General features: G+C 47.6%; 1 protein-coding gene, 2 long non-coding RNA genes and 1 pseudogene across 10 annotated transcripts; 1 reads left to right on the top strand and 3 right to left on the bottom strand.

Moving 5' to 3' along the window:
• Window positions 1-16560: 16560 nt before the first annotated feature.
• Window positions 16561-232387, bottom strand: OSBP2 (oxysterol binding protein 2). 8 transcript variants are annotated; one of them, XM_063663156.1, is made up of 14 exons: window positions 232288-232387; window positions 231076-231253; window positions 184591-184799; window positions 53583-53836; window positions 36592-36784; window positions 35866-35983; window positions 34969-35023; window positions 34567-34713; window positions 33186-33431; window positions 31083-31203; window positions 30761-30864; window positions 30594-30689; window positions 30325-30509; window positions 16561-18554 (listed from the first exon to the last, which is right to left on the bottom strand). In XM_063663156.1, exons 2-14 carry the CDS (start codon window positions 231222-231224, stop codon window positions 18158-18160), a joined length of 2274 nt encoding a protein of 757 aa, XP_063519226.1. In that variant the 5' UTR covers window positions 231225-231253; window positions 232288-232387; the 3' UTR covers window positions 16561-18157. The 8 variants fall into 8 exon arrangements, with proteins under 8 accessions (XP_063519226.1, XP_054326315.1, XP_054326317.1 ...); XM_054470340.2 differs by lacking the exon at window positions 232288-232387 and having other exon boundaries at window positions 16561-18194; window positions 18322-18554; window positions 231076-231755; XM_054470342.2 differs by lacking the exon at window positions 232288-232387 and having other exon boundaries at window positions 16561-18194; window positions 18322-18554; window positions 34567-34683; window positions 231076-231732.
• LOC129023639 (eukaryotic translation initiation factor 4H-like) lies at window positions 21231-22370 on the bottom strand (annotated as a pseudogene).
• On the bottom strand, window positions 117870-156842 carry LOC129023541 (uncharacterized). Its single transcript, XR_008496837.2, has 3 exons — window positions 156703-156842; window positions 150352-150450; window positions 117870-117884 (listed from the first exon to the last, which is right to left on the bottom strand). It is a non-coding gene; the product is annotated as an uncharacterized LOC129023541 (long non-coding RNA).
• On the top strand, window positions 156933-165613 carry LOC129023540 (uncharacterized). Its single transcript, XR_008496835.2, has 4 exons — window positions 156933-157061; window positions 157835-158071; window positions 159041-159133; window positions 165336-165613. It is a non-coding gene; the product is annotated as an uncharacterized LOC129023540 (long non-coding RNA).
• Window positions 232388-234879: the final 2492 nt, after the last annotated feature.

The raw sequence follows: 234879 nt of genomic DNA, 5'->3' as shown, positions 1-234879 counted from the left end.
TCGGCCTCCCAAACTGCTGGGATTACAGTGTGAGCCACCATGCTTCACCTAGGGTGTTTGGTTTTTAAGTGACATATGCACATGGTAAACATTAAAACCGTCTAAAAGGCTGGACTATGAAAAGCAAGGCTCCCTTCTCCCACCCAATCCCTGAATGCTCCCTGGAGAGTATCCCTCCTAAGTGCACACACTTCCACTCTCTTCATTTCTGCCTGTTAAACTAAGTGTAGCTTAGTGTAGTGGAACCTGCTTCAGAATAACCCATATGGGTCTTCTTTATTCTCATGAACCACAGAGCATTTCATGTGTTGGATATATTGTCTCCTACTTATGGACATTTGGGGTTGTTCTGTTTGTGTTTGTTTGTTTGTTTTGTGACGGACTCTTGCTCTGTCACCCAGGCTGGAGTGCAGTGGCACAATCTCGGCTCATTGCAACCTTCACCTCCTGGGTTCAAGCGATTCTCCCCCCTCAGCCTCCCGAGTAGCTGGAACTACAGGTGCGTGCCACCATGCCCAGCTAATTTTTGTATTTTCTGGTAAAGACAGGGTTTCACCATGTTGGCCAGGCTAGTCTCAAACTCCTGATCTCAAGTGATTCGCCCGCCTTGGCCTCCCAGTGCTGGGATTACAGGCATGAGCCACTGCACCTGGCCAGTCACCATTTTCATCCGGTAACTTGCAATGCACCAGGCCTTACCAGGGCCACTGTTGGGTTCAGCAGACATTTCCTTCAAGCTGACAAGGCCTCAGACAAGTCACTGCCCATTTTGGCTCCCGTTCCTCCTCTAAAATAACAGAGTTGGGTGATGGCAGAGGCTTTCCAGCTTATTCAGCCTCAGGAATACCTAAAATTTATCTAGAAGCCCATGTGGAAAGCCAGCAGTCCTGGAGCTGCTCTGGTTGAAGCTGGGATGGGGGCCCAGAGCTCCCTGCTGTTCTTGACCCCCAAATCTTTGCTTCCAGGATTCACTGGCCCCTACCTGCTACCTGTAGGCCTTCACCTGCTTACTTGTGTCCAATGTGGGGGTAATGGGCTTACTCAGCAGCCATCCTCATGGCCTAAACATTTGGCCAGTTTCAGTGTACCCAAAGGGTGAAGGAGGTCTGGGCTTCCATGGGGCCTGAACCGCAGGTGCCTTCAACACTTCCTAGGGTTCTGGACATGTCAGCAGCTGCCCACCAAGGCCTGGAAGATAAGGGGGGCTCACACCACTAGGGCAAAGTTGGATCAATGAGAAGGGAAAGATGCGACAGATGTATCCCTCCTTTTTTCTTGTCCCCTCTGGATTCTGTTGAGATGCTTCCAGATTCTCCGAGGCACCTTCCTGCTCTAGTAACTGCAGGTTAGTAGGGAAGCTGTGGCCAGCTCTAATCCCCTACTTTTTTTTTTTTTTTTTTTTTTTTTTTGAGACAGTCTCGCTCTGTAGCCCAGGCTGGAGTGCAGTGGCGCCATCTTGCCTCATTGCAACCTCCGCCTCCAGGGTTCAAGCGATTCTCCTGCCTCAGCCTCTCTAGTAGCTGGAATTACAGGCACGCGCCACCACGCCCGGCTAATTTTCGTATTTTTAGTAGAGACGGGGTTTCGCCATGTTGGCCAGGCTGGTCTAGAACTCCCAGTCTCAAGAGATCCATCTGCCTCAGCCTCCCAAAGGGCTGGGATTACAGACATGAGCCACAGCGCCCGGCCTAATCCCCTACTTCGATTTACTGTCCCTCCCCACATCATTTCTTCCCTTATTGAAAGCTCTGGGTCCTCCCCAATGCCCCATCATGTAAACCAATCTGTCCTGCTGGGTTTGGAGCACCACGGTGGGCAGGGGAGAACCCGTTTGTCAAAAGGTTCAGAGTTTTTGAGTTCCTCATGCTTAATTATCAGCGGCCACAGCACAACACGTGGTCGAGGGTGGGTTGTAAATTCTCACCTGGCCTAGAGGACGCAGCCAGGACCCCAGCGCTTAGCCATCTCTGTAGAGGATTCGCGGGTGGACCATGCTCAGTCTAACAGGGCGTGGTTATTAACGCCCGTTATGAACGGTTCATAACCAGCCAACGGTTATGAACTGTGGAGGGCTTCCCCAATCCCGCCACACGCTCGAGGCGGAAGCGACACGACGCCTGCGCGGTTTTGCTGGCGCTCCGCACGTGCACCGTGACCTGCGCATGCGCTTTGGAAGCCTCGCGAGCTTGCTGTGGCACTCAGGATTTGGTGCAGGTGCCTGTGGCCTTTGGGGGTTTCCTCGCGTCTTTTAGGTAGATGCTTCCAGGGATTCTCCGAGGCCCCTTCCTACTCCAGTAACTGCAGGTTTCTGGGGAAGCCGTGGCCAGCTCTAATCCCCTACTTTTTTTTTTTTTTTTTTTTTTTTTGAGACAGTTTCGCTCTGTCGCCCAGGCTGGAGTGCACTGGCGCCATCTCGCCTCACTGCAACCTCCGCCTCCAGGGTTCAAGCGATTCTCCTGCCTCAGCCTCTCTAGTAGCTGGAATTACAGGGAGAGCAATGGCCCACTCATACCCGAAACAGAGAAGCGAGGATTTTTTTTTTCCTGCAAGCTGCTGCGCATTAATCAAGTCAAAGTGCAGATGAAATCTTTTCCCCCCCGGTTGTTTTCCAACGTTTGGGGGGTCATTAGGGAAAACATTCGTTGGACAGATGTCCTTAGGGTCGGCGCTTTTATCTCTGAAAGGAAGAACACTTGGAAATGAAGCTGCGTGTTTTTCCTTTTGCCGGGAAAAGCCAGCCTGTGTGCCTGCCTTTTGACCCGAGACCGAGCGCCTGAAGCCTCTTGGACTTAAATTAACATTAGTCCATTTTCTATGCGTTTGTCCTTGGCTTGGTTTATGGTGTTTGTTGGAAGGTAAATGTTTTAAAGTTTTGGGGATTCCTATCATGCTTAGGGAAATCAATCCCCTTCTCTCTTCTCCCCTTCCCCCGATATTCTCTTACATTTTGTTGCAATGTTTATTTTTTATTTATTTATTTTTTACTAGACAACCTATAGTCTTTATGGAATATATTTAGTATCAGCTGTAAGGCAAGAGTCAAGCGTCCCCCGCCCCCAGGTGGAAATTAACTTATTCCAGCCCCACTTATTAAATAAGCCTCTTATTAAATGAGCCAACAGGTGTGGACCTGTTGAGTTTGAGATCCCGCTTAGACGCCAGTGGAGACATCTGTGGTCAGTTGCACAAGTGAGTCTGATGTGAGGGGTGAGGTTCTGGCTGAAACTATAATTTTGGGCGTCATCAGCATCTAAATAGATCAGTCTCCCTCACTTGTTAAAAAATGCTTTTCCAGTCTTAGAATGTATTCTCTCACATGAAATATTTAATCGCATTATCCAGTTCTTTCCCATCCCTGCCTAAAAGAAAGTGTTCCATTGGGATTTAAATTATAATTGCATTAAATTTAAATGGAAGTTTTGGGAGCATTGACATTTTTGTGATATTAATCTTCCCCCAGAGGATAAAAAATGGCTTTCCATTTACTCAAGACTTCTTTTAGGTCCTCCAATAAGATTTTATAAATTCTTTATACGGGTTCTATAACTTTCTGGTTAAAATTATTCCTAAGTGTTTTATGGTTTTTGTCTATTGTGATGGAATACTTTTTTTCATCTGTATTGCTCACTGATTATTAATATGGAGAAAAGCTAATGATTTAATATAATTCACTTTCTGTCTTAGGAATTCTGGTAGTTTTAATAAGCCTGTTTTTTATAGATACAAATTTGCCAGTATACCAATTTATTTTGTCAGTTTTCTTTAGTTAGAACCTCTGAAACAATGTTGAATAATGATCCCGGGCTTGTTTCTGATATGGGTGGAAATCCGCTTGTGAGAGTTGAGCAGTGAGAGTTTTGGCAAGTGGCTTTTAAAATGTTGGGGTTTCCTTTAGTTTGTCTTGCGGCTGCTGGGACTCACCGGTAGTTGCCAGTCCTGCCTGAGTTGGGCGCCAGGGGGCAGCAGTCACGCAGAATGAAATGTGGGCTGTGCCCCCTGGAAACTGGCTGAATTTTGTCAAATGCCTTTACACCTTCTATAAAAAAATATATAGAGTTTTCTCCTTTATGCTGCTGTTTTTATTTTCAATTAGACATTGAGTAGCTATGAAAGAATACTGTATAAAATATTTGTAAAGGAGGCCTGGCGCGGTGGCTCACGCCTGTAATTCCAGCACTTTGGGAGGCCAAGGTGGACAGATTGCTTGAGCCCAGGAGTTGGAGACCAGCCTGGGCAACATAGCAAGACGCCATCTCCACATTAAATACAAAAATTAGCTGGGTTTGTGCTGAGGCTGAGGTGGGAGAATCGCTTGAGCCCGGGAGGTGGAGGCTGCAATGAGCTATGATCGTGCCACTGTACTCTAGCCTGGGTGACAGAGTGAGAAACTGTCTTTAAAAAAAAAATTGTAAAGCAGAAAAAATATATATCAAACACCCATCACCTGGCTTGTTATTTTATAAATCCCTGTGTGTCCTTCCTGGACCCCTTGTCTCTCTGCTCAGAGGTCACCATCATCCTGAATTGCGTTTATTACTCTTAGTATTTCATTTTATAATTGTGTTTCTTTACTCTTCATTATATTTTTATGAGCTCTGTGTATTCCTGTTTTATTTTGCCCTAAGTGTTTTATTTTGCCCTAAGTGTTTTATTTTGCTTTGTTTTTGAACTTAGATGGACATAACGTTTTATTGTTTTGTGGTTTTCTTTTTTTTATTTTCAACATTGTGTTCCAGAAAATCATCCATATTGTTGGATGTAACTATAATTTATTCATTTTCACTACTGTATAGTATTCTGGATGTTAACCTAAATAACAATAAAGAGAGGCTCTCAAAAGAAAAGATACTTATTTAGGAACAAAGCATTGCAAATTTATGCATATATGTCTTTTCTTTTAGGGAGCCTCTTTGTTATTTGGGTTGCCACATCACTGCCGAATACTAGACAGTAATGAAAACGAATGAATTACACCCGCGGTTGAACATAATACAATTTGAAATGCATTCCTCTGAGACTGGCAACTGTGCATTGTTTATGTCTCCTGTTGCATGTGTGCAGGACTTTCTCCCTGGGACAGCTGTTCCCAACATTTTTGGTACCAGGGACTGGTTTCATGGAAGACAGTTTCTCCATGGACTGGGGTGGGGGATAGTTTTTGAGATGATTCAAACACATTACATTTATTATGCACTTTATTTCTGTTATTATTACATTGTAATATATAATGAAATAATTATACAACTCACCATAATGTAGAATCAGTGGGAGCCCGAGCTTGTTTTCCTGGAGCTAGATGGTCTCATCTGTGGGTGATGGGAGACAGTGACAGATCATCAGGCATTCGATTCTCATCAGGAACATGCAACCTAGATCCCTCGCATGCGCAGTTTACATGGGGTTCTTGCTCCTATGAGAATCTAATGCCGCCGCTGATCTGACTGGAGGCAGAGCTCAGGCAGTAATGGGTAATGGGTAGCGGCTGTAAATATAGATGAAGCTTTGCCTGCTTGCCTGCAGCTCACCTGCTGTGGGTCTGGTTCCTAACAGGCCATGGACTGGTACTGGTCTGTGGCCTGAGGGTTGGGGACCCCTGCCCTAGGATATAATCCTTGGAGTAGAATTGCAGAGTCATAGTTCATGCCCATTTCCACTTTACTAGGTAATGCCAGAATCGGTTGTGTTAATTTTCACACCCATTGGCACTGGATAAGTGCTTTGTTTCTCTACTTTGTTGCTTGTGCTTGATATTGCTAGACTTGAAATGTTTTGCCAGTCTGATGAGGGTATAGTGGTATCTCAGTGTGGTTTAATTTACGTTTTTCTGATTTCCAAAATGTGGTTGAGCACCTTTTCTTATGTTTATTGACCATTTATTTATTTTATTTATTTTTATTTATTTTTGAGACAGGGTCTTGCTCTGTCGCCCAGGCTAGAGTGCAGTGGCACAATCGCAGCACGCTGCAACCTCCACCTCCTGGGCTCAAGGAGTCCTCCTGCCTCAGCCTCCCAAGTAGTTAGGACTACAGGCATGTGCCACAATGCCTGGCTAATTTTTGTATTTTTCGTAGAGACAGGGTTTCGCTATGTCACCCTGGCTGGTCTTGAATTCCTGGACACAAGCGATCCACTCGCCTCAGCCTCCCAAAGTGCTGGGATTACAGGTGTGAGCCATTGTGCCTGGCCTTATTGACCATTTAGCTTTCTGTGATGAAGTGTTTGCTCAAGATTTGGGCGCATTTTTCTATTTTATCTTTTTCTTATTTGAATTTTGTATATTCTGGAGACAAGTTCTTTATAAGTTATCTGTGTTGCAGATTTTTTTCTCCTATTCTTTGGTATGCCTTCTTTTTTATTCTCTTTTTACAGAGTCTTTTTGAGGACTAGGAATCCTTAATTAAAAATGTAGAATAATAATTTATCAGTCCTTTATTTATAATTTTATTGTAACTTGTTTAAGAAATACTTCTTGGCTGGGCGCAATGGCTCACGCCTGTAATCCCAGCACTTTGGGAGGCCGAGGTGGGCGGATCACCTGAGTTCAGGAGTTTGAGACCAGCCTGGCCAACACAGTGAAACCCCATCCCTACTAAAAATACAAAAATTAGCTGGGGCGTGATGGTGGGTGCCGGTAATCCAGCTACTCAGGAGGTTGAGGCAGAAGAATTGCTTGAACCCGGGAAGCAGAGGTTGCAGTGAGCCAAGATTGCACCATTGCACCCCAGCCTGGGAGACAGGAGCGAAACTCCATCTCAAAAAAACAAAACAAAAATAAGAAATACTTCTCTACCCTGAGGTCATGGAGATATTTTGTATTATCTTCTAAAGCCTTTATAGTTTTGTCTTTCATATACAGATGGTCCCTACCTTAATGATGGTTTGACTAAGGATTGTTTTGACTTTATGATGTTGTGAAAGCAATACCCATTCAGTAGAAGCTGCACTTTGAATTTTGAATTTTCATCTTTCTCCAGGCTAGCAATATTCTATAAGATATTGTGATGCTGGGCAGTGGCAGTGAGCTGCAGCTGTCAGCCACAAGGGTAAACGTTTGATACTCTGTAGTGTACAGTGTTCAATAAATGACATGAGATATTCAACACTATTATAAAAACAGGCTATGCGTTAGATGATTTTGCTCAACTGTAGGCTAAGGTAAGTGTTCTGAGCTCATTTAATGTAGGCTAGGCTAAGCTATGATGTCCTGTAGGAGTATTAAATGCATTTTTAACTTATGATATTTTTGACTTATGATGGGTTTATTGGAACATAACCTTATTGTAAGTTGAGGACCATCTATGTAGATTTTTTTTAAAAAATTATTATTATTATTATTATTATTATTTTTTGAGACACAGTCTCATTCTGTTGCCCAGGCTGGAGTACAGTGGCATGATCTTGGCTCACTGCAACCTCTGCCTCCTGAGTTCAAGTGATTCTCCTGCCTCAGCCTCCTGAGTAGCTGGAATTACACGCATGTGCCACCACACCCAGCTAATTTTTTGTATTTTTAATAGAGATAGGGTTTTGCCATATTGGCCAGGCTGGTCTCAAACCCCTGGCCTAAAGTGATCTGCCCATCTTAGTCTCCCAAAGTGCTGGGATTATAGGTATGAGCCACCTTGCTTGGCCTAGATCTTTAATTTGCCTGGAATTGACTTTCGTGTATGGTATGAGGTAGAGCTCCAGTTTTCCTCCTTCCCTCCTCTTTTCCTTCTTCATTCCCTCCCTTCTTCTTCTCTCCTTCTTTCCATACATATACCTGGTTGCCTCACCACCCTTCATTGAGTAGTCTTTTCTTTCACTATTGACCTACAGTGCTACCTCTGTTATATATCAAATGTTCATTTATGTATTAATCTGTTTCTGAACTTTTAATTTAGTTATATTTGTCTACTGTCTCTTTCTCTATGCCAATACTAATTTATTTATAGTTTTACATTATTTTGATATCTAGTTGAGGCAGTCCTCCTACTTTTCTTTTTTTTTTGAGACTGAGTCTTGCTCTGTCGCCCAGGCTGGAGTGCAGTGGCATGATCTCAGCTCACTACAACCTCCACTTCCCTGGTTCAAGGGATTCCCCTGCCTCAGCCTCCTGAGTAGCTGGGATTACAGGTGCGCACCACCACACCTGGCTAATTTTTTTGTATTTTTAATAGAGATGGGGTTTCACCATGTTGGCCAGACTGGTCTCGAACTCCTGACCTCAGGCTATCCACCTGCCTTGGCCTCCCAAAGTGCTGGAATTACAGGCATGAGCCACCGCGCCCAGCTACATTTCTACTTCAATAGTGTCTTGACTACTGTTAGGTGTTAGCATTTTCGTGCACATTTTAGAATCATCAAGCTCCATGAGAAAACCTGTAGGGGTTCCATTGGAATTGATGGTATCCATCCTTAACTGAGAAGAATTGATACCTTTATAAGTCTTCCCAACCATGAATATGGTATAATTCTCAATCTAGATCTTTCTTTAGTGTCTCTCAAAAAAAGTATTACAGTTTTCCCTTTAGAGGTCTCATATGTCTTTTGTTAGATATATCTTTGGAACTTGATGATTTGTAATGCTATTATAGATGAATGACAACTTTAAGTTACATTCTCTGACAGTTTGTTGCTAGTATATAAAAATATAATTGATTTTTATATATCAATTGACTGTTATCTACACAATTCTTTTGGATTTTTTAGGTCATATCATCAGTGAACAGTGATAATTTTACCAGTTCTCATACTTTATATAAATATTTTTCTTGCCTTATTGCATTGGCTCTGAGTACAGTGTTGAATATAAAGGGGGAAAGTGGGCATCTCTTTTTGTGCCCTGTCTCGCAAGAAAAGTGCGTGTGTGTGTGTAGATATCAGATTATGGAAATTTTCTTCTATTCCTATTGCTACACTCTTTATTTTATTTATTTATTTATATATTTTTTGAGACAGAGTCTTGCTCTGTTGCCCAGGCTGGAGTGCAGTGGTGCCATCTTGGCTCACTGCAGCCTCCACCTCCCAGATTCAAGTGATTCTCCTGCTGCAGCCTCTTGAGGAGCTGGGATTACAGGTGCCCACTACCATGCCCAGCTAATTTTTGTGTTTTTACTAGAGATGGGGTTTCACCATGTTGGTCAGGCTGGTCTTGACTCCTGACCTCAGGTGATCCACCCACCTGGGCCTCCCAAAGTGCTAGCATTACAGGTGTGAGCCACTGTGCCCAGTCTTTTTTTCCTTTTAAATATCATGGATGCATGCTGAATTTTATCTAAAGCGTTTTCTTCATATTAGCATAACTATGTAGCATTCTCCTTTAATTTGTTAATGTGGTGAATTACATGGTTTAGTTTTTCTCAGCATAAACTAACCTTGCATTTTTGGAATAATAGTGATTTTCTATATTGTTAGATTTATTAATATTTTATTTTGAATTGTACCATTACAAGTGACATTAGTTTGTAATTGTCTATTCTCATACTGTTTGTCAGGTTTTTGTGAGCAGGTTATGTTAGCTTGAAGAAATCAGTTTGGGAGTATTCTCTCTTTCCCTCTACTCTTGGAAAGTTTCTGTAAGATTGGAATTATTCCTTGGTCATTTGTGTAGAGTTTTGTGTGTATATATTAGGACTGTTTTTGAGACGGAGTCTCGCTCTGTCACTAGGCTGGAGTGCAGTGATCTCGGCTCACTGCACCCTCCACCTCCCGGGTTCAAGTGATTCTCCTGCCTCAGCCTCCTGAGTAGCTGAGACTACAGGCGCACGACACCACACCCAGCTAATTTTTGCATTTTTAGTAGAGGCGGGGTTTCACCATGTTGGCGAGGATAGTCTCGATCTCTTGACCTCATGATCCGCCCGCCTCAGCCTCCCAAAGTGGGGGTATTACAGGCATGAGCCACTGCACCCGGCCTGTTAGGACTACTTTTAACTGATTTTTAAAAAGAAATGGTTATAAGTCTTTTTTTTTTTTTTTTTTGGAGACAGTCTCACTCTGTTGCTCAGGCTGGAGTACAGTGGCATCATCTAGGCTCACTGCAACCTCCACCTCCTGAGCTCAAGCCATCCTCCCACCTCAGCCTCCTGAGTGGCTGGGACTACAGGCATGCACCACTATGCCTAGCTAATTTTTTGTGTGTGCATATTTTTTGTAGAGATGGGGTTTTATCATGTTGCCCGGCCTGGTCTCAAACACCTGGCTTCAAAGCAATCAGCCCGACTCGGCCTCCCAGAGTGTTGGGATCCCAGGCATGAGCCACTGAGTCCAAGTTATATTTTTGTAGGAACTAATCCATTTTATCTGTTTTCAAATTTATTGTCCAAGTTGTTCATAATATTTATTGTCCAAGTTGTTCATAATATTCCTAATTTATTTTTTAGGTGTCTCCACAGGGCAAGTTCTAATAATATATTCTTTCTTTAAAATGTCTCTGGTGTCTGTATTTATGTCCCCTTTCTTTTTTTTTTTTTTGAGGTAGAGTTTCACTCTTGTTGCCCAGGCTGGAGTGCAGTGGCACAATCTTGGTTCACAGCAACCTCTGCCTCCCAGGTTCAAGCGATTTTCTTTTTTTTGTTGTTTTTTCGAGACGGAGTCTCGCTCTGTTGCCCAGGCTGGAGTGCAGTGGTGCAATCTCGGCTCACTTTAAACTCTGCCTCCTGGGTGCATGCCATTCTCCCGCCTCAGCCTCCTGAGTAGCTGGGACTACAGGTGCCCTCCACGACACCCGGCTAATTTTGTTTTTGTATTTTTAGTAGAGAGGGGTTTCACCGTGTTAGCCAGGATGGTCTCGATCTCCTGACCTCATGATCCACCCGCCTCGGCCTCCCAAAGTGCTGGGATTACAGGCATGAGCCACTGCACCCGGCCTAACCTCAGCTTTCTTCGTTCTTTTTATTATTTCCCTATTTAATGAATACCTGATCTTTATTTTCATTCTTGTCCTTTTCTTTCTTTTTTCTTTTTCTTTTTTTTTTTTTGAGACAGAGTCTCGCTCTGTCGCCCAGGCTGGAGTGCAGAGTCGCGATCTCGGCTCACTGCAAGCTCCGCCTCCCGGGTTCACGCCATTCTCCTGCCTCAGCCTCCCGAGTAGCTGGGACTACAGGCACCCACCAACACGCCCGGCTAATTTTTTGTATATTTTTTAGTAGAGACAGGGTTTCACCGTGTTTGCAAGGATGGTCTCAATCTCCTGACCTCGTGATCTGCCCGCCTCGGCCTCCCAAAGTGCTGGGATTACAGGCGTGAGCCACCTCACCCAGCCCATTCTTGTCCTTTTCTTGACTTTATTCTAATGTTCATTTTCTTACTCAAATTGGATGTTTAAAAATTTTTTAGTCTTTTACATGAGCCTTAAATGTTGTAAATTTTCCTCAAGGTACTGCTTTACCTGTATTCTGTATGTTTTAATATATAGTTTTTTTGTTTAACTGTATTTTCTGATTTCTATTGTTTTCTTCATTGACCTATGAGTTATTTCAAAATATATTTCTTAATGTTCTAGTCTGTTTTTTTCTCCCAGTTTTATTTTTGTCATTGATTTTGTACTGTCTTCATTGCAGTCTGAGAATGTGGTCCTTTGAAATTTGCTGAGGCCTTATGACTGGATTAAATATGTGGTTAATGTTCATAAAAGTTCCATGTGCATTTCAAAAATATGTATTCTGCAGTCACATTTAATTCCCTGTATGTGTCCATGACATCAAGTTTGTTAATTATATAGTAATTAACATAATTTGTTGTCTGAGCTGTCATTACTGGGAGAAATACATTACAATCTTCCATTATGATAGTGGATTTATCTTTCTCTTTATCCATTTTACTTTATACATTTTGAGATGTTATTAGGTGCATAAGAGTTTTAGAAATTTATGAGTTTTACCTTCTATCACTACAAAATAACCTTAAAAATTCTAGTAGTTGACATCTAGTAATATTTTTTGCCCTAGAGTCTGTTTAGTTTATATATTTATGTTTTAGGTGTATTCTTGTAAATAGCATATAGCTAGATTTTATTTTTAGTCCATATTTTTTTCCTTGAAGCATTTAGATTACTTAAATTTTATGTAATTACTGATGTATTACTGATGTATTTGTATTCTCTTATTTGTGATTTTTATTCTACATTCTTTTTTCCTCTCCTCTCTTGCCTTCTTTAGATTTACTGAGCTTTTCCCCCCCTGCATTCAATGTGTTTCTTCTACTGCTTTGGAAATAATTTAGTATTGCTATTCCTTCAATGATTACCTGATAAGTTTTACATAATCTTAACTCATCATAGTCTAACTCCACATGACACTATATATATATTTTTAAAAATTTTAATATACTGTTTAATATGCTAAATAAAATTTAGTTATACACACATACACACACACACACACATATATATATATAGAGAGAGAGAGACAGACAGAGACAGAGACAGAGACAGTCAGAGACAGGATGATTGTGTAGCTCACTGCAGTCTTGAACTTCTAGGCTCAAGTTATCTATCCTCCCTCCTCAGCCTCCCAAGTAGCTGGGACTACAGGCACACGCCACCATGCCTGGTTAATTATTTTATTTTTGTAGAGATGGAGTCTTGCTATATTGCCCAGGCTGGTCTCAAATTCCTGACCTCAAGTGATCGTTCCACCTTGGCCTCCCCAAGTGTTGGGATCATAGGCATAAACCACCACACGTGACCTGTGGAAAAGATATTTTGACTGAGGAGAATACTAACATTTTCTTCTCTATTTTGGAGGTAATACTTCATTGTCTTCTGACTTCCTTTGGAGGCTCTCAGTCTAATCTGTTCTCGGTCTAATTGGCCTTCCTTTGGAGATGAATTTTCAGGATCTCACTCTGTTGTTTGGGCTGGAGTGCAGTGATGTGATCCTAGCTCACTGCAGCCTCAAATTCTTGGGCTCAAGCAATCCTCCAGCCTCAGTCTCCTGGGAAGCTAGGACTACAGACACATACCACTTTGCCTAATTTTATTTTTATTTTTTTGTAGAGATGGGGTCTCTTCTGTTTTCCCATGATGGCCTCCAGCTGCTGGTCTCAAGCGATCCTTCTGCCTCAGCCTCCCAAAGTGCTGGTAAGACAGGTGTGAGCCACTGCACCCAGCCTAATTTATGCTCTTTGAAGGTAATTTAAAAAAATCTGCTTGTAAGATTTTGTTGTCTTAGTAATCTTGCAGTTTTACTATATTGTATTTAGCTGTGGATATCTTTTTATTTACCATAATTAGGATTTGTTGAGCTTAACTTTGTGTATTGGTGTTTTCCATGATTTCTTGAAAAACTTTTAGCCATAACTCTTCCAAGATTGCTTCTGTTCCATAAAAAATTCTTTTCTCCTTCTGAAATAGATCAGACATATGTGGGATCATCTTTCATGTCTTAACTTCCCTTTGATATTTTTCACTTCTTTGTGTCTCTGTGTTGTATTCCAGATTTCTTCAGATCTCACTTCTGCTTCACTAATACTCTCTTCAGCTGTGTAATCTGTTGTAAAACTATTCACTGAATTATTTTTAGTGATTTTAAAACATTTTCTTGAAATTTGTTTAGTATGTTTGAATATTTACTCTTCACTTATTTTCAAGCTGCCTTTCTATTTCTAGAAATATATTAAACATGCTTATTTTCTCTTCTGTATCTGATAATTTCACTGTGTGGAAGAGTTTTCTGTCTGATTCTGCTATCTGTTATTTCTGGTTGCCCTTGCTCATGGGTGCTTGTTTCCTTGTGTGTTTGGAGATTTTATACTGTGAGCTGCTCATTTTCCCTGCAGTTTCATATCTGAGGTTCTCTAAGGCCTAGAATGAAGGGGATATCTTCCAGAGAGGACTTGTTTGCTTCCCCCAGGTGACTGGGAACATTGCCAACTTGAGACCATGTTACTTTCTCTGTCAGAGGTTTCATTGAGCCATTCAGGTAGTGTGTATTTGGGCTGCAAAACTAACTGAGGGTCCACTCCTGATTACAAATTCTTAGGGGGATTTTGTTTTTCTCTGCTCAGGACCAACCTTTAAGACAAGTGATTTTTCTTGTATTTTATTTTGGATTCACTATTACATTGAAGGTATAGCCCTTGGGGGCCCCAAATCTCCTATTATATGCCCTACCTTTGGAGGCTCTTTTGAGGCAGTGAAAACTTACAGTTAAGCTCATTGGGCTTTGTAAATAATTGCAACATAAAATATTTCAGACCTTTTCTTACCTCTCCAGGTTTTCATACCCACTTAGTTTTTGGCTTGAGTATTCGTCATATTGTTTCCAGTTGATGGATGCATTTAACATTTAAAAAATTTTATCCAACCTGTCTAGTTTTCCACAAAGGAGTATTTTCTGGGAACCTAGTTTACCATATTGCCAGAAGAAGAAATCCTTCGACTGGCTGATGTAATGAATGATTTACCATGGAAAGCTTCACAACATTGAGCCATTCTTGCATTTCTGCAGTAAACCTAATTTTGGCATGGGCTTACCAACTTGGGGTTCAGTCTTTTCTATGTGGCTAGATTCTATTTGCTGTTCTCTTGTTTGGATTTATGAAAATTCTTTTCTTCCATGAGACCGAACTATATATTCCCTTTATTTTCACACTGTCTTTATCAGGCTTTGTTGCTGAAGTTATGCATGCTGGCTAGCTTCATAAAAACAATAAGTTAAATAGCATTGAGTTTGTCTCTGGTCCTATTCTGTGTTCCACTTTGAAATGTGTCTCTCCGTTGTCCTCTCCTCCCAACTCCCTTCATGCTGAGCCATGTCCCTGAAGATGAGGGAACCTCAGGCCTTCTCTTCCCCACTTACAGAATCTGACTCCTACCCCACAGTCTGTCAGGAGCAGCAATTTGGACTCTAGAGTTTGGGGGAGGCAGCAGTTTCCTGGGTCCCTGGGCTCAGCTCTTTACCAGTTCCATTTCTGAGTCTCTTCCCAACTTGGTACTGCAGTCACGCCCCCCCCCACTGCTCAGGTGTTGTCCCACTGAGCATTTGCTTTAGCTGGTCTTCCTGGCCTGGTGTTGATTCTTTCGACAGCTATTCATTGAGCACTATGTGCCAGGCAGTGGGATGCTACAACGTATAAGACCATGAAGCTCACAGTCTCATGAAGCTCAGTCCATTAGGGTAGGGAGGGCAGACCATCAACAAATACACTGCATGGCAGCCAGATGGTGATCAGAGCGCAGTGGAGAAAAAGGAAGCTGTGTGTCCCCAGGAGGCTTCCAGCTTGTTTGGGCATCTGCAGGTCAAATCTACATAGTCCCCTCATCGTCCCCGAGTTCTTGCTGGAGTGCAGTGGCGCGATCTTCGCTCACTGCAGCCTCCGCCTCCCGGGTTCAAGTGATTATCTGCCTCAGCCTCCCAACTAGCTGGGATTACAGGTGTGCACCACCACACCCAGCTAATTTTTGTATTTTTAGTAGAGACGGGGTTTTGCCATGTTGGCCAGGCTGGTCTCGAACTCCTGGCCTCAAGTGATCTGTCCGCCTTGACCTCCTAAAGTGCTGGGATTACAGGCGTGAGCCACTGCACCTGGCCCTTTTTTTTTTTTTTTTTAATTATTCTCTCATATAAATGTCACAATCAACTTGTCAAGCTTTTGAACCATATTGGTAGGATTTTGATAGGGATCATGTTGAATTTGTAGGTTTGGGACTAACATAACTGAATGTGAACCTAGCTATGAAGATGTATTTTTCCTCTTAACTCAAGTCCTGTCATGTCCATAAAGGTCTTTTACAGGTTTTGTGTCTTTTTGTCAGATGGCCTGTGTTGTAGATCTTTTTTTCTATTACATTTTCTACTCAGTGATGGCTGGTGTGAGACCACTGAGTGTAGGTTGATCTTGTGTCCTGCTGGTCAGAGTGGTCTTTCTCAAACATTGCCCTGATGTCACTTCCTATTCAAGCTCTTCAGAGCCCTCTCTTTGCCTCAGTAGACTGGCCTTTGTCCCCTCCCTTGCCCTCTGGGTCAGGTGCATCCTGAGGTTCCACCTCACCTCTATTCCAGTGAGACCTGCCCCACCGACTCCTCAGCCGGGACCCCCCGCCAGCGGCCACCTCCCCACAGATAGGGAAGCCTAGCCAGGGAAGGAGCTGTGCAGGGCCAGCCCCAGATCCCACAGGGCTGGGGTGTGGAGGCAGATGGTGAGAGCGCTGGCCCTGATGCCCCTGGGGTGTCCTGCTCTACCTATCCCTCACCTGGAAGTGCAGCCCAGGCTGCTGCTGTCAAGTGATATGGAACTCACCAGGGCCGGCCTTCCCCCTGGAGGCCTCCCACTAGACAGCTCCAGGAACTGAAACACGGGAGGGGGCTGCTGGTGGTCTCCACCTGGCTAAAGCACTGCCCTTCCAGAGAGCAGAGCTAGGTCCAGGCCAGCCCTGTGGCCACAGCATCAGGGCAGCCTTTGGCAGAGCTGCGACCCTGTCCCCAGCCCTTTGGGCAGTTTCCTGGGTCTCCTACCTCCTCTCTTCCCCTGACCCCCCTGCTGTTTCACCCCATGCTCTACCCCCATGCCACCCTGTAGGCTGTCACCTGTCCTTCTACGTTAGTCCCCTCCACCCAGACACAGAGAGACTGAGGGACAGGGCAGTGGAAAACTCCAAAGCCAAGGTTTTTTATTACTGGTCAAAAGGTGCTTGCTAACAAAACAGTGTTGGGGAGAGGTACATTCCACAGCTCTGTGGGAGCCCCAGTGGGGCCATCCTGCCCCACCCCGCCCCGCCTCTCCAGTGGGCATCATAAGGCATTTCACACATTGGTGTTTTCACTTTTTTTTTTTATATATATATATAAAAACAAAACCAGTCCTGGAGTAGAAAGAAAAACCCTGTGATGAACTTTTAGGACTAAACTGAAATGGAAAGGATTGGAGTGTGGGATTCTGAGGGGCTGGGTCAGTGGCCATGGTGGTCCAGCCCCCCATGGTTGGCAGAAGCCGCTAGAAGGGTGCATGAGGAGAGGGAAGGGCACAGCTGACATGACGGCCAAACTCAGACAGGTGCGCCCGTCTTCATCATTTTTTCACTTTTACATACTGTAGAAATTTAAGCAAAATAGCTATTTTATATATATTTATATATCATATATATATATAAATTAGGCAAATAAAGAGTTCGGGGGCACTGAGATGGGGCACCCCTAGGGGCCTCCTAGGATGAGGAGGGATGCAAGGTCTCTGGTGCCCGGGTCACCAGCCCAGGCTGGGCCAAGGGTTTGTTCATTATTGCTGATTTGGGGCCTGGGTCTCAGGGCAGGGAGCACCTGCAGGCCCTGCCTTCCAGCCCTTCCTGGCCTCTTGGGGCTAGGGAGCCACCCAGGCTGGCTAGGGTGAGGCCAGGGACTGCTGCCCTCAAATCCACATGGGGGTTGCCATCAGTACCCCCTCCCGCATCTATGGGTGGGAGCTCCAGAAACTCTCTGTGCTCTGCTGGGCTGGGGCAGCCCCCTTCTGTTTTGGGCTCTGTGGGGCCCTGGAAGGTGGGGATGTGGGCAGCTCAGATACCATCGAGGACTTGATATGTTGAGCTACAAAATTCTCCCAACTCAAAGGGGTCTGGCTTCCTGATGTCTTAAAAATAAGGGGCTCTTGCGAGGACACTTTTGTGGCAAGAAAGCACACTTGGAAAGCTGTCTGCTAAGTGCGGTACTAAAAATATTTACTAAACATCATGGCTGGAAAGAAATGGAGATCATTTTTCTAAAAAAGTCGAAGAGGCTCCCTAGGAGGGGCCAGTTCCTCCCTGGGTTGGGGGCTGGTGATTTGCGCAGCCCATGGCCCGGGCCAGCCGGCCTGAGTTGTGGTAACTGGGGCAGGGGTTCCAGTAGGGCCCAGGTCCATAATGAAGGGGCACGGGTGACCCGGCGCACCTGGGGGCTGGAGAGAACCCAGGTCAGCCCTTCCTCCTTCCAAGGTGGGAGTCCCAAGAAAGTGTGGGGAGAAAAAAAAATAGGAAAGGAAATAGGAAGGGCTGGGAATGGGCTAGGAGAAAGACCATTCAGTACTAAATTGAGTGCATTAATGAACAGGTGGGCCAGGCTGTGCAGGCGCCTGTATTTGCTGCAAGGGTGGCGCTCAGAAGATGTTGGGGCACATGTGCCAGTCTTGCTTCTCCTTGGCCTCCCAGTAGCCGCCCTTGTACACACAAGCCATCTCCCCGGTCAGCGGGTCCAGCCTCTTCTCAAACCACAGTGGCGTGTAGGCATCCGCCTCCTTCTCTGCTGGGCAGGCACAGTGGGCTGGTGGGTGGGCTGGTGGCCTGCTCCCCCGGAATCCGTCCCCACGGGACCCCCACCCGGGCACCCCTTTCCTCCCCTCCAGGGCGCCCTTCCCGCCCGGCCTCACCTTCCTCCGAGCTGCAGCTGCTGCCCGGCCCGCAGGCCTCCAGCCGCCGGCGCCGCGACAGGCGCTGCTTCTCCTCCAGCCGCTGCTTCTCGGTATTGGCCTCGTCCCAACGGCCCTTCTCCATCAGCCGCTGGTCGGGCCGCAGGCGGCTGTCGGTGGGCGCTACGCCCTCCTCGTGCTCGTTGAGGGTCAGGGCCAGCTCTGAGAAGTAGTACATGTTCTCCGCGTTCTCCCTGTGGCGGTGGCGGTGGCTGCGGTGTGAGCCGGACCACACCTACCCGGCCGCCCTCCCCTGCCTGGCGATGTCTCCCCTCCCGGGTCGCCTCACCCTCCAGCTCCCCGCGTCCAGGACTCCCTCTGGCCTTGGGCCCACCCCATTGAGCCCACCCGGCGGAACCCAGTGGCTGCAAACAGCTGCCTTCTGCTCCCCACACCTCCCGTGCTCACATGGCCAACCTGCCGCTGTTTTGCCACATTAGACTTATCTGGGAATTGCCTAGCTTAGTAGTTCTCGGCTTTTCTTCTTTTTCTATTTTTTTTTTTTCTTTTTTGAGACAGTTTCACTCTTGTTGCCCAGGCTGGAGTGCCTGGCTTTTTTAAGACAGGGTCTCTGCTGGGCACGGTGGCTCACACCTATAATCCCAGCGCTTTGGGAGGCTGAGGCCTGTGGATCACGAGGCCAGGAGTTCGAGACCAGCCTGGCCAACATAGTGAAACCCCGTTTCTACTAAAAATTAGCTGGGCGTGGTGGCAGGCACCTGTAATCCCAGGTAATCTACTCAGGAGGCTGAGCCGGGAGAATTGCTTGAACCCCGGGAGGCTGAGGTTGCGGTGAGCCGAGATCACGCCATTGCACTCCAGCCTGGGCGACAGTTCGAGGCTCCGTCTAAAAAAAAAAAAAAAAAAAAAAGACGGGTCTCGCTCTGTGGCCCAGGCTGGAGTGAAGTGGCCTGATGCTCCGCTCACTGCAACCTCCGCCTCCTGGGTTCAAGCAACTCTCCCGCCTTAGCCTCCTGAGTAGCTGGGATTTCAGGGCATGCCCCCACACCCAGCTAATTTTATTGTATTTTTAGTAGAGATGGGGTTTTGTCATGTTGGCCAGGCTGGTATTGAACCCCTGACCTCAATTGGTCTGCCTATCTTGGCCTCCCAGAGTGTTGGGATTACAGGCATCAGCTACCGTGCCCAGCCCTTATGGGGATTTTTGTAGTCATTTTTTTCTAGTATAATTGCCTTGGAGTCAGACAATATACTTGGCATAATTTCAGTCCTTTGAAATTTGTTTTATGGCCCAGTATATGGGCAGTTTTTGCACACGTTCCATGTGATTGAAGAGAACAGTTGCTGAGTGCAAGGTTGTATAACTGTCCAGCAGGCCTTGTTCATACTTTCTCTACTTGGGTTGTAGTTAGTTCATCTTTCCTAATGTATATATATATATTTTAATTATGTAAGCGTTTCTTTTGTTGAAAAGATCCTTCACAAAATACCATATCCATAGATTTACTTTCTGTCATATAGCTGAATGTGTTGTGTTTGGAATTCCATTCTTACATTTAAAAATCAACTGGATTGCCCAGAAGTTTAGATGCATTTGTTTTGTTTCTTTATCTTATCCATGTTGAAGATGTAAGTAGATGATCTGAAAGCATCAGGTTTGATTACACCACATAATGCATGTCTTTCTTAAGTATTGGTGTTACAGAAATGGTTCTTAGAAGCAGAGAAGCTGACAGGTGGAAGGAAGGAGAGAGGGTTCTGTGGATTGCTGAGGGCTTGTAACAAAGAGACAGTAGTAGGAGAAGCCAAGAATGACAGCTGGTGACCAATTACTAAGCACACTACACTGGGCGCCCCAGGCCACCCTGCCATCACCCGGCAAGGGTCTCTTTCCTAGGCCCTTGCTACCAGCCACCCCCCAACTGCTCCCAAAGGGAAGACTGGGATTTGGGTACTGAAGGATTTTTCATCTGTTCACATGCGGGCGTTCAAGCTCAAAAGCCTAACCCCTACCACTCCCAGGTAAGTGCTGAACCCTGCACATGGGAACAATCAAGTGTGTCCCCAAGATGCAGCCTCAGACCTAGACAGCTGCAGTCCTATACAGTCATCTGAAGGTTCCTGACAGCTCTGCACAGTACAATTTCATTTATCAAGGGAAATGAGTAAAGTGCCAGATTCTAGACCCATTTTGGCTATGAATTGAAGGGGAGGTGGGAAGCACAGTATCTCATTATGTTGCCTATACTAGGAACAGATAAACACAAACACACAGGCAACAGGGATTTGGGGAAACACCGTGTCAGCGCTGCAGTCAGCCAAGCGCAGTGCCGGCACTGTCCCCCAACCCTCAAAGTGCCTTGGCCCAGGATAAAAGAAACCCACTGGCCATTCACTGCAGCTGGCCAGAGGGGGGATGAAAGGAGTGAACTAGTTGGGACACAGCCTCGAAAAAGCAGTAACAAAAACACGTGAACGCATACGAACATTCACTGTATCTTCTCCATGGACTCCCTACTGCTATTCCACGGTCTCCGCTTTCAGCTCTCGTTGTTTCTGGTGTGAGCCTATCCCTTTGGACAGTCCACTTTGGGAGGGGGTCGTGGAGCCAGGGCTCCCTCTCAATAGGAATGGAAAGGACCCTGCAAGGATCAACAGCTATTTTTATCCTAGTTGTGAAAACAATGTGCCTCCAATTCTCTATGTCCATCACAGTGGAATACCAACAAGGTGCAGTTCAGTCTGTCAGTGACTTCTGGTTTTTCTTGGAAGCCAACGCAATACAGAACTCAACATGCAGGTCAGAAGAGAAACACTGAGGAAGTGAAAGGAAACACCTGGAGTCAGGCCAATGTCTAAAGTAAAAAGAGAAAGCAAAGGAGAAAAATGATGCAGCACCATAGCCCAAACGACTCCCCCACATGGCCACCTCTGATCCTCCCGAGAACCCCACGTGCTGCTAGGAAAACAAGGAGCTGGGCGGAAAAGGACAGAAGAAAAATGGGGAAGCAGTGGTAGAAAGAAAAAAACGCACAAACAGGCACTAGATAGATACAGCAAAGCCCAGAATGTACTAAAAACCACTTGTTAACAGCTGGCATGCACTCAACAAGCTGTGTTTCCACTGTGAGGAGGCCAGTGGCAGGCGCGGGAATGGAAGCTGCAGGAACACGGCCCAGGGGCTCACCAGGCTGTGGTCCTGCTCCAACCCCCCATGTCCCATTCCCTTCCAACCACAGGCTCATTCTTGCTCCTTGTGAACGAATTCCACTCTGGGTCTGGCACTCCTGAAGATAGCAGAGTTGGGATTGGCTACTTGATTGAGGGGCGTCACAACCGTTCGAGGTTTAAGCTGGAGTCATGGTCTTTGTGCTCTTCCCTCCTCTCTCGGTTCTTTGAAATCCATGTTGTATTGGTGGAGGGGAGGACCATCTCTGAAGTGGCTGCCCACTGGGGGGCCTGTTTGCCAGTCACCTGGGTGACTACCTCTCCTGCCTCCTAAGAAGTCATCCCTGAAGCCTTGTCATCTGGTACACCTTTTCTGAATCCAAAGCCACCTTTATCTTGTTTTCTGCCTTCTGCAATGTCCACATTAAGTGACTGATTGCCCAACGGTACACCATTGTATGTCAAGCTTCCTTAAGGGAATCCACTTCATCGAATTGTATACAGCAGAATCCTTTAAATTTATCTGTATCTTTGTCTCTGACTACCCGTACACTCTTTATGCTGAGATCCTTAAAGATAGCATCTATGTCACCCTGAACCATATTAAAAGGTTGATTTCCTACGTATGCTGTGTGGGGGGCTCTCTGAGCGACCCCTTCTGGCTACGGGAACCATAGCCACCAGTACTGCCGTGGGACCCTCTGCTTTTTTTTTTTTTTTTTTTTTGCTTATTATATGCTAAGATTTACCTATATTGCTTCATGTTACTGGGGTTTAGTTTTAGCTACTGTATATATTCCTTCATGCGAATGTACCACAGTTATTCATTCAATAAATTTGTGTTGTTTCCAAGTTTTTGTTATTGGAATACTCTCATGCATAAGTCCTGTTGTACATTTGCAAGAATTTCTCTTGAGTATATTTTTACAAGTAGAATTACTGGGTTATGACTATGTGATTGTTCATCTTTTTTTGTGGGGGGACGGAATTTCACTCTTGTCATCCAGGCCAGAGTGCAGTGGCACCATCTCGGATCACTGCAACCTCCACCTCCCAGGTTCAAGCAATTTTCCTGCTTCAGCTTTCTGAGTAGCTGGGATTACAGGTGTGTGCCACCACGCCTAGCTAATTTTTATATTTTTAGTAGAGACAGGGTTTCACCAGGTTGGCCAGGCTGGTCTCAAACTCCTGACCTCAGGTTTTCCACCCACCTTGGCCTCCCAAAGTGCTGGGATTACAGGCGTAAGCCACCACGCCTGGTGGAAAGCCAAACTGTTTTTCCGAGTGTTGCATCAATTTACAACTTTTGCCAGCAGCAATGTATCAGAGATATTGCAGCTCTACAGCTTCTTCAACATACATGGTTTTTATATGATGACTGGCCATATATGTTTTTTCTGCAAAATTCTTGTTCATGACTCTTGCACATTTTCCCATTATTTTTACATTAATTGTTGATTAGAAGTTCTTTATGTGGGCTGGGCGTGGTGGCTCTTGCCTGTAATCCCAGCACTTTGGGAGGCAAAGGCAGGCAGATCACCTGAGGTCAGGAATTTGAGACCAGCCTGGCCAACATGTCAAAACCCCATCTCTACTAAAAATACAAAAATTAGTCAGGTGTGGTGGCGCACACCTGTAATCCCAGCTCCTTAGGAGGCTGAGGCAGGAGAATCGCTTGAACCTGGGAGGCGGAGGTTGCAATGAGTTGAGATCACACCACTGCACTCCAGGCTGGGCAACAGAGTGAGACTCCATCTCAAAAAAAAAGTTATTTATGTGATCTTTTTAAAATTTTTATTTTTAACTGTGATAAAATACTCTGTATTCTTGATAATAATCCTCTGTCAAGTGTAGGTAGATATTATGATTACCTTCTCCAAGTTTGTTTATGCATTGTCTTTTCACTTTCTTTAAATTGCCTTTTAGTGAGTAAAAGTTCTCGATGAACAAAAGTATTTTAATATCGTCAAATATATGAATGCTTGTGTCTTAATATTTCCTTAGGGTCTAAGAGATATTTATCCTTTTCAACTTATTAAGTCATTGTTTATAGTAAGTCAAACTTAATATTATTGTAAGGCCATTATTTGGAGTTGATTTTCTTTATAATGTGAGGGAGGGATTAAGTGCATCTTTTTCCTTAGAGATTCATTTGGTGAGCCATTCCATCTTCCCACGAGATCTGATATGCCACCTTTGTCATATATCAGAGGTACATATATCCATGGGTCTGTTTCTGGGCTCACTATTCTGTTCCATTAGAGTTTCAAAATAAAAATCCTGGTATCTAGTAGGGTAAATCCTCTCTGGTCTTCTTCAGAAATGTCTTGGCCCTTTATTCCTCAATATAAATTTAAAAATTCTAATATCAAGTTCCATGAAGGTCCCTATTGGGGTTTTGATTTACTGATTTTTTAAATCATGATATCTTTACAATACTTTCTATCCATGAACATTATATCTTTCTCCATTTATTTAGCTCTTCTTTGGTATCTCTTATTAAAGCTTTATAATGTTCTCTATAGAGGTCTAGATTGTAAGATTTATTACAAGGTCCTTGATGTTATATGCCGTTAATTGTTTTTTTTTTTTTTTTTTTTTTTGAGATGGAGTTTCACTCTTGTTGCCCAGGCTGGAGTGCAATGGCGTGATCTTGGCTCACCACAACCTTTGCCTCCTGGGTTCAAGTGATTCTCCTGCCTCAGCCTCTGAAGTAGCTGGGATTACAGGCATGCACTGCCACGCCTGACTAATTTTGTATTTTTAGTGGAGATGGGGTTTCTCCATGTTGGTCAGGCTGGTCTCAAACTCCCGACCTCAGGTGATCTGCCTGCCTTGGCTTCCCAAAGTGCTGGGATTACAGGCATGAGCCACTGCGCCCGGCCTTGGTGTCTTATCTTAAATTGCATTTTTCTAGTTGTTTGCTGAAATGCAACTGGCTTTTGTATATTAATCTTGTATCTAGGCACCTAAAATGCTTTTTCTGAATCTATTGAAATCTGTTAATATGATTACTCTATGGATTTTCTAATATAAAATCATTCTATATACCCAGGATAAATTCAACCTGATTATAGGATGCTATCTTTTTTATACACTGTTGGATTGGATTTTCTGATATCTTGTTTTGGATTTTTGCTTATATATTTATTAATATAAGTGAAATAGGGTAGAACTTTTATTTTCCTTCTGCTAGTTTAGCCTAATTTGGTATGAGGGTTATCCTGGCCTCACAGTATAGGAGAGGTGAATATTTCCTTTTTCTATGATCTGGAACACTATATGAAATTGGAATAATATGTTTCTGAAAAAATTGGGAGAATTCATCTGTAAAATTATCTGGGTCTTGTGTTTTCCTTACGGTAATTTTTAAACTATTGCTTCAGTTAATTTATTATAGGACTATTCATGTTTTCAATTTCTTCTAGAGTCAGTTCTTTTTCTTTTTCTTTTTTTTTTTTTTTTTTTTTGAGACAGGGTCTGCTTTGTCACCCAGGCTGGTATGCAATAGTAGTCATGGCTCACTGCAGCCTCGACTTCCTGGGCTCAAGTAACCCTCCTGCCTCAGCCTCCTGAGTAGCTGGGACTACAGGTGTGTACCACCACACATGGCTAATTAAAAAAACTTTTTTTTTGTAGAGACAGGGTCATGCTGTTGCCCAGGTTGGTCTTGAACTCATGGGCTTAAGCAATCCAACTGCCTTGGCTTTCCAAAGTGCTGAGATTATAGGCATTAGGCATGAGCCACTGTACCCAGCTAGAGTTAGTTCTTGTTATATTTTTCTAAGAATTTGTCCCTCCAATCTAAGTTTTAATTATGTCTTTATACTTTATATGTCACATTAAACCTTTTTCATTAATATTTGTTTCTATCTTGATCAGTCTTGTCAGTTTTCTATTTTGACAGTTTTTTTGTGCCTCAAAGAATCAACTTTTGGCTTGGTTTTTTTAATTGATTTCTGCTTTTATTATTATTATTATTATTAATATAAAGATGGTATCTTGCCATATTGCCCAGGCTGGTCTCAAATTCTTCAACTCAAGCAATCCTCCCACCTCAGCCTTCCAAAGTGCTGGGATAATAGGGTTTGGCTGTGTTCCTACCCAAATCTCATCTCAAATGGTAATCCCTACATGTCAGGGGAGGGACCTGGTGGGAGGTGATTGGACCATGGGGGTGGTTTCCCCCATGCTATTCTTGTGATAGTGAGTGAGTTCTCACTAGATCTGATGGTTTTGTAAGTGGCTGTTTCCCCTACTCTCTGTTCTTTTCCTGCTGCCTTGTGAAGAAGGTACTTGCTTCTCCTTCGCCTTACGCCATGATTGAGTTTCCTGAGGCTTCCGCAATCAGGCAGAACTGTGAGTTAATTAAACCTTTTCTCCTTTATAAATTACCCAGTCTCTGGTGGTATCTTTATAGCAGTGTGAAAATGGAATAATACAGGAGATTATAGGCATGAACCACCACGTCTAGCCAAAATTATTATTTTTTGAGACAGGGTCTTGCTCTGTCACACAGGCTGGAGTGCAGTGGTGTGTTCACAACTCACTGCAGCCTCGACCTCCTGGGCTCAAGTGGTCCTCCCACCTCAGTTCTCCTGAGTATCTGGGACTACAGGCATGTACCATCATGCCTGGCTAATTAAGAAAAAAAATTTTTTTTTTTGGTAGAGATGAGGTCTCACTATGTTGCACAGGCTTTTGCTCTTGCTCTTATTTTTAAAGTATATTTTCTTCTTTCTTTGGATTTCTATGTTGAACTTTCTCTAATATTAGAATTGAAACTCAGAAAGGAGAAAGCCTCAACATTAAATGATTTAAGGCAATATATTTCCTTTGAAGCATTGCTTTTGTTGCATACAGCCAGTTTAAATATCTTTTTTTTTTTTTTTTTCCTGAGACAGAGTCTCACTCTGTCACCCAGCCTAGAGTACAGTGGCACGATCTCAGCTCACTGCCACCTCTGCCTTCCAGGTTCAAGCGATTCTCTTACCTCAGCCTCCCAAGTAGCTGGGATTACAAACACGTGCCACCACGCTTGGCTAATTTTTGTATTTTTAGTAGAAACAGGGTTTCACCATGTTGGCCAGGCTGGTCTCGAACTCCTGACCTCAGGTGATCCCCCCCCACCTCGGGCTCCCGAAGTGCAGGGATTACAGGCGTTGAGTCACCATGCCCGGCCAAATATCTTTTATATCATTCAGTTCTACATATTTTGCATTTTTCATTCTAATTTATTTTGCCTATGAGTTATTTAGCAACTTAATTTTTTTCCCAAATATTTGGGATTTTTTGGTCATTTTGTTTGTAACTTCTATCTTAATTGTCTTATAGATTGTGGTCTGTATGCTACACTCGGTAAATCTGTGAGGCTTCCATTAGGGTTTAGTACACAATCAGTTTTTGCATACGTTCCGTGTATACTTGAGAAAAAATATGTTCTCAGAGTTGCATCCAGGAGTCTGTAATAGCATATATTGTTTTGATCTCCATATACTTGCTGGATTGTTTTTTATTGTTTCCATTTGACCATCAACAAGTGAAAGAGATGTACAGAAACTTCCTAATTTCCTACTGTGGTGCTGGATTTATCAATTTCTTCCTTAAGTATCAATATGTACTTTGTATATTTTTGAGGAATTATGTGCATAATGTTTGAAACTATTATATCTTTTTGGTTAACTCAACCTTTTATTATTATAGCAACTTTCCCTTCCTTAATAATGCTTTTTTCCTAAAGTCTATTTTACCTGATATTAATGTAGCTATTATAGCTTTTTGTTAGTATTTTCATGATATGTGTCTTTTAATTTCAACTTTTATATACCTTTATATTTTGGGAATCTCTTAGAAGGTCCGGGTATCTGGATTTTAACACATCCAATTAGGCCAGGGATGGTGGCTTGTGCCTGTAATCCCAGCACTTTGAGAGGCTGAGGCTGGAGGATCACTTGAGGCCAGGAGTTTGCGATCAGACAGCAACATAGTGACACCCTCTCTCTACAAAAAAATTTTAAAAATTAGCCAGGCATGGCGGTGCATGCCTGTAGTCCTAGCTATTCAGGAGTGTGAGGTTGGAGGATCACTTGAACCTGGGTGTTTGAGGCTGCAGTGAGCTCTGATTGTGCCGCTGGATACCAGCCTGGGTAACAGAGCGAGACTCTGTCTCTTAAAAAAAAAAATCCAGTTTGTCAGTAGTTTGCTTTTTAACTGGTGAGTTTCATCTATTTATATTTATTATAATCATTGATAATGCTTGGGCCTATTGCTATCATGTTAATTTATAGTTTTTGTTTGTGCTACTTTTTAATTTTCTCTCACTATTTTAACAATCCTATAAATGTTTCTTCCTTCCAATAAGAACTTAGCATTTCTTCACATCCCTCAGGTCCTTCCCCTTCTCCTCAAATTCCATCATGCTAAGATTATCTAAACTTTTAAATCTGCATTATTATGAGCATGATTTCTCTTTTTCTTTAATCCTAGTAGTTGTTTTAAAAAATAACTTTTAGGCTGGGTGTGGTGGCTTACACCTGTAATCCTAGCACTTTGGGAGACTTAGGTGTGCCGATCACTTGAGGTTGGGAGTTCAAGACCAGCTTGGCCAACATGGTGAATCCCTGTCTTTACTAAAAATACAAAAATTAGGCGGGCGTGGTAGCATGCCCCTGTAATCTCAGCTACTCGGAAGACTGAGGCAGGAGAATCGCTTGAACCTCGCTTGAACCTGGGAGGCAGAGGTTGCAGTGAGCCAAGATCATGCCACTGCATTCTAGCCTGGGTGACAGAGTGAGACTCCATCTCAAAACAAACAACAACTAAAAAACAAACAAAACCCCTTTATTCATCTGTTGTGACATCCTTGCTCCCCCCATCCTCCCCTTTAAAGTACTGTGTCCAATACTGTTTCATTTTTTTTTTCCTCCCAGGCTAGACTGCAGTGGCACAATTTCGGCTCACTGCAACTTCTGCCTCCCTGGTTCAAGTGATTCTCATGCCTCAGCCTCTCGAGTAGCTGGGATTACAGGCGTGTGCCACCATGCCTGGCTAATTTTTGTATTTTTTGTAGAGATGGGGTTTCACCATGTTGGCCAGGGTAGTCTTGAACTCCTAACCTCAAGTGATCTGCTTGCCTTGGCCTCCCAAAGTGTTGGGATTACAGGCGTGAGCCACCACACCTGGCCCAATACTGTTTTCATTGTGGGTTTTTGTGTGGCAAAACTTCTGAGGCTGCATGCCTAAGGATATGGCCCCATATGTGAATGACAGTTTGACTAGATAGAAAATTCTACTTTCTAATTTTGTAACTTAGAAAATATTAATCCAGTGTTGGTTGTTGAAAAATCTGATGTCTAATTCTTTATTCTTGACTAAAATCTTTTGCTCCTCCCTGGAAGCTATTAGAATTTTTTCTTCGGTCTTCATTTTGACTATAGCATGATCTAGATGAACATTTTTCTTTATTTCTTGTCTTTAGCACGCTATAGGCCCTTTCAGTACAGGGTCTTTCATCTCTTTGCTTTTACTTTGGGAAATTTATCTTCATTATATCTCCCTCTTTGGTTTTTTTTTTTTCTTCTTCTTTCCTTCTGGGATTCCAGCTAAACGGATTATTTTAGCGGTTACCCTAGGACTCGCAATAAACATACTTCATACACTCAGAAGCGAATGTGCATCTTGATCCTCTTCCAGGGCAGCATGGCGGCGGGGAGGGGGGCCTTTGAGCAGTTTCCCTCCCTTCATTCCTCTTCTTACTGTGCAGCCACATTCTAAAATGTTATACCCCACGTTATTCTTGTTTATTCAGCTTTAATTTAGGTGCACAGTATCTGTTATTCTCAGATCTTCCCTCTGGGGTCAGTTTCCTCCTGCCTGAGGTATATCCTTTTGTACAGGTCTGCTGGTGACAAACTAAGCTTTTTGTTTGCCTGAAAATGCCTTGATTTCACCTTCATTCTTTAAAGATGGTCTCCCTGGGTGTATAATTCTAGGCTGGCAGTGCATCTTTCAGCTCACGGAAGGTATCACTTGACTGTCTTCAAGCTCCCATTTCTGTTGATAAGGGGACAGCTCCTCGGAAAGTGATGTCTTTTTAAAATCTGGCTGCTTAATAGTTTCTCTCTGATTTAGTTTCACTGCATAGATTTAGGTGCAGGAATTTCTTCGTTATTTTTTCTTCAGGTACAGTCCCTCTTTCCTTTTGGGACTCTCACTAGAAGTGGGCCAAACCCTGCTCTCAATCTTGCTGAGCAAGCTTACAGAAATGCAGATTCCATTGCAGGAGGTGTGACGGGAGACTGCACTCAAACTCGCTCCCAGGAGAGGCCAGGGAGCCTGCTCCAGGGACTTCACTCTGTCTTCTCCCTGTAGCTTCCTGTCTTTTCTGGGTTTTGTCTCTTTAAATGAAGTTGTATCACTTCTTCTGACCTGCGTTCAGGTGATAGATTCTAGGTACTAAACCATTCCATAGGGTTCTCAATGTCAGTCATTTTTTTTTTTCCTTTGTCGAATTTCTATTTGTTCTCTTTGGACTTTCCTATGCCACATTTTATAGTTTTCTATTTCCTGTGGTTATTTTCAAGTATGTTTTTTATTTCTTGTAGGGAGGAACAGGGAGGGGCTCTGTCCTATCACCTCGCTTAAAGTCTGTGCATAGTGTTTGGTGTCTGCCTTCACACTGGGATGTCGGCTGCATAATACTGTTCTCTGCCCATGTGTGGACTGAACCCTCCCGACCTCCTGTGCCTGTCAGTTGCTTTCTGTCCACTGTCCTCCTTCCCTCTCCTTTGACCTCTGTCCTGTGCCTGTGGCGGGGCCCCTGCCAGCCCTACTCACGGCAGCGGGTACTTCTTCCACAGCAGCTTGGCTGACAGGGTCTGGTACACTGTCTTCTGCTTCCCGTCAGAGCTGGGGCTGCTGGGACTGCTATGCACGACCTTGGAGCACTCCATTTGTTCATCCCACGAGCCGGAGAGCACGTAATGGGCCTTGCCCTGGCTGTCACTCACCACTCCTGTCACCTGTGGACATTGGCAGGACCAGCGTAGGTGCACACCTCTGCCCTGGGCCCCCTGGGGTGCTTAGAGGTGGCTGGTCCTGCTTACCTTCCGCGCTGCCTCTTTGGAGAAGTAGCTGTAGGGCAGGAACTTCAGCTGGCACCGGTCATTGGTCTTATGGTTCACAATCTCGATGTCCCCTGACTGGCAAAGGAGGGCAGTGGTCAGCGGCCAGCCCCCGGGCCATGCACCTCCTCCCCAAGGGCGCCCCTGACCTGGTCGATCCAGAGCTTGCCCACGATGATGTTGTGCACAGTTGAGGTGCTCTTCCTCCACACGTAGTGATTCCCACTGGCCTGGAATTCTAAGTGGATGGCACCTGGGGGCAGGGGACAGGTCAGAGGTCATGCCCCCCATGCAGGGGTCTGGCCAGTCTGCCCTTAGGCCTGGTGTCTTGAGAACCAGGCTGGGGGGTTGGAGAGGCAGGCCTACAGGGAGGTCTCCCTTGAAGCCCCCAGCTGGCTTTTACATCGCCAGAATCCTCCCTCTTAGGCAGAATGTCTCTCTGTCCCAGGAAGGCACCGGGCCCCAGCTCACCTAGCGGCATGATGGAGATGTATTTTCCCCGGAACTTGCTGGAGATGGTGATCTCCTGCCAGAGGCTCCAGCCATGCTTGGAGAACACGTAGTGCGCAGCTGAGGGGGGGTGGTGGCTCACCTGAGACCAGACCCATAGGATGTGAGCATCTGCCAGACATGAGCCCAGGTTCCACCTCCCCCAGCCAGGGAGGGACAGCTTGCCCTGTCTCAGCAGGCACAGCTCTGTGGCCATAGGAGCAGTCCTGGCTGTTCCTCAGGTGGCCATGGACCCAAGGCAGGCCCCCAGGAAGGCACTGCCTTGAGCAGAAAAGCATCGGGTACTGTCCTGAGCCTCTCAGTACCTGGCTCCTGGGCTGTGAAATAGGGGTGATGGCGGACCTCATGCCTCAAAGACATGCCTGTGACAGGTGCACTGAGGGCTGATAAAGGGTGTCACACTGTGCCGAGGCTTCCCTGTCCACTTCTCATCTAATCCTCCCCACACGCCAGGTGCAGCTGCTGTGCCATGTTATACCAAGAGGGCCCAGACAGGCAGAGTGATTTTAGCCAAGGGGCAGTCGGGCCCTGCCCCTGGCCTCCAGCTTCCCCTGGACATCTCCCCTCAGACAGGCAGAGCCCAACCAGGGCAGAGCTGGGCTCCCGCTGCCCCCAGTGTGCCTCGCCTAACTTCCTGTCTCCGAAAGAGGTGCCCACTTGCTTTCTATGCCCCAGGAGTGCAGGCCCAGCTGCGAACCATCCCGGGAAATGAGTTAGCTGGCCCTGAGACTCAGCTGATCCCTCCCCAAGGAGCCCGTGGGAAGCTCAGCCTCCTCCTCGCCTACACCTCAGCATCCTGCCCTTCCAGCTGCTCACACCAAACGCTCTGCAGCCTCTCTGGCCCTCCTCATGCTCCTCCACTAACCCTGAGCAAACCCTGCCTGCCCTTCAAATCACATCCAGCATCTGCCCCCTCCGCTCCCACCTCCACCTCCCCAGGCCTCCCTGTGGGCCACTTCCTCCATCGCAGCAGAGGGTTCCTCTGGCAGGTCAGGAGGCAGGCCCCACCCCAGGTGCACCACCCTCCAGCTGCTGCTTTTTCACCCTCCTTTCCTTTCCTCCCCTCACTCTCTGCATCAGCAAAGCGGCTCCCTGACCACCCCCTTTCTAAAAGAGCTGGAAGCAGCCACAGTATCCGCCTTGCTTTCCCAGCCCCATGAGAACCAGAGCCGTGTCTGTTCACTTCCCAGCTGAAACCTCCATGGCTGAGCAGCACCTGGCATGTCGAGGGCACCTAATGTCTGCTAAGTAGTGAAATACATTCACTCCAGGGTTCAGGCCAAGGACACGAGATCACCCTGACTGCCCCCTAACCCCATATCCAAAGCGTCGGCAAACCAGCTGTCTCATCCTTCAAAAGCTGCCTGTGTTCTGGCCTCCCCCTTCCCCCAGGTCTGGCCACCACACCCCTGCGTGGGTTACTGCAGCCACCTCCTAACAGGGCCTTGCAGCAGCTGCAGCCTCCTCAACTAGCACCAGGATCTGTGAATGGCCAGCATCCCACGCTCACGCCAGGAGCCAGGGGCAACGCCAGCACCAACAGAATCACCTCGTTTCCAACCAGGATGCCTAGGTTCAGCATGGGGCTGCCACTGCTGAGGCTCCTGGGCCTGGGTCTTGGCGTGTCTCTGTGGGGAAGGGGTGTTGGGGACAGGCTGCTGTCACGGGCCGGGGCAGAGTCCATCCCGCTACACCCAGGCTCCTCCTGCCAGCCGCCTTCAGCTCGGTAGTGACCCCATGCTCCTCCCCAGCAGTGCCCACAGATGCCCCTCCACCTCTGCTCCACAACACCCTGGACTGGAGCTTATCCTCCCCTTCCCTGCAACCAGGCCTGACCCTGTCCTCACCAGGCTGAGTTCTCATGCCCCTTCCCATCTCCAGGAGGCCCTGTGCCTACCCCTGCCATGGGAGGCCCTGCTCCCCGGCTGGGCCTCAGCTTGATGGCCCCTTGGGTATGGGCAGTCAGGGTCAGAGGCTGCATCCTATTTGTCACCTTGGGCCTGGCAGGAACAGCTTGGCCAGAGTGTGGGTGGGCGCCACCCAGTGCCAGCCTAGCCCGCTCACCTGCTCACAGAGGGAGCGCAGGCCCATGTCGTCGAGGCGGTCCAGCTCGAAGGTCTCCCCCAGCATGGGGTTGAAGGGCTTGGCGATGCGGTGCACCGTGGTGGAGTAGGAGGACACAGAGAAGGCGGCCACCAGGCACATCTGCTCCACTGAGCTGGTGCAGTGCACCGCCTTGTCCAGCAGGTGGTGGTACTCCAGGTCCTCCGTCAGCCGCTGGAGCATGGACAGAGGCTCGTTGAAGTTCACCTGTGGGTGGACAGGTGGGCGGTCAGGCTGGGCACCAGCCCCGGCTTGGCATAGTGCCCTTGCTTTTCTCGGATGTTCAGGGACATCCCTGCTCAGACAGCACCTTCACAGTGAGGCTCCTCAGATGGCCCTGTCCAAAGTGTGGCCCCTAAGCCGTCACCTCCCTGGCCCCTCCTGTCTGTTTTCTCCACAGCCCTCCCCACTTTCTGGTCTGCTGCATCCTACACACTTTTATCATGTTCACTGTTGCTCTCCTCTGCTCGGATGGACACCCACCAAGGCCAGGGGCTCTGCCTGGCCCACTGCTGTATCTTCAGTGCAGAATCTTAGGAAGCAGTGAGTGAATGAGTGAATGAGTGAATGAGCACATGAGTCTGTGGGTGAAGGAAGTGGGTCTTCCCCATGTTCCGAGCTGTGATGGGGCCCGGCACAGGATGGGTTAGGCCCAGGGCCCCTATCTCGGTGTCACATAGGGCAGGGTCACTCTCCCCACCATGATGCCATCGGGTACGAGTCTCAGCTTCCTCGTGTTATCTTGCTCCATCCTCCCAGACACTGTAAAGAGGACACTGTGTTTCTCCCCACTCTATAGATGTGGACACAGAGGCTGGAGATGTGAAGGAACTTGTTCTGGGTCACACAGTGGAACCGTCTGGCCTAGTGGAGATGCCACTGTAGCAAGGTGGCACGAGGATCCAAGCTCTGCCCTCGGCTCACTGTGTGACCACACTGAGCCTGCATTTCCTGGGGATGGCACCAGGGATGGCTGCCAGCTGAAGGAGGGCCCACCCCTCCACACACAGCCCCATCCTGCCACTCCCCATCTACAGATCGGGACAGCTGGGACATGGTAAGGTCCTGTGAGATCCAGAGGTGCTCTGGGGCTCCCCAGGTTGCTGATCCATGCAGAGCTTCTCCCTGGCTCCTTCTGTCAGAGCCCAAAGATCCCTGTACTTTGGAAGATCGGGCAATGCCTATGTACACGATTAGATAATTAGTTACATGCTCCTCAGGTGCTGTTAAGAAAATGACACTCCAAGGCTGTGTGTACTTCACACAGGCCATTACTGCTCATCTATGCACAGGAAAGCAGCCCCAGAGGACCTGCCGGGGCTGCCCTGCCCGAGCCACCCACCGGCATGGGGATCCTGGAGAGCTCCCGGCCGATGCAGTTCTTCATGATGCTCCAGAGGTTAAGGCTGTAGTTGGGCTTGTTGGGAATGCGGACTCGCCTCTTGACTTTGGATGAACCCTTGGGCACGAGCGAGGCACCATCTAGTACCTGCCACATAAGTGGGGACCCCCCCACCATCAGCGGAGGCCAGAGCGCCCCCTTGGCTTCCAGGTCTCTGCCCTCCACCCTGAGGACTGGCACCAAGCTGGCCACTGGCACACTGCTGGTGGAAGGCCAGGATGGCGCTCCTGGACTGGGGCATGTGCCTGCCTGCTGGCCCCCAGCTCTTGGTGCTGGCCTGTCCCTCCCACCCCCTAGGTCAGAAGCTGCCTTCCGGCCCTTACAGTGCTGCCCCTCACTTACATTGTCTGCTGAGCTCCAGTCCACGGAACTTGTCCCGGTGCTACCTTCAGCTTTTCTGCAGGAAATACAAAGCGGGAGGCAAGTTACTGATGAATCCCGAGGCCTCCTTGGGACCTGGCCCATCCTCTCTCCAGACAACATCATTTTCATTGCTAGTAGATGTCCTGGTCACTGCTGTGTGTTCTGTGTGTAGAGAGGCACCGCATAACAACATTTCAATGGCGGATAGTGTATATGACAGTGGTCCCATAAGACTATCATATCGTATTTTTAATATACCTTTTCTATGTTTAGATACACAAATCCTTAACTATTGTGTCACAGTTGCCTACAATATTCAGTACAGTCACATGTTGTACAGGTTTGTAGCCCAGGAGCTATAGGCTGTGCCATATAGCCCAGCTGTGTGGGCAGGCTCTATCAGCTAGGTTTGTGTAAGTATACTCTATGAGGCTCACACAACAATGAAATCCCATCTGGAGCAAGACAGACAGATTATTGATTTTTTGAGATAGAGTCTCTCTGTTGCCCAGGCTAGAGTGCGGTGGCATGACCATGGCTCACTGCAGCCGCCACCTCCCTGGGCTCAAGCGACCCTCCCACCTCAGCCTCCCAAGTAGCTGGGACTACAGGCCTGCACCACCACGCCTGGCTAGTTTTTGTATTTTTTTTTGTAGAGACAGGGTTTCGCCATGTTGCCCAGGCTGGTCTCGAACTCTTCTATTCAAGCAATCCTCTTACCCTTGGCCTCCCAAAGTGCTGGGAGCCACTGGGCCTGGCCAAAGCAAGATTTAAAGGAAAGAAAACCCTAAGTAGACAAGTAGATAGCTGGTGAAAAGATCAGATGCAGCCTTAAACCAGGGTCGGGGAGGCTCTGCCCAGCTGCAGCCACCTTACCTGTCTTCCTTGGCCTCGGTGATCACGGTGATGAAGGATGTGGAGTCTTCCATGGCATCAAAGTACTCGGTATCTTCATCTTCCTCACTGTCCTCTCCTTTGGGAGTCAAGAAGCTTCCTAGAGACACAGGCAGAGCTTTAGTTTGTAACCTCACAAAAGGCTCATCTCACCTCCCTAAGTCCAGAGCCAAGGGCTCCTCCAGCCCCCATCTGGCCTCACTCCCCTCCTGCTTCAGTCACCCGAGCAGCCCTGATTCCCTGGGCTGCGGCCACTGTTGCTCCCTCTGCTAGAATCTTGTGCTTTCAACGCATTCACCGCACAGGGGCCTCTTTCTGGAAGCGCCCCCTCCCCGATCTCTCAACATGTGGGTCAGTCTTTCTGTGGCCCAGCTTCCCTTTCTGATGGACCGCTGTCCAGGGTCCCCATGACCCCCAACCCAAGGCTAGGTGGGTGGCCACCTGGCACCAGGATACCCCTGTCACACAGGGGACAGCTGGGCTCATTAAATTTAACTCTTGAGAATGTGAACCTAGGTGCAGAGAAACTGTTGCCAGTGGGTGATGGGCACAGGAGATACAAAACCATGAAGAGGCAGTCAAGAGTTGGACAAGCCCAGCTCACATGTGGGCACAGTCAGGGATATGCATGTGGGGGAGCAGAAGTTGTGTATGCAGAGCCAGCTGGCAGAAGGTCATGGGACAGCCCTGTCCTGGCCGCCCACTCACCCTCAGTGAAGCTCTTGGAGGGGTTGGCCGGCCGGCCAGGGGCGCTGCGGAAGGCCCGCTCGAGGCTGTTGTGCTGCTTGGCCAGCTGCTCAATGGTTTCCTCCAAGTGCACACGCTGCTCCTGCTCATACTGCAGTGCCCGCTGCCATTTCCGACTGTGTATCTCTGCTAGTTCCAGGAAGTCCCTGCAGGCCTGGGGAGGGAGGAGTGGCGGTATGAGACCCTGGCCTCTGGCAGGGGCCCATCTGTCAGAGGCATGTGAACCAGAGCAACTCCATCTTAAACAGGAGCTGGGTAAGATGAGGCTGAAACCTACTGGGCTGCATTCCCAGACAGCTAAGGCATTCTAAGTCACAGGATAAGATACAAAATACAGCACAAAATACAGGTCATAAAGACCTTGCTGATAAAATAGGTTGAAGTAAAGGAGCCAGCCAAAACCCATCAAAACCAAAATGGCGACGAGAGTGACCTCTGGTCGTCCTCACTGCTACACTCCCACCAGCGCCATGACAGTTTACAGATGCCATGGCAACATCAGGAAGTTACCCTCTATAGTCTAAAAAGGGGAGGCATGAATAATCTACCCCTTGTTTAGCATATCAGCAAGAAATAACCATAAAAATGGGCAACAAGCAGCCCTGGGGCTGCTCTGTCTATGGAGTAGCCATTCTTTTATTCCTTTACTTTCTTAATAAACTTGCTCTCACTTTGCACTGCAGACTCGCCTTGAATTCTTTCTTGTACGAGATCCAAGAACCCTCTTGTGGGGTCTGGATCAGGACCCCTTTCCTATAACACATCTGCTCCCCCACCTCCATTCCCTGTGAGGACTAAGCTCTGATATTTTTCATCTTGCCCAAATTCCTATCTAAGGCGTCTGGGGAGTCATGCCCTAAAAACCATACATTCTCATCAGATGGGTTTTATTTAACCTTATATATCGTGACTTACTTTCCAACCTGACTCTGGCATAACATTACGAGTCAAGGAAGAAAAAGTATTTTATCCCAAAACATGCTTCTTTGCCATATTTTGAAGTGGCCCTGCAAAGCTGTCCTTTGTGGGAGAAAACGTGCCTCTGTAAAGAATCTCTATTCACAGAGCTAGATCGTTTTCTTCCAGGCCCTCCAAACCCTGAAGAGATTAAGTAAGAGTCTTAGCACCTTTTTAAAGGTCTGATTAGGAAACATTTGTCATCTATTGTCTCCAAGGGGAGCCACTATAAGACTTAAAAAGAACCTTGGTCTCCACAATCTTTTATCTTAACCTGAACATTTCCTTTCTGTTGATCCCAGGTCTTTAGACAACTCAACCAAGTGCCAACCAGAAAATGTTTAAATTTACCTATAGCCTGGAAGGCCCCCTCCCCACCTTGCTTTTGAGCTGTCCCACCTTTCTGAACCAAACCAATGTATTTCTTAAATGTAGTTGCTGCCTCATGCCTCCCTAAAATATATAAAACCAAGCTGCGCCCCGACCACTTTGGGCACGTGTTCCCAGGACCTCCCAAGAGCTATGTCATGGCCGTGGTCACTCATATTTGGCCCAGAATAAATCTCTTCAAATATTTTGCAGAGTCTGTTTTTGTTGACACCTGCAGTGAAGAAGGCCCTGGGGGCCATCTAGCTGCCCCTTCTGCTGGGATGGTCACAAACATGCTTACTGCCCCCTTTGGCCTCCTTGGGGATGTGGGAACCCTGGCCTTCTCAGAGCCCACCCAGCAACCAGCACCCACCCTGGTTGGCCTCCCACGGTCAGGATGCCAGTTGGGGAGCAGCAAACCTGGGTGCCACGGGTCTGCACGCTGCCTCCCCAGCAGTAGCTGGTTTGGTTCAGCCTGGAGCTGAGGTGGCTGCTGTTGCTCATCATGGTAGGGCCCGAGCTCTCTGCGGCCACATCCTCCCTGCAGTGTTAGGCCTCAGGTTTGTCACTGGCCCTTGTCTACCCTGGGCCAGTCCCTGGCCGTGGCACAGAAGGAAGGAAAGCCACGTTCTGCTATCCTCCCCAGCTCAGAGAGGTAATTGGTCTTGTCTGGCAGAAGTGGGACTGGCACTTTCTACCAAGCTACCTCAGAGTCTGAATCACATAACTGCTTTTAAGGTTTTCCCTTCAAGCTTGTGGCCTACTAAGACATCCAGAATCTTTTCAGCTTCCCAGGTCCATAGGTGGTTCCACCACACTGTTTTGAAGCAGGGGTTGGTCATTCTGCCCTGTCATTACAGTGGAGCGGATGGCTCAGGCTTCAGCTGTCCCTGGAGGACAGTGAGATCAAATCTAGGAACCTCTGGATTTGCCCTTTCTGGACACATTCTTGAACCCAGTAGGAAGGGACGTTTCCTTGGCCCACATCTGCATCAATGGCCCCAGCTGCCACTCCCCAGCACTTCCTCCCCACCCAATTGCCCCAGCTGACCTGGAGCACCCACTGAGCTCCATGCACATCACAGGCTGTCCCACCCCAAAGGAGGAAGATGGGCACACCAGTCCTCACCTGTGACACAGTGACAAGGCAGCTGTTGAGGAAATATCAGGAGGTGATGTGGCAGGCAGGGCGAGGGAGCACTCAACAGACGTGCCTCATGGATCCCCTCCCGCATCTGCCCTGGCACCTGGTGCCCAGGCCACGACTGCTAACTCCCACCACTCCTCAGACCTCTGCAGCATCGCTCTCCCAGGAAACGGCCTGCCCTCTCAGTCAGAACCACTCAGATGCCTGCCCATTGGGTCAGTCTTTCCAGCGACTGTGCCAGGAATGCCCCTGAATCAGCAGCTGCTCCCAGACATTTGCTGCCAAGTGACACCTACCAGGGGGATGGGACTGACAGCAGTGGGAGCGAGATGGGGGTGTCCTGAAGTGGCCTCAGGAGAGCACCTCCAAGGGTGGGAGGCTCCCCAAGGCTGTGCACTGGGGCACCCTGCCTGGGGACTCGCCCACCCCACAGGGAGAGCCCAAGCTCTGGTGGCCAACCTGGCTTGGTGGAAAGGGGCCCCCAGGCTGCCCCTGTTCCAGGGCGCTGGCTGCACAGCCTACCCCAGGGACGCCACTCCTTGAACAAGGCCTCCTCTGGGCACCTTCCCTCCCCCATCTCCCTCAAGCACCACGCAGGGTGGGCAGGGCAAGGTGTGCCTCCTCATCCCGGAGATGTGGCATGGCCTGCCCAAGGAAGCCAGCAGAGTGTGGTGGCCAGGGGCGCACTATCAGGAGTTGGAAAACCTGGGTTCCAGCAGAAGCCCCTTGGCCCCTCTGAGCCCACATCCTCTCTGTGAGACATACAGTGATGCCCGACAGATGCTGTGCCCACAAGCTGCCCTGTCTCTGCTCACCCGGCAAAATTCTCCAGGTGGGAGGAATGCAGTCACCCCCATTGGACAGATGAAGGTCTCCTCCCTGCAGGTTGAGGCAGGGGGAAAGGCCTCCTCGAGGAAAGAAAGAAACCTCCTTATCTCATGCGCCTCATCCTGATGATGTGTGAGACTGAGTCCAGGGTGTTGAAGGTCTGGGCTATTTTGAGTTTATGGGTCTTATAAGGCTGTCCCTTGGGTGTGGGGCTGCAGTCACTGTCCATCATGCAATTTGCAGACCCCATAGTGGGCCTGGGTGAGTCCTGGGAGACCCAGCTCCAGGCCTGACTCCACTGCTCCCTGGCTTGTGACTGGGAGCCTAGCCTTTCACCACCTGGAGTCCTACAGCGGCCTTCCTGCTTCAGCCCTGTCCCTCTCTTACTGCGATAGGCCTTAGAGTGAGGACCCTGAAAACAGACTCAGAGACAGCATGCCCCAGCAGCCAGACCAGATGGCACCTCTTTGCTGGTTTTGTGCCAGTGGGTGTAAGGGCGGTGGCGGAGGTGGGGAGACGGTATCCCTCTGGGTGCCTCAGGAATGTTCTAGACCCTTACAGAAGCCCTGTGAGTTGGGTAGAGAGAGACTCCCACTCCATCCCAAGACAGCAAAGCTAGCCCTGAGGGCACCCAGCAAGGAGGTGGCAGAGCCAGATCCAGAACCCAGGTCCTGAACTGAGAGCTTGCTCTAACTCCTACCTGCTGCAGCTCCCACAAGGCCCTCCTCCCCACATTGCCCTAAGCTCGGCCCAGGGCTCAGTCAAGTTAGTCTTGGTTCCAGCCTCCTGTTCATGGGCTCTCCGACGCTGCTGCTCTGCTGACCCTGGCCCACGCAGGCCTCCAGGCTCTGCTGAGTTGGTCTCAAGGCGCAGAGTGCAAGTGAGGAAGGGCAACCTCATCTCCCTGGGCGCCGCTTCAGGGAAGTCCCCTGCATCCCGAGACTGAAGGCCGGGGAGAAGGGGCTAATCGGGTCAGTACAGGGTGAACAGGATGGGATCCCAGGTCTGTCTAGCCCCAGGGCCACCTCCACACAAGGCACGATCCCCTTGCCTGCCTGATGTGAGCAGGGGTGCAGAGGCCAGGGCTGGGCTGTGCCTGGGGAGAGTGAATGGGTGCTTCATGGTTTTCTGGGTTCTTGCCTATCTGGGTGTACAAGGCCTCTGCCCCGCCCTCCCTCATCCCTGCACCATCACTTCCTGCTAATCTCCTACAGCCCCCAGAATCATCCTCTCCGTCCACAAGTTCTCACATAGATGGGTGCTTTGTTTTCATATACCTCATGTCATTTACAACAAGACTTATGAAAGAGCCATACAACAGCAGTTTAAAATAGTAGCCAAAGGTCATGGTAAGAATTCCCACAAACTCACATCTGAGGGTGCCTGGGCTTCCCAGCAGCAAAAGCAAAGAGGGAAAGATGACCAGAGAACAAAGATGAATTAGGCCTCCTACCTCCTACCTTTGCTGTTCACAGGGACTCAAATACTTTAGAAATGACTATTTTCTCCTTCAAGGGAAAATGGAGTATTTGTTGTTTTTTCCACAGATCCGGGCAGCTGACAGCCTCTCATAGAAAATGGTGTCCAATCCTCTCCAGCCTCATCTCCTGGGGCTCCATTCCTTCCCAGGGCCCTGAGTGTGGCCCACCAGGTATCATGTCTTCTTGCCTTTCCCTGGCTCAAATTCAAACCCTCCTGCTGATTCTGATGCCAGCCCCACCTCCCTCACACCGCAGGCCCACTGTGGGGCAGGGCATTGCAGGCATTCTTACAAGAACTGAGGTAGATTTTTTTTTTATATATAGTGTGCATGACCAAGGAGGAAATGGAGGCTCAGGGTGACTGAGGGACTCGCCCAAGGCCACAAGGAGGTGTGTGTAGGGCCAGGATCCAAGTCCCTGAGCATCTCACCTGCATGTCCCCCAGGGCACGGAACCAGTGCTGTTAGGGTTTACTTTGTAAAGCTAAATCTTGATTGCTGTCTGGGAGCCCCATGAGGGCAGGGATGTTGTGGGATCCCAGAGCCTTCCTGGTGTGGAGCTAGGTTCCTGGGAGATAGTCACTAACAAGGCTGCCTGGGAATAACCCTGTCCAAGCAACAGAGCCCAACCCTAGCCTCAGGGAGAAGGGGTGGCCTCCCAGCACCCTTAGCCCCAGCTGAGGACTTTGTCCACACAGCCAGGGTTGCTGGCTGATAACTTGGCCGTGGGTGACCTCGGTCCCCCTCAAGGCTACCAAAGGGCCAGCTGGCATCATACAGCAGGGAGACAGGAAGTCCCCGGGACAGCCGGGCCTCATTTGGGTAGATGTGCCTAGGCTGGGCACATGCAGGTCGGAGAGTGTCACAGTCACCTAAAAGCGGGGCAGGGTGAAAGCTGCTGTGCCTTAATATCAAAGCCTCATGTGGCTGCACCCAAGGCCTTTACCACCACAGCACATGAGCTGCCTGGTCACCCCATGGATGCAGAGAACCCGTCCACCTCCCCCAGCCCGGATGCACCCACCTGGTGTCCATCCCTGACTCCCAGGGTCTCCTCTGCTGCTGCCGGCCTTCTCCAGGCCCCATCCTGGCTGTGCTGTGGGGAGAGGCAGGCGCCTGGCGTGGCCCTGCTGTTCTCAGAATGCTAAGCTGGGCTGTGTGCTGTGTGCTCAATAAGCTGGATTAGGCTTGGGGCCCGGCAGAGGGACTGGCAGGGGGAGGTTCCCGGGGGCCCAGGGAGGGCCTGGCTGACCCAGCCCAGGCCTGAACGTGGTCTCGTTTCTCTGAGGCTGTGTGACAACTCTACCTGGGGCCAGGAGACTCATGCTCAGCTGTGAGCAGGAGGAGAGACGGGCTGACCTGAAGCCCCCTACCCACACATTTGTGTCCTGAATTGTTTAAGGGGAAGAGAGTGAGGGGTCCTAGTGGGAGCTGGAGGTGGTACCTGGGCCCTACATGGGTGCTACCCCACTGCCCACCCTGGGACAGGCCTGTAATCTCCTGGTGCCCTCCTGGGGTCCTACAGAGTTCCTGATTCTGTGACCTGTCAGGTTGATTGTCCTCAGCATGGGGACAGAGTTCAAGTTTCCCAGCCCTGTCCCTTCCGCCTACCCCCAGTGCTGCATAGAGGGTTCTGGTGAAAGGGGTGTTGGGGGTGTGGGTGCTCTGAGATGCAGAGGGGCCGGCCTGGGGTGCAGGGCCCCTGGGCAGTGTGGTCCTGTCTCCATGGGGAGGGCAGGGAGCCTGTCGAGTTGCCCCCAAGCAGAGTGAGAACCACAAAGCTCGACAGACAAGGGGGGGGTCTCCGCCCTGGGGCAGCCCCACCTGGGGAGTCCAGGCCCTGCCTGACCACCAGGGACTCTCCCTACTGAGAAGTCTGGCCTGGGGAAGAAGGCTGTAAGGGCTGCCCACCCAGGGGAAACCAAGTCAGGGGCCATGCCATGTGAGGTCTGAGCGGGGGTTGCTGGTGGTCACCGGTGCCCCATGGGACAGACATTGAGCGTCTCTGACCTGGAAACCTTTGCCCAGATGTACCCCAGGAAGAGGAGGACAAACTCTAATCGCTTTTGCTGTTCCTAATCCTAATCCTGACAGCGATCTCACTGCTCCCTGGGCCAGGCGGGAGAGCAAGGTGTGAGGTCAGCTAGCCTGGGTCCCCTGTGTGTGACCTAGGGCAGCCTCTCAAGCTCTCGGGAACATGCAGAGCCAGGACCCTGTCTGGCCTTCAGTGGCTGCCTGGAAACTTCCCTCCTAGACAGGGATGTGAGGGAGGCACCAGAGGCCTGCTGGGCATTGACGTGGGCAGCCACTGGGCTCACAGAGGAGGTGGGAGATGGGCCAAATGCCCAGATGGTCCAGGCTGGGCGATTGGCTCCAGCCATTAGCACACGGAGGAGGTCCCAGCGCCCCTGGTGCAGGGATAATGGGAGAAAGGGCCGTGTTATTATCTGCGGCTGGTCCAGGACCTGCCAGGCATCTGACGTGTCTGCCCTCTGGCTCTGGGCTCCCAGGTGGGTGGCCAGAGAACCCTCTGCTCTCCGGGTTTCTAGGGCCAAGGCTACCCACCCTCCACGCTGATCCTCACATCCCTTGTTGCCACAGACCCTGCCTCTCACCAGCCTGGGGTTCTGAAGGTGATGAGTGGTGACATCACAGAGTCATGGTCTCCCTGAACCCCTCTGCATGGCCAGGGGACTCACTGGAGTAACAGGATCTTGCTTCCTCTGCCATTGAGGAGTGGCAGGCTGGCCTCACCTATTTTTTTTTTGAGACAGAGTCTTGCTCTTGCCCAGGCTGGAGGACAGTGGTGCCATCTCAGCTCACTGCAACCTCTGCCTCCCAGGCTCAAGCGATTCTCGTGCCTCAGCCTTCTGAGTAGCTGGGACTACAGGAACCTGCCACCACACCTGGCTAATTTTTGTATTTTTAGTAGAGACAGGGTTTCACTATGTTGGCCAGGCTGGTCTCAAACTCCTGACCTCAAGTAACCTGCCTGCCTCGGCCTCCCAAAGTGCTGGGATTACAGGCGTGAGCCACCATGCCTGGCTTGGCTTCACTTTACACAAGACGAAACCCAAGCTCAGCAGGTGCCTCACAAAGGCAGGAAGGAGCTGCACTGCGATTCTGGTCTTAAGTGTCCAAGACCCAGACTGGGGACCCATGGAGCCACAAGGGGAAGTGCTGGGCTCCCCCGGGGATCCCTTTGGCCCAGCCAAGCTGTCATGCTGTGTCTCCATCACCTGCCTGACCCCCGAGGCTGAGCTCCCAGGGCCTGCTCCTCACAGCCGCACTTGGCACAGGCTGGTAGCACACAGGTGTTTCAGCCCTTCCCAGTCCCCACTGGGGGTCGATCAGAATGTTTCCTTGACGTGACTCACTCTTGGCACTGGTGAAGCAGCTTTCCAGTCCAATTAAAACTTTAAAATAGCCTCTCCACATTCAAAATAGTTTGCCACTCGCACACAGGAACCAACACCATCTGGCTTCCAGTTTGCCAACTGATTTTAGACAAATCTGGAATCTATTTTTACCCATCTCCCCAGGCCCAGGCCCTGGATGAGCAAGCTGTCAGAGCAGGACGGTGGTCAGCTGGGCAGAAACCTGCCCCACAGGCCCCAGAGGGACAAGGGAGGGCAGCTCTGGGCCTCTCACCCCTGCCTGGGTTGGCCTAAGGAACCTGGGCCGTGAGCCAAGAGGGGCCTCAGAGAACCTCAGCATGTCCAGCAGTGGGGCCCCTTCTGATGGGGGTCTTTGTTTCTACGATGCCCCACATCAGAAGCCCTGTCTGAGGGCCCCAAGTTGCTGTCTCTGTTCCTGTGACACTCTTCCCAGCGGCCCCTGGCTACCCCCAGTGCCCACTCTGGCTATCTGGTGCCCCCAATGTCTCCTACTTCCCCCTCGTACTTTGCCCTTGCAGCTGGCGTGTCCCCAAGTGGAGTGTCCCCCGAGCCCACTCCATCGAGTGCTGGCTGTGCCGGGTGCCCTTCCTCCCCAGGTTTTTCCGTGTCCTTGCCATCAGGATGTCGCAGGCACCCCATACTGCCCAGCCAGCCCTGCGGCAGGCACCAAAGTGTGTCTCCTGAGGGATGCTACCTTCCTTGGTAAACCCAGGGACCAAGAGTGCGGCGTCTCTCCCATCAGGCCTGGTAACCATCTACCCTCTGTTGGCCAGCCCTGCCCTCCCTGCTTTCTGCCTGCACTGGGCACCTCGAGCTAGCTCTGCAAGCTAGCTCTGCCCACTCATTGGCTACACAAAACCCACTCCTGGGAAAGACCCTCCTGCATCCTGCGGAACTGTGTGTGGGCCAAGCAGGGCGTCAGACAGCAAGGCCCCCATTCTCTAGCGGCCCAGGCCCCCAGCATGGGGTCCTTCCCCTTGGCCTCTTTTCTCAACCACACAGCAACTCTGCTGTCCCTGACTTCAGCTCAGAGCAGCACTGCCCACTCTCACGGGCGCCAGCTCTACTCTCTCTGCCCGAGGGGCTCCTGAAGGGTCTCTGAGCACCTGCCCCTGCCTCGCGGATAGCGCATTCTCCAAACAGCAGAGGGGTCTTGCTAAAATGCACGTGGGATCATTTTATTTGGCCTTGAGTCATTGACATTGGCATTGAGTCACTTGGCATTGAGTCCTTTGTCTCATTTCAAGTGGAAGCAGAATGCTGTCAGCACAAGGTCCCTTGTGACTGGCCTCCTCTTCACTCCAACCTCCCCTCCTGTGGCTCCCGGTGCGCACTCCAGGGCACCTGGCACCTGTGCCCCTGCTCAGCCCCCAGCCTGTCTGCACCTGTGGCCTCTCACCCCATCCCACCTCACTGGCTCTTTCCTCTAAAGGTCCTTTTGCCACTGACATCCCATATCACCTATGTGGTTACAGCTCCCACAGGAGGGTGTGGGGCCCACAAGGCTGGGGCTGTGTTCACCCTCACAGCTCAAGGTTCCCAAGTGCCACAGGGGGTCATGTGGTCATTAGGACCATGTCCTAGGCCCAGCATGAGTGACCAACTATGAGGAGCCTTCCAAGTTCAGGAATGGGGGTCGAGTCAGGTGCAGTCGGTCTTGCCTGGGCCCCACCTGCAGGGACTGGAGGGACAGCAGCAGGAACAAGCCCACAGGCTGCTAAGAAGCAGGATGGAGCCCAGCTGCCAGCCCACCCAGGGGAGTCAGGACTGCAGGGGAAAGCACGCCCCAGCCTCGCTCTGCTGCCCTGGCCTGCAGACGGAACCTGCTCCCGCAGCTTTTTCACTTTATGGATACTAACACTCCAAGCATGAGCTTGTAATATGTACGAACTCAATCATTCTCCACCTTAAGCCAAGTGACAGAGGCAGTGCCACTGTACAAAGTACACCCTGGTGCTCAGGGAAGATGCTGCTGTGAGGGAGAATGTCCCCACCCCATGCCTGGCCGAGCACCTGTGCGCAGGCATGTTATGGTTCAAGACTCATTCTAAAAACCAAAGTCATTTAATAGTCCTATGGGGTTTCTCTTAAATGGCAGGAGAATTCAGTTACCCAAAACAGTAATTCAAGCAAGGATCTGCTAGGCTGGCTTTTATCAGAGTCAAAAAAAATTACCCACTAGGGAATTTTGCCAGACACTAAGCGACTCATTCATTTGCTCCTGTGATTTTTCACAATATTCTCCCCACCCCTCCTCTCTCTCTCTCTCTCATTTGCCGAGGCTCCCATGTGCTGGGCTCTGAGCCAGGCATAGAGGCTACAGGGCTACGGGGATTGTGAGAGATACTGTGTTCCGCCCTTGCAGGAAGGACAGGGTCAAGATGCTGCAGTGGAAAGATCTGTGAGACTCTGCAGGCCTGCAGAAGGTGGGTGATCAGTGGTGCCAGGACAGGGATGCAGGGTGAGGGTGGACAGGGGACGTGTTCCTGATCTCCTGCCCCCGATCAAGGGGAGGGTCAGGTTTATTTCTCTACCATAATGCAGCAGTGTAGTGGGCTCTGGAATCAGGAAGACATGGGCTTGTATCCCTTTCAGCTGGGATCCTGAGCCCCTCAGCCTTGGTCTCCCCATGCATAAGCCTGCAGAGTGGGGGCAGGGGAAGTGCATGCAGAATGTCTGGCATGCCACGCAACGCATGGAACACTCATCCCCTTTCCCATCCTGGCTCCCCACTGGCAGGGCCTGTCCCAGCCCCTCATAGCCCGGTCCTTAGGAGCTGGGGCATGGGTGTCGGGGGAACTGCCACCAGGGCAGGAAGACACAACCAGGGACGGGTGGCCTGTGGGGAACGGGTCGGGAGAGGCTGCTGGGCCCACCAGGGATGCTCAGGAATCGTGTGAACCCCATACCCTGTTTCTCTCTCATGGCTGAAAACCAAGAGCCAAGCTGATCTCTCCAGGTTCCCTGAGGGGGACGGCAAGGAGTCTGCTCTCCTTTCCAGGGCAGTGGGGCGGTGAGGCCACCACCCACACAGTTGACAAGCCTCACCCAATGACCAAGTCCTGCCCATGGGCCCACCATGACTGGAGAACTGTCCAGAGGCCCAGGAAGGGTAACTGGGTGGAAAGGTGGGAATAACAGAGGGGCTTCAGAGCCAAACTGGTGCAGGTCCCCATCCCGGCCAGAGCAGAAAGACCTGCGCACGATGACAGCCCAGAAGGGAAAATAGTAATATTTTCCTTCTCTGCCTGGGAGAAAGCCTACTTCCCATTCTGTGTCTGCTGCCTCGGCCCTCTGTAGGCCCAGCCAAGGCTTGCCCTGGCTTTCCCGCTGGGCTGTGGTCAGCTGGACAGGAATCTGCCTCTCCGCCAACTGGGAACCTTCCCGGGCTCTCCCTAAACTTGGCCTTGAAAAGTGGGCATGTGAGCTGGCGGCCCTGGGTCATCTTAGAACAGGTCACACTAATGAGCACATGCTTGGCAGCCTGTCACTTCAATAGTTTGCTGGACTGCCTGTTCCCTGCGAGTCCCTGCCTGGCACAGGCCTGGGCAGGGATCAGGAGGCAGCTGCTAAGGTCTGATGTCAAATGCCCATCAGGCAGGGCTTTCCTATCTGTGTGATGAGAGAGGAGTTGCCCTGAGTTCACGACGGGGCTGCTGACTTACTCAGATGCTGACCCCAGAGGGTCCTTCCAAGGCCCACAAAGTACACCCTCCGAGTCCGGCTAGAAAGAACCCTGCCAGGGCCAGGCGCGGTGGCTCACTCCTGTAATCTCAGCATTTTGGGAGGCCAAGGCAGGCGGATTAACCTGCAGTCGGGAGTTCGAGACCAGCCTGACCAACATGGAGAAACCCCGTCTCTACTGAAAATACAAAATTAGCCAGGCGTGGTGGTGCATACCTATAATCCCAGCTACTCAGGAGTCTGAGGCAAGAGAATAGCTTAAACCTGGGAGGCCGAGGTTGCAGTGAGCCAAGATCATGCCATTGCACTCCAGCCTGGGAAACAAGAGCAAAACTCTGTCTCAAAGAAAAAAAAAAAAAAAAGAAAGAACCCTGCCAATCAAAATGCCACAAGGCAGAGGGAGGGTGGAGCCCCGTGTGGCGTGCACATGGAAAGTGTGGTTACCCATAGGATTTAATGCCACGAAATGCTGTTCCAGGCCAGGTGATCCCTCTGGAAGGGGAGTGCAGGGGGGTGTGGGGTGCAGGGGTGACCTCGGCAGGCTGAGGCCTCGGGGCTGGGCCTCCACTTTCTCACTGACCTTGTTCAGTTGAGAAAATGGGACTAGAAGAGCTTTGTAAAAGGTAACATCACAGGTAAATGTGAGCTGTGGGCCACTTGGAGTGCTTTATCTAGAGACACAAGACCCACTATGAAACATCACTCGCTGGCACTCCCACGGGGCTACTGTTGGGGACACCTGTGAGTAAGACACTCAGCCTGACCTCAGGGAGCACAAAGCCCAGTGGGGAGTGGTTGAAACAGTGGATTAAGTGCCACGTGGTGGTGTGCCTGAGAGCTGGGGTCCCAGCCAGGAGGATGGCTACCCAAGAGAGGCCTTGGAAAGCCATGGTGATGTCCCTGTGGGGTTCTGAAGGATGACAAGGGAGCTGCCAGTACCTGAAGGGTGAGGAAGGGGTGTTCTAGAAGGTACAGCACTGGCAAAAGCGTGGGGGGTTGAAACACAGTGTTGCTGTTCCAGATTCCCAATCCAGAAACCACCTCTGAGCACCTTGTTCCCTCAAACACCTGGGGCCGAAGCCACACCTGATGTGAGGTGAGGATGGCTGCAGCGCCCTGCGAGGATCAGACAGTGCGTGGAATGGGCCTGTACCACTAGCCGTGGGTCCTAGGCTCTCGGGAATCATCCAGAGGCTCCCCCTCCCTGCCCTTCTAGGAGCTGAGGACCTAAAGGCTTATGATATCAATGTCCTTTCCCAAACTTGAAAGAAATTTAGAAATCATCTGACTTTTCTTTTTTTTCCTCTCTTTTTTTTTTTTTTTTTTTTTCTGAGACAGTCTCACTCTGTCGCCAGGCTGGAGTGCAGTGGCATGATCTTGGCTCACTGCAACCTCCATCTCCTGGGTTCTAACGATTCTCCTGCCTCAGCCTCCTGAGTAGCTGGGACTACAAGCATGCACCACCATGTCTGGCTAATTTTTGTTTGTTTGTTTTGTTTTTTTGAGACAGAGTCTCACTCTGTCGTTCAGGTTGGAATGCAGTGGTGCGATCTTGGCTCACTGCAACGTCTGCCTCCTGGGTTCAAGTGATTTTCCTGTCTTAGCCTCCTAAGTAGCTGGGATTACAGGTACGTGCCACCACGCCCAGCTAATTTTTGTATTTTTAGTAGAGACGGGGTTTCACCATGTTGGCCATGCTGGTCTTGAACTCCTGGCCTCAAGTGATCCACCCACCTTAGCCTCCCAAAGTGTTGGGATTACAGGTGTGAGCCACCACACCCAACCACCCTGACTTTTCTCCTGAAGCCGGAACAACCCCAGATTCTTTGTGGTTTTGGGGAAAAGTGAAGATGGAGCAGCCAGCCTGTCCCTGAAGGAAGAGAGCTGCCTGCCCCAGCGCGCTGTGAAGGACACCCTCCATGTGGGCTTTGTCTGGCCAGCCGTCCCTCATTTTAGGCTCCACTTCTATGATCTGGCTCAATCAGAGCCCACAAGGTGGAAAACACACAGCATTTCACCAGGAGGAGGGTCTGCCCTGTTCAAGGAACCAGTGGCAGTAGAGATTTCCCTAATGCAGGCATGGGCGCTGCTGGGAGCATCCCCACACACATCACAGTCAAGGCAGGGCTGGGGAGCAGATGGAGTTGCAGTGGGGCCCCCATAGTGGGAGAAGCAGCTCCCTCTCACTGTGAGATCGGGAGAGATTTGGGGTGATGATTTCTACCTTCTGGGGACTGCAGTGCGTGGCTTCCATATCCAAGTCCCTGGCTTCCCAGGAGGGGCCCTGGTGGGGCTGCAGCCATGGTGACCAGAGGATACCTTGAAGCTGAAAGGTAAGACACTCCAGGGACTCACAGAGATCTTTGAGGTTGGGATCCTGCCCAGGGTGCGGGTGAGGCTTCCCCGTGTCCTGGCCTTGGCGTGTAGCCACAGCAGGAGGGGGCCTCTGCAACCCTCCAAGGAGGTCACCCTTACCTCCCTGAGGTAATGAGAGGATGAGGGCCATCACTTCTCTTGCAGGCCACACAGACCTGGGTTTGCATGCATCTTGGCGTGGCCACCTACCAGTTGGGTTATGCTGAGCAGTTCAGGTGACTTCCCTGAGCCTCACTTTCCACGTTGACACTAACAATCCCTCAAGGTGCTAACCAGGCTGTTGGAAGAGGTAAGTGGTCTGGTGCCTGAATAGGCTCCCTGGAGGTTTGGAGGTGGGAGCAGCATGGATGTCCTAGTTACAGAGCCCTGGTCCAACACCTTCTCCTAACAGGTACCGAAGCCAAGGCCTGGCCAAGGGTAGGAACGCATGTGTCCCATGACCTTCAGGCAAGTGGCCGGCTTTGCCTACATGGCTCCTCTGCACACAGTGGGGGCTGAACCCTTGGTGTCTGAGAGCCATGCAAATAGCCTTTCCAGAACTGCCCCAGTTCCTGCCAGGCGAGGAGTGGCTGTCAGGCAGGGTCCCCAGGGGAAACATGAGCCTCCGGGCTAGCCTGGGAGGCTACAAGCACAGTCTGTCGGGGCAGCACCGCACTCCTGCCCTCCCTGCCCCTGATTTAACAGCAGGAACTTGGGGAGGGGCCCTCATGGCAGGCTAACACCAGCAGGTTTGGCAGAACCCAGCCCAGGGCACAGCTCCTGTCACTCAGGGCTGACTCTGCCACCATGTTCCCTGGATGCTGGAGCTGCAGAAAGGAATCGTGACCAACCCCAGGGGGTTGTGCTTCTCATAAAACAATTCATTAGGCACTTAAACTTGGAGCTGTTCTGATGGCTTCGTAAACACAGATGAGCCTCTGATGGCTGATAAAAGACTGTGCAAGACGGCAGCCAGCTGAGACGCTCATTATCTCGGAAAAGCCAAAACTGCTTATTCAAGACAAAGCAGTTTTGGTCTCGGGTAGGGAGGCAGTGCCTGGGAAGCCTCCGGCAGTGGCTTCTGGGAGGGACAGGGAAATACAAATGCATTATTATGTCATTCAGTGCTTCATATTTGTGTGTGTCCCTGGTAGAAGTACAGCAATCTCGTCTGTGGGCTGTAAGGAGGACAGTGGGCCTGAGAGGGTGGATGTAGGAAAACAGTGCAGGTGACAATGGGGCCAACATGCAGGGTGGCCCAGCAGCCTCTCAGCATCCTTGGCACATGGGGCCAACCGCCCCCCACCCCCAGCACTGTGGGATCTGGGACGGACAAGGCGCACACACCTGCTGAGCTGAGGCAGGTGGGCACCTGCTGAGCTGAGGCAGGTGGGCACCTGCAGGCTGAGTTTCCCAGCAGTCGGGAAGGGGGGCACACCTCGCCCAGCCTCAGGTCCCAGGGTGGGATTCCCAAGGCTGCATTTGGGCACGCCAGGCCTGAGCTTGAGCATATCTGGGCAGGTGTGGGTGGTGGGGTGGCTCTCCTGCCCCACAATCATGCTGCCAACAGGCCAGTGAAGCGGGCTTGGGGCAGGTCTTGGATGCCCAGGTTTTAGCCCGGGCTCTTGGCCTGCAGTGAGCTCCAGCCTCTATCTTCCCACCCTGTCCTTGCATTTCTTGTGGGGCCTGGAGCTTGGTCCCAGCTCCCAGTCCGGCCCTGGTCTAACCTCCTAGTTTGGGGGCTGGGTCCCCCAGCTGGAAGTCAACCGGGCACCAGCACTGCCCACTGTCCCCAGCCAGCACGATGGCTCTCCTGAACCCCCTTCTCTGGACCTCACTTCTTCCTCTGTAGCAGCCTCCATTTCTAAACAGCTCCTCTGCTCTGGTCTCCTTACTCCCAGCAGGCCACCCCAAGCTCCTACAACTGCACCCCTGGCCTAGATGTGCCGCCCTGTGGGATTGTGCTGGGAGGAGGCTGTTGCAGTCAGACCTGTGTCTGGAGGGTGGAGGCCTGGAGGAGCACGCATACTTCTGGGGAACACTCCCCAGACAGAAAGAGGGAAGCAGGGCCAAGCACTGTCCTCCTGCCACCATCGAGACACCCTCCTGGCCCCCAGTCATAGCCGTGTGGCTTCCAGAGCCGGGGTGAGCGGCTGACTCCTGCAGCGGGGCTGCTTAGTTTACAACTGCAGTTACCCGCTCTGTCTACCATCATGCTGGCACGACCTCGGCAGGTTCAGCTCTGAGGCTCTTCCAGCTCAGGGAGCCCTCGACTGCAGCCCCCTACCACACCCTCCCCTTGTTGTGCACAGCGTCTGCTCCCACTGCATGTGGGGAGTGAACCCAGGGAGACACAGTAGCAGCCACTGAGGGCCAGTGTGGCAGCTGTGTCCCTACTGTGTGGGCAGAACTGACCCGCTGGGCTAGCTACTTAACTTGGGGCCCTGACCTTCCTTATCGAGGCATGAAGTAACTGCAGACTGCACCAGAGTCCACACCCAACTCCAGTTTCTTCCAGACAATTAAGAAGAATGTCCTTGCCCAATGACGGCCGAATGAAGGAGATGATCTGAGAACTCGGAAGCTAGCTGGGGGGCGCTGGCTTTGGGAAACACTGTGGAACTGCAGGAAATGGAATGCTGACCCTTCAAGCACCCCTGGTCACCCACTCAGGGACCCCGGGGCCGGAGCCAGGGAGCCCCGTGCCAGGGCGGTGGTGGGGGCGGGTACTCACGTTGATCATAGCATTGGATGTGATGCGGAAGAGGGTGGCCCGCTCGTTCACCACCTTCAGCTTCTCCCCACTCTCGGATGGGATCTTGAGGCCGTCCAGCTCTGTCAGGGAGCGCTGGAGTGCGGCGCCATGCTTGGCGATGAGGTCATTGCATGTGCTGAGGTCATCTAACTTCAAGGAAAGATTCTTTAGGGTGTGGTGCAGCTCGCTCTTGTTGGCTGGGGTGGTAGCCTCGTCGTCGTCCCCAGAGTCATCTGTGGAAGAAAATAGAGTTGTTATGGTCATTACGAACAGACATGGTACCAAGAGGCCTGCACAGCCAGGCCGAGCAGGGCAGGGTGGATAGCGCCATTCAGAAAACATCAGTCCCCGAGATAGTGCCCGTTCCTGTTCCTGGCCAGGGTGAGGTGCCTGCCCCATCCTGGCCTAGCCTTCCCAGGGTGGGGTGGGCAAGAGCCCACCTGACTCAGTGGGAAGGACTGTAAAGAGAGCCTAGCTTGAATGGCAGGGCCGGGACTGGGCTTCGGAGGCGGCAGGCCTGCGGGCACCCACCTGCGTGCAGGGCACCAGCTCCCTACGTTGTGGTGTGCAGGGAAGGATGGGCTATGCTGGGTGGAGAGGTGGAGACTGCTCTGTGGGCACAGAAGCCCCCAGAATGGAGCCCGGGCTCCTTTCTCAGCGTCGCAGGGCTACCCCAAGCCAGTCACCGCCGTCCAGTCAACCTCACTTTGCTCTCTGCTCATGCCCATCCCCCAGCCACACCAATCTGTCCCCTGTTCCCTGCAAAGGCCTGAGCGCTCCTGTTTGGGGCCTTTCCCGCCATGTCCCCACTGCATGGAACCTTCTCATACCTGCCCCCACCAGAGGTCCCGCCCCACCCACCCCTTTGAGGGCCAGCCCAATGCCACCTTCTGTCCAAACTCTGCCAAAAGAGCCTGGGCAACATGACAAAAGTCTATCTTCTACAAAAAATAGAAAAATTAGCCGGGCATAGTGGCATATGCTGGTGGTCCCAGCTACCCAGGAGGCTGAGGTGGGAGGATCACCTGAGCCCAGGGAGGTGAAGGCTGCAGTGAGCCGTGATCGTGCCATTGCACTCCAGCCTGTGTAACAGAATGAGACCTTGTTTCAAAAAACAAAACAAAACAAAAACACCCAAAACACAACAACAAACAAACAAAAACAAAGTCTGCCAAAAGACCTGATGTCACAGTTGAGGCTCCCCTGTCCCTGCCTTCACCGATCTCCCTGCAGGAACACAGCCATTCTCACTGATGGAATGCCTTCTGTGTGCAGACACGCTGTGGCCCCTCAATGGCCTTGCAGGGTAGGGACTGGACCATCCCCGGGCGACAGATGAGGAAATGGAGGCTCTGAGAGGTGAAGTCATGCCCACGCTGCCTGGCTGGCCACGCTCTTCCTTTCTGGCTGCTGGGGCCTCCACGAGAGGGGTAGGCTGTGCCCTCTGCGGCTCCCACGCCTCCTCTTACCTCTCTCTCACGCAGCTGCCCAGGGCCCCTTTCCTGCCAGCCCAGCCTGCACCCGGGGGCATGGGGCTGTGGGCGTCTCTGGGGGGTGGCGCACCACAGCAGGTGGGGCAGGAGGCAGCTGACCTAGGGCCAGGCTGCTGTTTAACACTGGGCACAGGGCACCAAGAGGCTGACACCACCCCGTGAGTCCCAGAGCCTGTAACTGCCAAGGGGTTTCTGAAATGCCTTGTTTAGAAATAATCAGCTAAAAACTTTTTTTAGATGAAGAAAATCTGTAACCCAAGATATAAGATTTTTTTGAAAAATGATGCATATTGTGAGAGAACGTTTCTTCCCACAGCAGGCAAGGTACACGGGGGTGGACATGGCTGAGTCACTGTTCCGAGTGCATGTGGTGTCCACGGCAGGGTCAGGCCAGCCAGCTGCATGGGGCCCGAGCCGAGGGGAGCTGAGGAGGGTGCCCACGGCATACCCTGTCCCCCTCTGGCAACAGGGGCCTTGGGTCAGCATCCAGCCAGGAGGCAGGGAGCCTCCCATCACAACTGCAGCCTCCAAATGACAATAACTTGTTATTCAAATGACCGCCTGCCCCTCTCATGGAGGCCCCAGCAGCCCAGAAGGAAGAGAGTGGCCAGCCAGGCGGCCTGAGCATGGCTTCACCTCTCAGAGCCTTGATTTCCTCATCTATCACCTGGGGATGGGACAGTCCCTACCCTGGCAAGGCCATTGAGAGGCCACAGCGTGCCTGCACTCAGAAGCCCAACTGCGGCCCCCAGACGTCTGGAGGCCACACGGGCTGGGCCAGGGTCTGGGCCACTGGCTCTGTCAGCTGTTGCTCTGGGCCTCATGGTGGAGGTCAGTAGACAGTGGCTATTCTTCCCTCCCGGCAGGCAAGAACATGCAGGTTCCGAGAGGCCAAGCCACCAGCTTAGTGCCCAGCTATTGAGGGGCAGGGTTGGGATCTGAGTCCAGCTCTGTCTGCTCACAAGCCTCCCTGTCTCTGGATCGGCCTTAGAAAGGCTCTAACGGCTGATGTGTACCACACCTTTCCAGGTGCCAGGCTGTGGGTGAGGCGCTGCCTCAGTTAATGCCTGCGAAGACCCCGTGAGGTAGATCTGGGAACAGAAAGGTGCATTGAAATTGCCCAGGGCCATGAGGTGAGGAGATTCCTGAGCAGCCAGGTCTCTGGCTTTAGAGCCTGTGCTCTTACCACCTGTCCCTGAGGCACATGTCATCTTCCCAGGTTCAGTACATCTAATAACCAGAACGGCCAGCACCCTATCCATCAGAATGGCCCCCGGCTCAACACGGGGAGGGCCTCGAGGGGGCATGCCCAATGCAGATGCGGGTCAGCCCAAATGTGACCCCTGCTTTGTAAGCAAGAGCTGGTGAGAGGCACAGTGAGTCTAACTGTAAGCATGTTAGCATCCTTCCGTGTGGCAGGTGGAAGCCGGTAGCCACATTTCTGTATAACTTGTTATTCAAGAGTATACCTTAGTAAGCAGCCCTTAAGGTCCAAATTCAAGTCCCCAGGGACACAGGGATACGCTTGTTCTGGCCTCAAGTCACTGGCCGTGTTGTTGGGGAAGGATGAGAAGGCACTTGGGCCAATGATTACCCATGAGCACAGTCTGTTCTGCAGAGACAGGCAGGGAGAGGTCCCCTCAAAGGGACAGGGAGACCAGGAGAATGAGGGAGGGTAGGACGAGAGACAGGGAATGAGTGAGTGAATGAATGAATGCTTCGGGGTCCACCTAGGCCCATGGGTTCCTCCTGGGGTTGGCGAGTCACACATGGGAAGGCAGGATTTGAAGAAAGTGGGGGACAGGTAGGGGTGAGACACAGAGGAGTAGGTTGAAAAGGGGAGAAGGTAAGGGGCCTCTGGCACAGACCAAGGAGACTGGCTCTTTGTCCTCTGGCAAAAGGGAGCATGTGGCAGTTGACAGCAGTCCATGGGAAAGACAAGACTGGTGGCAGGTGGAATCACAGGCAGATAGAGGGACAGAGAGGCCAGGAGGGGTGGGCTTGGGCAGGAAGGACCCCTGCACCCAGCCCAGGCGCACTGATGGTGGCTCCCACCCAGCTCCAAGGCCGTGAACTACCCGTCATAGGCAGGCTCCCATGCGTACCCACACACGCACCACCCCTCAAGGGAAGGTGGCATCACCCACCTCCCATGTTCTCACAGCAAGACAACGATGCTGTGACACACAGTGAGCACAGGGGCGTGGGCCTCACCCCAAGCCCAGGCAGAGGCACAGCTGAACAATGAAGGGGGCTTGGCCTCCACATGAGTAAACTCTGGCCACACTGAGTCCAGAAGTCTCAGTTCAGAACCGAGAGAGTGATTTCCTGTCATTTTAAGCCACTTGTTTGTGGTAATTTATTATGGCAGCCCCAGGAAATTAAGACAATGGCTTGAAACAACACATTTTCTTTTCCTGTTTTTTGAGACGGAGTCTTGCACTGTCGCCCAGGCTGGAGTGCAGTGGTGCGATCTCGGTTCACTGCAACCTCCACCTCCCAGGTTCATGCGATTCTCCCACTTCAGCCTCCTGAATAGCTGGCATTACAGGTGTGCACCACCACGCCTGGCTAATTTTTGTATTTTTAGTAGAGAGGGGTTTTCACTATGTTGGCCAGGCTGGTCTTGAACTCCCGACCTGTGATCCACCTGCCTCGGCCTCCCAAAGTGCTGGGATTACAGGCCTGAGCCACCGCGCCTGGCCCAGAACACACATTTATTATCTTACAGCTCTGGAAGTCAGGAGTCCTGAAATCCAGGTGTTGGCAGGGCTGCGTTCACTCCGGAGGCTCCAGGGGAGAAGGCGTTGCTTTGCCTTTTCTAGCTTCTGCAGGCCGCCCTCACTCCTTCACTCATAGCCCCTTCCTCCATCTTCAAAGCTAGCAAAGCAGCATCTTCTCTCTCTGATCTAGTGATTGTGCTGGGCCCACCTGGGTAATCCAGGAGAATCCTCATCTCAAAATTCTTCATTGTATCTGCAACATCCCTTTCGCCATCTAAGACAAGGCATCTAAGGCTCTGGGGATTAGGACATGGACATCTTTGGGAGCCATTGCTTGTCTGTCACACTGAGTCGCTGTGGCTGGGCTGCACACCGTGCCACATTCTCACTCACACTGATCATTACGGTCTGATTTACTGCCGGGGAGTCGTCCCTGGATGCTTTTGAGTGGGTCACTGAGACTCCTGAGGCACAGAGACCTCACAAGTCCCTCTGTCCTTCCTGCAAAGACTGGCACATTTGCCTTCCTGACCAGGCTGTCTGCATGGAGGTGGCAGCCTGGGGTGGGGAGGTGGCGGTTCTGGGCCAGGCAGTCCTGCTTCTGACTCCACATGGCCTTGGGTAAGTGTGCTGGTCCTTACACCGGGGATATTAGTGGCTGCTCTGGGAAAGATGGTAACCACCCCGCGTGTGGCCAGTGCAGAGCTGGGACTTAACATGCACCAGGGCCCTAGGCCCCTGGCCCTGTCACCTTCCACTGACACAACTCACTTTTGCCCGTAACTGTCTTTTTTTTTTTTTGAGATGAAGTCTTGCTTTGTCACCCAGGCTGGAGTGCAGTGGCATGATCTCAGCTCACTGCAACCTCCACCTCCTGGGTTCATGCAATTCTCCTGCCTCAGCCTCCCAAGTAGCTGGGATTACAGGCATGCGTCACAACACCTGGCTAATTTTTGTATCTTCAGAGTAGAGATGGGGTTTCACAATGTTGGCCAGGCTGGTCTCAAACTCCTGACCTCAAGTGATCCACCCACCTTGGCCTCCCAAAGTGCTGGGATTACAGGCTTGAGCCACCATTCCCGGCCATAACTGTCTTGAGTTTACTTAAATCATAGAGGCTCGGAACCAGGGGGGGCCCTGTTTGTTTACTGTGCCCCCACACCCCGTTCCGCACTCAGGGATCTCCTTGACCCCTGTAATAGGTGGCTCTGGCTGAGGAGGCCACAGGGCACCCCCTCAGCGCTGGGACCCCTCTATCATCGGGAGGCTCCTAGGAAGGAGTGGATTGCCATGGAAACATCTAGCACAGGGGAGCCAGGTGGGCTATTTTTAGAAGTGGAGCTTTTTTCTCATCTTTGGAGGAAAACAGATCAAGTTTCTCATTGGGGAAGCCTTGTTGGGGGCAGCTTTTTGAAACCAAGAAACTGAAAGGCTGCATAGGCTGGTTATGGACTAGGGGAAGGTGACCCGGTGGTGCTCAGGGGGCAGAGGCCCTGCGGCCAACCCCACTGTGTACTGCTTGCTTGTTTCGGGGAAACTAACTTTGCCCTCACTGCCCATGAGCTCCTCCAGGGTTAAGGCATAGATGTCCAGCAGAGACCCGTCCCCTCACGTGTGTCACTGGAGAGGAGAGCAGCCCTGAAGCAGGGTGGAAGGATGGCACTCACCCCGCTCACTGCACCCACACCCAGTGCTGGGCTGGATGAGTTTTGGGGGACGTGCTGCTAAGATGGGCCTGGCAGGGGACAGGCCGGTGGGGCCTGGGGGTGGGGAGTGTCAAGAGCAGGGGCCTGGAGGAGGATTCTGGGAGCACTCGCGGGGTCCTGGGTGTGGAAGGACATTGAGACAGCCCATACCCAGCAAGGCTGGAGCAGCACCCACCAATGCCCCGTTATCCTTTCTCCTTCTTGGTTCTTCAGCCCATCGCAGTGCCGCATGCAGAGACCCTGCACCGTTCGTGCTGACTTGGGTACTTTCCCACTCCTGAGCTGCGCCGCACACACGCATTGCAGGATTTCTTTCTTTCCTCCTCTGCCAGAGCCCCAGTGTGGGTCACTTCAACGGTACAGTGCCTGGGGCCCTCAGGCTCCCTCCTTTGGGCTCCCCAGCACTGGGCCCCTTCACCAGCCTCTGGCTAACTGGAGTCACATTTGAGGTATCCAAATATTTAAAAGAATGTGATGTAATCCCAGCACTTTGGGAGGCTGCGGTGGGCGGATCACCTGAGGTCAGGACTTTGAGACCAGCCTGGCCAACATGGTGAAACCCCGTCTCTACTAAAAATACAAAAAATTAGCCGGGCGTGGTGGTGGGCACCTGTAATCCCAGCTACTCAAGAGGCTGAGGCAGGAGAATCGCTTGAACCTGGGAGGCGGAGGTTGTAGCAAGCCGAGATTGTGCCACTGCACTCCAGCCTGGGTGACAGTCAGACTCTGTTTCAAAAAAAAAAAAAAAAAAAAAAAGAAAAAAAAAGTGGTGGCTTCTTTGAGGACATGGCTCAGAACTTATTTCCTGCATGTCCACAGACCAGGCAGGGCCCTGGGGGGAGCAAAGAAAGAGAAGCCTTGCCCTCCTCCCCATTCCCCACAGCAGGCACGCCTGCATCAGTGCAGTGTAGGGGCTGCTGTGCTGGGGGCTGATATCCAGCTGTCAGTCACCAGCAGGATTCGCTCTGACCAGTGGACCTCCCTCGGGCCCACAGTGTGATTAATGGAGACAGGCACTGCTGTCCCTCCCCTCTCTGCAGAGCGAAGTTCAAGTATGCAGGACTGGAAATGGGCAAGGCCTAGTCCCCGAGCCCTGGCAACTTTCCAGCCCATGACCTTATCCTCGAGCGGTCACTGCTGTCTGGGACTCCCATCGCAAGGCTCCAGACCCCCAGAGCAGGGCGTTCATTGCATCCTGAGCACTACCGACTTTAAGCAGGGCATGCATCCTATTTTGTCACAGTCTGGCTATGCAAAGAGACACTCCACCCCCGCGTGGGGGCTCTGAGGAGAAACAGTGCAGTGGTGTCATTGGTTTCCAGTGAGGGCTGCGGGGGCGCTGCACCCTCGCCAGAAAACTGCACCCTCGCCAGAAAACAGCCATTCCCAGCCCGTGTGGTTGGCGCCTCCAACATTCAGTTACAGCAGCTTTGGTGACTTTGATTTAACAGATGACTTCAGGCTGTGGGTAGGGCTCTGAGAAGACTTTTGAGAGGAGGTGGCAGCTTTACAGCTGGTGCAGGATGGTGACTTAGTGGCAGGTAGCACGGGAGGAGGATGCCGCTCCAGGGAGAGGAAGGGGCAGGAGCCCCAGGACAGAGGTGGAATGGGCCAGCGCTCGGAGCCTGAGCCCCCTTGAAGCTGCAAGTGGGAGATAGAAGCGGCGAGGGCCCCTGGGAGCAGGAGCAGCGCCCCTGAGGCACCGCCAGTCCTTCCTGATTGGGGAACCCAGAAGGATAACAGATCTGCCTTACCCAAAGTGGGCCCTGTGGGGGTTCTGCCACAAAAGGGATCACTCATTAAAAATAAAGACCCCTGGGTAACCGGACAAGTGACGCTGCTCCTCTACAGGAGGCAGGCGGCTGAAGACTCCAAGACGTTCAACCTGAGGACGCTGGAAGGCACGTCAGGATCTAATCTGATGGAAAATCAGATAATAATAAATAATAAATCACGAAACTCTGGCAGGCAGATGGAAAACCCAAGCCAGAGCGCCACTGTCATCTCAGTTCTCAGGGCCTCTCCGTAGGCCCCTCTCCCCTCGTCTCCCACTGCAGCGAGTGCGGTGTGCCTGGGGCATTGCAGGAAGCTGAGACCACATCTGGGCTTTCTGACAACTTCTCCAGGAGAGGGGTGCAGGGCTTCCGCCATACCAGGGACACCTATTACCAAGGCCAGGGTGGGGCCTGTGGGATGGGGCACCCAGGCCTGCCATATAAGTATCAGGCTTTGCTTCCATTCCACTGGAGCTGCCGCGGCAGAAACCCCATCAATAAACATGAATCTGTAGGCTGGTCTCTGTGGGGCTGAGTCTTATGACTTCTCAGGGGAAATCACTTCCCAATACCCCCGGGCCAGCTAGAGAGATCGACAAGCACAAATCCCAGAGGACAAAGAAACTCCCCTCCTTCCCTTTTCACTGGGGGAACAAGGGCACATGGTCAAAGTCATGAACCAAAAGGAGGGATGAACAACAGAGGCACATGAGACAAGCTAGGGCGCCTCCTCACTCAGAAGAGGGCTGTGACCTAGAGCCGCATACTTCGCTCAGCTGTCCTGGGGATGATGGACAGCGCCGGGCAGCCAGGCCCACTCCAGGAAAGTCACATAGGCGCAGAAATGGAGCACAAAATAGCGGTGCCTGCTCCAATTCTGGCAACCGCCGTGATGCTAAAGATGGCCTGCTGCCCACAGCTTCCTCCAGCCGGCAGAGCACCCAGCCCACCCACAGCCTCCACCCTACCAGGGTTCCCACAAGGTCGTCTCGAAGGAATGAGGGTGCCTGCCCTAGATCCAGCTCTGTGCTGGGCTCACTCACCCACCCTGTGTAGGTTTGAGTTTCACCCCAAGGTAGAGGGGTGGCTGCCCAGGCCAGGACTTCCACAGGGCTGTTCTCGAGCCCAGCCTGGCAGATGCATGAAGGACAGACCCCATGCCAGCTGGGCCCAGGAAGCTGCCCATGGGGCTGCAGCCCCCTCCTCCGGCATGAAGCAAGCCTGGCGAGATGCTCAGCTTCTCCCCTGAGCCCTGTTTGACAGCATGGAAGGTGCTCAGAGCTGAAGCACTCAGGCTCCCTCTTCCTCCTCTGATTCCCTGCAGTTAAGATGAGGGACCCGCCTGCTTCTCACCAAGGCCCTAGCCTCCCAAGTTGGCTGGTTTCTAGACAAGAGCCTCCTCTTGTCTAGGGCTTGCTCTAAACCCCAACCCACCCATCTGCCTGCCCACCGCCTGCTCCAAGATACAACCAGAAACTCCTGCCTGCAGGCTCAAGCATCCTGGGCGATGGGACTGACTGGTAACTTGGGGGTAGGAAGGATATCGGTATTTTTTTTTAATTTTTTTATCTAATCAGCTGAATTTAAGATTCAGGCATCAATATCGTAAAACAGATTCTCTAGGAGACTTTAGTGCTATAGCCAAGGTAAGAACCACTGGGTTAGATGCTACCTCAGGTCCTGCCAGCTTTAACATCCCATAATAGCAAGTTCCAGCTCCATCCCTTGCTCCACATTTGTCCCTCATGGCCCGGGTGCTGCCTCCCAGCTCTGCAGAGAGGGGGCCGGGGGCAGCGGCCAGGCATCCTGGCTCCAGGGACCCCACTTCAGTGCTCTGTGCTGCCTCCTGGGTAACCAAAGGAGAGGAAAAAAGCTCTCCCAGGATCCTGACATCTCAGGAAATTAAACTTTCCTTTGTTCCACATTGAAGTCTAGCCTTTGTCCACATAACACAAATTCAGTTTGGTGTTTTGCTTTTTCATCTGGCCCATCATGCTTTGCCCAGTCTCTACGATTTGGTTCCTTGTTAGCGGCTGCCCCATATTCCATCTGGTTATAGGCCATGTCCTCCCATGGCACCAGCTCTTCGGGCTGTGGAGGAAGGCCCTTTTTTCAGCCCTCGTTGGCATGTGGAAGGGTGCTGCCCTTGGCCCAACTCCTAGCACAGCTCCTCTGAAACCACTGGCCTTACCAACGGGCTCACCACAAGGCCTGGTGCCTAGCTTCTCCCAGCCAGTCACCAGGCACCAGCAGACCTGGTCACTCTGCTGATGGTTGTGGGGTCAGCAATCCCTGACTAGTGAGGGGGATCCTTTAGTGGACAAGGAAGAGACCCACCTATGTGAGCATTTCCTTTGACACAATGCAAACACCTGTTTCGAGGCCAGAGCAAGAGGGACTTTGTTCTAAAGTGAGTATCTGGTGACCCACACTGGAGAAGCCACTGATCTCGGACGGTGCCAGGACTGTTGAGCAGGTCACTGGAAACTACTGGGATGGGATGACACTTTCCTGGCCTGGAGACAGCCACTGCGGCTTCTCCTTGGAAATCATCTGATGCCCCTGTAATCATACTAAACCATTTTCCACACGCGGCTGCCTCTAGGTATCAATGTTGGAGCGCAAGCTGAGACAGAGGGCCCTGGTGGGGAAAGGGTTCTGCCACTAGGAGCCATGGGGCCCTGAAGGGGTAGGGGCTGCATCTGCCTGGTTGACGCTCACAGCCTGGAGTTGGGTGCGTGGGAGGTGCTAAATAGAACCTATTGAATGAATGGATGGCATAAGAAATATCAGAATGGGAAAGCTTTTTTTTTATTATTATTATTGAGACAGAGTCTCACTCTTGTCGCCCAGGCTGGAGTGCAGTGGCGTTATCTTGGCTCACTGCAACCTCCATCTCCCCGGTTCAAGCAATTCTCCTGCCTCAGCCTCCTGAGTAGCTGGGATTACAAGCACCCACCACCACACCTGGCTAATTTTTATACTTCTAGTAGAGATGGGGTTTTACCATGTTGGCCAGGCTGGTCTTGAACTCCTGACCTCAGGTGATCCGCCCACCTCAGCCTCCCAAAGTACTGGGATTACAGGTGTGAGCCACCGTCCCTGGCCAGGAAAGGGTTTTGTAAACTGTAAGGTAGTGTGCAGGTATTTGCCGTGAAGAGGATTAGGGTGCTGTGGGGTTAGGAAGAGTCCAGGTTTTGAGTTTTTCTTTCTGCTGCCCCTGCCTCTTGAGCTAATAAAGGAATAAAAAACAAAGTGAATCACAACCTGATTATCTTGTGATTCTCCCCATGATTGGTTCCCCTTGGCCAGGCCTAGCTGCGCAGTGCCTGCAAAGATCCTCTCTTTCCCCCGGAATACTTTCTCCAGGCACCCTCCCGCCTCTTCTGTCTGCAGTGTAGGGGGCAGGTGCTCCAGGAGGCCCTTCAGCAACATTTATTGACAGGCTGGGTTGGCTGAGTTCTGCGGAGAGCACGGAAGAGACCCACAGTGCCTGCTGAGGGGAAACCTCTTACTCCACACAGGCAGATTCATGTGTCTTAAATGAATAGGGGATGAGGGGGCCTCCTTAGTTTACTCCTAAGAGATGCCTTTCCCTTTGATGACTCAAGCAGACCTGGGAGTCCCACCTTATTTCCCACCCCGTGACCCTGCACAGTCATTACTTAACATCTTAACCTTCAGTCTTCACGTATAAAATGGGTTAATGCCTGTAAAGTGCCTAACACAGTGGCCGGTCCGCAATGAGGAGACTACAAGCATTGGCCATTATTACTTGGCTATAAAATGGACTCATGTTCGAGGTAGAAAAATAAAAATGCTCTGTAGAGAAAAGCAAAGCACAAAGTAGCAAAGAAACAATCTCCAGTGATTCTCCCCAAGATAACCTCGGCCAACCTGTCCCATATCGGTCGCGAATATTTCCTGCCCGCCCAAATGCGCTGCAGAGAATGGGGTTCTCAGCTTAAAGCATCCATCTGTCCACCAGTCGGCTGTGTAACTTCACACAGGTGCCCTCCCCTGGGCCTCGGTGTTTGCTGCTGTAAAAGGAGGAGCTCCCAGGGAACAAGCCCACATTTCTCTGTAAACAAGGCCCCAGCTGCTAACACAAGCACTAGCCCTCCAGGCCCACCATTGCCTCCCTCATCCCACCTCCTGCACCCACATGCCTGCTGGACTGAGTGGGGGCGGTCACCCCCATCACTTAGAGGGTCCCTGCCAGGAGGGCTGCTGCAGTCACTACTGTGGGCTGGTAGCTTCCAAGGCATGGCTTGGTGAAAAGCTATCCAAGCAGTTTTTGCAAAGGAGAATAATCAATCTCAAAATAATGAGGCTCCAGAAAAGTCCACATTCAGGAAGGAAGTTGCTTAAGAGGAGCTTGGCCAAAGACAAATGAGGTGGGACTTAAGCCAGTCCCTTTCCTCGAGAGGGAGAAAATACAGAATGTCACCCCCAGCCTGACAGCCCCTTGCTCGGGCCACCTCCGCTCAGCCACCTGGGGAGGACAGCTGCTTCCTAAGGGGCCAGTAGGTTTCATTCTCTGGGTTCTTGGCAGTTACATGTCTTACTATAAATTCATAATTTTTTTTTTATTTTCTAAAAGAAATGAAAATGAGAAATTCCAAGATGTGATGGTATTTTTCAAAAACCTAAAGGTGAATAATTGTTCCTCAAAAATGAAGGGCTCTTGGCTGGGCACGGTGGCTCATGCCTGTAATCCCAGCACTTTGGGAGGCCATGGCAGGCGGATCACTTGAGGTCAGGAGTTCGAGACCAGCCTGACCAACGTGGCAAAATCCCATCTCTACTAAAAATACAAAAATTAGTCAGGCATGGTGGCGCATGCCTGTAGTCCCAGCTACTCGGGAGGCTGAGGCAGGAGAATTGCTTGAATCTGGGAGGTAGAGGTTTCAGTGAGCTGACATCACGCCACTGCACTCCAACCTGGGCTACAGAGCAAGACCCTGTCTCCAAAAAAAAAAAAAAAAAAATAAGGGCTCTGTTTTCAACTGCCAAGTCTCAGTGACTAAGAGCTGGCGCTTGGGCAGAACATTCTGTCTGACTCAGGAACCTTCTGGTGTGGAGGCACGGTAGAGGTAAAGACCACAGTGAAGCCAAGGGGCAGAAATGAAGAGATGGAGGGGTGAAGGGGTGTAGGGGTAGGAGGCAAAGAGGGAAAAGAAGATCCTTATCTCAGAGCAGGGCTAGAGTGGGGGCCACCTGCCCACCTCGGGCCATGCCAGCAGGTTCTCTATCCCAGTTCTCAGGACCCCACTACTCAACAGCTGATCCTTGAGCCCACAGGAGGCTCCTCAAAGCCCAACCAATGTCAGGTCCCCAGAGCCTGGCTGGGACCTTCCTCTCAACTCCCCAGGGGCCCCTCACATAGCCTGCAGGGATGAAGAAGAAACCTGGACATACCCAACAATGCACATGCCACGCAGTCTTTGATGATGGCTAAACACGATCTGGCAAAATCTGAACTCTCCCAGTCAGGCAGGCTTGAGTTACAACCAGTCTGCTGAGGTCCAACAACTTTGGGCCAAGTTTCCACCTAAGACCTATTTCAGATTAACTCGATAATGGCCTGGATGGGGCTCCTCTTAAATAGGTCACCCTGTGGCTGCGAACTTTCTGGTGTCCTTGCCCCAGGCCTACTAGCGCTAGAAGAGACAGGCTCTGATTAGCATGTAGTGGGGGCCATGAGGCTTTGAAGGGCTGTGCTGAGGAATATCAAAGGCTGCTTAGGACCAGAGGGCCTTGGGGCCTTGGAATAAAAGGCCCCTTTTCTTAGAGCAGGTCTTGAAGACAGAGACCTGTGCAGCACCAGCAACAGCTACCGTTCTTGCTGATAGCACAGAATTACTTTACCGTTTATTAAGCATTCAGCAAGACAGTCCCCCTGGGGTATCCACATGCCTGTGCTGTGGGCTCTCCTTCTGGCCCCCTTTAACATCAAGGGTGCTGAGTTTCTGTGAGGCAAAGGTGCCGGCCCACGGTCATCTGGTGGGCAGCTTTGGCTCTGGGATTCTGAGAAGGAATGGGCCAGGGCAGTAGGGCGTGTAAGCCAAAAGACAAAGGAACAGCATCTTCACTCTGCTGAAAGAAAAAAGCCTAGAACTATATAGCCTGTTAGAAGCCCCTTCCAAAATGAAGGGGAAAAAGACATTTTCAGACAAGTAAAACATGTGAGAATTTGTTGTCACCTGAACTACTGATATGGTTTGGCTGTGTCCCCACCCAAATCTCATTCTGAATTGTAGTTCCCATAATCCCCACATGTTGTGGGAGGGACCAGGTGCAGATAATTGAATCATGCAAGCAGTTTCCCCCATACTGTTCTTGTGATAGTTCCCACGCGATCTGATGGTTTTATAATGGGCTTTCACCCAACTTCGCTCTGTTCTCCTTGCTGCTGCCATGTGAAGAAGGACATGTTTGCTTCCCCTTCCACCATGATTGTAAGTTTCCTGAGGCCTCCCCAGCCATGCTGAACTGTGAGTCAACTAAACCTCTTTCCTTTATAAATTATCCAGTCTTGGGTATGTCTTTATTAGCAGCGTGAGAACAGACTAGTACACTTACTCCATAAGAGATGTTAAAGGAAATTCTTCAAGCTGAAAGAAAAGGATACCATATAAAAGCTCAAATCCAGACAAAGGCAAGAAGAAACATAAATACGTGAGTAAATATAAAAGGTGTTTTTTTTTTTTTCACTTTAAATGTTACTTAAAGATAACCATATAGGGCGGGTGTGTTGGCTCACACCTGTAATCCCAGCACTTTGGGAGGCTGAGGCGGGTGGATTACTTGAGGTCAGGAGTTTGAGGCCACCCTGGCCAACATGGTGAAGTCCCATCTCTACTAAAAATTCAAAAATTAGCCAGGCATGGTGGTGCGTGCCTGTAATTCCAGCTACTTGGGAGGCTGAGGCAGGAGAATCACTTGAACCCGGGAGGCGGAGGTTGCAGTGAGCCAAGATCATGCCACTGCACTCCAGCCTGGGCAACAGAGTGAGACCCTGTCTCAAAAAAAAAAAAAAAAAAAAAGATAACGTATAAAGCAAGAAAACAAAGTGTATTGTAGGGTTACATCCATCACGTGTAAAACAGGACACAGCACACACAATGACACAGCAAAACAGGACACAGCACAAACAACAGAAGTACACTGTTGTAAGTTTCTTAGGTTTCAGCTGAAGTGGTGAATTATTTGGAAGGAGACTGCCGTAAGTTAAAAATGCGTAAACCCTAGAACTGTAAACCCTAGAACAACCACTAAGAAAAGAGAGGTGAGGCCTGGCGCAGTGGCTCACACCTGTAATCCCTGCACTTTGGAAGGCCGAGGCGGGCAGATGATGAGGTCAGGAGATTGAGACCATCCTGGCTAACACGGTGAAACCCCGTCTCTACTAAAGATACAAAAAATTAGCCGGGCATGGTGGCATGTGCCTGTAATCCCAGCTACTCAGGAGGCTGAGGCAGGAGAATGGCTTGAACCCCCAGGAGGCGGAGCTGAGATCACACCATTACACTACAGCCTGGGGGACAGAGCGAGACTCTGTCTCAAAAAAAAAAAAAAAAAAAGAGGTGAATAGCTTATGAGCTAATAGAAGAAAGAAAATTTAACAGTAAAAACAATAGGAATGGAGGAAAAAAATGAAAAGTAGATGAGAAAAAACAGCAAAATAGATTTAATAATTACATTAAATTAAAATCATCCTAGCACTTCAATTAAAAGTCAGAGACTTTATCAGCCTGGATAAAAAAAGCAAGATTCATTATATGTTAACAAGAATAAAACTCCTTTAAATATTAAAAAATAGATAAAATAACCAATCATATGTTTTCTGTAAGAAATACACTTTCAATATAATGATACAAATGGGATAAAAGATTGGGAAAAGAAACACCATGCAAACAGCAATCACAAGAGAGCTGGAGTGGCCTTATTCACTTTAGAAAGCAAACTTTTGGACAGAGATAAAGATGGAAATTTCATTATGATAAAAGAGTCAGCTCATCAAGATGACGCAAACTCCTGGATGTGCACGTGCCTCGTGACAGAGCTTAAAGGTACATGAAGCAAAAACAAAAGGAGAAAGACAAATCTAACATAGTTAGCGGTTTCAATACTATAATACAATATAGCTGATAGAAGTAGACAAAACTAGTATGGACTTAGAACACATCTATCTTCAAGTCTCCTTTATCAACTGAATTGACCTAATTGACATTTACAGAACTCTACATCCTACGATGGCAGAATACACATTCTTTTCCACAATATATGAAACATTCACCAAGACAGAATGTATGCTGGGCCATAAACCAACTCTTAAATTTTAAACGATAAAGAGTATCTCCTCTGGATATGAAAGAAGTACATTAGACAACAATAACAAAAATATATCTGGAAAAAAAAACCCAAATATATGGAAATTAAGCCAGACACTTTTCAATAGCCAATGGGTTGAATAACTGGAAATTAGAAAACATTCTGAAATGAAAGATAAAAAAAATACAACATATCAAAATGTGTGGAATGAAGCTAAGGTAGTGCTTGGAGGAAAATTCATAGCTTTATATATTTATTTTTGGAAAAGAAGAAAGACTTAAAATTAATAATCCAAGCCTCTACATTAAGAATCTAGAAAAGGAGGAGCAAATTATATTCAAAGTGAGTAGAATAAAATAGAGATAAAAGCAGAAATAAACAAAATAAAAACAGAATTTAAAAAGTTAAACTAAATGCTTTGAGAAGCTTTTCTTTGAAAAGATCAATAAAATTGATAAACCTCTAGCTAGGGCAGTCAAGAAATAAAATACAAATTATCAATGATAGAAATGAAAGAAGGAACATTATTATTGATCCTGCTGACATTAAAGGATATTATAAGGATATTACAAAAAAAGTTACACCAATAAATTCAACACCTTTGACTAAAAGCAAACTTCCTTGAAAGAACAAATTACCAAAAATGACACAAGAAATAAAAATCAGATAAGCCCTTTATAAAGAAACTCAATTTAAAAATCTTTTCCTCAGAGAAAACTCAGGTCCAAATGGTGGCCCTGGCAAATTCTACCAAATGTTTAAGGAAGAAATAATACACTTCTTACCCAAAGTTTTTCAGAAAATAGGGGGTAGAAACAATTCACAATCATCTTATGAGGCCAATATCACACTGAAAGCAAAAGCAGAAAGACATCACAAGAAAACTACAAGCCTCTAAACCCTTATGACTATGGATGCAAATTTCCTTGACAAAATATTAGCAAACAGAATTCAGCAAAAAAGGCTAACACATTATGAACAAGTGGGGTTTATCTCAGATGTGCAAGGTTTAAGATTTGAAATACAACTCATATTAACGGTATCAAGAAAAATGTAAATTCAATAAATACTGAAAAAGTTTCTGGCTGTAGAATTATTTAAGAAACAGAAATACTAAGAAAGCATTTAAGAAAATTCAATAACCATTCAGGATAAAAACAGAAAACTAGGAAGGAGGAGGAAGTTCCTCACCATTATAAAAGGCGTCTATAAAAATCTCACAGTTATCATCATACTTAATGATGAAAAGTTGAACTCTTTTCTCTAAAATAATTTTTCCTTATTCCTAAAACCAATAATAAGTCATGTCTGCTGTTACTACTTCTACTCAACATTACACTAGAAGTTCCAGTCACTGCAATAAGGCAAGAAAAAGAAACCAAAAACATATGGGTTAGAAAGGAAGAAATGAAAAAGGTTTTACTTACAGATAACATGATCACAGTGTGTTAGAAAGCCCTAAAGAATCTAAAGAAAAGCCACTGGAACTAAAATGTGAATTTAGACAGACTATGGAATAAAAGGTCAATATATAACAATCATTTTTCTAAAATACTAGCAATGAACAACTAGAAAATGACATTTAAAAATAATACCATTTAGGCCAGGCACGGTGGCTTATGCCTGTAATCCCAGCACTTTGAGTGGATTATCTGAGGTCAGGAGCTTGAGACAAGCCTGGCCAACATGGTGAAACCCTATCTCTACTAAAAAAAAAAAAATACAAAAATTAGCCATGTATGGGTGGCGCATGCCTGTAATTCCAGCTACTCAGGAGGCTGAAGCAAGAGAATTATAGGAACCTGGGAGAAGGAAGTTGCAGTGAGCCAAGATCACGCCACTGCACTCCAGCCTGGCCAACAGAGTAAGACTCTGTCTCAAAAAAACAATAACATAAAAATAATACCATTTAAAATGACATCAAAAACAGTAAATACAAATAAGTTTAACAAAATATGTGAAAGACAACACACGGCTAAGATAAATTAAAGACCTAAATAAATGGAAAGATATACCAAGTTCATGGATTGGAAACTTAAATATTATTAAAATATCAATTTTCCACAAATTAATGTATAGATTCAATATAATCCCATTCAGTAATCCAGGAGACTTTTTGTTGAAATTGACAAGCCAATTCTTAAATTTATTTAGAAAATCAGGCCGGGTGCAGTGCCTCACGCCTGTAATCCCAGCACTTTGGGAGGCCCAGGCGGGTGGATCACTTGAGGTCAGGAGATCAAGACCAGCATGGCCAACATGGTGAAACCCTGACTCTATTAAAAATATAAAATTAGCCAGGCATGATGGCGCATGCCTGTAATCCTAGTTACTTGGGAGGCTAAGGCAGGAGTATCGCTTGAACCCAGGGGGCGGAGGTTGCAGTGAGCCGAGATCACACCACACTGCACTCCAGCCTGGGTGACAGAGTGAGATGCTGTCTCAAAAATCAAAGGATGAAGAATAGCCAAAACACTTTTGGAAAACAAGAACAAAGCTGGAGGACTTAAATTACCTACTAACATAATTTACTATACAACTAAAATAATCAAGGCAATGTAGTATTGGCGTAAGTATGGACTTATAATGGAACACAGCAGAGTTCAGAAATAAACCTGCACATATGTGATCAGCTGAATTTTTTTTTTTTTTTGAGACAGAGTCTAGCTCTGTTACCCAGGCTGGAGTGCAGTGGTACAATCTCAGCTCACTGCAACCTCCACCTCCTGGGTTTCAAGCGATTCTCCTGCCTCAGCCTCCCAAGTAGCTGGGACTACAGGCACATAGCACCATGCCCGGCTAATTTTTTTTGTATTTTTAGTAGAGAACAGGGTTTCACCATGTTGGCCAGGCTTGACTTGAACTCCTGAACTCAAATGATCCACCTGCCTCGGCCTCCTAAAGTGCTGGGATTACAGGTGTGAGCCACTATGCCCAGCCTGATCAACTGAATTTCAATAAAGCTGTCAAGGTAAGTCAATGAAGGAGAAGCTTCATTTAAAAAAAATAGTACTTGAACAACTAAATATACATATGGTAAAAAGTAACCTTGACAACTATGTCACCCCATACACAAAAACTAATTCAAAATGGAACATAAACCTAGATGTAAAGGTTAAAACTATAAAACATCTAGAAGAAAACATAGCACTATCTTTAGGTAGGCAAAAATTTCTTAGAACACAAAAAAGACTAATCATAATAGAAACATCTGAGAAGTAGATTTCATCAAAATTAAAATCATATGATCTCAGAAAGATACCATTAAAAAAATGAAAAGGTAAACCACAGGAGTTTTTCCCAATATATGTTCCTGACAACTTGTATTCATAGTATGTAAAGAACTCTACAAATGCATAATAAGGCAAAGATCACCCTCCCATAAGCAAAAGATTTGAAAAGGTGTTTTATAAAAGAAGACATACAAATGGCTAATAAGAACATGAAAAGATACTCAATATCATTAGTAACTAGAGAAATATAAATTAAAACCATAATGAGATACCATTACATGCCTACAGGAAGATGTGAACTTAAAAAGACTAACAATTCCAGGTTGGCAGGATGTGGGACAACTGAATTCTCATACCTTGCTGGTGGGGATGTAAAATGGTATAATCACTTTGGAAAACAAAGTGTAGCAGTTTATTTTTTCTTTTCTTTAAATTGTTTCTTTTCTTTTCTTTTTTTGAGATAGGGTCTCACTCTGTTGCCCAGGCTGAAGTGCAGTGGCATGATCATAGCTCACTATAGTCTTAATCTCCTTGGGCTCAAGCAATCCTCCCACCTCAGCCTCCTGAGTAGCTAGGACTACAGGCGTGCACCATCATGCCTGGCTAATTTTTAAATTTTTCTGTAGAGATGGGGTATTGTTATGTTGGCCAGGCTGGTCTCAAAGTTTTGGCCTCAGGTGATCCCCCTGCCTTGGCCTCCCTAAGTGCTAGGATTACAGGCATAAGCCACTGTACCCAGCTGGCAATTTCTTATAAGGATAAATATACACTTACAATATGACCCATAATTCCACTTCTAGATATACCTAAGAGAAATAAAAACATATGTTCATGAAAATACATGCATTTTAAATGTTAACAGCAGTTTTATGGCTCATAGAAGCCCCAAACTGAAACAACTCAAACATCCATTAACAGATGAAAAATTGTGGTATATTCACACTATGGAAAACGAGTTAGCAATAAAAACGAACAAATTACATATTCACATAACATGGATGAACTTCAAAAGCATGATACTGAATGAAAGAGGGCACACGTCCTATTGTTTGATTTCATACAATGGAATTCTAGAACAAGTAAAACTATAGTGCACAAGGATCAGTTGCTATCTAAAGCAAGATGTTGGGGGATATTAACTGCAAAGAGGTATGAGGAAACTTTTGGGGATGATTAAAATGTTCTATATCTTTTTTAGGATGGTGGCTACACAGGTGTATACATGTCAAAACTCAAAGAACAGTTAACATCAGTTCATTTTGTTGTATTTAAATTCAATAATAATAAGGTTGATTTTTTTAAAAAAATAGTACAACCATTTGCTGATCCAGTTCTAGTCATTTATCCTACAGACATGCAGATATACATATGACCAAATATTGATATCTATAAATGTACATTCCAGCACTGTTTGCAATAGCTTTTAGGATAGTTTTTGGGATGGAAACATTCAGCACTGTTTGCAATAGCTTTTAGGATACTTTTTAGAATGAAACATCCTAAAAGCACTATTTGCAATAGCAAAATATCTGGAAACGTCCTAAATGCCCTTCAAAAAGAGATTGGTTATTTAAACTATGAAACATGAATATAACAGAATATTATGTAGCTGTCAGGGAATCTAATAGACCTCTGTGTACTAATATGAAAAAAACCTTTAAGACATAGTCAGTGAAAAAGATCAAGGAGCAAAACAGTATGTATACTATAATTCTATTTACTTTTCATAGGGTATCTATAGTATATATGTTTTAAAAGAATATATAAGGAAAACAGTAGATAAAAATAATAAAACAAAAATCCAATTCTTTGAAAATATCAATAAAATCTATAAACCTCTAGCCAGATTGAGGAAGAAAAAAGAATGACACAAACGACTAATATCAGCAATGAAAGAGGGGAAATCACTACAGATCTCACAGACAAAGAGCAAGGAAATATCATAAACAACTTTTTGCTCACAAACTTGACAACTTAGACGAAATAAACAAATCCTTGAAATACAAACATACCAAAATTCACTCATAAAAAAACCTGAGGAGTCTATTAATGAAATTGATTCTATAGTTTAAAATCTTACAACAAAGAAAACTCAGGGCTCAGAAGGCTTTGGTGAAGAAGTCTACCAAATATTTAAGAACTAGGCTGGGCACGGTGGCTCACACCTGTAATCTCAGCACTTTGGGAAGCCGAGGCAGGCAGATCACGAGGTCAGGAGTTCAAGACCAGCCTGGCCAACATGGTGAAATCCCATCTCTACAAAAAATACAAAAATTAGCCAGGCGTGGTGGTCGACACCTGTAGTCCCAGCTGCTTGGGAGGCTGAGTCAAGAGAATTGCTTGAACCTGGGAGGTGGATGTTCCAGTGAGCCGAGGTCATGCCACTGCACTCCAGCCTGGGCGAAGAGCAAGACTCCACCTCAGGGAAAAAGAAAAAAGAATGAAGCTGGGTGCAGGTGCCTCAGGCCTGTAATTCCAGCACTTTGGGAGGCTGAGGTGAGCAGATCACCTGAGGTCAGGAGTTTGAGACCAGCCTGGCCAACAAAGTGGAAACCTCATCTCTACTAAAAATACAAAAATTATCTGGGTGTAGTGGCAGGTGCCTGTAATCTCAGCTACTTAGGAGGCTGAGGTAGGAGGATCATTTGAACCCGGGAGTGAGCCAAGATTGTGCTACCGTACTCCAGCCAGGGTGATAGAGAAAGACTCCATCTCAAAACAAAATAAAATAAAATAAAATAAAATTTAAGAGTGAAATAACAATTCTATACAGACCAAGGACCAAAACCAGACAAGATCACAAAAAAAGAAAACAACAGACCAATATACCGCATGAACAAAGACACACAAATACTCAGAAAAGTACTAGCAAATTGAATCCAGCAATACATAAAAAGTATAACACATATTAAGTGAGGTTTCTTCCAGAAATGAATGTTGGTACAATGAAGAAATATCAATAAAAGATAACCAAACTTAAAAGTGGTATTTGAATAGACATTTCTCCAAAGTAGATACATAGATATCTTCTTTGGTCAATAAACACACGAAAAAAATGCTCAGCATCATTAGTTATTAGGGAAATGTAAATCAAAACCAGAATAAGAGGGAGGGAAGGGGATTAAAAAAAAAAAACCCACAGTGAGATACTAGCATTTCCCACCTTAACTAGGATGGCTATTATCAAAAGAGCAGAAAATAACAAATATTGGTAAGGATGTGGGAAAATTGGAACTCTCATACTGTGGGAACGTAAAATGGTACAATCAGGCTGGGTGTGGTGGCTCATGCCTGTAATCCCAGCACTTTGGGAGGCCAAGGCGGGTGGATCACTTGAGGTCAGGAGTTCAAGACCAGCCTGCCTGGCCAATATGGTGAGACCCCATCTCTACTAAAAATACAAAAATTGGCCAGGCATGGTGGTGCATGCCTGTAATTTCAGCTACATGAAAGGCTGAGGCAGGAGAATTGCTTGAACCTGGGAGGCAGAGGTTGCAGTAAGCCGAGATCACACCACTGCACTCCAGCTGGGTGACAGAGTTGAGACCCTGTCTCAAAAAAATAAAGTAAGATAAAATAAAATAAAATAAAATAAAAATAAAATGATACAATCACTTTAGAAAACAGCTGGGCAGTCATTATATAACACAGCAATCCCACTCCTAGGTATACACCCAAGAAAAATGAAAACATATATATCCACACAAAAACTCACACATGAATGTTCATAGCAGCATTGTTCATTATGGGCCCAAAGTTAATGTCCATCAACTGATGAATGGATAAAGGCAGTATACAGGCATACCTCTTTTATTGTGCTTTGCAAATACTGCTTTTTTTTTTTTTTTTTTTGAAGACAGTCTCACTCTGTCACCCAGGCTGGAGTGCAATGGCACGATCTCAGCTCACTGCAACCTCCACCTCCTGGGTCAAGCAGTTCTTCTGCCTCAGCCTCCCAAGTAGCTGGGATTACAGGCACGTGCCACCACACCTGGCTAATTTTTGTATTTTTGGTAGAGATGGGATTTCACCATGTTGACCAGGCTGGTCTCGAACTCCTGACCTCATGATCTGCCCACCTCGGCCTCCCAAAGTGCTGGGATTACAGGTGTGAGCCACTGTGCCTGGCTGCTCCCCACCCCCACTTTTTTTTTTAAACAAATTGAAGGTCAGTAGCAACCCTGCATTGAGCAGGTCTATTGGTGCCATTTCTTCAACATCATGTGCTCACTTCATGTCTCTGTGTCACATTTTGGTAATTCTTACAATATATCAATTAATTAATTAATTAATTTATTTATTTATTTTTGAGATGCAGTTTCACTCTTGTAGCCCAGGCTGGAGTGCAATGGCACAATCCCAGCTCACTGCAACCTCCGCCTCCCAGGATCAAGCAATTCTCCTGCCTCAGCCTCCTGGGATTACAGGCACCTACCACCACACCTGGCTAAGTTTTTATATTTTTAGTAGAGACGGGTTTCACCATGTTGGCCATACTGGATGCAAACTCCTGACCTCAGGTGATCCGCCCGCCTTGGCCTCCCAGAGTACTGGGATTGCAGGTGTGAGTCACTGCACCTGGCTAAACTTTTACATTATTATATCTGTTATGATGATCTGTTATCAGAGATCTTTGATGTTACAGTTGTAGTTGCTGGAGTGCAACAAACCACATCCATATAAGATGGCAGACTTAATCAATAAATGTTGTATGTGTTCTGACTGTTCCACTGACCAGCCATTCCCCCATCTCTCTCCTTCTCCTTGAGCCTCCCTATTTCCTGAGACACAACATTATTGAAATTAGGCCAATTAATAACCATACAAAGGCCTCGAAGTGTTCAGGTGAAAGAAAGAGTTGCATGGCTCTCACTTTAAATCAAAAGCTAAAAATCAGTAAGTTTAGGGAGGAACCCATGTTGAAAGCCAAGATAGGCCCAAAGCTAGGCCTCTTGCACTAATTAGCCAAGTTATGAATGCAAATGACATGTTCTTAAAGGAAATTAAAACTCCAGTTAACACATAAATGATAAGGGAAACAGTCTTATTGCTGATAGAAAGTTTTAGTGGTCTGGATAGAGGATCAAACTAGCCACGACATTCCCTTAAGCCAATACCTAATCCAGAGCAAGCCCTTAATTCTTCGATTGTATGGAGGCTGACAGAGGTGAGGAAACTGCAGAAGAAAAGTCTGAAGCTAGTAGAGGTTGGTTCATGAGGTTTAAGGAAATAAGCCATCTCCATGACATAAAAGGGCAAGGTGAAGCAGTAAGTGCTGATGTAGAAACTGCAGCAAGTTATCCAAAAGATCTAGCTAAGATAATAGATGAAGGTGGCTACATTACACAACAGGGTTTCAATGTAGATGAAACAGTCTTCTGTTGGAAGAAGATGTCATCTAGGGCTTTCATAGCTACAGAAGAGAAGTCAACGCCTGACGTCAAAGGACAGGTTGACTCTTCTTAGGGGACAATGCGGCTGGTGACTTTAAGTTGAAGCTAATATTCATTTACCATTCCGAAGACCCTAGGGCCCTTAAGAATTATGCTAAATTTGGCCAGGCGCGGTGGCTCATGCTTGTAATCTTAGCAGTTTGGAAGGCCAAAGCCAGCAGATCACTTGAGCACAGGAGTTCGAGACCAGCCTGGGTGACACGGTAAAACTCTGTTCCTACAAAAAATACAAAAGTAAGCTGGGCATGTTGGTGCACACCTGTGGTCCCAGCTACTCGGGAGGTTGAGGTAGGAAGATCACCTGAGCCCAGGGAGGTGAAGGCTCCAGTGAGCTGTGATCCCTCCACTGCACTCCAGCCTGGGTGACAGAGTAAGACCCTGTCTCAAAAAAAAAAAAAAAAAAAAAAAAAAAATTGTTTGAGACAGGGTCTCACTCTGTTACCCAGGCTGGAATGCAGTGGTGCGATCCTGGCTCACTGCAACCTCCACCTCCTGGGCTCAATTGATCCTCCCACCTCGGCAATCCAAGTAGCTGGGAATACAGGCACGCATCACCATGCTGGGCTAATTTTTATTTTTTATTTTGGTAGAGATAGGGTTTCACTATGTTGCCCAAGCTGGTCTTGAACTCCTGAGCTCAAGTGATCTGCCCTCCTTGGCCTCCCACAGTGCTGGGATTACAGGCATGAGCTACAGTGCCTGGCTGAATTATTCTAAATTTATTCTGTCTATGCTCTATAAATGGAACAATAAAGCCTGAATGACAGCACATCTGTTTATATAGTGTGGCTTATGGAATATTTTAAGCCCACTGTCAGGACCCATTGCTCAAGGGGGGAAAAAAAAGATTCCTGAAAAGGTACTGTGGCTTCCAGCAGGGTCCCTGGGAGCACTGCCAGCTTGGCAAATGAAGCTTGCAAAATACTGGACAATGTGGGAGCCTGGCTTCAGGGCATCTACAAATTTGCCACCAATGGGGTCTCTGGAAATGATTTGCCCTCCTAGATGCCATTAAGAACATTGGTGATTCATGGGAGGAGGTCAAAATATCAACATTAACAGAAGTTTGGAAGAAGTTGATTCCAACCCTCCAGGATGATTTTGAGGGGTTCAAGACTTCAGTGGAGGAAGTAACTGCAAAGGTAGTGGAAATAGCAAGAGAATAAGAATTAGAAGTGGAGCCTCAAGATGTAACTGAATTGCAGGCCGGGCGCGGTGGCTCACACCTGTAATCTCAGCACTTTGGGAGGCTGAGGCGGGTGGATCACTTGAGGTAAGGAGTTTGAGACCAGCCTGGCCAACATGGTGAAACCTCGTCTCTACTAAAAAAATAAAATAAAAATTAGCCAGGTGTGATGGCACACTCCTGTAATCCCAGCTGCTCAGGAGGCTGAGGCAGGAGAATCGCTTGAACCCAGGAGATGGAGGTTGCAGTGAGCTGAGATTGTGCCACTGCACTCCAGCCTGGCTGGATGACAGAGCCAGACTCCTTCAAAAAGAAAGAAAGAAAGAAAGAAAGAAATAACTGAATTGCTGAAATCTCATGACAAAACTTGAACGAATAAGGAGTTGCTTCTTACGGAAGAGTAAAGTGGTTTCTTGAGATGGAATCTAATCCTGGTGAAGATGCTGTGAACACTGTTGAAATGATAACAAAGCACTCAGAATATTACATCAACTTAGTTGAAAAAGCAGTGGCAGGGTTTGAGAGGATTGATTCCAATTTTGAAAGAAGTTCTACTGAGGATAAAATGCTATCAAACATGGCACAGAGAAATCATTTGTGAAAGGGAGAGTTGACTGATATGGCAAACTTCAGTGTTGTCTTATTTTCAGAAATTGCTGCAACAACCCCAACCTTCAGCAATCACCACGCTGATCAGTCACCAGCCATCAACATCAAGGCAAGGCCCTCCACCAAGAAAAAAAACTGGCTGAAGGCTCAGATGATTGTTAAGTTGTTAGTAATAAAGGGTTTATTTTGTTTTGTTTTTGAGACAGGGTCTTGCTCTGTCGCCCAGACTGAAGTGCGATGGTTCATTGCATTGTTCATAGTTGGCTGCATTCATAGTTCATTGCAGCCTCAAACTCCTGAGCTCAAAGGGATACTCCCACTTCAGGAGTTTGAGACCAGCCTGGGTGACACGGTAAAACTCTGTTTCTACAAAAAAATACAAAAGTAAGCTGGGCATGTTGGTGTACCCCTGTGGTCCCAGCTACTTGGGAGGTTGAGGTAGGAAGATCACCTGAGCCCAGGGAGGTGAAGGCTCCAGTGAGCTGTGATCTCTCCACTGCGTTCCAGCCTGGGTGACAGAGTAAGATCCTGTCTCAAAAAAAAAAAAATTGTTTGAGACAGGGTCTCACCCTATTACCCAGGCTAGAATGCAGGGGCTCGATCCCAAGTAGTCAGGATTACAGGTACATGCCACAACTCTCAGCATTCTTTTTTTTTTTTTCGATACAGACAAGGTCTCACTATGTTGCCTGGACTAGTCTCAAACTCTTGGCCCCTGATCCTTCTGCCTCAGCCTGCCAAACCACTGCAATGAGAGGTGTGAGCCACCGTGCCAGGTCTACAATAAAGTATTTTTAAATGAAGATATATACATTGTTTTTTAGACATAATGCTATTGCTAACTTACTAGACTACAATATAAACATAACTTTAATATGCATCAGGAAACCAAAAAATTCATGTGACGCACTTATTGCTTTATCTGGAACTGGATCTGCAATATCTCCGAGGTATGCCTGTATCTACGTAATGTAACGGAATCTTACTCAACAGTACAAAGGAGAGAAGTACTGATACATGTAGCAACACGCATAAGCTCTGAAAACATTATGCTAATTGAAAGAAGCCAGTCACAAAGGTTGTATATTATGTGGTTTCATTTGTATAACATGTCCAAAGTAGGCAAACCTATAGAGACAGAAAGTAGACAGCAGTTGCTTAGGGTTGAGGGGTCAGGAGAAATGGGGATTGACTGCTAACAGGTATAAGATTTATTTCAGGAGGGATAAAAATGTTCTAAAATTGAGTGTAACGATGGTTTGCCTAGCCTTGTAAATATAGTAAAAGACATTGTTCACTTTATTTTTTATTTTTGTTTTTTTGTTTTTTTGAGAGAGTCTCACTCTGTCACCCAGGCTGGAGTACTGTGACGCAATCTCAGCTCACTGCAGCCTCCACCTCCCGGGTTCAAGTGATTCTCATTCCTCAGACCCCCAAGTAGCTGGGGTTACAGGTGCCCGCCATCACACCTGGCTAATTTTTGTATTTTTAGTAGAGATGGGGTTTCACCATGTTGGCCACACTGGTCTTAAACTCCTGACCTCAAGTGATCCACCTGCCTGGGCCTCCCAAAGTCCTGAGATTACAGACATGAGTCACCTCGCCTAGCCCACGTTGTACACTTTAAATGGATTATGTGGTGTGTGAATTATATCTCAAGAAAGCTGTTAAAAAAAAAAAACTAAAACTAGCATGTATGCAGCACTTTGTATGTGCCAGGGCTTTACATTAATTATCTCATTAAGTCCTCCCACCCACCATACAGAAAGGAACAAATAGGTAAGATTTATTAAGCATTTACTTTGTGCCAGATACTATTCTGAGTTATTTCCCCATATCAACTCTTTCACTTCTTGCCTTATTATCAATCCCATCTTACAGATAAGACATAGGTTTGGAAAAGCTATGTTACATGTACACATCTGTTAAGGGGCAGAGGTAAGTCTGAACTCAAGCTGCTAACTCAGCTTTTACCACTCCTCACCCCATCTCCCTCCCATCTCTTTAATGAAGTAGTTCTCAAATTGTAATCACTGGACCAGCATCATCTGGGATCTTGTTAGAAATGCCAATCTTCCAGCTCTATTCTAGAGCTAGCGAACAAGAAAAAACTTTGAGGGTGGGACCAAAATATAAAAATAAAAATAATTCACTATATTAACAGACTAAAGAAAAAAATCCAAGTGATAATAATTTTAATAGGCACAGAAAAAAAGCACTGGGCAAAATTAAACATCTCTTCATCAAAAAATCTCTAGAAAACTAGGAATAAAAGGGAACTTCCTCAACTTGATAAGGGAACTGTAAAAAACATACAGTGCACATCGTAGTTAATGGTGAAAGACTGAATGTTCTCCCCCAGGACTAGGACCATGGCAAGGATTTCTGCTGTCATCACTTCTATTTAACATTGTACTGGAGGTTCCAGCCAATGGAATAATGTAAGAAAAAGAAATACACAAAAGTACATTAAAGCATTTGTTTTGTGGGTTTATATACTTTTATTTTCTCATATTTTCCTATATTTTTCCAATTATTTCATAGATACGAATCAGACCTGGTTCTTATCCTCAGGGAATTAACATTATTATGCAATCACATCCCCAGGGACTCCAAACACTGGAACACAAGTTGGAAGAGAAGCACATTTAACCTTCCAGTCCCCTTCATGCCACAGCTGCATGCTCGGGATCTGCATGAGGCTGCTGCTGGGACCCTCTAAATTGGACAGCTTGCTGCCACACGAGGGATCCTGACAAGGTCTCTAGATCCTAAGAGGATGGGCTCTGGCTTGCTGAACCTCACAGTTCTGCTATCTTTACCAAATGACTTAATCTCACTGTGTCTAGTTTCTTCCTCTCTAAAATCAGAATAGAAAAAATATGTACCTCAGGGGCTGAAAAGAAATTAAATTTGACAATGTACATAAAAAGCACAGCATAGTTTTTGGCACATACAAAGCATTCACTAAAAATAACGATGATGCTCTTTCACAAAAAGCACATGTGAGCTTGGAAAAATGAAGACCTACATTATTCTAAAGAAGGTTCACATGCCCAACCAATGTGTAAGAAGCAGAGACTTCGGGGCTGCAAAGGAAGCAACCAAGACAATGCTGGCATCGAGATTTAGCCCGGCCTTAGGTCCTGACTCCTCCTGTGGCTTGCATCACCCTGTCACACCCTGGGCTTTGCTCACCCCTAACCTGCCTAGAACCACATCACAATCGCAGCCTCAGCAGCTGGTAAACGAGGGCAGGGCTCAGAGCCACACATGCTCAGGGAGTTGCAGGGTGACCCAGATTCTAGGAAATGCCATTTGGAATGACAATGGACTCCATTCCTTCTGAGCTAGGCACCAAGAGAAAAGTAGAGGCATTTTTCTTTTGCCATAGTTTCCTCTTCACACAGTGCAGAGTCTTGGAAGCCACAAGCTACCTATAAACCAGCGCACAGCACTGCTGGGTAGAACGGCCCACCTCCTTCTCATAGGGACGAGCGGGACCCCAGCAAAAGGGGTCTCAGTGCTTTTCCATGCTTCTGCATCACTGCCTGGGCACAAATAACCACTTCTCTACCCCCAGTGGAACAGATAAGGAAGCCAAGGTCCATTAGGGTTAAGGGCAAACTTTTTTTTTTTTTTGAGACAGAGTGTCACTCTGTTGCCCAGGCTGGAGTGCAGTGGCATGATCTTGGCTCACTGCAACCTCTGCCTCTCAGTTTCAAGTGATTCTCCTGCCTCAGCCTCCCTAGTAGCTGGGATTACAGGTAGATGCCACTACACCTGGCTAATTTTTGTATTTTAGTCGTTGTTGTTGTTGTAGAGATGGGGTTTCGCCATGTTGGCCAGGCTAGTATTGAACTCCTGGGCTCAAGTGATGTGCCTGCCTTGGCCTCCCAAAGTGCTGGGATTATAGGAGTGAGCCACTGGGCCTGGCCCAATTTATCATCTTTGATCTGTTAAATTGGTTCTTTAATCACATTCACCCACTTAACAAGAGTTGACGGAGAACCTGTCGTGTGCCAGCTACTACATAAGGCACTGGGGACACAGGCAGCAGTCCCTAAAAGCCACTAAGTCCCTAAGCCTCCTTCTTTCTGGCCAATATCAACCAGAACCCCAGTGATTATCACCTCTTGGGGCTTCTGGAGTCTCTCCTGTCCCAACTGCCTGCTGTGTCTGCTGACCCTGGGGCTACCTGCCCTGCTGCATCCCACTTGTTCCACCAGCTCTTCACTGAACCACACCTGCATCAGCACCTTTGCCTGAAAGGGTGCCCAAAGACATAAACTTAGTGGTAAATACCTTTGAATTACCTTCCCTGAAATATCTCCGGTTTGGCAGCAGCAGCAGGTTAAGCATTATATTCAGGGGGTTACAATGAAAATGTGTCTTCCTTTTGCCAGGCAAAGAAAAGGAAGGAGGAAAGGTCTTCAACTGTTGGCCAGTGGAGCAAATGTGAACCAACAACAAATAGCTTTGTGTGTGCTTGCCATTAAGGGCAAGAGAATTCAGAGGCTAAGGGTATAGCCTGCAAGTCGGCCTGCCCAAGTTCAAACAAGCCTGGCTCTGCCAGTCGTTAGCATTATGGCCTGGGACATAACCTCTCTAGCCTGTCTTCCTATTTCTAAAACAGGAATAACAACACCCTGATAAGCAAGCAGGGGGACTTGAACTACAAGATATCAAACTATATTATAAAGTACTTAAGGTACTGTGGTACTAGAGCAGGGGAAAAAATTGTTCTGTGAAATGAGAGAGAGTGCCCCAAACAGACCCAAGCATATGTAGAACTCTGACAGCCGTCAGAGGGGAAAAGAGAAACTGCTCAATAAATAGCACTGAGCTACTTGGTTGACCACATCAGAAAAATAAAATCAATGGCTGGGCATGGTAGCTCACACCCATAATCCCAGCATTTGGAAGGCCAAGGCAGGAGAAGCACTTGAGGCCAAGAGTTCAAAACCAGCCTGGGCAACATAGCGAAACCCCATCTTTACAGGAAAAAAAAAAATTTAGCCAGGTGTGGTGGCACATGCCTGTAGTCCCAGCTACTTAGGAGGCTGAGGTGGGAGGATCGCTTGAGATGGGGAGGTCGAGGCTGCAGTGAGCCATGATCATGCCACTGCACTCCAGGCAACAAAATGAGACTTTGTATCTTTAAAAAAAAAAAAAAAAAAAAAAAGCAACTACATATTTCATATCTTTACATATGTATACAGAAATCAATTCTGGATACATTAAGGACTTCAGTGTGAATCTTGAAAACTTTTCAGGAGAAAATTTTTAGAAAACACCATTATGGTCTCCAGGCAGAAATAGAAAAGGTCCTAGCTATAAAAACTGATAAATTCAACAACATTCAAATTAAGAGTGTCTATTGAAAGTGTGGTGTTGGCATAAGGATAGACATATAGATCACTGGAATAGAACTAGAAATCCAGAAATTAACGCTTACATTTATGGTTGACTGATTTTCAACAAGGGTGCTAAGATAATTAAATGGGGAGACAAAAATATTCTCAACAAATGGTGCTGGGATAGCATGCAAAAGAATGAAGATGGATCCCAACCTTACCCTATAGAAAAAAATTAAAATGAATCATAGATCTAAATGCAAGAACTAAAACTATAAAATTCCTAGAAGAAAACACAGAAGTAAATCTTCTTGAATTTTGATTAGATAATGGTTTTAGATATTACAAAAGCACAGATGACAAAACAAAAAAAATAAATTAGACATCAAAATTAAAAATTTTGTGCTGCAAATGATATTATCAAGAATGAAAGACAGGCCAGGCACGGTGTAATCCCAGCACTTTGGGAGGCCGAGGCGGGCAGATCACCTGAGGTCAGGAGTTCGAGACCAGCCTGACCAACATGGTGAAACCCTGTTTCTACTAAAAATACAAAAATTAGCCAGGTGTGGTGGCACATGCCTGCATTCTCAGCTGTGCAGGAGACTGAGGCATGAGAATCACTTGAACTCAGGAGGCGGAGGTTGCAGTGAGCCAAGATTGCACCACTGCACTCCAGCCTGGGCGACCAAGCGAGACTCCATCTCAAAAAAAAAAAAAAAAGACAATCCATAGAATAGGAGAAAATATTTCTGAATCACGTATCTGATAAAGGACTTGTATCCAGAATATATAAATAACTCGTACAAGAATAAAAAGACAACCCAAATAGATAATAGGCAAAGGATTTAAATAGGCATTTCTTCAAAGAAAATATACAAATGGCCAGTAAGCACATGAAAAAATGTTCAACATTATTAGTTATTAGAGAAATGCAAAACAAAACCACCATAAAATACTACTTCACTTCCAAAGGATGATAATGATTAAAAAACAAACAAAACCCAGAAAGTAGCATGTGTTAGAGCAAGGATTTAGAGAACTGGAACCCCAATACATTCCTTGTGATAATGTAAAATGGTGCAGCCTCTATGAAAAACAGTTGAGCAGTTTCTCAAAAGTTAAACTGTATTACCCAGCAATCCAACTCCTTGGTATATAACCGAGAGTGAAGAAAACATACATCCACACAAAAGTTTATGCACAAATGTTCATAGAAGATTTATAATAGCCCCAAGGTAGAAATAATCCAAATGTCCATCAACTGATGAGTGGATGTTCTATATTCCTACCCTGGAATATTATATGGCAATGAAAATGAATCAAGTTGGGAGGCTGAAGCGGGAGGATCACCTGAGCCTAGAAGTTTGAGGCTGCAGTGAGCTATGATCACACCACTGCACCCCAGCATGGGCGACAGAGCAAGACCCTATCTCAAAAAAAAAAAAAAAAAAAAAAATGGACTGATGGTTAAAGAGAGGGATGTATGGAAGGATAAATGGTGATCAAGTAAATATAGTAAAATGTTATTGGTAGAATCTATGTGGTGGGTATACAAGTGTTGATTATACAGTTCTTGCAACTTTTCTGTTTGAAATTTTGCAAAACAAAGTGTTGGTAAAAAAAAAAAAACACTGATAAGAGAAGATCTGCCCTACTATAGAAAACAGACTTTCCAACTACAATAATCATATCACCACGGTTTAGGTGCAACACTAGACAAAACTAGCGTATGACAAAGAAGTCCCAGACCTGCAAGAGGCTAATACACTAGAAGAAAAAAATTCAAACCCAATAGAAATTCTAACAAAGATACACTCATTCAATAATGAGATACTGTTTTCAATTCTCAACACAATTTAAAATGCTATTAAATCCTGGTTCTGATATATGGTGAGACTAGGGGCTAGCTTTGAGTCCATTTATTATGGCCGCGTGACAAGGCAAATTCTGTGTCCGTGTCTCAGCTGCCACACCTACGAAATCAAGGGAGGGACCTCAAACCAGCTGAGGTTCGGGGTGACAGGTCAAGGGACAAGCAGAGCTCAATTACACATGTAGGTGTATGGCCCAGGAGCTCCACGCACAGTAAGTAGCTAGTATTATTTGTGGTTATCTCTGCAACAGAATTACACTTATTTTTAAATTTCTTTTAGATGCTTTTTTTTCCTATTGGATTTTCTACAATGAGCATGAACTATCTTGGTAACCAGGAAAAAAAAAGTCATGAATTATTTTAACAGCCAAATGGTGATGATTTGGGATTATGTCCTCTAATCTCTAACAGCTGACGGCTGGCTCCATGCCTTCCTAGCTGTACAGTTGTGTGTTTCTAGGCCTCAGTTTCCTTGTCTGTACCATAGGGATTTGGTAAATCATCTCTAAGACCCCATCTGACAGTGACAGTCTAGGATTCTATGGCTATAACATTTTCTTTCATACAGGTGACTGAATCCTTCTCAACTCAATGTGAGAACTCACACACTGACACCTTTTTGATTCAAACTTTGAAAAATGTGGAAAAAGAACATGAGTATATATGGCCACATTTCCCACAAGAGTAAAAGCTAAATCAAACCAAGGGCCATTTAAAAAACTCTAAACTCTATGCAATTCACAGGGAGACACTCCTGGAATGCAGCTCCTGCTGCTGCAGCTAGCTGAGCACTCCACCCCAGCTCCCCTGCGGTGCGCCACTGCCCAGCCCTGAGACCGGGGTCACCTCCCCTTCCTTCTGTGGAAATCCATCTAGTCCATTGAGAATGCCAGCATGTTTCAGAGGCTCCTGAGAAGTTAATACCCCGCAAGGAAACTCTGCTGTCTTCAAGGAGGTCGTGACCGTGATCACAGAAAGAGCCTGGCATTTCCAATTAAGAGCGAGTCCAAACAATGATTCCAACTGCGAGCAGCTATCTGCAGCCACTTGAATTACCTGCTTTGCACAATACAAGCAGCAGCTCCTGCCAGCACTTGGAAGGCCAAGGCAGGAGGAGCACCTGAGGCCAAGAGTTCAAAACCAGCCTGGGCAACATAGCAAAACCCCATCTTTACAGGAAAAAAAAAAAAAAAACATTAGCCAGGTGTGGTGGCACAGGCCTGTAGTCCCAGCTACTTGGGAGGCTTAGGTGGAAGGATCGCTTGAGATGGGGAGGTCGAGGCTGCAGTGAGCCATGATCATGCCACTGCACTCCAGGCAACAAAATAAGACTTTGTATCTTAAAAAAAAAAAAAAAAAAAAGAAAAAAGAAAAAAAAATTAACTACATAGTTCATATCATTTACGTATATATACAGAAATCAATTCTGGATACATTAAGGACTTCAGTGTGAATCTTGAAAACTGAGCTGGGAAGAAGGGGGCAAGGGCAGAAGGGCAGAGGGGGACGGTGGGAGTGAACTGGGCACAACAAAGATGAACGCTCATACTGGAAAAAGTGCTCAGTATATCCCAGGGCAGTGAGAGCTTCCTGGTCACTTGTTCTGCTTGGCCAAAGCAGGCAGAAGAGCAGGAGAAAGGTCAGATCATCCCCAGAAAGAACTACCGGGGTCAGGGTGAGAGGTCAAAGCAGGCACAGAAATGGCCATAGGAGAAGGCAATTAACTTTGGGCTGAGGAGATCAGAGAAGGTGGTTAACAGGTTCTCCTGTGGTGCTGACTTTGAGTGCTGATCACAGCAGCAGGATGGGGGCTGTTGGTGGCCATAAGTGGCCTCCCATCAGACTCTCACCCATGCTTGGATTGGGACCTCTGCATCTGGAGTGTCCCTTGGGAAAGCTAAAGAGTGGATTCAGTATAGTCAAGTGAGCCACTTCCCACTAGATAACTCCAGAGAAGAGGGGCAGTGCCAGCATCACCCCCAATTCAGAAGGGCCCCACCCTTGGTTTAATTCTCAGCTGTCTTGAAATTCTTAATAATTTTTGCAAGGGGCCTTGTATTTTCATTTGGCCCCACAAGTCAAGAAGCAGGTTTTGCTAGGGGATGACAGTTCCAGGGACCACTTCTCTGAACCCCAACCACCAAGGACAGTGGATCGGTGCCAGGGTCCCAAGAAGTCCTGTCTGGCTTGGGTTCCAGCCACGCACAACATAAACCAACTTCGTTTAGAATGCTTTCCTTTGGTTTTCCACACAATGGCAGGAGACAGTGCAGCTGACAAGCCATCAAAGAGCAACAACAAATAATAACTGAACTAGTAAGGACGCTTCATGCTTTTTGGTTAGTCAACTGCAAGTGAAAACAAGGCACATTATACTGGCCAAAGAATAATCTCTCAGAATGATGGAAGTCTCATGTAGGGAAGCTTACAGCAAGGTGTTGTCCACACCCGCCCCAAGCATCATTAAACCAGAACGTTCTTGCCAAGGGTGATAGGGCTGCCAGAGAGAAGCATTCACACCCTTTGACTCAGCGATTGCATTCTTGGGAATGTGTCCCGGAAAGAAACACAAAGGAAAAACTTTACATGCCAAAGATGCTCAGGCAGCAGTTGGCTACAGTGATCTGGGAAGAACCTAAATGTCTAACAGAAGGAAAAGGCATTCCGCAGCCTTCCAACAAATAAACACAAAGCCTGCAATAACGTGGGAAAGTGCTTATGATGTACAGCCATGTGAAAATGGCATTTTTTTGGGATCTCAATGATATTAAAAGGATGTTTGTATAAAGGAAAAATATTGACCAAAAATAGAGACCTAAAAACAGTGGCAAAAGGATAATGGCGCTATGGAAACGCCATGCTCTTGAACATCTGGAATTGTTGTCTAAACAGTAAATAACCCTTAAAAATAATGAATGCCCAGGGCACAGAAGATTGGTCCTGCTGAATCTCAGAAAGTCGGGCCAAAAACAAAGCATGTGTGCTGGGGGACAGGTGAGGAGTGGGATTGGGGAAGGGATTTTGCCAGGCAGATGAGCAGTTACCAAATGGCTAATGAACTAAGAGTCACATTCCAGGGGTCCTGTCCCATACAAACTATGCTGCTTCTAATGTAAAAATATCCCCGGTGGAGGGATGCACCCAGTGGGCCTGACCAGGAAAGACACTTGTCTTCTAACCAGCCCCACCTATGGCTGAAAGGCTGACGGCCATGCCAGGTCAGGATGCGGCAGGCAGCCCCAAGGCGCTGTCCATGTGGGGTTCCATTCCCCAAGTCTGTGGCCTCCTTCCGCCTTGAAACACCACCCAGTGTGAGCAGCTACTATTTCTGAAGATGTGCGTCAGGAATCATCACTCAACACACACGTCACAGGGAAACAGGACATAAAAGGAAATTTATCTTTGGCAGCCCAAAGCCCATAACTTCATCTTTATTCATATTGCTCATCTATTTGATCAGATGCTGCTGCTGGTTTGAGCTGACTGGCACTTTATAGGAAAACCAGATGCCAGGAGAATGAATCTGCAGTGGGCAGGGCTGTGCCCTACAGAACACTCCCTGATGAGGTCAGAAGAAGATGTACATCCAGCAAACCCCTCAGTCCCAGCTCCAGCTCAACCCCATGCATCCAAACTCAGGCCCCTCCCCCATTTCAATAGCCACCTTGAGACCTTTTCACTTAAGTTTTCTAAGCCCTGCTCCCACTTTGGCCCCTGTCGGGTCACCTGTCTTAGCCTGGCACCTAAGCAGCCCTCTCTTTGCCCAGAGGCAACAGAGGTCACTGTGCTACCTTCAGGACCAGTCAAATATTATTCCTAATAAATGTTTTTATTAACAGGGCTGTTGCATATGGTTGAGCAGGTTGTACACTGCACAGCCCTAGGAAGTGCCATTCACAACAGACACTATAGATTTATTTTTATTACAATGCAAATCCAGCAAATGGAAGAGTCTTGTTCTGACAAATCAGAACAATTTTAAACTATTACAACAGTTTAAAAATAAGTAGAGGTAAGGGCCCGGCGTGGTGGCTCATGCCTGCAATCCCAGCACTTTGGGAGGATTTGGTTCACACCCGTAATCCCAGCACTTTGGCAGGCGGATCATTTGAGGTCAGGAGTTCAAGACCAGTCTGGCCAACATGGGGAAACCCCATCTCTACTAAAAATACAAAAATTAGCCAGGCGTGGTGGCAGCCATCTGTAATCGCAGCTACTCGGGAGGCTGATGCAGGAGAACAGCTTGAACCCGGGAGGCAGAGGTTGCAGTGAGCCGAGATTGCACCACGGCACTGCAGCCTGGGAGACTCCAGAGCAAGACTCCATCTCAAAATAAATAAATAAATAAAAAAATAAGTAGGGGTAAAGGGTCTTGAGGAAGAGGCATCCTTTTCTAATCCACGCGAGGTGCCAAGTGAGCCCACAGCAGCCCTGCTGTGAACACCAAATGAACCAGCTCCCTGGACAGCACGCTATGTTCTCCAGGCTACTTGGGGCTACCAGTGGCAAAGAACCTTGACTGCCTGGCTGGGGGAGCCTGGGCCTGTCCCAGCCCCATCGCCTCCACACTGTCAATACCTTCCTCACTGTCACTGGGCATGTTGTGGCACAGCGAACAGCCACAAGCGCACAGGGCTGGTGCTTGGCCCACAGGGGTCTCCTCTTCTCTGCTGCACCGCCCCATCATGACCGTCTTTCCCCTCCAGGCCCTTCCAGTCCAGCACAACTGCTCCCTCACTACCCAGGGGCTCAGGGTTGGCATGAAGCCTGTTTGCTGAGGGGGACTTCTGCATAGCCTGTAAAAGCACTGGGGGAAGGCTGCTCTGCCCACCTCTCCCCCGTCTCCTCCCCTCCTTCCTTCAGCTCTCACCCTCTCTACCTGTAGGCCTGCCCTTCACACAGTGACACTCACATGCACACAGGTGTGCTGCCCTCCTGGCACCTCCAACATGCTGCTCCCCCTACCTGGGACACCCTTACATACAGTGCCCCCAATCCACCCCTTAGCTGCCTGCCCACGTCGGGTCCTCTGCTGGGATCCCTGCCCACTCGCAGTGCCTTTCCTCAGAGCTGATGGACTCCTGCATGCCTCAAGCTCTGCGCATATTCTCAAATCTTCTCTACTTGGCATGGCCAGCGCCTCCTGGACTCTTGAGTGTGGCCAGCCAGGGCCATGCCAGTCCTCTCCTCCTTCATGGGAAGGGATCAGCGTGCAGGGTCAGAGGGATGCTGGCCTGGGGATGAGGCGAGCTGGGCTCTGCTACTCCCAGCCCCTCTGGGCTGGGTGCCTGTCACCTGGCTGTGGACACTATGTGCCCTATGCAGCTGCTGGGACAGAGTGAGTGACTGACAGACACTGTTGGCCAGATTTTCTGCCTAACAGAAAAGACAAATTCTGTCTTACCGTTTACTGTTCTTCACTCTGCCTCAAAAGCATTGAAACATTTGAGACCTCCCTCTGGCATTTAGCCTCTTTCTAATGACAAGGAATCCCCCCAGATCACCTCTCTGTATTCCCCAGGCTCTGAGGTTCTGCCCCAGAAAGTGAGTCCCCAGCCCCACCCACTGTGGCCTTCACTCAGGCCAGGCCCCTCAAGAGTTCAGCGGGTCCCCAGGCCATAGCCTTCCCCTTGACCGTCCATTCAACCAACACGTGGTTAAATGCTGGGGGTGCAGGCTCTGGCCCCACTCCTGCCTGTGTGATCTTGAAAAAGTCATCTCTCTTCCTTGAGCCTCAGTTTCTCCATCTGTACAATGATATGGCCAATGATTATCTTCCTTGCTACCATAGATTAAGCACCCTTCCGTGGGCCACGGGCTTCCTACTTTCCCCTTATTTCAAGCTGCAGAGGAGCGTCACTCCTCCGATGAGGGAGCTGAGGTGACTTCTTCCATGTCTCCCCTAGGTCTCATTTGGCTCCAAGGACTGGACTTGTCCCATGCCCACGGGCCCATGGTTGCCTTGACAGGTTGACTCCTTGAAACCGTTCTTCTTGGCCTCTGTGCAAATGATGGCAGTAAAACATCACTTCCCCAACAGGTCTGTTTGTAAAATAATGTGCCTTCCTACAAGGAGCCAGACTTATACTGGAGGAGATCGAAAAGATACTACTAATAATGAGCAGCTACCACGTGCCAGGATGGGCAGGGGCTTCCATACGTATTACTGCCATCAGTTTAAGACACCAAGTAGAATTCTCACCACCTTAGGCCAAAAGCAAGTGGCCAGAGGCTCTGTCATGTTAGGTCTCCATGACAGAAGGTACCGCTTCACAGTGAGTCACACCAAGTAACAGTGACAACTCGGTGTGGGAAGACATAAATGGGGTCAGCACTACCATGAGGCCTCCTTTCCACAATCCACACACCACCTCCAGAGCCAGCAGAGCTGTGCCCTTACCACTCCCCACTTCACATCCTTTCTTGCCCATCTGTCCTTTCTGATGCAACCCACTGGCAGGGCCCCTGCCTATATCTCACCCATCATGAGGTCCTGACACCTCGCTGAAACCTAACTGAGCATCCCCATCCTCACCTGCCTTCCACTTACTCATCCTCCAATACACAGCTGGGTGTCACCTCCTCCAGGAAGCTCTCCAGGATCCCCCCACTCCAGGTTCACCTAAGAGCCCCACTCTCCTGCTGGAGCTTCCCTGGTTGTTCCAGAGATCCACAGTGGGACCAGAATGGAAAGGGTGGGGGCAGGAAAGACTCCAGCATGAGTCAGGGGAGTCCCAGTGCACCAGGGGAACGCCCCAGAGGAAGAACAGGAAGCTGAGGCACCCAACCAGAGAGAAAACACCGCCCAAGGATGCTCCTTGCCCCTCAGCCTCAGATGGCCCTTCCCTTCGTTCACTTCCAGGTGGTGGGCTGGTTCCAAACACCAGTTAGACAAAAGTGCTGAGTGCTGGAGGGGAGAGGGTGGCATTAAGACACAGGTAAAACCCAGCCTCCATCTCTGGTAGCTTACAGCATCTAGGAGGGTAAGACTTGCATCAAACAACCCAGTCCTACTACAGAAGGGGCCCAGGAGAGGTCCAAAGGAGGGGGCACCTCCAGCCTTGGGAGGTCGGGGGAAACTTCAGGAGGAACTAGAATGGGCATTGAGCCTGCAAGGATGAATTTATTATGAGGGAGGGGCAGGGAGATTGGGCCAAGTAGGCAGAGGGAGGCTGGACTGGGCATGCTATGAGACCAGGCCTGAGGAGTGACAAATGTGAATCCCTGGGAACCAGGAGGCCATTCTGCAGGTGCAGGGAAGGAGATTAGAGCACAGAGCCAGTCCCTTGCTTCAGGCCTTAGTCCTTCCTCCCAGGAACCTCAGCAGATGCCAAATATAGACAGTGCACTTTGGCAAGCTGTACCCTAAAAGTCCCCATTTGTGAATTTTTGAAGGACCCTGTGTCCTCCATCAATTCCCAGCTGAAGTTCTGTGAGGTTCCTTCTCTGTCCTGGCCTTTAAAGATGCAAACACGTCATCAAAAACAATAACCCCTCAGAACATTCCAGGACCTGGTGCTCACATCACAGCCACTCACAGAGGCCAGCGCACCCTTGCCACCAAGTTTTCTGGGGGTCTGTGCAAAGAACCTAACCGCCTGACCTGGTATGCCTGCCCCTGATGGCCCGTGTTGGCTGCCATCACCCTGATCCCCTCCTGTTTCTGTGACATATCACCCAGTCAGCTGCAAGTTCAGCTCAGCTCTCTCCACTGGGCAAATCAGAGCTGGGCTCAGTATGAAGGCTGGCTTGTGGGCAAGCAGCGGTGCTTTGAGGCCCCAGACGAGAAAGTGATGACCTTGGCAGTACTACAGTCAGGGCCTGCCCAAGGCCACCAGACTCTGACCTCTGGTGAGCCCACCATGCCAGGGCGTGGGGTTCATATGTTCTGCTCTTGTGACTTACGTTCCAACCAGAAAAGATCCATGAGTCCAACACAGAACTGCACATGTGCATATATACATAAGTGCACACACACAAAGGCAAAGGGGAGAATGGCCAAGGGCTGAAGTCAGCACTTACAAGAGACCCCAAGTCGGTGCTTCCCCCACTGTGGCCCACCAGGCTCTGTTTGAAGCACACAGAGACACAGATACATAGGTGATTGACAGACTGGTAGGTACAGATGCATAGTATCTCATTTCAACCTCCCAGCAACCTTGCCAGGTAAGTAGGGATTTTGTCTGTTTTTGCCTCCTGAGTAGCTGGGATTACAGACATATGCCACCATGCTGGGCTAATTTTTGTATTTTTAGTAGAGATGGGGTTTCACCATGTTGGCCAGGCTGGTCTCAAACTCCTGACCTCAGGTGATCTGCCCACCTCGGCTTCCCAAAATGCTGGGATTACAGGCATGAACCACCGTGCCCAGCCAAGGTAAGTAGGTTTAATGCCATCTTTTAGATGGGGAAACTGAGGATCAAAAAGGTAAGAAGTTGGCTGAAGGCCAGGCAAGCAGTGGGGCTATGCTTTGCACATGCCATTGCCCAGGGCTCCTCATATGCTTAGGTCTGGGAGCAGGGTGGGGATCTGTTCTTCTGGAACCTCTTTCAATCCACGCTTCCCCTTGTTTACAAGGGCGGGGGCAACGGAGAATCACAGATGGGCACAGACACACAGCCAAGCAGCAGAGTCAGGACAAAAAGCCAGGGCTCCTGACAGCCCAGCTATACCTCGGGACCTCCAGAATAGAGGCCCATGTGATGCACCTCCATAAGCCCAGACCTTGTCCTGCTGCTGAAATGGGCACCACCTGGACTTCATCCCTTGGCATCCCGGAGCAGGCAGCAAGCCCAGCTCCCTCTTCAACTTGCACAAAGATGGGCTTAGGTGCATAATGCAATTTCACCGAAACCCTTTCCTAAGGGGAAACTTGGGTGCGGTGACACCTCACCAGAATACCCTTCAAAGTGTCTAAAACAGTAGGCCATTCTCACCCTGTTTGCATGCTGGGGACGAGGACCCAATCAATTCCCATAACGATGTCAGGGGCTAGGCAGCTCCCACCTCCCAAAGCTGATCCCTAACTAGGCCTCCCGCAACCCCCAGCTATGTATGTGTTTGTATGTGGAAATCTCATAAAAACTGAGATTTCCAGCTTCTCTTGAAAACACGCTTCTGGCCTTCCCAGGCCCCCTTTCACACAGAGCACCTGAGGGACAAACTCCCATGTTCGCCCCTAGGGTCTCCAACATGGTAGCTGAGTTCTGGCTGCTCTTTACTGCTGCACTAGCCTCTAGGCTTCCTCCCTCTGGTGCAGCAAGCTCTGCTCCAGGCCCTGTTCTAAGCACAGTGCCCACCAACACACAACTTCCTGAGCAGCTTCCTCCCCAGGCTTGCTGTGCAGGGCAGGACACCAACAGGAGGATAAGATGGAAGGCTGGCCTGGAGGGGTCTGGCCATCAAAAAGGTCACCCTGTCACTGCTCTCAAGATACAGCTGCTCTGGTCATACCTGAGGTTCCCTACAAAGGTGACATTCCTCCACAACCAAGCCAAGTGCTAGCAGACATCACGTCCAATGCTCCTTGTTAACACTTCCAGACAAGGGCAACCAAGAAAATCATTAGATGAGCCAAGAGAAGAAAAACAATGTCTTTTCTTTTAAAAACTAACTCCAAAATTCTCCCTCGGAATAAATCCATCCAAACCGATATCAGAAACATCATTTAAACTTCGCGTAAAGAACATAACTGCTTTAGAAGTGACGCTATATCCAAAATAAAAACTGGAAACTAAGACCAATCCTCTAAAACCAGAACACACACTTAGGATGAAATTTACTTGCAAGTTTCCTTAAAGGACTCTTAAGATGGAGGTGTAGTATCAACTCCTAATGAAATACATTTCAAATGTTTACAACTGCACACACTCTAAGACCTCATATGGTGTTTCCAGAGAACTCACGTGGTTGGATGGGATTCCTGGGCTGAGGCTTGCAGCCTGCAACTTCGAAGCCCTCTGGAATGGACCAAGGTCTTATGAAGCCATTAGCATAACCAGTAAGCAGGCAAAGTTAATTACAAGGTTTATTACAGATCAGAGAACGCTGATTTCTAAAGGAGCTGTTTCTAATAAATTCGTGTTAGGTGAAATTAACCGCCTCTGTGTCTTTTAAGTCCACAAGGTTAAAGAAACCTAATTTTCCCCAGAGTTTCAGATGTTAACAGAAACACTCATCAAGGTAAATACAGCAAGTTTCACTCACGCAAAATTTCCAGTAAAGGTTTCAAGCATCAGGAATTGCAGGCAAGAGCTTACAGAGTTTGCAAGGCTTCCATTTAAGACAGCTAAGGTTTTCCCCCATGCTAGGAAGGGCCCTTGGGCTTGTGAGCCTGCACAGCCAGGGCGGTCATTCAGGATCACCACGGGAGGAGGAGGGAGGGTTGCTCAAACCCAGGCGGCCACTCGGAGAATCATGCACTGAGCAAAGCCGACACCACTGGTAGCCCCAGGACTAGGCCCTTGTGGGCAAATCAGCGACTCTACAGGGGCTCCAGGGGCATGCGGACTCCAGGCCGACTCTGGGGAAGAAGAGGTAGATGGGTGGATAAAACACCGACCACCGCTTCCCCCTTCTTTTCATAAAGATATAGATTATATTTCATTTTCTTTTTGCATATGTTAATTAGACGGACAGGTCTCTAGCTGCAGCCCCCTCTCCAAATTGCCCCGCGCGTGAAGCAAGCCGGGAGCGCACGCCGGCGGGATGCGGGGACAGGGGTTCCCCGAGGCTCCCCGCGCTCCCCACGCCGCGAGGGAGTGACATCAGAGGCTCGCGTGGATCGATCACGCAGCAAAGCCCGGCACCGGGCGTGCATGCGCGGGGAGCCTGGCCTCCCTCCGGGTTGGAAGCCCGGCAAGCACTAACCCTTCTTAAATTTATTCAGGCAGCCAGAGCTGCAGAAGGAGCGCACGGAGGCCGTGTCCCAGCAGCCGCGTCCCTTCATTCCCGCGGCGGGGCAGCCTCCGATCGGCGGGGCGCTACATGGCGCCGGGTCCCGGGGGCTTGCACGGACGCGTGCACAGCTCGGTGGGCCGCCCGGCGGAGGCGGCGGACACTCGTGGGTCCCGGCGCCGCGTTACCACAATGCACCACTGCCGCCCGCCACCCGATGCATGAGCGCGTTAACCCCGTCCGCGCCGCGGGAGCCGAGCCCAGCCTGAGCGGCGGTGCTGCCTACCACTTCCTCCCGCCCAAGGAGTGCGGCCTTGTCCCGCGCGTCGCCTGCTGGTCCGTGCGACTCCGCGGACGCCCGTGCAGGCTCCCCACTTCAATGTCACATTTTAATGCGAAAATCCGAGCGAAAGTGCTGTCCCCTGCAGCAACAAGCTCGGTGTTGCTTTATCTCAAAGGGCAAAAATGCCCTTGAGAGTTAAGGCGCACGTGGGAAATGGGGATGGCCAGGGGCCTGACGGTGATTCCAGGAAATCGGGGTCACCTCTGAGACCTTCTCATCTTCTGACCCCGCTGCGGTGGCTGGTGCACCTGTATCTGGCCACCTGCAGATTCCTGGCCACCATGAGGGAAGAAGGCAACAGGCAGGGCCCCGGGGAGCTGGGCTCCCTTAGCTCTGCTGCCACAGGCCTGCAGGCATCTGGTCACAACGTATTTGCCCAGGCCTTTGAACACAACTCCCCTGTCCAGCTGCCCACAGGCATAACCAGTAAGCAGGCAAAGTTAATTACAAGGTTTATTACAGATCAGAGAACGCTGATTTCTAAAGGAGCTGTTTCTAATAAATTCGTGTTAAGTGAAATTAACTGCCTCTGTGTCTTTTAGGTCTACAAGGTTAAAGAATCCTAATTTTCTTCAGAGTTTCAGATGTTAACAGAAACACTCAACAAGGTAAATACAGCAAGTTTCACTCACAAAAATTTCCAGTAAAGAAGCGCCCACCGCCTCCGCCGGGCAGCCCACCGAAATCTCCATGGGATGTGTGGTGGGCGTCAGAAACCCAACTGTCCAAATCTGAGCTTCCCTATCCCCGCACCCCCATCCCCCATCCACCGCCATTTGTACCACACCCTTCCTCAACCCTCCCCACCTCAGCTAGTGACATCGTTTAGGTCAGAAACCCTGGAGTTGTCTGTGACTTCTCTGTCTCTTAGATCCACATCCAGTTGATCAGGACATCATGATGGCTGTACCCGTAGAATACAGCCAGGATCCCTTGACTCCCACCACCTGCATGCTGTTTCTGGGGCCTACTATGCCCTCATCTTGCCTGTGGACTCTTACACAATCTCCCTGCAAGTCTCTCTGCTCCCACTCTGGTCCCCGCAGTCTCTGCACAATATAACAGCTGACAGATCCTGTTCACTGTATGTCAGACGCTGACACTCTCCCGCTCAGAGGTCTTCAACTCCACACCTGGGCCTGCCCCACTCCTCTGCTGAGGCTCCCACTTCGCTCTGCCCTATGTATGTCTCATCTTTCCCACTGGACTACAGACTCTGGGCCCTGGGACTGAGTTTTAGCCACTGCTTCATCTCCAACAGAGCCCTACCTAACTGTGCCACCTTGCAGGAGCTGAAGCAAAGGAATTGATCAAATGTAATTTATTGAAACGGAATCCATTTTCACCAATTTAAAGCTTTTTCAAATACACATCAAAGCTCCTGTTTTAACATCTAATAGACTCAGGGAAGGTGGTGCTGGGTCAGTAATTCCCTTTCAGGCCTTTGAAGCAACTGAGTACTTCTTTCACCTAGAGAATTAATCCTTAACAATTGAGTTAGATTCACTGGCCGGGCGGGAGGATAGAAAGCATTTAGCCATTCTGGGCCTTGGTTTTCTGGCTGCAAAATGAAGAGCACCACAGTGATGGAAATGGTCCTAGTGATGGAGTGTTGAGAACACCAGGCTGCATGCTTGACCTGCGTTTCCTCATTTCGTTCTCACAGAAAACGCTTGTTTGGTAAATTTCACCAACACCCTCTCTTACAGATGAGGAGACTAAGGCTCTGAGGTCAAGTGACTTGCCCAGGGTCACCAGGCTTGGAACTGGCCTGGTCTGGCTGACCTCGGAGGCCACACTCAGAGAACCATGCTCTGCAGGGTCCCTCAAAGAGATTACTGCGCCCTGGGCGCCCAGAGGCCTCATGAGAAAAAATGGGAGGAGTCTGGAATAGTGTTTTGGTTTGTTTTTAATTTTATTTTTAAAATTTTATTTTTTTTTAGAGATAGGGTCTTACTCTGTCACCCAGGCTCAAGTACAGTGACATGATCATAGCTCACTGCAGACTCAAATGCCTAGGCTCAAACAATCCTCCTGCCTCAGCCTCCTGAGTGGCTGGGACTACTGGGGCACACCACCATGTCCAGCTAATTTTTATTTATTTTTATTTTTTGTAGAGACAAAGTTCTTGCTTTGTTGCCTAGGCTGGGCTGGAACTTCTGGCTTCAAGCAGTCCTCCTACCTCGGCCTCCCAAAATGCTGGGATTATGGGTGTGAGCCACTGTGTTCGGTCAGAGCAGTGTTTTGAATGTTTTCGGGAAACGTTCAGAAATATACAGGCAATTTGTTTTTAAGGATTTGCATGTGCAAGAATAAATCCAACCCAAGGTATTTAACCAGGCATTATGAGTATCGTGGAATCTGAAATCTGGAGGATTCACTAATGCAGAACTGTGCCCTCTGTCCTAAAGGCTGAAGAAGAGGAGGGCAGAGGAGCTGAGTGCCACATGCCACCCTCACTGCTAGTGAACCCTGGTGTCACTGAACTTCTTTCTTAGCCCCACTGTCTATTCACTCTCATCCAGAGCCATGCCTGGCTTACAGCTGGGTAATTGAGAAGAAAGGGAACAAAACATACCCCGGAACAAAAGGAAAATGGTACAGAAAAAATATTTTTAAAAAATCATGTGGTCCCACTAAAGCAAACACACACACTATTTCTCTTTTCTAGGTAATCATTTTACACTATAAGTCACAATAAAAAAACTATCAGATTCTGCTCATGTGAAATACTTAAAAATCTACAACCTAGCTGAACAGGCAGCCAGAAGGGTGCCAACTCGTCCTTAAAGAAAATATATTAGCTGCAAAGTCTTAGTTGAATTAGTTTGTCAAGGAAGCTGAAGAGACTGAGCCTAAGATGACTGATGGGTTCTTCTAACAGCTCCACTGGCTGCCCTGAGTCCTGTCACAAAGTTTCCCTCATATAACCATACGCGTGAGGCTGAACCCCAGCCCCACTCCTGTGAGCCATCTATACTCATGCATCATGGGTGTCTTTCAGAGTCTCCCTCTGTCACCCAGGCTGGAGTCCAGTGGCATGATCTCTGCTCACTGTAACCTCTGCCTCCCGGGTTCAAGCCATTCTCTGGCCTCAGTCTCCTGAGTAGCTGAGATTATAGGCATGCACCACCACGCCCAGCTAATTTTCGTAGTTTTAGTAGAAACGGAGTTTCACCATGTTGACCAGGCTGGTCTCGAACTCCTGACCTCAGGTGATCCACCCACCTTGGCCTCCCAAAGTGCTGGGATTACAGGCGTGAGCCATAGCACCCGGCCCATGGGTGTCTTTTGAACAGGTCTAGGTTTGGGCCTCCAGCCCTCCTCTTTGTGACCTCCTAAAACCAAGCGCAGCAACTCTGAAACCTTCCTGAGGTTCACTTACCCCAAATATCCTGTGCTGGCAATCGTGGGGGCAGCTGCAACCCTCCAAACTCCTATCTGACCCCACATCAAACTGGTTGCTCTGTTCACTTTGAACTCTTTGCTTTCCTCCCATGTGTATGGTTACCACTTTCCTTGTCACGCCCCACCTGGGCTGCTGCTCCTGCAACAGCCTCCCTAGAAGCTGGCCTCCCACTTCCACTTGCTACCAGAACACTACTAATCAGACTCAGTTTCCTCTATGTTCCTTCCTTTGCTCAATAATGTGGCACACACACACACTCAACAAATAATATTCATATTGATGTGGGTGTGTGTATCTGTTATTCATCCCAGTGCTGGACGGAGGCAACAGAGAGATATGCCCCTCAGGCACTCATGGCAGCCCCAGAAACTACTGCAAGGCCTTGGGGACAACATAGTAGTACATTAAGAATCGCAAGCACATCCACACCCTACAGCCCAGTAAGATGAACTGGATTCATCACAAGTGCAAAAAGTTCTGCACCCAATGCCATCTGTTGCAAAAACGAAGCAACCTAACTCTAACAGCAGGTGAATTTCATCAACTCTATTTCATCAACTTCATGGAATATCAGGGAGCTGTTTAGATTTATATAAGCGATAATGTCAGGAAAATAAGAAACCATGCTAAAAAAACGCTAAAAGGAAAAGAGCAAATCACACAACATATTTGTAATTCTATGAAAAGTATGCATATACTGACATGTTAAAACAGTAGGATTGGCTAGGCACGGTAGCTCATGTCTGTAATCCCACCACTTTGGGAGGCTGAGATGAGCAGATTGCTTGAGCCTAGGAGTTTGAGACCAGCTTGGGCAACGTGGCGAAACTCCATCTCTGTAAAAATATTTTAAAAATTAGCTGGGCATAGTGGTGCATGCCTGTAGTCCCAGCTACTTGGGAGGCTGAGGTGGGAGGATTGCTTGATCCTGGGGAGGTCGAGGCTGCGGTGAGCTAAGATCAAATCACTGCACTCAAGCCTGGGTGACCCTGTCTCAAAACAAACAAAAAACCCAGTAGGATCACAGGTGAATTTCCTCAAGTCTGAGCTTCCTGAGTGCCCTGAGCTCTCTTTCCCAGAGCCTAGCACACCCACTGTAGATTCCTATTTACTTGTCTATCTCCCACAACAGACTGTGAACTCCTTCAGGGCAGAGTTGGAGGCCTTTTCTCACTATTCTCAGCCTCCAATGTGGTCTAGCACATGGTAGGTGCATGGGAATGAATAAATCAATCGAATTGCTTCATGAAAGCAACATAATCACTCATCAAGAGCCCTTTTCACCCCAGCCTATCAAACCACATCACCTCCCTGTCTTCCCAAGCCTTCCATCATTGTTCCCTCCTGTCTGCATTTCTGGTGCATTCCTCCTCACAACCCCCTTTCCCCTTTGCCCCCCTGCCTCTCCCTTGATGATACCACACAGATGCCAGCACCAGCTTGGGAGTCCCACGGGAGCAAGATCCAATGGTGGCCTCCTGACCCAAGTTGGCCACAGCCCTCAACCGCTGTGGGACTTGGGGATCTTTGGCTTCCCCCTCCTGGCCTTGGGCTCATCACTAACGAGGGGCTGGGGCCCACAGGGGAGAAGCAGTGACCTTCTCTGTGTTTGTCTGGAGAATCAGGTTTTCCAAGGGTTTGTGAGGCATACATGGTCCTTGTGGGGATATCTTAAGAATGAAGCCCTTTAAAGCAGCAGTGTTCTAAGAATAGCCATTCTTAGATGCTGACTGCCATCCTCATTAATAAATGATTCTGCACTGAAGCCAAAGAATTAATTTGAGAGCAATTTGTGATAATGTGTTGCTAGGCAATTAAAAAACTTCCAGGGGAAAAAACTTTCCATTTATCATTGATTATTTTAGATCAGAAAAATGAAATGGGGGCTGGGTGCGGTGGCTCATGCCTGTAATCTCAGCATTTTGGGAGGCTGAGGCGGCCGGACCACTTGAGGTCAGGAGTTCAAAATCAACCTGACCAACATGGTAAAACCCCATCTCTGCTAAAAATACAAAAATTAGCCAGGTGTGGTGCGTACACCTGTAATCCCAGGTACTTGGGAGGCAGAGGCAGGAGAGTTGCTTGAACCGGGAGGCAGAGGTTGCAGTGAGCCGAGATCACACCACTGCACTCCAGCCAGGGCAACAGAGTAAGACTGTCTCAAAAAAAAAAAGGAGAAGAATGAGGGAGAGGGCACCGAGGGCACCATTCAGTTTGAAAAAAGGGAAAAGCTAGGGGTGGTGCCTAGGCCTGACTGTCCACACGTGCCCTCTGCTGGTAGGGGCAACAGAAGAGACAGAGGCCGCCTCTCTGGGAGCTGAGCCTGGAAGGTTTTGCCCTGGAGCCAGCACGGGGTTGCACTGGCATCCCTGCACACGCATTTGGAAAGGGCCGCCTGCCGGTGGGCCAGGCTACTTGGAGGACCTGGATGGAGAGTTGGGATCAGTCCCGCCACATGGCTCTGAGGAGATCAGCTTCTTCTCAGGCCCGTTCTATTGCTATGCCAGTTATTAACCAAGAGGCCTTTTGCTTGTTGAAGTCTAAATACTACTTTCACCGACAGATTCCTCAAGATAATAACAGCGCTGGAATTCCCAAGGGATGACTGCCCATTTTGTTTCGTCTTCAATGATTCTTTTTTAAAAATAAAAGTGACAACAAAAGGAATTGAAAATACAAATCTATTGAATCTATTGTAGAATGTTCCTCCTTTGTTGGTTATTAAAGCAACACCAGTTAAAGCAGCCTTGGCGTATCCTTATATAAAAGATGTCAAAAGTGTATTTAATTATTTACTGCAAATGCCAGTGAGATTACAGTGCAGCTGACATGTTCACTTGTTGACATGGGACATTGGTATGCTTGTTCCATAACATGATGTTTCAGTTCATCAAGGCTCTGTGATGCTGCTGCAGCCCTTAACTCAGTAATCTGACTCCTGGGAATTTTCCCTCAGGAAATAATTCGAGACAAGCAAAAAGCTTTCTGTACAAAGATATTTACTGCATCATTATCTGTAATAGCACAAATGGGAAACTCAAATGCTCGACAGCTGTAATGATTCAGAATATTAGAGTATGGCAACTCAGTGGAATATTACACAGCCATTAAAATGAGCATGAAAAGATAGGGGATGGCCTTTTGGGCTAAGAAATTTTAAAAAAAGAAAAAAACAGAAAGAAACTGTTAGCTATAATGTGGGGTGAAAAGGGAAGTGCATGAAGGGCCATGTTTAATATGATGCCAAACACGGGAAATACAAGTGTATGTCCTGAGGGGAGATGGGAAGGTAACATGCAAACATCAAGAGCAGGTTTGTGAGGGAGTGAGATTACTGGGGAATTTCCTGCATTGCAAATGCTCTATCATACCATGCAGTCTTTCCTGCTGCAACAGTAAAAATGTAACAAGCTATAATACATTCAATTAATTGAATTATTATGTGAAACCCTTTCCCAAGAGGACAGAGGAAGTACAGAAGATACTGAAGGAGTAGGTGTCCTGCCCAGGGAGTGAGAGTTATGAGGCCATGGGGTGGGGACACAGATGGGTGACTAGTGAGCAGGAAGTCAGGGTAATGGAGCCCAAAGAGGTTTTTTGTTTTGTTTTGTTAAAAAAGACAAGGTCTCACTCTGTTACCTAGGCTGGAGTGCAGCGGCATGATCACAGCTCACTGCAACATCTGCCTCCCGGGCTCAAGCCATCCTCCCACCTCAGCCTCCCCAGTAGCTGGGACTATAGGTACGTGCCACCATGCCTGGCTAAGTTTAGCATTTTTTTGTAGAGATGGGGTTTCACCATGTTGCCCAGGCTGGTCTCGAACTCCTTGGCTCACGCCATCCTCCCGCCTTGGCCTCCCAAAGTGCTGGGATTACAGGTGTGAGCCACCACGCCCGGCCCAGCCCAGAGACTTTTAACACCAGTCAGGTCACCCAGAGCCCTGGGCTTTGGAGTCAAACACAGGAGTCTGAGCTCAGATCTACAAGCTGCTTATTGTGACTGAAAGCAAGTACAGGAGCCTCTCTGAGCTTCACTTCCCAGATTCTCATCCAGACATGGTGCTATCTCCCTGTAATGGGTTGAAATGTGTCCCCCCAAAATCCATATGTTGAAGTCCAAACCCCCAGGATCTCAGAATGTGACTCTCTGTGGAGATAGGCCATTTAAAGAGGTAATTAAGATAAAACAAGATCATATGGCCCAGCACTTTGGGAGGCCAAGGAGGGCAGATCACCTGAGGTCAGGAGTTTGAGACCAGCCTGGCCAACATGGTGGAACCCCATCTCTACTAAAATACAAAAATAGCTGGGCATGGTGGCATGTGCCTGTAGTTCCCAACTACTCAAGAGACTGAGGCACCAGAATCACTTGAACCCGGGAGGCGGAGGTTGCATGAGCTGAAATTGAGCCACTGCCCTCCAGCTTGGGTGACAGAGTGAGACTCCATCTCAAAAAAAAAAAAAAAAAAAAAAATACCCAACGAGATCATATGAACGGACCCTAATCCATATGACTGGTGTCTTCATAAGAAGAGGAAGAAATGAGGACAGAAACATATACACAGAGGAAGGACCATGTGAGGACATAGCAAGAAAGCAGCCATCCACAAGCAGAGGAGGCCTCAGAAGAAACCAAACCTCCCGACACCTGGAACTTGGACTTCTAGCTTCCAGAACTGTGACAGAATCAACTTCTGTTGTTTAAGCCACTGAGGCTGTGGCATTTTGCGATGACAGCCCAGGCTGACTCATATACTTCCTTATGCAGAGCTGTGAGGATAGTATCTCCAGCACAGGCGGGCACTCAAACATCATCTGGGGCCGGGCATGGTGGTTCATGCTTGTAATCCCAAAGCTGAGGCGAGTGGATCACTTGAGGTCAGGAGTTTGAGACCAGCCTGGTCAACACAGTGAAACCCTGTCTCTACTAAAAATAAAAAATTTGCTGGACGTGGTGGCATGCACCTGTAATCCCAACTAATAGGGAGGCTGAGGCAGGAGAATCGCTTGAACCCAGGAGGCGGAGGTTGTGGTGAGCTGGGATCACGCCATTGCACTCTAGCCTGGATGACAGAGCAAAACTCCATCTCAAAAAAAAAAAAAAAAGTAATCTGGGAAAAGTTACATAAGGGTCCCAGCACCAGGCATCCCCACACCACTGCCCTACACAAGGCTGGTGCTAGAAGAGTCAATCTCAATGTCCATCAAGGAATTAGTTTAACTGTGAAGATGTGAATGACTGTGAAGCCCCATCAAAGACAGCTTCTCCTGTGATTCCTGTAATCACTGTGATCCCTGCAGCAGCTGGGTGAGGATGGGCAGGACAGACAGCATGGCTATATAGCTTGCAAAATTAAAGTTTAGTGAAGTTGAGTTTTGTTCAAAGTCAAATAGCAAGCAGAGACTAGAGAAGGGTCAAGAATGCAACACTGCGGCCGGGCGCGGTGGCTCATGCCTATAATCCCAGCACTTTGGGAGGCAGAGGCAGGTGGATCACTTGAGGCCAGGAGATCGAGACCAGCCTGGCCAACATGGTGAAAGCTCATCTCCACTAAAAATACAAAAATTAGTCAGGCATGGTGGTGTGCACCTGTAATTCCAGCTCTCAGGAGACTGAGGCAGGAGAATCGCTTGAATCCGAGAGGCAGAGGTTGCAGTGAGCTGAGATTGCGCCACTGGACTCCAACCTGGGCGGCAGAGCAAGACTCCGTCTCAAAAAAAAAAAAAAAAAAAAAAAGGATGCAACATCGTAAGCCTCCAAGCTCCATTTTCCCCCAACTACTAAAAAACGAGCCTCTGATGGATAGACCTGACAACATAAACATTTAGAAATTCCACAGCACCACAAAAACAGTGAAAAGAAAAGCAACAAAGAAAAAATGCTCGCAAAATATATAACCAACAAAGGAGAAATAACCATAGCTAGAATAAACTTCTACAAATCAACAAATAAATCCACAAATATCCAAAGTAACAATGGCAACAAATATAAACATACAAGTCACAAAATACACACGATGGGTAAATAAACAGATAAGAGTAGACACAGTCTCAGTGAGAATGAGGGAAATGCAAAATAGAGCAAGGAAATGCCTTTTCATTCACCCATCAGAGTAACAAGGAGTAAAAAGAATGATGGGGTCGCCTCTGTGGATGATACACACTGTTGGATCATATCAATTTATGCATTCTTTTTGGCTGACAATTTTATAGCAGCTGTTGATACTTATCAGGTGCATCTCCTTGTAACATAGCAATTCCACTTCTAGAAATCCATGCAATGGAAAAACTCACACATATGTAAAAGATGCATGTAGAGGAAGATTTGCACAGCACTTTCTGGAATAGTAATAACGTGAAGAATCTATTGTTCATCAAGAGGAAAATGATTAAATACATTATAATACACTGTGGAATTCTATGCTGTTCTTTAAAAAATGAGGCCAGGTGTGATGGCTCAAGCCTGTAATCCTAGCACTTTGAGAGGCAGATGCAGGCAGATCACTTGAGGTCAGGAGCTTGAGACTAGCCTGGCCAACATGATGAAACCCTGTCTCTACCAAAAATACAAAAATTAGCCAGGCATGGTGGTGCGTGCCTGTAGTCCCAGCTGCTCAGGAGGCTGAGGCAGGAGAATCACTTGAACCTGGAAGGAGGAGGTTGCAGTGAACTGAGATTGCGCTACTACACTCCAGCCTGGGTGACAGAGCAAGGCTGTCTCAAAAATAAAAAAATAAAAAATAAAAATGAGAAAGCTGGGTGTGGTGGCTCATGCCTGTAATCCCAGCACTTTGGGAGGCCAAAGTGGGAAGACTGCTTGAGGCAACAGTTCAAGACCAGCCTGGGCAACATAGCAAGACCCTCTCTCTACAAAAAATAAAAAATTAGCCAGGTGTGGTTGCGTGTGCCTGTAGTTCTAGGTACTTCGTAGACTGAGGCAGGAGGATGCCTTGAGCCAGGAGGTCGAGACTGCAGTGAGCTATGCTTACACCACTGCACTCCAACATTGGTGACAAAGCAAGACCCTGTCTTTAAAAATAAAAAAATATAGGCCAGGCGCGGTGGCTCATGCCTGTAATCCCAGCACTTTGGGAGGCCAAGGTGGGCAGATCACCTGAGGTCAGGAGTTCGAGACCAGCCTGGCCAACATGGTGAAACCCCGTTTCTACTAAAAACACAAAAATTAGCCAGGTGTGGTGGTGGGCGCCTGTAATCCCAGCTACTTGGGAGGCTGAGGCAGGAGAATCGCTTGAACCTGGGAGGCAGAGGTTACAGTGAGCTGAGATTGCGCCATTGCACTCCAGCATGGGCAACAGAGCAAGACTCCATCTCAAAAATAAATAAATAAACAAACAAATACATAAATATAAATTAAAAATAAATTTAAAAAATATAGCCATGCATGGTGGTGCATGCCTGTAATCCTAGCTACTTGGGAAGCTGAGGCATGAGAATCTTTTGAACCTGGGAGGCAAAGGTTGTGGTGAGCTGAGATTGCACCACTGCACTCCAGTCTGGGTGACAGAGCAAGACCCTGTCTCAAAAATAAATAAAATAAAAAAATAAATAAAAATTAAAAAATATAAAATCAGAAACTAAAAAGAAATAAAAGAGGTATATTTGTATCAATATGTAAAGACCTCTAAAATACATTGATAAGGGAAAAAGCAAGCTCCTAATCAGTATGTACAGTACAATCTCATTTTTATATATGTATGTGTGTGGGGTGTTGTGTATACTTATATGGCTTTGTAAATGCATAGGAAAAGATCTGGAAAATACCACTACTGACAAATCGGTGCGTATATCTCCAGGGAGATAAGTGAGATGGGGAGGGGTTGTGAAAGATGACTAAATTTTATGTTATAAATTTTAGAATCTTGAAATATTTCACAATCTTGTGTTTCCTAACTAAAATTAATGTCTCAACAAATTACAATTGGAGAGAGTGTGCCAGGATCAACTCCGGCTCACGCTGAAACCTGTGATGCCCTACGAGTGACTCCCTAATGGTGGAAGGTCAGGCATATAGAAGGATACTCCTTGGGTGAGTTTTCGGGCAGGAGGGCCCAGAGATCACATCAGAGAAGCCACCGCATCAGTGCACACAGACCAACCTGGCAGGCAGCAATCAGAGAGGGGCTGGATCATTTGGCGCACCCGTGGCACAATTCCTATGAGGCGGAGGAGCAGAGCCGCCCATGGTGAGGGGCCCTGCAAAGAATGGACACAGCTGCAACCAGGTGTGGGGGCGGGGGTTCAGGTATAGTACCTGTCTTCTGGCCAGGCTGCAGGCCTCACCTCACCCTCTGTGGCCAGGCTTCTGGCAGAAGATCTGGCAGAAGACCAGTGACCTTGAGATTAATGGCTGCGGCTGCCCAGGAGAGGCTACCTGTGCGGGTGTCCAGACATGCATCTGCATTCACCTCTTCAGGTCCGCTCTGGACAGCATGGCCCAGAGAGGTGTCAGGAGAGGTGCCAGAAATGGATAGAGGGTGTCATAAGCAAGTGTACACAGAGGACACAAGGAAAGGCAAGAAACGACAAGTCATCCCTGAATCCAGTGGCCCTGTCTGATGCCCTCCATAGACCACTTCCTGTGGAAGGCCTGAGTCACATCAACCACCCCTCTTTGAAACCCCCTGATCCTCTTGCCACACATCCACTGTCTTCTAACCTCCTCTGTCCTCACTTGAGGACATGAGTCAGTCCTCTCTCCCATCATCTTCTCACTCCATGATGGGCCCAAGCGATGGTGTCCATGTCCATAGCTCCATATCCTATCCCCCATTCACATTTCCCCATCTGTAGCACCAGCACAGTCTTGCCCCTCCAAGCTATAGAACTCCACTGTCTCTTGGATGTCTCCCACATTCCACCTGTCCCCAGCTGAGCCCAACATCTCTCCTCTGCTCCCTCATCATAACTTTTCCCTCTCCAGACCATTCTTTCTTTCCCTAGGCACCAGCCAGAGACCGGGGGGTCAGCTCCTGCAGTTTCTCCTTCTCCTTGTGTCCCTATATGCAATGAATCCCCAAGTCCTTACCAAATCATTTGCAAATCCATATCGTCTTCTCCACCTCGACCAGCCACACCTCTAGCTCACTTCTGAGGTCTCAGCTTCCATGTGTACCCCTTCAGATTCATCTTCCATGACATTATGGGGACAATTTACTGAAATTACCATCTCCTCCCTGTCACTTCTCTTCCATGGCTCCCTGATATGAACAGAGGCAAGTTCAAGTTCGAAGCCCTTTGCAAACCACAGCCTACTAGGAGCTAAGCCTTGTGGGGCTCAGCACTCCCCAGTCCCAGGCCTTGGCTCCACCGGCTGCTTCCCGCTGTCGTGCCTTCACTCACGGGGCCTGAGATAGCCTGGCTTTTGCTCCCTGGTGGACTTCTGCTCATCTCTGAACATGGGGTATGAGCCTTCCCTCCCCCAAGGAGCCTTCCTTGACAGTTGCCACCCCAGCGAGGGGCTGGAAGGCTGCTTGGTGGAGGGCCCTTCTCAGAGTCTTCATCACACACTTCTAGATTTCTCGCCGTACTCACTACACTGACTCATAAGGCTCCATTGGAGAGTATGTCTCCCCGAAAAATATCCAGCACCTGGGCTGGGAAGGAGTCTTACTCACTGTGTTAGTTTCCCTAGGGCTGCCAAAAATTTCCTGGCCTAAAACAACAGAAATTCATCTGCTTGCCGTTCTGGAGGCCGGATGTCTAAAATCAAGGTGTCAGCAGGGCCACATTCTCTGTGAAGGCTCTAGGGGAGAATCCTTCCTTGCCTCTTCCAGCTCCTGGCAGCCTCAGGTGTTCCTTGGCCGTGGCAGCAAAATTCCAATCTCTGCCTCTGACTTCACACGACCTTCCCCTCTCTGTCTGTGTCTTCACCTGGTGGTCTCCTCTGTGTGTGGGTCTAAGTCCACATTTTTTTTTTTTTTGAGATGGAGTCTTGCTCTGTCACCCAGGCTGGAGTGCAGTGGCATAATCTCAGCTCACTGCAACCTCCACCTTCCTGGTTCAAGCGATTCTCCTGCTTCAGCCTCCCAAATAGCTGGGACCACAGGCACCCGCCACCACGCCTGGCTAATTTTTTGTATTTTTAGTAGAGACGGGGTCTCACCATGTTAGCCAGGATGGTCTCGATCTCCTGACCTCGTGATCGGCCCGCCTCAGCCTCCCAAAGTGCTGGGATTACAGGCGTGAGCCACTGCGCCCGGCATAAGTCCACACTTCTCTCTTCTCATAAGGACATCAGACATATTAGATTAGGAATCACCCAAAAGACCCCATCTTGACTTGATTCCATCTGCAAAGTCCCTATTTCCAAACAAAGTCATGTTCACAGGTACAGAGGTTTAGGATTTCAACATATCTTTTGTTTTTCTTTTGAGACGGGGTCTCACTCTATCACCCAGGCCAGAGTGCAGTGGGGTGATCATGGCTTACTACAGCCTTCACCTCCTGAGCTCAAGTGTTCCTCCCACCTCATCATCCTGAGTAGCTGGGACTACAGGGGCACCCCACTATATCCAGCTAATTTTTTTATTTTCATTTTTTGTAGAGACAGGATCTTGCTATGTTGCCCGGGCTGGCCTTGCACTCCTGGGCTCAAGTCATTCTCCCACCTTGGCCTCCCAAAGTGCTGGGAATATAGGTGTGAGCCGCCATGCCAGGTCTAACATATCTTTTGGGGGGACTTCCCTGTGTCTTCTGTGTATACCTTGCTTATGACAATTCAACCCACAACACTGGCTTTAGCATTACTGCTGCCCCACACCGTACCTGGCCTGCAGTAAAATTCGGCTGGCTGGGCATAGTGGCTCATACCTGTAATCCCAGCACTTTGGGAGGAAGAGGCAGGAGGATTGCTTGAGCCCAGGAGTTCCAGACCAGCCTAGGCAACACAGCAAGACCTTGTCTCAACAAAAAACATAAAAATAAATTAGCTTGGCATGGTGGCCTGTGCCTGTAGTCCCAGTACTCAGGAGGCTAAGACAGGAGGATCACTTGAGCCTGGGACGTTGAGGTTACAATGAAGTGTAAAACTGTGACTGCATCACTGCACACCAGCCTGGGCAACAGAGAAAGACCACCACAAAAAAAGACCCAACCAGTCCCTTGAATAGCTTACTGAGCAAGCGTGCTCTGGATTTAGGCAGGAAAAGAAAACTCAGGAAGCTCAGGGGAGGAAGGAAGGTGGCTTGGAGGGGGCAGCTCTAGAGCTGGAGGTGGGAAAGGGAAGGGACATGTCCAGGGAGAAAGAGTACCATGTGGGAGAGAAGAGCAGGCCCAGCTGCTGTGTGAGAGGCAGGGAGCTGGGCCAGTCTGCAGAAAGCCCTTCCAGGCCAGGCTGTGGTATCTGCCTTCATCCTGGAGGTGGGATTTGGCCAGGGAAGGGTCAGCAGGAAAGCAGTGCCGAGAGCAGAATCTGTGTTCCTGAAAGATTTATCTGCTTGTGCATATAGGGGCAAGTCTACAAGGGACCCTATGCAGGGAGGCACCCCGGCTGAAGGGCATTTGCAAAGAGTCAGTAATGAGGAGCCCAATCAGGGCAGTGGCAGCATGGCTTGAGGGAAGCGACAGATTTCAGAGAAAATGTGGTAGAAAATGAACAGGGCATGGCCTCAGGCAGCAAGAAGAGGAAGGAGTTGAGTCTCGCAGGGGCAGGGGCTGGAGTTCAAGGTAGGAGAGATGGGGCCAGTAACTGAAAATGGCAACCTAGGAAAAGGAGCCCACCTGCAGGAATGGCGCAAGGTTCAGCATCATGATATGCCATTCAGTGGAAAAAGCAACCTCACAGGTATGCTCATTAAGTAACCCTCGAGGCAGGGTATGTGTGCAAAACAGCTATAAAAGTTCACACATGGCTCGTAAACAATTCAAGTTTATGGGCAACAATTGCATCTTTTTATTTCAATGCCTGGAACTCAGGCTGTTGGCAGCAGGTGCTCTTGGAGAAAGGACTCAAGTCAAGGGAAGCAAAAACTCAACTGGATAACCTTTAAATTATCTCATCACCCGGGAAATGGAAATCAATGCAGTCTGCGAACGGCAATCCTGTGCCAGCAGGGGCCAGATGGAGCTGCCAGGTGGGGAGGGAGAAAAAGGAGCTGTCCAGCTCAGAGGTCTATGGAGGTCCCTGGACTTGGGTAGCCCTTTCGAACAGAGCCACCAGCAACACCCAGGCTTCCCGCAGAGGCACTGAGGAGCAGTCCATTAGGACGGGTTCCTGTCCAGGGCAGTGGAATAAAGATCTCTCTCCTCCCCCCAGCACCTCCATGGATGAATCATTTCCTCTCTGGGCCTCAAGCTCTTCATTCATATCATGAGAGGTTGGCCTAGTTGATTTGCAAGGGCTCTGCTCCACCTTCTAGCTCTGTTTACTGCTGCGGCTGCTGCCCCAGCTGCTGAGATCACAAGCCCCACCCTGGAGACAGGATGATGTGGCAGGCCAGGAAGGGAAGGTACCTGACACCACCTCCTCCCCATTGCGATTCTGCCTGGCTGGCCCTAACCCCTGCTTATTCTTCCTCCTCTTGCCACCAAGCAATGGGGCGCTCTCACCCCAATGGGAGGAGAGAGCACTGGATTGTGAGCCTGGAGATTGGGGTGACTCCGGCTCTGCTGCCCCTCCTTTCTCTGTCATCAGCTCATCTGTGAGGTCCTCTCCTCATGCTGTAGAGGCAGGGCCAGAGTCAGACCTTGGGCACTGCGACCTGTCTGAGCCTCAGTCTCTTCATTTGTATAATAAGGATGGCAATGGTTCTCCTCTCACAGGGTCATGATGATGACTGAGTTACTGCAGGAAAGCCTGGCCTGAAACAAGCACCTTCCCATTTTAGCTGCTATTACCATAGGGCACACAGGACAGAAGAAGGAAGAGACACATATCGTTGGAGGAAACCCAGTATCAGAAAGATAGCATTTCAGGACAGAGAAGCCTCTCCATGTAACAAAACCACCCTTGCCACAAAGCCTTTCTTGGAAGGGGTTTCTCTGAACAGACTCCTCACGGCCTTTGGCATCCAGGCTCCATTCTCCCGGAGGGAACAGTTCCTTTGTCCTTTTACCCAAGCTCCAGGGTTGACCAGCCAATGTTCCTGGATGACAACAGACCCAAGAAAAGTCCCTACCTTGGAAACACCACCTCCAGCAGGCCTAGGCCACCCCAAGCTGTTGAGTCCTTTCATGGCCTTCACAGTTTGAACATAAACACAAATTTGAGGTAATTTTAGCTAAACACACTCATGTGCCTTTAATAACCAGTGGAGGTAGACAATAGTAAGAAATATTTAGAATAACATTGAGCACCCACATGCCAATCCTGTGCAAACCAGCCAGGTATTATTTTCTCCGTTTTACAGATGATAAAACAGAGGCTTATAGAGGTTAAATCATGGCATACAATTAATAATAGGTTAAAATCAGGATTCAAACTCAGGCCTCTCAATCTGCAAAGCTGGATCTCTTTTCACTCATTAACATCACACAGCTATTGCCACCATCCCTAACATTTAACTATTCTACCAGGAACACAAGATCAATTGCTTTCACCAAAATGAAATGCGTTCTATTGACAAATAGTCATCACTACATCTTTGTTTGCTGCCTTGAGAAATCCAGACAGAAATAGTGTTCATATTTTTCATGCACGTTTTATAACTGTGCATAAATGCAGGCTTGCATGTGATACAAGCCAGTCAGGACTTCTGAACAGAGACTGTGAGCTGGATCTAGGACTGTGTATCAATTACCCAGGGTCAACCCTCAAATAGTATCTTCCTCAGTTACAGAAGAGAACTTGATCCTACTTTAATTATTGAGGACGTTTTAAGTTGCTCAGACTATGGGTTAAAATAGATAGATAGATAGATAGATAGATAGATAGATAGATAGATAGATCAATCTCAATCAGTGGAAAACTTTTTTTGGCTATAAATGTAATTTTCAAAACAAATAACATGCAAGGCTCAAATACACAATTTTCCCAAAATAAAAACGATGTCCTACTGCTTAGTTGCCCTGCCATTATGCTTCTGGACTTCATATTTTTATGAAACAAGTCAGCAAGAATGTCAAAGTACAGTCATGAGTCAGCCATCCTTCCAGACAACCATTCTCTAAAGAGGTTCATTCATCTGGCCAAAATATAAAGTGTTTATATGGTAGTTAAAAAATACTTTTGGGTGGAAAAAAGTGGTCAAGAATAATGTAAATCAAGTATATGTCAGATGTGCAGTTATTATACTTTTCCCTTATCATCTTCCCTCTCTACAGAACATTGGTGAGAAACAAATGGTACCTGGGTACCAAGGGGTCTGCTTTATGCAAGTAATGCTAACACATTCTTGGCATGCATTTCCTTCAGCACTGCAGCACCACTGCAGCTCACACTGACCCTAAAACCAGCACATCATCTCACACATCTTCCCCCCTCCTCTTTCATTTCATCGGCACCGTCAGGCATCCAATGATCCAAGGAAGCTGCCCACCAGAGTCATTTCTGATGCGCACAGCTTAAGCTAGACAGACGGAACAAAACACAGACCTCAGTCTTCCAGCAATGAACCTGTCGAGATTCAGAGGCTTCATTTACATCCATTGGGTTAGAACAGGCATCTCACATGGCTTGGAATCTAGCACAACTAGACATCTCCAGGGCCCTGGAGGATGGTCCCACTAATTCCACCTCCCCTCTCCACTCCCTCTCCTCCCCAACACACCAAATGCCCTTTGCCTAGGCAGTAAAGCCCCCCAGAAGCCCACCCATCCAGTTCTAGAAGTTAAGACATCTATCTGTCTGACCTTGCCAGGTGATGGAGATGGGAACCGAATGCTGGTAGGATCGAAGGCAGAGGTGACCCATCAAGTTTAAACACATCTCCCCCTTCAGTAGATGGCTCAAGGCAGAAGGGGGGCAGCTGTAGGGGCTGAGGAAGCCCAAAGCTCCTCTGGCTGGGTAGTTGCCCAGCGTGACCCTGAACTGCTTACTCAGAGGCACAGGCTGGCTGGAGAAGGGCTTTTCCTGTGACAGGCACCACTGGAGTTTAAAATCCCTTTTGCTTGCTGGGAACACCACACACACACACACACACACACACCCCACTGGCAGGCAGTGCCTGCCCAGTATCCACTCCAGAGCTCCTCTGCCTGAGTCCAGCTCACTTATAACAGCCAGGTGCACTGAAGTGACCCTCACCCTGAAGCCCTGATCATGGCAGCTCAGGTGCCTATGGAGACTGGAAGGAGGCAGGGAAAGGGCTCTACTTCTCGCTTGTAGCCCCAGTGAAGGCTGAAGCTTGCTTTTCCCTGCTAAAAGATGGCTGGCATCTGTCTGGGCTGAATTCCAGTGGCTAGGTTGCTCGGGGCCAGGCGTCTGAACAGAGACCAGAGACGGGAAGCTGTCCCCACTGTGGCACCAGCCTGGGCAAACAGGTTTTCCTGGTACCTTGTTGTGGGCTGCACCCAAGGTGGAGAGGAGGACATGCCTTGTGACTGTCTGGCTTCTGGCTAAATCCTTTGTCCCCTGGCTTGTGAGGGCAGAGGGGCCTGCCCTCTATCCCAGGACTGGGAAAGTGCGGAGGCATAGCTCTGAGCCCTCAGCCCTGAAAGCTGCTCAAGATCTGGGCTGGAAGAAATTTACAACGGGGAAGGGAAATTTTAAAGCACAAGAGATCCCACACCCCAGGACCCGTCCACCCCATCCCTGTTCCGCCCGCCCTGACTCACCTCAGGGAGGGGCTCTCGGGTGTGGACGTGGGTCCTGCCCCGAGGCTGCGAGGGCTCTTGCAGCTGCTGCTGCTGCCGCCGCCGCCGCCGCCTTCCCGCCGCCGCGCTCTCAGTCCATCTGGGTGCAGTGCCGGCTGCCACCGCCTCTCCGAGCCTGGGAGGAGGGCGGTCCCGGGATTGGGTGTGTGCTGCCCGGCGGCTCCGGGTCCGCCTCCCTGCCGCGGGCGCCGCTTCAGCACCGCGGACAGCGTCCAGCCCGCGAGCTCAGAGAGCAGCCTGACCGAGAGGAGCCGTGCGCCCGCTCCGCCCGCCCGCCCGTCAGCCTGAGCGCTGCAAGGGCGCGCCGCGCTGCGTCCTCATTCCTCCAGCCTCCTCCCCACCGCCCGAGGAGGCTCCCTCCGCCCCCTGGAGCGCTGCTCTGAGAGCGATGAGAGCCGCGCGAGGCCACCGATCGGTCCCCGGAGGATACGGCGCGCCTCAGCCAGCCCTGTCCCAAGCTGGGATTAGCCTTCTTCTCTCGCCCAGAGGGCTAGATAAAGGCGAGCTCTCCGTGGCGGGACGCAGGCGGGCAGCGGAAGGCGCACCTCAGCCTCTTAAAATGCCCGAGCGTGGCCTGGAACCAGACACGACACTAAGGGCGCTATCGCGCCCCAATCGAGGCTGGAGAGGGCCGGCCCTTTGCCTGGACCCATCAGGGGAGGGGCCCTTGGATGGTCCATGGCTTCAGCCCTCATTTCTCCAGTCACACGCTACCTGAGGTTGCAAGGAGTGATCCAGTTACAGGCGAGTCTATCTCGGGAACTAGGGGAGATGCGGTCCCATCCCCACTTGGAATCCAATTCCCTCTCCCAGCACCAACCAACAGACGGGACTGCTAGAGTCTGATGACATCTCGCAGAACCGCTTCCACATTCTGTTCAAATCCCTCCCACGCCTCCTCCTACCCAGCCAGGAAAGTCCCTGGGGGGTCATTGATTCTGACTTGGCTTCTGCCACAGACCAGCAACATGACCCAGGCCACCTGAGCCTCAGTTTCTCCTCTGAAACATGAGGGTGGGGTGGGGCTCCTGGTTCCAGGCTCTGCCTACTTCATGGCCTCCCTCAGGCCTTTCTGGAGTCCAAGATGAGGATACCCTACCTTCACGGAACTAAATAGGAAACGCCTGTCATTTATTTATTGACTCATTCTATTTATGTAGAGACAGGGTCTTGCTCTATCGCCCAGGCTGGAGTTCAGTGACATGATCATAGCTCACTGCAGCCTTGAACTCCTGGGCTCAGGCGATCCTCCTACCTCTGCCTCCTAAATAGCTAGGTCCACAGGTGTGCACCACCATATCTAGCTAGGATTTTGTTGTTGTTGTTGTTGTTGTGGAAATGGGGTCTTGCTGTGTTGTCCAAGCTGTTCTCAAACTCCTGGCCTCAAGTGACTCTGCTGTCTCAGCCTCCCCAGAGCACTAGATTACAGGTGTAAGTCACCACCCCTAGCCCTGCCTAATTCTTTTTAAAGCAACCACAACTTTTTAATGCCACATTAATTCAAATCCAAAGACACCTTGATTTTTACCATTTGGTGAGCTCCCACTTTGAAGGAGAAAGATCGAATAGAATGCATTCAAGTGGAAGTTAATAATTGCTGTCCAAGCAGGCATAGAGGACTCTGCTCAAACATTCACTGACCACGGCTGCTACAAAAAGATCGTGGAGCCAAAACATTCATGAAGGGCATAGGTGGAACAGGAGTGGGCATTTATCATTTAGGAAATGTGCTAGGCAGGAGGCAAGGGCTCCTTCAGATTTCACATCAAAGAAAGGAAGCACATGCCACATATGGTACCTTAAAAAAATAAACAAAAAACCACTACCTCTACTTGAAAATTACTTCCAAGAGCTTATTTTTCTTTCTTCTCTTTTTAAGTAACATACTGTCAAAACTCAATGTCAAGAAACAAATCAGTACTCATGAGCACCAGGTTACATGGGCTTCCTGTTGCAATGGCTGCAGGTATTAAATGTGGGGACAGGGTACACAATCACCTCCCAAACACCCAATGTTTGCCAAGTGGACAAGTCTTTATGCATTTCCTCATTTGGAATGGAATTCCTGGAAGGTCTTATGACAGAAGGTTTCTTCAATTTAACTCCGTTAATAGTCTAATTTATAAAACATTCAGAATTCACCAGCATGTCTATAACCCCACCTTTCAGAAGACCAGCGAGGAACCCAGAGAAGCCAATTTCTAAACACACTCACACAGAGACAGACAGACACACACACACCATTAAAACAAAGCTTAGAATTTCCACTGACATGCCCACAAATTGAAGACCCCAAAAGATTCAGAGTTTTGAACCAACACAAACAACCCAAGCCACACAGCAAGATTTTAAATCACAGTTCAGTTACTCCATTCTTTTCTGGGTTCCGGAAAAGCCAAAGAACTGGATCACATACCACTGATTCTCACACACAAAGGCCGAAGACACTACTGCCCCAGATTGTCTTCTACCTTCTGCCCCATGGCTCCGGCCCTGCTCTTTGACCTTGCCACTACATATGCTCATTCTGGCAGGCGGACTGTGACTTCCATTGCTGCGGACAACGAGTAAACCACCGCCAACCTGCCTGGAATGCTACCTGTATCACCAATGTTGCTGTCAAATCTAAAGCAAATCCCCCATCTGCCCTCCCAGCCCAGCTGTGCTTTGCTCTCTCAGGTGTTCTCTGAAGACAGAAGCATGTCCATGGCTCATCCCTTCCTCCTCCCTCACAACCAGCCTGCCGCAGGTTCCACCTGTTTGCTTCCTTGGCTCACCATTTCCTTCTGACACTTCGGGAGGCCTGGACCCAGCCCTCCTCCTCTCTCCTTGGTCCCACATGGCAGCCTCTTCCCTGGGTCCCTGCCTCCTCTCTTAAGCTCCTCCAGAAAATCTATGAGTTCTTGCCTTCTGGTTTTGTGAGGGGCCTGTCAGCTCCCAGCAAAGTGTCCACAATACCACTAAGAGGGGCTTAATAGCTCTTGAATGAGCAAACCCAGCCAGGAAACATCAAGAGTGGCATAATTTTAAATCTGCTTTGGAATTTTGTCTAATTCATATTCCCCGTTGCCCCTATTCTCACCCCCAACCTAGCCTCTGCCAAGACAACCCTTGGGACGGCAGCCTAGCCCAGGTCTGTCTTACTGGTAGGCATGACGGAAAGAGGCTCTAGGTTGCTAAAAAATTCAAAGATCAAGTTCCTTCCTGTAGGCAATAAAGACAAATGTGCACTGGGAAGGCATTCTGTAGTAGGTTATTACATAGCTATATTCAGGACCCTTTCAAACTCTGCAAACTAAATATCAGGGCAAATAGGAACCCACAAAACTGGTGGCCTATTCTCGCCACAGTAATGCTTCAAAATACAGGAGCTGCCAATGACGGACTGCTCCACAGGAGTGGTGAAGAGGATGGGTAAGCCACATACATTTTCTGCAGAGTGAAAAAGGCATTTGCCACTTCTATCAAAATAGTAACTGACACAACACTCTTCTAAGAGCAAAGCAAACTAACAACTAGCTTTTAAAAGCATCAGATGTGGAGTCAGGCCTAGGATGTACTTTCAGCTCTGTCACTATGAAACCCAGGGCAAGTTGCCCTTTGTCTTTGGGCCTCAGTTTCCTCATCTGTAATAAGAAGGCATTGAATTAACTACTGCCTGCAGTATCTTTCAGCCCTAAAACTCCAATGGCTCTTCAGAAACAAACCCTTGCAGGCTCGGCGCAGCGGCTCACGCCTGTAATCCCAGCACTTTGGGAGGCCAAGCCAGGCAGATCACTTGAGGCCAGGGGTTCTTCGAGACCAGCTTAGTCTCGAAGACCAAGACATGGTGAGACCCCATCTCTACTAAAAATACAAAAGTTAGCTGGGTGTGGTGGTGGGCACCTGTAGTCCCAGCTACTTGGGAGGCTGAGGCAGGAGGATGGCCTGAACCTGGGAGGCAGAGGCTGCAGTGAGCTGAGATTGTGCCACTGCACTCCAGCCTGGGCGACACAGTGAGACCTTGTCTCAAAAGAGAAAGAAAGAGAGAGAGAGAGAGAGAGAGAGGGAGGGAGTGAGGGAGGGAGGGAGAGCTTTGCATATACAGTCAAATAATTTTTTTTTTTTTGAGACAGTCTCACTCTGTCACCCAGGCTGGAGTGCAATGGCACAATCTCGACTCATTGCAACCTCTGCCTCCCGGGTTCAAGTGATTGTCCCACCTCAGCCTCTCGAGTAGCTGGGACTACAGATGTGTGCCACCATGCCCAGCTAAAGTTTGTATTTTTTAGTACAGACAAGGTTTCACCATGTTGGCCAGGCTGGTCTTGAACTGCTGACCTCAGGTGATCTGCCTGCCTTGGCCTCCCAAAGTGCTGGGATTACAGGTGTGAGCCACCATGCCCAGCTGATCAAATGACTTCTGACAAGTGTGCCAAGACCATTCAGTAGGGAGAAAATAGTCTTTTCAACAAATGGTGCTGTGAAAAGTGTGTATCCACATACTGAAGAATGAAATCAAACCTTTACCTAACACCATATACAGAAATTAACTCAAATCAATCAAAGACCGAAATGTAAGAGCTGAAACTATAAAACAGTTATAAGCAAAACCTTAGTGCAAAAGCTTCACAACATCGGAATTGGCAAACATTTCTTGGGTATGACACCAAAGGTACAGACAACAAAAAAAATAGACAAAATGGACTTTGTGAAAATTAGAAAATTTATGCCTCCAGGGACACTATCAACAGAGTAAAAAAAAAATCCACAGAATATGAGAAAATATTTGCAAATCATATATATGATAAGGGATTAATATTCAGAATACAGAACTCCTAAAACTCAACAACAAAAAACCCAATCCGATTAAAAAATGGGCAAAGGACTTGAGTAGACATTTATCCAAAGAAGATACACAAATGGCCAATATGTACATGAAAAGACGCTTGGCTTCATTAATCATTAGGAAAATGCAAATCAAAAGCACAATGAGATACCACCTTACACCCACTAGGATGGCTACCATCTAAAAAACTGAAAATAACAAGTGTTGGCAAGGATGTGGAGAATTTAAAACTCAGCGCTGGTGGGAATATAAAATAGTGCAGCAGCTGCTGTGGAAAATAGTGTGCAGGTTCCTCAAAATATTAAAAATAGAATTATTATTATGACCCAGCAATTCCTCTGGGCATATACTAGGGTCTCAAAGAGATATGTGTACACCAATATCCATAGCAGCATTGGCTGGCTGTGGTGGCTCACACCTGTAATCCTAGCACTTTGGGAGACCAAGGTGGGTAGATTGCTTGAGCTCAGGAGTTCGAGACCAGCCTTGGCAACATGGCAAAACCCCATCTCTCTACAAAAAATACAAAAATTAGCCAGGCATGGTGGCTGGCGCCTGTAGTCCTAGTTACTCAGGAGGCTGAGGTGGAAGGATCACCTGAACCTGGGAGGTTGAGGCTGCAGTGAGCCTTGATTGTGCCACTGCACTCCAGCCTCGGTGAGATCCTGTCTCAAAAAAAAATTTAATTAAATAAAAATAAATAAATAGGGCCAGGCGTGGTGGCTCCCAGCACTTTGGGAGGTCGAGGTGGGCCGATCGTGAGGTCAGGAGTTTGAGACCAGCCTGGCCAACATGGTGGAACCCCGTCTCTACTAAAGATACAAAAAATTAACTGGGTGTGGTGGCATATGCCTGTAATCCCAGCTACTCGAGAGGCTGAGGCAGGAGAATCACTTGAACCTAGGAGGCGAAGTTTGCAGTGAACCAAGATTGCGCCACTGCACTCCAGCCTGGGCGACAGGGCGGAGACTCTGTCTCAAAAAAAATAAAATAATAAATAAATAAATAAACATAGCAGCATTGTTCACAATAGCTAAAACATGGAAGACACAAAATGTGGTCTATCCATACAATGGAATATTGGTTAGCCTTAAAAAGGAAGGAAATTCTATCACATGCTACAGCATGGAAAACCCTGGAAGACATTATGCTAAGGGAAATAGATCAGTCACAAAAAGACAAATACCATATGATTCCACTTATATGAGGTACCTAGAATAGTCAAATCCAAACAGACAGAAAGTAGAATGATGGGAGCCAGGGGCTAAAGGGAGTGAGGAATGGGGAGTTACTGTTTCATGGGTCAAGAGTTTTGGAAAATGAAAGGAGTTCGGGAGATGGATAGGTGGATTGGTGGTCACGGATGCATAACAACACTAATATATTTAATGCCACTGAACATTACACTTAAAAGTGGTTAATATGGTAAACGTTATGATATGTGTATTTTGCTACAATAAAAACAAATTTTGGCTGGGTGCCGTGGCTCACGCCTGTAATCCCAGCACTTTGGGAGGCTGAGGTAGGTGGATCACTTGAGGTCAGGAGTTCGAGACCAGCCTGGTCAACATGGTGAAACCCCCTGTCTCTACTAAAAATATAAAAATTAGCTGGGCTTGGTGGCATGCATCTGTAATCCCAGCTACTCAGGAGGCTGAGACATGAGAATCACTTGAACCTGGGAGGTGGAGGTTGCAGTAAGCTGAGATCGCATCACTACACTCCAGCCTGGGCGACAGAGTAAGACTCTGTTTCAAAAATATAAATAAATAAATAAATAATTTAAAAAAATTAAACCCAATGGTTCTTATCTAAATCACATATATTAACAAAGAATAGAAGATAATTTAAAATAACATAGGGTAGTAGAGTTTAATATCGAAGTTATTTCCCTTGTAAATATATTTACGTTTACAATGTTCTAAAACTTGGGATTCATAAGGAGTAAAAACAAGAAAAACAAATTCAACCCTGATCATCATCCTTGTGTCCTTGGTTAACCAAGGGGCCCTCAGTGAGGTGGATCCAGCCCAGGAGATCAGCATTTCCCTCAGCAGTCACCAAGCAGCTATATCCACATAAAGCCAGGGCCTTGTGTGACTGTCCTCCTAGATCCTAGGAAGTTCGCAAAGACTCAATGCCCTCCCTGCATGAAGCCCATGGCAGTTAGGGCAATCAGAGAAAATGCTATAGAAGAGAAATGTAAACTTTCAAAAATACAGATGGCTGAAATGTCAAGAACCAGTGAGAAAAACCACTTGGCATATCTAAGGTGTTCAAAGCAGCTTGATTGGCAAGGAGCCAACTTGAAAATAATTATGGTTAATAAGTTTTTAAAAAAGGAAAGATAAAGGACAAAATGGATGAACATTTGGAGCATTTCAACAGAATTGGAAATCTATACAAATAATCAAATAGACATTCCAAGATTTAAAAACATATCTGAAGTTAAGAATGCACTGGAGGCTGGGCGGGGTGGCTCATGCCTGTAATCCCAGCACTTTGGGAGGCCAAGGCAGGCGGATCACCTGAGGTTGGGAGTTTGAGACCAGCCTGACCAATATGGAGAAACCCCATCTCTACTAAAAATACAAAACTAGCCGGGCATGGTGGTGCATGCCTGTAATCCCAGCTACTTGGGAGGCTGAGGCAGGAGAATTGCTTGAACCTGGGAGGCGGAGGTTGTGGTGAGCCAAGATCATACCATTGCACTCCAGCCTGGGCAACAAGAGTGAAACTCCGTCTCAAAAAAAAAAAAAAAATGCATTGGATAGGTTTAACTGCAGAATGGATAAAAAGAATGGAAAAGATAGGAGAGTGCATAAAGACATGTGGTTCAAAAAGTCTAATATACATGTAATTTGTGTCCCATAAGAAGAAGAGAGAAGAGAGAACAGGTTCAGAAGCAGTTGTGGACGAAATAACGGTGATGAATTTTCCCAAATATGGTGAAAGACATTAACCCACAGATTCAAGAAGCTCAATGAGCCCCAAGAAGGAGAAACAAAACAAAATCTTACCTACACACATCATAGTCAAAGCCCTGAAGACCAAAGATAGAAAATCTTAGGTCAGGCCCAGTGGCTTACACCTGTAACCCCAGCACTTTAGGAGGCTGAGGCAGGAGGATCACTTGAGCTCAGGAGCTCAAGACCAGCCTGGGAAGACGATGAGATCCCATCTCTACAAAAAAATTTAAAACATCACCTGGGTGCAGTGGTGTGTACCTGTAGTCCCAGCTACTTGGGAGGCTGAGGCAGGGGAATCACTTGAACTGGGAGGTGGAGGTTGCAGTGAGTGGAGATTGTGCCACTGCACTCCAGCCTGGGTGACAGAGCGAGACTCTGTCTCAAAAAAAAAAAAAAAAAAGTAGTTATATATACAAAAGAAAAAAAAGTAATTATATAAATATTGATTGCTTAAATCAATAACAATTATAATGCTTTGTGGAATGTATACACGTATGAGTAAAATATAAAATTACAAAAAGTAAGGGGAATTTTTTTTTTTTTTTTGAGATGGTCTCACTGTGTTGCCCAGGCTGGAGTGCAGTGATGCAATCTCGGCTCACTGCAACTTCCACCTCCCAGGCTTAGGTGATCCTTCCACCTCAGCCTCCTGGAAGATATTTAACTGTTGTTAGCTTCTTAAATTGTTTGGGAAGTAGCAAATTAATAACTTAAAGTAGATTATAATATATCAAATATTCATATTATAATCTCCTTCATTAAGAAGGTACAGGGTGGGCGTGGTGGCTCACACCTGTAATCCCAGCACTTTGGGAGGCTGAGGTGGGTGGATCACTCGAGGTCAGGAGTTCAAGACCAGCCTGACCAACATGGTGAAACCCTGTCTCTACTAAAAATACAAAAATTAGCCAGACATGATGTCAGGCACCTGTAATCTCAGTTACTCGGGAGGCTGAGGCAGGAGAATCACTTGAACCCACTGGGAGGCGAAGGTTGCAATGAGTCGAGATCATGCCACTGCACTCCAGCCTAGGCGACAGAGTGAGAATCCGTCTTAAAAAAAAAAAAAAAAAATTGAATAGAGGAGGAGAGAATAAGATAATTTTATTTACTTTTTAAATTATTAAAAAACATTTTTTTTAGAGACCAGGTCTCACTATGTTGCCCAGGCTGGTCTTGAACTCCTGGGCTCAAGTGATCTTCCTGCCTTGGCCTCCCAAAGTGCTGGGATTATAGGCGTGAGCCACCATGCTTGGCCTGAAGTAATTTTTAAGTGCTTGCTTAATAATTTTAAAAATGAGATAGAAGGGATGTCCATGTTATGGCATGTGTCAGAATTTCCTTCCCTCTAAAAGCTGAATAATATTCCAGTGTATGGATATACCACATTTTGTTTATCCATTCATCATAAATGAACACTTGGGTTGCATCCACCTTTGGGCTACTGTGAATAATGCTGTATGAACACAGGTGTACAACTTAAACCACTTTTTCTTAGAGATAGGGTCTCACTCTGTCATCCAGACTGGAGTGCAGTGGTGCAACCATAGCTCACTGCAGCCTCAAACTCCTGGGCTCAGCCTCCCAAATGACTAGGACTATAGGTGTGCACCACCACGTGGGTCTAATTTTTTAATTTTTTTTTTTTTTTTGAGACAAGGTCTGGCTCTGGGACTATAGGAGCATACCACCATGCCTGGTTAATTTTTGTATTTTTTTGCAGAGATGGGGTTTTGCCACATTGCCCAGGCTGGTCTCGAACTCATAAGCTCAAGTGATCCTCCCACCTTGGCCTCTCAAAGTGTTGGGATTACAGGCATGAGTCACCGTGCACAGCCTACTTTTTTTGTAGAGCTGTTTGTTGCCCAGGTTGGTCTTGAACTCCTGTCCTCAAGCAATCGTCCAGCCTCAGCCTCCCAAAGTGCTGGGATTACTGGTGTGAACCAGTGTACCCAGCCCTAAATCCTCTTTTTTCCCAGGCTGGAGTATAGTGATGTGATCTCAGCTCACTGCAACCTCCACCTCCTGGGTTCAAGCGATTCTCCTGCCTCAGCCTCCTGAGTAGCTGGGATTACAGGCACCTGCCACCACACCTGGCTAATTTTTATATTTTTAGTAGAGATGGGGTTTCGCCATGTTGGCCAGGCTGATCTTGAACTCCTGACCTCAAGTGATCCGCCCGCCTCAGCCTCCCAAAGTGTTGGGATTACAGGCGTGAGCCACCGCACCCGGCTCCTAAATCCTTTTTCAAGTCAACCTTTTAGCTGAACTACAACCTAATTTACTCTTATCTTCAGTCTTGAGACAATGTGGTGGACAGGATGAAGCAGAAAACCTGGAATCAGATAGTGTTGGATTAAAATCCAGGTTCTGCCATTTACTAACTCAGTGATTGTGGACAAGTCACTTGGAAGATGACCCATAATGCATGTAAACATGCCAGGCACACAGTAGGCGCACATGGTGGTGACTGTTAACATTACTCACATGAGCTCAGACCACCTCCCCAGTGTTAGGTTGGCTGGGGAATATTAGAGACTGTGGCCCTCACAGTGCTGGTGTGGAAGACCGGAGGCTTGTGCTTTTCATAGGGTTCACTTTCTCCCCAAGAGACAAGACAAACCAAAACTTGTAACAGCTGCCAATCAACTTTTATCTCTATAAAACATGTTGCCAACCAATGATAATTGGCCGAAGAGTACAGTTCATTTTGCTTGAGAATATTACTTCTATTCATCTGACTTTAATTGCCATATGCTGGTGGCAAGACCAGATTATGAATGATTCATGCATAGACACAATGACTAATTAAACCCTAAAGAGACTATTCATTAAAAAGTATAAATGCAAACTTTTTACCCGTGGGCCTGTAAGTAGATGTCTGCAGGAAGCATTTACAGGAAGGTTTATAACCTCAGTTTCTTCTGTAAACAATACTGCAGATGGTGGATGAAAAAAATACTTGTATTCATAAACTATTTCTTATCATGCAAACCATAGTGACTGAAACTTCTCCTTTTTTTTTTTTTTTTTTTTTTTTTTGAGACAGAGTAGAGTCTCGCACTGTCGCCCAGTCTGGAGTGCAGTGGTGCGATCTCAATTCACTGCAAGCTCCACCTCCCTAGTTCAAGCAATTCTCCTGCCTTAGCCTCCTGAGTAGGTCGGATTACAGGCATGTGCCACTACACCTGGCTAATGTTTCGTATTTTTAGTAGAGACGGGGTTTCACCATGTTGGCTAGGCTGGTCTTGAACTACTGACCTCCAGTGATCCACCCATCTCAGCCTCCCAAAGTGCTGGGATTACAGGCATGAGCCACTGCACCTGGCCTGATTGAAACTTCTGTATGCGGTTCCTAAATACTTTGTTTTTTCCTGTTTTGATTATGATATTTTATCATAATTTCTCTGACTCTATATATTTGGTAATACTTATCTATATACCCATTGAGTGATACTAATCTGTATACCCACTGATGTGGGGGCAGAATAAGAGGGTTCTTAATCAAACCATCTATTATAAAGGCTCCTGAAATCCCCACTGGCCTGGGTCTAGCCCTGAGAGATGATGATGACCTTCCTGTCTTGCAGCTCTTCCTAGCTACGACACTCTTCCATTCAACAATTCATTTTTCTCTATCTGCAAAGCAGAATTAAGATTGACAATGTATTTCACAAAACTGTGGCATGGATACATTAAAGAGACAGGACTGATTTTATTTAGAATTCCCCAATATAAGCCAGGCATGGTAGCTCTCGCCTGTAATCCCAGCACTTTGGGGGGCCGAGGCGGGTGGATCACTTCAGGTCAGGAGTTTGAGACCAGCCTGGCCAACATGGTGAAACCATGTCTCTATTAAAAATACAAAAATTAGCCAGGTTTGGTGGCACATGCCTGTAATCCCAGCTACTCGGGAAGCTGAGGCACAAGAATCGCTTGAACCTGGGAGGTGGAGGTTGCAGTGAGCCAAGATCACACCACTGCACTCCAGCCTGGATGACAGAGCCAGACTCTGTCAAAAAAAAAAAAAAAAAAGAAGAAGAATCCCCCAATATATAAGCTCCTGCGGCTTGAAAAAGAGAAGTGTTGGCTGGGCATGGTGGCTCATGCCTGTAATCCCAACACTGTGGGAGGCCTAAGCGGGTGGATCACATGAGGTCAGGAGTTCAAGACCATGGCCAACATGGTGAAACCCCGTCTCTACTAAAAATACAAAATTAGCCGGGCACGGTGGCGGGCACTCAGCTACTTGGGAGACTGAGGCAGGAGAATCACTTGAACCCGGGAGGCGGAAGTTGCAGTGAGCCGAGATCGCACCACTGCACTCCAGCCTGGGTGACAAAACAAGAGAGAAACTCTGTCTCAGAAAAAAAAAAAGAAAAGAAAAAGAAAAAGAGAAGTTTGAAACAGGGATCACATTGGCCTTGACTGTCCAAGTCCTTCCAAGCAGTGGAATTTAAAAACCAACAAATGAATCCTATTTCTCCTTCAGGGCAACCACGTGATTCGATGAAGCAAACATAGAGATAAGGGAAGAAATATCCCTTAACAGATTTTTAAATTGTTCATCCAAAAGCTTATTGGTCCTGAAATGACCCTTAACCACATTTGTCAGTGAATTCTCAGTAAATTACCACGTCTCAAAAAAATTTCCTTTAACCTATAAAGTATGCTCCCTCTTTTCTTTTTTAATGCAGTTTGACATATCTCTTCAGGTTTGCTTTTGCATCTGGCTTACAGTCTTGCTGAAAAACTGCCTGGAAGCTATAGACACATGAGCAAGCAGCAGTAGAAACTGCCTTGGAGCAACCACATGTGTGTGCGCACACACACAATCTCTCCAAATGCAGCTACCAAACTGAAGTCTCCTTGAATTCCCAAGACTAATGAGGAGCCTCTGGCTTTGTCCTCTTTCCCGTGCCCCTCCAAATCCATCACGGATCATGTGTATGGAAACTAGAAGAGTGGCCAAAACCTCTACAAATTGGCTGATGTAGTTTCAAGCTGTCAAATCTTTTCTATGCTTTCCCCTCTCTCTCTCTCTCTCCCTAAAAAGTGGGTCGACAGCAGTGCCATGTATTTTCATGTGGCTGCAGATTCAAAGTCTTTCCTGAACCCGGGAATCCCTGCAGGCCAGGGCCAAGGGTGAAGCTTGAGAGGGCACAAAGAATAAGCCCTGTGTGTCATCCACATCACCTCCAGCCCAAGGGACCCACACCCAACGGGCCACTCCAACAAAACCCATCTGCTGACCCAAGGGGCTGCGTCCTCCTTCTGCAGCCCAGTCACCTTGTAGCATAGAGATGGGGTCACCCTCTCCCCTTGCACATCGCTTCTTTCAGATGATAGCCATTGTCACATGTATAGAGGGGTACACAAGAAACAACACGTTTTCACTGAGATTCACATTCCTCTTACCCTCAAAGAGCATGGCACAAAATAAAATTAAACTTTGATCTAAAATGGGAAAAAAGTTTTTACTGGTGGAAGACGCAAAGCTGTTACAGAGAAACAATCTCAAGGGCAGACCCTCTTAGAGAGCATCTCTCCCTGCCTGTGCTCTTGGGGCTGGAACTGAAGTCTGTCCACCTTCTGGTCACTGGTGCTGCCTTCTGGAAAGTCTGCACCCAAACCATCTCCAGCTAAACCATTTTCTTCCCTCGTAAGGTCCTCCAACAGCCTTGGAAGCCTAAACAAATGCTTGTTCCAATGGGTGATCCATACACAGCTGTACTGGGCTGTCCACAGGCTCTTTCTGTCTTTTTCTGATTTTTATATGCTCTGTAAGTTAACTTCTCTTTTACAAGTATCTGAGTTGATGGGGTCAATGCCGAGGACACCACTCATTCACTTGTGTTAGCTGCAGGCTCCTGGAAATGGTGGAAAATTTGAACTTGTGGAGAGAAAGCAGACTGGAGCCCACTTCTAAAAGACAGCAGATTTCATGGCCCATGAAATCCTGGCTTCTGAATGCCCAGAGAATGTGGCCCCCACTTGCTTGCCAGATTCAGGCCCCCTCTCTTTTGTCAAGGTTGGACTTCTTCCCAGATCCTCTCTCCTACAACCTCTAGGCTGCATCTCAGAGATAACAGTGAAGCCTCCGAGAGCCATTGAGCAGTGAAGTTCTTCTAAGAGGGTGCAACAAAACTTCCACCACTCAGCACCAGGAGCAAGCATTTCCTATTCTTCTGTTCCTGCAGAGACATGGTCTCCCAGATGGCCAACCAACTCTCCAGGCATACTACAAATGGGCTAATGCCAAGTAATTTTTTTGCCCTTTCATATCATCACATGTAGATTTGTCCAAAGCTATTAAAAACAAATTGTTCGGCCAGGTGTGGTGGCTCATGCCTGTAATCCCAGCACTTTGGGAGGCTGAGATGGGCGGATCACCTGAGGTCAGGAGTTCGAGACTAGTCTGGCCAACATGGCGAAACCTCAACTCTACTAAAAACACAAAAATTAGCCAGGTGTGGTGGGGGGTGCCTGTAATCCCAGCTACTCGGGAGGCTGAGGCAGGAGAATCGCTTGAACCTAGGAGGCAGAGGTTGCAGTGAGCTGAGATGGCGCCACTGCACTCCAGCCTGGGTGACAGAGCAAGACTCCATCTCAAAAATAAACAAACAAACAAATAAATAAATAAAATTGTTCACCCTCCAAAATGCCCTGACTTAAAAGTCAACATGTACAACTTATTAATTAACACAGTTCTTGGCATTAGAGACTCATTATGCTGGAGCTACAGTGATAATCTAATTTTTCATGAAAGGACACATGTAATTGTGGGAGCTCTGCATGTCTGGGCCACAGCAAAATCATTTTATACTCCTTTTTGTATCTGTCAGATTAAATCATATGAGAGGCCTTGGCTGGCCTGTCAGCTGCCCCAGAGCTCATTCTGGCTGTTTGACTGAGGGCTCTGAGTGAAAGCTCCCCATGTTGCAAACGGCTGGCCTCTCTCTACTGCTGGATTCTCCTTGGAGGAAAATCTTCCATGGGAACTGGGTAGGATTCTGTGTCCAGTGCTTTGGCAGCAACTGCAGAATGATTAACATGGCACTGGGGAAACTGTATATAAAAGGAGATGGTAGCACTCCCGTCCTCTTCCTCTTCCTACTCAGCAGGAGAAGACACTTTGCAGCTGATCAAACTGTCGCCACCATCACCATCACTGTCACTTGTACTGAGCCCATATGGGCCAGGTATGGTGCTGACACTTCACACACCCTCACAACAGCCCTAGTTTTCAAATGAAGGAACTGAAGATGGGGGAGGTTATTTGTTCCAGGTTACATGGCTGGTAAATGACATGATTGAGACCCCAGTCCTGTTCAGTTAGGCCCACACATGGAGCTTGGCTCTGCCTACTGAAGCGCTCTCAATCTCCATGCTTCTGTCCTTTCCCACTGTCAAGACCCTCTGACACTACCATCTGTCACTAAGACCCACAGGCCCCTTGGCCACTGTCCTGCCTTGCTCCAAGGGTACCATGCTCCAGCTAACACCCTTCCAAGGTTCTTTTGATACTCGAGAGCCAGTGGTGATATGGTTTGGCTTTCTGTCCCCACCCAAATCTCATCTTCAATTGTAATCCCATAATCCCCATGGTGGGAGGGACCCTGTGGAAGATAATTGAATCATGGGGGCAGTTCCCCCATGCTATTCTTTTTTTTCTTTTTTCTTTTTAGACAGAGTCTCCTTCTGTTACCCAGGCTGGAGTGCAGTGGCACGATCTCAGCTTACCGAAACCTCCACCTCCCGGGTTCAAGTGATTCTCATGCCTCAGCCTCCCGATTCGCTGGGATTACAGGCATGCACCACCATGCCCGCCTAATTTTTGTATTTTTAGTTGAGATGGGGTTTCACCATGTTGGCCATGCTGGTCTCGAATTCCTGACCCCAAATGATCCACCCGCCTCGGCCTCCCAAAGTGCTGAGATTATAGTCGTGAGCCACCGCATCCGGCCCCCACCCATTCTATTCTCATGATAGTAAGTTATCACGAGATCTGACGGTTTTATAATGGGCTTCTCCCATCTCTTAGCTTTCATTCGTCTCCTTCCTGCTGCCATGTTAAGAAGAACATGTTTCCTTCCCCTTCCGCCATGACTGTAAGTTTCCGGTGGCCTCCCCAGCCATACTGAAGTGTGAGTCTATTAAACCCCTTTCCTTTATAAATTACTTAGTCTTGGGTATGTCTTTATTAGCAGCGTGAGAACGGACTAACACAGGTGTAGAATCTGAATGGTAAGACCTTTCCTGACCGGGCACGATCGCTCACGCCTGTAATCCCGGCACTTTGGGAGGCCGAGACATGCGGATCACGAGGTCAGGAGATCGAGACCATCCTGGCTAACACAGTGAAACCCTGCCTCTACTAAAAATACAAAAAATTAGCCAGGTGTGGTGGCACGTGCCTGTAGTCTCACATACTCGGGAGGCTGAGGCAGGAGAATCGCTTGAATCTGGGAGGCAGAGGTTGCAGTGAGCCGAGATTGCACCATTGCACTCCAGCCTGGGCAACAGAGCAAGACTGTACAAAACAAAACAAAACAAAACAAAACAAAACAAAACAAAACAAAACAAAACAACTTTCCTGATGCTAGTCTCTCCAGCCTCATCTTGAGGCATCCCCACCCCACCCCATCCCCGCCCTCTGCTCCTGCCACCAATGAGGTGTCTTTAGCTCTCTGAACAGCCAGGATCTCCCCAACCTCTGGGCCTCATTTTCAAATTGTACTCCTCCTATCTTCAACAAGTGGATTCCTCCTCACCCTTTAGATCTCAGCTTACATATCACCTCCTCTAGGCAGCCTTCCCCGACCCTCGAAACTGGGCTAGGTGCCTCTCCTTGTGTGCCTTTCACCATGGTGAAGCATTGGGCCATTGCATCATGATTTTGTATTGGTTTGTCTGTCTCCCCGCAGCAGGCAGTGGGGTCTCTCGCAGGTGTCATTGATTTTTGTTTTCCATGACTCCTCACCTCCTAGTGCTGTCTGGCACAGAGAGATGTACAGTCAATATTTATTGTAAATATTAACTTACTTAAAATATACTAACTGAGGCCAGGTGCAATGGTTCACACCTGAAATCCCAGCACTTTGGGAGGCTGAGGCGGGTGGATCACTTGAGGTCAGGGGTTCGAGACCAGCCTGGCCAACATAGTGAAACTCCATCTCTACTGAAAATACAAAAAATTAGCTGGGCGTGGTGGCACACGCCTGTAATCCCAGCTACTTGAGGTTGAGACAGGAGAATTGCTTGAACCTGGAAGGTGGAGGTTGCAGTGAGCCGAGATTGTGCCATTGCACTCCAGCCTGGGTAACAGAGCAAAACTTCTGTACACACACACACACACACACACACACACAAACTGTATTAGTCCATTCTCATATTGCTATAAAGATACTACCTGAGACTGGGTAATTTATAAAGAAAAGAGGTTTAATTGACTCACAGTTCTGCATGGCTGAGGAGGCCTCAGGAAACTTACAATCATGGTGGAATGCAAAGGAGAAAGAAGCACCTTCTTCACAAGGCAGCAGGAGAGAGAGAGCAGGAGCATGGGGAAGTGCCAGACACTTATCAAACAACCAGATCTCATGAGGACTCATTCACTATCACTGGAACAGCAGGGGGGAAATCTGCCCCCATGATCCAGTCACCTCCAACTAGGTCCCTCCCTCGATATGTGGGGATTACAATTTGAGATGAGATTTGGTGGGGATACAGAGCGAAATCATATCACTAACCTCTATAAAATTCAGCAAGAAAGCAAATTTTCTAAATCAGAAAGATTAAGCTTTTTTTTTTTTTTTTTTTTTTGAGACAAAGTCTCATTCTGTCACCCACACTGGAGTGCAATGGCGCGATCTTGGCTCACTGCAACCTCCACCTCCTGGATTCAAGTGATTCTCTTTCCTCAGCTTCCTGAGTAGCTGGGATTACAAGCACCAGCCACCATGTCCAGCTAATTTTTTTTTTTTTTTTTTTTTTTTAGTAGAGATGGAGTTTCACCATGTTGGCCAGGCTGGTCTCAAACTCCCAACCTCCGGTGATCCACCTGCCTTGGCCTCCCAAAGTGCTGGGATTACAGGCATAAGCCACTGTGCCCGGCCAGAAAGATTAAGCATTAATGTGTGCGAGGTACTCTGTGCTCCAAAACAGGGCCCACACATTACATTGGTTACAGAGGAAAATTTAAATCTACAATTAAAATGTAATGCCAAACAAAATCCCAGTGAGGTATTTTTAATACAGCTTAAGCTGATTCTAACATTTACATGGAAGAGAAAACTCCAGTACATTTTAAAAATTAAAGAACAATAAAGGAGGCTGGGTGCGGTAGCTCACACCTGTAATCCCAGCACTTTGGGAGGCCAAGGTGGGCGGATAACCTGAGGTCAGGAGTTCAAGACCAGCCTGGCCTACATGGTGAAACCTCATTTCTACTAAAAATAAAAAAAATTAGCCAGGCGTTGGTGGTGCACGCCTGTAATCCCAGCTACTCAGGAGGCTGAGGCAGGAGAATTGCTTGAACCTGGGAGGTGGAGGTTGCAGTAAGCTGAGATCGCACCACTGCACTCCAGCCTGGGCGACAGAGCAAGACACATCTCAAAAAAAAAATGAGGAGGATTTATTCTACCAGCTGTCAAATTATATTATAAAGCTATAGTAATTAAACAGGCACAGGAATCGATAAAATATCAATGAAGACGAGTATTCCAAATCAGAGTAAATGCTATTGAGAAAATCAGATACACTTTTGGAAAACATAAAAATTAGATGCCTTTCTCACAACTTGCAGAAAAACAAATTCCAGAAGGATGCAATTAAAAGCATACTTGTCAGCTGGGCACGGTGGCTCACGCCTGTAATCTCAGGACTGTGGGAGGCCAAGGTAGTGGGATCACTTGAGCCCAGGACTTTGAGACCAGCCTGGGCAACACAGTGTGACCTCGTCTTAAAAAAAAATTTTTTTTTTTAATTAGCCAGGCATGGTGGCATGTGCCTGTAGTCCCAGCTACTCAGGAGGTTGGGGTGAGAGGATCACTTGGGCCTAGGAGGTCAAGGCTACAGTGAGCTGTGATCATGCCACTGCACTCCAACTTGGGTGACAGAGAGAGACCCTGTCTCAAAATAATAAATAAATAAAATAAATAAATAAATAAATAAATAAATCACACTTGTTGAACGGTTCCTTATTTTCCAAGTGATTTGAATGGTACTTTTATCACTAAGTGAATTCCTACAAATACATAAATCTGTTTCTGGAGATGCCATTCTAGTGCTAAGAATGAAAATCTAGGATTTGTATCTGCAGTATTTTAAAAAACAGAGGGCTCTATGAAACTACCTACTCAGGACATGACCGTAGAAACCTATGTCAGTCCTAAAGATGCCATCCCTGCTTCTGAAGCCTCTTCCTGGAAGGAAACAATCATTCTGCAGATACACGCTGAAGGCCACTTTCAAGTAACACGGTCCCAAGTGATTACAATGGGCATTTCCCAGACCCAAGCTCTCCTCTTCAGCACCAGCTGGTTTACCTAACTAGGCATTGCCCTAGGAAGCTTCTAGGGTCAAGGGGCAATGTTGCGAGCAAGAGCACCAGGTTGAGAAAAGGCACATTTGCATTGAGGTGTCACGGTTTTTCTATTTCTAAGAAATCGCCATAAGTTGCATTGTTATGCAAGCATTCCCAACAGCAAAGCTTTTACATGACCAGGCAGATTTGGGAAGCAATAGTATTATCGGTATTGCAGTTATTAATTTACGTTTAGACAAAATATGCTCTCTGGCCTGGCGTAGTGGCTCACGTCAGTAATACCAGCACTTTGGGAGGCCAAGGTGGGTGGATCACTTGAGATCAGGAGTTCGAGACCAGCGTGGTCAACATGGTGAAACCCTGTCTCTACTAAAAATACAAAAATTAGCCGGCCATGGTGGCACACACCTGTAGTCCCAGCTACTTGGGACTGAGGCAGGAGAATAGCTTGAACCCAGGAGGTGAAGGTTTGGAGGTTGCAGTGAGCTGCAATCGCACTACTGCACTCCAGCCTGGGCAAAAGAGCAAGACTCCGTCTCAAAAAATAAAAAAAAAAATTAAAAAAAGCTCTCTGAATAAGACTCCCTGCCTCTGAGATGTGGTATTTTATGTCTTCAGGGAATGAAAACAGGCAGAACCTTGAGAGGCAAGATCCTGTGTCTGCAGTGAGCTGCCTTCACTAAATTCCCCCAGATACCAATGAATAGGACCATATGCACACGGGTTCCTGGGCAATTGCCCTGTGATTCTCCCTGTATACACAATAATTTGCCTTTTCTCCAGAAAAAAAAAAAAGCCACAGGTTCCCTACTCTTTGAAGCAGAAAGGACATATCAGACACTGTCATGCCTGAGAAAACATACAATCATTTTTGAAAAGGCAAAATAAGTATTGCTCATCAGGAGAACCTGTGTTTGACATTTCCTCGGGTTGTCCTGGGACGGCTGATTCTGTCCCCCAGCCTGGGACACTGTCACACCGTTTATGGGAATGTAAAATGGTGTAATCCCTTTCCAAGACGATGTGGCAATTTCCTAAAAAGTTAAACATATATGTACCCTATGAGTCAGCCATTCTATTCCTAAATATTTACCCAAGATAAAAAAACATGTATGTCCACAGAAAGACTTGTACGCAAATGTTCACAGCAGCTCTGTTATGGCTGAACCTGGAAACACCTCAAATGTCCATCCACAGGCAACAGATAAACACACTGTGGTGCGTCCACACAATGGAACACTACTCAGCAATAAAAAGCAACACACTAGTGACGCGGGTAACAACACAGACTGATTTCAAAACAGTTACACTGGGTGACAAAAGCCAACTAGAGTACTTGCAGTACAATCCCATTTGTATGAAATCCTAGAAAATGCAGCTGGGCACAGTGGCTCACGCCTGTAATCCTGGCACTTTGGAAGGCCGAGGCAGATCACCTGAGGTCAGGAATTCGAGACCAGCCTGGCCAACATGGTGAATTAAAAAAAAAGAAATCCTAGAAAATGCAAACGATCACACCAGAAAGTAGATTAGTGGTTGTCTGCAGGAGGTGGAAGGGGCTGAGGAGGAATTACAAAAGGGCATGAAGAGAATCTGGAGTGATGAATGTGTACATTATCTTGATTGTCGTGATGGTTTCATGGGTGCATAAACGTCAAAACTTATCTGACTGTACACTATAGGCAGTTTACTGCTTGCCAGTTATGATTTTTTGGTTTTGAGACAGAGTCTCACTCTGTCGCCCTGGCTGGAGTGCAGTGGTGTAATCTCAGCTCACTGCAACCTCCACCTCCTGGGTTCAAGAGATTCTCCTGCCTCAGCCTCTTGAATAGCTGGGAATACAGGTGCCCACCACCACGCCTGGTTAATTGTTGTATTTTTATAGAGATGGGGTTTCACCATGTTGGCCAGGCTGGTCTCGAACTCATGGCCTCATGTGATCCATCCACCTCGGCCTCCCAAAGTGCTGGGGTTACGGGCATGAGCCACTGCGCCAAGTCTCTAATTTTGGTTTTTAAGACATGGATTGAAAACAAAAAGAGTGGTTGTCCATCAGGAAACTCTACATTTCCCACATCCTCCAGCTGGGAAAATCACTGCAAGCCTGTTGAGACTGGAGGCCCAGAACCTTCCTGTGGTCAGACCTCCTGTCTCCTGCTAGAAACCCAGTGTTCTCTTGGCTCACTCTGCCACCAGTCCCCACCTTCCCCTACTGGACAGATGCGGCTCCCTAGTCAGCCCACTTGAGTCCACTCAGGGCCACCATTCACATCCCCTGGATCTTTGCAGGAGGCAGAGGTATATCAGATAGGATTCCATTTGTGATCACACATCACCCTCTCAAGCTGGTGTTCCTGTGTCTCTCCACAAACACACACACCTCAGGCTGGGGCCTGAGCCACAGGACAAATGACTCAGTGTGTGGCATGAACCAGGGCATTAACTAAAGTCAGGAATGGCTGCCCTGGGGAGCAGGATGGAAAGAGAGGAAGGCGGGGAGAGCAGGGCTGCTGCTTTTCGAGAGAAGCATGACTTCCATACTCCCTTCTTATGTGTATGGGTGGATGTAAAAAACAAAAACATTGGCCAGGTGTGGTGGCTCATGCCTGTAATCCCAGCACTTTGGGAGGCCGAGGTGGGTGGATCACCTGAGGTCAGGAGTTCAGGACCAGCCTGGGCAACATGGTATAACCCCATCGCTACTTAAAAAAAAAAAAAAAATTAGCCAGGCATGGTGGCGGGTGCCTGTAATCCCAGCTACTTGGGAGGCTGAGACAGGAGAATTGCTTGAACCCGGGAGGTGGAGGTTGCAGTGAGCCGAGATCACGCCACTGCACTCCAGCCTGAGTGACAAGAGCGAAACTCCATCTCAAGAAAAAAAAAAAAAAAACATTTAAAATATTAAAACAAAAATTGTACATGAGGCACAGAACCTTCTGTGGTCAGGCCTCCCACCTCCTGCGAAAGCCCAGCTCCCTGGTCAGCCCACTGGAGGTTTTTACTTTTGAGTTGTTTGAAACACCAGACCTTAGATCCACAAATGCCAAAGGAGTTCAATTTAAACAGTTTAGTTGTAGGCCAGGCGGGGTGGCTCACTCCTGTAATCCCAACACTTTGGGAGGCCAAGACGGGCGGATCACCTGAGGTCAGGAGTTCGAGACCAGCCTGGCCAGCATGGCAAAACACTGTCTCTACTAAAAATACAAAAATTAGCCGGGTGTGGTGGCGGGCGCCCGTAATCCCAGCTACTCGGGAGGCTGTGGCATAAGAATTGCTTGAACCTGGGAGGCGGAGGTTGCAGTGGGCTGAGATCGCTCCACTGTACTCCAGCCTCAGCAACAGAGTGAGACTCCATCTCAAGAAAAACAAAAAACAAACAAACAAAAAACAGTTCAGTGAAGTCTTAGTAGCCTGGGTGCATTACAACAATGTGGAAAATGCCAGAGTCACAGAGCTGTGACATTTACTCCGTGTCATGCGTGTCGGGTTCTTTATACATAGCACGGGCTGAGGAAAACTCACAGATGAGGTTGACTCCTCAGCAGCTGTGGCACTGCTGGATGAAATTTTTCACAGGACATGCTACTGGATCTTCACTGTGCCACATTCTGAGAGGAAATGGATCACTGTGGCATATTTGCAGCAGAAGCATTAGCACTGGGGTGCAAGAAATGGTACCAGGCAACTTGTGGTTTTCAAATAATGCTGAATAACAGTGCCTTTCTGCTCGCCCAGGGCTGTGGGCCCCTCAAGGACTGAACACTCAGCCTGAATGATCCTTCAGTTCTGGCATCTTGATTTGGCTTTGAATTGACTACAAATAGATGAAAGGTTTTTGCTTCATACAGAATGAGAATCTGTCTGGCACACATGAAATGCACATCTAAAAGGAAAAACAATGAGGAAAGGAACACCAAAGGGCAAGAGAGAGCCTGAGGAGGGAAGACAAGCTGTGGGGAGAGAGGCGCAGAGGGCAGGGGCTGCCCAGGTGGGCCAGGGTGGGCAGCAAGGACCAGCCTTCACCGCGGGGAAGACCACCCAGCCACCAAAGGGGCCGAGGGTTCTCTGGGTCCCCAGACCTCGAGCATGAGGCTGGACCCCTCCTTTGTCCCCTCAGCTCTATTTCTTCTTCATTCTGGAAAGGAACTGAGGATACTTTCAAAAAAAGGTACTTTTTTCTCTGGCGCTTTCTCAGTGAAGGACAAGATGTGGGTTCTTGTCACTTGGGGTTACTTTGTCCAGCTCCTGCAGCTGCAACTGTACCCAGGAAGGGAAGGGAGGCCAAGTGGCTGAGGCAGGAATGTGCTAGGTGACCATACCGCTCAGGACCACCTTCTGGAGGCATTTGCAAATGTCCCCATCCAAAAAACATGAACCCTCAGTATATGAATAATGGTTTATAGATTATACATATGTTGTACTACTTGACTTACACTTTATGTATATTATACAACATATACAAAAACTAAAATTTTAAGGCCAGGCATGGTGGCTGACGCCTGTAATCCCAGCACTTTGGGAGGCCAAGGCAGGCAGATCACCTGAGGTCAGGAGTGCAAGACCAGCCTGGCCAACATGGCAAAACCCTGTCTCTACTAAAAATAAAAAAAAATAAAAATAAAAAAATTTTTAAAAAATTAGCCGGGTGTGGTTGTGGGTGCCCGTAATCCCAGCTACTCGGGAGGCTGAGGCAGGAGAATCACTTGAACCCAGCGGGCAGAGGTTGCAGGGAGCCGAGATCAGGCCACTTCACTCCAGCCTGGGCAAAAAAGCGAAATTCTGTATCTATCTATCTATCTATCTATCTATCTATCTATCTATATGTATATACCAAAAAACTTTAAAAGATAAAATTAAATCAGTACTTTTTTTTTTTTTTTGAGACGGAGTCTCATTCTGTTGCCAAGGCTGGAGTGCAGTGGGGCAATCTCGGCTCACTGCAACCTCTGCCTCCCAGGTTCAAGCAATTCTCTTGCCTCAGCCTCCCAAGTAGCTGGGATTACAGGTGCCTGCCAACATGTCTGGCTAATTTTTGTATTTTTAGTAGAGATGGGGTTTTACCTTGTTGATCAGGCTGCTCTTGAACTCCTGACCTCAAGTGACCCACCCACCTCAGCCTCCCAAAGTGCTGGGATTACAGGGGTGAGCCACTGTGCCCGGCCATAAATCAGTTTGAATAGAACTTCTAATGTTTTCATCTCGTACTGTAGTGGATATCTTGTGCCTTCCTGGGGAGGCACTCACTTCTGTTTTTTAAAACAACTGGGCTAGAGGACAGGGGAAATCAAGAGCCACAATACCATTGACATCCACTACCCAATAGAATTTTCCCTAGAGAAGTGTTAACAATGAAAGGGAGCTCCAAGCATGGACATGGCAGTGGGTGTTATAACAGGCCGTAACCGCAGGCTGCCCAAGTGTCCAACCACTGGACAGCAGGATAAGAAAACTGGGGCCAGGCTCTCCACAGAGCAGAAGCAAAAGCAGAAAGTGACAACAAAAACTGAAGAGCAGCCAGCATGCTGATGCTGGAATGCCCAGGGAAAGGAGAACACAGTGGTGGTCGCAGCGCTGTCAGTGGGGTGCGTGTGTGTGTGTGCGCGCGTGTGTGTGTGCATGTGTGTGCGTGTGCGTGTGTACGTGTGTGTGTGTGCGCGTGTGTGTGTGTGTGTGCACATGCACACAGGCAGTATGAGCAGGTCCTGAAGAAACAGCAATGGCTAGGATCATGGCATTGTTTTTATTTCACCATGGCCTGGCCAACATGGTGAAACCCCATCTCTACTAAAAAAAAAAAAAAAAAAAAAAGCAAAAATTAGCCGGAGGCGGAGTTGAAGTGAACCGAGATTGCACCACCGCACTCCAGTCTGGGTGACAGAGTGAAACTCTGTCTCAAATAAATAAATAAATAAATAAACAAACAAATAAATAAACTCCTTTAATGTCACTATAACATTTTTAATAGCATAGAAAATCAAGTTGAAGTGAATAGTGGAGGATCATTTTCTTCACCAATTCCTTCTTCCTCCCTCTCCTCCAAAAGACAGAGCATCGATTTCCTCCCACCGGCTTCCTGGGCTTCCAGACTGATGAGCACATGTGTGAACCAGCCCAGCTTCACTAATAGTGCTTTCTGTCTGCCTGCTCTCCCCAGCTGCTGCCATCACTCTCTCTGACTGCTCCCGGCCCTCCCTTAGCAGAAGGGCTGCATGGGCTGTCACTGTGGGCACTATGGCATTTTTCTCCAGCATCTGGTTATCAAGCAATGGCCTTGAGCTGCTATTGCATCTGGGAGACCCTCAGCCCAGTGTAACCCGGCATTTCTTTACAGATGGAAGAGTAGTTGTATTAGTCCGTTTTCACACTGCTGATAAAGACATATCCAAGACTGGGAGACTTACAAAAGAAAGAGGTTCAATAGACTTACTGCCCCACATGGCTGAGGAGATCTCACAATCATGGTGGAAGGTAAAAGGCACATCTCACATGGCAGCAGATAAGAGAAGATAACTTGTGCAGGGAAACACCCCTTTTTAAAAACCATTGGATCTTGTAAGACTTATTCACTACCACGAGAACAGAACAGGAAAGACCCGTCCCCATGATTCAACCACCTCCCACCGGGTCCCTCCCACAACATGTGGGAATTCAAGATGAGATTTGAGTGGGGACACAGCCAAACCATATCATCCAATCCCTGGCCCCTCCCAAATCTCATGTCCTCAAATTTTAAAACCAATCATCCCTTCCCAACACTCCCCCAAAGTCTTAATTCATTTCAGCATTAACTCAAAAGTCCACAGTCCAAAGTCTCATCTGAGACAAGGCAAGTCCCTTCTGCTTATGAGCCTGTAAAATCCAAAGCAAGTTAGTTACTTCCTAGATACAATGGGAGTGCAGGCATTGGGTAAATACAGCCATTCCAAATGGGAGAAATTGGCCAAAACAAAGAGGCCACAGGCCCTAGGCATGCCTGAAATCCAGTGGGGCAGTCAGATCTTAAAGCTCCAAAATGATCTCCTTTGACTCCAGGTCTCACATCCAGGTCATGCTGATGCAAGAGGTGCATTCCCATGGTCTTAGGCAGTAGTGGTACCTTTACTTGAGCTATGGGAAAGGATTAATGTGAATATTTCCAGGAAGTATCTTCCCTTAACTAAGCCATGCATTTTCTGCCAAGGGGAGTGTAAACTGGAACAACATTGATGGAAGATAACTCAGCAGCAGTATCAAAATGTGAAGCATGCACTTGACCCAGCCATCCTTTTTCTAAGAATTTACCCTTAGGAAATAACCACACCAGTTCCAAAAAAAGAAAAGGAAAAAAAAAGTGAGCATAGAAATGCTTGTTCCAGTGCCTTCTGTTGATAATAGAGAAATATTGCCAACAACCAGAATGCAACTGAATGAACTGGCAAACATTTTCAAAAATGTTTCAGTGAAGTATGCTATATCTATTTAATGAAATATCATGCACCATTAACAGTGATATTTATTAGGCCAGGTGCAGTACTCACGCCTATAATCCCAGCATGTTGGGAGGCAGGGGCGGGCAGATCGATTGACCTCAGGAGTTGGAGACCAGCCTGGGCAACATGGTGAAATCCCATCTCTACTAAAAATACAAAAATTAGCCAGGCATGGTGGCATGCACCTGTGGTCCCAGCTACTTTGGAGGCTGAGGTGGGAGGATTGCTTGAGCCCAGAAGGTGGAGGTTGCAGTGAGCTGAGAACACATCACCACACTCCAGTCTGGGTGACAGAGTGAGACCCTGTCTCAAGAAAAGAAGAAAAACAAAGAAAAGAAAAGAAAAAGAAAAATGAGGCTGGGCACAGTGGCTCACCCCTGTAATCCTAACACTTTGGGAGGCTGAAGTGGGAAGATCACTAGAGGCCAGGAGTTCAAGACCAGCCTGGACAACATGGCAAAACCCCATCTCTATTAAAAATACAAAAATTAGCCAGCTGTGGTGGTGCCTGCCTGTAGTCCCACTACTCGGGAGGCTGAGTCAGGAGAATCACTTGAACCTGGGAGGCAGCAAGTTGCAATGAGCAGAGATGGAGCCACTGCACTCCAGCCTGAGCAACAGAGCAAGACACTGTCTCAGAAAAAAAACCAACCTCCCCACAAAAAACATCTTATGTACCCCATAAATATACACACCTATATGTGCCCACAAAAATTAAAAATTGAAAACAATGATATTTATAATTAGGTATTTGAACAATGATATTAAAGAATTGTGATTTCAGGTAGGATCGTGGTCTTGAGTTTATGAGTTATTTTGTTTGTTTGTTTTTTGAGACAGAGTCTCACTCTTTCACCCAAGCTGGAGTGAAGTGGTACGATCTCAGCTCACTGCAACCTCTGCCTCCCAGGTTCAAGCGATTCTCTTGCCTCAGCCTCCCAAGTAGCTGGGATTACAGACACCCACCACCACGCCCAGCTAATTTTTTTTTTTTTGTATTTTTAGTAGAGAAGGGGTATCACCATGTTGGCCAGGCTGGTCTCGAACTCCTTACCTCAAGTGATCCGCCTGCCTCAGCCTTCCAAAGTGCTGGGACTGCAGGCATGAGCCACTGCGCCTGGTCGAATTTATGTTTTTATAAGACTCCTTGTTTTTTAGAGATACACGGTGAAATGTGCACAGATGGGGTTTGCTGTAAAATAATAGCGGGGAAAGTAGATTAGTGGTTGCCATGGGCTGAGAGAGAGGAAATGGGGAGTCACTGCTTAGTGGGTGCAGGGTTTCCTTTGGAGTGATGAAAATGTTCTGGAGCTAGGCAGAGGTGATGGCCATGTAACGCTGTGAATGTACTAAATGCCTTTAATGGTAAATTCAATGTCGTATGTATTTATCACAATATTAAAATAGTAATAACGGGGGAAATAGGAAGGGCTGAGATGAAATAAGATTGACCATAATTGAACATTATTGAAAGCTAAGTGATGAGAATGGGGACCATATACGTGTATATCTACATGCATAGAAATGTTAGATCTTTTCCATAATAAAATACTATAAAAAGTGATGCTATCATCTCACATAGTTACTCATTGTTTGGTAACCATTTTATTATCTATTGAATGCCCTAAGCATACACAATAAAATTTATCTTTTTAGAAAAAGTGGTGCCACAGATGTATACTCATTGACATGGAATAGCCACAACATACTGTCAAGTTTAATGACTCAGTTATAAAACCAAATATTGGGATTCTCCCACTGATATAAAATTCTATATCTAGATTGTCTGGAATACTTAGTAAAGATTTAACTGTCATTACTGCTGGGTGAGTAGATTTGAGGAGATTTGCACGGTCTGTGCTTTTCTTTTTCCATCAAATATTTTTACAAAACTTGAAGCGTTTTCTTAAAAGGCAGAAATGTTTAGGGACACACCTTTTGCTCCTAGCATTCTGACTGAAGGGCCCCAGGTGGTGGCGCATTCATAACACAAACCACTGGCTAGCTTGAGGCCTGGGCACTTACTCCAATGACAATGCCCTCCACAATGAGCATCACCTCACAGAGGAGTTGAGAAGGGCCCAACTTTATTGTTGGCTACCCCTATAAATGACAACAACTCCAATGGTGATCCTAGGCAACCCTTTCGCCAGCACACACTCATTTGTCCCCGCAGTGGATGTCAGGTAGGCTAGGGCTGGAACTATCCTTATTTTAGAGATAAGGCAGCTAGAGCTTGGAGGAGTTGGTGGGCTTGCCCAGGCACCACAGCTACGTAGCCAAGGAAGGGCCCAGCCCCCCTGGGGAGTCCAAGCCTTGCCTTCTCTCTCTTATGAGCCACCTCTCATTGGTGGTCAGGACTGTCCTGACCACCTATGACACAGGTCCTCAGAGGAAGACCATTAAGCATTGATCTTGCATAGGTACAAACTCAGACACCTGTGTTATTACGACAGCCAAGCATCCCTGGCCACCACTGCGCTTCACACAAATGGCAGCAGCTGGAGGGCTAATATGGTGACTGCCACTGGACTGCCCCTTGCTAAGGACTCCACTGCCCCTGCTGGAGTGCCTCTCCAGCTTGGCTCTCTGGAGTCACCTTGAAGTCCCTCATGGCCTCCCACACTCAGCGATATCCTTTGGAAGGACTTGCTCTTCCAAGCTGGCTCTGTGAGGACCCCGAGACTGCTTATCCAAGTGACCCAGAGGCTCTACACCCAGAGCCTGTGGACCAAAGTGACCACCGTGTCTGGCCAGAGCACCAGTGCTCACTTCTCACACTCATTCATTCATGCAGTCTCTCTCTCCCTCCTTCCCTCCCCCATTCCTCCAACAAATAATTCGAGCAGTCTATTCTGAGACAAGCAGGGTGGTAGGCACTGGGCATTCAGTGGCAAGCCAGTTGTCACAATCCTCACCCTCCTGTTGCTATGGATTATCAGGGAAGTCAAACACTAAATAACTGTACAGGTGAATAATCAGTGCAACTGGGGTGGGTGCTATGAAGGAGTCGTATAGCACTCTTTCCACTACGTGGGAAGCCGACCTGGGCTGGGGAGTCAGGAGGGTGTCCTGGATAAAAAGGCGTTTAAGAGGCCAGGCGCAGTGGCTCATGCCTGTAATCCCAGCACTTTGGGAGGCCTAGGCAGGCGGATCACCTGAGGTCAGGAGTTCGGGACCAGGCGCACACCTGTAAGCCCAGCTACTCAGGAGGCTGAGGCAGGAGAATTGCTTGAACCCAGGAGGTGGAGGTTGCAGTGAGCCAAGATCGTGCCATTGCACTCCAGCTTGGGCAACAAGAGTGAAACTCCATCTCAAAACAAACAAACAAACAAAATGTGTTTAACAGGCTGGGCTCGGTGGCTCACGCCTGTAATCCCAGCACTTTGGGAGGCCGAGGCAGGTGGATCACAAGGTCAGGATTTTGATATCAGCCTGGCCAACATGGTGAAACCCCGTCTCTAATAAAAATACAAAAATTAGCCGGTCATGGTGGCAGGCGGCCTGTAATCCCAGCTACTCGGAAGGCTGAGACAGGAGAATTGCTTGAACCCAGGAGACAGAGGTTGCAGTGAGCCAAGACCACACCACTGCACTCCAGTCTGGGCAACAGAGTGAGACTCCATCTCAAAAAAAAAAAATGCAGTTAACAAGAGCAGCCATTCCCCGTGTGGTATGTGACACCTCACAGTGCATGGGGCTCAGGCCAGCTAACAGCTGAGGCGCTGAGGCCAAGAGAGGCAGAGGCCACAGAGGACATCACTCAGCTGAGGAGAGGGAAACCCAGACCTCAGAGTGGCCTCAAAGCCAGGCCTAACCAGTCCCAGGCTCGCCCAGAGCCAGCAGGGCTGCTCCTAGGACAGGTAGGACTTGAGGGCTTCTGTGGCCAGGCTCTGAAGGTGACACTTCTGGCTGAGCTCACAAAACATCTCTGCACAGGAGTTCTCTATGACACAGAGCTGCCTCATTCATGACAAGACATCCCACGGGCCAGCCTGGCCTCCCCGCTTCTGGTGCTTAACAGTGACAAAGAAAGATGGGCTCATTTGTGGCTGCAGGTCTTCCACGGCAGGCAAGGTACCAAGACTCAAGGGCCTAATTAAAATGAAAACCCTCGTTCCTCAGGAGAGGTTATCTCATTTCTGAGAAGTCAAGTGTTTCTGACCGTCTTCTGAAGAAAAATGTAAGGTGGCTGCTGTGGGGGAAGGGAAACCCACCACTCAGTCACTGAAACCAGAGCTCACCCACAGGAGTCCCAACTTGCAGGATCCATCCCAGGCTCTCCAAAGGGCAGTGCCTGAGGCCACAGTGAATCGCCAACTCCAGCCTGCAAGGTCAGAGCACAGCCTGCCCCAGGGGCTTGTCTCTGGCCTGATTCTCTGGCTTGCAGCTGCCTGATGGCCCCTGTACCCTTCTCTGCTGTCACCTGGACTAAGGCAGGCTACTGGCGTGGCACTGTGCACACCAAACATCTGGGGGCTGGAGAGAATGTTCCCTCTGTGTCTAGGCATTGAGGCCTGTGGACGAGCGCAGCCTCTGTCCTTTCCATGGAAGGAGAGCTGGCTCCAAGCCGCGGACAGCAGGGGAGATCACGAAGCAGCCAGGTCCTGCCTCTTGCCACAGCCTGAGCCCAAGCCCGAGCCCTTCCCACCTTCAAGCTCAGCCTCAGTTTCTATAGCTAATCCCGATTCAGGTGGAAGCTCTGGACCAGTGGTTTTCAAATCATCTGCGGTGGATGGATCTCATGTTGCAAACAGATATCCTTCACCAAAGACCACTGGCCACAGAACAAGAGAAGCAACCTAGGCTGACAAACGAAGCCAGCCTGGAGCCCACCTACTGGCACCCCCACTTGCAGGTGGCCCCTACAGAGAAGCACAGTAGCTCACACCAGCCCAAGGCTCTGGAACCACATGGAAGCCTTGGGCTGCTGGTGCCACTGTGTTCAGGTGTGCCATACATGGACAGGGGCCACCACTGTGCTGCCAAAAGCCAGCCTCCACTGGACTCAGCCCTTCCTGTGCTCATCAGGCCCTCCCCAGCACCCCAGGTTGCCCCTCTGGAGCCTCTGGAAGCTTCTAGGATTCCTGCCTGTGCCTTCAGCAACTTGCCTTGTCTTCCAAGGTTTCTCTTCCACAATCTATGGTTGTCATGCCTGCCTGTCAGCCTGGCCTTCCCTCCAGAGGAGGGTCTGAGCCCACCATGGTTCCTTGGCCTGGGCTAGACACAGGTGAGGGGGCAGCCTCAGTGGACACGGAGCCCAAACGACTTTTGCCTGCCCTCCTGCCGATGGCAGGGAGAGGACTAGAGGTGGTAATGGAAGGCTTCTTGGAAGAGACCAAGTCTCAGGAAGACCCAGCAACGGGGACAGGATATAAGGCTTCCTCGCTATATACACTTTGGTGGCCCCTCAGGCATGATCTTGCCCTGCTTTGACTTGGGAGGCTGAGGCAGGAGAATCGCTTGAACCTGGAAGGTGGCAAGTTGCAATGAGCCGAGATGACTCAAGCAGCCGCAATGACCATGCTGGATTGGGCCAGGGCAGGGAACCTGCTCTGAGCTATGCCAGAGGCTCTTACCTAAGAATTTGAAGCTGGAGGCAGAGATGGCCACCACAAGGCCAGGCAAGAGCCAGGGCAGGCCAGGCCCACCTACAGAACGAAATTATGGAGGAACAAAGAAACCAGGCTACAGAGGGAAAGGACACAGAGGGGACACCAGGAGAGAACCAGAAATGGGGGTGTCAGAGAGAGCAGCTGTGGACACACCTCTCCCCTTGGATGCTCCACTTCCTGCACCCTGAGCACAGGCCCCACTTGTGTTTCAGCCAGTCTCAGCGGGGTTTTGTTCCCTGCCACCAGTTGACCCTGGATAGAAAACCATGAAAAAATAATTTTTAAAAAACTAATTAGTAAAACAGATCCTTGTATGTATTAGTCTATTCTCATCTTGCTAATAAGGAGACACCTGAGACTGGGTAATTTATAAAGGCAAGAGGTTTAATGGACTCACAGTTCCACATGGCTGGGGAGGCCTCACAATCATGGTGGAAGGCAGCCAGCCCGGTGTCTCATGCCAGTAATCCCAGCACTTTGGGAGGCCGAGATGGGCAGATCACTTGAGGTCAGGAGTTCGTCAGCCTGGCCAACATGGTGAACCCCGTCTCTACTAAAAATACAAAAATTAGCCAGGCATGGTGGCACACACCTGTAATCCCAGCTACTCGGGAGGCTGAGGCATGAGAATTGCTTGAACCTGGGAGGCGGAGGTTGCAGTGAGCTGAGATTGTACCACTGCACTCCAGCCTGGGCGACAGAGCGAGACTCCATCTCAAAAAAACAAATCATGGGGGAAAGTGAATGAGGAACAAATTCACATCGTACATGGCAGCAGGCAAGAGAGCATGTGCAGGGGAACTCCCCTTCATAAACCATCAGATCTTGTGAGACTTATTCACTACCATGAGAACAGTATGGGGGAAACCACCCCATGATTCAATTATCTCCACCTGGCCCCACCATTGACACATGGCAATTATTACAAGTCAAGGTGAGATTTGGGTGAGATACAGCCAAACCATATCACTGTCTATGGAGGTGTATCCAGTGTGGGTAGAAGATATCCCACATGCATGAGACCATCACACACAGATCTGTTGTCAAGTAAGGACCTGAGCTGAAGAGCCTGGAATGGTAGTGATGACGACTGGCATTTGGAAGCTGTTCCACGTGCTTCCCTCTCACCTAGACTTGTTTTGTATTATTTAATTTAATTTAACATCTTTTTGTTTTTGAGATAGAGTCCCTCTCTGTTTCCCAGGCTGGAATGCAGTGGTGCAATCTCCGCTCACTGCAACCTCTGCCTCCCGGGTTCAAGTGATTCTCCTGCCTCAGCCTCCCGAGTAGCTGGGACTACAGGTGCGTGCCACCATACCCAGCTAATTTTTATATTTTTAGTAGAGACCGGGTTTTGCCATGTTGGCTAGGCTGGTCTCTAACTCCTGACCTCAGGTGATCTGCTCTTCTTAGCCTCCGAAAGTGCTGGGAATACAGGTGTGAGCCACTGTGCCCAGCCTAATTTAAAAAATATTATTGTTGTTGTTATTTACCCTCACAACCATCTCTTTATGCAGACATTATTTGTCCCTGTGATGGGCAAAGAAATTGGAGCTTAGAGAGGGAGACGGCCTTGTCCAAAGTTCACACAGCGACTCAAGAGCAACATCAGGATCCCAAATTTTGTGTCCCTTTTATTAAGCCATACTTGTTCATACCACCAGGCATGGTACTGTGATTCAGCAAACTGACCGAGGAGCTCCCTCAGAGCCCAGCCTTCTAGTTCCGTAGCCCAGAATACTCAGCCTCAACCTTTCCATGACCATCTCCAGTCAAAGCTCAAACTGGCAAAGTGAAATGCAGGGGGTACCCCAGGGAAATGTCACAGTCCTGCCAGCCTCAGGCTTAGGTCAGGCATCCGGTCTGGACCCTGGGGCCCTCCACCTCTGGAATTAGTGACATCCTGAGTTGACAGCCTTGCCTGCATCAGAGTCCGGTGCTCATGCCTACAGATCCACGTGAAGGTTAACACCTAAACGGCAACAAAGAATAAACTCCAATCTGATAATTACAAAGGAAAGTGCTATTATGCCCTCTAGTTACAAAGGAAACAATTAACAATCAAGATAATTGCCCTGGCAGGAGAATGATGCTTAAACTACCTTAATGGCAACAATGCTCTTGGTTTTTTTGTTGTTGTTGTTGTTGTTTGTTTGTTTTTTTTTTGAGATGGAGTTTCTCACTCTTGTCCCCCAGGCTGCAGTGCAATGGTGCGATCTTGGCTCACTGCAACCTCGGCCTCCCGGGTTCAAGCAATTCTCCTGCCTCAGCCTCCCGAGTAGCTGGGACTACAGGCATATGCCACCATGCCCAGCTAACTTTTATATTTTTAGTAGAGACAGGGTTTCGCCATGTTGATCAGGCTGGTATCAAACTCCTGACCTCAAGTGATCTGCCCGCCTTGGCCTCCCAAAGTGCTAGGATTATAGGTATGAGCCACCATGCCCAGCCACAAGAATGTTTTAAACTACAGACAACCACTTTTGTTATGCTCTGACCTCTTCATAAGAACCCCCACCCCAGAGGCATATTCCATAACACCTACTTTTCTACTGAAATAAGGTGGCCACTTCTGGGCTGGCTCCTGGGCTTGAGTGGCAGGCTAAAGTCTCATGAGGAGGGGCTCAGGACAAACGCTGTCACCCCCAGGGTGAAAACCCAACTCAGTTTCTCTGAGAACTGAACATCAATCTCCTTTGAGCTCTGCACATGCATTCAAACTCAGGAGTGACCCATTTACCCTGGGCCTCTTTCAGTTAGCACTGATTTATACAGGTCTCTCGGGGTAAGCCGCAGCCATCTGTATGGGTCATAGGGTCACATCTAAAACCAAATTGTTCACACCTCCTAAAGAATAAGACCATCATTTTCCTATGCTGCTTTCTGGTGGCTCTTCCTTTTCCTAACGTGGATACCTGGGAACTGACTGTGCTCTCACTAGCAACTCCCCAACCCACGCCTCTCACCCTTTACCCTGCACGGCCCCTGATGAGGCCAAGGGTCAGAAGACACATCTTGCCAACGCCCAGCCCTCCTTCCTTGAGAAGGGCCCAGATCCTCTCCCAACTGAGAGCTGTTAACCTCTCTTTGGTTTCTCTGAGCTGAACAGAGCCCAGCTTGGCTGCTGGAAGCACATGTGCGGCCCCTTTCTCAGCCCTCTGCATTCCCTTTTCTACTTCCTGCAAACTCTCTAAGACAGGGAGAGGACTGGCTCCAAAATAAACTTCATTCCAACCCACTGTTAATTTGTTAGATATGATCATAGCACTTTGGTTATGTTAAAAAAAAAAAAAGGAATTCTGATTTTTTAAAGATACATCCAGACATGTTAACAAATGGGATGCTATGACCTCTGCAATGGGCTTCAAAATGATAGAGATGGAGGAAGAGGATGGAGGCATAGAGACAAGACTGGCCATGAGCTGGTAGCTGGTAACTGTGGCATCTGGGTGACAGGTATGTGACGATTCCTGAGAGTCTTCTGTTCACTTCTGTTTATTTTGTATAACAACATTTTTTTTTTTTTTTAAAGAGAGAGAAAGTCTCGCTCTGTTGCCCAGGCTGGAGTGCAGTGGTGTGACCTTAGCTCACTGAAACCTTTGCCTCCCAGGTTCAAGCAATTCTCCTGGCTCAGCCTCCAGAGTGCCTGGGATTTCAGGTGCGTGCCACAACGCCCAGCTAATTTTTTTTTTCTTTTTTTTTTCGTATTTTTAGTAGAGACGGGGTTTCACCGTGTTGGCCAGGCTGATAACAACAACAGTTAAAAAAAAAAAATTAAATCCCATCCCAGAGTTTTCTTGTAGCATCCTTAAGCCCAACTGTTCTGAGGTTTTTACCTGCACCTCTGTCAATCAACACGTTTACAGAGCAGCAACTATATCCAAGGTGCTGCCAAAGCTGCAAAGAGTGAGCCACTTGGCCCTGCCTGCAGAGAGCCCTTGGGATGCACCTCTGTCCTTGACCTGCAGAGTCCTGTCCTCTATTTTATCACAATCCCCCAAACCCTCATTTCCCAGACTGAGCACTGGTTTTTCTCTCTCCCAAAACCAAGATGGGCAGTCAGGTACTCCCCTTCCTGGCCATGTGGAAGAGACTGAGTCCAGCTTCCCGTCCCGGCGTCATGGAGGGGAAACATGGACTCCCTCACTCCTCCCTCAGTCTCACTGGATGAAATGGCTCAGGTGTGAGTCAGGGCAGAGAAGAGTTTGAAGGGAAGAGAGTCTGACCATCTACTTTTTGGAGGGTTTAGGTGAGGCCACTCCCTCCATTCTGCAACCCGAAGACCAAGACCCAAGGGCCAGGACACGTCCTGCTTTCCACCGGACCAAGAGCGTGGAGGGAGGCACTGGCACTACACAGGCTCCAGGCCTGAATGCCTGGACAGTGCCAAATGCAAAGGGCTCAAAACTTCAAGAGCACACAGGCAAGACGGCAACTAAAAACCCCACGAACTAGCCTAGATATGTTTATTTGTTCAAAAAGCTGTGTGGTATTATTGGGAAAGCCTAAATTCATAGCCAGTGAGGAAGGAATTTGCACCTTGAGCTGCTGAGCGATCAAGGAGCCATGGCTGCCCTGCCAGGTACCATTCAATGTTCATTCCAGGGCCACCAGAGAAGCAGAAACCAGTCCCTTCCATGAGCCATACCCTTCACCACTACCAGTTTTTTGTTTTTGTTTTTAGAGAAAGGGTCTTGCTCTGTCACCCAGGCATGATCATAGCTCACTGAAGCCTTGACCTCCTGGGCTCAAGTGATTCTCCCACCTCAGTCTCTCGAGTACATAGGACTATAGGTGTATGCTACCACACCCAGCTATTATTATTATTTTTTTGAAAGATGGGGTCTTGATATGTTGCCCAGGCTGCTCTCCACTCCTGGCCTCAAGCGATCCTCCCACTACAGCCTCCCAAAATGCTGGGATTACAGGCATGAACAGCCATGCCTGGCTCCACTATCAGTTTTAATGACCAATAATTCACGCTCATATTCCATTTTCTCAGTTCGGGTGAGAACCATGAAGAGAAAGTCTCTGATGAAGAAAGGGTACAGCACTCCTGATATAGACACAAGTGGTTTTCTTAGGTAGAGAGAGGGGCTGCACCTAGGCCTAGAAGGCAGGAGCCAAAAACTCAGATACAATGCACTTGATGAACAATAAGACCCTACACCATCACTTTTGTCTTCCTGGATCCAGCACATTAAATAAATATGTGGAGTAAAGCTGAATTAAACCCCCCTCCCAGAAAAACATGGAATTTGGAGATGGGGGAAGAGAGCTAGCAGCAATAAGCAATCCAGGGAGTCTGACAGAGCAGACTGTGCTTCTCAAAGTGAGAAGCTTGGAGGGCTGGCAGGAGCCCTGTGTAGAATGTTTATTATGAAAATGGGGGAAGGTAGGGAGTGGTTGCTCACGCCTGTAATTCCAGCAGTTTGGGAAGCGGAGGTGGGCAGATCACTTGAGGTCAGGAGTTCAAGACCAGCCTGGACAACATGGTGAAACCCCATCTCTACTAAAAATACAAAAATTAGCCAGGCATGGTGGCACATGCCTGTAATCCCAGCTACTCAAGAGGCTGAAGCAGGAGAATCATCTGAACCCGGGAGGTGGAGGTTGCAGTGAGGTGAGATCGCACCACTGCACTCCAGCCTGGGCAACAGCGCAAGACTCCATTTCAAAAATAAATAAATAAAAATAAAAAATAAAAATGGGGGCGGGCCAGGTGTCTCACACCTGTAATCCAGCACTTTGGGAGGCCGAGGCAGGAAAATTGCCTGAGCCCAGCAGTTTGAGACCAGCATGGGCAACATGGTGAGGCCCTGTCTCTATAAAAAAAATTAAATTAAATTAAAACAAATAAAATGGGGGTTCCTGGGTGCCATATGACCATCGGATCTGAATCTCAGTGGTCCTGCCCTAGGAATTTGCAGTTTTAACACGCTCCCCCAGGAAGACTTCATGTCCCTCAAAGTAAGAGAGAAGTTATTCAGAGTTTTCTTTTATTGTGTTGTTTAATCCATACCAGTCAAATTTTCACTCAGTGAGTTCATAAGAGAGCTCTTTATATTGTCTGGCCAGCTGGGAGGATGGGGCTTCTCTCCTCCTTGGGACTGAGGGGTCTGAGGGTCAATAGCTTGAATGCACCTATATTTTCCCTTTGTCCTAAGGAGAGCATAACCCTGTTCCCATCCATCTTCTTAGGGAGTGAGGGCAGAGGCAGTGGCCACTGAAGAACCTGGATCAGTATTTGCAGGCATTCTCCAAGCCCTAAGGAACGTCTCCCCCAACAAGTAAGAAACACTGTGCTTTGTGAAGTCATTCCTTCAAACGGGAAGAGAGGACTGTTAAGTGCACCAAGCCTACTTGCATCCCCAGGCACACAGGCAGCAGGGTTCCCGAGAGCTGTTTACAGAGCCAGAACAACACCACACTCCCTGGGAATTTATTTCCACCTCAGTGGGATCATGGCCAACAGGAACAGGAGGAAATTCTTCCAAGTCCTACCTTTTAGAGGATTTTCATTTTGGAGCAATAGGATGGCAGGCTGTCCAGGTATTCTTTAGGGCCAGCCTCTAGGGCCACCAGCCACCCAACCCCCTCCTCACCCCCGCCCGCCCCACTCAACGGCCTGCTCTAGTTGCTCTAAGGGCAGAGCCCGGGCTGCCTGGGATAATTCCAAGCGCTGGGCTGTGATATCAGAATAGAGTTATGACATCAATGGAGGGCAGGCGAGCAGAGGGGAGGCGAGAAGAGGGGAGCCCCTGAGGCGCTAGGCTAGGCCCCCAGAAGTGAAGGCCCAAGAGGGAGGTGGCCAGCTCTGTATTGGCTTCTTACAAACCTGAACATCAGAAAATGACTCACAGGTACTGAGAGATTTGTTGCAAGCCAGCCAACTTGCTGGTGCTTCCCTAGACATTGAGTTACAGAAAAGAAAGCGAACAAGCCATCTTCTAGCGCCCCCCTGTGTCAAGTAAAAGGATACGATCTCTTTTCTAACTTGGAGGTTTGCCTTTGGACCAGGGAGTTGGGTGCAGAGACCCCAAGTGGGCTGGGTGTCAAGGTCCCCCAGGATAGGGTTAAATGCTCGTAGATAAAATGCAGGATGCCCAGTTACATTTGAATTTCAGACACACAATAAATAAATTTTAGTATAAAGACTGCCCAAATATTGCATGACATTCTTATACTAAAATATTATTCATTTTGTATTTGAAGCTCAAATTAAACTGGGTGACCTGTGGGTTTTTTTTTTTTTTTTTCTGTCACTCTGTTGCCCAGGCTGGAGAGCAGTGGCTCAATCTCGGCTCACTGCAACCTCCACCTCCTGGGTTCAAGCGATTCTCCTGCCTCAGCTTCCCAAGTAGCTGGGATTAGAGGCATGCACCACCATGCCTGGATAATTTTTGTATTTTTAGTAGAAACAAGTTTCACCACGTTGGCCAGGCTGGTCTTGAACTTCTGACCTCAAGTGATCTGTCCACTCCAGCCTCCCAAAGTGTTGGGATTACAGGCAGAAAACACTGCACCCGGCCAACCTGTGTTTGTATATTTTGAATCTGCCAATCCCACTCAAGGAGTTTTTGAAAAAAAATACAAATACCCTCCGCACCCAAAAGTCATTCTCATTCTATTTTAGCAGGGCAGGGGGACTTCTTGGGAACCTGTATTATTTTAAAGCTGCGAAAGTGACTATCAAGAACTGCAGTTTACTTTAGTCGAGTGTTTGCCAAGCCGTGTGCCAAGATCTCTTCACACATTATCTAAGCTAATCCTCACAGCACCTCTAAGAGTTGGTTCTATCATGAAACCCATTTTACAAAGGAGAGAAATGATGCAAAAGACGGCAAGCAACTTGTCCAAGGTCACACAGTGGGTAAGTGTGGGAGCCACGATTTGAACCCAGGCAGGCTGGCTCCAGCATCTCTGCTTCCACTGACTTAGAAATCTTTGATTGAAGGGACCCTGGGAAGCACAGAATTGAAGCTTCTAGGGGACTGACAAGCGGAGACTCTGAGGCTCTAGGAAGCCCATGCTCAGACTAACTGCTACGCTACCATGCTTGAGGGGCCAAGCCAAGGAGCAAACACCTGGGAGCAAACATCTGGCCCAGGCAGGAGGCTGGCTCAGGGAAGGCTTTCCTGAATGGCCTCTCCCTGGAGGGTAAACAGACTTGAGGAAAATAGGGTGTGGGAAGGGGCTGGATACTAGGGAACAGACCTTGCCAACAAGAGGTATAGCATTCATGCTGGCTGGCAGCAAGATGGTGTGCCAGTGAAGACAGCAGAAGCTGGATGGGTCTAGAGCACAAGAGGAGCCAGAGAAGAGACATAAATCAAAATTGCATTTTTTTTTTTTGGAGATGGAGTCTTGCTCTGTTGCCCAGGCTGGAGTGCAGTGGTGCGATCTCGGGTCACCGCAAGCTCTGCCTCCTGGGTTCACACCATTCTCCTGCCTCAGCCTCCTGAGTAGCTGGGACTACAGGCGCCCGCCACCACGCCCGGCTAATTTTTTGTATTTTCAGTGGAAACGGGGTTTCACCGTGTTAGCCAGGATGTCTCGATCTCCTGACCTCGTGGTCCACCCGCCTCGGCCTCCCAAAGTGCTGGGATTACAGGTGTGAGCCAACGCGCCCGGCCCAAAATTGCATTTTATTTTTATTTTATTTTTTATTTTTTGAGATGGAGTCTCACTCTGTCACTCAGGCTGGAGTGCAGTAGTGTAATCTCGGTTCACTGCAACCTCTGCTTCCCAGGTTCAAATGATTCCCTCCTGACTCAGCCTCCAAATAGCTGAGACTACAGTTGCACACCACTATGCCTGCTAATATTTCTATTTTGGGTAGAGATGCAGTTTCGCCATATCGCCCAAGCTGGTCTCGAACCCCTGGGCTCAAGTGACCCACCCGCCTCGGCCTCCCAAACTGCTGGGATTACAGGTAAAAGTATTATAGTTGTATGGTTTACATTTTGAGTTAAATTTTGTATAAATAAGAAGTATAAATCAAGATTCATTTTATTGCATATGGATGTTCAATTGTTCCAATACTACTTGTTGAAAAGACTATCCTTTCTCAATTAAATTGTTTCTGCACCTCTGTCAAAAGCCATCTGACCATATTTGTGTGGGCCCATTTCTGGACTCTCTATTCTGTTCCATTAATGTATATGTCTATCTCATTAATCTATATAGTGTTTGCCAACATCACACTGTCTTGTTTCTTTGTGTTAAGTCTTAAAATTGAGTAATTACTCCACCTTTATTCTTATTTTTCAAAGTTGCTTTAGCTATTCTAATTTCTTTATCTTTTCATATAAATGTATAAGTTTGTCTATGCTGAGAAAATGTCCTGCTAGGATTTTTATTGGAATTGCATTCAAGCTACTGATCAGTCAAGGGAAAACTGACGTCTTTACTCTCTTGGCTCTTCTGATCCATGAGCATTGTATATCTCTCTATTTATTTTTGTCTTCTATTTCATCAGTATTTAACACTATTTACATATAGATACTATATTAGTTTTGTTATAATTATGTCTAAGTATTTCATGGGGTCATTGTAAGTGATTTTTTTAAATTTTTTGTTACCAATTGTCCATTGCTAATACACAGAAATATGACTGGCTTTTATGTACTGACCTTGTATCCTGTGACCTTGTTAAACTCACTTACTCTAAAAATATTTTTGTAGATTTCCTAGGATTTTTCTACACAGCCATCATGTTGCTTGCAAATAGGGATAGCTCTGTTTCTTTCTTCCCAATCTGAGTGCCTTTGACTTCTTTTTTCTTGCATTATAATACTGGCTAGTATTAGGATGAATACGAGCAGTGAGCATGGACATCCTTGACTTTACTGATCCTAGGCGGAAAGTAAAGCGTTCAGTCTTCTGTCACTACGTATGATGTCAGTTTCTTGAAGACGCCCTTAATCAGGTGGAGGAATTTCCTAGTTTGCTGAGAGTTTTTACCATGAATGATGTTAAATTTTGTCAAATGCCTTTTTCTGTATCAATTGATATTATAATGTAGTTTTTCTTAGATTGTTAATATTGTGATTCCATTTATATTGATTTTCTTTTTTCTTTTCTTTTTTTGAGACAGAGTCTTGCTCTGTTGCCCAGGCTGGGGTACAGTGGTGTGATCTCCACTCACTGCAACCTCCGCCCTGCCAGGGTTCAAGTGATTCTCCTGACTCAGCCTTCTAAGTAGCTGAGACTACAGGTGTGCACCACCATGCCTGGCTAATTTTTGTATTTTCAGTAGAGACAGGGTTTCACCATGTTGGCCAAGCTGCTCTTGGATTCCTGACTTCAAGTGATCTGCCTGCGTTTGCCTTCCAAAATGCTGGGATTACAGGTGTGAGCCACTGCCCCCAGCCCCATTTATTGATTTTCAAATATGGAACCTATCTTGCACCTATCTTGCACTCCTGGCATGAAATCCACTTGATCATGGTGTAATATTCTATTGTATTGCTGGTTTCAAATTGTTAATATTTTGTTGAAGATGTTTTCATCTATGCTCATGAGAAATATTGCTCTGAAGTTTTCTTTTCTTACACTATCTTTGTCCAGTTTGGTATCAGGGTATGCTGTCCTTATAAATGAGTTAGAAATTACTCACTCCTGGCCAGGCACAATGGCTCACTCCTGTAATCCCAGCACTTTGGGAGGCTGAGGCGAGCAGATCACTTGAGGTCAGGAGTTCGAGACCAGCCTGGGCAACAGCTCAAGACTCTGTCTCAAAAAAAAGAAAAAAAGAAAAAAGTCTGGGTGCAGTGGCTTATGCCTGTAATCCCAGCACTTTGGGAGGCCGAGGCGGGCGGATCACCTGAGGTCGGTAGTTCAAGATGACCCTGGCCAACATGGTGAAACCCTGTCTCTACTAAAAATACAAAAAAAATTAGCTGGGCATGGTGGCACATGCCTGTAATCCCAGCTACTAAGGAGACTGAGGGAGGAGAACTGCTTGAACCCGGGAGGCAGAGGTTGCAGTGAGCCAAGACTGCACCACTGCACACTCCAGCCTGGGCAACAGAGCGAGATTCTGTCTCAAAAAAAAAAAAAAGAAAAGAAAAATTAAAAAAGAAAAGAAATTACTCACTCCTCTTCTGTTTTCTGGAAGAGATTGTGTGGAAATAGTGTTATTCTTTTTTCAAATATTTGATAAAATTTACCTGTGAAATCAGGTAGGCCTGAAGACTTCTTTTTTGAAGTGTTTTAAACTACAAATGCAACTTCTTTAATAGTTATAGGATTATTCAGTTTATGGATTTGATCTTGGGCAAGTGTTAGAATTTGATTTTTGAAGATTGGTTCATTTCATCCAAGTTGTCAAATTTGTCAGCAGAGTTGTCTGTAGCATTCCTTTTATGTATTATTTATCTATTTTATGTTTTTGTAGTATTGTCCTTTTATGTTTGTTTGTGCTATTAATTGTTTATTTCATTCCTGATGTTGGTAATTTGATATTTTCATTTTAGCAGTCTATCAAATAAGTTGGGTTAAGGCCACACATAGTGACCAGCCTTCTCTGGGTGGTGGTTTCACTGTTTGTTCCATTTTCAAAGCCTTTGCAGTACTATTTGTTTTTGTTTTTGAGACAGAGTCTTGCTCTGGAGTGCAGTAGTGCAATCTCAGCTCACTGCAAGCTCTGCCTCCCAGGCTCAAGCGATTCTCCTGTCTCAGCCTCTCGAGTAGCTGGGATTACAGGTGTGCACTACCATGCCTGGCTAATTTTTGTATTTTTAGTAGAGATGGGGTTTCACCGTGTTGGCCAGGCTGGTCTCGAACTCCTGGCTTCAAGTGATCCACCTGCCTCGGCCTCCCAAAGTGCCAGGTTACACCGCGCCCGGCCCTTTGCAGTACTAGTTGGATCTGTTCCACGTGTGTGCCAGCCAGTGGCCACAGGGACGTGGGTATTTATGTAGCTTTAAGTTCAGTTCTCAAAATCTTTAGTATGCTGTTTAGGATCAGATCCATCCATGTGTGGCTTGGACGTGAAGCCAGGAGTTCATGAAAACAACGTTATGGGGTCACACTCCCAAGGTGTTCTCTCTCTGTGATCTCCTGTTTTTTTCTGGTTCTCTTGGGCTCTGTTTCAGTCCTCTGGCTGCCCACTTCCCACCACCGCACCTATATTGGGGGCTAAGTGGTAGGAAGAGTGAGAGAAAAATGCAACAGGGGTTCCCTCACTTCTTGGGACCAGAGCTCTTCCTACTGGTGTGGATGGATTCCTCTGAGTTTTTGGTACCTGCAGGCCTCTCATCGCCACTGCTATCACTGACAGGGGAACCTTTCCTCCTTGAGCCTGAACTAGAGGGCTTCTCCAGGAGTTTTCTCTGTCTGCTCACTTCTGGGTCTCTCCTGAGTCCACTCTAGAAGATACTGGAGGGAAAAAATTGTAACCTCACCACCTGTTCGGTGTTACCTCAGATTCCGGTCTTCTCCAGTCTGCTTGTGGCTACTTAATTTTCAGGGTGCTCAAATAGCTGCTCTGTGCATTGTGTCCACATTTTATTTTATTTTATTTTATTTTTGAGACAGAGTCTCGCTCTGTCACCCAAGCTGGAATGCAGTGGTGCCATCTCGGCTCATTGCAACCTCTTCCTCCCGGGATCAAATGATTATCACACCTCAGACTCCCCAGTAGCTGGAACTACAAGCGTGCACCACTACACCCGGCTAATTTTTGTATTTTTAGTAGAGACGGGCTTTCACCATGTTGGCCAGGCCGGTCTCAAACTCCTGGCCTCAAGTGATCGGCCTGCCTCAGGCTTCCAAAGTGCAGGGATTAGAGGCATGAGCCACTGTGTCTGGCCCTGTCCACGTTTCATAGCTGCAGAGTGAAACCTTCTCACTTAATCCTACCTGGAACTGCAACCGAGCGGAATTGAATTTTAAAAGACTCACTCGTGCTGTCCAGACTCTGGGAGGTGAGGTAGTGAAGCTGGGTTGGAGGCTAGGCAGATGGAGGGCAGTGGGCAGATGTGAAAGTGCTCAGGTCTGGCACTGACAGGCTCTGCTGACAAGCTGCACGTGAGGGATCAGGGAGGGCAGGACTCAAGGTGACACCCAGGTTCACTTCTTAGTTATCTGCCAGGTCTGGAAAGTGACCTGAGATCTTGGCTAGGACAGTTTCAAAGTAGCGAGTGGTGGGTCATATGCAGTGGGAAGAGGCCAGGAGAGAGGTTGAGGCTACAGGAGTGAGAAAACAGCAATAAGGCTGGGTGCAGTGGCTCACGCCTGTAATCCCAGCACTTTGGGAGGCTGAGGCGGGCAGACCACTTGAGGTCAGGAGTTTGAGACCAGCCTGGCCAACATGGTGGAACGCTGTCTCTACTAAAAACACAAAAATTAGCCAGGCATGGTGGTGCCCACCTGTATAACCAGCCACTTGGGAGACTGAGACAGGAGAATCACTTGAACCCGGGAGGCGGAGGTTGCAGTGAGCCGAGACCATGCCATTGTACTCCAGCTTGGGTGACAGAGAAAGACTCTGTCTCAAAAAAAAAAAAAAAAAAGAAAGAAAAAGAAAAAGAAAACAGTGATAAAACCAAGTCCCCCAGCAAGAGGGAGAAAATCACCCTTTGAAGCTGGCACTGCTTCAAAGGGGAGAAATGTCTCCATTGGAATCATTTGGGATTCACATGGCAGGGCGGATGCAGGGAGCGTGTAATGGCAGAGAGCTGAGGGGCTCAGCTGTGGATCTGGTTTTGTTCTATGCATGAGGAAGCAAGATCTTTTGCACCGTGGCAGGAGGCAGCAGTGAAAATACACAGAGTAGCAAAGACGTCTAGAGCCAATGGGAGATGGAAGAGAAAGGTGGTGGGGGACTCACACGAAGGGGACAGGTACTGATCAAGGCCAGCAGATATTCTGGGTTTGAGGAGTGTGGTCTGCATGGCTGGGAGGGTCACTGCAGAACGTGGCTGCATAGCATGTGTACGTGTGCTCAGCAAAGGGCCCTATTACCCCTGCCTGAAGGTAGAAGGTGCAGAACTGACAGGTCATCACCCAAAGACCAGCAATGTCATTTCTGTCAGCTGAGTGGCCACCACACTCCAGTGACTGCTGGGCAGTTTGTAGCATAATTTGATTTATCCCTCTTGACAACTCTAAGAGGTTTTTGTTTGTTTGTTTGTTTTATGGAGTCTCGCTCTGTCGTCCAAGCTGGAGTGCAGTGGCATGATCTCAGCTCACCGCAACCTCCACCTCCCGGGTTCAAACGATTCTTCTGCCTCAGCCTCTCAGGTAGCTGTGACTACAGGCATGCGCCACCATGCCCAGCTAATTTTTGTATTTTTACTAGAGACGGGGTTTCACCATATTGGTCAGGCTGGTCTCGAACTCCTGACCTCGTGATCCACCCACCTCAGTCTCCCGAAGTCAAAGTGCTGGGGTTACAGGCGTGAGCCACCGTGCCTGGCCCCTAAAAGGTCTTTATCATTACATTTACTTTGTGGGTGAAGAGACAGAGGCAGAGGGACCTAGCTTATAAGTGACACAGTCTGGATTCAGGCCCAACCTGTCTAGTGCCTGGGCTGCCGCATGGTTAGACAGAGGACAAACAGGTGTGAAGGAAGCCAGACAACCAGGAGAGAGAGGAAGAACTCACCCCAGCAGGGGTGAACCACAGGGCGAGGCCAAGCGAGAAACGAAAACAAAAATGCAACTGCCACCTGGAGGAGTCAGATCTGGAAGGGCACCGGAAGGGTAACTGCTGTGGTGGCCAGAAAAGGGCTTCTGACTTTAAGATTACTGAGCCAGAGCCCACAGGGAATGGAGGTGGCCATGTGGGGCAGAGGTGGACAGGGCCTAGTGAGGTCAGGCTGCGTGGGGACTGGTGCACCACGTTAAGGCACGGCTGAAGACGCGACGGCATGCCGACCAGGGAACGAGTCTCAGGGTTTGAGGACAAGCTCCATGGCCAAGGGACCTGGTGGACCTGAGGGCTGAGATGGGTGGGGTGCAATCTTAGCAGACACCAAGACACCAGGATTTGGAAGAATGAGTGGCATGGGGAGGGGAACACTGAAGAGGGGCATAATCGACCAGTCTCTATGCCAGGTTTGCCCCTCTTGGAGGGTGGGGGCTGCGTAGGTGAAAGTTCCTTCTCCTGGTTGGACTCTTCTCCCCAGAGGTCCCACATTCTGATGACCCCACGGGGACCTTATAAAGACAGGTGAGCAAGCCAGCCCTGGCTCACTCAACATGCCCTCAGAAGGGCCTCAATCCAGCCACCAGATGGCAGCTGGGAACAAGACAAAGCTTCCCGAAGTCAAAGGAGGCCTACACTTCAGAAGCTGCTTAAACAACCAATCACACAGTCCTGGGGTTGCCTGATTCCTCATCAGAACAGAAGAAAACTCCATGCCCTTCCTCATATGAATTTTTCTAATAAAGTATAAGAAAGGAATTGAGAATCTGATAATAAGGACTCTCTTGAAAGGCTGCTTGGTCCTGTGGTGAGCTCTGGTCTCTCTGGCAATATGGGGCCCTGTCCATCTCCAGCCCAGCAGGGAAGTCTCCTGATCTCTAGCCCAGGACATCATCTGAGGTCCCAGCCATCAGCTGCCCAGAACTCTGCACCCACTCTGCTCTAAGCGCCCCTGTGGGTATGGCATGCCCAGTGGGTGTAAAGCATGACTGTTTAGTGGCCACGGCCTACACAGCTGTAGATGTTGTCCGTCAGCAACTGAGAAGTGCCCACAGGAGGACACAAGTGAGCTGATCCTGGCTAGGGTGTTGGAGATGCATGGGCTGAAAGCTACGAGGTCAGGAAGATAGGGTCCTAGCAAGAAAGAGGAGAGGCTGCCCAGCAGAAAGAAGAAAGAAAAGGGGGTCTATACAGGAAGAAAGCAGAGGGGTCAAGGACGGGGAGTTTTTATGAGCTTGAAGACAGCTGTGGGGAAGATCAGGATGGGGACAGGAAAATGTAGTCAGCAGAAAGCTATATGGCAACGGGAGGCTTTGAGGTGGAGCAAGGGCAGCCCCAAGAGGCAATGACCAAAGCTCATCCAGAAGCCAGGGGGCTTGACAGGTCACCCCCTGCCCCAGCACAGCAGCAGGAGGTCCATGCAGAGGAGCTCCAGGTGGAGAAGTCAGACACACAGGGAGACCCCAACATGAGGCCGGCGGGGCAGGACAGCACAGCACACAGGCTTCCCTGAGGCCAAGGGAGAGCCCTCGGGGGTGACACAAAGGACATGGGGAAGGTAAGGCAGCTTGCTACAGAGCAGGGTGGGGTGTAAGCCAAGAGGCACAGGGAGAAGGTGAGGAGGTGCCTACTGCACCCCAGGTACAGCTCTTCTCTCCTCTGCATGGGCCAGCGTACCTGTGCTGCCCACATGAGTCTCTCCTCAGCCCCAAACAGTGAGCTCCTCAAAGGCCAGGTCCAAGCCTGTGCCTGTTCATCTCTGAGTTCCCTGCATCTGGCTCAGCCCCCAGGACACACAAGGACACCATTCAAAGTCTGCTGAGGGACATATGCATGCACTTTACTGCATAAGAAACATTTTGCCTTTCAGTGACCTTGCAGGATTGCATTGCTTTCTTTCACAGAACAGGAGCCTTCCAATGTCAACAATAAACAGGAACTATAAACAGAGGGAGTGTGCAGGGAAAACACATCTAGGGAGTTTCGGCGTCTTCTCACGCACTTGGAAAAGTCTGCCCAATTTTTGGCTGAAGTCCAGCCAAAAGATTCAAAGGAAAATCTATTTTTTCCCCAAGCAGCAGAAAGACTCAGAGTAATTCTCGCAAGTGCTGTGTGCCTCTGATTTCTTGGAGTTTGACCAATGTGACACAATATTTGGGCATAACAATTAAGAACAAATAAATTCCACACAGGGAACAATGTGTCATCCAGCCCCAAATACACAAGTGGAATGTGAGAGCTGCCACCAGGCAAAACGGAAGGAATACCAAACTGGCTGGAGAAAAGGCCACTGAATTCCAGGGCATTCTACAGGACATGCTTGCTTCACTGCTTTCAAATCCCTCTCATAACTTCAAATATGTGGAAAAAGTTTGTTTCCCCCTGAAGGGTTGCAGGCAAATATGCCCTTCTCCTGGGGATAAGTCCAATAGTAACTCTTTTCAGAGGGAGCCAAATAACCCATGTTCAAACCATCACATGCAAAATCCTTGGGAAAGCACATCATCCCGCTCTGTGGTGGCTGCTGACCAAAGACGGTTTGGCCTCCTGGGGTGGACAGGTGACTTCTACACTCTGGCCACTGAGCCTGTCCAGCCCCCCCATCCACCACCTTCCTGGCCAGATGGAGGTCCTAGTCCCAGATCTTGCCCAGGCCAATACCCTCAGCTTCAAGGGAAGGAGCACGGAGCTGTCTCCACCAAGTTATCTTGAACCTCCCCTGGTGACTCCCAGGCTGAGGGATGCTGCAGTCTGACTATGATGCTCAGGCCACAGAGGACACCCATGGTCCCTGAACACATCTACCCTTTTGCTCCAACCATTCCCATCACCTGGAGTCTTCTTCCCTGCCCTCCTCACCTCCATCTCCATATTCCAAAGCTTCTCAGGTCTTACCTCCCACCAGTAACATCTCACCCCCACACCCCACCTCCAGCCACCCCAAGACACTGAGGGCCTCCTACCTTACACTGTGCTAATCCATATGCAAGTCTCCCTTCCAAACACAGAGGGTCTTGGTTCTCACCTATGTGGGAGCTGCCACACCTTGCTCCTGAAGTTTGAGTTCATATAGGGCTGTAAACTGAAAAAAAATTTGAAGCCCCGCAACCACGTAAATGGGCTCCTCCTTTCAGCCAAGGGCATTCCAAAGTTAACCTAAAAAAAGTAGCTGGGGTCATGATGGGAAGTGGGGGTTGGACGTGCCTCTGTACCCTCCTCCCTTTGGAATTCAGGCACAGCTGCCTAGCATTAACATTAAAGCAGAGATCTTAAGACTTTTTGTAGTAATGACACCAAGTTCCAGCCTGACTCTAGTATAGTATCACATGACAAACAGCAGGCCTTAAAAGAGATCAAAGTATTTTACCTGAAAATACATTTCTTTGACATATTTTGAAATGGCCCTGCAAATCTGTCTCTTGGGAAAGTCTATGTTCTCTAGAGAATCTCTTTCCTTTTCCAGGTCATTTCCTTGATCCAGGAGAGAACTAAGAGTGTGGCACCTTTTTAAGTCTGGTGAGAATCATTTACAATCTATTCTCTCTGAAGCCTGCTACTTGGAGGCTTCATCTGCATAATAAGAACCCTGGGCCCGGCACGGTGGCTCACGCCTGTAATCCCAGCACTTTGGGAGGCCGAGGCGGGCGGATCACAAGGTCAGGAGATCGAGACCATCCTGGCTAACACCTCGTCTCTACTAAAAATACAAAAAATTAGCCGGCTGTGGTGGTGGGCGCCTGTAGTCCCAGCTACTCGGGAGGCTGAGGCAGGAGAATGGCGTGAACCCAGGAGGCAGAGCTTGCAGTGAGCCGAGATGGTGCCACTGGACTCCAGCCTGGGCGACAGAGGGAGACTCTGTCTCAAAAGAAAAAAAAAAAAAAAGAACCCTGGTCTCCAGGACCCCTTATCTTAACCCAGACGCTCCCTTGTATGGATTCCAGGTCTTTAGATACGCTCTTTAAACCAACTGCCATTTGGAAAATCTTTGAATCCACCTATGACCTGGAAACCTCACCCACCCCTCTGCACCCCTGTCCCGCCTTTCTGGACTGAACGAATGTACATCTTGCATTGATTGATGTCTTATGTCTGCCTAAAATGTATAAAAACAAGCTGTAGCCTGCTTGGGTACATGTCGTCAGGACCTCCTGAGACGGTGTCATGGGTAAGTCCTTAATTTTGGCAAAATAAACTTCTAAATTGATTGAAATTATCTCAGATACTTTTTTGGTTTATAGGACTATGCCATTTAAATGGCATTCATTCCCTCTGAAAGGTTAATGTACAAGAGCATATAAGGTGCAGAAGTCTACCAGGGATTTTTATTTTTATTTTTTGAGATGGAGTCTCACTCTGTCACCCAGGCTACAGTGCAGTGGCACAATCTCCGCTCACTGCAACCTCCACCTTCCTGTTTCAAGTGATTCTCCTTGCCTCAGCCTCCCAAGTAGCTGGGATTACAGCTGTGCACCACCATGCCAAGCTAATTTTTTTTTTTTTTTGAGATGGAGTCTCGCTCTGTTGCCCAGGCTGGAGTGCAGTGGTGCAATCTCGGCTCACTGTAATCTCTGCCTCCGGGTTCAAGTGATTCTCCTGCTTCAGCCTCCTGAGTAGCTGGGATTACAGGTGTGTGCTACCATGACCAGCTAATTTTTTTTTATTTTTGTAGAGACAGGGTTTCACCATGTTGCCCAGGCTGGTCTTGAACTCCTGACCTCAAGTGATCCACCCACCTCAGCCTCCCAAAGTGTTGGGATTACAGGCGTGAGCCACTGTGCCCAGCCTCCAGCTAATTTTTGTATTTTTAGTAGAGATAGGGTTTCCCCATGTTTGCCAGGCTAGTCTCAAACTCCTGACCTCAAGTGATCCACCCACCTTGGCCTCCCAGAGTGCTGGGATTACAGGCATGAGGCACCTCACCTGGCCAGGGATTATTTTTATATTATAAAAATTACATTGTGGCCTAGGTCGGAGGCAGTGGCTCACACCCATAATCCCAGCACTCTGGGAAGCCAAAGTGGGTGGATCACTTGAGGTTAGGAGCTCGAGACCAGCCTGGCAAACATAGGGAAACTCTATCTCTACTAAAATTACAAAAATTTGCCAGGTGTGGTGGCAGTGCCTGTACTACTCGGAGGCTACTCAGGAGGCTGAGGCAGGAGAATCGCTTGAACCCAGGAGGCGGAAGTTGCAGTGAGCCAAGATCATGCCAATGTACTCCAGCCTAGATGACAGAGTGAGACTCTGTCTCAAAAAAAAAAAAAAAAAAAGAAAAGAAAAGAAAAAATATGTGGCCTGGAAATAAGTATTCCTTCCTTCAGCTCATTTTAGGCAACTGGCAAGTTCGAGCCACAAATACAAAACTGGAAAACCCCAAAAGGTCAAATTTTAGGTGCACAGGCAGAGAATCACCACTGCAGTGAGCAGAGGTGGCTGGGTGCCGCTGAACAGCACTCCGCTCCAACACCTGGTCCTGGGCCCCAGGGAAGGCCCACAGCTGGGGAATGGCTGGCAGGGAAGGGCTACCGTCCCAGCTTGCAGACTCCTCTGTGACTGAGGCAGGTACTCTTTTGGGAAGTGTGAGCACACCTCCCCCAGGATGACCATGGCTTTCCCTCCTGCAGCTACAAGCAGCATGTCTTTGCCCCGAGCAGAAGGTGAATGTCTTTCCAGAGGTGAATCCCTCGGGGGCTGCTGCACCTCATTTTGGCGAAACACATGTTGTTGGACATAAGTTGTTTGGAGACAGTAAAAGCAGTTTTTTCCTTTCACCTCTCAAATGCCCTGGGCGCCTAATCTCCTGTGGGTGATTCTGACCCATCTCCTGCCACCGGCTGTGGGCGGATGATTTATGAGTGCTGGGTGTCAACGAAAAAAGTCAAACTCTGTAAAATATTTGAAGAGGGCTGGGCGCGGTGGCTCACGCCTGTGATCCCAGTACTTTGGGAGGCCGAGGCAGGAGGATCACCTCAGGTCAGGAGTTGGGGACCAGCCTGGGAAACATGGCAAAACCCCGTGTCTACTAAAAATACAAAAACTAGCCAGGCGTGGTGGCGGGCACCTATAATCCCAGCTACTTGGGAGGCTAAGGCAGGAGAATTGCTTGAACTTGGGAGATGGGGGTTGCAGTGAGCTGAGATCGCGCCACTGCACTCCAGCCTGGATGACAGAGTGAGACTCCATCTCAAAAAAAAAAGAAAAAAAAAATATATATATATATACACACACACACAACACATACATATTTGAAGAGATTTATTCTGAGCCAAATATGAGTGACCATGGCCCCTGGCACAGCCCTCAGGGGATCCTGAGAACATGTGCTAAGGTGGTTGGGGTGCAGCTTGATTTTATACATTTTAGGGAGACATGAAACTTCAATCAAATACATTTAAGAAACACATTGGTTTGGTCCAGAAAGGTGGGACAACTTGAAGGGGGTAAGGTTTCCAGGTTACAGGTAGATTTAAATTTTTTCTAATTGGAAATTGATTTTAAGAGTTATCAATAGAGGCCGGGTGCAGTGGCTCATGCCTGTAATCCCAGCACTTTGGGAGACTGAGACGAGTGGATCACCTGAGGTCAGGAGTTCGAGAACAGCCTGGTCAAGATAGTGAAACCTGACTCTACTAAAAATACAAAAATTAGCCAGGCATGGTGGCACATGCCTATAATAGCTACTCAGAAAGCTGAGGCAGGAGAATTGCTTGAACCTGGGAGGCAGAGGTTGCAGTAAGCTGAGATCGTGCCATTGCACTCTAGCCTGGGCAAGAGATAGAGACTCCATCTCAAAAATGAAAACAAAAACAAAAACAAAAAACAAAGAGTTATCACTAGAAACGAATACCTGGGTTGGGATAAGAGGTTGTGGAGACCAAAGTTTTATCACGCAGATGAAGCCTCCAGGTAGCAGGCTGGAGAGAATAGATTGCCAATGTTTCTTATCAGACTTAAGGTCTGTGTTGACGTTAACATCAGAGAGGTATTACCAGGCATGTCCAACTCCCACTTCCCATCATTGCCTGAACCAGTCTTTCAGGTTAAATTTTAGAGTGCCCTGGCCTAGGAGGAAGTCCCAGTTGGATGGTTGGGGGGCCTTCGAATTTTAATTTTTTCTTTACATGGGGCACATGACCCACCAGCAATGCCAGTATGAATGGAATTGGTTGCATCCACAGTGCAACACACTTCGCATTTACCATCGTGTAATCCTCCCAGCAACTAAGCAGGAATGCCAAAGACAGGGAACTGGAGCTCAGAAACATTCACTGATTTGACCAAGGCCCCAGAGCTGGGCTTAGGGAGAAGTTTGGTCAACTGTTCATTCCACAGACGAGGAGGCTGAGGCACCATGAGACACAGCGACTTATCCAGTGTCAGATCTGCCCCTGGGCCCACTGTTCTGTCCACACTGCCACAGAATATTCTACCAAATTTGGAAAGGGAACAGTTAAAGAAATGCAAACTTAGCCCAGAATGACAGCACTCAAACACTGGGAGGACCCTGAGGCCCTGCCTCAGGCCCAGCCCTCTGGCTCTGGCCTTTCACTATGTTCCTCACCTCTCCCTCCCTCTCCTAGTGTGCTCTGTTCTTGAACAAGCAGAAATCAGTCTCACTACTTCCACTCCTGGTTCTGCTTGTTCCACTAGAAACGAGTCTGTGGCCAGGCGCGGTGGCTCACGTCTATACTCCTCCCACTTTGGGAGGCTGAGGTGGGCAGATCACTTGAGGCCAGGAGTTCAAGACCAGCCTGGCCAACATGGCAAAACCTCGTCTCTACTAAAAATAAAAAAATCAGCCAGGCATTGTAGCGCATGCCTGTAATCTCAGATACTTGGAGGGTTGAGGCAGGAGAATTGCTTGAACCCGGGAGGCAGAGGTTGCAGTAAGCCAAGATTGCGCCACTGCACTCCAGTCTGGGTGACAGGGCAAGACTCCATCTCAAAAATAAAAAACAAACAAAATTAGAAACGAGTCTGTGGCTTCATTTGCACACCCTGACTCTTCAAACTTTCAATTCAAGCAGGTTCTGCCTGGTCTTCCTTTCTCCGGCCAAATGTCACAAGTTCATTTGTTCCAGTGGTGACAGTGTCAGAGGCATCCTAACCAGAGTGACTCCATCTTGAATAAAGCCAAGATAAAGCCAAACCTGCTGGGTTACATTCCCAGGAGGTTGGGCACTCCTGGTCACATGTTTATGTTAAGAGAATGAGCTAATGATATTAACCAACTAAAGACTCAGAACTTACGGAAATGTCCCAGTACTTTAAGAACACAAAAGCATTCTTAGTTTAAGAATAGGTTTTGATTTAAAAATAATAGTACACTCATAAATTCTTGCTAAAATCAAGAATTAGCAACAATAGGAAAGTAACAATACTAATAGCCTGCCACTAATCACCAGCCTTTGTAATAAATACACGATTCTTTTTTGTTTGTTTGTGTGTTTGTTTGTTTGTAGACAGAGTCTCGCTCTGTCTAACCCAGGGTGGAGTGCAGTGGCACAATCTCGGCTCACTGCAACTTCTGCCTCCCGGGTTCAAGCGATTCTCCTGCCTCAGCCTCCCAACTAGCTGGGATTACAGGCGCACACCACTATGCCCAGCTAATTTTTGTATTTTTATTACAGATGGGGTTTCACCGTGTTGGCCAGGCTGATCTCGAACTCCTGACCTAAGGTGATCCACCTGCCTTGGCCTCCCAAAGTGCTGGGATTACAGGCATGAGCCACCATGTCTGGCCTAAATACACAATTCTTAACAACCTGGTAGCCCATTGCTCCTTTTGCTTTCTGAGGATGCCCTACTCTGTAATTGAGTAGTCTCTAATAAGTGATCTTAACTGCACTCTGTGACTCGCCTTGATTTCTTTCCTGCGACAGATTCAAGAAGCCCCTCTTGGGATCTGGGACCAGACGCCTTTTCTGGTGACAACAGGTAGAAAGGAACTGCAACACCACAGTCTTCTGCAAGGACACTGCTGGTGCTGCCAAGGGTGTCACGGCACACTGGCCCCACAACAGATCCTTGCTGGGCACCAATCCCAGTAACAAACTTAGTGTCTGGCCCTGAGGTCACCATGAAAACAAGACATACAGGCTCTCTCTGCCCTCAAGGAACTTAGGTTCTATTGAGGGGATGAACAATAAACAATTTAAATGGTTCGGGGGTCTTAGAAGTTTTTTAGTTTAGGCTGGGCGCAGTGGCTCACACCTGTAATCCCAGCACTTTGGGAGGCTGAGGCGGGCGGATCACCTGAGGTCAGGAGTTCAAGACCAGCCTCAGGAGGCGGAGGCTGCATGCAGTGAGCCAAGATCGCGCCACTGCACTCCAGCCTGGGTGACAGAGTGGACTCCATCTTAAAATAAATAAATAAATAAAAATAGGCTGGGTGTGGTGGCTCATGGCTATAATCCCAGAACTTTGGGAGGCAGGGGTGAGTGGATCATTTGAGGTCAGGAGTTCGAGACCAGCCTGGCCAACATGGTAAAACCCTGCTTCTACTAAAAATACAAAAATTAGCTGGGCCTGGTGGCGGGTGCCTGTAATCCCAGCTACAGACTGAGGCAGGAGAATCACTTGAACCCAGGAGATGGAGGTTGCAGTGAGCCAAGATCATACCACTGCACTCCAGCCTGGGTGACAGAGCAAGACTCCATCTCAAAATATAAATAAATAAAAATAAAAATAACTGCAGATGGCAGTGAAGAAAATATCCAGGGTGCTATAATGGAGATGTCTCAAGAGAGAGGAACAGCTTAAAGTACTTCGAGGTGACATTAGGCTGAGCTCCGAAGATGGGACACCAGTCAGATGTGTTCTAGGCAGAGAGACCAGGAAGTACAAAGGCCCTGAAGCAGAGCTGAGCCCAGTGGGTGGGGGAGGGAAGAGGAGGAAAGGAGGCTGCCAGCAGGGGCCTGATCACACGGGGCCTTACCGCACCGCCAATGTGAGGAAGAGCTTGGATTTTACCCAACGACCACTAGCAAGCCACTTAAGATAATTTTATATGTGTGTGTGGATGTAGACATACATAACGTTTACCATTTGAATCATTTTATTTTTATTATTATTATTTTTGGGGACAAGGCATCGCTCTGTTACCCAGGCTGGAGTACAGTGGCACGAATGTGGTTCAGTGCTACCTCAAACTTCTGGGCTCAAGCAATCCTCTTGCCTCTGCCTCCCAAAGTGTTGGAATTACAGGCGTGTGCCACCATGTCTGGCCCATTTTAAAGTGATATTTAGTACATTCATAATGTGCAACCACCACCTCTGTCTAGTTACATAATATTTTCATCACCCCAAAAAAGAAACCCCGTACCCATTTAGCTGTCACTTCCCATCTCCCCCTAGTTCCTACAAACCACTAGTCTGCTTTCTATCACTATGGATTTACCTGTTCTGGATATTTTGTATAAATGGAATCACACAATATGTGGTGTTCTGTGTCTGGCTTTTTTCACTTACCATAATGTTGTCAAGGTTCATCCATGTTGTAGCATGTGTCAGTGCTTCATTCCTTTTCATGACTGAATAACATTCTATTGTATGGATATACCACATTTTATTTATGCATTCACCCATTAATGGACATGTGGGTTCTTTGCACCTTTTGGCTATTGTGAATAGTGCTGCTATTATTGTTCATGTATAAGTTCTTGTTTGAGCACCTGATTTCAATTATTTTGGGTATAGACCCAGAAGCGGAATTGCTGGGCCACAGGGGCAATTCTATTTAACTTATTGAGAAAATGCCGAACTATTTTCCATAGTGGCTGCATCATTTTACATTTCCACCAGCAATGTATATGGGTTCCAATATCTCCACTTTCTTGCCAACATTTGTGATTTTTCTTTTTTGATGTTGTTATTTGCCATCCTAATGGGTGTGAAGTGTTGTTCTGGATTTGCATTTCCTCAATGACTAATAATGTTGATTCTCTTTTCATGGATTTGTTAGCTTCTTGGGAGACATGTCTATTCAAGTACTTTGCCTTTTTTTTTTTTTTTTTTTTGGAGACAGGGTCTAGCTCTGTCACCCAGGCTGGAGTGCAGTGGCACAATCTCAGCCTCTGGGTGCAACCTCTGCCTCCTGGGCTCAAGCCATCCTCCCACCTCAGCTTCCTGAGTAGCTGGGACTACAGGTGTGTGCTACCATACTGGCTATTTTTTGGTTGTTGTTTGGTTGGTTGGTTTTTATGTAGAGATGAGGTTTTGCCATGTTGCCCAGGCTGGTCTCAAACTCCTGAGCTCAAGTGATCCGCTGAGTTCAGCCTCCCAAAGTGCTAGGATTATAGGCATGAGCCACCACACCCAGCCATTTGTCCACTATTTTATTTTATTGTTATTTTGAGACCGAGTCTTGCTCTGTTGCCTAGGCTGGAGTGCAGTGGTGTGATTTTGGCTCACTGCAACCTCTGCCTCCCAGGTTCAAGCGATTCTCCTGCCTCAGCCTTCCAAGTAGCTGGGATTACAGGCACCTACCACCACACCCAGCTAATTTTTGCATTTTTGGTAGAGACGGGGTTTCACCATGTTGGTCAGGCTGGTCTTGAACTCCTGACTTCAAGTGATCCACCCACCTCATCCTCCCAAAGTGCTGGGATTACAGGTGTGAGCCACCGCGCCTAGCCTGCTCATTTTTTTAAATAGGTAATTTTTCTTTTAGTTGTTGAGTTGTAAGAGTTCTTTATATATTCTGGATGCTAAATCTTTATCAAATATATGATTTGCATATACTTTCTCCCATTCTGTGAGCTATATTTTCCTTTTCTTGATAATGTCCTTTGATGCACAAAATTTTTAAATTTTGATGAAGTCCAATTTATCTATCTTTTTTCTTAGTTGCTTTTGCTTTTAGTGTCATATCTAAAAACTTATTGCTGGCCGAGTGCGGTGGCGCACGTCTGTAGTCCCAGCACTTTGGGAGGTCGAGGCGGGCGGATCACTTGAGCTCAGGAATTTGAGACCAGCCTGGCCAATGTGGCAAAACCCTGTCTCTATTAAAAATACAAAAATTAGCTGGCCTGGTGGCTCGTTCCTGTGGTCCCAGACACTCGGGAGGCTGAGGCAGGAGAATCACTTGAGCCTGAGAGGTGAAGGTTGCAGTGAGCTGATATCTCACCACTGCACTCCAGCCTGGTTGACAGAGTGAGACCCTGTCTTAAATAAATAAACAAATAAATAAAAATAAAAACTTATTGTCAAATCCAAGGTCTTGAAAATTTACTCCTGTTTTCTCTTCCTAAGAGTTTTGTTGGTTTAACTCTTATATTTAGGTCCTTGATTCATTTTGAGTTCTTTTTTTTAATTTATTTTTATTTTTATTTTTTTAGATGGTGTCTCGCTCTGTCATCCAGGCTGGAGTGCAGTGGCATAATCTTGGCTCACTGCAACCTCCGCCTCCCAGGTTCAAGCAATTCTCCTGCCTCTGCCTCCTGAGTAGCTGGGACTATAGGTGTGCACCACCACGCCCGACTAATTTTTGTGTATTTAGTAGAGATGGGGTTTCACCATGTAGGCCAGGCTGGTCTCAAACTTCTGACCTCAGGTTATCCACCTGCCTTAGCCTTCCAAAGTGCTGGGATTACAGGTGTGAGCCACCATGCCTAACAGATTTTGAGTTAATTTTTGTATATGGTGGTGGGCGTTGGGGGGTCCAACCTCATTATTTTGTATGTGGATATCCAATCATTTCTGTACCATTTGCTGAAGAGACTATCCTTTCCCTATTAAATGATCTTGGTACTCTTGCTGAAAATCCATTGGTTAGAGATGTATGGGTTTATTTCTGGACTCTCAATTCTATTCCATTGATCTGTACGTCTGTCCTTATGCAAGTACCACACTGTCTTGACTACTATAGCTCTTAGCAAGTTTCAAAAGTGGAAAGAGTCTTCCAACTCTGTTCTTTTTCAAGACTGCTTTGACAATTTGGGAGTTCTCTGAAATTAATTCCATATGAATTTTAGAATAAACGTTTCCATCTCTGCAAAAAGGGTCATTGGATTTTGATAGGGATCACATTGATTCTACAGATTGCCTGGGCAGTTCACCATGTTAATAATATTATGTCTTTCAATCCATGAACATGGAATGTCTTTCCATTTATAAAGCTCTTCTTTTTTTTTTTTTCACCAATATGTTTTAGTTTCAGTTTCCTTTTCACTTCCTTAGTTAAATTGATTCCTAGGTATTTTAAATTTTGATGCTATTTATTTATTTATTTTTCTTTTATTATTTTTTTATTTTTGGAGACAGAGTCTTGCTCTGTCACCCAGGCTGGAGTGCAGTGGTGTGATCTCAGCTCACTGCAACCTCTGCCTCCCAGGTTCAAGCAATTCTCCTGCCTCAGCCTCTAGAGTAGCTGGAATTACAGGCGCATGCTGCCATGCCTGGCTAATTTTTTGTATTTTAGTAGAGAGGGGGTTTCACCGTGTTGCCCAGGCAGGCCTAGAACTCCTGAGCTCAGGCAATCTGCCCACCTCAGCCTCCCAAAGTGCTAGGATTACAGGCATGACCACTGCACCCGACCCTTGATGCTATTTAAATGAAACTGTTTTCTTCATTTCCTTTTTGGGTTATTATTTACAACTATGTAGAATACAAGTATATAGAAAACCCTGCACCTTTGCTGAATTCATTAATTAACTCTAATAGTTTTTTTGTAGGTTCTTTGAGTTTTTCTGTACATAGGATCATATGTGTGCCAATAGAGAAAGTTTTACTTTTTCCATTCCAAATTTCCCTTTTGTTTATTTTTCTTGTCTAATTGTTCTGTCTACAACTTCCAGTACAATGTTAAATAGCTTTGGGGAACTGGGCATCCTTGACTTGTTCCTGATCTTAGGGAGGAAATTTTCATTCTTTTGTCATTAAGTATGATGTTAGCTGTGGGTTTTTCATAAATGCCCTTTATCGTGTTGCTGAAGTTGCCTTCTATTCCTAGCTTGCTGAGTGTGTTCATCATGAAAGCGTGTTGAATATTTGTCAGATCTTTTTTCTGTAACAGTTGAGAGGGCCACATGTGGCTTTTTTCACCTTCAATCAAATTGGTGTACTACATTGATGGTTTTTTGGTTGTTGTTGAACTACCCTTCCACTCCTGGGGTAAGTACCACTTGGTCATGGTGTATAATCCTTTAAATATGCTAATGGATTTTGTTTGCCAGTATTTTGTTGAGGGATTTTGCAGCTATATTCATAAAGGATAATGGTTTATACTTTTCTTTTCTTGTGATGTCTTTGTGTGGCTTAGGTATCAGGGCTGGCCTCATAAAATAAGTTATTAAGTGTTTCATCCTCAGGCCGGGCGCGGTGGCTCGTGCCTGTAATCCCAGCACTTTGGGAGGCCAAGGCAGGCGGATCATCTGAGGTCAGGAGTTCAAGACCAGCCTGGCTAACATGGTGAAACTCCGTTTCTACTAAAAATACAAAAAATTAGCCGGGTGTGGTGGTAGTTGCCTGTAATCCCAGCTACTCAGGAGGCTGAGGCAGGAGAATCACTTGAACCTGGGAGACGAAGGTTGCAATGAGCCGAGATTGTACCACTGCACTCCAGTTTAGGTAACAAGAGCGAAACTCCATCTCAAAAAAAAAAAAAAAAAAAAAAAAAGTGTTTCATCCTCTTCAATTTTTTGGAAAAAATTTAAGAAGAATTGGTATAATTTTTTTTTTTTTTTTGAGACAGGGTCTCACTCCACTGCTCAGGCTGAAGTACGGTGGTGAAATCATGGCTCACTGCAGCCTCAACCTCTGGGGGTCAAGCAATCCTCCCACCTCAGGCTCCCAAGTATCTGGGACTACAGGCATGTGCTATCATGCCTGGCTAGTTTTCATTTTTCAAATTTTTGTAAAGAAAGGGTCTCACTATGTTGCCCAGGTTAGTGTTAAACTCCTGGGCTCAGTTGATCCTCCCTCCTAGGCCTCCCAAAGTGCTGGAATTACAGACGTGACCCATCAGGCCCAGCCTTGCAAGTTCTTTAAATGTTTGGTAGAATTCACCCAATTAAGCCATCTGGTCTTGGACTTTCCTTAGTTTCAAGATCTTTGAATACAGATTCAAAGACCTCTTCATTGTAGGTCTGTTAAGATATTTTATTTCTTCTTTACTCAGTTTTTGTAATTTGAGTGTTTCTAAGAGTTTGTCCATTTGCATCCAGGTCATCTAATTTGTTGGCATAAACTGTTCATTACAACCCTTTTCATCCTGTTCTTATAACCCTTTTCATTTCTGTAAGGTCATTAGTAATGTTCCCACTTTCATTTCTCATTTCAGTAATTCGAGTCTTCTCTTTTTTTCTTAGTCTAGCTAAAGGCTTACCAATTACGTCAGTCTTTTCAAAGAACTAACTTTTGCTTTCATTCATTCTCTCTATTGGTTTTTCTATTCTCTATTTCATTTACTCTAACTCTAATTTTGTTTTGTTTTGTTTTGTTTTTTGAGACAGAGTCTCCTTCTGTTGCCCAGGCTGGAGCACAGTGGCATGATCTCAGCTCGCTGCAACCTCTGCCTCCCCAGTTCAAGTGATTCTCCTGCCTCAGCCTCCCGAGTAGCTGGGATTACAGGCGCCTGCTACCACGTCTGGCTAATTTAATTTTTAAATTTTTTTAGTAGAAATGGGGTTTAAGCATGTTGGCCAGGCTGGTCTCAAACTCCTGACCTCAGGTGATCCACCCACCTTGGCCTCCCAAAGTGCTGGGATTACAGGCGTGAGCCACCACGCCCAGCCCAACTTTAATCTTTATTGTTTCCTTCCCTCTGCTAGCTTTGAGTTTAGTTTGTTATTTACCTACTTCCTTTGGGTATAAAGTTTGGTTTTTCATTTGAGATTCATTTTCCTTCTTTTTTAACATATACTTCTAGAGCCATAATTTTTTTTTTTGTATTTTTTCTGGCACATAAATGAGGAATAGATAGAGCTATACATTTCTCTCTGGGCACTGCTTTTGCGCATTCCAAAATTTTGGTATATTGTGTTCTTGTTTTCATTTATCTCAATGTATTTTCGAATTTCCCTTGTGATTTCATCTTTGATCCACTCGTTTAAGAGTATGTTGTTTAACTTCCGTGTATTTCTGCATTTTCTAGTGTTACCTCTGTTATTGATTCCTACCTTCATTCCACTGTGGTCAGAAAAGATACTTCATATAATCTCAATCTTTTTTAAATTTATTGAGACTTGTTTTGTGGCCTAACGTATGGTCTATCTTGAAAAATGTTCCATGTGTACTTGAAAAGAAATTATAATCTGCTGTTGTTGAGTGGAGTGTTTTGTATATGTCTGCTGAGTCTAGTTGGTTTATACCACCTAAGAGTTGATTTTTTTGTTTGTTTGTTTGTTTGTTTTGAGACAGAGTCTCACTCTGTTGCCCAGGCTGGAGTGCAGTGGCGTGATCTCGGCTCACGGCAACCTCTGCCTCCCGGGTTCAAGTGATTCTCCTGCCTCAGCCTCCCGAGTAGCTGGGACTACAGGCATGCACCACCACACCCGGCTAATTTTTGTATTTTTAGCAGAGATGGGGTTTCACCATGTTGGCCAGGGTGGTCTCGAACTCCTGATAGACATCCAGGTAGGAGGGGATTGTACTTGGATTAGGGCATGGCAAAAGAGCTGGGGAGTAGCAGGTGATTTCAAGAGATAAGTAGAAGTAGGAAGTAGGCTTCCAGCAGGATGAGACAGGGTTCTCAGTTCAGGAGAAGAAAACAGGCCCCGGGATAACCCACAGTGGCCTGCCTCAAGTGCTATCTGTGTCCTTGACCCAGCTGGCCACCATCAGCCAGGCCCAAGGAGAGTGACATTAGGCCATCTTCTCTCATTCAAGGCTGCCCCAAGCTGACTCCAAGATAAGCAAAAAGTTACAAACCACAACTCTCTGACATCAGCCTGAGAGCTCAGAGATGAGGACCTTGCCTTTAACAGAAGGCCATCAAAAGGGCTATTTTCCAAGACATAATCAGGTGGTTCCAATCTTTCCATAAACACAGAGTAGCCGTCTGAAGGCTTTTCCTTCACATACATGGTTCATTCATGCTTCAAAAAGCCAACAGGAGAAGAATCCTACCTTGAGTGATACCTGGACATTTGTCTCTGTCCTGTGCCCTTGCCCAGAAGGCTGCCCTCTGGGCACTTGTGCTGCATCTCATACAGTGAAGGAAGCTGAGCCTAAGGTTACTCCCTCAGGGGTCCCCTTCTCCCCTAGATGAAGTCTGGGCTAGCAGTCTCTAGCACTGCCCAGCTGAGTTAACAAGCACTTCCCTGCTCCCCGCCCTCACCGCCCCCACCCCGCCAACTGCAAAAGAAACCCCTCGCACTGGCTGTCATAGGAAAACTGCTCCCGGATGACTAATCCCATGACTGCCACCTGCTGCATTATTTTCAAGAAGTTCCGAAAAAATAAAGCAATTTATCATTTATTTACTTATTTATACTTAGAAAAGCGAAACCAGGGAGAGGAAGCTAGATCTCTAGTTAGCATCCTCACTTGGCCAGTGTCAGTGACCTGAGCCCAGCTGTGCCACCAGCCACAGATGTTGCCACAGTGGCTTCCCACAGGCATACAAACGGAGACCACGGGTCCTTCTGGGGGTCCCAACACAGCCCATGTCTGAGATGGTCCCACCTGCCTCCTTCACTGGGTGATGGAGTGGTACCCAGGGGACCCCCGTCAAGCTCAGCATCATTGCTGACACACGAGAGCTACATGAGTGCTGACCTCAGGGAGAACAGTCACCAAGCAGGTGAGCCATGCTCCAAATGAGTAGACAAAAGAGAAAGCCAGACTGGTTTCAGTGCCCTTTAATACTCACCGAGACCCTAGAGCTGGGAGACAGAACCCAACATGGGAGACAGGGATGGAGCATAAGGACCAACATCACTAGCTCCCATCCTGCTGAATGCCGGAACTCCTTCCACAGGACTCACCATCTCCCCACCCAGTCTCCAAGATAGTCCGGGAGAGCAGGGGCTGTGCCCCCTTCTCACCTGGAGCCCTGCTTCCCCAGAAAAACACATAGGTCTGTGGAATACACCATTCCGCTAATGACTTCAGAAGGATCACAGTTGCATGTGTAGACACAGTTTTCAACCATCAGAAACATTTACTGTAGCTCTGGGCAGGCAGGGCTGTGGGAGGTGTGTGTCCTCACACACTCCTGTTAACATTCCATGGCACAACCCCTGTGGAAGGCAGTTTGACAATACCGTGAAGAATTACAAATGTACGCGCCCATTGACCCAGCAAGCCGGCTTCCTGGAACATAAATTTCATTTATATTCACATGTGCATGAAATGAAGTACTTGCAAGGTTACTCATGGCAGCACAGTACGTCACAACAAAATCAGGAAAACAATCCAAATGCTCATCAACAAGCTATAGGTTAAATAAACTATGGTCCACTCATACAATGAAATACTACATTGTCGTAAGAACAAGAAGGAGGCTTTTTACATATTGACAGGGAAAATTTCCAAGACATATTGCTAAATGGAAAATAAAGAAGGCGGTGAATGCAGTTATTTTGAAATAAGTACCTATTTGAATATACATGTAAAGATACAAGTATCTCTGGTTGCCTCTGGGTAGGAGAATGGGGTGCGTGACTGGGAACCAGGAGTCAAAGACAAGACCTCACTGTGTAGGCTTTAGAAGCTGCTGGTTTATGAGTCATGTTAAAATATTACTTTTGTTTTGAGATAGAGTCTCGCCCTCGTGCAATCTTGGCTCACTGCAACCTCCGCCTCCTGGGTTCAAGTGATTCTCCTGCCCCAGCCTCCTGAGTAGCTGAGATTACAGGCACGCACCACCACGCCCAGCTAATTTTTTGTATCTTTAGTAGAGACAGGGTTTCACCATGTTGCTAGGCTGGTCTCAAACTCCTGACCTCGTGATCCACCTGTCGCAGCCTCCCAAAGTGCTGGGATTACAGGCATGTGCCACCACGCCCGGCCGAACATTACATATTTAAAAAATAAATTTATTGGCTGGGCGTGGTGGCTCACGCCTGTAATCCCAGCACTTTGGGAGGCCAAAGCGGGCATATCACCTGAGGTCAGGAGTTTGAGACCAGCCTGGCCAACATGATGAAACCCTGTCTGTATTAAAAATACAAAAATTAGCTGGGCATGGTGGTGTGTGCCTATAATCCCAGCTACTTGGGAGGCTAAGGCAGGATAATTGCTTGAACACGGAAAGCAGAGGTTGCAGTGAGCCGAGATCATGCCACTGTACTCCATCCTGGGCGACACAGTGAGACTCTGTCTCAAAAAATAAAATAAATTTATTAAAGTAAGAAACAAAATGTCTTGCTCAGGACATCTGAGCTGGCCTCCCTAATAGGCAAAGACAGTAGCTCTGGCTAAATTGTTTCACTCTCCACAATGGGGGAACCTGGGGAAAAGGCTGGCTTGAGGCACAGACTGACTGCTGCTTCTGGACCTGACCCACTGCAGCATCTGAAGGGTCTGCTGAAGTCCTGACTAGCCCAAAGAAAGGCACACACAGCTCTTGCCCACCAAAAACATTTCCATGCCAAGAACTGCTCGCCAGACAGAATGGCTGAGCCTCTCACTGCTGACGATGCACAGAACACGCACGCACTTTGACCTTCCAGATTGATCCAGGCTGGCCTGGGTCTCCTGACCACCACTGCCCACCAGCCGCTTGCAATTCCCACTTCCTCCAGACTCATGACACCACCATATACACACCCGCTGTCCCAAGTGCTCACTACCTGAATGAGTGTTCATCACGCGGACAGCCTTGGCCTTGGCCAGCTCCAGGGCGGTGATCCACTGCTGCCGGTCCACCTCTGAGCTGGCCTTGAGGTGGTAGCTCCTGGCCCCACTGGTCAGCAAGATACCACAAGAGTCCTCCGTGTCAATGTGCGCGGTGGACAGGTTGATGGTTCCACGGCACGTGTGGGCCATTTCACCCTGATTTCTGTAGGATGTAAGAGAAGGAATGGGGTGAGGCTCCTAGTCTCAATGGCTCCAGACTAAAGAAACCCTCCAGGCAAATCCTCGGAATCTCAGACCCTCGGAGCTGGGAGAGGCCCTGGAGTCAAAGTTGCGAGATGATGCCTATTGGAACTGCTGGGTCGTGGCTTGGTTGAGGGGGACTCTAAGGCCACGACTGCTCTCTGTGGGGAATGGCAGAGGGACGGGAGCCTGCATTGGTGCCACGTGTGCAAGGAGTGTCTGGTGTGGTCTAAAGCCTTGCAGACACCAGGAGATAGCAGAATGACTGCCCAGGGTCTCTCAAGACAGATCAGCCTTCGGACTCTATGCTAAACTCTTTCCTTTAAGTCTTAGAACCACGGAGTTGGGGCCATGCGCGGTGGCTCACACCTGCAATCCCAGCACTTTGGGAGACCGAGGAGGGTGGATCACTTGAGGTCATGAGCTAACATGGTGAAACCCTGTCTCTACTAAAAATGAAACTGCCTTTGCAAAATTATGACTGAGAGTGAAAGAGATCAAACTTAACTGACTCCATCTTGCTTCTAACCTCCAAGCTGTCTTTGTTCATTCCTGGGCATAGGCTGAATTAACTTTGAAAGAAACTTAATTTGTAGTTTATAGTTTAAACAAAGATGGGAGCAGCCCTTTCCCGAAGCAGACCTCCTTCTTGCCTGGGGACTAGAGTAATATTAGCCACACATTAGAAATTATGGTTTAGGAGTCATGCATTTGCAGGCTATAAGATTCTGACCCTCCCTAAACTGCTCCTAAGAGCAGTGCTTGAGATATTTTGCAAACCCTGCACTTGATGGATCAGCTGGCACCACCCACATCGATAAACTGGCTCATCTGATCTTGTGGCCCCCACCTAGGAACTGACTCAGTACAAGAAGACAGCTTCGATTCCCTATAATTTCATCCCTGACCAATTAGCACTCCTGGCTTACTGGTTCCCCCACCACCCACCAAGTTATCCTTAAAAACTCTGCTCCCCTTGGCCAGGCACAGTGGCTCACATCTTTAATCCCAGCACTTTGGGAGGCCGAGATGGGCAGATCACCCGAGGTCAGGAGTTCAAGACCAGCTGGCCGACATGGTGAAATCCCGTCTCTACTAAAAATACAAAAATTAGCTGGGCATGGTGGCTCTTGCCTGTAATCCCAGCTACTCGGGAGGCTGAGGCAGGAGAATTGCTTAAACCAGGACCAGGGAGGCAGAGGTTGCAGTGAGCCAAGATCGCACCACTGCACTCCAGCCTGGGCTACAGAGTGAGACTCTGTCTCAAACACAAACAAACAAAACAAAACAAAACAAAAACTCTGCTCCCCGAATGCTCAGAGAGACTGATTTGAATAATAATAAAACTCCCATCTCCCGCACAGCAGACTCTGTGTGAATTACTCTTTCTCTATTGCAATTCCCCTGTCTTGATGAATCGGCTCTGTCTAGGCAGCGGGCAAGGTGAATCCCTTGGGCGTTTACAAAAATACAAAAATTAGCTGGGCATGGTAGCGTGCACCTGTAGTCCCAGCTACTTGGGAGGCTGGGGCAGGAGAATCACTTGAACCCAGGAGGCGGAGGTTGCAATGAGCCAAAATGGTGCCACTGCACTCCAACCTGGGTGACAGAGCGAGACTCCGTCTCAAAACAAACAAACAAAAGAACTACCGAGTTGGAGTAGGTTGGGATCCTGCCACTAAAACTGAAATTGGAGGCCCAGAGCCTGAGGGGGCAGACGTAGAGGCATCTCCTGCTGGGAGGCACCTGCGGCCAGTATCTCCCCGATGCTGTCCTTTTGTTCTATCATGAGATCTACAGAGCAAGGATGCCCCATTCTCTGGCTCTACATGGATTAGTTGAAGGCATTGGCTGGGCAAACACAGTGCAACCTCATGACAAGGGGCTTATAAGATGATGGAGCTAATGGTATCAAAATAAGGGGAGGGTAGGTGACTAAAGTGTATGCCATTTCCAATTACAATCAATGTCGGAAAACGGAGATCCAACTATCATGACTTGATTTAACTCACTCCTTAGACACTTGAAGGAAATTCAGAATCCCTGCGACATAATAAATCTTTTCCCATGAAGGGCATTAGAAAAGGAAGAGTGATTGGCCAGCATTTAATACTGCCAGTGGTAGGAGCTCATTTGGTAATTTTCTGCTACCTTTTAATGCTCATTTATTTTCCCTGGCTGTTCATCATCTGTCATTTTTTAAATTCTTCTATCAGTTCTAAAGTCAAACGACTCGACACTCAATCAGACATTTGTCAGCTGGGCGTGGTGGCTCAAGCCTGTAATCCCAGCACTTTGGGAGGAGGAGGCGGGTGGATCACTTGAGGTCAGGAGATTGTGACCAGCCTGGCTAACATGGTGAAACCCCGTCTCTACTGAAAAATACAAAAATTAGCCGGGTGTGGTGGCGGGTGCCTGTAGTCCCAGCTACTCGGAAGGCTGAGGCAGGAGAATCACTTGAACCCGGGAGGCGGAGGTTGCAATGAGCCAAGATCGCGCCATTGCACTCCAGCCTGGGCAACAAGAGCGAAACTCCGTCTCAAAGAAAAAAAAAGAAGACATTTGTCTTTTTTTGAACAGCGATTGTCTTTTCCAATTCCCTTGTGCTTTGGGCACATTCCTTAGAGAAGATGATGTGTAGCTGAAGGAAAGCCCAACTCTTAGCTGCTGGTACCTTTTGTTCGAAGGACAGTCACTCTAATTTAGAAAACTGGCGAAGCTGGGCATGCCTGTTGGAAGCCTGACACTTTTAGATTTAAGGACATTTTAGGCTAGAAATTGTTCAGGTGTAAGTGTAGTGACTCATCAAAAATGACATTATGGCTTAGCTCATAAATAAGAGGGGGATGGGCAGTGTTCTGGACAGAGAGAGCAGCAGGGGCAAAGACCACCAGGTGAGGAGCAGTTCTCAGCTTCCAAGGAATAGAAAGAAAGGTCCTTTGGCCAGAGTGCCGACAAGAGAGCAAATGAGAGAAAAATGAAGCAAAAAAATCAGGCAGGTGGGTAAGCATATTTCTGGAGTTGAAAAAAAGAAAAAAAAGGAAAAGAAAATCAGGCAGGGACTAAATTCAGTACCTTGTAGGCTACGTTAAGGATTTAGAGTCTCAGTCGTGCATGGTGGCTCACGCCTGTAATCCCAGCACTTTGGGAGGCCGAGGCGGGTGGATCACGAGGTCAGGAGTTTGAGACCAGCCTGGCCAACATAGTGAAACCCCGTCTCTACTAAAAATACAAAAATTAGCCGGACATGGTGGTTGCATGCCTGTAGTCCCAGCTACTCAGGAGGCTGAGGCAGGAGAATCGCTTGAATCCTGGAGGCGGAGGTTGTGGTGAACCGAGATCGTGCCATGGCACTCCAGCCTGGGCAACAGAGCGAGACTCCATCTCAAAAAAAAAAAAAAAAAAAAAAAAAAAGATTTAGAGTCTCATCCTAAAACTAAGACAGTGAACATTGTGGGCCTAAAATCAGGAAAGAAACAGAGATGGTCAAGAGTTCTTAAAGTTAGGCTGAGCGTGGTGGCTCACACCTGTAATCTCAGCAATTTAGGAGGCCAAGGTGGGAGGATCACTTGAGGCCAGGAGTTCAAGACCAGCCTGGGCAACATAGGAAGACCCCCATTTCTACAAAAAAAAATTTTTTTTAATTAGTCAGGTGAGGTGGTGTGCGCCTGTAGTCCCAGCTACTCAGGAGCTGAGGTGAGAGGATTGCTTAGGCCCAGGAAGTAGAGGTTGCAGTGAGCTGTAATCATGCCACTGCATTCCAACCTGGGTGACAGAGTAAGACTCTGTCTTTAAAAAAAAAAAAAAGGCCGGATGCAGTGGCTCATGCCTGTAATCCCAGCACTTTGGGAGGCCGAGGCTGCAGGATCACCTGAAGTCAGGAGTTCGAGACAAGCCTGGCCAACATTGTGAAATCCCATCTCTACTAATAATAGAAAAATTAGCCGGGTGTGATGATGCATGCCTGTAATCCCAGCCACTCAGGAGGCTAAGGCAGGAGAATCACTTGAATCCAGGAGGTGGAGGGTGCAGTGAGCCGAGATTGCACCATTGCACTCCAGCCTGGGCAATAGACCAAGACTCTGTCTCAAAAATAAAAAGAGTTCCAGAAGTTCCTGTGGAAAGATGGAGAATCAAAGTGACTTGCGCAGGGTGGGAGATGGCAGCCAGGCCACTGCATGAAATCAGGGCTGGACTAGAAGTTACCCAGCAGTGATCATACCGGATTATAACCCATTAACTAAATAAATGGGGGAGAGAGGACAGACATTCCTTAATAAAAGTAGATGAAATTATGGACACAGAAAAATCACTAAATGCAATACAGAATCTTGGACTGAATTATAAAATAGAAAAAAAAAGACTAATGGAATTTGAATAATGTTTGGAGTTTAGTTAATAGTATTATAATGACGTTACTTTTCTAGTTTTGAGAATTGTACTTTGGTGAGGTAAGATGTTAACACTAAGGGGAGCTAAGCGAAGAGTATATAGGAACTGCCTGCACTATTTTTCTAACTTTTCTGTAAATCTAAGTTATTTCAAAATTTTAACAATTTAATGCTGCTATCACCTTCCCAGGGTCTCAGCTGATAGCAAAGTCTTGTAGCCAGAACCTGAACTCATCTGCCTCCAGGGTCAGAGATTAGATCGGAGATATTCCCAATGTCACTCAAGGGCAGAAGTCCCAAGCCCCCATCATAGGATCTGGTTCTAGACGGGACTCTCCAGGGGACTAAGTAAAGGCATTTTAAAAATCACTAGACAAAGAAGAGTGGGTGAGGCTGAGGGAGGGAGGGAAGACCTCCCAGTCGAGATGAGCCTAAAAACCAAAATTCAAAACCTGTGAAGAAAATCAATGCTAATAAGCCAATGAAGTCAATGCTTAGAAGATGAATCACTTCAGGCCAGGGATGGTGGCTCACACCTGTAATTCCAGCACTTTGGGAGGCCGAGGTGGGCAGATCTCTTGAGGTCAGGAGTTCGAGACCAGCCTGAACAACATGGTGAAACCCCATCTCCACTAAAAATACAAAAATTAGCTGGGCATGGTGGTATGTAGCTGTAATTCCAGCTACTCGGGAGGCTGAGGCATGAAAATCACTTGAAACTGGGAGGCAGAGGTTGCAGTGAGCGGAGATCATGCCACCACACTCCAGTCTGGGCAACAGAGCGAGACTCTGACTTAAAATAAATAAATAAATAATTAATTTTTAAAAATACCAAAAATTAGCTGGGCATGGGCATGGTGGTGCACACCTGTAGTCCTGCTACTCGGGAGGCTGAAGCACAAGAATTGCTTGAACTTGGGAGACGGAGGTTGCAGTGAGCCGAGATCGTGCCACTGCACTCCAGCCTGGTCAACAGAGCGAGATGAGACTCTGTCTCTAAAAGAAAAAAAAAAAGAAGAAGAAGAAGAATCGCTTCAGCCATAACAATGTGAAAAGTATTTAATATAAACAGGTTTAGGATTCTCAAAGATAAAGGAATAACATCAGTAAAAGGAGAGACAGGCTGGGGAGCAGTGGCTCACGCCTGTAATTCCAGCACTTTGGGAGGCTGAAGTGGGAGATCACTTGAGGCCAAGAGCTCAAGACCAGTCTCGGCAACATGGTGAAACCCTGTCTTTTACAGAAACCACAAAAATTAGCCAGGCATTCCAGCCTGGGTGACAGAGTTAAGACCCTGTCTCAAAAAGAAAAAAAAAAAAAAAAAGAGAGAGAGAAGAGAAGAAAAAAAAAAGAAGAAACAATTTAATGAAATAGAAGTTGATAAAAATGAAACAAGAGCAGGTAGATATGAATAAGTAACATAAGCACTTCAGAAAATGAAAATATAGCAGATTAGTTTTTCTAGTCACCCAGCATCCAAATCTAAATTGATCCTTTACTCATTCTAGTTAGTGTTACTTTTTATTAAGGGTTTTATTTTATTTTATTTTACTTTATTTTATTTTATTTTATTTTTGAAATAGAGTCTCACTCTGTTGCCCAGGCTGGAGTGCAATGGTGCAATCATAGCTCTCTGCAGCTTTGAACTCCTGCGCTCAAACAATCCTCCTGTCTCAGCCTCCCAAGTAACTGGGACCATAGGCATGTGCCACCATGCCAGCTAATTTTTTTTGTTTTTGGTAGAGACAAGGTCTCACTATGTTGCCTAGGCTGGTTTCGAACTCCTGAGCTCAAGTTATCCTCCCACCTTGGCCTTCCAAAGTGCTAGGATTACAGGCGTGAGCCACCAACCACACCCAGCCTCTTACTTTAACTTTTCGGTTTTATCTTTCTATATTATTTGGAAGGAATTACATAGTGAAATATATAAATGTGGGGGCTAACAACCTTTAAAATTATCAAGATCTGATACATTTGCTAGTCTTAGAATTTAGCTCTGCTCTTCTCTTTCATTTAGATATTTTATGTTCAATCCATTTTTAACCTGTAGCCAAGGTATTATTTTTATCCTTTTTATTCAGTTTTAAAAATTTTTCAATGGCTTCAAACTCAGTCCTGAAAGGGTCTAAAATTTAGGGACGTATCCTAAAATTCAGATGGTTGTTTGGGAGTAGTGCACCTGCTCATGTTGTAAATAAATGATTTTGTTTCTCCCATTGTGAGTCCTGGCTGAGGTAACCCTCTCTATGAAGGTTAACCTTCCAGGGAAGTCCAATAGTCCAGACGGTGGCAAAGTTAAAGCCCTGCCCACAGTACACTATGGACCTGGGCCCTGCAAGCTGCAGTGGTAACTCCTCTCCCCCAAGAGGCTATGGAGGTGTGCAATATTCCAGAACCATCTAGTCTCACTGAGCCCTAAGCAGCTTCAGTGGCCTCACTACCAGCCATGTCCTAAGGCCTCCCAATTTTATCAGGGCTCATATCCAAAATACATGATAATGTGGCCGGGCATGATGGCTCACGCCTATAATCCTAGCACTGAGGTGGGCAGATCACTTGAGGCCAGGAGTTTGAGACCAGCCTGGCCAACATGGTGAAACCCCGTCTCTACTAAAAATACAAAAATTAAACAGGCATGGTGGTGCACGTCTGTAATCCCAGCTACTCAGGAGGCTGAGGGAGGAGAATCATTTGAACCTAAGAGGTGATGGTTGCAGTGAGCAGAGATCGTGCCACTGCACTCTTGCCAGGGTGACAGTGCTAGACTCTGTCTCAAAAAAAAACAAAAAAATGATAATGTATCTTCTGCCATTTTTAAGGAGACATCTTTTGAGGCATTACTTTGATATCTGATATATTTAGAACAAATACAAACAAAATACTAAACCTCTGCAGTACGATTTAACTGCAAGAGAATTCGCCACAACCAACATCCCACTAAGTTAACTACACCGATTCTCAACAAAATAATACTCGCAATGACCCCAGTCACACTCTCACCTGTGTCAAGGATTCCAGCAATCAGAACTTGGGAGCCTGTAATAGTTAATGCATTGCTTTTTAGGCCATGGAGACCATCTATGGTTAGCGACTAATATAGTTGTATTGGACCCAAACCTTGTACACCAACTCAGAATGGTGCACCTCCTCCGTCCCCTGTCTCTCTCCTCCATTTAAGCCAAGTCGCCCCTGCATTTTTGGGCTTGGGAGTAGTACTGCATCTGAGAGTATGCAGTCTGGCTTCCTGAGTGGTCACCAAGAAGCTGGATTTTTGCAACCCACAGTATGGAAGGGTTAGTGACTCACAGGTTAAACAATGAGCAGTGGGAAATGGGAAGTGGATGGGAACCAGGCCAGGAAATGCTCTTCATTTATCCCCCCTGCAGATCTCTCCAAGGTATCTTTGCAAACCTTCCAGAGAAGTCCATGAGCCCAGAGAACATGAGTGGACTCTGTGAGCCTTACAGTTTGCTGCAAAGCGGTGGCCAGGCCTTGAAGCCTCATGTTACTTTGCATCCTCCCCTTGCTTTCCTTTCTCTTTTGCCTCCCCAGCACCAAGGCTCATGTCGTGGCTCCACTGAGCGTCCGATCTACCAGCAGTAGAGACCAACACGGAACCCTCCTTGATATGGCCCATCCTTGGGAAGAGCCAGACAGCCACTAACTATATCAGACCCCTTCCACCTTGGAGGGATACACAATTTATCCTTCATGAAAAGGAAGCGCTTTTTGGTAATGAGGTTGCCTTCCCTGCCTGCAGTGCCTCCAGTAGCACCATGGTCCAAAGTTACTGAATGCCTCGTGTGCTGGCCTGGACTTCCATTCAACACAGCCTTATACAAAGTGGCCCATTTCAGCCTAGCAGCTGTGCCAATGACTCCTGGCCATAAATTCACTGGAATCACAGGAACCCAGCTGCACTAGGGGGCAGCGAGCCTGACAAAACAATGGAATGGCCTACTGGCTTAGCGGGGACACCGAGGGAGAAATGCCCCTCAGGTTTGAGCCTCTGTCCTCCAGGATGCCGTGAGCTGACAACTGATATCTGGTGCCATGTCCCCCACAGCTACAGCAGACAGGTCCAGAAGTGGCCCTGCTCACCATCACGCATGGTTGCCCTTTGCAAGGTGTGTGCTTCCCATCCTCACACACTTGGGATCAGCTGGGTTAGAGGATCTAGTCCTGGGGTAAGGGAGGAATGTGAAACAAGGATTCCACTGATCTGGACACTGCCACAACCACTTGGCCACCTATGGCTCCTCATGCCAGTGACCAACAAAGAGGGGAGTGACTCTACTGCCAGGGGTCACTGATCCTAATTGCCATGAAATTAGGTGAGTGGCCCATTTGGAAATGGGAAGAGAACGTCTGGAATAAAACCCAGAGGACTCCTTGGGATAGCTCTCATATTTATTTATTTATTTATTTATTTATTTTTTGAGACGGAGTTTCACTCTTGTCGCCCAGGCTGGAGTGCAATGGCGCTATCTCAGCTTCCTGCAACCTCCGCTTCCCAGGTTCAAGTGATTCTCCTGTCTCAACCTCCTGAGTAGCTGGGACTATAGGCGCCCGTCACCACGCCTGGCTAATTTTTGTATTTTTAGTAGAGATGGGGTTTCACCATGTTAGTGAGGCTGGTCTTGAACCCCTGACCTCAGGTGATCCGCCCACCTTGGCCTCCCAAAGTGCTGGGATTACAGGCATGAGCCACTGTGCCTAGCCCCGGTATCTCTTAACACTTCCATGATTGGTAATGGCTGATAATGAGCAAGGCCAACAACACATGCAGACCCCTCAGCACAAACATCACAGACCAGCCAGAGTGCTGGCGGAGAGTGGAGAGGGTCTAGGGTGGGTAGTACAGGAGGGAAATGATGAGTAACAATGAGCACATCAGGACCGGCCACGGCAGCAGCAGATGACCTTGTTTCACAACCTTCTTGCTTTATTCTTCCTGGTAACCCCAGTGCGCCAGCACCAGGAAATGGCTTCTGTCACTGATGGGACTTGTACCTTCCTGCTCAGGGAAGGGATGAGGATGTTTTTGTTCTCCAAGGAAAACGGAGATTCCCACATTGAAGTAGGAGAGCTGATATCATGGGAGGGCACGAGCAGACCTGAGTAGCGCAAGGTGTGGACTGTATTGGACACAAACCTTGTGCGCCTTCTCAGATTCCCTCGACCACCTCCTTCTTTGTCTCTCTCGATGATGCCTCATCCAGGTCATGCCGTCCCTCCACTTCTGGGCTTGCATGAAATGCCACAGTGGAAAATAGGATACGAAAAGAACAGGTCAGATCAATCTCCCTCCACTCTTCCCTCCACAGATGGCTCTGAGGTGTATTTTCTTCTTGCGTATGTTCTGGAAAAGTCCATGTGCCAGGCAAGCATGCTTGCTGAGCGACCCACCGTGTCTCTGTAGCTCACTGTGAAGTCTCATCCAGCAAGAGAACGAACTGGGTGGTCACTTTGATCTCTCCTCTGCCACTTGCCATTGCTCCTTCACTGCCCTGGGATTGCACCTCCCAAAGTGTCAGCTCTTTATTTTTCATTTATTTATGTATTTATTTGAGACTGAGTCTCACTCTGTCGCCCAGGTTGGAGTGCAGTGGCATGATCTCGGCTCACTGCAACCTCCACCTCCCAGGTTCAAGCAATTCTCCTGCCTCAGCCTCCCGAGTAGTTGGGACTATAGGCGCCCGCCACCATGCCCGGCTAATTTTTTGTATCTTTAGTAGAGACAGGGTTTCACAGTGTTAGTCAGGATGGTCTCGATCTCCTGACCTCGTGATCCGCCTGCCTCGGCCACCCAAAGTGCTGGGATTATAGGCGTGAGGCACCGCGCCTGGCCAGCATTAGCTCTTTAACCCCTGCCTTGGGCTATGTTTTCCAGAAGCCCTTCCCCAAAAATGTCCATTAAAAAAAAAAAAAATATATATATATATATATATATATATATATACATATAGACAGGGCAGTGAATCTGAATCCAGACGCACAGAAAGACCAAAAGCTACCACTCTGGAGCAAAGTACTTAGCCTTATATGGAACTTCCATTCAACGCAAGCTCAAGGTGACCCTGATTCACTGTGAAATTCCCATCCAACCTTCTGCATTCTAATTCAGCAAGCACTTCCTGTGGGCTACTATATAAAGGAACTGTGCTAGAAACTGGGGAGGGAGTAGATACAAAAATAAATAAGACATATCTTTCTGGCCTCAGTGGTCTAGCTTGGGAAGGACACACGCCTGTAAATGACAAGCCACTGTTTGTTAACAATAAGTGGAGGGAAATAAATTCAAAATAAGGGAGGTGCTCACTCCATGAAAATTCACTAGCTACATCCTCGTAATCGACCAGTTTTTCTGCATGTATGTTATACTTTTATACTTTATAAAAAGTGGCTTTAAAAGCAAACTCCAGGCTGGGTGTGGTGGCTCGCGCCTGTAATCCCAGGACTTTGGGGGGCCGAGATGGTCAAATCACTTGAAGTCAGGAGTTTGAGACTAGCCTGGGAAACATGGTGAAATTCCGTCTCTACTAAAAATACAAAAATTAGTCGGGCATGGTGGCACACGCCTGTAGTCCCAGCTACTTGGAAGGCTGAGACATGAGAATCGCTTGAACCTGGGAGGCAGAGGTTGCAGTGAGCCGAGCGAGATTGTGCCACTTTACTCCAGCCTGGGTGACAGAGGGAGACTCCATCTCAAAAAAAAAAAACCCAAAAAACAAAAAAACCCAGAAATTTATTATCTCACACTTCTGGAGGCTAGAAGCCCATAATCAAGGTGTTGAGGTCCACAAGAGCTGAAGTCCACAAGAGCCTGGCTAATTTTTGTATTTTTAGTAGAGACAGGGTTTCACTATGTTTGCCAGGCTGGTCTCAAACTCCTGACCTTGTGATCTGCCTGCCTCGGCCTCTCAAAGTACTGGGATTACAGGCATTAGCCACCATGACCAGCCGATTTCCTACCTTTTTAAGGCTATCTCCCCGTTGTGTATACATATATACACACACACACATATATATATATATATATATATTTTTTTTTTTTTTTGAGATGGAGTCTCTCTCTGTCACCCAGGCTGGAGTGCAATGGCACAATCTTGGCTCACAGCAATCTCTGCCTCCTGGGTTCAAATGATTCTCCTGCCTCAGCCTCCCGAGTAGCTGGGATTACAGGTACCCACCAATATGCCCAGCTAATGTTTGTATTTTCAGTAGAGACGGGGTTTCATTATGATGGCCAGGCTGGTCTGAAATTCCTGACCCCAGGTGATCCTCCCACCTTGGCCTCCCAAAGTGCTGGGTTTACAGGCGTGAGCCACTGTGCCTGGCCAATAATTTTAGATCCATCCATCCAACGATGGACATTTAGGTGGGTACTGTGAATAACGCTGCAATGAACATGGCAGTGCTAGTATCTTTGAGATCCTAATTTCGGTTCTTTTGGATAAATTTCCAAAAGTAGGATTCCTAGATCATACGGTAGTTCTATTTTTAATTTTTTGGGGAACCTTTATACTAGGAAATGAACCAATTTAAAATGGGTAAAAAACTTGAGTAGGCACTTCACAAAGGAAGATACCCAAATGGCTGATAAACATATGAAAAAGCACTCAACCTCATCAGTTATCAGTGAATGTATATGTGTCTCATGATTAAGCAATTTTACTCCTATGGATTTCGGCATTAGAAATGTGTACATATGCTTACCAGAAGGCAGGTGCCAAAATGTTCACAACATTATTCCTAAAAGCCAAAATCTGAAAACAACTTGCAGGTCCATACGACAAATGGTGGTTTATCCATTTTGTGGTTCTTCCAAATGGTGGAATATAATACAGCAATTAAAACAAATGAGTTAGTTACATATAAGAACCTGGAAGAGGCAGTGGCTCACACCTATAATCCCAACACTTTGGGAGACCATGGCAGGAGGATTGCTTGAAGCTAGATGTTCGAGACCAGCCTGGGTAACAAAGCAAAACCTGTCTCTATAAAAATAAGAAAAAGTTAGCCAGGCATGTTGACATGTGCCTGTAGACCCAGCTACTTGGGAGTCTAAGGCAGAAGGATCTTTTGAGCCCAGGAGTTTGAGGCTACAGTGAGCTATGATGGTACCACTGTACTCTAGCCTAGGTGACACAGCTAGACCCTGTCTCTACAAAAACAAAAAACGAACAAACAAAAAAACCTGGAAAAATCTCACAAATATAATGTTGAGCAAAAACATCTGTGCACTACTGCGCCCAGCTAATTTTTGTATTTTTTTTTTTTTGAGACGGAGTCTTGCTCTGTTGCCCAGGCTGGAGTGCAGTGGCACAATCTTGGCTCACTGCAAGCTCCGCCTCCTGGGTTCACACCATTCTCCTGCCTCAGCCTCCCGAGTAGCTGGGACCACAGGCACCCGCCACCACATGTGGCTAATTTTTTTGTATTTTTAGTAGAGATGGGGTTTCACTGTGTTAGCCAGGACGGTCTCTATCTCCTGACCTCGTGATCCAACCGCCTCAGCCTCTCAAAGTGCTGGGATTACAGGCATGAGCCACCATGCCTGGACCTTTTTTTTTTCTTTGAGACAGAGTCTCTCTCTGTCACCAGGCTGAAGTACAGTGGCGTGATCTCGGCTCATGGCAACCTCATCTCCTGGGTTCAAGTGATTCTCCTGCTTCAGCCTCCCGAGTAGCTGGGACTACAGGCACACGCCACCACACCCAGCTAATTTTTGTATTTTTAGTAGAGACAGGGTTTCACCATGTTGGCCAGGATGGTCTTGATCTCTTGACCTTGTGATCCATCCGCCTCGGCCTCCCAAAGTGCTGGGATTACAGGTGTGAGCCACTGCGCCCGACCCAGGGTGGTCATGCTTTATTTCTTCATTGGGGTAGTGGTTATTCAGGGTGTTCATTTTATGAACATTCACTGAGCTATACACTTATTTGTCTACTTTTCTCTACACATATTAGACTTCGGTTAAAATTTATTTTTAAAAAAATAGGAATGAGAATTATTTCCTGGCAATGATAGCAGCAACAATGACTGGTTCTTAGGGGCAGCAGAGGCAGCAGTGCCAGGTGGCATCAACATGCAGTGCCCAGGTATCAGTGTCCTCTCTGGGGTGGTTCTGTGGCATGACTTTGTCCACAGAGCTCGCTGTCCAGCCTCCCTTGTTCTCACCTCTTCTCTGAGAGCTATATTTTCCTGTCTTTCCAGAGATTCTGTGAGCTACCCAAGATCCCTTCTGCATATATATGAGCTTTTTTGCTTAAAATATCCAGGTTTGGTTTTCTGTGGTTTTTGACTAAAAACCTGCTGGTGTACTTGGACACTGGCCACAGAAGGCATGTCAGAGGGCAGGAAGGGCAGTGTTTAAGAGACACAGACAGGAGGAAAAGCTGTTTTCAGTTCTTCTACCTCTCAGGTCAAGGGGAAACTGTTAGGAGCCTCCTGGGTAGGTGGAAGGAAGGAAGCTCAGCTTGTACATCCTAACTACCACATCCTGAGGACTTACCTTAGCAGCGTCTCACATGGACAGCCATTTAAGATGTGATGGAAAAGTAGGGATGTTACCTCCCCGTTCCACATGCATAGGCTGGGGCCCCACAGGACACTGAGCCACCAGAGCCAGGCCCACCTACCTACTTCCAGCACCTTCCATGTCTTACCAATTGGGCTGCATGGACTTTTGTCGCCCAGGTTCACTTATACTCTCAAAAGCCATTAAAGTTAGTCAGATGGTGCCACTCAGACAATGCTCAACATCACAAATGTCAGCCGCTGCCCATCAAACAGAAGCCTCTACTTATGCAGTGCTCACTTTCGGAGATGAGGCTGTCACTCTGAGACCTGACATTGTTTCATTTTCCTACTGGCCTGATTCTTTGCCATTTAAAGTTTCCCTCGAGAAATGTTAAATAAATGCTACTACAAGGACACTTCTAATGTAATTTTAAAAATAACAATTAAAAAGGAGGCCTGGAAGCCATTCTCCCATCACTGAACGTCACATCACTACATTTATTTATTTATTATTTATTATTTTACTTTAAGTTCTGGGATACATGTGTGGAACGTGCAGGTTTGTTACACAGGTATACATGTGCCATGGTGGTCTGCTGCACCTATCAACCTGTCATCTAGGTCTCAAGCCCCACATGCATTAGGTATTTGTCCTAATGCTCTCCCTCCCCTTGCCCCCACCCTCTGACAGACCCCAGTGTGTGATGTTCCCCTCCCCGTGTCCATGTGTTCTCACTATTCAACTCCCACTTATGAGTGAGAATATGTGATGTTTAGTTTTCTGTCCCTGTGTTAGAATGCTGAGAATGATGGCTTCCAGCTTCATCCAGGTCCCTGCAAAGGACATGAACTCATTCTTTTCTATGGCTGCATAGTATTCCATGGTGTATATGTGCCACATTTTCTTTATCCAGTCTATCATTGATGGGCATTTGGGTTGGTTCCAAGTTTTGCTATTGTAAATGACATCTCTACATTTTTACACAAACATAGGATGAGAGTAATTTATGAAGCACAGCATTCCTATCAATACAACTTTCATCTATGTAGCACTTCACCTTCTATGGGAGCCTATCGCGAACATGACTGTTTTGGCCGGGGGGCTCATGCCTGTAATCCCAGCACTTTGAGAGGCTGAGGTGGGCGGATCACTTGAGGCCAGGAGTTTGAGATCAGCCTAGGCAACATGGCAAAACCCCATCTCTACTAAAAATACAAAAATCAGCCAGGCATGGTGGTGCACACCTGTAATCCCAGCTACTTGGGAGGCTGAGGCATGAGAATCATTTGAACCTGGGAGGCAGAGGTTGCAGTGAGCTAAAATTGCACCACTGCACTCAGCCTGGGTGACAGAGTGAGATTTTGTCTCAGAAAAAAAAAAAAAAAAAAAAAAAAAAAAAAGACTCTTTTGACCCTCACAAGAGCCATAAATTAGAAAAGCAGACATTGATTCATTTAGCAAATATTGATCAAGTATATTCCATATGTCAGGTACTTGTTGGAGGGAATTAGCCCCATTTCACAGCTAGGAAAGGGGAGGAGATCAGGAAAGGACAAATCACTTGCCCTGGTCCGTAGAACTGGTGAATACCAAAGGCAGAACTATAATTTGTTTTTTGTGTGTGTGTATTTTTTTTTTTTTTTTTTTTTTTTTTTTGGTGGAGGAGGCTGAAGAGTCTCACTCTGTCTCCCAGGCTGAACTGCAGTGGTGTGATCTTGACTCACTACAACCTCTGCCTCCCGGGTCCAAGTGATTCTCATGCTTCAGCCTCCCGAGTAGTAGCTGGGATTACAGGTGCATGCCACCATGCCTGGCTAATTTTTATATTTTTAGTAGAGACAGGGTTTCACCATGTTGGCCAGGCTGGTGTTGAACTCCTGGCCTCAAGAGATCTGCCTGCCTCGGCCGCCCAAAGTGCTGGGATTACAGGCCTGAGCCACTGCACCCGGCCTATAAGTTGGTTTCTTTTTTTTTTTTTTTTTTTTTTTTGAGACAGAGTCTTGCTCTGTCACCCAGGCTGCAGTGCAGTGGCACGATCTCAGCTCACTGCAAGATCCCCCTCCTGGGTTCACGCCATTCTCCTGCCTCAGCCACCCAAGTAGCTGGGACTACAGGCGCCTGCCACCATGCCCGGATAATTTTTTTTGTATTTTTAGTAGAGAGGGGGTTTCACCATGTTAGCCAGGATGGTCTTGATCTCCTGACCTTGTGATCCACCCGCCTCGGCCTCCCAAAGTGCTGGGATTACAGGTGTGAGCCACTGCGCCCGGCTTATAATTTGGTTTCTTTGCCACCAGCACAGGGCTCTTTCCATGGAGCACACTGGGGTATCTGTCCAGAAATAATATTTTGGTTTACTTTGTCATTGTCTGTCATGCACAGCTCACAAGCTAAAGCAAAAGTTCCATGAGACACGGACCTGGACTGTCTCGTCCCTGCCCCGCTCATAGCAAGATGTGTTAGGTCCACACAAAACCCTGCAAATGGGTGTTTATAGCAGCTTTATTCATAACTGCCAAAATATGCATGCAACCAAAATGTCCTTCAGTGAGTGAACAAACTATAGTCCATCTAGACAATGAAATATTATTCAGTGCTAAAAAGAAATGAGCTAACAAACCATGAAAAGACATGGTGGAAGCTGGGCATGGTGGCTCACGCCTATAATCCCAGCACTTTGGGAGGCCAAGGCGGGCGGATCACCTAAGGTCAGGAGTTGGAGACCAGCCTGGTCAACACGGTGAAACCCCGTCTCTACTAAAAATACAAAATAAACTAGCCAAGTGTGGTGGCACGCACCTGTAATCCCAGCTACCCAGGAGGCTGAGGCAGGAGACTCAATTGAGCCTGGGAGATGGAGGTTGCAGTGAGATGAGATCACGCCACTGCACTCCAGCCTGAGCGACAGAGCAAGGCTCCGTCTCAAAACAAACAAACAAAAACCAGACATGGTGGAAACTTAAATGCATATTACTAAGGGAAAAAAGCCAATCCAAAAAGGCTACATACTGTACATACTGTGTGATTCCAACTACCTGACTTTCTGGAAAAGGCAAAACTAATGCAGACAGTAAAAAGATCAGTGGTTGCTTGGGGTTAGGGGATGGGGAGTGATGAATAGGCAGAGCACAGACTGATTTTTAGGGCAGTGAAAATACTCTGTATGATACTGTAATGGTGGATACATGCCATTAGGCATTTGTCCAAGTCCATAGAAGGTACCGCACCAAGAGTGAACCCTAATGTAAAGCATGCACTGTGGGTAATAACGATGTGGGTTCATCCACTGCAACAAATAGACCACTCTGATGGGGATGTTGGTAATGGGGGACGATATGCCTGTGTTGGGAAAGAGTAGATGGGAAATCCTGTACCTTCTGCTCAATTCTGTTGTGAACCTAAAACTGCTCTAAATAGGTAAAGTTTTTTTAAATAAAAATCTGGCCGGGTGCGGTGGCTCATGCCTGTAATCCCAGCACTTTGGGAGGCTAAGGCAGGTGGATCACTTAAGGTCAGGAGTTCGAGACCAGCCTGGCCAACATGGTGAAACACCATCTCTACTAAAAATACAAAAATTAGCTGGGCGTGGTGGCGCACGCCAGTAATCCCAGCTACTTTGGAGGCTGAGGCAGGAGAATCGCTTGAACCTGGGAGGCAGAGGTTGCAGTGAGCCAAGATCATGCCACTGCACTCCAGCCTGGGCAACAGAGCAAGACTCTGTCTCAGGAAAAATAAATAAAATAAATACATAAATAAATAAGGCTGGGTGTGGTGGCTCACGCCTGTAATCCCAGCAATTTGGGAGGCTGAGGCATGTGGATCATGAAGTCAGGAGTTCAAGACCAGCCTGACCAATATGGTGAAACCCCGTCTCTACTAAAAATACAAAAATTAGCTGGGCTTTGTGGTTCGCGCCTGTAGTCCCAGCTACTCAGGAGGCTGAGGCAGAAGAATCGCTTGAACCCAGGAGACAGAGGTTGCAGTGAGTTGAGATTGCGCCACTGCACTCCAGCAAAAAATAAATAAACATATATATATATATATATATATATATATTAGAAGAAATATCAACCAATTGTAGTGTATGAAAGTTATTTGAGGCAGGTGTGGTGGCTCATGCCTGTAATCCCAGCAACACTTTGGAAGGTCGAGGCGGGCGGATCACTTGAGCCCAGGAGTTCAAGACTAAGCTAGGCAATATAGTGAGATCCTGTCTTTACTAAAATTCAAAAAGAATTATCCTGATGTGGTGGCACACGCCTGTAGTCCCAGCTCTTTGGAGGGCTAGGTGGGAGGATCACTCGAGCTCAGGAGGTAAAAGCTGCAGTGAACTGTGATCACGCCACTGCACTCCAGCCTGGGTGACAGAGTGAGACTCTGTCAAAAAAAAAAAAGACAGAGAGAAAGAAAGAAAGAAAGAAAAAGAAAGAGAGAGAGAGAGAAGGAAGGAGAAAGAGAAAGAAAGAAAAAAGAGAAAAGAAAGAAAAAGAAAGAGAGAGAAGGAAGGAGAAAGAGAAAGGGAGAAAGAAAGAAAAAAGAGAAAAGAAAGAAAGAAAGAAAGATCAGGATTTTGACTTCTAGAAACTATAAACAAAATTATAAATCAGTGGGGAAATTTGAGTATTGACTAGATATTTGATAATATTAAGTAATTATTGTTAAATTTTTAGGCATGTTGGTACTATTTTGATTACCTTAAAAAAACTCTAAAGAGATACACACTGTACTAAAATATTTATAAATGAAAGTTAAGGATGTGTGGGATTTGATTGAGTGTGGACCCTAGATGGACCCTAAGGTGAGACTTGTTGACACTGGGTGATGGGGACAAGGATTTCATCACACCAACATCTCCATTTTTGTATATTTTGAAAATTTCCAAAATAAAAAATAAAATCTGTAAGTATTGTTTAAATCTTCCCTGTGTATAGCCATGACAAACAGCAGCACTGAATGACTTTGGTGACAAAGGGGACCTCTTGAGTCCCAGGGAGCCAGGCAGAGGAATGAGGCTGTACACTAAGTGTCTCAAGGCAAGAAGTTGGGAGCTGGCAGGGTCTCTAGGGCACAGGGCTGGATCTATTTCAAGCATAGCTGTGGGCCTATACATCCAGATTCTCCTTCACAGAATTCAGGATACTTGAGCAGATTTGTTTTTTAAATCATCGCACAATCTCGGTAGCTGCAGCCACAATCTATAGGATATTCCTGCAACCCAGATTCTTCCTTTTACAATCTTAAAAGTCCCGCAGCACAAAAACCTACCAAAATACTACACTAAGCAAAGTTTCTAAAAAAGAAAACCAGTTGCTAAGCCAAGTGAAAGACTGAAATGCCATGAATTTGAGATAATTAAGGAAACATTTAACTCCAAATTTAATACACCAAGGCCAATTATAAATTTAAATGTTCAGATTACAATATGAGTTTACAGATCTGATGGTGAGACATACAATTTATTCAGGAATTTCGCTTCTTCCCTTCATGGCCTCCAGTATTATAGACACTGACATGAACAATAGATGAAATGGTCTTATGTAAAAGCAACTCCCATCAAGCTTCACTTGAAGCAGGAATGGCAGGTAAACTCCTGTCGAAACACAACAGCAGCCTGCAGAACCAAAGACCCCACACCATAGGCAGTTGCAGACTCCCCTAACAGAGTCTGCGTGGGAGACCACCTTCACCCCTGCTCCGCACACTCGTCCTTCATTCAGTCAGCACGGCATTCACTGAGGGCTTGCCACAGGCCAGGCACTGGGTTCAGAGTGGTGAATGAGACAGATGAGATCCTGGCCTCCATGGGGCAGCTAGTCTTCCGGGCCCCCATAGCACCCAGCAACCAATGACATGTGACCTTCTTTCTCTCATGCACCATCTGTCTTTTGGGTTTTTTTTGTTTGTTTTTTGGTTTTTGTTTTTTTGGGTTTTTTTTAGATGGAGTCTCCCTCTCTCACCCAGGCTGGAGTGCAGTGGTGCATCTCAGCTCACTGCAACCTCTTCCTCCTAGGTTCAAGCAATTCTCCTGCCTCAGCCTCCCAAGTAGCTGGGATTACAGGCACCCGCCACCATGCCTGGCTAATTTTTTTGTATTTTTAGTAGAGACAGGGTTTCACCATGTTGACTAGGCTAGTCTCGAACTCCTGACCTCAAGTGATCTGCCTGCCTCGGCCTCCCACAGTGTTGGGATTATAGGCATGAGCCACCGTGCTGGGCCTCCCATCCACCATTTGGACTGAGCAAGGGAAGGACTCCATCAGCAGAGAAGGGTCTCCCACGACAAGGTTCCACAACCTGGCTGCTCCCCAAGGAGGCCTCAACTATGTCTTCCTCATCCTCTGGCAAATCCAGTCCTGCCTTCCTGTTAAACAGGAATATGGGAGTTAAACAGGAGGGTCTCATTAGTTAAGCATTCATTACTAGCAAAACCCTTATATTAAAAAATATCCCTTACACTTATGAAACAGTTTGCCAAGTACTTCTTCCCTTTTTGTTTCAAATAGCCAAGCAGGGCTGTTGACAGATAAGGAAAGCGAAGGTCATGGACATGTGGTGTTTTCCTCCCACACTGACCAGGGATCACCTGTGTAACTAAGAGGATATTGAGTGTGGATTTCAGGGTAGGCACACTGGGGTTCCTGCCTAACTCTGTCTTGGCTCACTCTCCCTTAGAAAAGCCAGCTGTCATGTTGTGAGGACGCTCGAGCGGCCCTTTGGAGAAATCCACAGGGTGAGGAACTGAGGCCTCCTGCCAATTGCCTGCACCATTTTGCCAGGCGTGTGAGTGAGCCACAATGGAAGTGGTGTCTCCAGCCAGTCAAGCCTTCAAATGACTGCAGCCCTCATGACAGATCCTGAGTCCACTCAGGATCACCCCAATTAATCATCCATGGGTGAATTCATGATCCATGGAAACAATGAGATAATGCTTATTGTTGTCTTACAGTGCTAAATGTCAAGGTGATTTGTTATGTGGCAACACATAATACACAGGAACACTGAGACAGCCTCTCTGAAGATGAAAAGTACATCCATGTGGAAGGGATAACCCCAGCTGTGTGGGACAGAGAAATATCCCAATGAGGACAGAAGTTGCTGGGAAACCTATCTCAGCTCAACAGAAGAAGGATTTTCTAACATTCAGAGTTGTTTAAGGAACAATCAGCTTGTCTTAGAGGTTTGCTCTCTGTTACCTGAGAGGTGATAAGGGGATTGGGATGCTATGGGAAGAAGTCAATGAACAGAGAGATGGTTGGCTTGACGGCACTTTTTGTTGTTGTTGTTTGTTTGTTTTTGAGAGATGGGGTCTATGTTGTCCAGGCTGGTCTTGAACTCGTGGCCTCAAGCTATCCTGGCTCTGGCTCAGTGACTTTTTTTTTTTTTTTTGAGACAGAGTCTCACTTTGTTGCCCAGGATAGAGTGCAGTGGTGCCATCTCAGCTCACTGCAACCTCTGCCCCCTTGATTCAAGCAATTCTCATGCCTCAGCCTTCCAAGTAGCTGGGATTACAGGGGTGCACCACCACGCCCGGCTTATTTTGTATTTTTGGTAGAGATGGGATTTTGCCATGTTGGCCAGGCTGGTCTCAAACTCCTGGCCTCAAGTGATCCACTCACCTCGGCCTCCCAAAGTGCTGGGATTACAGGTGTGAGCCACTGTGCCTGGCCTTGGTGACTTTTAAGTTCCTTTCCTACCTAGAGATTCTTCTGCCACCACACCATGCAACTTTTCCAGGGACCTGGAAAATCTAATCAGCTTCCCATTCATGGCACATCTGTGCAGTGTGTGGCTGGCTATCAGTTACTGAACACTGATTTATTGTGGGCTGGGACTTCTGGGAGGGAACAGACAAAACATGAGCTACTGGTCCTGCCACACAGCTGCACATTCACACATAATGACATACTGCCACTGAGCACAAACTAAGGCTGAAAGAGAAGGTGAGTGAGGAGGGCAGCAGCCTGAAGCCAGGGATAACGTTAAGAGGACTGCGAGGCACTCAGGTAAGTACAGGCTGGAGAGAAGGCACAACGGGAATCAGCTCAAGGTTAAGAACACTCTAATCCAATCTCTAGAAGGCAAAGTCTTAGTAAGCTGAAAGATAAAATAAATTCAAACTTAGGAGAACTGCAGGATTCAAAAGAAGAAAATTGCTTCCATGCCTGTATCTAGCAAAATAATTTTATTTTCTAAAAATAAAAAATTCAAAGAAGGTGCCTTTCTTGTCACAGTGCATGAACAACTCAGCAAAATGTCCCCACTCAGTCTGCCCGCAAGGTTCCCAAGTCTGAGAACCAGAACACACCATCAGCCCTGTTCCCATGCTGCCCCAGGGCTCAGGAGCAAGGGCCCAGGCCATTTCTGCAACAAATCTGTTAGTAATGGCAGGGGAAAAAAAAAAAAAGGGAGACAAGCACCCGGATGCTGTCACTGCAACTCCGAAGTTGTAAAGTTGCAACTCCAACAGCAGTGCCCAGGGCCTGTGGCCCCAGGGGCAGGAAGGCCAGTGAACACCTGAGGCCCAGCTAAAGCATCCCCCATTCTTTCCCTACCAGGTCAGTCACCAGATTCCTGGCCTCCCGGACTCAGATCTCCAAGTCATTAAGTCAACAGACATTTCCCGAGTCCTTTGATGTGTCAAGCCCAGTGCCAAGCATACAGGTCATCTTAGATATCTCATCTCTCCTCCTCCTCCTTCCAGATGGTTTCCCATCAAATTTTCAGAAAGGTAAGGCTAGAAAGAACCCCAGACATCACCTAGCCCAGTCCTCTTATTCTATAGATAAAGAAGCTACAGGGTGTGATCGTTAGAAGGGAGGTTAGAGGCTGTGACAGACTGAAGCATTTCTCCTGATTCTTTTTGCCATCCCTGAGCTACAATTTTAAGTCCACAACTTTTGCCACTGGACTTTGCAGGATCCTCTAAAATGGGGAATGGATATCTTCCCATCCTACTGATATTGGACAGGGCCACATGCCTTGATTCAGCCAATGGAATGTGGAATGGAGTGAGGGTGTGCAGGCTCAAGCTGGGATGCTGTGACTCCCGCTTACCCTCCTGTACTTCTGCCATCACAACAGGAAGACACACCTCCTAGCTTACTCCCAAGTGCCACTGCCTGAAGGAGACCTGCCCTGGTCATCTGCGGACCCTCAAGCAAGAGTAAACCACTGCTGCTTTAACCTCTGAGTTTAAATCACCGCTGGGCAATATGTTTTGAAGTTGATTGATCCAGGAGCACAGGTGAGCTGAGGACTCGATTCTAACTCCCGCCCACCCTCGCCTGTCAGAATGCACACAGAGCCCATTGTCACTGAGGTGTCACAGTAGAGCAAGGGATCAGCAGGAAATGATGATGCTGGAGAGGCAGAGATGAGGCCAGTCCTGAGGGGGAGTCATGTTGGCACATATTTGAGATGAATAGAAGATGAATAAGGAGACTCCAAGTGTCAAAATATGAGTCTCAACCAGCAATCTTTGTCAGCAACCTAAGGATCTGCTTTTGACTTCCATCTACTTTCTTACAGGCTATGGCAATAATTCTTTTGTAAGTACAGGGCTGTATAGCTAGTGAGCAGAGCCTAGAGATGTGAGAAGGGACCTTGGAGGTCCACCTTCCTGGATGTAACTTCCCATCTGGTCCTGGATGGCACAGCTGCAGGCTGGACAGTAAAACATGTGTCATTTCCCCTTAGTGTAGGCATTTTTCAAAAGGCCTTGATTTTTCCCCTGCGTCAAATGATCTTTGACAAGGATGCCTAGACGACTCAATAGGGGAAAGGACAGTCTCTTCAACAAATGATGTTGAAAAAACTGGATGTCCTTGTGCAAAAGAATGAAGTTAGACCCTTATCTCACACCATATGCAAAAATTAACTCAAAATGGATTAAAGACCCAGCAAGGTGCAGTGGCTCTTGCCTGTAATCCCAGCTACTTGGGAGGCTGAGGTAGGAGAATCACTTGAGGCCAGGAGTTCAAGATCAGCCTGAGCAACATAGCGAGACCCTGTCTCTACACACACACACACACACACACACACACACACACACACACACACACACACACACACACACACACACACACACACACACACACACACACACACACACACACACACACTAAAATTAAAACAAAATAGATTTAAATGCCTAAATGTAACATCTGTACAACTCCTAGAAAAAACCATAGGCATAAAGTTTCATGACATTGGATTTGGCAATGATTTCTTGGATATGACACCAGAAGCATAGGCAACAAAAGCAAAAACAGACAAATGGGACTACATCGAAGGACACAACTTATGTTCCTTGAAGGACACAATCAACAAAGTAAAAAGGAAACTTATGGAATAGGAGAAAATATTTGCTAATCATATATCTGACAGTGGGTTAATGTCCAGAATGTAAGAAGAACTTCTACAACTCAACAACAAAAATCAAATAAATGATTAAAAAATGAACAAAGGGGCCAGGCACGGTGGCTCACACCTGTAATCCCAGCATTTTGGGAGGCTGAGGCGGGCAGATCACTTGAGGTCAGGAGTTCGAGACCAGCCTGGCCAACATGGTGAAATCCCATCTCTACAAAAATACAAAAAATTAGCCAGGCATGGTGGTGGGCACCTGTAATCCCAGCTGCTCAGAAGGCTGAGGCAGGAGAATCACTTGAACCTGGGAGGCGGAGGTTGCAGTGAGCCGAGATTGCACCATTGTACTCCAGCCCAGGCAACCATGTGAGACTCTGTCTCAAAAAAAAACAAAAAACAAAACAAAACAAAAAAACAAACAAACAAAAAAAGGATTTGAACAGACATTTCTCTAAAGATATTATACAAACGATCAACAAGCATATGAAAAGATGCTCAGCCGGGTGTGGTAGCTTATGCCTGTAGTTCCAGCACTTTGGGAGGCCGAAGCAGGCAGATCACCTGAGGTCAGGAGTTCAAGACCAGCCTGGCCAACATGGCAAAAACCCATCTCTACTAAAAGTACAAAAATTGGCTGGGTGTGGTGGCAGGCACCTGTAATCACAGCTACTCAGGAGGCTGAGGCAGGTGAATCACTTGAACCCAGGAGGGGGAGGTTGCAGTGAGCCGAGACCATGCCATTGCACTCCAGCCTGGGTGAGAAGAGCGAGATTCTGTCTCAAAAAAAAAAGAAAGAAAGAAAGAAAAGATGCTCGTGGTTGGGCATGGTGGCACAGGCCTGTAATCTCGATACTTTGGGAGGCTGAGGTGGGATACTTTGGGAGGCCAAAGTGGGAGGATCACTTGAGCCCAGGAATTCGAGACCAGCTTGGATAACACTGCAAGATCCTGTGTTAAAAAAAAAAAAAAAAGAAAGAAAGGCTGGGTGTGGTGGCTCATGCTTGTAATCCCAGCACTTTGGGAGGCCGAGGCTGGCAGGTCACATGTGGTCAGGAGTTCGAGACCAGCCTGGCCAACATGTTGAAACCCGGAGTCTACTAAAAATACAAAAAATTAACTGGACGTGGTGGCGGGCACCTGTAATCAATCACAGCTACCTGGGAGGCTGAAGCAGGAGAATCACTTGAACCCGGGAGGTGGAGGTTGCAGTGAGCCGAGATGGCGCCATTGCACTCCAGCCTGGGCAACAAGAGCAAAACTCCGTCTCAAAAAAAAAAAAAATCTAAAAATTAGCCATGTGTGGTGTTGTGCACACCTGTACTCCCAGCTACTCAGAAGGTTGAGGTGGGAGGATCACTTGAGCCCCAGAGGTTGGGGCTGCAGTGAGCCATGATCATGCCACTATACTCCAGCCTGGACAATGAAGCAAGACTCTGTCCCCTCCTCCCCGGCCAAAAAAAAGAAAAAAAAAGAGATAGAGAGATGCTCAACATCACTTACCATCACAGAAATGCAAATCAAAACCACAATAGATATCATCTCACATCCATTAGGATGGCTACTATCAAAACCAAAGACAAAAACAAAACAAAAACAGAAAATAAATCATTGGCAAGGACGTAGAGAAACTGGAACCTTTAAGAAACATTGTTGGGCCAAGCACAGTAGCTCATGCCTGTAATCTCAGCACTTTGGGAAGATGAGGAGAGAGCATTCCTTGAGCCCAGGAGTTCCAGGCTAACGTGGGTAACATAGCGAGATTCCATCTCTACAAAATAAAATTTAAAAAAAAAGAAACATTTTCAGTGGGAATGTAAAATGGTATAATCACTACGGAAAACAGTATGGAGATTCCTAAAAAAATTAAAAATAGAACTACCATATGATACAGCAGTCCCACTTTTGCGTATATATCCAAAAGAAACAACAGAAGGCTGGGCATGGTGGCTCATGCCTGTAATCCCAGCACTTTGGGAGGCCAAGGTGAGTGGATCACTTGAGGTCAAGAATTCAAGGCCAGCCTGGCCAACATGGTGAAACCCCATCTCTACTAAAAATACAAAAATTAGGCGGGAGTGGTAGAACATGCCTGTAGTTCCAGCTACTCAGGAGGCTGAGGCAAGAGAATTGCTTGAACCCAGGAGGCAGAGGGTGCAGTGAGCTAAGACTGTGCCACTGCACTCCAGCCTGGGCGACAGAGCGAGACTCCATCTCAAAAATTAAAGAAAAAAAAAAAAACAGAACCAAAAGAATTGAAAGCAGGGTCTCGAGACATTTGCACATCCACGTTCACAGCAGCACTATTCCCAATAGCCAAGAAGAGGAAGCAACTGAAATCTCCATTGACTTTTAATAATAAATGAATAAGCAAAATATGGTCTATACACAAAATGGAGTATTATTCAGCCTTAAAAAGGAAGGAAATTCTGACACATGCTATGACTCATATGAACCTTGAGGACATTATGCAAAGTGAACTAAGCCAGTCACGAAAAGACAAATACTGTATGATTCCATTTTATGAGGTATCGAAAGCAGTCAAGTTCATAGAAACAGAAAGTAGAATGGTGGGCCGGGCGCAGTGGCTCAGGCCTGTAATCCAAGCACTTTGGGAGACCGAAGCGGGCAGATCACCTGAGGTCAGCAGTTCAAGGCCAGCCTGGCCAACGTGGTGAAACCCCATCTCTACTAAAATACAAAAATTAGCCGGGTGTGGTGACAGGTGCCTATAGTCCCAGCTACTCGGGAGGCTGAGACAGGAGAATCACTTGAACCCGGGAGGTGGAGGTTGCAGTAAGCCAAGATCACACCATTGCACTCCAGCCTGGGCAACAAGAGTGAAACTCCGTCTCAAATAAAAAGAAATAGAAAGTAGAATGGTGGCGACCAGGGGTAGGGAAAGGGGAAAAGGGGAGAAGTTGTCCAATGAACATAGAGTTTCATATTTGCAGGATGAAAACGTTTTGGAGATGTGTTTCACAACAACGTGAAATACACAATGCTACTGAACTGTACACTTAAAAATAGTTAAGATAGTAAATTTTACGTTATGTGTTTTTTACTACGATAAAAAAAATTACAAGAAAAAAATCAGTGTGTTGAAGAGATATCTGCACTTCCATATTTATTGTAGAACTATTCACAATAGCCAAGATATGGAATCTGCCTAAGTGTCCAACAGATGAATGGATAAAGAAAATGTGATATATATACACAATGGACTACTATTCAGCCATTAAAAAAGAATGAAATCTTGTATGTGCACAACATGCATGAGCCCAGAGAACATTATGTTAAGTAAAACAAGCCAAGCACGAAAGATAAATACTGCATGTTCTCACTCACATGTGGAGGCCGAAAAAGTCAATCTCATAAAAGTAGAGAGTAGAATAGTAGTTATTAGAGGCTGGGAAGGATAGAGGGAAGTAGGGGAGAAGGAGAGGCTGGTTAATCGATACAGAATTACAGCTAGATAGGAAGAATAAGTTCTAGTGTTCTACAGCACTGTAGGGTGACTACAGTTAATAATAATGTATTGTATATTTTCAAATAAACAGAAGACAGGATTTTGGATGTTCCCAACACAAAGAAATGATAAATGTTTGAGGTGATGGATACGCTAATTACTTTGATTTGATCATTACACATTGTACAGGAGCCAAAATATCACCCTGTACCCCAAAAATACATATAATTATGATGTGTCAATGAAAACATTTTTAGGTTGAGTGTAACAGCTCACATCTGTAATCTCAGTATTTTGGGAGGCCAAGATGGGAGGATCACTTGAGCCCAGGAGTTAGAGACCAGCCTGGGCAACATAGCAAGACCCTGTATCTAAAAAAATTGTTTAAAACTTAGCCAAGCATAGTGGTACCACCTATTTGGGAGGCTGAGGTGGGAGGATCACTTGAGCCTGGGAGGTTGAGGCTGCAATGAGCTGTGATCATGCCACTGCACTCCAGCCTGGGTAACAGAGCAAGACCCTGTCTAAATAAATAAATAAATAAATAAATAAATAATATTTTTAAAATAAAATAAAATACTTCATTGGTTCCCAACCCATGTTAGCAAGAAAAGAAAAAAATCATAAAAATAAAATAAAACAGGCTGGGCGCAGTGGCTCACGCCTGTAATCCCAGCACTTTGGGAGGCCGAGGTGGGAAGATCACTAGGTCAGGAGATCAAGACCATCCTGGCTAACACGGTGAAACCCTGTCTCTACTAAAAAAATAGAAAAAATTAGCCAGGCGTGGTGGCGAGCACCTGTAGTCCCAGCTACTAGGGAGGCTGAGGCAGGAGAATGGCGTGAACCCAGGAGGCGGAGCTTGCAGTGAGCCGAGATCGCGCCACTGCACTCCAGCCTGGGCAACAGAGTGAGACTCTGCCTCAAAAAAAAAAAAAAATTAGCCAAGTGTGGTGATAAACGCCTGTAGTCCCAGCTACTCTGGAGGCTGAGGTGGAGAAGGATTGCTTGTGTGCAGAACATTGAGGCTGCAGTGAGCCGTGATGGTGCCACTGCACCACTCCAGCCTAGGTGACAGAGTGAGACTATATCTCAAAAAAAACAAAAACAAAAACAAAAACAAAAACAAACCAAAAAACCAGGGCTCCTTCCTTTACTGGCAGCCCAAGAAGCAGGCCTGGCACATAGAGGGCACTAGACAGATATATTGCTGGATAAATAAATAAAAGAATAAAGAGCTGAGGTTATGTCCGTAATGACCCCAACATACAACCTGTATATGGACAGAAATGATGAACAGTGATGCAAGTTGCTGGGCCTTAGACAAAGCAACTACATTTTCTGTGCCTTGTTTTCCCCATCTGTAAAATGAGGGTGATCGTGGATGCTCCAGTTCCCTCCCAGGTCACGAAGACTGGAAGTGTGATGAAGTAGATCCATACACATACAAAAGATTATTTCCTGCAATATTCTATTCCTGATCAGTTTTCCTGCTTTTCATTTCATACAATGTGCAAAAGGATGAGAGAGGATTCTGAGGTTCCATAACAGCTGGGAGCCCTGACCTCATGGAAATGGCCATCCACATCCTTACTTAATACTTTCAAAGGACCCAGAACCAACAAATGCACATCTGGCACTCTCCTCCCAGGGCAAATGAAGGAGGTGGGAAGGCTTGAGCACATTTCAGTTCAACAAGAATTTCCTGGGCTCCTCCTCTCCCAGCTGATGTACTGCTCTACAGGAGCAAAGATGTCATTCTGCCAGGTGGGAGGAAAAGGTGAGGTGGGAGGGTTAGGTCAAGTCCCAAGGTTTGGAGAAGAAAGAGGAGGAGGGTAAGGAGGAAGCTGGAGGTAAAAACTACCAATGGTAAAAGAGATCTGGAGAACAGGGTCTGAAACAGTCTGACACGCTCTGTCTTTCTCAAAGAGTTGCTTCCGCATGGACCCACTTGCCACTGATCTCCCTTTGGGTCACTTGCATTATCCTGTGTATTACAACAGTGTTGGCCTGTACCTTTCGTGTCACATGAGCACCTCTGGGAGAGATGTATGAAGCCTAGCCTGGAGTCTAAGCATTAGCTGAATAAAGTGACAAAGATCTTTCTATAGGTCTCCAGAGACCTATGTCATCAAGCCGGCTCTGGGATGATGATGATTACCAACCCACCCCAGCTAAAGGGGACCAGGCAGACACCATGGTGGGCTTCAGCAAGGAGATGAAACACAGAGAAAATGAGTTCTACGTAAGCAAAAACACTGTGGACTTAATTTTTTTTTTTTTTTTTTTTTGAGATAGGGTCTCATTGTATCACCCAGGCTGGAGTGCAGTGATGTGATCTTAGCTCACTGCAACTTCTGCCTCCCAGGCTCGAGTGACCCTCCCACTTCAGCCTCCTGAGTAGCTGGGACCACAGGCACACACCACCATGCCTGGCTAATTTTTGTATTTTTTGTAGACATGGGGTTTTGCCATGTTGCCCAGGCTGGTCTCAAACTCCTGGACTCAAGGGATCCACCCACCTTGGCTACCAAAGTGCTGGGATTACGGACCTGAGCCACTGAGCCCGGGCTGGTCTTAATTTTGTGTTGAGAATACCAGTATGAACTGATAATATATTCTATCTTTAAAGAGAACAAACATATTGTATGTTTGTTTTATACCGAGCTAGGATATAAATGTATTTGTATATATATATGTATGTACATATATATATAGTATCAAACACTGTATAAATATATATATTTCCTAGGTCTGTATAAAACAAAATATAGATATTTCCTAGCTTTTATAAAACAAACATACATAAATATATATATATTTCCTAGCTCTATACACTAAAAAGACCTAGAAACAATGGTCAACTGGGTGACAATGACCCCTTATGGCATCAAGACTATGATCTTCAAACACTATTTCCCACCAAAAAGAAATGTGGCTCCTTGGAGAAATGGCTGACTCCAGGCCTGGGACAAGACAAGTACAAGCCTGGGCGTGGTGACTTACGCCTGTATTCCCAGCACTCTGGGGAGGCGGGCAGATAGCCTGAGGTCAGGAGTTTGAGACCAGCCTGGCCAACAAGGTGAAACCCCGTCTCTACTAAAAATACAAAAATTAGCTGGGCGTGGTGGCAGGCGCCTGTAATCCCAACACTTTGAGAGGCCGAGGCAGGCACATCACCTGAGGTCAAGAGTTTGAGACCAGCCTGGCCAACATGGTGAAACGCTTTCTCTACTAAAAATACAAAAATAAGCCTGGCGTGGTGGCACATGCCTGTAATCCCGGCTACTAGGGAGGCTGAGACAGGATAATCGCTTGGACCTGGGAGGTGGAGGTTACAGTGAGCTGAGATTGCACCACTGTACTGCACCCTGGGTGACGGAGTGAGACCCTGTCTCAAAAAATACATATATAAAAAAAAAAAAAGACAAGTACAAGAAGAGCCTGGAACATGTTTTCAAGCCAGACAGCAAGGAAGCTATTAAACCCTAATTCTATCAGGGGTCCTTCCAAAGGACTCTAGGGCCAACTTGAAGAGACTTCCACTAACTAAAGACATGGCCGGACAACATGAGCATCTTTAAGGGTAATGATAGTAGTGGGCAACACATCAAACATGCTGATATCTATGAGAATGTAATGATGCTTAAGAAAACACAACTAATTGGCCACCACTAGAAGAGAAGTACCAACTCATTATTTTGAAAATTTGTGAAAACAAAACAAAACAAAAAAACCAGGAAAGAGTCAAGCACTGATTCTGCTCTTCCTGTGTGAACTGCACCTCTGAGTAACCAATGAGTAGCAGATGAGGGGAAGTTTCTCTTTGTAGAAGTATTCTTGCTGAGGCAGGGCACGGTGGCTCACACCTGTAATCCCAGCACTTTGGGAGGCTGAGGAGGGGGAATCACCTGAGGTCAGGAGTTCAAGACCGGCCTGGCCAACATGGTGAAACCCTGACTCTACTAAAAATACCAAAAAAATTAGCCAGGCATGGTGGTACATGCCTATAATCCCAGCTACTCGGGAGGCTGAAGCAGGAGAATTGCTTGAACCTGGGAGGCAGAGATTACAGTATGCTGAGATTGTGCCACTGCACTCCAGCCTGGGCGACAAAGCAAGACTCCATTTCAGAAAAAAAAAAAAGTATCCATGCTAATAAATGAGGATGAAGTGATAGAATTAGACTAATCTGGGCTGGGCGAGGTGGCTTACATCTGTAATACCAGCACTTTGGGAAGCCAAGCATGGGATCACTTGAGCCCAGGAGTTCGCAGACCAGCCTGGGTGACACAGCAAGATCTCATGTCTTAAAAAAAAAAAAAAATTTTTTTTAAAGAATTAGACTAATTTGGCCAGGTACGGTGGCTCATGCCTGTAATCCCAGCATTTCGGGAGGCTGAGGCAGGAGAACTGGTTGAACCTGGGAGGCAGAGGTTGCAGTAAGCCGAAATTACACCACTGCACTCCAGCCTGGAGACAGAGTGAGACTCTGTCTCAAAAAAAACAAAAAACAAACAAACAAAAAAGAATTAGACTAATCTAACACTGATCATCATTAGCTGCTAACATCACAAAAAAAGAGAAGCCACCAACTACTGATGGAAGAACACACCACCACCTATTCAACTTTCTAGATCCATCTGTCAAACTAAGACATTACAGAGGAGAGAGGAACATGTTAACCTACACCAAGAAAATGCCATCAGCAAAATCCAGACTGTGGGAAATTCTATGGGTAGATCTTGAGTCCCAATACAAACAAATGTATCCAAAAAAAACATTTATGACATTTGAAACCACTGAAATTGTGAACACTGATTGGATATCTGATGATAAGGAATTATTGTTAATTTGTTTTAGTTGTAATAGTGGTATTGTGGATATGTTTTTATTTATTTATTTTATTATTTTTTTTTTTTGAGATGGAGTTTTCGCTCTTGTTGTCCAGGCTAGAGTGCAACAGCGCAACCTAGCTCACTGCAACCTCCACCTCTTGGGTTCAAGTGATTCTCCTGCCTCAGCCTCCCAAATAGCTGGTATTACAGGTACCCACCACCACACCCGGCTGATTTTTTATATTTAGTAGAGATAGGTTTTCACCATGTTGGTCAGGCTGGTCTCAAACTCCTGACCTCAGGTGATCCACCCACCTCGGCCTCCCAAAGTGCTGGGATTACAGGCATGAGCCAACCCCCCTGGCCTGTGGATATGTTTTTAAAATCCTTATCCTTGGCCGGGCACGGTGGCTCATGCCTGTTAATCCTAGCACTTTGGGAGGCTGAGGCGGGTGGATCACCTGAGGTCAGGAGTTCCAGACCAGCCTGGCCAACATGGTGAAACCTCGTCTCTACAAAAATAAAAAAATTAGCCAGGCATGATGGCGGGTGCCTGTAATCCCAGCTACTCAGGAGGCTGAGGCAGAAGAATAGCTTGAACCCAGGAGGCTGAGGTTACAGTGAGCCGAGATCATGCCATTGCACTCCAGCCTGGGCGACACAGCGAGACTCTGTCTCAAAAAAAAAAAAAAAAAAAAAAAATCCTTATCCTTTAGAGATATATACTGAAATATTCACAGGTAAAATATCATATTTAGAATTCACTTTAAAATGATATGAGAGGGACTGAGATGAAACAAGATTGGCCTAGAAGTTAATAATTGTTGAAACTAGGTAACGGGTACATAGGGTTTCATTATGCTATTGTCTACTCTTATATATGTTTAAAATTCTTCATAACAAAATAATTTTAAATACACATTAATACAATGAGCTCTCAATATCCTCACATATTCTTAGCTCATGTAAGCCTTAGAAAAGGGGCTGCATAGCCAGGCGAGGTGGTTCTCACCTGTAATCCCAGCATTTTGTGGGGGCTGAGGTGGGTGGATCACCTGAGGTCAGGAGTTCGAGACCAGCCTGACCAACATGGCACAACCCTGTCTCTACTAAAAATGCAAAAATTAGCTGGGCATGGTGGCAGGTGCCCGTAATCCCATCGACTCGGGAGGGTGAGGCAGGAGACTCGCTTGAACCCAGGAAGTAGAGGTTGCAGTGAGCCAAGACTGCACCACTGCACTGCAGCCTGGGCAACAAGAGTGATACTCTGTCTCAAAAAAAAAAAAAAGAAAAAAGAAAAGGGGCTAAAGAAGCTGGGCCATGTGTAGCCTCGTGGTCACTGTGTTCTCCTAGCAATTCATTGACTCCCCCTGGGCTACTGCAATGGTTCAGGTTGCATGTTCGGTCTTTATACTAGGAACAAAACACAAAATTACAAAAAGTACATTTTCTTTTCTTTTTTTTTTTTTTTTTTGAGACAGAGTCTCGCTCTGTTGCCCAGGCTGGAGTGCAGTGGCGTGATCTTGACTCACTGCAAGCTCCGCCACCCGGTTTCACACCATTCCCCTGCCTCAGCCTCCCAAGTAGCTGGGACTACAGGCGCCCACCACCGCGCCCGGCTAATTTTTTTGTGTATTTTTAGTAGAGACGGGGTTTCACCGTGTTAGCCAGGATGGTCTCGATCTTCTGACCTCATGATCTGCCCGCCTCAGCCTCCCAAAGTGCTGGGATTACAGGTGTGAGCCACTGCACTGGGCCAAAAAAGTACATTTTCTATAAAAATGCTTCACTTAGGGCCGGGCGTGGTGGCTCATGCCTGTAATCCTAGCACTTTGGGAGGCCGAGGTGGGTGGATCACTTGAGGTCAGGAGATCAAGACCATCCTGGCCAATATGGTGAAACCTCGTCTCTACTAAAAATACAAAAATTAGCTGGGCGTGGCAGCGCGAGCCTGTAATCCCACCTACTCAGGAGGCTGAGGCAGAAGAATTGCTTGAACACGGGAGGCGGAGGTTGCAGTGAGCTGAGATCACGCCACTGCACTGCAGACTGGCGACAAAGCTAGACTCCGTCTAAAAAAAAAAAAAAAAAAAGCTTCACTGAAATTTGAGAGTCTTTCAAGTATAAGACCCTAGGCCCAGCACTCTAGAGGACACTACATTGAGAAGACATGGCCCCATGTTCCGGTGGGGAGGAGGGAGGTATTGATCTAACTGAGAGAGAAGGAGGAATATCCAGCTGATGGGGTGCATGGCCAAATGAAATACACAAAAAGGCATCCAAAGGAAGGACAGTTCCTCCAGATCATTGCAGGAAATCCATATAGGTCCATGCTGAGATGACCCTGGGATTAAGCCTACCCAGCTAGGATTTCAGCAGCAATGAGGAGGGGTCCTTCTGGCTGAGGGGATGGCAGGAAGATCTGGAGTGAGGAATGAAACACATGTGGCTTGCAAAGGGGGAGTAAGGCAAGTTTGTTAGAAGAAGGGTCAAGGCTGGAAGAAGATGAGTGATAGGGAAAAGACAGGCAGGACCTGGCTGTGAAGGACAGTGACTATCACGCCCAGGGTCAGGGCTTCATCTGGTGAGCCCAGGGAAACCACACACTGTATTAGGAAGGCGGCACCTCCTGCTGCTTCAAAGGACAATGCAATCTGGCAGTTTCCTATGCAAGCTCAGCCATGCCATCTGCCCTCCTCTTGGTTTCAGGCAATGGCCCAGCAATGCAGATCAAATGGTGTGAGTCAAGATTGTTAAATCGGTATTAAATGTAGAGCTGTGGCTGCGCGTGTGACAAGATGCCAAATGGAATGAAGCATCGCTAAGCAATCAGAACTCCAAGTACTTTTAAAAAATAAAAGTAAGGCAATGTGGCAAAGCATCACACATAAAAGAAAAAAAGTGTACAGCACCCAGCATGACCCCAAAACTTATTGACAGTTTGCTCCGTGTGTATGATTATGAAAGGGGCCTCTTAAAGCCACATCTCCGTGTGGTGACACCTGCTGTGTGATTCACCACACACCAAGCTGCCAATTTCAGTTTTGTTCAGAGGTGTTTCTTACCATCTCCTCTCTCCACGTGTCAGCATCCAGCAGTCATCCAGGGAATAGGCCCATTTCCCCTCTCTTTCCCCTTGGGATAAGCATATATTGATCTTGTTCTAGGGAACCTCACAGCCTTTTCATAGACCTGTCTTTCTTTACTGACATAGTTTGCCAGCTTTATCCCAAAAGACTACAGGGGAAGTGAAAGCCACATGTTCGAATATCCAGGGGCTCCCACAAAGCACTTTGCCTGAACCTGTTGGCCTCTTACTGAATGACCAGGGTGTGTGCACACTTCCCTCCCCCTCCTCCACTCCAGTTGTGTGACAGTGGTATGTGGGTCTGTCACTCACACTGCCTTGCACATTGTGGTCACTGCAGGAGATCAATAAACAATATGACCAAAACTAGTGTAGGCTCACTGTCACAAACGTTTCAGACTTCTTGTCAGTCCCCAATCTTGGATTAACAGACTCTCCCTGAGAAAAGTAGAAGGTTCAGTAGCAGCAGCTGAAGAACTCACAGCAGACACTCCGCCAAAGGCACAAAAATACTGGAGAGGCCAGACATGGTAGCTCACCCTTGTAATCCCAGCACTCTGGGAGGCCAAGGTAAGTGGATCATGTGAAGTCGGGAGTTCGAGACCAGCCTAACCAACATGGAGAAACCCTGACTCTACTAAAAATACAAAATTAGCAGGGCATGGTGGTGCATGCCTGTAATCCCAGCTACTCGAGAGGCTAAGGCAGGAGAATTGCTTAAACCCGGGAGACAGAGGTTGCGGTGAGCTGAGATCGCGCCACTGTACTCCAACCTGGGCAACAAGAGCAAAACTCCATCTCAACAACAACAGCAACAAAAATAGTGGGGAGGAAGGGGTCCATGTGGCAAGTGTACCCCAGTCACTTGCAAAAACCAAGCCGCCAGATGACCTTGCACAAGGTCTAGATCAGACAAGTGTCTGTGACGCAATCAAGCGCCAATCACAGGGCCAGGAGAGCCACAGAGCAGGCACTCAGTACACAGAGCAGCAGACATGCTATGTGTCTGACACCCTGCAATACTGGCATGTGGCTTTCTCTGATCAGAGACAAGAGGCCACTCCATCACTCAAAGCCAAGTATGGGCACTCACTCTCCTTGAACCAGCCCTTACTCTGACTGACGTCACTGATGTCTGCAAGGAGGAAGGAGTTCACGCTTGTGCAGAAAAGAGTTCATATAGCAGGCCTGAGACTGCCCGTTCTTTGACAGGCCTGCTTCCAAGGGGCCTTTGGCTGGTGTCTGGGAGCTTGAATTTGGGGAGGTTTCCTACCATTCCCTAACTGATAAGGGTGGCTCACTGTACCTATACTGTTTGTACAAACGATGTGATTTATGGCAAATATCTGCTTTCCAGCTCACACCTGTAATACCAGCACTTTGGGAGGCCGAGATCACCTGAGGTCAGGAGTTCGACACCAGCCTGGCCAACATGGTGAAACCCCATCTCTATTAAAAATACAAAAATTGGCCAAAAATCTCTTGAACCCAGGAGGCAGAGGTTGCAGTGAGCTGAGACTGCACCACTTCACTCTAGCCTGGGCGACACAGCAAGACTCTGTCTCCAAAAAAAAAAAAAAAATCTGCTTTCCTTCTGGGAATCTGGAATTTGGGTATGTGCCAAACAGAAGATGCCCACATGACGAACTCCCAGTAAAAACCCTGGGCTCTGAGTCTCTAAGGAGCTTCCCTGGTTGGCAGCATTTCCCGTGCGTTGTCACAACTCAGTGGTGGAGGGATTAAGCGAGTCTTGTGTGACTCCACTGGGAGAGGACCCTTGGAAGCTTGCAGCTGGTTTTCCCCAGACTTCACTCTGTTTCTTTGCCATTGTGCTTTCTTTGCATCCTTTCATTGTAATAAAGCATAGCTGTGGGTACAACTATCAGGTTGGTACAAAGGTAATCACAGTTTTTGCCATTAACATATGCTGAGTCCTGTGAGTCCTCCTAGTGGGTCATTGAGCCTGGGGTTACTCTTGGAGACCTCCGACCCAGGACCCCAGAGAAGAGTCTCCCCAGTGTGAGGTGGGTGGACACCTTTGCATGGGCTGAGTCAGAAGACTGTGATTGAATCCTGGTGCTGTTCATGTGCTTCCAGTTTTTTCCCCATGTAACAGGATGGCAACATCAGCACTCCTGCACTGAAAGCATAAACTGGAAATCACTCTGACACTTGCAGAATACCCCACAGACAAAAGGTTGTATTATCCAGTTGGATCTAACATTTTAGGGTAGAGGCCCCTTCTTTGATCAACAGCTGGCTTCCAACAGTGCAAGGCAAACCATCAGATGCACAGAAAACTAGTTTTAGAAGCTATAAGGCCAGGCCAGGCACGATGGCTCAAACCTGTAATCCCAGCACTTTGGGAGGCTGAGGCGGGCAGATCACTTGAAGTCAGGAATTTGAGACCAGCCTGGCCAACATGGTGAAACTCCGTCTCTACTAAAAATACAAAAATTAGCAGACCATGGTGGCAGGTGACTGTAATCCCAGCTACTTGGGAGACTAAGACAGGAGAATTGCTTGAACCCAGGAGGCAGAGGTTGCGGTGAGCCAGGATCGTGCCACTGCATTCCAGCCTGGGCAACAGAGTGAGATTCAGTCAAAAAAAAAAAAAAAGCTAAAAGGCCGGGCGTGGTGGCTCACGCCTGTAATCCCAACACTTTGGGAGGCTGAGGCGGGTGGATCACTTGAGCTCAAGAGGTTGAGACCGGCTTGGCCAACATGGTGAAACCCCATGTCTACTAAAAACACAAAAATTAGCTGGGTGTGGTGATACACACCTGTAATCCCAGCTACCCCAGAGGCTGAGGCAGGAGAATCGCTTGAACCCAGGAGGCAGAAGTTGCAGTGAGCTAAGATTGTGCCACTGCACTTCAGCCTGGGCAATACAGCGAGACTCCATCTAAAAAAATTTAAAAAAAAATAAGATATTGGTTCACTGAGTAGCCTATTGCAACGCATTCAAACCTAGAAACACATTATATCCACATTCCCACTGTTGCTTTTCTTGCACTCCTGGCTTAAGCCTACAATCTCCAATTTATCTCCCCAGTTAACTTATTGCAGCAAACAAGTTTTTGAAATGGAAGACAAATTAAGAAAAATTCAAGTTTGACATGAACATACTTGGCTTTCTGAAATCCCATAAAACTCACAGGCAACTCTAACTCATTTACTCACTCATCCATTAACAGACTAACCAAGCTACTGAGATGTATCAGTGGCAAGTACTACTCCAGGCTCTATGTGGAATATAAAGAAGATGCCAAACTTGGCCATGGTGTCCCCTTGACACAAAGTTATCTGCAGAGAAGCTCAGACATACCCTGTAAATTCCCAAAGGAGGAAGACCTGGTTCTTTGGATCAGTACAGGGCTACTCTAGGTATTTCAAACAGGAGATATTCAATACAGGGATCTGCTTACACAGGAGAAGGTACTGTTTTGTTTTGTTTTGTTTATTTATTTATTTTTTTTTTGAGACGGAGTCTCACTCTGTCACCCAAGCTGGATTGCAGTGGCATGATCTTGGCTCACTGCAACCTCTACCTCCCAGGTTCAAGTGATTGTCATGCCTCAGCCTCCTGAGTAGCTGGGGTTACAGGCACCCACCACCATGCCCAGCTAATTTTTGTATTTTTAGTACAGACAGGATTTCGCCATGTTGGTCAGGCTGGTCTCAAACTCCTGACCTCAGGTGACCCACCTGCCTCAGCCTGCCAAACTTCTGGGATTACAGGCGTGAGCCACCACGCCCAGCAGAGAAGGTACTATTGAAAGAGAATCCTAGAGAAGGTGAGACAAGCCCAGGGTCATGGAGGTGGGACACTAGCACCACAGCAGGGATGCACTGTCCAGGACAGAAGCTGGGACACCAGGTAAGCAGAAGGCAGACCTGAACCATGATGCGGCAGCTGGGATGGAGAGGAGGAGCTAGAGGAGATAGACAGGCAGGACTTGGAAATTTCATCTAATGTGGGATGAGGGAGGGTAGAGGGAGGGAAGAGGCAGCAAGTATGACTCAGAGGTATTCAGCTATTCATAGAAAGAGGAGAGTTAGGAGGGGGAGGCAGGTTTGGTGGGGAAAATGACAATTCATGTCACTAGAACTTGCTAAGAATGTTGGTGTGCACTGTGCTCCTCCAAAATATGCTGATAGTCCATTTGTCACCTCTTTGCAACAACTCTGTGCTAAATGCTAAGAAAATATACTTCAAATGCTTACATATGATCAACCTGTGCATTCCTTTTCGGCCTCCTAACAGTCTCAGAGTATGTAACAATGAATAATAATTTCAAATTAAAGCTGAATCCAATAAAGCTACCTTCTGGGGTATCCAGCCCATTATGTGAGGACTAATCCTGCACACTTGCACCCTCAACTTCATGTTTTCAGGGACACTTTGCAACTGGATGGACTTTTCCATCTCCAGCCTTTGAGTATTATCGAAATTGACATTGAAGGCCGGGCGTGGTGGCTCACGCCTGTAATCCCAGCACTTTGGGAGGCCGAGGCAGGCAGATCACAAGGTCAGGAGAGCAAGACCATCCTGGCTAACATGGTGAAACCCCGTCTCTACTAAAAATACAAAAAATAAGCCGGGTGTGGTGGCAGGTGCCTGTAGTCCCAGCTACTTGGGAGGCTGAGGCAGGAGAATGGCGTGAACCCAGGAGGCGGAGCTTGCAGTGAGTCAAGATCATGCCACTGCACTCCGGCCTGGGATACAGAGCGAGACTCTGTCTCAAAAAAAAAAAAAAAAAAAAAAAAAGAAAAAAGAAATTGACATTGAAAACAGTACAATATTTCTCGGTGCCCAATTTTCACAGCAGTTGGCTTTTGAGAACTGAGTTCATGGGAAGGGTGAGTACACAATCTATCCCAGAGGCAACAATGTCTTGGCGTGCCATCTTCTGTTACCTGGCCACTGACCCAAAATGGGTACAGCTCACCAAGTGTTCAGTGGCCTTCCTCAGCCAAAGGACTTTTTTTTTTCTTTTGAGACTTAGTTGCACTCTTGTTGCCCAGGCTGGAGTGCAATAGCACAATCTTGGCTCACTGCAACCTCTGCCTCCCAGGTTCAAGCAATTCTCCTGCCTCGGCCTCCTGACTAGCTGGGATTATAGGCATGCGTCACCACGCCTAGCTAATTTTTTTTTTTTTTTTTTTTGTATATAGTAAAGACGGGGTGGGTTTCACCATGTTAGTCAAGCTGGTCTCGAACTCCTGACCTCAGGTGATCCGCCCACCTCGGCCTCCCAAAGTTCTGGGATTACAGGCATGAGCCACTGTGCCCAGCCAAGGACTTTCAAAATTTGTTTTCACTTGACTGCAGCTATCTATCTTATAGACCCAGGCTAATTTCTGGGAGGCACTCCTTGCTAACTGGCTTAGCCATTACTAAGCATAGATCAGTATGAACAATAAATAAATTATTTAAAATGCTTCTGTTTGAAATCATTTCCTGAGAAATAAATGTCATTTATAATGTCACCAAGCAGACAACTGGTATACAACAAAACAGAAGTTTGCCTAACCTAATAAATGTTGTCATTAATGTAAATAAAACTTGTGTTTGGAACACTTTCTCCATAAAAACTTGCTGATGACAATACCTTTGAAAATTCTGTATCATTTAGGAATTATTCTCTAATTTTATGGAATCACGTGTTCCCTGTGAGATAAGAACTAGGGATAAATTTTTTCAAAGGGAACTTCCTGCAATTAAAAAAAAAAGCCAACATTGAACAAAAAACCATATTCCTATATTCTCCTTGTTAGTATGCAAATAAACATATAATTAAGAATGCCAAGTAATGGAATAAGAATCTTGTCTTCTAGGCCGGGCTCGGTGGCTCAAGCCTGTTATTCCAGCACTTTGGGAGGCCGAGGCAAGCGGATCACGAGGTCAGGAGTTTGAGATCAGCCTGGCCGACATGGTGAAACCCCGTCTCTACCAAAAATACAAAAAAAATTAGCTGGGTGTGGTGGCATGCCTCTGTAATCCCAGCTACTCGGGAGGCTGTGGCAGGAGAATTGCTTGAACCTGGGAGGCAGAGGTCACAGTGAGCCGAGATCGCGCCACTGCACTCTAGCCTGGGCGACAGAACGAGACTCCATCTCAAAAAAAAAAAAAAAAAAAAAAAGAATCTTGTCTTCTGTCTTATTTATATTCCAAGCACATTGTCAGAAAGAAGTGAAAATCTGCCAACAATTATCCATATCTCATAGAAATACTTTTTACATGTGATAATATTTATAAAGAGCATTTTTAAAAATTCTTAATAATATGAATGTTATTAAGCCCAACTATTGGTAAAATGTGCTTTCTTCCTTAGAATATACTTAAGCCATCAAATGAGTTTCTCGAGCAAAATCCAGGGCAGAATTACCTGAGGAAGTCACATTGAAAGGAGAAATTTTAATCCAAACCCCCACTCTTTTGCTATTAAGGTAAAAATAATGGAAATTGAAATGCAGGTCAGGACTACAATGAGCGATCACAGTTCCCATTCGATTAGCAAAATCAACACTGACAATACCAAGTGTTGCAAAGGATAAGGATCCACAGAATCTCTTTTTCATGACCGGTGGGAATATAAATTTGTGCAACTGCTTTGGGAAACAGTTTGGCATTACGTAAGATGAACATTCACAATTCTCTACAACCCAGAAATTATACCCAAGAGAAATTCCTGCACACATACAAGAATGTTTGTAGTGATCCATCATTAGGAAAATGCATAAGTAAAAGGTGCTACATTTGCACCCTGGACTTTATACAATAGTCAAAACAAGTCCTGTAAAAATAACATACTCTATATATTAGAAACCCTTTTTGAAATAAGGTTAAAGATGACTGCATAGCCAGGCGCAGTGGCTCATGCCTGTAATCTCAGCAGTTTGGGAGGCTGAGGGGGGTGGATCACTTGAGGCTAGGAGTTTGAGACCAGCCTGGCCAACATAACGAAACCTTGTGTCTACTAAAAACACACAAAAAATTAGCTGGGCACGGTAGCACACGCTTGTGATCCCAGCTACTCAGGAGGCTGAGGCATGAGAATCGCTGGAACCTGGGAGTGGGAGGGTGTAGTAAGCCAAGATCGTGTCACTGCGCTCCAGCAGTGGCACAGAAGAAGACTCTGTCTCAAAAAAAAAAAAAAAAAAAACTGCAATAAAAAATATGGGCTCTTAAAAATTACACCTAGATGAGATAAAATTAAATAAAATGGGAAGAAAAGTGGATGGCGACCAGGATTAGGAATGGTGGCTGCTATCCTGGAGGAGGGGAGGCCAGAAAGTGGGATGGGATGGCAGGGGGCACAAGAAATAGACGCCCACATTTTCTCCAAACACCAGGCTTCACTTAGTTAAAAATTAAAAAGTTGGCCAGGTGCGGTGGCTCACGCCTGTAATCCCAGCACTTTGGGAGGCCAAGGTGGGCAGATCACAAAGTCAGGAGTTTGAGACCATCCTGGCCAATATGGTGAAACCCCGTCTCTACTAAAAATACAAAAAATTAGCCAGGCGTGGTGCTGTGCGCCTATAGTCTCAGCTACTCGGGAGGCTGAGGCAAGGGAATCGCTTGAACCTGGGAGGCGGAGATTGCAGTGAGCTGAGATCACGCCACTGCACTCCAGCCTGGCAAAAGAGCGAGACTCTGTCTCAAAAAAAAAAAAATTAAAAATAAAAAGTTGAGAGTGGTCTTTCCAAAATGGAAGCCAGCAAGAGAAATGGCCTGATTCCTTCTTCGCCAGCCACGTTGCCAAGCAGGTAAGCCTGACTCTACCAACCCCCAAGGAAAAGAGATCATGAATTTAAAAATTCTTTCACTCTATTTCCAACTCACAAGCACCTAATCTCACCTCTGTCCCCAGCCACACCCATTTGGCCAACTGCTGAGAGCTGGGTGTCTGGAGAGGGCTGGAGGAAATAACACACATGCACGGCACTGGGCACATTTGGCGCATCCGAAAACCCACCCTGCTGCTGTCAGGGTTACGTGACAGACCTGGAGGATGCTCAGTCCTTGATCCCAGCTGGTAGGATGGCCTGTTCTGGAAGGGGGGATTCAGATCAGAAGTGGGGACAGGAGAGCGGCGTCAAACATCTCAAGTGGCAATTCCAGCTGCACCTCAAACGGGCCTTTTCTGCACATATACTCATCTCTGGTGGCATTTGGACACACAGCCTGCAAGCTGGACACCTCTGGGGAGGCCACTGAGGTTCATTCATTCAGCCTCAGTTCCCCTTTCCTGGCCAGCTTTGCATGGAATGCAATGAGGGAACAGGATAGTATAAATGTCAGGAATCATTCATTATACCCGGGTGAGGTCAGCAACAATTTGACCCACCTTAGAATCTCGAAAAGTCCGAAAAGGAAATTGCAGAGCTGGACTGTACATGCACACACACAAGAAACTTGTTCTCACTCCCTCCTCCACACAAAACTAGCATTTATCTTCACAACATTATTAGCAAGCAGTAAGAATTTTTCTTAGTTACCCAGAGAATCTGCACATTTGAGATTACTCTGAAATGTCAACCGTCTACACATTTTATTTTAAGAAAAGAAGATTTGGGAGGCTGAGATGGGCAGATCATGAGATCAAGAGATCAAGACCATCCTGGCCAACATGGTGAAACCCCGCCTCTACTAAAAATACAAAAATTAACCGTGTGTGGTGGCGCACACCTGTAATCCCAGCTACTTGAGAGACTGAGGCAGGAGAATTGCTTGAACCTGGGAGGCGGAGGTTGCAGTTAACCGAAATCGCACCACTGCCCTCCAGCCTGGTGACAGAGTGAGACTGCATCTCAAAAAATAAAAAAAAGAAGATGGACATCTTTGCTCTTCCAATTAAAACCCAAAAGCATGATATCAGGTTTTACTTCCACTAAAACCAGGCATTTCTGCCACTGTGGGAGACTATACTTATAAACATTACCTTTAACTCTTCAGTTTAGTAGTACCTGGTAAATACAGGTAACACAGACATGCTGAACTCAAAGGTGAGTGGGTATAAGGACACATTTGGGACAGGTCCAGATGTTGGTGTTCAGAATCCCTCTCTACCACCTACTGGGCCAGTGACTTTGGATAATGGGCTCTGTGTCTCCCCATCAAACCTCAGAACTCCTCATTTGTAAGACAGGACAGGCCGGCACGGTGGCTCATGCCTGTAATCCTAACACTTTGGGAGGCCGAGGCAGGCGAATCACCTGAGGTCAGGAGTTCGAAACCAGCCTGGGCAACATGGTGAAACCCCGTCTCTACTAAAAATACAAAAAAAAATTAGCTGGGCATGGTGACGGGCGCCTGTAATCCCAACTACTCGGGAGGCTGAGGCAGAAGAATTGCTTGAACCCGGGGGGTGGAGGTGCAGTGAGCCAAGATTGCACCACTGCACTCCAGCCTGAGCGACACAGCAAGACTCCATCTCAAAAACAAAAACAACAAAAAACAAAACCCTGTAGTGGGTGACTTGAAGGGATACTGTTGGCTGAATGAAGTGAGTGAAGTGACCTGAATTTCAACAACAGCAAGTCAAGGTCCTTTTGTGTGCAGCAATGAAACAGTGCTTCTCAGAGTGTGGTCCTGGACCAGCATCACCAGCCACACCGGGAAAGTTATTAGAAAATCCGAATCTCAGGCCCTTCCCCTAGGCCCACTGTATCAGAAATTCAGTGGGGAGGCCCAGCAGTTTGTGTTCCAACAAGCTCTTCAGGGAATGCTGATGCACACTCAGGTTTGAGAACGACTGGCATAGACTGATCTGAGTTCTCAAGGCTTAAACCAACCATCCCCAGGAAGCAGACCCAGGGAAGAGCCAGTAAGAAAACAAAGGGAGGCTTCAGTAACCTCCTTTCAACCAGTTTCAGTGGGAAGACAGTGTTAGCTCTCTCACCACTGTACTTCAATTTTGAATTCCGTGCTGGGTCTGGAATAAGAAAGGAGGGCAGCAAAACACTTCCTAGCTCTCTGCAAAATGCCAAGATGGACTCCGGAAGGCCAGGAGCCGTGTCCAATACATCTGTGAGTCTGTGGTGCCCAGCCCAAGGCCTGGCAACCAGAGGCATCAGGAAAGGTGGGAGTAACTGCCCCAGGTGGGAAGAATAAGCAGCCCTTCCTAAGAGTGTGGGTCCTAAGGACTGAACAAGGTGACTGTCTCCCTCAATCCCAAACACACAACGATGTTAGCTCCCAAACCAGAAAGGGCAAGGACTTTGAGGGGCTGACTCTAGCTAGCTGCCCCAAGCCCCACAACTGCCAAGCAGAAGGGAACTGAGGCCCCAGATCACTCCCTTACTCCACCTCCCCACTTGCCCAAAAACCCAAGCTTGCCAGAGGTCATGTCCGCAGATCACATTCACCCTTGCCAGAGGTCAGGGCCCCCAGCCCTTGGCGGCGGGCCAGAAGTGTGACTTGGCTTGCTGGAATGCATGCCCCTAAACATCTCTAGACTAGTGGCAGTGTCCCCCAACCATGGAGGCCCTCCATCACCATCCCTGCAGCATCACCACCCTCCAACCCCCATGTCCCACCCTGGCGCTTCCATACCTGTAGTAAGATAGCAAACCATTGCCCAGCACGAACCAGCGGCGCTGGTAGCCCTTCAGATAGTTGGTCCACTTGAGAAGCCAGCCCTCGAAGCTGTCCAGAGGCAGTAAGGCCAGTGGGGCACTGGAGGTCGTGCCAGTCCCCGACATTGGAACCCCAAGAGGAGTCTTCGCCTGTCCTGGTCGCAGAAGAGGCAGGGGCTTTAACGCTGGCAGCGATCCTGACTCGGGTCTGAGAAAGGGCGCGCTCCCCACCGCCCGGGAGAGCGGCTCTGATGCGGCCTTAGCGAAGGGCCCAGCCCCTACACCTGAACTTGACTCTGACCCCGGCCGCGACCCCTGCAGCAGTTCCGATGCCTGCCCAGCCCCTGGCTCCGGCTCAGACGTCGTCTCGGACACAGGCTCCGATCTTGGCACTGCCTCCGAAACTGCCTCTGACACCTGTTCTGACAGCGGTCCCCGCTCCGGTTCGGGCACGGGCTGGGGCTGGGGCTTGGGCTCCGGCCCGGAGCCGGACGTGGAAGCGCTCATGCCCGGCGCCGCCGTGTGGCACGACAGGCAGGGGACAACCGTGAAGAGCGACGAAAGCCCACGGGAGCGGCCGCCACAGCCGCCGCCTCGGCTCGGAGCGGCCGCTTTCCCCATAGAGCCTGCCGACCCGCGCGCGGCCGAGCGGCCAGTAGGGGCGGGGAGCAGGCCGGGGGCGGGGCCGGGGGCGCACTCACGTGCGCGCGGCGCGAGGCGGGGGCGCGCGCGGGTCCCTCCGCGGCCCCGTGAGCCCCGCGCCCGCCAGCGCCCGCCGGCTGTTGTGCTCTCGGCCAGCCGCGGGCCAGGTTTGGCCCCTGGGTCCTCCCTCGGTCCGGCCGGTGGAAGGAGCCCTGGCAACACCTGTGGGCGGAGAGCTCGGCGGGCGGGCGGGCAACGCGGAGGGGATGGCGCGCTTCAGGCCACGGTCTCTGCTGCGGCCCAGCCCGTGCCAGGCGCTGGAGGAACAATGATGAATGCGGAGCCCGCCGGCTCCCAGCGCAGCTCTGCCCACGGGACCCTGCGCCGACGCCCCCTCCCCCAACCCAGGGTGGGGTGGGTTCGCTCTCCGCCACCCAGGAAAGCCGGGCGGGAAGCAGGTACGGCACCCAGAGGCCACGAAATGCGCACGAAGCACAGGGGCGCTAAAGGCTAAAGACGACGCCCCGCCCCCCATGGCAGCCATTACCTGTCTGTGGGTCGCTCCTGCGGCCGCCAGAAGCAGTGGCCCCAAGTCGCCGCCACCGCCTCCACCTCCTGAGCCAGCTGGCCTACGGTTCATGCCAGGGCGCTTCGCTGCAAGTGACGACATCGTTCGGGTTCTCTAAACAAATATGGGAAGACTTTTTGTAAACGAGGCGTTTTAGTGCAAGAAACATCTCAAAGTGGGGTTCTTAACTTGGACCTCCTGGGATCCCTGGGTAGGCTGGCAGTCTGTGAGGCTTTCGCAGTAGTTGTGGAGTTTTACCTGTCTGTGCATTTTTCCAGAGTAGGTCCATAGTTTTCATGGGATTCCCAAAGGAGGCTGTGACCCCAGAATGGTTAAAACATCAGCGAATTTTTTTTTTTCCGCTTTTTTTTTTTTTTCTTCTTGAGACAGAGTCTCACTGGGTAGCCCAGGCTGGAATGCAGTGGCGTGATCTTGGTTCACTGCAGCCTCCGCTTCCCAGGTTCAAGCGATTCTCCTGCCTCGGCCTCCCTAGTAGCTGGGATTCCACGGCCCGCACCATGCCCGGCTAAATTTTGTATTTTTAGTAGAAACGGGGTTTCACCATGTTGGTCAGGCTGATCTTGAACTCCTGGCCTCAGGTGATCCTCCCGCCTCGGCCTCCCAAAGTGCTAGGATTACAGGCGTGAGTCACTGTGCCCAGCCATCAGTGATTTTTTTTTCTTAAGAATCTTTCCAAATGACGAAAGTTGATGGTTACTACAAATAATCAGAAATACAAATGGAAAGACTGAATATTGGGTTTCTGTCCAGACCTTTCAAGCTTAGACCTCTCTGCAGGCTCCCCTTAGTTCATCATCACGTCTTACTCTCCCCTTACCCACCTATCCATTCCTGTTCTTTGCTTGTGACAAGATAACCTGTGTAGGGACTGCCTCCTACATGAAGTAGTCCCCAGAAGGAAGCAGATTGGAAGGTCCTAGAAATAGGAGGTGCAGACATGCACTGAACAGGAGCCCCTGGCATCTTTGCTGGTGACTTTGAGACCCCTTCCTCAGGCACTTGTCTTTGAATGGTGGTCTTACCTGCAATTTTGCTGTGAGCTCTGGAGTGCAGAGAGCCCCCCATCTTGGTCTATCCCATATGTATGACGGTGACCCTCAAACTTCAGCGTGGTGAGTCACCCCAAGGAAAAGTGATTGCCTCTGGGGTGCAGTGGGGGACAGAACTGGACAACTGGGAAATGAGGTGGAATGCTTGCTTTTCACTCACACTTTGAACCTTTTGTATGTTTTACTGTGTATGTTTCACTGTGTGTATGTTTCACTGATTCAAATTAATGATAATAATTGTTAAAATCATTCCAGGGAGGTTTATTAGAAACTCACTTTTCCAGAGCTGGGCACGGTGGCTCATGCCTGTAATCCCAGCACCTTGGGAGGCCGAGGCGGGCAGATCACGAGGTCAGGAGACCAGTCTGGCCAACATAATGAAACCCTGTCTACTAAAAATTAAAAAATTAGCCGGGTGTGGTGGTGTGTGCCTGTAATCCCAGCTACTCGGGAGGCTGAGGCAGGAGAAGTGCTTGAACCTGGGAGACAGAGGTTGCAGTGAGCCGAGATCGCAACATTGCACTCCAGCCCGGCGACAGTGCGAGACTCCGTCTTAGTTAAAAAAAAAAAAAAAGAAAAAGAAATTCACTTTTCCATCCCCAGTAAGTCAGAGGTGGAATCCAGGAACATGCTTTTTTTTTTCTTTTCCTTTTCTTGAGACTGTCTTACTCTGTCACCTAGTTTGGAGTGCAGTGATGCAATCATGGCTCACTGCAGCCTTGACCTTCAGGAGTCAAGTGGTCCTCCCACCTCGGCCTCCAGACTAGATGGGACTACAGGCATGTGCCACCACACCCAGCTAATTAAAAAAAATTTTTTTGTAGAAATGGAGCCTCCCTATGTTGCCCAGACTGGTCTTGAAATCCTGGCTCAGGGAATCCTCCCGTCTTGGCCTCCCAAGGTGTTGGGATTACAGGCATGAGCCACCTCGTCCAGCCAGGAACATGCATTTCATTATTTATTCATTTACTTTGAGATGGAGTCTTGCTCTGTTGCCCAGGCTGGCATGCAGCGGCGCAATCTCGGCTCACTGCAACCTCTGCCTCCTGGGTTCAAGCGATTCTTGTGCCTCAGCCTCCCGAGCAGCTGGGATTACAGGCATGCGCCACCAGGCCCAGATAATTTTTGTATTTTTAGTAGAAACGGGGTTTCACCATGTTGGCCAGGCTGGTCTCGAACTCCTGACCTCAGGTGATCCACCCGCCTCGGCCTCCCAAAGTATTAGGATTACAGGCATGAGGGACCACGCCTGGCTGGGAACATGCATTTTAATGATTTCCCAGAGGTTTTGCATGTGGGTGAATCATGGAGCACATTTTGATGGACAGTGTTGTGGAGGGAACATCTAGGGTTTTGGGAGTCAGACCCACTAAAGAAATCCCAGTTCGGCCACGCCCTTGCTGTGGGTCCTTCAGTGACCCCACTGAGCTTCCGCTTGCTCATCTGTAAAATGAGGATAATACAACTACCTCTCAGGTTGTAATGAAATAATGTATGTAAA

This window comes from Pongo pygmaeus, chromosome 23 (assembly GCF_028885625.2).
Source record: "Pongo pygmaeus isolate AG05252 chromosome 23, NHGRI_mPonPyg2-v2.0_pri, whole genome shotgun sequence".
In the NCBI taxonomy this organism is placed as follows: Eukaryota; Metazoa; Chordata; class Mammalia; order Primates; family Hominidae; genus Pongo; species Pongo pygmaeus.
This window is presented reverse-complemented; position numbering and strand designations above follow the sequence as displayed.

Bases quoted from the DNA above. Each gene is read 5' to 3' on its own strand.
- OSBP2 (XM_063663154.1), bottom strand. From the start codon at position 231,719: ATGGGGAAAGCGGCCGCTCCGAGCCGAGGCGGCGGCTGTGGCGGCCGC. The intron at 35,024-35,865 runs GTAAGGTGGCTG...TATTTCCTGCAG, and splicing joins ACCGAGGCCAAGGAAGACAG to AAAAGCTGAAGGTAGCACCG. The intron at 30,865-31,082 runs GTGAGCTGGGGC...CCCTGCCCCCAG, and splicing joins CATCTCCATCATGCCGCTAG to GTGCCATCCACTTAGAATTC.